The sequence below is a fragment of the Pezoporus occidentalis genome, unplaced genomic scaffold (assembly GCF_034315485.1).
Source record: "Pezoporus occidentalis ecotype Australia unplaced genomic scaffold, CSIRO_AGI_Poc_V1 ctg31, whole genome shotgun sequence".
NCBI lineage: Eukaryota > Metazoa > Chordata > Aves > Psittaciformes > Psittacidae > Pezoporus > Pezoporus occidentalis.
The window spans coordinates 4,743,333-5,031,690 of NW_026915052.1; the positions used below are offsets into that span (position 1 = coordinate 4,743,333).

The following is a 288,358-nucleotide window of genomic DNA, read 5'->3' on the forward strand; positions in this document are numbered from 1 at the left end:
GCTGAGAAAGTTGAGGCTGTTCAGCCTGGAGAAGAAAAGGCTGCGTGGAGACCTCATAGCAGCCTTCCAGTATCTGAAGGGGGGCTATAGGGATGCTGGGGATGGACCATTCATTAGGGACTGTAGTGACAGGACAAGGGGTAACGGGTTCAAACTTAAACAGGGGAAGTTTAGGTTGGATATAAGGAGGAAATTCTTTCCTGTTAGGGTGGTGAGGCACTGGAATGGGTTGCCCAGGGAGGTTGTGAATTCTCCATCCTCGTGGTGTTCAAGGCCAAGTTGGACAGAGCCTTGTGTGACATGGTCTAGTGTGAGGTGTCCCTGCCCATGGCAGGGAGGTTGGAACTAGGTGATCTTTAGGTCTTTTCCAACCCTAACTGTTCTATGATTCTATAAATAACATCTTACCATTTTGTCTTCGTAGGTACTAAGGACTCAAGGAACTGCTGGTATTGTAAGACCAGAAGACATCACTGTTTTCCACAGGCATATGAATTCCAGCATTACTCCATCTATTTTGATAACACTGACAATTCTACTACAGTATTATCACCCCCCGGGCTATGGGCAATAATACTGGTGCTGTCTCTCATGGAGCACTGAAATGAGGTAGATGTGTTCGCATTGTCACTGTTTCCTAAACCTGTTTATGTTCTTCTCTGCATCACCCGTGACTCTGAAGCATCCCTACTGCATGGAAAAGTCCACTTAAGGATCATGGTATTCAGGTCTTACTGATAACCACCTTTTTGCAGATACAGCTAATGACAGAAGTGCTTATCATCAGGATAAAACACACAGCATGGTAAGCAGCAGTCACTTCAGAGGCCAGATGAGCAGAGGAAGCTCCTGCCTTCTTCCCCAAAAGCTTTCTGGAAAACAGACGGGACGACTCCGGTCTTCCCTCCGGGGCTGACCCCGAACTCTGTCTACCCCCTCTCCTCCCCGGGCCCTAAACGCGCCGCTGCTCCCCGCTCTCCTCCAAGCGTGAAGAACCTTCCCCTTTCCCCGGAGCCGCGGTCGCTGCGGAGCAAAGTCCAAGGGGAGGTGCGGCACGCTGGCGGCGGGGCCAGGCACCCCCGTCCCGTCCCCTCCCGCCCCGCCCCGCCCGCTGCCGCCACCGCCTCCCCGCGGTTAGCTCCGCAGGGCGGGAATGGCGCCTGTCCCCGCCCCTGAGGCAGCGCCGTGACCCGGGCAGGCCCCACCCCGCTGCCCGCCGGCAGGGCGGGAAGGGGCGGTGCCGCAGCCGCGCTATAACCCTCAGCTCGGCGGGCGGGAGGTAGCGGTTCTTCGGGAGCGGGATGGAGGCGGGAGCGGCGGCACGGCACCCGGTGGGTGCGCGTTCGCTGAGCAGAGCCCTGGCCGCCCCCCGCCCTCAGGAGCGCCCCGGGTGCCCCCCGGCCCCCGGCGGCGGTTCGAAGGCCGAGGCGCGGGTGCTGGTCATCAACACGGGGGGCACCATCGGCATGGTGCAGGACGACAAGGGTGAGGGGGCTTCGGGGGGAGCGGGACCGCGGTGGGGTCCCCAGCGGGGTGCGCTGGAAGCCGGCCCTTGCGTGGGGTGCTGGCGGGCGCAGCGCCGGGGGATGCGCCGCTTGTCTGAGGCCGAGACTGCCGCTTCTTTAACTGCGAAGCCCTGCTTTGTGGCCGCTCTCCCTGGCGCGGTTTGTGGTTTAGCATCCTCGGGTTTCTCGTAACTGATACGAGCAACGCCAGAAGGGTGTGTGCGAATTTCTAATCCTCTGCTCCTACCAGCTGGTTATTTCGGTGGCTTAGCTGATAGGCATCCTTCTGACAAGTGAGCCTCACAGCTAGTTAGAGCTGGTTGCGGTGTAAGACAACGTGTTTCCTGAAGCATGAGTTCTCCCCTCCACACGCTGAAAATGAAACCGGCTTAATCGTACCGGTGATGCGGGCTTTTTTTAGCCCTAAAAGATCATGTGCCTCGCATTCCCACTGGGAAGAGCGTGTGCTGTTGGAGGTGGTGGCCGTGTCAAGGATTTTCAAGTAGTGACCTGACGGAGCTGATGCAAGAGAGGCAGCATACGTAGGTGCTGCCAAGTGTCCTAGCGAGTGAGATCAGATGCTCACCTGCCTCTGGGCAGGCTGCTGCTGCTTTCCAACCAGCTCTTGACGTTCTTCAAGAGATCATTGAGCAGTTCTGCTTTACTTTACTAAGCGAGGGCAAGACTTAACATTGATGAAAAGGCTGGACATGTCAAACCTCCTCCCACCAGCTGAAAAACGTTTAAGTTTCAGTATGCTGTTGGCATTTTACACAGAAGTTTCTTGGGTATACTTACAGGTATATGCTGTGTTTTCAGGTGCCCCTAAAACTAAATGTCAGCAGGTAGGTGCCTAGACTCACCTGACACCTCCTCAGGTCCCCAGTCCAGAAGCTAGTTGGAGTGGCACCTGGGCACCACAAGGCCATTACTCAGTAGGCGCACATCCAAGGGATGCCAGAAGCATCAGCTAGCTAACGTATCTGGGGAAAGGAATGGGTTTTGGCCAGCTCTGACTTGCTGCAGGGCTATGCATTTGCCAGCGTTGGTATAAAGGGAAAAGGGGGGAGGGAAGCTGTCCAATTTTGATGAAAATCTATTCAATTTTCTTCTTCCTTCACTTGAAAGGCAGTGGAGCATCCCAGGCCTTCAAGAGCCTGTCTTGTTTAGGTTTAGAAGCACAAGTACTTGTGTTCCCTGCTACAGAATTTCAAGCCCCTGCCTGAAATACACAAGGGGCTTTGCCTCAGAGCTTCCTAGGCTGGTTTGTTGGGTATTTTTTCTAATACATACCCTTCTCTCTCAGAAGACAGTGTCTAGTTGATCCTTATTATTGTAGGGAAGATGCTCTACGGGGTTGTTCTGCTTTAGTTTTTATGGCTGTCATCTTTGTGTTTATCAGAGTTGTAAAAAAAAAAAAGTCTGTGTTTCATGTGACGTGTTGACTTTCCTCTCTCTGAATTGTTTATACTGAAATAATTTGCTACTTCTACTGACTCAGCTTCCTAAACACCTTTTTAAAGCAAATAAATTGAAATGACATCTCATTCTTTTATAAATTAACTCTTTTTATTTTCTTTTGCCTAACAAGAGTCAATCATTAAATCATGTGCAAACAATCTTGTAGTTATGATCCAATGATGCTGACTTGCTACATCCTAGTAAGTTTCAGCCTGCTTTTCATGCACAGACCTAGCAGCAGAGCAGCCAGGGTACTTCCTTTACAACATTTGGCAGTCTTTAGTGTTCAGGTAGAAGCTGGTGGAAAGAAAGGCAGCATGCTTCAAAGGAAAGAACAACAGATCCTCATTTCTTTTATTAATTGATAGAAAATGCCTGTTTACAACCATACTTAGAATTACAAGTGTTTTATTTCAAGCAAAGTGGAAAGTAAGTAGCTTTTTTGAGCTGAATGAAACCAGCATCTAATAGCAGCAACTGCTCAAAGTGAAGGGATCAAGCTAGGTTTCTACCTAACTAATTTCTGTCTAGGCTTACAAGCTTTTTTATGGCCTTTCCAGTTGCTGGGAGAAGATGGTTTCATTCTTAAAATCTAACAATTTTGAGAGGCCTAATGTGTTCTGCAAGGAGTATGTTCCTGTGCAGAACTGCCCCCATATGCAAGACTGATACAATCACATTCCCGGGTCTCACTGTGTATGTATGGAGTGATTATTTATCACCATGATACCTGGTTGTAAACCTCTTCACAGAGGTTCGGCAGTTGACCTATGCACATGTGGCCTCTCTGGCGTGTCTTGGACCTATTGGACTTTCTGCACACCTACAGGTTACTGTGCAGGAGTAATATTCAGAGGATGGATAGTCTGCTTCTGTTTGTGTGAGTTGAGCAACAACCAGGCTCAGTTGCAGACACTCTCACTATTTGTGTTTTTGCTGCCAAATAATGCATTTCAATGCATGTTTTAAATTTATTCCTTCTGCTTCCTACGACTTATTTTCTCCCAAAACAGCCCCTTTTGACTTATTGGTAGCTCATTTCAGAAAGACAGTCTTACTGCACTCATTAGTGAGGTTGCTGCGATACTAATCTTTGCATCAAGTTTGTGCTCACATTCTCCTGGCTGGTACCTTCAGGAAGATTTAACCTGAAATATTGAGAGAAAGAACACCCAACAAATACAAGTATAACTAAGCTAAATGCCATAGGAAGATTACTTGTTTTGGATAGTCTGCCTGGGTAACTTAATTATGTGTGTTTTCTAGACATACTAGACTCCCAAAGGACTGACTGCTGTAGTCCAAATCTTTTTCTGTTTGAAACCTATCCACATTTCTGAAATCTCCAACTACTGCAACTGCAGAAATCAGTATTTTGGAGAACACTTTCTGCTGCTTTGCCTTTGCAAAATATAGTTGTTACCTTTGGGATCTGGCACTATAGATGTATGTGCCACATGTATTGATAATCCTATAGGTAAAAACTGGTTTAGTGAAGTTCTTCGTATTCTTTAGCATGGAGAGTTTTTTTAGGATTCAGGATGATGACTTCAGCGTGCATTATGCTCTTTCTCCCCAGTGCCAGAGGTTTCTCAGGTGCAGAGCCCCCACTGACACAGCTGCATCAGACTTAATTCAGCTCCCTCTTCTCTGCTGCAGCACAGGTTATAGGATTTCTCCATTGGCAAGTAACTGTAACAGTTACCTACGGGAGCAGGGTAAAAAGCAGTCTCCTTGACTGGAGATAAGACAGAACCATCCTTGTTCTCCTCAGCCACAGTTGCTTGTTTGCTCTTCTGCCTTTGTCAATCTGCTTTGTGATGCTGGGGTTGGCCAACTAAAGAAGGAGAGGACAGAAGCTGATGGGAGCTGTTTGGACAAATTGCACAGCCTGCCTCTTCTCTGCAGGGGTGAAGTTGCTTCAAATACTTGGTTAACAAGCTTGGCTCACAAAAAATGTTTTCCATTTATAATAAAGTAGAAGTATTCTTAAAACAGTTGCACTTGAATTGCCCCATTTTTGCTTCTTGAAGCTGTAAAGCAGAAACACATGGATGCGATTAGGGGACTGCATAGGTTGCAAGTGGGCAACATTCTGCAGAATGTCTTAACAAAAAGGTTTAAGTTCAGTGGAAGCAGTTACAGAAAAGTCCTGACAGATTTGTGATTAAGAGATGAGGAACTGCTGTTTATGGAGGAGGGATTTAAGAATATTAACATACATCAGCTCTCTGGTTCCTGGAGCAAATACAAAAAGTAAACAATCTAAGCCGTTGTCAATATTCAGAGCAAGATGAGCATTGGCTAAACAAGAATAATCAGAAAATACTCAGAAAATGCTTGAAACTGGACTGAACTTCAGAGCCAAAATGTCTCTGTGCCCAAGAACAGCAGAAGTGGCCTTTTATGACTAAGCTAGGAACACCCTTAGTAGGAAAAAGCAGGGATTATAGCTGAATGAACGAAACAACCAAAGCTTGAAAGCATGTTAAGTGTATTTTGTAAAACAAAGTATTCCGGCAGGAGTCCAAGCAAATCCACTCAAATGCTGTTGCCATCCTGTGAGAAAGTTGGCTATGAAGAGGTTTGCTACTTCATTTAAGGCAAGCCAGGAGGGAGATTAGGGAGTTCTTAAGGATTTTTCTGTCATTTTGGAAAGTAAATGGGTAAATGGAAAAAGGCAGCAATACTACTGAAAATACTCTGTGGTTTGGAGTATTTTCTGTTTGAAGGTGAAGCAAAAAAAAAAAGGAAGATGCTAACTTGGATGAGAATCATGTTCAAAACAGAAGAGCTAGGAAGTAGGGCAGGATTACTTGGCTTCAAATTAGGAACAACTAGAACTAGCAGAAGTAGGATAATGTGGTTTGAGAGTTTGCCATCTGAACAGGTGGTATAAAACACATTCACTGCAATTAAACTGAACTGGACAGTAACGCCAGTAGAATCTTGAAGTCAAGAAGGAATTACCTCTGATGGAAGTTCCTTGAATGAAAACATCCCAAAAAATCAGATTTAAGAAAACCAGGGTGGCTTCTGACCGTGGATGCCAGGACTGTCACTGTCATTCTGGAAACAGGGTATTGGGAGATGGGATGCAAGTTAGATCCACAAGTGCAGTCACTTCTACGAAGCTGAGGATTGTAACATCAAAAATGAAGGTGCCTTTCTGGCTAAGAGAGAACGGCACGCGGATTCCTTTTGAAATACCTGGTTGTAACCAGGACACTTGCAGATCCAGCAAACACTAAATGTCCTTAGGCTAGTTAAAGGTGCAGAAGACTTATAAAATTAGGGCTCCTACCACAGAGAAAGACACCATCATGACCAGGGAAAGGGTGAACAGACCTTAAAGACGCATCCACGTATTTCACTTTTTCTATTCAGCAGCTTATGCACATTCTCAATTTCTTGTCAACCGAGATGTTCAGTCATAAACCCTCAAGAGAGACTGATTAGATCACTTAAGACTCTGGGAAGCTGATGTTTATCTCTACATACAGATAGAGAATCTGCATCAATGCTCAATACCTACTGTGGGGGTTGATTTAGCTTTTTCTTTTATTTATTTTTTTTTCTCTCTGGAGATGCTATTGCCATTGATAGACATAACATACAGCCTTCCAATATAGTCATACTACTGCTTTGCTGTTTGTGCCGATACTACTGTAGGCTAAGAAGTTTTAAGTATCACAACTTGATAGTACAAAGTAATGCTCAGTGTTTTGTAAGTCTTCTACCTCTTTTTCTGCCACAGGTAGAGAATAGCTGTGGCAAATGTAAAAGAAAGTGGTAGCTTTTTGCTACAGTTGCAAAAATTGGCTTCCTGCCCTTACCGATGATTGGCATTTGCACACAAACAATTAAGACCAGGTAGAACATAAGTATTTTAAATGGAGGAGAATTGTAACATTATTTCTCTTAAATAAAATACAGATTTATTCAAGTCAAGAAAAGATAACTACAGAGATTTATTGGTTAGATCTGATTTTCATGTTCTGAAACTGGCAATAGGCTATTTAAATTTCATTTGGAAGGATGGGCAAAAGCTGTGTAACTTGACTTCTTCCCTCCTTACTGTGCCACTTGTTTCCTTCCATCCGTGTGCCATTATTTACTTCCTTTATTCTTTATTTTCAAGGGCTTGCTCCCGAGGCAAATAAATTAGTAAGCAGTTTGAAAACAATGCCAATGCTGCATGATGAGGCATATGCCCAGGAAACAAAACTGAACAGCTTCCATGAATTTCCAGAAAACACACTGGTGCTCCCGTAAGTATGTTTTCCTGGGGCAGTGGAAGGGTTAGGAAGTATCTTGTTAATCTTCAGGTAATTACATCACCAAACTTTAAATGTAAGGAATCCATTATGAGATTAGCAAAAATGCTTATATTGACTTAAAAGGAAAAAGCCTATTGTGCCTGTTTTGGTATATTTGAAATGAAGTGTCTTACAACTGTTTGAGAACTTCTAAATTAGGCAACAAGTAACCATTTTGGTAGCTTAGTCCTGCATTTTTTTTCTTGTATTGGATATTAATTTGCTACTGTGCAAACATACAAACATTCTGTAGAAACTAAGAAAGCGGTGTATACAGCTCTGTGTAAATTACCTTCAGCATATGACTGAAAAAGTAGCATCTAGTTAATGCGTCTGTGAATAGGCCTCATGCTTTAATTCTGCAGGCCTTCTGGTTTTTAAAAAAATCTAAAACCTGATTGTCTTTCACAAAATTATGCAACATTATGGTAATAAGTGATGGGCTTACGATTAATCTGCATCGCTTCTTAACTGTTGGACAATGATTAATAAGCTTGTAAGTTTTCTTTAGAGGGCAGTATGCTAATTTGAGATATTCCTCGGCTGTGCTGAATGACTGTACCCCTGTAAACATGTTAACTTTGCACAAAGGATGATTTTACACAGTCATTCAAAAAGTAATGGATCTATAGCTGTTTTGCTATAAAAGTAAACATGGATATTCTTTCATCTTTAAGGAGAAAATCAGGACACACAAAGAAATCCTAAGGTTTATTAATTTCTTTCTATTTTGTATTGAGGTCTCTGTGTAAAGCTTTTAAAAGTAGCCACTTAAAAGGCAGATGGCAAGAAAAAGGATAAAGGGAAAAGAAATTAACTGCTTGCTGGTGGAGTAGTATTGACATGAACGTGCAGTTTGTGTTAAATATGATGATAAATCTAAGAAAAATGGATCTCTTACAATACTGTGTTTGTAACTGAATAACTTTCAAATACTTTAAGAGATTTGAAATATAACAAAACTACAGTAATATACCTATTTGAATCCTAAATACAGTTGTCCTGAAACTTCTTTTCCATAAAGGGCAAAAAAGCTTAAAACAATCATTTCCATCAAAACCTGAGGTTTAAAACCCAATCTTGTCTTGTTTTTTTGGCACTGCTGAGTGCTGTTTCTGGAGGTTGGTCATGGCAATATGCCATTTTCTCTTTTGTGCTAGCCCAATGATATTTTAACTAGGAGACTGAGAAATATTGTGAGTTTCTGAGGGAAGAAAATAGGAGTATTTTGTGATCTTTGTATATTTGTGCGATGACCTCAATCTAAGAGGAACAGTATGATGTCTTTTTAGACAGTCGTAGACTGCGTTGGTCTGTGGTGTCAGTATCTTGTGTTTTATTTAAACATCACATCCTCAGGGGAGCTTTCTTTTCACAGATTTTCAACTGACTTCCAAAGTTACTCTTAGCATGTGTGAATATGATGTCCAGCAAGGCAATTTTTCATATGAAGTCTAACTTCTTAGGTACAGTATGTCAGCTGGTATGAAAAAAACCCTACACATTGTTTAAATGCTCTCTATGCTGTACACAACCCTCTTGCAGGCCTCATAAATGGAGTGGGTCTGCAGATTTTATTAGCTGATGAACTGATAATTGACTCTTGGTTTTGCATATTTTATGTAGCTATAAATATATACATAATCACAAGTGGGGACAAAACACTATTGAGAATGCCTAGGGAAGGTAATCAACTTTTCTGTGCGCTAATCACCTGATTTCTTTTACACATCCATGCAATTTTCTGATCTTTTCTGAAGCCTTTGACTGTCTTCCAATATAAATGTTGAAGTATCTATCACAGTTACAGCTGGCAGGGAACTTTCCATCATTCAGGCAGTGGAAAAGCATTAAGAATGCTGTGAAGGTGATCCTGTTAACCATGCTCCCGATGGCTCTGCCTGGGAGAGTGAGTAGGAGGGACAGAGCTGGCCTGCTAGCAGTTCTTTGTTAGCTGTTCATTGGCCACTGCATTGCTAGTTAAGAACACATTCCAAGTAATGTAAGAATGGGTGAAAATGGTTGATATTTTATCCAAGTTTCAGAAAGGTAGCAGAAAATAGTAGGGTTTTTTTATTATGCCAAATCTTAACTGCCAAGTTGACTTCTATGTAGTTGACTTTATTCTGAGAGGTTATAAAGTAAATGTGGAGAATTGAACATGTTCTGTGGGGTATAAAACACATGCTTTGTATGCAGTCCATTTGGCTGGCAAATCAAAGGTCTTTGAAGAGTAAGATTTCTTGTGATAGCCAGGTGGAGAAAGGGAGACCCATGGTCCCTGGGAGCAGGAAGAGCAGACAGTTTGCTTAAACCTGTGACAATCCCACTGTGATTCCATAGCCATCATCACCTTTGATATGTCTCCTCCAAGGGGGATCATGTACTTTTAAAGTTGGGTGTCTAGACACTCTTAATCTTTGGTCTCCACCTGCTGGGCAACACACTGCATGAGGTTTGAAAGTGTTACATTCCTCAGCCCCACAGGTACTTTATCCTGTTGCTTGACTATTTGTTTTTGTTTTGTTTTCTTTTGTTTTTGTTTTGTTTTGTTTTCCCTTGTTTTCCCTTGCATAGTTCCTTTGTCTTGTTTTTATTCTACTTAGAGCAGTATTTTCCCAGCTGTCAAGGTTGCACTTGTGGCCAATAATTGGTAGCCAGTGAGTTGTTTATATTCCCGAGGCTTTTGTTTTACACCTATGCCAGTATTTTAATACCTTTGCTGTTATCACATGCTTAAACTCCTCCTCATAACAAGAGATAGATAGTACCATATAGCAAACTTTAATACCACGGTGACAACAGGCCTAATAGGCTGGGACTGGGGTTTTACAGAGTTAGCCTATTACTAGCCAAGGCAACAGTCTACTTGAAGATCTTAACTAGCCAAGAGAACTTTTTCTGAAATCTGAGGCCAAAGAAACTGACGAGTGGATCTTCTAAAGGCCACAATAATGAATTCCAGTCATAACACTCTTAAGAGAAGATACCCTTTGTGTCATGGAAGGTTACCTATTTATATTTATCAAAGGATCAGAAAGTTGTTGCAACTCTCCTGTTGACCCCCTATAAACCTTGGGAGCTTTATAAATTCCTCTCAGTAGCTTATGAAGCATTTTTAAACCTTAGGCCTTTGTATCAGCTTTTGTTAGAAATCAGTTCCGAGCTTAAAACAAGTAAGTCTGGGTTCTTCTTTTCTGTTTTTAGTTTTGCCAGCCCCTCTCCACCTCTGAGATTATATTTATTATTAAATTAAATGTAAGGTTTTGTGCTTTAAACCACATCAAGTTATGAATTTATAAGTTTGGAACTTAATGTTCCAAATTTAAGACCATTTTTTTGCCATAGACTTGGGGGATGGAGAAGAAAAGAGTCAAAACTACCGATTCAAAAAAAAAAAAGAGAAGCAATGAACTGATATTAGCTCTAATAATTACTTTCTTTTTTTGTCTAATTCTCTTCCTTTGTAGTGTCTCTAAGCAAAACAAAAGGATTTTTTACACAATCCTGGAGCTCTCACCGCTGCTTGATTCTTCCAACATGACTCCAGAGGACTGGGCCAAAATTGCAAGGAAACTTGAGGTACTGTGGTGAGGGATAATAATTCATTTATTGCTTAAACAGAACCATCAGTTTATCAAGTACACTTAGCAAGATAAAACAACTCACTAGTGCTATACATATGATATATATTTGTTTATTTAAAATGCAAATGTTACGTGCCTTGCTTAGTTACTTGCAAAATAACAAGTACTGTGCTTACAAGGCCTTCCAAATTTTCTTCTTCTGAAAATGTGGCAAAGTCACTAAAGTTACATAGTTCATGAATACAGTTATATAGTACAGAATTATGGCACAATAAGCCAGGCCATAGTTCTGTACAAGAAAATAGGAAAATTGCAGCTATGATTGAATGAGATATGTAGTATGTAGGTTGATACATTCTAAAAAGTTGACTTAAATTCACTTTCCAAAAACATTGAAAAAATCTTTAGCTACAGGTGAGTTAACTGAAGGTGGTTTAGTTACTCATCATTTCAGTATTCCAATAGCTTACTAGTTGGCTATTGATGTAGGAAATAATTTCATGTCTTTATGCCTTTCTTATACTGGACACAGATGGACTTGACTAGCTTTGGCTTTGCAGCCAGTAGGAAAAATGCTATCGTGGTTAGGTTTCCCACACTGGGAAATGTTTAAAGCCCTAGATATTTCTGCATGTATAGATAAATTCAGTACATGCTTCTCGAGCATCAAAACCACAGCATTTCTGTCCCTGTGTCTGAATTTAGCTATGTGCTTTTAAAAAAGTAGAAATGTGAAACATTTAAAATACTTCACACCAGGAATTCATGTGTAGCTGTTAGAAATAAATAACCATGGGCCTAAGATACTGCTCTTCCATTCCTTCTCACTCTGTGATAGTGGGCTTTTTAGTGTAAATTTCCGTCTTTAACCAAGCCATAGCAATGCATGCAAACAGTGTAATAACACAGGGAATGATGCTGAAGATGCAGGAAAGAGTCCTTCACCCTTAGGTCCTCTAGTCCTGGAACCACCACACTAGGGATGATGCTCCTATTGAATTCATCTTGCCAGGCCAGGAAGAGACAGAGCTGGCGTACAGATGGAAAGCCTCTAGGATAGAGCAGGGGTGCAGCTAGGAAAAGCTCAGGGCCAAGAGTAGGAGGTGTCAATCCCATGCTGAACAGGAGAAAATTTACCTTTATTCCTTAATGACATATTAGTTTTATTACGGAAAAAGTGTTCCTTTCTTGTACATGGAATGCAGCTTCTCTGTATATAGCGATTACCCAGTTTGCGTCATCCAAGTGAAACGTGCTGAGAAAAGAAAAAAAACCCCAAACTTCTTCAACTGTCCACCTTATATAGACACTTCTACTTCATGCTCATCTTAGACACATACCTAGCAAAGCCTTGTGCTTTTCACTGTGTGACTGACATTCTGAGGTGTTTCTATAGTATATCTCCTTAATAGCCAGCCTAATCTTTTATATTATGAAGCTTAAACCAGGCTATGTTCTTTCACGTCTAATAAGGTTCATAAGGCTGAAAATATTTGTGAGCATACTGGTTGAGTTAAAGAGGACAAGTTGCTATTTCTGTGATCTTAGGCCTTGTTGAAACTTACCTTGTTACTGCGTTGTCGAATAACTATAGCATGCTTTTGCATCATTCTGTAGTTTGCACTACGGAAAGATCTTGCAACATTGGCTGTTGTTCAGCTGGCTAACTTGTTAGAGATAAGCAGAAATCCCCTGAAAATTCCAGTAGGTAACAACATGTGGGCATGAGTAATAGTGAAGAAATAGCAAAAGGATGAGTAGAAATCTGCAGGTGAGTTTGGAGATGACCTTATTATCAGGAGATGCCTGAGATTCAGGAGATGCCTGTGTGCCTACTATAGCATAAGAAGTGTAATTAAAAAGAAATCATGTTTAATTCTGTGTCACACCCATTTTTGCCTCACACTGGCATTTCATAGATCTGCTTAAACTTCTGTGTAATCCTTTCCATGTTACCAAATTACATCAGAGACATCAGTGTCTCTCACTACAGTGTTTACCACGTGCATCACTCGTGGTAAACATCAGCTCGAAATTGAGAAACCAATTCCTTTTTCCTCCAAAAGCCAGCAGATGACTTTATTCTAACAGGATGAGCTGTGTGATTTGTCTTAGCATTAAAAAAAAAACCTCCTATGTGCAACTGTATGTAGATTAAAGTTGTTAGAAAATTACTTTGTGCATCTGTACATGCCTGATAGTCTAAGGTTTCTCAAAAACCAGCAAGTGTATGTACATTAACAAACAAGAAGAAGACCCTTTATCTCTTTTTGCTGAAGTCATACGCTGCTGCAGAAAGGATGACTTCTTAACAGAAGAGGGCACTGTTACACTGGCTATTTGCCTGTGCCATCCGGATTAAATGGATTTTTTTCTATATGCTGTGATAGCCGTGGTTTGCCTAATCTGTTCCTGTGAATGGTGTAATCTCTAAAGTAAAATCGGCAACAAAGAATCAGACTATATGACTAATTTGCATATGTTAACATTCCTGTTTAAAGCCATTGCTAAGCTTTTCTTAATTAGCAATCTTCTGGTTTTAAAATGCTGCATTAATATGTATACATAGAAGAACCCCTTTGACTGTTCCATAATTAGAATTGCTGGCTGTAGTGCTTAGTGTCCTATTAACCCTTAATTGCATTTAAACTGGAAACAGGATAACTTTAGGAGGAATTATGTGTGTAGCACCCTTTAAAGTATTATGCTGTTGCTTGTATCAGTGGAAGTAATGCAGTATGTACTTCACGTGCTGATGCCAGAGCATTGCTCTAACCATGTGAAAACTTCTCAATCTCCAGGAGCACTACGAAAAGTATGATGGTTTTGTGATCCTTCACGGCACTGATACCATGGCCTATACAGCTTCAGCCTTATCCTTCATGTGTGAGAATCTGGGTAAAACTGTTGTTCTGACAGGATCTCAGGTAATGGGCTTCATTTGAAGGTGAAGTCAGAAGCCTCATTTTTGGTTTTTGTATGCAAAACTAGGCAGTATCCTGACTGTCACTGTACAGTTTAGTAGTGCAGGGCAGGCCTCTGGCCACGGTGAATGGTCGCAGTGCTGATAGAAATTAGTGAGAATTGACAGGCTCACCAGCTGAGGATCTACCCCATAATTTTATCATTAATGACTTTACAACTCTGTACCAAATCAGACCAGTAGTTCATTATGTGTGGGGCCAGATGCTTCAGAGAAAGATATAAGAGGCTGTCATTGGCCATTGTGTATTAATCGGTTTATATGAGAAGCATTTTTCCAGCCTCAGGTGGCTGCTGGTTGTTAGCTGTCTTTTTTTCTTTTAAAACCCTGAGGTTTATTACTTCTTACTTCATCAGTTGTTATCTTGTTGCATTCTTTATGATTTTCTTAATAATCCCTAACCATTAGATGCATTTTTGATCATTTCTGTTCCATCGAACATGGTCTGTTTCCTTTCCTCTAAAGACCGTATTTATTAATTTTCATTCTCTTAGCTGGAGATCAGCTCTTTGCATATTGTCTGAGGGGGAGGGGTTGACTTACTAGTATAGCTTGCTTGAGTGTAAAATACAGCTCTAATCACAAAGGAGAGATGAAACATCGCACTGTAAAATTCCCCTCCCCATCTCATAACTTCCCTTTCATATGTGGTCTATTTGAAGTCAAAATACAAAAGTCTGGGAAGGAGTAGGCTCCCACTTACTGTATTGAGATGGGACAGTCTAGTTGTGTTACATCATATTCAAGGTTTTACTTTCTTTTTGGCTTTATTGTTTGGAGATCTGCCTGACATGATCTAGCAATGGAACATGTGATTTTTTTCATTGCTGAAAGGAGCTCTGACTCTCTGTTAATAAAGAGACAATCTGAAAAGACGTGGAAGTCGCCACTCATCGGACCCAATTTCTGGTTTTAATCTTGTCCTTTTCTGTCAGTAATAACCTGCTGGCTCAGTTTTTCAATACTCTGTGGAAAGATGGTGCAAAAGAGCTGTTGTGGAGCCTGTAGTGGCAGTTCTGTATGATCCGGCGCTGTTGCTTTTTCTCGGTACAATCATTTCTCCCATACTCAGTCACCTTAACTATGCCTGCTTTCTATTTTTTATATATTCCCTGAATCAGTCTTTTAATCTGCTTAATCGCACTAGAATCATGTCTATATTAGCTTTCAAGCACTTAAATTATAAAAGTCTGTTAAGCACAGAGGGAAATCCTACCATCTGCTGCAGTCTAAAATAGTTTGGATTAAGAAGGAAACTTTGTCATAAATCATTGTTACATAAATTATTCATGTATTTATATTGCATAAGTTGGACTCTTTTTTCTGCTGTGTAGGCTTTACATAAGGGACAGGGTGTAATTTCTGTCTCTGCTCCTCAGGTGCCCATATACGAGCTGCAGAATGACGGCCGAGCCAACCTTCTGGGCGCACTGCTGTTCGCTGGGCAGTTTGTGATTCCTGAGGTCTGTTTGCCTGTGACGACAGTCTCAGAAGCTGCTTTTCTTCCTCTAGCCAAGACACATACTTACATACTCAAAATATCCGGTAGACAGTAAGGAATTGCAGTTAAACAGAAAGATAAATGGATTCTTCTGAGGTTACAGGCATTTCCATGGCAAAGCACATGCTGTTTTCTCAAAAGTTATATCCCATTTTGCCCATATGCAGTCTATGAAGACTGTCAGGTCTGAAATGTAGCTTGCAGCAGACTTGAAATCAGGGGTTCCCTTTCAAATATGTGGGATCTGAAGCACTTGTCAGTTTTTAAACTGAAAGTTATTTTGAAGTTCTAAAGTTGCCCTAGAACTGATAGAAGTGTCTTTTAGTTCTAGTTCCTGAAGTGTAGAGGACCATATATCTACTGTATGTGGAAGTACCTTCATGGTCTCAGCACCCTGGCTTTAAAGAGGTTGGTGCTGCACAGTCCAAAATCAGACAGAAAACTAGTCAGGTTATACCTCATTTCATTTTTGCCATGCTCTCAAAGCCAGTTCTTATAAGGCAATAGCAATAGCTGGTTGGCCAAGATCTTCATTACTAATAACTTTGAAGCATCTCTTTTCCTTCAAATTTCAATTGACAGACATTAAGGATCTTGAGAAGGAATCTGTTTATGTGTAGTAACTCTCTTGAAAGTTATCCTCATTTTCACCAGGCCTTTGTTAAGGTTTTGCACTCTGAATTTAGATATAACTGATTAACTTATTGAAAAGTCCACACTGTTTCTTTCTTCTGTCTCTGAAGTGGACTCAGGCACACTTGCTGTCTCCTAGACTATGCCTCATGAGAGGATTACGAAACTAGTTAGCTCTTAACTTGTTTTGTTCTTAAATTCTTAAACCAATGTGTGACAGATGTGCCAACTCTTTTTGAAAGGGTAAAAGTTGTAAACATCTACTAGCCTCTGAGTTACTTTAAAGATTTAGAAAACACTTTATAAAGGACGAGCTACAGTATTTATCTACAGAATCTTTTAATTACTGGCTTATTCATAGACCTGTTTCTTTACTTGTCTTGCAGGTGTGCCTGTATTTTTATAATAAACTGTACAGGGGAAATAGGGTGACTAAGGTGGATGCTGCGAGTTTCAATGCCTTTTCCTCACCTAACCTGCCTCCACTTGCAAATGCTGAGGTTGATATTACAAGTAAGCAACATCTTAAGTCTTGTAATGTACGCCACATGCAACAGAACTCTAGCTGAGAAGAATGTGTCTATGTAGCTGAAATACTATTTTAAACTCAAAATCTTTGAAAGCCTTGTAGCTTTACCTGTTCTGAAACTGTTTAAATATTAGTAAGACACAATTTATGACTCAACGGCATTTATCTATTGAATGTAGATGTGAGCTAGCCAGACTGAGTTTCACTAAAGATCCAGACTAACCAGAGGGAGTGTTGCCCCTGTGTCATGAAAATGCTTGCTCTGAAGATAAAAATGAAGGAGTGAGGACTGAAAGAACAAAGAATTTAATCTTGTTAATGACCATGCTGGGCTTGAAAATCAGTCAAACGATTGCAGAGTACATGCAGCTTTGTTTGATTCATGTCACTGTGTAAGATGTTTTACTGGATATGTAGGAACTGTCTAAACTGCAAGCGCACTGAAAACACCAGACCCGGAATATGCACTGGGTGAAGGTTTTCTTCCCCCAAAGTTACTCAGGCTCCCTATAATTCCTATGTTTCTGTTTTTTTAGGAGGGGAAAAACTGCATGAAGATTTCAATATCCATTTGCAAAGTCATTATCACACTTGGTGTCTGTTCTTGAATAAATTACACCCTTTATATGAAGAGAGGAGAGACACATTTGGAATCTAGCCAAATGAGGAGTTGCCAGAAAGCGTACTAAAGGACAATTTTAAATCCATTACGTTTTGCAAGCTGGTTTTGGGTAGGGTAGGTATATTAAAAAGGAGTAGCACTTGGTGACAGTCTCCATTATCACAAAAAATAGGAATACAAGGGGGTTCCCAAATTCTTTTGCTGGGTGCTATTAGTGGCAGTAGGAGATGTAGCCCTCTGCCATGCAGCATTCCATTCTGAATGGTTTCTACTACTAAAGAGAGACATTCTGCAATTTGGAAAAATAAGCTTATCCCTTCCACCTAATGAGTGGGAGTTATTTAAAGTTTCAGGACCCAAGTGCTGTGTTTGTAGCAGCCAGATACAAACTGAGGAAGCCTGTGAAATACTGTAGTGGTCCATAAGACATCTCTCAGAGAGTCTGCCACTGTTGTATTACTGTGCTGTGTCCAATTTGATGTATTTGAAATCAAGAGGAATACTTTCAGTTGACTGCTGCAGTAAACTGGGGAGAATCTTATTTCTTGGGTTTTTATGAACTGCATCAAATAAGGTATAAATAAATTCCATTTACTGACTGATCAGTAATGAAATCAAGCTGTAAATTGTATGCTATTTCTGTCTTGGATTTAAATGAACTGTTCTGTGATTCCTTGCTTATATTAGAAAAACGAGAAAGTTATTAAGTACTTCCCTTGGCCTGTATTGGGTCCCATTATATTTTCAGCAGAATGCCTCATTGAGATCAGTGGGGATTTCTGATTTTAAAACTGCTGGTGTGATAGGCTCTATTTTTACTTGTTTCAGTTGATTACCCAGTTAGAGTAGCATCATTTATCCAAGATGATGGTGTCAGTATTGAAGGATTGTTTCATTTTGAAAAAAACACAATTTATAGTACGGGCTAACTACTAGTGCTGCTTTATTTTGTCCAGAGTAATTGTTTGAAACATAGCTGTCTCCCTTGAGTTTGCTTGTTCAGTCCTCATATGAGGCTTTCACAGAGACAAGGAACCACTTGGGCTTTTCAAAACAAACCAAACAGATCTAGTATCTTTTAACCTTTTTTTGTTCTTTTTTTCCCAAATGGCTTTGAATAATATGCCTTAATCCTTCTGTAGACAGGGCTGACTCTTGCTGCTTCAGCATTGTGGAAAGCAGCCTGAGGATGCCAGGAGGAGTAGCCCATGTGCAGAAACTCTTCCTCAGGCTTCCTGGTTCTAACAAAGCTGGGAATGAAAATTACAGAGAAGCAGAGGGGGAGAGGTGACAGGATGGAATGTAATGGGATCATGGTTTGGTATACAGGAATAAGGAGAAGACATGCTCTTTGAGGCTAGGCATACTGTATAAAAGCAATGATCTACTTCAGTGCCAAAGAGGAGAGGGAGAAGCTTAGTTCCTTTTTCTACTCTAGCTGCTGCTCTTTTTTCATTTTTGGTTTCCATACTTCACTCTGTTACCTCCCAGTAGATTTTTGATCCTATCAATCAGCTGTGTTCTCGGCCAGATCCTAAGACACCTAAGAGTCCCATTATCCAGTTTTAGATGAGCAAGTGTGTCAGCTTCTTTAAGACTTTCAATTTAGCACAAGAAAAGCCTGGAAGAAATGAAAAATTCTAGCTCACTCCTGAGATGAATAAGAAACCTAATGCCGATGGGAAATACTTTTGCAGGAGAATCAACAATCTTTGTATGAAATTGATAATATAGGAATAACAATAAATGTTTCAAAAATCTTAAACTGAAGAGACCTTGCCTTATTTCTCCCATATTGTGAAAATAGGAGAAACAAGGAGGACTACTTGAATTGAAATGTGCAAAGATTCTCATTATATTTCATAACTGGTTACTCTTCTCTATTCTTGATTGTCCTAATGAAGCATATATGAAACTTGCTTTCTTCATCACACATTCATGTAACTTCTGGGAGTGGTGCACATGTACAGGACTGTGTGATGAGAAACATAGCTTGTGCAGGGGATGAGCAGAGCCTATATGACTGTGCATGTAAATGTGGTACAGCATCAGCAGAAGGTTAGAAGGCCCTTTTGGGCTTGTCTACCCACCAGTCCCATTAGAAAGAAGCTACTCGTCACTGGCCAAGTCTGTGTCCTGTTTGGCAGTTTTAGTTATTTATAGTAAGAAGCCCAGGTCATTTATATATTAAGGCAAGTGCCAGCTCTCTTCAGTGAAGTGCTTTTGGTCCCCCCTCTCCCTTGCAAGTAGGCATGTTGATTCTTGCAACACTGCCATTCAATTTCAGTATTAATTTCAGAAGATGTGTGTCGATTGTTTTACAACAAACTGCCAAAAAAGGGGGTCTGTGTTATTTTGCCTCCTTCAGGAATTTGCACTCATAGGTTGGCCTGCGCTCCCCACCCCTTGGCTGTTGCCATGAATCATAATGAGCGCCAGGGCAGCTTATATAATGGTAGGGCTCACCCGTAGCCCTGCAGAGAAGGATGAGAAGAAAGCGTTGCTGTTTGTCTGGAACTCTGCAATCACAAAAAGCTGTATTTCTTGTTTGATTTCATAACTTGGAGTTCAGTCACCACTCCTAAGGGAGGTGTCGCTCTTAGTTGCTGCTCTCCCATTATAAGTTGAAATCTGCGTTGTGGCATAGGTGCTGTTTAACAGCGGGGGTGGTGGGAGGTGGTGTGTGTTGCTGCTTTCTAGACTGTATAGAGCTGCTTTTCTCTTTTATTTTTAAGTCAGGTTGATGTTTTTTTCTTCACTAACTGTATCACCGTAGTGGTGGGGGTGTGTGCGCGTGTGCGTGTGTGTGTGAAAGAGAGAGAATAAAGCTGAAGAAGATAAGGATGTAGCTTTTTGAGCTGTAATTTTAAAAGCTGTAGTGTTTGGTACAGAAGGGGAGATTGGAAACAGTGGAGTATTGTTTATGTGATGGTTTTGTTTGGAAGAAAAAACAAAAAAGCCTTAATATCTTGAATGCAGTCTCCTTGAATAATGAAATCTTTTCTATCACAAGCCATTTTGGATACAGTACATAAATAGCCATTACCTCTTTATATATGTACATTGCGTTATAAACTTCTTTTCTGCTGTGCGACACTAGTAGCTAGCTTACGTTTCTTCAGGTTTGTATCCATATTTACATAATGCTGTACACTATATCAGTTAAACTCTTTACAAGCACAGACCATCGAAGTCACGACAGGTTACTGTTTTCTGTGTTGTGCCAAAACTAAATAGCCCTAATTATTCTCTTATCCATAGGATAAAAAGCTGTTATGAACACCAATACATATGTTTTTTTGCACTTCACCTGCTTGTATCTGAGTTTCTTATTTAAGATCTGTTAGTGATTTCTAAGATTTTTTCTTTTTCCTTTTTTTTTTTTTAATTTATTTAACAAAAGAAGATTGCTGTGGACTATAGGCTGCAAGATAGCTGGTTTATTCAGTACAATAGAGATACTTGAACTTTGCTATGCGACATAAATATTCTTTCTTTTTATGGATGTAGTCTTTGTGATGGAGGTTGCAGAGTGTGGTCTGAATTTTTTTTCCCTGCATGGTGCTCTGTTTCACAACAGTTCTGAATAAATATGAGATGAAGTTGGGCTTTTATGTATATTTGTTTGTCTTTGACTTTTGCATTGTACTTGCCTTTTGTTCTGCCTTTTAGCCTCATTTGTCTAATGGAAAGCTGACATTTGTGGAGTCTGCAATACCAAGCATGTTACATAGGCTGATGGGGTTCATGACCAAGAGAATGTTAACTTCGGGGCAATCTTTAGTGTGTTTTTTTAATATAACTTGGAATTACATCACTGTACTATGTCTGCATGCATTACATTTATCTTAAAGAAGATAAGGGTTTTGGTAGAGCGTACTTCAAGAGTACAGGTATAGGCCTGGTATAGGTCTGTCTTCTGAACCTATCCTCTGATCTCCCTCCTTGGTGTTCTACTTCTGGCAGTATCTTAGTGATCCATGCCAAGGCAGGTTCCCTCAGTTCATTCTTCAAGTTCGTTACAGGCATTAGGGATGCTAATAGTTGCCAAACTTAGTAGTATGCTATTGTGAAGTTTTGGCAGGGACTCCTAGCTCATGGAGGATAAAGGACAGAAACCTCTAATACAATTTTATTGCCATACCTTCTTATAGAGGAGCCTGCTTTTAAAGAATTAATCTGACTGTTAGAAGGTTGAAAGGATTGGATTTATTGCTAAACACTGCTACTCTTAAAGCACAGTGCTCATGAACCAGTGTGGTTAGCCAGGCCTATGAACCTCAAGCAGAACAAATGCACAGCTTTCTGCACTAACCCATGTACATCCTGCATGCCTCTAACTCACTCTGGAAAGCTCATGGAGACCTCTGAGAGCTCCTTGGCTAGCTACTAAATCCAGCCAGGTGGTTTCAGAACAGTGGTAGCCAGCTTAGCACAAAGAAGGAAACTAGAAATTGTCTATAGTTCTGTTCTCCCATTCTCAGGGCATTAGAAATCCATGTGCTGAAGTGTGGCTTGCTTGTAGGACAAACATGTTGCCATGCCAACTGCTTATGACCTGTTTAATGATGTATGGTATCTTTAGAAAGAACATACAGTGGCTCTAGTCTTATAAGTGATTGATATATTTCTGTCCTGACTTAATGGAATGTGTAGTTTTTAGTATCTTTAGTAACGGGGCAATAGAGCAGGCTTCAATGGAGACTTTTACTCTGATTTTTTTTGCAAGTGGCTGTCTGCTGATTGCAAGAGATTGAAACAGTAATTGGTGTGAGTAACTCTCCACATGGCTGAGAGCAAGTCAGTATTACGCATGCAGATCTTTTATCTGTCTTGCTGCTTGGAAGTTTCTCCAAAATTTAAACAGCTTAAATCATGAAACAGGTAGCTTTATGCTATGGTTTACTTTCATTGAAGCATGGCGCTCTGAGCTATCTGTTGGCCGCTGTTTGTTAAACCTCTTCCACTGCCTTGTAGGAGCTGTCAGCCCAACGATTGCTATGTTCCTCCACTGAAGTAGTAAAATTTTGAAATCAATAATGCATGACTTGGTTTCTAATAATGCAACACAAACAGACTATTAGTTAAACAGCTGGCTCCTGGCTCTAAATGTATAATCTGAGTTAATTGAATCCTTGCTATTTTATTTAATCGTTAGTAACTACCTAATAAACTCTGGAGGTGATTAACGGCAACAGTAACTGAATTTGTCATCTCTTATGTCTGGGAAGATGAAGGTCTGTTTTCTAAACATGAATCCAGGTTGGTATCATGCCAACTACATAACAAAGAAGTTCAGGTCAGTGTGTGACAAGTAAGTATCTCACCTGTGCTAGATCTGCACAGCGCTCTCTTGGTTGTGGCTTTCTCACTCAAAACTGGGAGAGCTGGCACTGACAGGACATGTTCAACATCATGGTCCCATCAGGTCTAAGACTCTGATCCTTTTCACAGCTATCAGACTTCTCTTTTGAAGAGGTTGTAGTAGAGCTATGCAGCTTTGTGTCTGATAAATAGTCCGTTTCACTAATAATCACTGAACTAAACTATTCATTTTGGAAGCCTTTGATAAAATGCTATTAAATTGAAGTAGCATGTATGTTAAATATCTCCTTGAAGGGCAACGACTAAGAAATGTTTATAAGTAATACTGATTTACTTCAGAATCTAGACTATTTTGGAATTAAAGCTAAAATTTAACACAGTTGAGCCTGCCCTGGGAGTGCCCTTGAAGACATTTTGTGGCACCTAATAAATAAGGTGTGTTAGATCAGCTGCTATGGCTGCTGGCTTAAATGAGTCTTCATTTCTTCTTTTCAAAAATACATTGCCTTCCATGAATCCCCTACATAAGAAACAGTTTTAAAGACAATGTTGTAAGTATGAAGTGCTACAAGTGTACTTAATGTTGTGTCTTAAATTTAAAAGGCTATTTCTCTTAACAGTAAATTGGGAAACAGTGTGGAGAGCCAATACCAAAAAGAAATTTCGAGTTCACACCAATATGAACAGGAATGTTGGGCTTCTGCGAATCTTCCCAGGAATCACTGCTGCTGTTGTAAGTGTCACCACTTCATTTTGGAAGCAGGTGAAGGGATGCTCAATACTTGATTTGTTAGCTGAAGTAGGGAAGCTGGATTGTTTATAGCAGTGGTTGGGGTTTTGGAGGGAAAGGAAAGGATCTGTCTTCTTCTGATAAACATTGTTTTGAACATCAGAGAATTTAAAGACTATTTTCATATGCCATAAGCTATTGATAAAAGCTTCATTGTTTTTTGTGACCATGTGAAATGCTCTACTGCTGCATATTGAGGCGTATTAGTAGATAGCTTGTCAAAGAATACACAAAATGGTGGGTGGAAGAGAGTAATTATTTCTACAATTCATGCTTGGTTTTTAAGGTTCATTTTGTTTCACACTGATGGTTAACATGACCCTCAGCATTCCTATAGAGCTGAAAATGAGAAATGGGATTTTGCTGCTGAAAATGAGAGGTAGGACTTTTTTTGCCTTTAGAAATTATTTTGCAGAACTGTAGGTTTAGGTAGATTTGTCTTTAAATTTTTGTCTAATACTATCTCTGTTAAATTGACAGGTCTTTTGTGGCTGTTGCCATCTTAAATTGAATCCAGTAGTTTAAGCAGCACTCCTCAATTATATTGCCTTCATTTTTAGGTCAATATGAACAGATGGAAAGGCAGAGGAATGGTATATTTGCAATAAAACTCCAACTGCATAGTTAGCCTCATAGGGGCTTACAGTGTATTGCATTTAGCATATGTGATCAGCAAGGAAACATTTAGGTTGTTTAAAATATGTCTTTCTGGGAAGAAGACTTTGCTAGGCACTCTCTTACAGTTAGGCACAACAGCTACCTGAGTAACAACTGACCCAGAGTGTATTAGAGCCTCTTTATTTTTTAATCTACCTTGAATTAAAACAATTAGGTTTTGAGTTAAAAAACTCCAGGCTTCATTAGAACATTCTTTCCTGAAAGGTGAGACACTCTCTCTCTTAGGCGGACATTTGTTAACAAAACTCTTTGCTGAAGTAACAAATCTGTGCAGGGTTAGGGGTTCTAATCTCAATTAATAATTCTACATTTATTTTCTAAGGGTAAATCTTTTGCTCCACCATGGTGCAACAGTATAGCCTGCTAAAGGCACTTGAACAGTAGCATCCTTTTTCACACCAAGGTCATGACTGCAGAAAATAGTTGATTTTAAAATATATACCTCTAGGAATTTTAAAGGATGCTATAGAGTGAAATTCACATTTTTTTAAAGCTTATTCTGCAGTCCCAGTTACTGCAAATGGGGAGCACAGAAAGGCATGAGAAGACTGTAATGCATGAGAGCCTGTAAGAGTATAATAGGAATAGACCATTTTTAAAAATGCTATTGCCATACATGAAAATCTTAATGTGACTTAAACACACCTTTTGTCTCTCTTCCCTGTTTTATTTTTAAACAGGTAAAAGCGTTTCTTCAGCCTCCAATTGAGGGAATTGTACTTGAAGCTTATGGTAGTGGCAATGCCCCAAACAATAGAGAAGACTTGCTGGAAGAACTGAAGAAAGCCGCTGAACGGAAAGTAGTGATTCTAAACTGTACCCAGTGCTTACGAGGGTCTGTCAAAACAGTCTATGCAACAGGGCAGGTAAGGATTGTGCAATAATTTCAGACTCTATTGCTGCGTAAAAGAACCATCCCACTGGTACGACTTGATTATATACTTCTGATAGTTCCAGTATATAAAACCAAATTCATTACCTGTAGAGATATTGCTCATAAAATAACTATATCTCAAAAATTTTAAAGTTGAAGTGTTTAAATACGTATCTGCAAACAAGATCCTGTTGTTCCTGACCCCAATGGTCAAAACGGTCAGCTCAAATCCCAAATTAGTGATTGCTTGCGCTTGTTGCATGCAGCACTCCAGGATACCTTGCATTAGATAGGTAGTGTCTACCCCAGAGGGATTCCACTGAGCTAGAAGCTAGCTTAGGGGTCAGATGATCAAATAAATATTTGGTAGGCTCGCAGTTACTTAGCTACAATGTAGGATCATCAAGAAAGTCTGCAAATACAAGCAATATTCCAAATTTTTTATTAGACTGAAGTACAACTGAATCCAGTGACAGAATGGAGAGCAGTATGTAAGGAAGTTTCTGTCTTGCAGAATGGAAATCAGCTGTGTTTAGCCAATGCAGGCTAGCCTAAAGCAGGCTTTGTGCAGATACTGTTAATATCCAGGGTATTTTGTAGTGAGTTTCTCAGTTGTGTATTAAGATGTGACATCACTGGCACTAATAAGAGCTCAAAGCCATGTAAGAGTATGTGTTGCATGTGGTAGTGTGGAGGAAGCTGGTTTAACTGGCCTTTATAAAAAAAACTAGCCATTAAATAGCCAAGAAGCACTGCCGGGGGGTGACTCATCCCCCTAGACACCTGGTTTTGTTGGGAGCAACCATGCCTCTGCTAGAGCCAGCCTCTTCATTGACTGTAAGGCAAACCTAGATACTCTAGTCTGGTGCTGAAACCTTCCTCTTTTAACATTGGTTTTGATACAGCTTTAGGTTATATTTGCTTCAAGAACACATAGTCTGTTTTGAGGAGAAAGAAAAGGAGACTGTAAGAGTTTCTTTCGACCTCTTCAGTATCCAAGCTCAGTATTTTCTGATATGGGCAGTTATTTGGGTGTTGGTAAAACTTTTGCATAACTTAATGGAGGAGTTTTGAGAAGTTAACTTTTGCAAAGATGCCATGCTCTGTAGCAAATAGGATAGGAATACATGGATTATATAGAACACCACAGGGAAAGAATAAAGCAGTTAGGTCAATAAGAGACACCAAACTTATATTTGAAAAAGCAACATGAGAATGAAGCCTAGCTTTTATGTGATCTTCTGCTTGAAATGAACTTCTAAAATGTATGGAAGGGAGAGAAAAACCTTTTCTATGCTTTGGTTAAAAGATTCTTCAACTGGACGCCTCTAAAATGGCTTTTTGCACTCTGGTCCAGACTGTTAGGCTGAATTGAAGGATTCTGCTCAGGTCTTACTGAACTACTTCAAGGCTATGTGGAAATGGGTTTACTTCTGGCTTCTTCTTTTTGTATGAAGCATGTTTTATGTTGCTTCAGTATCCATTGGTGGAGGCTGCCCTGTTTTCTTGGCATCTTTTGAGTAGAACACTGACAATCCCAAGTCCTATGAAATTACTTCACACTTGTTCTTTCATTGCTTTCTCCTTTTCATAAGGAACTGCTCAGTGGAGGAAGTACCATGGATCAGTGCTGGGAAGTTGTTGTAACGTTCAGTTTACTCTGATTTTTCTTTAAATAAAATCTTTCACAGGTCTTTGCATGTGGCTAAGCTATTTTTTACTCATTCAAGCTAGCCATGTGGGTCAGCTGAGTCCCTGGTTTCCCTTGAAGTGTTTGTTTTAATTAACTGAATATCTGGCCTCTGATCCATCTGCACAGTAGACACTTATAATTGAGGGGAATTTAGGTATAGGAAGGAAGCTGGGAAATCCCTTCCTCCTCCTCTTTCTCAAACTGAAAAAGCCCTAACAGTCTTTGGCTAGGTCTGCAGTACAGAAAGTATTTCTCAACTTCCTTTTATGTGTTTTCCCATGAGGAAACATATATGGGCCTTGCTGACCATGGCAAAGATCCTTCTGCTTTTTTGCTTTGTTTTAAATATGTTTGGGGTTTTTACTACCAGGAAGATAAGTTAAAAGGGACATCTTTTTCAGTTGTTCTTGTAAAAAGTGTGTAAACTATGTATTTTAATTGTATGTTTTAAATCGTACACTGCTAGTGCGGCCTGAAAGGATCTGAAAAATTCCTGCTGGGAGCATGCTGTAGTGCTGGAGTTAATCCAAAGCAATGCCCCATAAAAGAACGGTAAATATGTCTGTGTGAGAACAGCCTACTTGACAATGTTCAAAATGCCACTGGGTTAAAACAGAGTAACTGCAGCTTTTCAATAAAGGGAATCTGACAACTCTGCAGATAGCTGATACAGATCTGTAAGCTTTCCCTTTTAGCATAGTAAGTGACCATGGCAAGCGTTTAGTTGAATTCTTATGTGTTATTGCATGAAAAGGAATTTAAACCCATTTTTATTCATCTGTTTTTAGTATTTGCTCAGTATTTGATAACTAAAATTACAGTGGCAGTAAGAGGAGCAAGAGAGTGGAAGCACAGCTGCATATTGTGTTCTGTGTAGCTACTCATCATTCATATAAATTTTCTGTACATGCAGGTATTCCTGAATGTTATGCTAATTGGAATCATTATTCCTTTTTATCCAGACTCTCGCTGATGTTGGCGTAATTCCTGGAGGTGATATGACGCCAGAGGCAGCCCTAACTAAACTGTCATACACGCTCAGCAAGAGTAAGCTTAGCTGGGAGGAGAAGAGGCAGGTAAATATTTCAGTGTAACCTCGAAAGGCTTTAACTTTCCCATCTACTGTGCTGACTTCAGCTTAGCTGAATGCCTTGAGCTTCTGTCTTGCATTTAAAAGCAAATGGTTCTAGAGCGATAATGTGAACAGGGCATGTTTTTATCCTAAAGGAAAATACTGATAAGCAAATGAATGTATGTAGATTGGAGAGAAAAGAATTCTCTGTATAAGTCAGGTAAAAACCATCACCGAACCATAAAAGTGCGTCTTGAAATGGTGGTAGGCTACCTTGGACATTTCTGTACTAAAAACCCATATGTAGAAATTTACATGGAAGACAGAATCCTAACCCTACTGACGTCAACAAAGATCTTGCCATTGATCTTAGTGTGGTAAAAGATTTCATCCAAGACTCATTTACACAAAGCTAATTCTGAAAATAAATATTGCCTACAGCCTCTTCCTTTACAGCATTACTCATGACAGGGTTAGGGTTTGTTTCTCTAAGAGGATATACACTTTATAAATCCATAAAAAATAGAGGATTATTCTAAGGACCAACTGTAACTGTTTTTAAAATCACAACCCCTTTAACAGTGTTCTTACTGTTCATTGTGCTTAATCAAGACTTTTTTTCTCAAATTCTATAGTTATATATCATGTTCCTTTTATACAAGGATCATATAGTTCTGAATTGGATAAGGGAGCAGCAGTCTGCAGGAATGCATGTCTTTCTGTGCTCACATGCAGTGAAATCATAATCCTGACACTGTCAGAGATGACATCATGATGAGTCACTCTCTAGACTTAAGCACTGCATGCACATGTGTATCTTAGGATGTTCTGTTTTTATTAAAACTGAAACAAATTTGATCATTATTTCATGTTCAACATCTTCCAACCAGTAGCAGCTGTTCAAACAAACATATTTGGATACCTAGGATGATAAGTAGGGTGGCTGGAAGTACCACTTGGCATGCTTAGAAACAGTTTCAGACTCTGAGCTTTTGGTTGTTTGCCAAAGCCCTGGCTATGAAAAATGAGAGGAGGAGCTATGTGGTTTTTTTGGTGAGGATGGCAAGAATGTACTGTGTGCAAGAATATGCTTGACAGGAGACAAAATGCTGTGTGAAGAGTAATGGTATTGCATGTGTTTGTGTACATACACTTTAGAAACCCAGGCTTTTCACTGATGTCCCTCTGGTACACTCGCTGACCCTGGAACAAACTGGCCTGTTTTTTTTTAATGCAGACTTTAATTTTCTTGCACAGAGAATTATTTGACCTGGGACAGGAGTGACTTTCCCAGCTGGCTTCCTGCCTAGGTGTGTGAGTTAAAACTTAATTTGAGATCCACTTTGCTGAGGTGAGATAGCTGCCTTACTCAGGTGAGGACTTGGAGATAGGATGTTTAAGGTACCACTGGCATATGGTACTCCTGCATCTTCATGTGCTGCCCTTTGGAATGTGTTAGGCAGTTTTTCTGTGGTGGTACTGGAACCTCCTTTGTATGGTTTGAAAAACAAAATAACTTTTGCAATTTCTTTGAATTAAGCAGGATCAGTTTCCTCATTTGACTCATTGTACATACCCACAAACAATTGTGTTGGCACAAGTAAGGAAGCAGCATGCTGCACTGCCTGGGCAGGAATGAGTGGTAGAGACCATGAGAAGAAGAAAGCCTGGAAATATGTTGTCTGTGGCAATATCTTCAGCTAAACATATCACCAAACAATAGTCTCCCAAGAGACGGAAGCTCTCCTGAAGCTGATGTGGTTATTTTAGGATTCTCTTTCAACATGAAGAAGCAAGGAATGTGCCCCCAGACACATGCAAATGGCTGCAGAGCTGGTAGGACTAAGGCACACAGGGCTTTCCATTGGGTGCATTTAGCACAGGTGCCAATTGCTAAGGTTACCTGCGCAAAGCAATGATCTCAACCTGTCAGACTCTAAAAGTGCGCCAAAGCAGTTGGTATCCTCTGAGTTACATGCATATGGGACTCTTCCAGCAGACAACTACAGTGTTGTCAGCTCTTGGAGGTTTTTTAATAAAGGGCATGCCTAGACATAAGTAAACCTGGGGCATTCCTCCTTCCAACATCCCATCTGGTTTTTGCAAACTTTCACAATCCTGCTTTTTAAAATTCTAATTGAAATAACTACGTCCTCCTTTATAGCTACATCAGCAGCCTTTTGTGAAACAGTGCCAATATGTAAAATTGTCAGAACTGAGGAATCTAGTTGCTTTTTCTTAATGGCTAGCTTCACACTCTGTTCTCCAGGTTTCCCAGAACCTGTTTTGGAGTACTTTCATTTCTTTATTGCCATATTCAAGCACTTGCTATACATGAATTGGCAGACTTTTTGTTGGTTTGGTTGTAGGTTGGTTTTTTTCTTCCTGGTTATATTATTGCATGCACCCATCCTGCAAACTGTTACACGCCTGGTTTAATACAGAATTACTAGAACTACTGTAGACTCTCTGCATTCAAAGCTGGCTCTGTGGCCAAATTTTAACAAAATCTGGGCTAATTAAGCCATTTGAAAACCCACTGAAATACATGACTATTCACAGGCAGCACTTGGCTTTGTTTTGAGGCCTACATACAGAGTCCGTGTAGGAGTATTGAGGTTTGAGATTGCTGGCAAAAGGCAGCATTTCAGAATATTCTGGTCTTCAGCCTTACTCTGCTAATTACTTACTATCTTTGTGTTTTTAAGTAGGCTGCAGCTTACCCCACTAGGAAACTTTTGTCTACATACACTGAAAAATGGGGTGTTTTGTTATATGCTTATTTTTGTTTCTTTGCTTTGGAAGAAAGTTTTATTTGCCTTTTGCCCCTCCCCCTTTTTAAACTTGCAGTCTTCATGGAACAGTAACTATTTCTTTAATCTTTTGTCTGCATTCAGTTAGTTTCCATAATTTCTCCAAACAATTTTCTAACTTGACCTAAGGTTTTTTTTATTAGGCTGCTACCATATTTTTCCTCTGCTAACAAAGGATTTGATTGCTTGCTTTTCAGATGCTGAGTGAGAATCTAAGAGGAGAAATGACTGTTGTACCCACAGGAGCCAAGATCTCTCTGAGAGATAGCAAGTTTATTCAAGTGATTGCCAAATCTCTGAGTATCAGCAGCAAGGAGGTACAGACTTAAATATTTAAAATTGAACTCATGTAAAGCTGTAAACTCAGTTAAATGAGACTAGCTTAAAGATGAACTGCAAAGCTGAAAGAAAATGGAACATTGGAGCTTTTATGTTATTTTTCAGTACTGAGTGTCCCAGCTAACCAGTTGGGTTAGGGAGAAAGGACACAATGACAAGCATAACATTAAAATGTTTTTAATTAAAAACATATTAACTTTTTTTTTTTTTTTCCCTCTTTGTAGCCCCATCTTGAGTTTATTTTTTTGGCTGCCTAGTTGCAGTAACAAGCTTCAGACAATTGCTGTAATTCAAGCTGTCAATGATATCAAGAAGTGCTTAGTATTTCTGTGGTCCAATGTATTGACAGTTTGGAGGAATCCAAATAATAATGGGGAAACCAGCTTAATTTTACATGCAGTCATAGAAGGCTGCTACTAGGGAAGCACTATACAAGTGTAACTTGTGGTGTTTAGTATTAGTCCCTCACAACTGGCAAATCAGAAAATACAGTATTGATTGTAAGATATAAGTATTTGCTTTTCTCTTGGCTTGGTTTCAGGGAAGATGGAGTTTTTAGTAGCTAATGAATGCTGAATGTATGGTTCTTCTTTAGTAAGTCTGAGAAATGGGAGGATATTTAGGGGGCCTGTGGGGCTTGTCAGTGGAAGTTTGGAGGTACAGGTTACACAAATGTCTGAGGAATCACATTAAGACAGTTGAACCAGTCTTGAGGTGGCTAGACTATATGGTCTTTCCCAACTTCTACCAGTGCTGTTTCTCTTACTGTACTGATGTGAAACTGTGGCAGTACTGAGATGTTAATAAGTACATAGTTTAAATGGCATAAGTATATATACGTATCAGGTTATTGTAGTTTTGCCAGGGAGGAATATAAATTTTATGATGTGAGACCGACAAAATGTAAAATAAACATAAGACTTCTTTCCTTCCAAGAACTAAATGCTACCATTTTTAAATATCCAAATGACTAATTTGGAAACTTTACATGAAAGCGAGGGTAGTATTTTTATGACTTAGACATCAATCACATTAGAGGCGAGGCTGATATTTAATGTTTAATTTAATTTGTTTCTCAGGAGTTAGAAGCCATAAGAGATGCATTAATTCCACCTTTGGCTTGTGCTGCAGCTAAACTGGGTGACATTGATGCACTAAGAGCCATAGCAGAAATGGTAATGTAAAATTAACAGTTGTACAAAACATTAATTTTTAAATAGAGTTGTAAATGACAGGAGGAAGCTATAATTACTGGTAAGCAACTACCTAAGTCTTAGAATCAGACATTTCACTGTATTATCTTCTACACCTCTTTTCTTTTTTTCTCTCTTTGCTTTGGTCCTGAGACTTCAATAATTGGGCTCGAGTAAGGATAAATATATCTTGAAAATAACAATAAACTAAGACAAGTAAAATTAGCAGACTGTAGGCACAAAGCTGCTGTGTGGTCTACTGCAATAAAGAGCATATCTGAAGGGGCTGTAATGAGAATACGTGGAGGGGGGAACATGGAGAAGGTGGAATGAATAATGCAAATATGTGGAGGGGAGAACATGCAGAAGGTGGAATAAGTGTCTTTATTGGTGCTAAAACAATGCCACAAGGTAAATTTTAAGTAAATTTGACAAGCTTACCATTTTGGTGGCAGAATGTAAATGTGTTGTATGCATCGACTGTTGTACCAACAACTTCATGTGTGGCCATTATCTTTGTGGTATGCAAAGTATCTGTCTTTTTGTAGGGTGGAAACCTGAGCTGTGGAGACTATGATGGCCGAACTCCACTTCATATTGCAGCCTCTGAAGGGCATTTACCATTAGTTGAGTATTTGTTGACATCTGGTGCAACTGTTTATGCTAGAGACAGATACGGATCTACCCCGCTGATGAATGCGATCAAGTTCAGGTAACAAAATAATTTATACACTTCTCTATGTAATGTTTATGAGCCTTCTGTCATTCTGGATTTAAAGTCCATACTTGCGTTTGGTCTTGTTTTGTCTCAGCAAACAAGTAAATGACATCAGATAAAGTAACAGAAACCAGCTTCATTTCAAAGAATGTGACTAGTCTAAATTAAGATTGTTTCAAAATAATATGACATGAAAGCCCATGGCAGGGGGGTTGGAACTAGATGATCTTTAAGGTCCCTTCCAACCCAAACCATTCTGTGACACTGTGAAAGCAGACAACTTGGTATGCATGCAGAATTTTAGCATAAGGTAACTTATTGCTACCTTCATGCCAAGACTTTGTCTGTAATTTCAGGGCTCCGCTCTTTGTTATGAAGCTTCCTCATAAAGCAGAGCCAAACTGATCACTCCTTTTGACTGTCAGAAGTGAGCTAGCAGGACCAAGGGCTGTTTTCTTTCTGCCCTCTCCTTTCTCATCAAACGCAGACTGTTTCAATTGGCACAAAATATACTGGTAGGTTGGTACGTTTAATCTTTCCCTTCTACCAGTGCTTTCCCGAGTCTCTTGCTCGGTGACTGGTTTTTTGATTTTTCTTTTCCGCCCACTCCTAATTATATGGGATGGCTGCATGGCTCAGCCTGCTCTGTGGATTTCCTCTTCCTGTTCTTCTGGATCTCAGCAGATCTTGAATAGTAGTCATGGGCATGCAATTTACTAGTTTCTTCCATGTTGTATAGTCCTAAGGAATGGCCATAGCACAGACTATAAACGCTATCAGTTATCAAAATTCAATTTTAAAACAATTTATATAGCCTGGGGATTCATAGAGCCATTGGTCTTCTAACATGTTAGAAACTGCATGCTCTAATCTCCTGTTTCTTTGATCCACTTTCAGTTCCTTATCTCATATTCAGTCTGTATGATGGCAGGAGAGAAGGTTTTTTTTGTAAAGGAGCTTGGAGTGATAGGATTTTCATGGTCTTCATGGATGTCTCTCCCCAGATACTCCTACAGCTTTCTAACGCTGACAAGTTTACCTGGTCTGTCAGGCTGGAGTTACCTGCGTGGGAGGTCTGACAGTCCTGGTATTGCATTGGCTGCAGGAATAACTTGAAGGCTTTTTCTGTCTCAAAGACCAGATGTGGAAAACTCAACATGCTTTCTTAACTTGAGGCTTGAAATCCTGTGTGGCCACACTGTGCTATTGCCATACCTAATGTATGGTCCCCTATGGCTTTGTAGTTGTTGCTTTATCTCATGAATATGTAAGTCCTTCAGTGGCAAACCCTTAAACTCAAAGCAAAAACAAGCCCAACAGCAAATCAAACAAATAACCTTGCAGTTGAATAGAGGTGGCTCTGGTCCAATGTGAGAAAATGCTAAAGTATTAGATACCATTAGAAGTTCCTGCAAATCAGGCACCTACTTTTTTTACCGCACCCATCTACTGCCTGAGGAATTTCACATGAGCTTGTTGTTTGGATTCCTTTGCATTGCCACTCCTGTATCAGACTCTTACGATGACTCTTAAACACTTTAAAACTGCACACCCATTTTGATATAGGGAATTGTAAAAGGAAACTGCACCATAACCATTTTCAGTTTCTCTTTTTGTTTTTACTGTTGGAGTAAGAGGAAGAGTAGACTTAAAACTAATCTTATAAATGTGTTTTTATGATCTGCTGTGTGCTCACACTGCATTTCACACTGATAAGCATATAAAGGAGAATGGTAAAGAGCAGACAGCTGTATATGTGCATAATTAGATACCCACTAAAAATATTTCTGCTATAGAAATATTTAAATTCTATTTATTAAATAGTTGCATGCAGAAAGCAAAAAGGTTGTCCTGATGCAGTGTACAAAGAGGCAGAGAAGGAAGAGGGAAAACTGATCTTTCTGAGCAGTCAATGTTTTTAAACTGTTTAATATTGTAACTTTCTCAATTTTACTGAATGTTGCATCAGCTTAATCGTGTTTTGTGAGAATTAATATTTGTTTAATTGGCATTTAACTGCAGTAGAGTATCCACTCATCTTAAAAATAGCTTTCTTCCAGTTTTTTGTGTCACATTTGTCAGTAGCTTGCCTTTTACCTAAGCGTGCAAGCTTATATAATGGTGACTGATGTCTCTTTTCCATCTTATAATTTGTGAGGATGATCAGGAGTTACGTCTCTTCTTAAAAGCTTCTTAACGTAGCAGCCAGCAGACTGGCTACTTGAGCTATACCAATGATAATCTCTTAATTTTTGTTAATTTAAGGGACTCTTTCTTTGTTTCTTTAGATGATAGAATGTGGAGTCCACTTCTAAATAAGAAATAAACTACTGCATTTCTGCTTTTTCATTTGTAACTGCTATTTGTGTGTAGTCTCATGCACTCTACGCATGAAGCTAAAACAGACCACTGTTAATATAGGCCAGGTGCTTGACATATCAAAATTAGTAGCATTCCTTTAATTTCTTACAGTACCCTGAAGGGATAATTCATTTTCAAAACAATAGAATAATATTCTTTTAATAATAGAAACTCTCTAAGCAGGAAGATGTCTTTAAAAAAAACTGTGTATATTTAATGTAGTAACAGTACTTCCACTTACTTGTAGAGCAGTGGTAGAAGGTTGAAAATGGGGAGTTGCTCATACAGTGCTGTGAGAACATCAGATTAGAAGCAGTAAAATTACCTCCCACGTAAATATGAATTTAAATACTTGATATTTTGCAAGGTTACATTTACATTACTTCAGGAAATCTAAGGCAGAGTGAAAATCTAACCACCACTGACTCCAGAAATGCTCTGAAGCCTGTGCTTGCAGTATTTGAGCATAAAATTCCCACTGATATGATGGAGAAAACCAAACAAGTAAAACTAAGCTGCCATAACCATTCCAGTTGCTAGGGGAGCAAGCATGAAAAAGAATGAAGCCAGTCAAGTTTGGATATACATGACACCTGTGTTTCTTTAAAGAGACTTGGTGGAAGGTGTGCACCCTAAGGCCCCAATCCTGCGAACTCTTACATGTGTATTAATTTCACATGTGTGATTCATCCCTTTTTAAGTTGATTCACTTCTAATAAGTATCTGCCAAATGAGGGCCTAAGATGATATGTACTGTACTGCACCTTGACTACTGTAGAATCCAGAACCCTCATGAACCATAAGAGTTCATATGCTTTTAAGTGGAACTCAGACTTCACTCATAGCAGTGAATGCTGAAGACCACACTGAATCATTTATTTTGCTATTAATCCATTAAAATATTTGTATATGCTGGGGATTTTATCTCCAGTGTTATCAGTAATGGAATCTAGCAGGGAGGAGACACTAGAAACCCTTTTTGTCTGTGTTTTCCTTCAGAGAGCAGATTAATGACAGTGAAAAGGCTAACTTAAATAACATATGCAAAATAGCATTTCTTCTACAGCAGTGTCTGAACAAGAGGCACATTTTGGTAAGAACAGGGAGAGTCAGGAACAGTCCGCAGGTGACAACAGCTCCTTATGGTTTTGCTTATCAGATGGGGCTAGACTAGACAAGCGGCTGTGCACTCCGGGTTAACATGATGGTGTTGGCCTTCCTTCTGCACCTTGGACTTTCATTGTCCAGCAGTTGCTCTGCTTTTGGTTTTATGCTGTCACCTTAAAATGGGATTTGCATTTGAACTGTTCCCAAGAAGTTCATGGTTCATGACATCAGCTGAACTTCAGGTCAGCTAAACTGTGACCCTTGTGAGGCTTTTGTAAAGCCACAGGAGAGCAGTACTTAAACAACTTCTAAAGACAAATACCTCTTATGTGCCTAAGACATAACAGTATCAGAAAATTCACAGCCAGCCTCTTGAAATAGTAATAATGCTCTTATGGTAGGTACAAGACAGGAGAAGTAGTACTCTGGATAGGGCTTAAGTTTCTGCAGAATGTAAATACTGTTTGAGTGCAAGTAGGAACAAGCTGTAGTGTGACTTACCTCCCGCATAGTTTTCATGTTGAGTGATGGGAATGTGTGAGGTGGTCCATTTGCTTTCTTGGATGGATCTGTTGCTTCATAGTCACAGTATGTTGTATATAGGACTATGTTCTTCATAGTCACAGCGCTAAATTTAACACTTTTAAGATGTCCAATACTATTTGTCCTTATTCTTCCCCTCTCTTACCCTTCCGTTAGCAAGCAGTGTGGTATATACCACTTCCTCTTCTTCATACCAAGAAGCATGATTTTGAATGATTCCCAGTCATCAGGACGTTGTACTTCTATTTAGAAATGTTTTATTGTAAGCATTTATTGTAAACATTCGTAGGTTCAATGCTTAAATATTTATCTTATTTCAAACCACTATTTTTCCTCACTTAAATTTGTGTATTAAATGTGGGGTGAATGCTCCCAGATCTGTCTGTATCAAATTATAGAGTCCCACTCAGAGTTGTAATGTCTATGTGGTGTAGGTGGGGCATGAAATGCTTTCTGGAGGGAATCTCACTACCAGTGAGTAGTAATTAGTTACAACAGAGGGGAAAAAAACCCAGCTCTGTCTCTTCATTAGAATTCAAGGATACGGACTTCATAGGGGAAACACACTGAGGCAAGATAACACACAGCATTGCATGCTTTGCTGCCTTTTATCTTTTCATGCTTTTATCTTTTCATAGCTTTTATTTTAAAAAGCATTAGTTTCATGCTGTGATTTCAAATACAAGGTAGGAAACAAGGAATGGTATAGGGCAGTCATTGGAGAGTAAGCAGACACTTCCCATTTTCAGTTCTGTATCCAGTGTGAGCTTGAGTGAACAGACATATTCTACTTTAATCTATTTTATGTCAAATTTCTCTTCAGCTGACTACTGTTCTGCTTCAGTCTGAACTAAAAATGTCATATATGTAGAATTCATTCTTCATCACAGACTGAAATAGGAAGCTGTGCCATTATTTGCTGGCTCAAGGAGATTCTTGTGGATGACTAGCCATGTCGTAAGGGACCCACCTGAAAAAATATTTCAGATAGCTCAACTAACCTGCAGCATGTGCTGTTCCAGCAACACTTTGCCATGAAATGAAGAAAGATTATTTATTTTTTATGCACATGAAACAAAGTACAATTTAAAATAATCTGTCTGGTAGGTTAAGTAACCTGTGTTTGGAAAAGCAAAATGATTCCTACAGCCTTTGTACAGTTCTTTGCTTAGTTTATAAATTAAGTTCATACATGAAATGTGTAAGTTTACAGAGGATTAATACAGCCCTGTAAGGTAAATTCTCATTCTAGATGGAGTTTCCTAAAAAGAGGTACAGGGATGAGATAAGTGGTTTAGCCAAGTTCTAAAATGGAAAGGTCCATGGCTACCTCCAAAGAAAATGCAAGTGATTTAGCAGAAAGTATGTGTAAGCTTACTTTTGTTTTTAATTACTACAGATGAGGCTTTAGGTAATGGGTTGGAAAAACCCACATATTTCATATTACAATGATCATAGAATCATAGAAGGGTTTGGGTTGGAAGGGAGCTTCAAAATCATCTAGTTCCAACCCCCTGCCATGGCCAAGGACATCTACTAGACCAGGTTACTAAAAGCCCTATCCAACCTGGCCTTGGACACTGCCAGGGATGGGGCATCCACAGCTTCTCTGGGTAACCTGTTCCAGTGCCTCAACACCCTATGACATGCCCAACTCTTTGTTTTAAAGTGTTATGGTGTAGTGACTTACTTATAAGAGGAACTGTGAAACTATTCCTGATATACTGGTGTCATCATAGTTTTTTTGGAGGCGAAAAAAAGTGTTTGGATTTGTAAAGTAGATCATTTGTTGAGCAGAGAAGCAGGCTGTCACCTCCTTTTCAAACCTAGTTCTGAACCTTTCACTAGGTCAGTTGTGAAAAACGTGTGTTGTACATTTGTCATCTGTCATGGTATTTCCTATCCACAGTAGTACCTTTAGAGACTGACTTTTTCTGTAGATTTTCTCAATTATCTGACTAAGATACAGGAATTGGCTGGTAGTGCTTAAATATCCATTTGTCCCTTTATCTCAAAGGAAAGGACAAGGAATACTTCCTAAAAAAAAACAAAACAACACCTGATTAGCAACTGTGTTGATGTAAAGATTCATTGCTTAACTGAAACAAATAAATTTTATTCAGAACTGATAAATATGTGCATTGTATTCTGTAAAGTACAGGAATGATGCTATGTAATAAATGTCCTCACTGTTTGCATGTATTTCAATTACTAATATTTCAAGTGTTAAATTAAGCTAGCACTAAGGTAGAGAAAATAAAAATCCTCTGAAGAGGATGCATCCCTTTCATTTTCAGAGCTGAGCTTAGCACTCCATGAGTTTAGTATGTGAATGATTTTTTGACTGGGAGGGCAGCTCTGTTTGCTGCATTTACCTTGGAGAAGATTCATGGGTTCTCTGATAGTGGCAAATATCGTATAAGAAATTTCACTGTTTGTGTATTTGGGTAATGTTGGATTTAGGGGGAAAAAGCTTACTGGTCAAGACACTTTCTCTGTTTATTCCTTTCATAAAGGCACATACAAGTGATTAATTTGTTAAGAGAAACGGGAGCGCACCTTTCAAGCCAGGACTTGGAGAACATTGGAACAATACTCTGCAGGTAAATGTTATATAAGGTGAGGTGGCCCTAAAACTGGGATGTGATAGAATGGGATAATTTTTCTGAAGAGGCTCTCAGAATGGAGAACAGTATGTAGACATCTTCCAAGAACAAGTTGGGTCCCTGGCACGTGATGTGGCTGTTTCTGTGCTAGACTAATAATAAGGAAACAAGTAAAATGATGAAATTAAGAATCAGCTCTGTGTTGGAGCACCAGTAACTCAAGAGGGCTCCAAAGTAGGAGGTATTGTGGGGCTACATGAACTTGGAAGCAAATACGCCCAGTTGTTTTCCAAGCACTTTCACTGAGGAAGTGTAAAGAGGAAGCTGTGCAAGGTGTGATTTAATAGCATCCCAAATGGAGAATAATGCTGCACATAGTGCATCATTTTTATTTTCTTAAAATCCACTTTTCAGTTATGTGGGAATGGCTTCTACTCTATCATACAACATTATTCTTAAAAATAACTAAATAACAGAGACAAATATGTTTAATCCCAAAACTTCCCAACAACCTCTCACTGGCTATATATTTAATTTAAAAAGGTATAATGCCCTGTTAAAGCTGGTTTTCCATACAGTTGCTTTTACTATATAAGATAATTTAATGATAGGAATATATATTATGAAAAGAAATAGATACTTGATTTTATTTTTTCCGGTACTGGTCCTGAATTACAAATTACTCTGAAAATAGTGTGAAGGTTTCATGTATTTCCTAAAATTACTTACACTTTTTAATTCATTTCTTCTTTTCTTCTTAAAAACAAACAAAAAACCCCCAACCCTGAGTACCAGCATTCATATCAGGACTTGGCATGAAGTTAAAATCTGCATTTCTCAGGGCACTGCAAATGATTGATAGAACAGAACTAAACTCTTGGTTTGTGTAGCTTCCATCTGCCAAGGTAGCAAGAGGAGTGGCTTAGGGAATGACATTCTTCTGCAAATAAACTGGCCCCTTTACTTAGCCGTGGTGCCACATGCACAACCAGTTTAGCTAGCTGACCTGGTAGTAATGTGTCCATAGAAGTCCTTTAAACAAAATGTGGTTCTAATGCAGTTTGCTACAGCATTGTAGGGAATATCATGCACCCTGCATCTGTATTGTGTGGTAGCCTGTAGTTCAAAGTTTCTAAACAGAAGGCAGGAATGCACGTGTACAGAGGCTGAACAAGGACTGTACTCAGGGTGAGAGGGCTCACCTTGGCATGGGTCAGGAGCCAGTGTCTTGGCTCTCTCCTGGCTGGCAGCTGAAGTAGTGGCTGTGGCCAGAGGCATGCCCACTGACAGATGTCACTGCTTGGCCTACACCAGGAGCACAGCCAGCCTGAGTCAGTGGTCAGGCTTTGAGATGGCACTGAAGTGTCTGTGGATAGCGGCTGCTCCTACAGTTAAAGGGCTTTCCTTCCTCTTCGTGTTTTTGAAGGCCTGGTAATATTTTGCACCAAAGTGGACTTTTTCCACAGAGCATTATCCAGATGCTTAGAAGTTACTAAATCTGATGTACTGGTGTTTGTCCTCCTGACAAAATGTCTCAGATGCGTCTTCTGGATTATCCTCAGATGACCTTACTGATACACTCATTTTCCATGCTTATGCACACTTCTCTGTCATACCTCTTACCTCCTCGTTTTAAGCCTTCTCCTTGCAGGCACTTGCACCTTCATGGCAGTCAACATGGTTAAGCTGCTCACAGAACAAGTCCTTTAAGACATCTTCCCTCTGTTGCTACTTACCTATTCTGAAACAAACTGGTTTTCATAAAAGACCATAACCAGTAATTTGTGTGTTCTAATACTGTCTCCTTGGCTTCCTTCTGTTTAGACTTATAGTTTTAGAATAGAATAGTTCAGTTGGAAGATTTTGAAGATTAAATAAATGAGAGGGAAGGGAGTAACAACCAGAATTGAGAGTTGGCCAGTATTAGTGGGAACTCTTGTGTAGGAAATGGAGATGCACACAGGTGCAGCCAGGATGATCTACTTATTAAATCTTTCATGGTTTCATTTGCCAGTTTCTTTTTTTAAGGAGAGATACTAGTTTGATTTTTAGAGTCACTTTGTTGGTGTTTGGTATCTGATTCATGACTTTGTTTTGAAATAAAAAAAGAGATCTCAGTGATAGTAATCTGTTAAAAATGTCAGAATCTCTTCTCATATTGCAGTATTATTGTCATCTGTCTGCAAAACCAAACCATGATGAGATAAATTGGGACACTCAGACTTACTCTGAAAGCTTATTGAGTTCTGGAGTTGGTAAACAGTTGCTTTGTGTTTGTTTTTAAAGAAAAAAAGGCTTGTATAGAATTGAAATACTCTGTTCAAGTCTGTACTTCACAAAATTAAGTAGGGCATAAAGCCAAACCAGGTTTCTCTTTGATATTCTTAGATTTCATAAAGTGATATACAAGGTTGCAGCCTTTCAAAATCAGCAACTTCTGAGAGGAACAGAGGGCCCGATACGCAGAGTTGACCCTCATCATAGGGAAGTGTGTAGTCTGCCTGGAGCCCGGATCAGGGATATCACTAGGGCGCTCCCCAGCCTGGTGCACCCGACAGACTACTACCCGCTGCTGGTCTTCCAGACAGGTGAGGGGGAAGCTGCTTCCCGCAGTCTGAGGGGGATGAAGAAAGACTACAGGGCCTTGGGGCGAATGGTGAAAGAGTCTGGGGCTCAAGTGATCTTCTCCTCACTCCTTCCATCTTCCACTGATGATGTGGGAAGGAATGGGAAGATTCAGTTCATAAACAATTGGCTTCGAGACTGGTGCTGCAGGCAGGGCTTTGGATTCTTTGGTAACAGCTGGTTTTATAGGGCACCAGTCTGGACAATGACAAATGGGAAAGGTTTATTTCACAGAGGCAAAAGGATGCTGGGGCACGAATTAGCAGGGCTCATTTGGAGAGCTTTAAACTAGATTCGAAGGGGGATGGGGTTGTAGCTGGGCTTGCCCCAGTGGGGTAGCACTCCAGAATTGATGAAGACTGGGAGGCCTCCTATAATCCTAGGGTGAAATCGGTGTGCTCAGCTCGCTCCCTGGAATGTCTGTACACCAATGTGCGCAGCATGGGAAATAAACAGGAGGAGTTGGAAACCTGTGTTAAGTCAGGAGACTATGATCTGGTGGCAATTACAGAGACGTGGTGGGACAGCTCACATGACTGGAATATAGTCATGGAGGGCTATGTCCTTTTCAGGAAAGACAGGCCAGCCAGGCGGGGTGGTGGGGTTGCTCTTTATGTGCGGGAGGAACTACAATGCACCGAGTTCTGTCCAGGGACAGATGACGAGCGAGTTGAGAGTCTGTGGGTGAGAATTAAGGGGCAGGCTGGCAGGGGCGATACTGTTGTGGGTGTCTGTTACAGGCCAGCAGATCAGGGTGAGGAAGTTGACGAGGCCTTCTACAGGCAGCTGAGAGCGGCCTCACAGTCACAGGCCGTGGTCGTCGTGGGGGATTTTAACTTCCCTGATGTTTGCTGGAAGGACCACTCGGCAACCCAGCCGCAGTCCAGGAGGTTCCTCCAGTGTATGGATGATAACTTCCTCCTGCAAATGGTGGATGAGCCGACCAGGAGAGGAGCGCTGCTGGATCTCATTCTCACTAACAAGGAGGGTCTGGTCGAAGCAGTAAGGGTAGAGGGCTGCCTTGGTTGCAGCGACCACGAGATGGTGGAATTCAGGATCTTGTGTGGTAGGACTAGTAGAATAGCAAGTAGAATTGCAACCCTGGACTTTAGCAGGGCAAACTTTGGCCTTTTCAAGCAATTGCTAGGGGAAATCCCATGGGCAAGGCTGTTTGAAGGTAAAGGGGCCCACGATAGTTGGTTGGCATTCAAGGATTGCTTTTTCCGAGCTCAAGATCGGAGCATCCCGACACGTAGGAAGTCAAGGAAGAGGGCCAGGAGACCTGTGTGGCTAAACAGGGAATTGTTGGGTATGCTCAAGTGGAAGAGGAGAGTTTACAGGTCATGGAAGGAGGGGCTGGCCACTTGGGAGGAACATAAGGCTGCTGCTAGAGGATGTAGGAAGGCAGCTAGGATGACTAAGGCCTCCTTAGAATTAAACCTGGTGAGAAGGGTCAAGGACAGCAAAAAGAGCTTTTTCATATACATGGCAGATAAAACTAACACCAGAGGCAATGCAGGCCCACTGATGAACGGGATGGGTGCCCTGGTGACAGAAGATGCAGAGATGGCAGAGTTACTGAATGCCTTCTTTGTCTCTGTCTACTCTGCTGCAGGCAGTCCTGAAGAGCCCTGTACCCCTGAGACTTAGATGAAGTCAGGTCAACGGAGCGGTTTGCCTTAGTCTATGAGGAATGGGTTAGAGACCAGTTGAGCAATCTGGACATCCATAAATCCATGGGTCCAGATGGGATGCACCCGCGGGTGCTGAGGGAACTGGCGGAAGTCATTGCTAGACCGCTCTCCATCATCTTTGCCAAGTCTTGGGAAACGGGAGAGGTGCCTGAGGACTGGAGGAAGGCGAATGTCACTCCAGTCTTCAAAAAGGGCAAGAAGGAGGACCCGGGTAACTATAGACCCGTCAGCCTCACCTCCATCCCTGGGAAAGTGATGGAACACCTTATCCTTGGTGCCATCTTAAGGCATATCAAGGATAAGAGGGTTATGAGGGGCAGTCAACATGGCTTCACCAAGGGGAAATCATGCTTGACCAATCTCTTAGCCTTTTATGAGGAAATAACACGGTGGATGGATGATGGCAGAGCGGTGGATGTGGTCTACCTTGACTTCAGCAAAGCATTTGACACAGTCTCCCACAGCATCCTCACGGCTAAATTGAGGAAGTGTGGTCTGGATGATCAGGTAGTGAGGTGGACTGTGAACTGGCTGAAGGAGAGAAGCCAGAGAGTTGTAGTCTATGGGGCAGAGTCTAGTTGGAGGCCTGTAACTAGTGGAGTGCCTCAAGGGTCAGTACTGGGGCTGGTATTATTTAATATATTCATCAATGATTTAGATGAGGGAATTGAGTGTACTATCAGCAAGTTTGCTGATGACACTAAGCTGGGAGGAGTGGCTGACACACCAGAAGGCTGTGCTGCCATCCAGCGAGACCTGGACAGGCTGGAGAGTTGGGCAGGGAATAACTTGATGAAATATAACAAGGGAAAGTGTAGAGTCCTGCATCTGGGCAGGAACAACCCCAGGTTCCAGTATAGGTTGGGAAACGACCTGTTAGAGAGCAGTGTAGGGGAGAGGGACCTGGGGGTCCTAGTGGATGACAGGATGACCATGAGCCAACACTGTGCCCTTGTGGCTAAGAAGGCCAATGGCATCCTGGGGTGTATTAGAAGGGGGGTGGTTAGTAGGTCAAGAGAGGTCCTCCTTCCCCTCTACTCTGCCCTGGTGAGACCCCATCTGGAATATTGTGTCCAGTTCTGGGCCCCTCAGTTCAAGAAGGACAGGGAGCTGCTGGAGAGAGTCCAGCGCAGGGCAACTAAGATGATTAAGGGAGTGGAGCATCTCCCTTATGAGGAAAGACTGAGGGAGCTGGGTCTCTATAGTTTGGAGAAGAGGAGACTGAGGGGTGACCTTATTAGTGTATATAAATATATAAAGGGGGAGTGTCACGAGGATGGAGCCAGGCTCTACTCAGTGGCAAACAATGATAGGACAAGGGGTAATGGGTACAAACTGGAACACAAGAGGTTCCACTTAAACTTGAGAAGAAACTTCTTCTCAGTGAGGGTGACGGAACACTGGAACAGGCTGCCCAGGGAGGTTGTGGAGTCTCCTTCCCTGGAGACATTCAAAACCCGCCTGGACACATTCCTGTGTAACATTATCTAGGTGTTCCTGCTCCGGCAGGGGGATTGGACTAGATGATCTTTTGAGGTCCCTTCCAATCTCTAGCATACTGTGATACTGTGATACTGTAACTTTCAGAATAAGATGCTTCTTCAATTTAACATAAACTTGGGCAGTTAGGCTGGAGGAGGAAGGATAAATAAGCCTCTGGAGGAATTAGGACCAAGTTCTAATGCCTGCTATCTTTCAAAAAAGTCTGTTTTTCTTAACTGAGACATGGAGATACTAGCTAAGAGCAACAAGCTCAAGTGTGTTCAGGATGGAACAAACCATGCCTTGTGGTGGACTTTTAACTTGCCTTTTTAGGATTTTTATTATAAAAAGGGGGAGGGGATTATTTTCTCTTCTGTCACCGTGATGATACACCCCTCCCCTCCCCAAAGAAAGTATTTCCTAATTGCTGTATATAGACACTGAAAAAGGAGAATCGCTGAAAAATCAGAGCTCTGTGTCCTTGGGAAAGATGAAATCCTAGTACCTGAGGAGGCAGGAGGGGAACCCCAAGGTGTCATTTCACTGTACTCAGTACTGTGCTGAAACTGTGAAGTGGGAACATAATAATTTTTCCTAAATGCAAGAGTATTGATAGGCAGCATCCCTGCTAATTATCTGCTGTAAAAGCGATCAGAGTTCAGTAAAATGTGAGAGGTAGTTCTTTGTCAACAAAGCAGGTTTTAAACATCCTGATAAGTGAATATTGAAGTTATTTTTATTCCATTTCATGATATAAAAATGATGGACTTGCTGCTTAGAGGATGCACTTGTAGTTGGAATTGCTGGCATAAATATCTGGAAAAAATACATATAGCATATGTTGAGAAGTCCTGTGTATATAGTTGATGATATGAAGCACACTTACAATGTGTAAAGGAAATACAGATGTGTATGGCTTGACTACGGAGATCTGAAATTGGAGAAAATCTTCTGTGGTGTTCTTGATTATAATCAATTTAGTGAATGGTAGGAATCTTTTCTTCAGAGTGCTGTCTGAATTTTGTAGCAAGCTACATCGCTTTTTTGTTCTCTGGGTCACAGTCCCCATAGAATACATTTCTCACTTGATCACTAAATGACTGCTGCAAAATTGAAGATAGTTCTGTGTATCTGGATTGCTCTAATGTCACAGGAGAACACTTCACAGTTTTGACCCCTGGCAATGTGGGTTAAATTGCCTTTTGTGAGCGGGAGCTATTAGGCAGTTAATTTTCAGTAAGTGCAGTAGTTGTTTTGTTGCTTACAGTGATCCTGGCTGAACTGTCCGGCTGTGTAGGTTGGTAGTATTTCTAAATGTGCTGGTCTTCGCCCAGTGGTTTCTGCTTTGACCTGGCTAAACAATGAGTTTCTCTTTGGCACACAGTGCTTTCCTGTCCAGTGCTGGAGATGGTTGTAATTGTCATGTGGTAGGTAGGCTTTTTGTTTGTTTTTACCTTAATTCTGGGACCTTCCAGTGTTAACATCAAGAGACTCATCATTATATTTAAAGATAATTCTTGTGCTCCAGAAGTGGCTGCTAAGCAATTTCTTTGCTTTACTAATGCTTGCACTTTTTAGTAATGGTTATTTTTTCCTGCAGCTTCCTTAAGGACTTCCCACTGAGCTTTCTGTTAGACTTCCTTTGCCTGCTTCTGTTTCCTTATTCTTTATAGGGGCCTTTTTTTGTGATGGCAATTTTCATTAAGGATTTATTGATCCTTTTCTTCATGATGTCAGACTGAAGCACTGTTAAATCTTCTAGCACCCCACTGCCACTTCCCTGTTCCCCAGAGACCCCCAGCTGTAGGTCTGCCCTTCCTCAGGGTTGGGGGGGATTGCATGGAGGAACACAGAGAGAGACTGTTTGCTTTCCCCTTCCATGCCCAGCCTCTGGGACTGCTGCAAAGAAAAGCTTCTGACTTCCTCTTCAGACTGCTGCAATTAGAGGCTTCCACTCACCTGAAAACATTTTTTCAGGTACTTAAGAGATTTAATCAACAACAGAAGTGATTTCAGCCTAGCAGAGAAGTGAATGTTGCAGCCCTGCTTTCACGGTTTCCTTCAAAAGCTTATCTGACTGTCTGCCCCTTGCAGCTTCCAGTCTTCTCCACTCTCTACCAGGTCTGCCTGGCTTGGTTGTCATACCCAGGAGTTTGTCACCATCTTCCATCCCTTCTGCCAGCAGTATGCCTTCCCCCCAGAGTGAGCACTGTTTAAGGCAGCAAACTCTGAACTTTGTAAGGTTTGGGGAGTGATCCCCCTTTCTTAATGAGATTCAACCTCACTTGATTATGGTTCTGCTGACACAATCTGCAAGCGTAAAGCAAGCTCAGGTCTGCAGCCTGACAGATGTTGGTGTCTTGAGAAAACTGAATGTACTCCTCCCAGTCTTGCTGTCAGTTCAGCCTGTCTACAGGCTTGGTACAGACCATCATGCCTTTGCATATGCACAGGCTGTTAGCCATTCTTTTACCAAATAAAAGTTCAAAATGAACCTTAAATATTATGGATGAGACTACCAGATGTGTGAAGAAACAATCTGGTGTACATTATGTGATTAATTTTGATCTTTTACATTACTTGTTACACATGGCAGATAGAGGTCATCTTTAAAAAGCTATTTTTTTTGCTTGCTGCTCATTTAAATGTTACAAATTATCCTGTAAATCTCAAAAAATGTTACTGTGTTACTGTCCGAATGAGATCACATAAATGTGCTGTCCTAACTTCTTATAGCAAACATAATTAGGCAAGCTTGTGAAGGGGGTTTCTGGTGGTTTTATATAAGGCATGCTAATTGCTAGCACATCTGCTTGTGCTCTCACTTAGCTGCATCTTGATTTACCCACTGCCCTCCCCCCAACTCATTTCATGAGATAAATATTGTGTTGTGAAATATGAAACTACATGACTTTTTTTTCCCCTTTGGTCATAGTCACACCCACTATGTGAAACCAGCCTGTTGTAAGTACTTATAGCACAGCCCTATTAATTTAAGGAACTGATTCATCATGCTGTGTTGCTTGCTCAGCTATTCAAAGCTGTTGTAATAGTGTTCCTTTGCTTACCTCTCTACCTTGGCAGCCATGTTGAGCCTGTTCTGGGTCATCTTTTGCCCGCTGAGCTAAGTGACAGGATGCAGGAGCACTTCGAAATACTTAGAACCGGTATTAATTATTCTTTTTCCAGCCTTACAGCTAAAGGCGATGTGGATGGGCTGTATGCCTGGTACCTAGCTGGTGCAGACCTGAAGCAAACTGGTTATGATGGCAGGAATCCCCTACAAGTAGTAAGTGTGCATACGTCTGTACCTCTGTATGGTGTGCTAGCTATGTGAGTAATAATGCACTCTGTCGGGTAATAGTAGCTTGGGAAAAGTAAATACTGCTTTGTGGAGTATAGAGCAGATTAGAGTTTGTTACAAACTCAAATCTGATGCTGTTCTGAAGTAATAAATTGTTGGAGCCATAATTTTCTCATCTATGTCAGAGGAATTAAAATTTAAATTTTATTTTAATTATTTTGTGGTAACATATTCTTACTTCCCACAGGTAAGTATTTGCATGTCCTGGTGCACAGGATGGCAGGATTTATTCGTGTTTCTACTTACAGGCAGAGTCTACAGGACATAAGGAGGTTCTTGACTTCTTAAGACAAAAACAGTAAAGAAGGTAAGATCTTGTTTTCAAATGCACAGATCAGCATATACATGTATGAAGTGGGATTTTGTATTTAAGCCCTAGTTCACCCTGGGGCATCTGGTTCAGCTGCTGTTCCTGCCTTAGTTTCTGATACATCTCTGATTACTTTAATCCTTCTTTGTAGAGTTGGGCTAATGTTTATTCTTTTTTCTGCCTAAGCCTGGAAGTGCTCTTTTGTGGTGCATTCCACAAAACTTGGTTCGGAATGTAAAAGCTACCAAAATAAAACTACTAAGGGCAACAGTCTTGTTCCACTGGCCTGTTGACTTGCCTGCATTAGAGAGGAAATGCCTTTTACTGGACAGTTTGCCACGCCTGGTTTTCAGGGTGCTGTGCCCCCAGCACAGGAGCAGCCCCTTCTCCGGTAGACCTGCAAGGTGATCATGGCCATTTGGCTGCACAGCTTCCCGCTCAGGAATTGCGACTCTGGTATCTACAGCATTTCCACTAGTGCTCTCCTTCTAGCTTCTAATTTAGTGCCATACACCAGCCCATCTTCTAGCTTGATGTCACAGAATCATAGAATCGTTAGGGTTGGAAAGGACCTTAAGATCATCTAGTTCCAACCCCCCTGCCCTGGGCAGGGACACCTCACACTAAACCATATCACCCAAGGCCTCGTCCAACCTGGTCTTGAACACTGCCAGGGATGGAGCATTCACAACCTCCCTGGGCAACCCATTCCAGTGCCTCACCACCCTAACAGGAAAGAACATCTTCCTTATATTCAATCTAAACTTCCCCTGTTTTAAGTTTGAACCCGTTACCCCTTGTCCTATCACTACAGTCCCTAATGAAGAGTCCCTCCCCAGCATCCCTATATATCATGTCGTCAACCATCATGAGAAATGGGGGGCAGATTCTTAACAGACAGAAGGTAGTTGTGCTACATGCATAGACTGCTGAAGTCTCTCTTTCAGTGGAGAGCTCTGCCGCCTCCTCCACTCCTGGCACAGAACAGGGCAGTGCTATGCCCTCTCTCTTACCCAGACCCTAGGTGTAGCTGCCTGGTTGTCTCTGACACAGACTTGCAGCATGACTCTTTTGTGCAGCTAACGTACAAGGTGTGCTTCCCTAGCTGTGTGCATGGGAGGTGGGTGTGAGCCTCGTGTTCAAAGCATCAGAGCTGACAAGTCTCTCTATAGGAAACTTGTCCGGGCATTTGACCTTCTCCAGTGCTGTGCTGTGCTGTTCTGTTACCGGAGACATGTAAAACACTTGCCTTTCGTTTCTCAGAACTCCTTTCTGATGCAATGCATTGTTGATTTAGGTATTTTTCCCCAAATATTGGCAAGTCTAATCCCAATTTAAATACTGGGAGGAGATGATCTCATTAATAAAACTAACATTAAAATTAGTTAAAGTTTTTGCTGCATTCATATCTACCTTGCCACATGTCAAATGTGAATGTTAAACCCTCGAGTTCTTCATGGATCACCTTTTAATTCTTGTGGACTGAGCCACCAGTAGTTTAGGGAGTCTGAAGGAAGTCTTCAGTACTGTGTGAGAACTTGCTTGGCAAGCTACATGGTAATCTCTTCTTGGGAAGGTTTTGGATACTGCCTAGTTCTAAACATCCATTTTCTCTTTCTCCAGAGGCTTTAGAAGATGGTCACCCTCTTCAGAAATACCAGCTTTGGACATTAATGCTGTTAAATGGTTATGGGAGGAAAACAGGAAAGGAACAGTGGAAGCTGTGCTTCAAGCACACAGGAAAACTATAGAGCTTAGAAATAGCCTTTATTTAGGGTCACATTAAGTTCTTACTGATTTTCTAAAAATTATTTGCTGCTTTATCTTTTAATCACTTTTCCTGAAAAGAAATGTTTTTAAAACAAGTGAGCCTGGGTATTGCATTTATGTACAAGTTCTGGTTTTAAAGAGGCCTTTTGAATCTTCTTATGTTAAATCAGTGAGGACAGTATTGCATGCTCAGCAAACAGAAATGCTGTGGTAAACACATACAAATTAAAAACAGTGGATCGTGCATTTCTGGATTTCAGCTAATAAAATCTCTGAGGAACAATGTTGGTTTCACTTTGTTTTTTGCAATGGCTTGTATCACTTCAGTTGCAATTACAGCAATTGTGAGTGTCAGTGCAAACAATTGAATCAGTCATGGGCATCTGCCTGCAGTTGTGTACTAATCTTCACCAATGTGTCACTATAAAACCTCACTTAAAATGAGTAGGAGGCAGATGCCATAAAGCATGTTTGTGGGACCATCTAAGTGAATTGATTGTTTTGTTTCTAATAGCATCTTTCCCACATCCTGACTGGAATATAATCAAGATTGCTACATGCTGGACACGTAATTCTTTGGACTGTAAATGTGATCTCAGTATTAACAGACCCCAGATTTAAAGTCCTAACACTTTCAGACCAAAGGAAAAAAACAATACATGTCTTTACAGCTGAGTCCACCCTACAATATGTAAACATAGAGAATACTTCAGGCAAATGCATATATTGGAGATGGCAACTTCTTAATTTCACATACAGCTGCTACAGTAATCTATGTGGATTTTCTATCTGCTTCATCTGAAGGGAATCTTTGAAGTGCAGATAGTTTTTTTCTTTTTCCTCTTTATACTCTTCAAGCTTCCCACAGCTATTCTTGTCATGGAGAAAAGCTGCATGGAGTACTTGCTGAACCTGCCAGTATTAAAAGATTGCCAGGGTATGTTGCATTTTAGATCCCCAAAAAACAAGGTACTATGCTTGTAGTCTGAGGAGACACTGTATATGCTCCATTTAAACACAAAACAATACTATAAAACTGCCTGATATTTTTTGATGTGAAGAGTAGTGTAACTCTTCACTACGGGCACAAAAATTACTATACTGTCTCATTAAATAATTGATGTTACGTAGCAATAAACATGCTTTAGATTGAATAAAATGAATACGGTATTAAGTAAATGAGATCTAACATCAAAAATCAGGCTTCAAATTCTCCACCTTTTTTGTGTCTTGCCTATAAATACATAAAGGTGATGTAGGTAACAAAGTAGTGTTTGTGAAAACTTCGATGATCAGAAAAAACAGGCCCAGACTCTTCTTCATATGGAATTTAGATATACTGTCTTAACTCTTCCCTAGTCAGTAGTATAAAAGTTGATACACTGAACTAATAAATCCCTTAATAAACTTCTCTGCAAGTGACTTTCTTGGGATTGCAATATTTTCTTCTTTTTTAATGATTCTCAAATGCAATCACTTGTCCATTCTTTATTTCTGTACCAGAATGACTGACTGCAACATATGCAGAAGCATCAATATTTTCCTTATACTTTTCAATAAAGGCTCATCTGATCTACAGAAAATTTTCTAACAATAACGTTCTTACGTTTCTAAGATATGACATCTGTCTAAAGTACAAAACATACTTCCTTTTTGTTTTGACCAGAGAATGATATTCTAGTGTGAATTACTGAAATATAGGTCTCAACAGTAAAACTGAAGGAGAAAGAAGAAAACAGGCAACCATTTTCTTCCTGCATATGAGCCAGGTAAAGACAGGAAGGATAACATTTAGAAACGTGATCCATAAAAGCCAACTTCTAGCTAGAAGCTCATAAAGCTAAAATGAACTGGTGTGGGTCATGTTTAAAGTGAGACTAAAGCAATATTAGCTTCTTTCTGACAAACCGTTGCAGAAATGTATATCTTTTTCATATGTTACCTTGCATAAGTTAGTGTTCCTGCAACTTTCTAGAAAATTTGCAATTTGCTTATAAATAGACCAGTATCAAACAAATGTTTTTAATAGAAAATGCATGAATGCAAATTCAACATTTATCTGAGAAGGAACTGGACTTCTTTTATAAATATCAAAATTCCATTCAAGAACTGTTAGCAGTCTCCAAGTGTTAAGAGAAATTGTGTATAGGGTGCTGTGATTTAAAAAGTGATAAGAATCACCCAGTTGAGGCCAGAAACTTCAGCTCTTGATTCAGTGCTGGGGACAAATGTCAATAATGTTTTTGAGATCTTCTGTTTGTCTTGTTTGTCCATTACACCCTTTGCTCCATGCAGTGGAATTAATAATCATAATTATACTGTTGATGATAACTTCCAGTCTTATGATGAATCTATTTGTGTGTAGTAATCCTTAATCTTTACATAGTTATTGGTCAAAACAAAATATTAGTAAGGAATTAAAATTGTACCTGTGTTTTTCTACCTATTTGTTTTGGTTACTGTAGGCAGCTGAGTGTCTTTCATTAAAGTATGCTAGATATTCTAGGGGTATCTTAATTTTTTTCAAACATTCTGATTTTTCTCCTTCAGATTATTCCTGAAAAGATGAAATACACTCTTCTTTTTATCCAGCAATCTTCTGCTCAGTAAAGGCTTGCAGGTTAAGGAGCCATACAGAGACATTACTGTTGCTGGGACTAGCTGTGGGTGCATTTCGTAACTTCTGTAACAGCTTTAACTCCAATCACCCATAATGTCCATGTACCCTTTCATAGCTAGATCCAATTATAGTTTGTTACGTCTAGCACACACTTGCAAGGATCATCTGCAGCTCTGTGCTTGGTATTTTATATGCAGTACACACTGGTATAGCATGGTAAAAGCTGGATAAAGTGAGTTTTGTATTTTTTTGGTGCAGAAAGGTTTGTGATATTTTTTAGTATCAGTTTTATTAGAACATAAAGATGACATTTCAGTTTCTGTTAGGGAACAATAGAAGCTCCATTTTTTTTCCAGCCTCAGTCTAGTAATGCAAATGTTCCGGCTGTAGCCTTCCTTGTCCTGCAAAATCCCCATCATGTGAAATGCCATGCCAGGAGAGTGCACAAGCTCCTGAGAGCCTGCTTAGTGTGTCAGTGTCAGAGAGGCTGCTGCAGATCCGTGACCATCCTGTTCCATGCAATTTCAGCAGTGACTACAGAACAGCGTAAAGGCAAAATCAGTAATATGAGATTCATAGCTGCTGTGCAAATATTGGATTTGTTTCCAGTGTTGAATCTTTAAAGTTGCAGTGATGTTCTGGGAATAAATGCTGGTTCTGGAGCCTCTGCTGCCTCTCCATGGAGGAGATGCTATGAATGCCTACTGTGAAAATCAAACATTACATCAGTTCTACAGCTTTCTTCACTGGAAAGACAACACCCAGCTTCCACTTTGTTTCTTTTTCCTAATGATCCAGCTAATACTGCCAAGGGATAGGGACTTGGCCTATGTCAGCACTTCTCCAACACTGCAGAAAGCAGAGATTTCCCCAATTAAACGTGTCCAAGTTCCTGTCTGATTTGAGTTACAGCTTTTCTTTCCTGAATGCACTCACTTTCTTTTTTACTGATGTCTGAAAACATTTAAGTTTCTATTCAGAGATTCTCTTACAAAACTTTTGTGATGGAAGGGCACTCTTTATTATTTGAAAAATCAGCATGTGCTTGCTTCCTTACTGTATGCCATCTTAGTAGACTGTTAACATCTGTCAGGGCTGGCTGACCCACTGATATATTGACTGTGTATGATCAGTACTTGCTGAATTAAATCAGTTGTTCAGCAAGGTTTCAGTATCTGCTCATCTTTCTTAAATTGCTAATAACTTCAGTTCTGCTAGATCTTAACTCAGAATTACTATATTACAGTATATATTAGTTGTCTCATGCAAAGATTCTGGTGTTCAGTAATGAGTGATAATGTAATCTCTCATTTGGAACTAAACCCCTCCTTGAATCAAAAGTTTCTTTCTTTGCAGTCTTCTGAATGGTGTGATATACTGGGCTTCTTCCAAAAAAGATTGTGATCTAGTTGGAAGATTCCTCCATTTTTAAGATGGGTTCAAGTAATGAAATGACTAAGGAGGGAAGTGTATCCCTTGTATGTAGAAGACAAAGCACACCCATATTTCACTTATACACAATATATAATGGACCATTAACATGATCGAATTCAACCATAGGTGTAATCCCCCTCTCCAGGTGCCTGTGCTGATCGCTGCACAAGACCACCCACAGCACTGCAGGAAATAAAATGCTTTTAGTTTCCAGCATCACAATTTGTTAGATCACCAAGGGAAACCTGAAGTAATTGTATGATGGGTGAAAACAGGAAATTCTAAAAAACGGATCAAATGTGCTCAGGATATGTCTTCACAAGTATTGCTGATACATTTGTGTTTCCCAAGTGGACCTTATCAGCAGTATAATCATCTTCTAGACTTGTAAGACTAGTCTTTCCATGATTCATAGAGTCATAGAATAGTTAGGGTTGGAAAGGACCTTAAGATCATCTAGTTCCCACCCCCCTGCCATGGGCAGGGACTCCTCCCACTAAACCATGTCACCCAAGGCTCTGTCCAACCTGGCCTTGAACACCACGAGGGATGGAGCATTCACAACTTCCCTGGGCAAGCCATTCCAGTGCTTCGACACCCTTACAGTAAAGAACTTCTTCCTTATATCCAATCTAAACTTCCCCTGTTTAACAGTGCTTTATGACACTGTGGTACTTGACTGCATGGTTATAAAAATACTTTAATTTTAGTGACTCTTAGAAAAGCTACTAATATAGAAAGCTTGTAATATATGTAAGATACTTCACTAAACCGTATAAATGAATCTGTGGGACTCAAATATTGCCATCTTAGATAGTTCATGAGTCAGAATAAAATCTGGTACCACCAGATTTATTATTTGTGCAAAGTGTCTACCTGAAAATTACTTTAGAAACTTCATTATACATACATACATTTGTTTACCTGTGATCAGCTGAATGGGAAGAGGCAGGAGCCTGCATCTCAGAAGTGTAGCTGAGACAAGTATCATGAATCATAGCATCAAAATATGTCAAGCCTAAACCACACAAAATAGTACTACTTAATGTAGCTCCATTTGGAAGAGTTGATACAAATCTCATGGTCAAAGGATTTGGGCCTTGATGTCTAAATCTATGTTGACGTTTGACCAAAATTGCTACTGACAGGAGCCAATAAGGATACGAGTAACAGGAGGATATAACATATGGGGACCATGACTCCCTGACGACTGCATTGGCAGGGAAGAGGCAGCACCCCTTTCCCCCTCACCAGCCCTGCTGAGGCATGCATGTTTGGGCATGCTTAGCTGGTGCATATCTTGTGCACTCCCACCAGAGTTTTGAGCTCCACACTGGTACCCCCCTCCTGTTCCAGGATGCTGCACACCTTGAGGGAGACATCAGCCAAATCCATGGGAAGGTGCCAACCAACATCCTGGAGCTTCGCTCTGCAGGCACAGGCAGTCCATGCACAGGCACTGCCAGGCTTCGGCAGCATGCGACCTGATGTGTGGCTTGTTGCACAACAAGCCAGGAAGAGGCTGAGATCATTCTCTGTCTTGCAGTTGCAATAAATATCACAGAAGTAAATAATCACTCTCTCAAGTCAAAATGTTCCTTCACATGTTCTCAGCTTCAAAATGCGACCAGAAGAACAGTGGCCAGGGGAGATGTCACCTGGCCAGAACTGCCTGTTAAGTAGTGTGTGCAGCATTTCCAAGTACAGCTAAGCTCCATTAATTACATGTTTATGTGCACAATAAATGTGTTTCTTCTCTAGTGCCACTGTCATAGATCCTATTAGGCTCTTGTGCTTGGTGTTGAACAGTCACAGACCTTGGTTTTAAGAGCTTACAAATGAAATTAGATGAGACTCCACACAGTGAAAGGTGGTAAGAAAGGGACAAAAGAACAACAATAATGGGTTTTTTTTACATCAGGTAGTTATTTCTACACCTTGATTTCCAATTGTTTGACATAAATGATTATTTACTAGCATAGAAAGGTAACGACAATCCTGGCAATTCAGTAGCAGTAGTCACATATAGCAAAGAAAAGAATTTCAGGGTAAAGAAAAAGGAATCTTAATGGCAATCTTCTGCTGAGAGATAAGGAGTTATCACAATTAGAACAGAGAGTTGTAAATTAATCGTGTCATATGCAGGAAGCTGCTGTGCTGGGGAGATTCTGTGATGTTGATGCCTGTGCATGAATAACTACATTTGCATCTTTCAGGGTGTGTGGCTTCCTTCCTAGGTATGTTTTGCCGTGGATCTTTGTGACCAAGGCTCAGTAAAAGTGGGATTTCAATGCATCAAATTATTTCTGTAGCACCTCTGAATTTCTGATTTCCACTTAAGGGTCATTTTTAGGTGACATGATTCCTAGCACCCTTGAGGCAAGACATCCACATCCAGCAGAGATCTCTGCTGAATCCCGTACAGCTCCGGAGCTGCAAGACAAATACGAGTACCTGTTATCTCTGCTGACTCACAAGACTGTGATGTGAAATAAGTCAGTTTAATTTACTTGGACCACTTTGACCAAGCTCTCTGCCCACAGCTATGTCACCATTCACCACTAATAGAGTAGAATCATAGAATAGTTAGGGTTGAAAAGGACCTTAAGATCATCTAGTTCCAACCCCCCTGCTATGAGCAGGGACACCTCACACTAAACCATATCACCCAAGGCTCTGTCCAACCTGGCCTTGAACACCACCAAGAATGGAGCATTCACAGCTTCCTTGGGCAAGCCATTCCAGTGCCTCGCCACCCTCACAGTAAAGAACTTCTTCCTTATATCCAGTCTAAACTTCCCCTGTTTTTTTAACCCATTACCCCTTGTTTGGAAAGTTCTACATTCAAGGACATAAAACCAGAAATACGAGATGTTGCTAAAAATTACCATGTTACTTCAGTAGAAATTCACACTTTGTATCTTCAGTGCCTTGAACCAGCAAATACCTACGAAATCTCAAAAGATGGTCAAATCAAAGTAACTACTTCCTCTCTGATGGCTTTATGGGACGGGACACGTAATCCTGCTGACTCTGAAAAAACAGCTGGTTGGTGAATGTACAAAATAAAGTCGGTACAAGTTTTTTGATGGCTATCGCAATTAAGCATTGCAATTACAAAGATATTAAAGCACACTTAGTGTACAGCAGCTAACCTTACATATGAATTGGTTGGCAAATGTTCAGAAAAAAATACTGATTTCAAGTGTCAGCTTCCAGGGTATAACCTGAAACGTAATGGTAGAATAAACGGTGGCAGGCATTTTGTGAGAGTCAAATCTCTTACAGAGTCCGGCACCTGGGAAGTGAGGCATTCAAAATCACTGGTAATGTCAAAATTGTGTTCGCTAGCTATTTAATTCGTATTTTTATGAAGAAAGAAAAAAAAAAAGAAAAGAGGAGAAAGGAGAATTGGTTGTGATGAGATAAAAAGCAAGTAACCATGAGACCAAACTTCCCTGAAATTTGGTAAAAATGATACAGAGATTGTTTATCCAGAGTTGATTGCAAGACAGGACTCAGTGGATTCCATTTCTCACACATACATCTCCAACTGTCATCTCAATGGCACTGTCGTGGCTTCTAAGCTTCCAGTGGGGTGTCATGACAAAGTATAATCTACACTGGGACTGCAGAAGTACCTCCTCATTGTTTTGCAGTATGCTTCTCCTACGGTTTTTTAGGGCTCCGATGGCCAGAGTTAAAGCTTCTCCTTAATACCTAGCTCTTCATTCAGAGTCTCACAGATCTCCCAGGACAATCTGCTTGACAGCTCATGTGCCATCTCTGCAACACAAGGATTGTTTTTCATACCTTTATTTTAAAAACTACTGATGCACAGGTAATTGTACCCACTGATCCAGCCTGCAAAGCCCTGTGGTCCCCTTATTCTAGACTTGTAATTAAAAGATTTAACAATTAAATAAAAAATCTGAAGTAGAATTTGTACTATTTACTGCTCGCTGTATACAGACAAAGCTTTGCTTGAAAAATTCTCCCAAAAGGGAAGAATGTACATTAATTTGTATGATGTAATTTACACAGTTAACTTCTGGAGTGAACAAGATGTTAAATCAGAACAAGGAAAATGGCAAAGAGCAGTATTACACACTATATTGGTAGGTAACCTCTGTAGTGCTCAGGGACAACGAACTGTCTGTTTAGATAAAGCACATGAGATACAAACTCCTCTCCTGCTAAACTGGTAATTTTGAATTTAATCAAAATTTTGTGCATACATTGGGGCATTTTCCAATAAAATGTGAATTCATAGCTTCACCTGAAGCTGTTATCCCCTCTTTTAATTTGTAGCATGTCTATATTAATTTAACTACTGGATGGCAAACCCCCAATCCTTCTAAAATTCTTAATTGGAAAAACATCCTACCCATCTAATTCCTCTATAAATCCTTGACGTTATTTAGGCAGTAATCATTATTTATGAGGAAGCATTAGGCCATCTCTCAAGGTGTTTAGTACTGCAAAACAAGTCACTATCAAGTTGTTATTATGCTCACATGTGACATGTAGTGGGCTGCTCTATTGACAAATGAGTTTGAACCAACTAAAGTAAACAAGAAGTTGCCCCATCAGTGTTTGCTATGAACATATGGAATGCTGATTTTCCTGAGTGGGAGAAAATCCACTTGCACAGAGTTTTTTAAGTTTACCAGGTCCAATAATATGACAAGTACTTTACAGAATATGTCAGACCCCGGCTCTTTGCTTGAGAAATTTCCAACTGAATTTTAGGTGAGCAAGAATACCAGATTGGTAGGGAAATGGTGAGGAAGATAAAAACCACAGGCTGAGAAATAGTAAACTCCGTATCCAGGCTTTGTGTGCTGGATTTAAGCTTGGAAATGTACTCTAAAAGATGTTGTAGTGCAAGGAACAGTATTTTGGGTTGTCCTATGCCCTTCCATGACATTACCTGTGGAATAAAGTACTGGCATGAAGGTACTGGGACTTTTTCCCCCAAAATGTCAGGATATTGATAGAGATAATAATGATGGCACCTCCCAGTAATTTTTCACCAACATTTTTTCAAAACAGAACCTCCTTAAAATATTGACTTCCTGTCATTGCCAGAATGTTCATGATCTTCCATGTTCTGCCATGCAAACATCACACCCTTTTATGTCCTCCCACAAGCTTACCCTTCATCTTTGTTTCCTCCCAGGCCAGCTCTCTGTCTCTTACAGTCGCCCTTGGCTTTATGTCTCCTTTTGTGTTGCCCTCTGACATTATCAGCTGATTAGTATTTGCTTCCCCTTCCAAGAAAACTCTGCCTGCTGTACAAGGCGCTCAAGCCACCATGTTCCATGTTACAGTGTGCTGCTCCTCCAGGTTTCAGGAGTGTCAGTGCAGTCAGAGAGAGCTCTCAGTATCCAATGTGATGAGTCCACACCCATGGGTAGCGTAGTCCTTTTCTCTGTGTTTGTGCCCCTGGACTGCAAATGCATGGGAGATACACCTGCTGCTTGCCTAACAGGACCATTTATTGCACCATGACCCCTTAAAAGCCAAGCATGGAACTACTGCAGTCACATACGTGCAGCTGAAAAGAGTACAATATAAGCAATACTACTTTAACCATTAATAGAAATTAAGGACTAATTACTATTCCTTCTGATACAACTAAATTTTCCCCTCTCTACAGTTCAGAACCAATTCTATTTTAACGCTTCAATCACCTTTTGTACTTTCACAGAAGAAATACAATTAATACATGGCTTATCCCTTGCATAGTGCTATACGTCCACTTCTGCCTTTCAAGGCCTTCAGCGTCCTCTCTGAGACTCTACATAGCTAAGGGAGGTAGCAGGATGTTAACTTTCTTACTTTTATAACTGGGAGTATATGAGTACATTTTCACACTGCTCTCTGCTCTCTAACATGTGAGTTACTAAAAAAAAAACAAACCATTTTTCATGCTAATGAAATTCTAAGGGAATTATTTATACATTGACTAGGTGGATCCCGTTAAGCCAGTAAAGTTCAGTCCCGCCACCCCTTACATACCCCTTACAAAGAAACACAACAGACTTGTATTCTATATTATTATAGTCTGTATTATTATGTTCTTCCCTGGAAAGAAAAAAAAAAACAGACAAAAAATTTAATCCCTTAAATATTCAATCAGTAAACCCACCAACACCTATTAAAAAAAAAATAAATATCCAAACCAGATGATGTTTCATCCTGCCTAAACCTCATACAGGTTTTTGCACCACAGTTCCCCTTGGCTGCCCCAGGCAGTTCCCCACTTAGGGCTCAAAGTCCCTCTTGGGGGCCATCAGCCATGTATGTCTGAACCTGGATGGGAACAGCGATGGGATGCTGGGGGATTATATATCTCACCAGTGCAGTAGTAGGTTCTGACTGGTTTAGCTAGAAAGAGCTTTTGCACCCAGTCAGTATGGACAGTCAGGTTATTATTAAGCTGAGTGGTATTGTGGAGCCATGGGTGTGGGTTTGTGTTTGTCAGGGGCAGGTGTGAGTTGGCAGTATATAAAACATAGCTTATGCGACCATGCACAGCCTGTTGTGTACACCGCTGGCAGGAGTAGGAGACCTAGGACACTGTGTCATAAACCAAATGACTCTTCTTACAGGGAGTAAAGAGCAGCCTTGCTTCCACCGATTTCCACTGATGCCAATGACAGAGGTCCCCTTTGAATTAACGAACAGTGAACCCTCCTCTACCCAAGGCAAGCAAACATCCTTTCAAAAGAATGAGAAGGTTCAGAAAATCCCTACAGATTGGACTACATGGAAGAAGGCACAAAATTAACTTCTGGATTTGAGTCTGACAGGGCAGAGCAGAAGAACCATAGCTGGTTTTACCAAAAGGCTAAAATGCCTCCAGCCTGTATCCAGGGAGCTTCCTCAGCATGGGGTTTGCATAGGCTCCTAGAGCAACCTGTCTGCTCCTGCTTCTGGTGCTAACACCACATTCACATGAGCCATGCTGGATCAGCTGCTGCACAGCCACAAGGGCTTCTCCCTCCTGCTCCTCTGTGATGCCTGAGCATTTCCTCCAGGATCAGCTTGAGTCTCATATATATTTTTAAAGAGCCAAAGATCATAGGATCTGCAGCACCAAAATTCATACACAGCACTTAGCTCTTCAAACGTTCAAAGCACTATATAAACATTAGTGAAGCCTCATAAGATGAGGTAGGTAAGCATTATCTCCCTCTCAAGGTGTGGTGAAGTGACTTGGCCAAGGCCGTAAGCTGAGTCACTGGCAGAGCAGCGTTTACCATCCACAACTTTTTGAATGGTGTCTGCTGGGCTGGCTGGCAAAAGCAGCATGTGGTCAGGCAACACAGGCAGCTAAGCACCACCACCGACCAGCATCCCTGCTGCCACCACGGGAAAGCCTGCTGTTGGGTTACTATAAACCCCATCCTGAGGTGGCAGGGCGTGAAGGCCACCTAGCTCACCCAACAACACAGCTTGGAAACCTAGGTGAATTAGGTTTCATTCGATTAAGAGAGTAAAATTGAGAGTAAAACTGAAGAAATTCAAACTCAGAAATGGCTGCACCCTGAATCACAGCTAAGGGTGTGACAACGAGCAAGTGGCCCGATTTTTGGGAGTTCAGGACGTCCTCCCTGTAGGCTGCCCACCACCTCTGAAAATCAGGCCCTTTTTCACATTTCACAGTACTGGTTTCTTAGTTCTGCTTTTCTGAAACCGAGTAGCATGATCTTCTCAAGGTCAGGAACGTTTGGCAGCAGAAGGCGAGGCTGAAAAGGCATGGTGCTTCCCAAAGCAGGGCTGTGGGGAGAGTGGGGGAAGACGGTGCAAACGCAGCCCCCCTGCATACTGTGGGTCACCCCAAAGCACACTCAGAGGAGCACAGCTGCAGTGAATGCCTCCGGGGCTGAAGCAGGGTATGCTGTGTTAACTTCTGGAGGGCAGGGCAGCCCGCACCAACGGCGCCTGCCCATGCAGGGATGTTCAAGGGGCTTTCGCACTTCGCCTTCTGCAGGCAGCCCCCTGCCCCTCTGTGAATACTGCCCGGTGGGGAAGGAGGAAAGCCGCGGCTCGGAGCACCGCGGTGGGAGGCGCGAGACCGGGCCTCTTCGCCTCAGGCCTGCCCCGCGGCAGGCAAGGGGGGAGGCGGTCTCCCTCGCCAGGCGCGACACCATAACAAGCGCGGAGCCCGGGCCAAGGCAGGCGCTCACGCTGCGGCGACGAAATCCCCGGGAGAACGTGACGGTTTAGGCCCTTTTTTGTGTTGTTTTGTTGTTTTGGTTTTTTTTTACGGCTGGCAGCCAGGCGAGGGGAGCCGGGAGAGTGCCGAGAGCAGGCTGCTCCTGTCAGGAGGGCGCAGGGTGGAGTCTCTTACTCACCTCCCGGAGCCACCTCCAGCTTCGGCGAAACCTGTCGAGCGGTTTCCCCCCGGTGACAGGGCGGAGGGCAGAAGGGCGGGCGGGAGGAAACGCGCCGCCTTGGAACAGGTTTGTCCTTTTCTACCTGCTGACGTTTGGCCGTCCCAAATGATGGCTGGAAACAAAACCGCCCCGTCAGTGCGAAGGCAGCCCGGAAAAACTGGTCGTGTCAGGGGCGAGGGCTGCATTCCTGGCTGCCGCGGCAGGGGACGGCTCATCCACCGCGAGGTACCCGCGCGAATATAAAAGGGCCCCGCACGGCGAGCCGCGGCAGAGGGGTGGCCGTGGTTGGCCGCCGAGTTCAGTATGCCCCGAGCTGGGTCCCGGAGGAGCGTGGCTGGGGATTTTCTTCTTCCCCCCCCCCCCCCTTTTTTTTTTTTAAATCTTTTTAGACTTTTTTCTTTCATTGTTTATATTTTTCCTTTTAAAGAAAGCTTGTTGCCTTCAAGCTTTCAAAACCCCAGTGCAAGGCCAGGGGGATGTTCGCGGGACGGTGGCCATGAGTAAGTGGCGGCGCTGAGAGAGGAGTATGCCGAGGGCGGCTGGGCTGGCGGGGAGGGAAGGGCGCTCTCCCCGCGGCGCTGAGGTCGCCAGCCCGCCCGCCAGCCCCGCGTGTTTTGTCTCGTCCCCAGGTCAGCCGTGGCGAAAGGAAGAGGCAAGCTCGGGCCAGAAGCGAGTGGGAAGCGCGTCCCCCGCCCCGCTCCCCCACGGACCGCGGCTCCTCAGCCTCCTTGGTGCAGTGGTTCTTAACAGTTCAACAGTTCTCTATCATAATTGTGAAATGTTTAGGACCACTTGACCAGGGAGGCCCCGGCATCGGGCCGGCAGCGACGGACGAGCGAGCCCTCTGGCGCCGCCGGAGACCAGAAGCACCGGCGGCAGAGACGGGCCCGGGTCCCGGCCACAGCGGGGGACTCGCCGGGCCGGACGCAGGGAGGGGTGCGGCCCCGGGGCCGGCGGGAGCTGCCAGGGCCGGGAGGCGAGGACAAGGGGGCGGTGGCCGGGCCGGACTGACGGACCCGCCGCTTGCCGTAGTACCCGCTCACGGGGCGGCATAGGAGTAATGTCGGTGCAAGCGCTTAAAGTTGCTTCATGTACTGTGGGAACTGAGGAGTTAAGTATCTGAAAAGGAACAGGTAGGATAACTTCTGCTGCCCGTGTTTGTGGGAAGCTGCAACGCTTAGTACGTAACCCATTTATTCTCGCCTTTATTTCCCCCCATATATGCATATGCACAGGTTAAAAAAAGAAAAAACAATGAGACTGCCTTTGACTCTCTAGGCTGCATTCTTAAGAGGCTTCCCACCTCTCTGGTCATATATGCAATATACTCAGTAACAGCATGGGGTTTTTTGAGTGCCCTTTTATTTAGGACAGTGTAGCCTTTATGCTGTGCTGTTTTATAGTGTATTTTCCATGTATATGCCTATTGCAGGCAGTTAGAGGATTATCCGGACTTTTCTGTCCTGTCTTCATCAGAAGCACATCAGTGGGTGTCTGGTTTTAAGACTGTTGCATTGATGGCCTGGTTTGCTGGCCCGTGGACTTAATCAAGTTGGATCGACCTTATCCAAAATGCTGTATTTTTTCAGAATACAGCTGAAGAATTTGGGGTCTTTAAAAAGAGGAGGAAAAAAATAATCTGGAAATGGCAATACTTCAAAAAAATTATTTTTCTTGTAGAAGTGTAGCTTTGTAAATGAGAAGGTCTTCCTACTTCGTGCTCATTCTTCTTATCCCAGCTATCGAATGGAACTGGAAAAGTGGTGGTTTTAGCAAACAAGCAAAAAACCAAACTTGCATAGAACAGGCAACAGACTAATTCATAAAATGGAATTCTACTGCTTTAAATTTGACCAGGGAAACTTAGTGAACCTGCATGTGTATATGTTTTAAACTTTAAAAACCAACAAGGTGTATATATGTTTTCTTACCATCACTTCTGTGGTATTGTTTTTGTCAAAAATACACCATCTGGCATGAACACGTGGTGCATGAGTATATTTGCAGGTAATTCTAGCCTCACTAAGTCAAGAAGAGTTCTGATGTTGCTTGCAATCGAGCTGTGATCAGAAGAAGAGCTTCCAGGAGAAATAATTGAAGACTAGGCAAGCCTGATATGTAAAAACGATTCTTGGAGACAGCCTAGGAAAAGCATGCTTTTTACCTACTGTTGTAACTCAGAACAAGTTAGGCAAGGTTAATTACAGCATAATAGGGTTTAATTTAGCTGGGAATGAGGGTATGATGGCTGCTAGCAGTGTTTCTCAAACTGCAAGGCTGGCCTCCTTAGGCAAGCTTATACAAGCCCAAGGCAAATGGAAAAACACACTTTGTCTGGGACTTGGCAAAGGTAGATCCCCAACATCTATTAATGATGATTCGTCATTTGCCAAGGCAAAAATTGAAATACTCTCCCAAGGAAAAGATTAACAACCTGTCCCACTTAAGGGTCTGATGATTCAATACCATTCTGTCTGGGTTCTAATATATGACACTCATTATCACAGTCTGAGCACCTCCCAAATATTTAAAAAGAAATAACAATAGCGTTCTGCACACAGAGTTCTCATTAATTTTGGTGGGTGTTGTGAATGTTTAAACAGAGCAGAGCCCTGAAGAGTTGAAAAACTTGCAGAGCACACTGTGAGTTAGATCTGCAGCTGGCTTGAATTGGCACAACCCTGCTGACTTGTGTGGAGTTACAGTGATTTACACCAGCTGGGATTTGACCCAGTGTTCTTCTCTCTTGCCCCATCTCCAGTTGATGAGCCTGATCCTTTCTGGCTGCATCCAAGCCATCCATGGGCATCACTGGGAACATTAACTGTATGAAGTAGGGTTTACTATTTCCAGGGAATCCTTTTTGCTCATCTTAGTACAGCTCAAGATGATGCGGTTTTTTTTGTTTGGTTGGTTTTTTTTGTTGTTGTTTTCCCTATGTTTGAGTGCAGTATACCCTGAAAAAGTTTGAAAAAACCTGTCTGATAGGGGTCAGAAAGGAGTTCTGTTTGAGGAATAGTGTCAGTCATTCTGGAAGAGCAAACCTGCAGGGGAGTTCCGCTTACGCAAATACAAGACCTTGATGTTTCTGTACTGGGTTGTCCATGTCAAGACAAACCTCTACCAATTACTTGTAGAAACTGATGCTTCATTATAATCCATGGCTGAAACTGGGGAGCGTCACAATGTTACTGGAAGGACTCTTTTATGTGTGTTCTATTCTGTGACATTTTAAAGGTATGGAATCGGGTCGACTTCTAACTGTTGTTTTTCCTCTCTCAGACAGGGTGAACTCCTGATGATAGGCTTGTAGTTTTCATAAGCTGGCAGTAAGCCATGTGGATGAACAAACAAACAAACAAAAGTCCCCAACAAATACACAGTGAAAACCTCTGGGCAAACAGCCCTTCCTTGTGATAGTGTCTAAATTAAGCAAAAGCCTGAGGGAAAGAAGGGAGGAGGCTCTACTGCCAAACTTGGTAAAACGTTGCCCCGCTGTCGCAGAGCATGTCTTTAGCTCTTAACATCTCAGATAATATTTCAGTTTCCTATCCCTGGAATCTTGGCCTTTGAGTAATAACATTTAATTTATCTTTTTAACTCCCTTTTAAAATAAATAACAAAGTTGTTACGGCCAGAGTGGAAGCACAGGTAGATTAAACCTTCTGGTTCTGGACTAACCCCTGGACTATGAACATGTTTCTCAGTCTCCTCTGCCCAAGAACAGGAAGTAGAAGCACATTCCTCCCTCCCCGCCCTTCTCTGTAGGCTGCTTAACGCTTTGGCAGCATCTCCTAGTTTCAGTATGCACATGAGTATGTTGTATGGGATGCTTGATTGGTCAAAGATTTGGGTGGCAACAGCTAGTAAAGTACGCATTCAAATCAAGTCTGTGTTTGAATTAAGAAAGATGTGGTTTGGGTTGCTCTTCATCATCTACTGAATAATGCCCCTCTGCATAAGAGCAATGGTGCTTCTCAGCTATTGAGTAATGCTGACATCATACTTAGGTTCTTGAACAAAAGGTAGCTGCATCTCTAGAAGCCCTTAAAAATATCAGTTAAAAGCTGTTTTATGAAAAGTTAAGAAAAATGTATTTCTAGACATCAGTAGTCACCATTCACAGAAGGTTTATGCTTAGCTTCTGGCTGGTACTTGCAGTGTTGTTCACACAATAACTTGCCTGCCAAGAGACCAGGCATCCACCACTTCAAAGCATCAGAAATTCTTAGACCTGATCTGAGCATTTGCTTTATTGACCTAGGGAGAAGAGGCTCACCTACTGCTGGCAGCTTCCAATCCTATAGACATGAATTAATGGCCATACTTTCAGCCCATGTAAATTAGCATATGGCCTTCCATTTCTGTGTAGCTATACCAGTTTATCCCAACTCAGGTGCAGGTCTTGAAAGGATTTCTTCCTCAAAGTGAGTTTGTGCTCAAAACTGATGATGGAGAATGCAGGTAATTTTTTAAAAATATATTTTCCAAATACAGTTATTTGTATAGTATTGACAGTAGCGGCATCCCCATCCAAATACAGTTATTTGTATAGTATTGACAGTAGCGGCATCCCCATCCAAATACAGTTATTTGTATAGTATTGACAGTAGCGGCATCCCCATAAGATAAATGGGGTGACAAAGTCCATGCTTGATAACACTAAAGACATGACTTTTTTGCTAGCTTGTTTCTGTTTATTTGACAAAAATGTATCTGACAACCTGTGACTTTAGAATTTGTGTAACTTTCAAGTTGTTCATAGTAACCAGCAAATTATACTGGTAGCCGATGAGTGCTGGTGATCATCTCATTAATGAGTTTTTGTTCTATCTGTCTCATACAGAGATCAGTGGTTTACATCTTGTTTCACTTTACATGGCTTCATGTCATGTTCTTGATACTCTCAGACAGACGCATCTCTTAGATAATGTTTTTTACTGGTATACCCAGATAAAAGTAGTGCCTTTTGAAAACACCAATTTCTACAAGCATGTCTAGGAAATTAGTAGTATCTACTGTTTGAGATTGTTTGTTTCTCTTTTTCGTGACAAATTTGGATCCCAGGCGTTGGGGGATGTAGTAGTATTTGAAGTTGGAGTAGTGTTCTGCCAATTTACCTTTTATTGGACACCTGGATATAATTCACTTGAAAAAAATGTAACAACAAAATACAGTTTCCTGAACTAACTATAGTTAGTGCAGACAAATGGCCATTCTCCAGTGTGATTCATCTCATCATCTTAAACTGGATGGCTGGAATAAGTGAGACTCATTCTATTCTAAAAGTACCTGTTTCTCTTAGTTTGCTAGAAAGTGGGGCAGCATCACTAAATCAGCCACAAGACTTACACGTTGTGGACTATGGTTTCTTAAGTCCCCTTGTGAGTCCCTGCAGTTTCAGACAATACAATCCCTCTAGTTGTACATCGCTGCTCTGCTCCATTGGTTATATCCATGTTGTTCCTCAGCTGCTAAGTTTATGTGAATCACCTTTTTTCTTGCTTCCTGGAGTGCAGCGGGAAGCAATTTTTAGAATAATGGGCACTAAAATTAGAAATAATTCAGTGACACTTTTATAGTAGCTGCACGCAGGAGTACTTGTTCTGTAGTAGTTTAACCTTCATAGTATCATAAAACAGCTGTAGAGCTGTTTCTGGTGTCAAGATGAAATAAATTTATAATAATGTTTAGTTACCACATTTCATGAGTCTTACAGAGAGCTATTTTTTGCCAGTAGCTTTTTTCGTGACTCCATAAGAAATCAGGACTGGGAGAACTGGCTTCAAACCAAAAGCCCCAGCTGATTTTTTTTGGGTATGGGGCTTTGTTTGGTTATTTTTTCACAGGAACATCGTGCATAGTTGATCTGGATTAATACCCAAAGTGCAGTATATTGACCCTTTTTTTCAATGTAGGCAGTTTTAATCTGTTCTAGCAAATGGGGGAGGAGAGGCGCTCTGGGTCTTGCATCATAGCCAACCTTATGAACCTGCTTGGTGTTGACGGTTCATTAATTGCTCTGGTATTTTAATTCCAAGTACCTTGTTAGCTGGTTTTGTGCCTTGATAGCTTGTTTTGTTAGATGCTTTTTGCCCCGAAAGGCTCCAGCTTCAGGATTCGTGTGATTTAAAGCTAGCTGAGAATCCTTATTTAAGACAGTTCCTAGCTCTCATTGTGGAAGAGGGGTTTGAAATAGTAATCTGATGACACAGAAATGCTCAGAAACTGGTAAACAAATGGAATCAAAGCCATTTTTACTCTCGTGATTTTTGTTGCAGGGTGGGGATTCATTATGTCCTCTTTTTTTTTTTTTTTATTTTCTTGGTGCTTGGAATTGTCGATATTGCATTGTAATAAGCCTCTAAAGATGTTCTCTATTAATAGTATGACATCCAAATGGAAAGCTAAATATTTTCTCTTTCACACGGGCTTAAACCCAGGAAAACACCAGTTATTTGTGTACACTGATGGAACGGAATAAACAATCAGAAGATACTAAAACTGCTACAATGATCTGTGCATTTGTCATTTCAGGTAAAACCAGTGATTCCTAATCCCAAATGCTGTCTGGCCCAACCTGTGTTTTGCTGATCTTATTACCAGGTCAGAAGGTTTATGAAGCTCAACTGGTGCATAGAAAAATTACTTTTGGTGGGCTATTGAGAAGGGCAGTTTAAATTCTTGGCAGCAAGAGATCTGGAAAGAGCTTCCCTTGATGCCTTTATTGCCTGGGGGACAGAATTCATAAGCACCTAGCTCCAGCCAATGAGGATCTGGAGAATGAAGAGGCTCTTTGCATCATAGCCTTTCTCTTTGCAGTGTCTTGAGCTTCCTCCTGAATCTTTCCTCTCAGAATAAGCAGCTTCCTGTGGTGTATGCTGGCATTTGTGGATCATGTTCCTGGGCACCTTAATCTCTCCCATGGATAGATGTGATCTAAAAGTTGATTAAGAATTAGGAGGAGAAAGTCTGACAGAATTTTTATTCTGACTTGATCCTTCCACTCTCACTGCAGCCTGTATGTAAACGTGCCTCATCAGGCCATGCTTGCCCTTCTACATTCACACAGCTTGATGTGGACTCAGCTGAGCTGTGCAGGTTTCTTTGGGAAGCACTGCTGGCTTCATACCTCAGCAGCACATTGTCAAATACTCAAGACCAAAGTGGTGGCATCCCAGGCTCCCTCTAACCAGATTCAGATGTAAAATTGTAAAAGGCAGTTGTGATCATGTCAAATTAAAGAACAGTGTTTTATTGTTTTCACAGACCCAGAGTTTGTAAGGCCAGAAGAGGGTGTTCACATGACACTAATTTTAGATGGCGTGTGTGAGAGGCTTGTCTTCCCAGATATCTCCAAAGGGGAGGACAGGATTATAGTGAGGCTCCTGTACAGAATCCCCTTTGCTATAGAGGGAGTGTGGAAGACAGGCTTAAATCAAATTTGCGTCAGGAGGCAGTGTGAATGCCTTCCATTCGGATAAGCTAGTTCACTCTCTTGCGTAACAGTACTAGTAGGATGTCCCTGGAATATTTATGGTTTGGAGTGGAGCACATCTTTTACAAAGACATGTGGTCCAATCGAAAAAAAAATAAGGCAATTTCCAGACTCTCTAAAATAAACAGGAGATTCATCACATATAATAATGTTGTTCATGTCTTCCCTCCCTGTTTTTCTTTCCCTAGTAAATACAAACATATTTTTCCTGGCTCTTCTTATGCATTCCATTTTGTAATAAGGGTTTAAAGAAAAAAACAGAGTGACCACACTACTTCAAAAACAAGCACTGGATTTTTATGATTGTGCAGACTGTGTATTAAACATTTAATATCCTAGAAGAGGCCAGCATCTTGCAAATAAATGCCTTTCCAGCCCCCAAAACCTAAACTTAGTTCCAAAATCCATATTTAGACTTAACTGTAAGCAGTCTAGATACTGTATCTGCAGTGGTGTAAGATAGTGCATCTTTCAGCCTGTTGGCATTCAGGAGCATGGGCATTGCCAGTATTCACTTGCCGCCCAATACTTATCTGGGCTGGTGTCAGTCTGAACCCATACAGCCATGACTTCAGATGCTATTTAGTATTACTGTAGTAATCATGGAACAGTGTTTCTATCACAGAAGTTTCAGCCTATGGGTATGGCTCCATGAAGCTATGAATACTTGTTATGTATTCATCATTAAAAACAAATACAGAATGTGTTTTCATAGATCTGTAAAGAAAGATCTCAGAATGTGTTTGCATAGATCTCATAGAGAAAGAACTAACCTGGCTTCTGGTGGCTTCCTACTGAGAGCAAGTATCAATAGTCTTCCATGTACCATGAATTCCAGAATAGATGAAGTTCTAGTTCACTTTTTATATAATGTCTCTTCAGAAAATTTCTGATTGTAATAGAAATAATAAACAGGTTGTTACCCATCTTCCTTTAAAAGATGAGCTTTCTGCAGGGCTAAGTACTAGCCCAAGAGACATCCTTTACTGCTGGTAGCAACTGCACTGTCCTGGGACAGAAGATCATTCAGAGTCATGAGAAACGATCTGTGGGACCTGCGTACCTGTAACGGTTTTGCCACATTTAGCTATACCAGCATTAATGTAACTAAGGCATTTAAGAAAAAGAAAATACTATAAGCTGGCATAATTGTAATGGCGAACCATCCACTCCTGTGCTGCTCCTCCTTCTGTGGGAGTGGTTAGTTTAAAAAAACATAAAAAAGGCAATCGGCCATTTGTTTGCTGGCAGTATGTCCTAGGTCACCCTATGTGTCTAAGCTGTAGAGGACTGCTGGCATCCTGGTGGTGTAGGCTCTAAGCCTGGTGGCTTAGCTCTTTGATTTGGGTGCTTTTAGTCAGAGAATCATAGAATCATAGAATCATTAGGGTTGGAAAGGACCTTAAGATGGTCTAGTTCCAACCCCCCTGCCATGGGCAGGGACACCTTACGCTAAATCATATCACCCAAGGCCTCGTCCAGCCTGGTCTTGAACACTGCCAGGGATGGAGCATTCACAACCTCCCTGGGCAACCCATTCCAGTGCCTCATCACCCTAACAGGAAAGAATTTCCTTCTTTATATCCAATCTAAACTTCCCCTGTTTCAGTTTTAACCCGTTACCCCCTGTCCTATCACTACAGTCCCTAATGAAGAGTCCCTCTCCAGCATCCCTATAGGCCCCCTTCAGATACTGGAAGGCTGCTATGAGGTCTCCACGCAGCCTTCTCCTCTCCAGGCTGAACAGCCCCAACTTCCTCAGCCTGTCTTCATATGGGAGGTGCTCCAGTCCCCTGATCATCCTCGTGGCCCTCCTCTGGACTTGTTCCAACAGTTCCATGTCCTTTTTATGTTGAGGACACCAGAACTGCACACAATACTCCAGGTGAGGTCTCACAAGAGCAGAGTAGAGGGGCAGGATCACCTCCTTCCACCTGCTGGTCACGCTCCTTTTGATGCAGCCCAGGATACGGTTGGCTTTCTGGGCTGCAAGCGCACACTGCCGGCCCATGTTCATTTTCTCATCAACCAATACCCCCAAGTCCTTCTCCACAGGGACAGGGCTGCTCTGAATCTCTTCTCTGCCCAACCTGTAGCTGTGCCTGGGATTGCTCCGACCCAGGTGTAGGACCTTGCACTTGGCATGGTTAAACTTCATGGGGTTGGCATCAGGCCACCTCACAAGCATGTCGAGGTCCATCTGGATGGCATTCCTTCCCTCCAGCGTATCAACCAAACCACACAACTTGGTGTCATTGGCAGACTTGCTGTGGGCGCACTCAATCCCACTGTCCATGTCAGTGACAAAGATGTTGAACAAGACCGGTCCCAACACCGATCCCTGAGGGACACCACTCGTTACTGGTCCCCAGCCGGACGGACATTGAGCCATTGACCACAACTCTTTGCGTGCGGCCATCCAGCCAGTTCTTTATCCACCGAGTGGTCCATCCATCACATTGATGTCTCCCCAATTTAGAGACAAGGATGTCGTGTGGGACAGTGTCAAATGCTTTGCACAAGTCCAGGTAGATGACATCAACTGCTCTACCCCTGTCCATCAGTTCTGTAGCCCCATCATAGAAGGCCACCAAATTGGTCAGGCAGGATTTCCCTTAGTGAAGCCATGCTGGCTGTCACCAAGCACCTTGTTGTTTTTCATGTGCCTTAGCATGCCTTCCAGGAGAATGTGCTCCAAGATTTTGCCAGGCACAGAGGTGAGACTGACTGCTCTGTAATTCCCCGGGTCATCCATTTTCCCCTTCTTGAAAATGGGGGTTATATTTCCCTTTTTCCAGTCATCAGAAACTTCACCTGACTGCCATGATTTCTCAAATATGATGGCCAGCGGCTTCGCAACTTCATTCACCAGCTCCTTCAGGACCCGCGGATGGATCTCATCAGGACCCATGGACTTGTGCATGTTCATATTTTTAAGATGGTCTCAAACCAGTTCCTCTCCTACAGTGGGCGCAAGGTCTTCATTCTCACAGTCCCTGCATCTGCCTTCCAAGACTTGGGTGGTTTGGTCAGAGCCTTTGCCAGTGAAGACCGAGGCAAAGAAGTCATTCAGAACCTCAGCCTTCTCCAAATCCTGTGTAGCCAGTTCTCCTGAGAGCTTCCTGAGGGGACCTTCATTCTCCCTACTCTGTTTTTTATTTGCTATGTACCTGTAGAATCCCTTCCTGTTATCTTTAATACCTCTAGCTAAGTTTAATTCTAACTGGGCCTTAGCTTTCCTAACCTGGTCCCTAGCTTCCTGAGCAACATCCCTATATTCTTCCCAGGCCGCCTGTCCTTGCTTCTACTTATTATAAGCCTCTTTTTTCCTTTGAATTTTCCTCAGCAGCTCCTTATCCATCCAAGGAGGTCTCCTGGCCCTCCTGCTGCACTTCCTTCTGGTTGGGATGCAACACTCCTGAGCTTGCAGCAGGCGATCCTTGAATATCAACCAACAGTCTTGGGCCCCTCTGCCCTCTAGGGCTGTATCCCATGGAACCTTACTAAGCAGGTTCCTGAGTTTTGGGTCACTGGTGCTGACAAAATGGAAACTATCATCTTTGCAAAAATAAGTTCAAACAGTATAGCTGAAGACTTTGCTGCTGCTGTCACCCTTCCTATAGCTGTGGGTTTAACTTCAGAGTGGTTGGGAGTTGGCACTGAGTACGTGCAGCCTTGTATAAACTGGGGTTATTCCTGACTGTGTACTGGAAACTTAGCAAGATCTATTAGGAGCTGAAAATAATAGGCTATGATAAGGCCAGAAGAGCTGTCATGTCGCCAGAGGAGCTGGGACCTCTTGCTATTCATGCATAGGTGGTGGATCAGCAGTGGGTGGATGGATGGATGGATGGATGGATGGATGGATGGATGGATGGGTGGGTGGATGGATGGTATATCTTGCTGAAGGTCAGCATGGTGAGGCAGTGGCCTAGGAAAGCAACCCACCAATGTGTTCACTGTGCTGTACTAAGGTCACGTTTCTGTATGGGTTTGATAAAAGAGGTGAGTTGAAGGCAAGAAGGAGATGAGTGCCTTGGTGGGGGAAGGAGAAGGATTAGGATGAATGTGTTAGGAAAAGGGTAGAAAGAAGTGTGTCTTAGGTATTTATTTACTTTGGGGTCTTTTTCAATGAAGTTTTAACTTCTCATCTGTCAGTGGGGTGTCTGCCTCTGCGGGGGATTGCTACTTTTTCTGGCCTTTTCTTAGCCTTTTGCCATCTATGTTTCCTTTTCTTTTCCCTCCTGTTTCTTTTCATCTTCATCATCATCTTCCTGACTGCATTTCCAAAATCCTGATTTGTTCTGACCTCTTCCTCCAGTACCACTTGCCAGAAGGATAATCAGAGGAGAAAGTAACCTTTGTTGCTCAAAGTTGTTGCTAGGTTTTTTAGGTAAGTCCCTGTTAAGGTTTAGATAGCAGAATCAGTAACCCAGGGAGCTGCCTCTCCCAGTTATTGTTTTAGTCTCCTGAAGATGTTTCTGAATTCTTTCCTCCCCCACTGGAAACAAACTTTTCCTTTGTTTGAATGATCAATTTGCATCTGGTGTGTGATGGAATGTTTTGGCTTGATGTGTTCAGCAGAGCTGGGTGAAGGCTTCTCAGCCGTGTAGGCAAAGCAGCTCTATAAATACATTGATAACATTGCTCTATAAATAAGGACATACGTGAGATGTCTTCTGCAATTAGGAGGAAAAATACAGGGGGAGAGATTTTGGCTTGGTGTCCCTACTGTTGTGGGGAAGATGTGCCTTTATGAAAGCACCAGAGCTTCCCTTTTTCCACATCAGGGTCCATAGCTTCCAGCCTGGCTTTCTAGAGCTCTGGAAAAGGGAATAGGGGCATTGGAGTTTATGGTCATTCTGCCATGTCTGGTTATGGGTGCTCTAGACAGCTGCTTACTTTGCCAGTAGCTGGATCTGCTCTTGCTCTTCATTTCCTTCATGATGTTGAACAATGCTGGTTCAGGATGGCCCAGGAATACAAATGCAAGAGCACTGGTAAGCCCATAGGAGCTTCATGTATAAGTGAAGTGTTTGTATCCTGAGAATGTCTGTGTCTGAGTGGGTACAGAGGGAGTGATTTTCCAGTTTCGTTAAGCATTTGTATTTTTAAGTGTCATATTATGCAAGAACCTGTCATCACTCTTTGTGTCATAGGCTCTCCAGAAATGTTTTCCATGTGCCAGATTGATGCTCTCACACCCCCTTTCTTCCTTGTTTCACAAAAAAATGTATTAATTCTCCTTTGCCTTCTCAGGCTGTCAGCACCCTGACACTGGTTCAGGTCTTCTTCCTTCTTTCCTAGGACTGAAAATAAACAATATACAGCCAAACTTTTGCATAAAGTCAAATAACTCGAAAAATACAGTTTTCTGAAGAAGTCCAACAGATTAATAGGTTGGTCTAGCAACCTGATTTTAAAACTGTGTTTATAAAGCACCCTTATGCAGGATGGAGAGGAAGAAAAAGGATAGAACCATTGATGGTTCGCTGATCCATTTATGTGTTGTGGTACGTGGTTTATTGAGACTTTTTCTGATTTGCAGAGGGCATGGCTGAATTCCAGCCGTTGCCATGCAGGTGTTTGCTGGCCCATTCGACTTCGTTCCTTCTATGTCAGCTCTCTTGCCGTCGGCGCGCCTCCCCACACACCGCCCGGTCCTGGCGCCGCCGGGGAAGGGGCGGGGCAGGGCGGGCGCCCGGCTCCCGGGCGGTTACTGGCGGAGCAGTGCCATCTGCCGAGAGAGAGAAGCACAGACCGGGGACGACTGCGCTCCGCGGGCGCCCCTGCTCTAAGACTGGTACATGTTCCTTGTGCTGTGTGTACCTGAGGTTTGGTGCTCCAGCTCAGTTTTCACGATTACCACTATTTTTAAATCAAAAAGTTCCTGCCTGGTACTGTGATTCAGATCTGCTACGAGGAGCCACTCAGCTGATGACAAATAATCATCTGCTCTGTTCTTTGTCTCTTACTGACAAAGCAGCCGCATGTTAGTTGAGAGACACTTTTCTCTTTGCAATCAAATATATATTTTAAATTGAATTTAGAGAATGGAATCTTTCTGCTTGGTTAAAGGATAAATAAGGTGCTCAGTGGTGGCTAGGGCAGTAAGAAAAATGCAATCAGGATCCAATGTGGTGAAGGAAATAAGGCAGCAACTTCTCCAGTAAGGCAGGTGTTTCATGAGCTGAGAGGGGATACAAGAAAAGGCCCCACTGAGATCTCAGTGATATGTTTTCTGACTTTGTTCCTTACAGTGTAATCTTCACTCTGTAGTGGGGGCTGAGAAGAAGAGGCTATATTTCCAGGGCCATGCTTGATAATGTGTTCAAGTCGCAAAAGCTGTAAATCATAGATTCACAGAATAGTTTGCATTGGAAGGGATCTTAAAGATAATCCAGTTCCACACCCCCTGCCATGGGCAGGGACACCTTCCAGTAGACCAGGTTGCTCAAAGCCCCATCCAACCTGGCCTTGAACATTTTCAGGGATGGGGCATCCACAGTGCTTCTGTTGTGTGGCCAGCAAAGTTGATTCTTTCTGCTGCAGCTTCCTGGGTATTTCCATTTTGTTTTAATGCTGTTTTCACTTTGATGAAAATATTGCTATTTATCTGCTATGTAGAACGTGACGTTTATTTTTTAAACTACCTGTTTGTCACAAGGCAGAGTGTCCCCGGGCTCAACTTCATGTGTTCCATACTGGGGAGACAGGGGGGTACCTGATGAGGGCTGGAAGACAGGGCTGGTGCTCCCTCTCTCCTTGCCCTCCGCCTCGCACAAAGCCTCCCCTGTCCCTTTTGCTGTGCAGGGCACTCACAGCCCCACCAGGGAGGAGAAGGATACCCGGTTGATCCTGGTTTGCGCCCCACAGCGGAGTGAGGATCTGCCCGCGGGCAGCGGTGGGCATCGAGGGGCTGCTACCTCGTTTAAGGCGCGAGTGACTTTAATCGTTTCTCACTCTGTGTGGGCTTGGTAACGCAAACCTGTCACGGGAGAGAGCAGAGCACTTGCTACTGTGGCACCGTCTGTCACCACCTATCCCTTGCAGACTCTGGCATCCCTCTGCCATAAATACAGCCCCAGCTGATGCCGCAAGCTCTTTTGAACATCACACACACACGCTGAGGCAGAGCGGTCCGGGCCGTCTTTCTCCTGGGTTCTTCTACTCCTCAGGAGGAGCGGGAGGGGCAGCGGGGACCGGGCTGGAGCGGCGCCGCTGTCCGTGGTCCTGAACAGCCGTTCCCGTCGCCCAGTGAGGCCCGCTCCGGCCCATGGACGCGCTGCGGGGTCCCTGATCCCAGCAGCACGGGAAGGGGACCGGGCTTTGCGCTTCCCCCCACCCCTGCGCAACCTTGCGAGGGACTCTCCGGATGCGTGTCCTCGCACCGAGGGAAAAGGTGGTTCTAGACAGGCGGACAAGGTAATCCTCACTCCCACTACTTCCTGAAAAAACACCCAACCAAACGTTAACAAGAGGCAGGGTTTGCAGTTTGTGTTTTCCACTCTTCCTGCAGGCTACTGCTACATCTGGGTAGAGGTCACTGAAATGCTCTCAGAACCACAGATCTATACTGCAAGCAGGACACGAATGTGTCCGGGTAGCCTGTTTCACAGAGGAGATGTAGCTAGAGCTGAGCATAAGAAGCACCTAGGGAAGTGAGTGAGGGTTAAACTGGCATGATTAGGGTGACACAAAATTAAATGGGAGCCCATGGACTGCATACTGTCTTTCTTTATGATTTGCAAATTAGAATGGAAATTAAAAAGCTTGAACACAGGGCTCCCCACGCCTCCCAGACACGCACAACTGAGCAAAAGATTGTCTACAACTGTCTTTCATTAAGTGGTGTCAGGCTTTCCTTCCCCTGACCTTCACCAGTTGTTTATAGGAGGGCTTTCGATCTCCCTTGGAGAGCAGGGTCACGGAGATGCAGGGGACCAAGCCAGAACAGGCCCGAGATCAGCTCTAGGCTGCCAAGGCCAGGCAGTAACAGGAGAGTCCTTGCATCCAGCCCTCCCCTACAAGGCAGGTCATGACCTGGGGAGTGCTTAAGCCCCTGCTTTGCTCCAGACTGAGAGCCACCTCAGTTGCCCCAAGCACAGGTGGGACATGGTCTTTGTATTACAGGTAGTGCTGTTACTGTGATGGGAACTGAAAAGGAGTCCTGCAGGCTGGGCTGGAACCCCCAGGACCACAGGGGTGGCAAGGAAGCACCAGTAATGTGAGAGCCCCAGTGTTGTGGGAAGGAGGCATCCGGGCACAGAGCTGGAAGGAGAGCTGCCTGGAGGCAGGACTGGGTTGGCCAGCCTAGCTCACCTCGGGGACAGAGAGAAAATCTTCCTTTAGGGGGTGAGGTGTGTGGGTGTGAATTTGGCCACTCTTTTCTATGTGTCCTTCCCCCTCAGCCGTTCTGGTGCAGGTGCATCCCGCCAGCTTCTTCCCCCTTGCAGCCCTTAGGCTGCAGTGGGCAACTGGGTGAGGGTGGGGGGCTCCTCTGGGGCCCCTCCGGGTCCCGACTGTGTCCCAGGCAGCCGGCCCGGCCCTGCAGCTTCACCTGGGCACCCCCGGATCTCTGGGGTGGCCCCATCCCCATCCGCCTGTGAACATGCACGGGGGGAGAGGCAGTGTTTGCTCTTCGCACTGGTTTCACCGATACGATCGTTATTTTCTGCACCGTCTGGAAGGGCTGAAGTTTCCCTTGATGGTCTCAACTGCCCGCCCCGCAAATCAATTAAACCCAGTGCCGGCAACCACCCCCGATCAAGATAAAGGAGAGGCCACATGGCAAACAGACAAACAACCCAACCCCAAACAAACAGGCGCCCCCGCCACTCCCAGTCCCCCTCCGCGCCGTCCCTCCCCCTCGCCTCGGTGAGGAGCACCCGGGAACGCCCCGAAACCTGCAGCGCCCCGCGGGAAAACCGGCTTCTCTTCACTCCCCCGGGGGGCGGCTCCGGACACCCCAGGACTCCCCCCGCCTGCTCCCCACAGCCGCTGCCCCGCATCCCCCGGGGCTCCCTGAGCGGAATGAGGCCGGCGGGAGCCGCCTCCCGGACGGCGGGGTAGGGGGGCTCCGCGGGGTCGGCCCCAGGGCTTTCCCGTCCCCCCTCCGAGGTTCGGGCTCTGCTTGGGTTGTCCTCGGGGCTGGCTTCGAAACGGGACGTGCCCGCCAGCCCTGGCCGCGCTCCCAGCCCACTCCACCATCTAGCTCTTTAAAGAACCACTAATTTATGGTGTTTTCCTAATTACGTTTTATTTAGCAGTTCATGAGCGATTCGGTGTTCCAGTGACTAGGGCTACTCCTGCTCTGCTTTCCTTTCTCTCCCTCCCCCTCTTCCCTCGCTTTGATGTCCTTTTTCATATTATACAAACAAGATCAAAAGCTGCTTTTACCACCTCCGCCCACCTCATACAATATTTGTTAGGGGAGAAAGTGTGCTTCGGGTCAAACCACTGCCTGTTAAAGAGAGAGCTGCTACCCAGTTGAAACTGGGGGGGGGGGGCACGATAGCAAGTACACGAACTTTAAAGTGAGCCCTATTACCACGTTAAAGGTCTGATCGTGTCAGGTATAATACCGAAGGAAAATGTTATGTCGGACAAAATGCTTATATTTCCCTGCAGTATTAATGAGAAGCTTGCCCCGGGCTATTTCCCCATCTCAGAGGGCAGCAGATGCAGGAAGTCCTTGGGGAGCAGATCTTTGAAATTTCATCAGCATTCATGGGTGACCTAGCCTTTTCAAGCACAATGATAGACATGATAAATCATCTTTACAACGAATTCTAATTATCCTTTATGTGTCTGAGTTGCCTCTTGAAAAGCAAAAATCTAAGAGTTTTCCATATTGCTTCCAGATTTCTGCAAGGGTGTCAAAAGTCTTGTGGCATCCTCCTTCCCCCATGTGGAGCGCATTGCGTGACATTAGCCCTAAACCTGTGAGTGTGCAGGATTCAAACTATTAAGTTATACGCTTGCCTGTATTGAACTAAATTTAATTCTTTTCCTCTCTTACCCAATGAAATTATGTGGTGGAGTGTAAGATAGGATTAGAAGTGTATCATTATAGCAATTAATACTATAATGCCTCCATGATTAGTGTGCTACATTGAATTTCATGGATTTTTGCTCACTGTTGCCTAGATTTCCCTTGGGTCCTCTAGCCCAAACCATTGTATTCTTAGTAAATTAAATGTGAAATCACAGCAATATATCTAATAAATCCACTATCACCTGTATAGTGCATTAATAAAGGAGTCCACTGCAACCTGTATGACATCACCTTGCAGCCTGGGAGGCACACACTGAAAGGCCTTTTCCTCCAAGGAAATGGAAGCTGCCTGCTGTGTCACTGCTTTCTTGCTCAACTTTCTCTCTGCTTTGCAGAGCAGGCCCAGGGAAGCAGAACTGTGAGAGCCCAGCACCGTTCACTCCAATGCAGAGCATGGTGGGGATGGATGTAGGCTTTGGCTCACAGCAAGAATGTCTTGCTCTGTGGTTACAGAGTGCATTGCACAGACTGCATTTGTGGAACAGAATGCATTGCAATGCAGCAACCCTCCTCCCCTGCTTGGGGACTTGGATTAAATCCCCTGTCCCTTGCTCGCTCCCCCACCCAGGGAGGTTCAAGCCTTCCCCAGCTCCTCTCGGCGAGTAGCAGGGCGTCTTTAAAGAGGAGCCTGTTTGAAGTGGCCCTGATGGAAATGGGGTTATTTCAGAGGTATAGTAATGGCTGTCTGGTTATCTGCAGCCAGGGCTCTGTGGCGGGGAGATAAGATATTTATTAAGACACCCGTTTTAATGCTTGGGGATCAGTTTCTGAGGGCCCAAGAAAAATGGACTTTATCTAGTCCATGATTATGTACAGTCCCTCTGTTGATGTCTTACTTTAGTTTAGACACCATGATACAAGGTAATAACTTTCCCTTCAGCTCGTTTATCGGCAAGACACCTGAGAGCAGTGGGGTAGGGAGATATTTGCTTTAATTGGGTGACTGAAGAGAGACTCTACAGGATTATTGGTGAGGTTGGGGTTGCACAGGGACCTTTTGCTCTGTGCCTGACATTCAGGGATATTTTAGACCCAGACCTTCCCAAGGTCTTTGCCAAGAGCCAGGGAAGGGGCAAACTGTGGTGGGGAAGGGAGATGTGGTAGCCTAGAGGTGGCCTGGGGGGCTGGGATGAGCCAGGCTCTCCTTGGGGCCAGACCAGCGTGGTGTGAGTGCTTAAACGTGGTTTGGGCTGAAGATATGGGAGATGGGGCAGAGTCCTCCGGCCTCCTCCAAACTGGGAAACAAGCTTCCCTGGCCTGTCCATGTTTGTCTCTGCCCTTGGATGTTTCCAAGCCTCTTTGCCCAGTGCATGGGAAATGACATTTCATGCTTTGGGTTCTGGTGACGGGCACTGTTCTACCTCATGCTAAGCATGTGGGCTGAGAGCCTGTGTGGGACACTTTACCTGGACAGCTGAAGTCCACACCACCATTTTGCTTGAATTGCTTTTCCTTCTGCCCTCCACCCTCTTCTTCCCACTCTCTTAGTAAAGTGGCACCTTCCAAGCACAGGGATCTTCTGGAAAAGGGCAATGTCCTACTTGTGCAGGGGAGGGTGCTGGAAGACTTTGTATGCATAGTGGTGCACAGCGAGACAGGATGCTGGGATGGGCCTTGGATGAGTGACAGGATAAGTCTGGGACAGGATGAGTCTGTGCAAGGTGGCACAGGGGCTGGGTCCTTGCATCCTCCACTCCCAGGTAGGTTCAGGAACCAGCTCACATATTGGTACATCTCTGGACTGAGATGCCTACATCAGTAAGGGATGCAGTAAGGAGTCAAACAAATCCTTACACCTTTGGTGTATCTCACCATTCCCATCCTTCTTTCCTCCCTCCAGCAACCCTCCTGTGCCCTGCCTGTGACACCTGTATTCCACCACCATCATACAGAGCCACTTCTTAATGCACCTCTGTCCTCTAACACATAGGCTCATCATTAGCTGGAAGCCCAGGTGACCTGGTAAATTCAGAATAAAGTTATGGTGGCCTTTTGTGGGCACAGAGACTTAAGACCTCCCCTTCCTCTTCCTTTTCCCCTTCCCCCTTCTCTTCCCTTTTCTATTCCTCTTCCCCTACCCCTTCCCCCTCACTCCCTCCCTCCCTCCCCCGCCCCTCAGCTTCACCCGACGTGCCGGTCGCGGCCGGCCAGCGGGGCAGGACCTCGGCCCAGCCCGGGGCGCGGTTGCAGAGGGAAGAGCGGGACCGCCGGCGGCGTCGCTCTCCGTATCCACCCCGCCACAGCAGCTCCCGGTGCTGGCCGGGGCGACGGGTGCAGAGCCCGCGGGCGGTCGCTCTGCCCCGTGGAGCCCAGCTAAACCTATTGTTCAACACCCTTCCACGGCGGGCGTTGCCAAGCGAGACAACGCTTTTGTCCGGGGGTGCGAAGTATTTGTTCAGTGGGAAAGTGCCCGGGAGGGGGTTAGCTCTCTGCCCAGAGTCCCCGGGGAGCCCGATTCATGCCGCCCGCCCCTACGGGACGGGCCGCGCCTCGACGGACGGCCCAGAGCCGAGGCTGGGACACGCGTGAGGACACGCAGCGCGGGGGGGGGGGGGGGCTGCCTCTCCCTGAGGCCCTCGTCGGAGAGGAAGAACTCGCTCCTTCCCCGCAGCCCTCACCCACCGCAAATAAAATCAAGCAGAGGGGAAAAAGAGGGGGAAGATTTTCAGTGGAGTGAAAGGCCGGATCCCTTCCGGAAAGTGCTTCACTTCTGCTCCGTCAAGCTTTGTGGTTTTTGGTTTTTTCCTTTTTCTCTTGTTTCTTTCCTATCTTTTTGTTTCCTTCCCCCCTCCACCCTTATTCTCCTTGTGCGTGTCTTTTTACCCCCTTAAACTGACTTCACTGGCAGCTTTTCCCTCCTTGTGCTCACCCCGGAGGAGGAGGAGGAGGAGAAGGAGGAGGGAAAAAAAACAACCCACCAACCCAGCCACTAAACCCACCCAGCAGTGGATGAGGGGAGGCAGGAGGCTCGCAGGGCGGGCTCCTGGCCAGCGGGTGGTGGGAGCCCCCTCGCTTGGCGAGCTGATGGCCGGCGGCGGGGGAGTAGGGCGCTGCCGGCCCCGCTCACTCAGCGCACCGGCGGCCCCGGCCTCGGCGCCGGGTGGGCGCTGAGCGGGGCCCGCACCGCGCCCGCTCGTCAGGCAAGGTGCGCTAGAGGGGGGGTAAAACGGGAGGGATAGCAGCGGGGAGAGGCGGAGAAAGGCGGGAGGCTGGTGGGTCTGCCCGGCTGCTGGCTACCTCACCCCGCAGCGCGCATCCCGGCGGGTGACGGAGTAAGTCACCCGCGTCTGGCTTCTTTTCTTGTTTTTCCTTCTTCTTTTTTTAAGAGGTGGGAGGTGTTTGCTATTTTATTCTTTTTTTTTCTTTTCTTTTTTTTTCCCTTTTTTCTTCTCCCCCCTCCCCCCCGCTTGTTTATACAAATACATCGCCTCCGCTCAGGGAGCCGGATATTTCTAACCCCAAACTATGGCTTTTCAAAAATCGCCCGATGCCTCCAACGCCACGAGGAAAAACCCCAGCCTCCTGGAGATAGGAGCCTTATGCTTGGACTCGGAGATCATCTTCGGCTTCACCAGCCACCTCCTGCGGCGGAAAGCCAAGGTAACGGGACCTTGCCCAGCCCCGGGGGACTGGGAATCAGGAGGGGGCTGGGGATCGGGAGGGCGCCGGGGGGCCCCGCTGCCTGCCCTGCCCCGAGCCGGTTCACGGGAAGGGGGTGGCCAACTTGGCGGTGCGAAGTTGACGGCGGCAGTGCCGGGGCGGGTTTCAGCACCACGAACAGTCCTGGCGGCTCCCCCGAGAGGGCGGCGCGGGGGGACCGCGCTGCAGGCCCGCTCCTGGGGCTCCTCCGCGCACGGCGGCGGCCTGCGTGTCTCTGGCCTCGAGCGGGGCGTGGGAGCACCGTGTCTCGCTGTTTCCAAGAGGGAAAACGAGGAGGTTCAGGCGCACAGCGCTGCTTAGCCCCAGTGCTGGCTGAAGAGCACAGCCCCTTGCCCCCCGCCCCATCCAGCCTGACCAGGGGACGCTGGAGCGTTGTGCTGCTGTTATTCGGACACATGAAGAGTCCCAAGCGGGAGGGAGAAGGGAGCCGTCCGCGACGTCCGCTGCCGGTGTCTGTGCCAGTCCCAGTCCCCGCTGGTCCCGGAGAGGGGCACGGGGCAGCCTCCGGCTGACAGCCTGCTCTCCCCCGTCCGTCCTCTTCACCTCCCAGCCAAAACTTTTGTCGGTCTCTGTGCGGGAAGCCCGGGCGGGCGGGGCAGCTGCCACAGCGTCTGGGGTTCTGCCGCCGGTGCGAGCCCCCTCAGGCCAGTGCCGGGGAGCGCATGGCTCCGGCTCTCCTTGGGGCATCCACCCATTCTGGGGTAAGGGGGCGCCTTGGACACGTTCTCGGGAGAGCCAGGGGAGCTGGAGCTGCTGGGGAAGGTGCCTCTTGGAGGAGGGGGGAATTTATTCCCCTCCACATGTTTTCCCCACTCTTTGTGCTCGGCGCTTCTCACATCCTCGCAGACCCCACCCCGTGTTCGAGAGCCACCAGCACCTACCCTCGCGGTGGCGGGCAAGGAGACCAGGAGCCGTGACTGGCATCGCTGGGGGAAGCCCCCGCCGCAGCCATCTCCCGCCGCGGCTCCCACGCGAGGTGCCGGGTCCGGCTCCGGGTCCGTCCTGGGTGGGACAGGGAGCTCCCGTGTGCAGCCGCACGGCGGCGCCGGCAGGTGGTGCTCTGGTCACAGGCACGGGGCGGTGGTACCGGCCTGCGGTGCCCGGGCAAGTCTCGGCTCGGCCCCTGCCCACAGCCACCAGGCAGAGGCAGCGGGACAGGGCAGTGAGGGGGCACTGGGACACAGTGGCTCATGTTCCTCTCTCTGGTGACACAACCAGGAAAAAGAAGTGCTAAATGTAAGAGCCGCAGCGGCAGCCAAGTAGACAATTAGCTGCGAGCGTTAATTTTCATCTGTCAGGTCAATTTTCGCATGTAGGAACATCCCATCACGCCCACCGAGCGGCTGGGGAGTCGGCCGGCCCCCGGGGTGGCTGAGCCCCGAGGCACCGCGCATCTGCCCGCGAAGGGGCGTACGGTGCCCCCAGCTCTACGCCGGAGAGCGTCGGCCGCGGGAGCGGACCCCGCCCGTCCTCTGGACCCCATTTGCAACCGCTCTACGCCCACCGGGCCCGCGCAAAGGGCCGATGCTTGCGCGGCTTTTCCGCCCCGCAACGCTCCGCAGTGGGACCGGTACCCGCAGCTCGGCCCTTTTATTCCTCACTCTCCGGGAACTTGGGTGCTGGAGCTTGAAGGAGAAACTGCAGTAGTGTCCGCGCTTTAGTCACACCGGCTTGGGACTGTCAGGGTCACTATGAAACGGCACTTCCCCGCCCCGCAACCCCAAACCTAAGCCCCAGCCTGTCTTTGCCGAGCCCCCCACCCCCGCTCACCCCACCCCACCCCGCCGCCCCCGCCCAGCCCCTCCTCCCTGCCCTACACTTTTCCAGCTTTTTTTGCCGACGTGCTCCGCGTCCTTCCCCGTGCCGCCGTGGGGAGCTCACTCCGCCTCCCTCTGCCAACCCAAACTTCTCTCCCTCCTCAACATGGGAGGCAACATCACCTAGAGCCGCAGTCTGGACTGCGGGGAACCAGCGAACTCACTGTTGGCACCTCCGCCCGCCGTCCGACCATGGGTGCTGCGGGCCGCTCGCTCCTCTGGGCACTCCACCGCCCGCTCTAGCGGAGCGGGGCAGGGGCGCATCCCCCGCTACCATGATCACGGCTGCTGGCAGGAAGGGTCTGGGCCCTGAGCCCCGGGCGCCGGGGGTAAGTTGTTACAGCACTCCCCTTCCCTACTTTAGGCCTCCTTTTTTTTTCCTTTCCTTTTTCATTCCCCCCCCCCCCCCCCCCCTTCTTTTCCCCCGCGAGGAGATTGGGAGCCGCGTTGCCTCCGCGATCCGCGGCGCTGAGCTCTGTTCTCTCCGCAGGTAGCGGAGGGGAGCACAGTCCGAGAGCTTTCCCCGCGGAAGAGGCCGCCGGCCGCCGCCGAGGAGGAGCGCTGCGCCAGCCGCCCGGCGCCCGAGGGAGCTGGGGCCGCCGCGGGGGTAGAGCCGCGGCCGCTGGAGCGAGCGGCGGCCGGGATCTGGTGCCGGAGCTGCCAGGCCCAGCTAGCCGAGCTGAGGAGGCAGGCGGCGCGGTTGGCCGCCGGCGGCTGCCCGCCCAACGCCCCACCGGTAAGTGCGCCTGGGCCGTCCGAGCACCGCTGGACGCTCGCGGGAGGTGGTGATGGGGGACACGGGGGCCTGGTCCCCAGCCCCGGTGGGATCAGGTGTGTACCCCCGCGGGTCTGGGAGGACAGCGTGATGGCAAAGCCGGTGATTTCCAACCCATGAGGGTTCTTCAAAAGTTCAAAGATTTCTGGTAAAGTGAACCCGTGCGGCTGAGCGCTCGCTGTCTGCTACAGCCAGAAACAGTTAAAAGCCCAAGAATAGTAGCGACTTGGGCGAAGGGAACGGGGCGCAGGCGAGTGCCGTGAGGGTGCCCAGAGCCGCCCCGGGGGAACCGTCTCTGCCTCCCAGCCGTGGTAACACGCTTTCGGGGATGCCAGCTCGGTGTTGCGGCTGGGCTTTGGTTTCATCCTTCCTAAGAGAAGCTGCTGTTCGGAGCAATTCTGCTCCTCCTTCTGAGGAGCTCACAAAATGAAGCTGAAAGTTTCCCACTGGTCTTTGTGGCACTGGAGGAAACTTTGAGTGGTATGGTTTTGCTGCTCTTACGCAGCCTGGGTGTTTGAATGTACCTCTCTGGCTGGTGGGCTCATTCTTGCCTTTAGTGTTACTCGCGCAAGCCGGAGCTGTGTCATTTTTCTTCCAGTTTGTGCTTCACGATGGCCGTTCGTGTCTGGTGATGAATGGAGAAAGTGCTAGAGGTTTGGGGATGCTAGAGGTTTTCTTTAACATGTGTGCAGCTTTATTTGTGTGTGTTCTAGGCTGCTCAGTTCTTCCTTTCCTTGTTTGTTTTCTGTGTATCAGAGGACTCTGTTATTCTTGCCCCTTTTCCTTTAGTCAGGGCACATGAAACAAAACTTCAAAGCTGGTACAAGTGAAAAAAGTCTTGATACGGAGTCATGCCTAGACACCTGAGGAGACAAGATTAGCTGACAGGGCAAAATGCAGCGAGGACTCAGATTCTGTTTCAGGGCACACAAAACGTGTGTTAGGGTTTTGATAACACTTGGAAGTAAGGTATTGTTTTCTAAACAATGCTTATCTGGATGTTTGCAACAATGGGGGGGGGGGGGGTAGGGTCTGTAGAGGAAGCCAAACCCTACTGACCTTCATTTTCATTCAAAGAGTTCCTGTATGATCTACAGAATTCCCATTGAATCTAAATATAGTTTTGTTTGGAAGTGCATTGTGGAGCAGTGTCTGAATGCATAGTGAGGTTTGCATTTTCAGGCTGGATCCAAAGCCCTTTGAACAAATCAACAGGAGTCTCTGTTGACTTGCTGGTTTTGGAGTAGGTTCTTACTTATTTCTGTGGTGCAGAAGGTCCCGTATCTTATTTTATTGAATTCAGGACTGTTGGACCTTTTGTTTTCTGGATTGCTGTTGAGTGGTGAGAAGTTTAATTTCCTCTTGTAAAGTGCTTGTGATAGGCTGTTGCAGTGAGGAGCACAAGAATCCCTGTTGCTGATGTTGGGGTGGGCCTCTGCTGTAAAGAACAGTGTCCTATTTGGGAGTGAATCTCTGTCATGGGAAAAAAAAAAGCTGCCAGGGCAGGAGAGTCAGGGGGCCTTGGCCAGGTGTTCAGGTAAGGAGACCTGTGAGCAAAGGCCTGTTTGTGTGGTCTCCTTCCTGCAAATCTCGAGGGACTTCCTTGATAAATACTTGATGATGGGTAAATTAATCCCCTTTTCTGCGGGGTTTCAAAGTATGACTAGGAACGTAATAGAATATTAGTCATCACAGTGCTCGAACCTCGACAGACCTGATTGCAGAGTAACAGATACCTGGAGCTTACTTGCTGAGTAGCATACAGTAGTGTTAGATGTTTCAAATTTGTTTAAAAATACAGTTTCTAAAGCTTGTAAGACCTCAAGCCTAATTGCAAGCTCAAACCCCCACTAATCCTGGTGTAGTGAGCAGCTCCTCAGGAAGGAAGATGCAATAAACAGTTCTACTTACTGCCTTCTGAGTGTGAAGTAGGTTAGCTGGAGATAACAGTCAGGGGTTCGGCTACTCAGCTGCTGTGAATTGGCCTTGCAGTGGGAATCTGATGCAATATGCTGGCAGGTTGAGTGCTGTGTAAGGTTTGTGCCAGAAAGGCAGCTTGCTGCTGCTGCTTTTTATCACCCCCCCCCCCCCCCTTGTTTAATTATATAACAAGACATCTGAAAAAGCAGCTTCTCTTGTAAGAGTTTCATGCCCATACAATAGATTCTAAAGGATTTCTTACAAGCTCTTCTAACTCACTGTCAAACTAAGCAACTACTGGATGAGTAAACACCAGAAGGCTGCTGCTTGGAGCATGCTGCTCTCAAAGGATTTACCTCCTTTGCCATAATAATTAAAGGATCTTTCAGCACAGATTCAGAAAGATTTCCACACCTGGTTGAAAACCCTTTGGAAAGGTGGGTGGGTGCCTCAGAGATGAAAGAAGGGCTAGTTTCCTGCTGTTGATATCTTTCCTGATGAAAGAGAGGAGGTGTATTCTCATGCGTGGGGCAGCTGACAAGGGATTGAATTCGCATTAGAATAAAAAGCCAATGTACTGTTTGCAGTCTGAAGGGATAACAAATCTAATTGCTTGAGAGAGCTATGATTCATACAGTTTATGTGGTGATGTCCTTTCAATTAGATGTATTAAAATATATATAAATAATTGAAAGTTTCGGTGCTAAGATGATGTGCTTTGATTACAGAATACTGTTAGTTGTTTACGTCTCTTTAAAGTCCTCCAAATCTCTGTGGCAAATGATAACGAGATACACCTCTGTGCTTATATTAAAACTCTTTTAACAGTTCTCCCAAGTACAAGATTTACTGCACCCTATTCTGTCAGTTCCCTTAGTTTTAGTGCTGCTGCCTTTACAGTTTGCCACCACAGTGAGGCCTGTGTATGAATCAGAATGTGATTTCCATCAAGCATGGATGGAAACAAGTAAAGTTTAAACTGAAATTATGACAGATTAGCATTTTGGCATTGCAGTATTGGCATCGGTTGTTGGGTCATGTACTGAACTAATGTAGGAGGAAAAAAAACCAAAACCAAACCTAAACCGAAAAGGTGCCTTGGTTTATCCCTAATTAAAAGTTCTGTATGTGCTTTTCAGGCTGTGTCCCTAGGGAGCTGTAATGGGACAGCTGTGATGGGATACAAGATCTCCTGCTGCCAGGGTTCTGCCTGGATTGGTGAGCAGGTTGTTGTGCCTGGAAGTTTTTGCTGTTGATACCTGTGGGACAGTCTACGGGAAATGAGTTGGTGGTCTGTGTCTCACTCCCCGTTGGCAAATAGCCTTGTCAGGAAACCACCACCACAATTACTGCTAATTGGCATCACTGCTGGCAGTTTCACAGGAGAGGCTGAGGACTGAATGGGGATGTAGATTGAATTAGTAATAATAATACTTAGCACCTAAAATCTTCACAGTGCTGCACAAATGCTCATTAATTAATTTGTGTGATGCCCCTATTTGATGAACCCGAATGTGCTGTAATTTCTAAAGAGGTGTATGTCAGAGTGAGTTTTGTGTCTCTGAAAGGAACGGGACAGGCAGGGACTTCCAACATGAGACATGTGCTCCTGCAGCTGGAAGTAAACTGTGCTCCCTTCTACTGCAGGCAATAGTCTTAAGGATATACAGCCACTGTAAGATGGTTTTAGGTAATCCATTATGAGCAGAGGAAGAAAGCTGTCTTGCTATGAGGAATGCACACGCTGATACAGCTACATCCACAGAAGTGTTTTATACCGGTATAAATATTTTAGTTATAGAAGAGTAATAACTGTACCCAGTTATACTGGAATAAAGTATTTTTTTGGAACCTTGTACTGAAAGGAGATCAAGTCCAGAGGAAATTCACTTTGGAAGTGATTAGCTTTGAGGACTATGTTTCTCCCAGCCCAGGGATTCAGATACCCCATTTCACCTGTCCCCTGATCCTCCCAGTCTGAGCAGTTTATATTTTTCCTACTGCCAGCACAGGTGGATGTCAGAAGCAGCATTAAGGGGGGGCAGAAATGTGCATGTTGTAGCTTGAGTTCAGCCAAGTTCTTTCTGTCCTAGTTTTTAAGAGCTTCTTTTCTTCCCTGTTGTTCCCTCTTCCCACCCTTGCATTATCTGCACTGCATGTCACAAGAGGCACACCATTGAACAGCATCCAGGGATTCTGAAGGACAAAGGAGTGACTGTGGGCTCTTCATTGCTGGTAGGGTGGACAATGTTTTTTCTCTGATGCCTTCAAGAACTTTATTCCTAGTTGATTGGGGAAGCTGTGGCTGGGTGCAAAGAGGCACATTGCCAGCCCTGGTCTGCAGAGAGCCTTGGTGACCAGGACAGGTCATGCCTTTGCCTTTGGTTGCTAATGAACCATGAGTCACTGGAGGGAGCTACGTAAATCCTAACCTGCCATGTCCATGGCTGGGCTCTTGAGTTACACCAGCTAGAGCTAGAGAAAGCCTGGCTTCTCTGGAAAAAAGTGGAGGACAGCAGTGGCTTTAGACTGCACTGAGGAGTCTCAGCTGTGCAGATGCTGAGAGGTGCTGCTGGATTGCACTCCCATCACACCAGCTTCTGATCAAAGCAGTGGTCTCTTGCTACACCTGTGTGTGTTCCTGATTTCATCATCTGAAGGTGAGATGAAGAACAAAGCTCTGGGAAGGGTATGCTCTTTCCTGTGGGTTTCTCCTGTATGCTAAATAACCCCCACGTGTTTTCACGAGCAGAACAACTAAGGAAGGGTGGTTTGGTAGGATGGATGCTTTGCTCACCTCCTTTGCTTGCTCCATCTCTGTGTGTTAATCCCAGCTGTTCCCTCCTTGTCTGTGATGACTCAATAAGAAGCAGCACAGTCTCTCTGCATCTGCAGCTGCACACGTACTGTTTGGTTGACAGCACGCTAATACTTGGGCATCTGGCTTCTGCCAGACAATTAATAACAGGTGGGTCCTGCACAGCTTCCCTTGTGGACAGTTTGTGGAAGCTGTAGGAGCTTGTAGTGGGCCTTCTACCTTGATTTCAGGTGATCTGACAGGTTCAAATGCTTTAAGGAGGGCTGGCAGTGAGGAGGATGGAAAGAAGGGCACTGCAGCAGTTTTCATTGCTTTGGAAAACCAGGCCAAGATGACAGGCATGGAATGGAGGATTGTGGTCTTGATGTGTGAGTCCGGTACACTTTGTTATTCCCACCTTGGCCACTCTGGCATGGTATCAGCAGGACTAGTAGCAAGGAGAGCTTGTGTGATCTCTGGCTTCCAGCACCTGTCTCCTCACTGCGTGTGCACTGTTGGGTGCTTCAGGAGCCTGTGCTGCACAGGGAGGAGCTGGGGAGAAAGTATTAGCATTTGTCTGCAGTCTCATGCTTCCTTGACAGAGCAGGGGTTCAAAGCACCTGGAGACTTCTCACAACATTTGAGGTGGATGTGGAATAGATCTAAGCTTTTAGAAGCAACCCCTCTCTTTTTGTGGAGTTTTTCTTCCTATGCCTATTTTTTTTTTCCATTAATGCATCAGCTTTCTACTAAGTGGCATGGTTACCTGGAATTTGAGAGTCCTGGTAATGAGGCTGCTGAGTCTTGGATAAGTTTGGGGTCCTCTGTTACTGAGTGCTGTATTTCTTTTCATAGAAGGCCTTTCTGCAGCTGTGTTGACATGGTTAAGGGGAATGGAATGAGAGAACTTTGTCTTTTACAGAGTGCTCTCTAGAGGAATACAGTATTCAGGGCTCTTTGCAAGCACTAAATGCACCTTAAAATGTTCTATATTTAACATTTCAAAAATGCATAAGTGGAAAAGTAATGTCTTCATAAATATGAAACTGGGCCATTTTTTGAGGTGCACATGTAACATTTAACTTTGTGAGAGAGACTCTTGCAGAGACTTGGCTGTGGAGTGCTTCAGGCTATGAGCTCAGGTGCGGATTTCAGGTATGTGTGCAGTCTAATAACAGGGTTAGTGACAACACCATGTCAAACCTGTTGACATGAGCAGTTCCCTTGTTTCAGTCAGTGCAGTAGTCCCCATGCTATATGATAGGCCACAGAAACAAATTGTAATGAGTTTGCTTTAAACATTTAGGATTTTCAAGGGTGCCCTTTTAAAATACAGGTGAGTGGGATTATCTTGCAGTTCAGATGCCGGGGGCAAGAGGCCTTCTCACTGGGGGATCTGAAGTGGGGGTGAAGTGATTGTGCAATTAGCTGAAGGTACTGTGGTCTCCTGGGTAGCTGAGGGTAATTAGTATGTGTTGGCTCTTTCTCTAGCTAATTCCTTTAGCACCCTGCCCTCTTAGGGAAAAGGGAGGAAACGCATAAACCATTTCAAAATCCCAGGGGGTGAAAAAGAGCATCTGCTCCTAACATCTGAGGTTACTTTGAACCTGTTGAAATATGTAGTAGCTGCTTTATTGTTTTTGCCAAGAGTTTCCACCTACAGTGATCCCACTCTGACTTGTTAATAGTGAGGTTGTAGGAGGCAGTAGTCATCTTCCTCTTCCCTGGCCCACAGCAGCTGATAGTGGCTGCAGCTCTGGACCTGGCACTGCAGTGTACTGGAGTGGGGATGGCTGAAACCACCAAGAGCTTTTCCTTTCCCAGGACTGGGATTACACACCGTGTACACACTTGCTGCATGGGTTTCCTGCTGCTTGGTTGCCCAACCATAACTGCACTGTGTGGGTCTGAGTCTTTGTTCCCACAGTGAAGCTTCACCATGGCGCTAGGTGAATCTAGCTGGAAATGTGTGTGTGTCTTTGAGAAGATTTTTCCATGATGACGCTCTTGCCTTTTTCAAAATTGGATTACCTTCAGGAACTAGATCTATTTGGATATTGCTCACACTGAGTATGGCAGACAGCCATTATGTCCTTTGGGAGTATTGCATCCTCTTTCTCTTTTTTTCTTTTTAAATTTACTGGACATCAACAGAATTTAATTTGTTTGGATTTATCTCCCTGTCCTCTGACTTCAGACCTGAAGTACTGGAATAACCATGTTATACTTACATGTCCAGCATACCCCCAGATGGAAGGCTTCTTTAGGAAGGTGGAAGTTTTGTCTGTTGCTGGGGGTTCTCATGATTGGTAGCAGGCTGACTTCTTTTGCAAGTGTCTACTAACTTTGTGTAGTCTTTCAGATGAGTGGCTTATGGGAGGAAACTTGGGCCTTACTTTCAGGAGAATCAAGCCTCCTCCTGGTTTTGTTAACAGGAAGAATTGTGTCCCCCTGGAGGGTGCAAGACTGGAATTAAATCCCTAGATTTGCCACTGACTTTGTGGATGTGGCAGGCTGCTTGGTATCCATGTGCTTAATTTCTCCTTTGCCCAGCAGAGAGAAAATGCTTCCATCCTTTGTCCATTTTGAGTAAGACCTTTTTTTCTCTGGTAGGGACTCTCTTGCTTGTGTGGCATTAAGTATCATTGATTGCTGTTCCCAGTAGAGCTGACCGCTCCTGTAGTATGTGTAATAAGGAAAAACATATAATAATAGGGACACAGAAAAAACAGCGGACTCTGTGAGTTGAAACTGAACTTTCAGGTCAGGTATTGGAGAGGAGGTTCTGGAGCTGGGGTTTCTGCAACAGCAGAAACAGCAAACAAAGCCAGGGACTTAGATAAACTGTGAAGATAGCAACCGGTAGTCCTGAAAATCTGCCGGTTCACCAGGAGGGGAGGGTTGAGGCCGTGGAAGGGGACTGAAGGGGCTGTGGCATATGTCCAGGTGAAGTGGAGCTTGATTAAGTAGCAGGTATTAGGTCAGTGCAGAGAGCAGAGATCAGAGCTGTGCTGATGCTATCAGAAAGGTTTATCTGCATGCTGCGCTGTGCCTTCCTATGATGAAACTGGAAAGCTGCCTTGTGGAAAGGTGGTGTGGCCTTGTAAATCGGGAACTCTTCAGTGGCTTCAGTCCCTCATACTGCTGTTGAAATTTATGCCGAGGTGTGTTACTTATTAGTTTTCCCTTAAAAGTATTTAATTTTTAAATGGAAAAAAGGAAAACTTAGCAGAGGAACCTAAGAGCAAAGCTTCAAATTATTATTCCAAGCAAGGGTGGTGGTGGCTATATGTACATATATGTATGTATGTATTCTTCTCTAGGTTAAGTTAAAGTGAATATAAACTTTTGGTGTCTAGCTCTTTGGACTGACTGCTTTGAAGCTGCACGAGCTTTTAAGGTGAAGCTAAAGATGTTCATTTTCATGTTGGGGAAAGAATGTTTAACTGGATAAAAAATATCCACCTATTTTAGGCAGCATAATGCAATTGTTGCATGTTTATCACCAAGATTCTGACTGTTGTATATGTCACCCTAATGTACCATGAATCAGCAAAATCTCAGCACTTGCTCACAAAAAAAAGGCTTAGGTGTGCACAATTATCCTTCTTTCTGAGTCAAGTCTTAAAATCAGTCTTTGATCAGCATTCTTGGAGTTTGGCAGGCTGCTCCAAGTTTTGGCTGGGGCTGGGCCAACATTACCATATGTCAATACCTGTGCAGAATTGAATGGAATGCTGGATGGCTGTGGGAAAATGATCAATTTTCATTTACCTTTTAGCAAATCTTTCCCTAATGTTGCTGAGGGATTTTACACAACTTGGTGAATGGGATGAGAAGTCTTCTGTACAAAACTGAAACCTGATACTTCTGCCTGGGCTGGGCATTGACTGGCTTTCAGCATTAACTGTGAAAGCAAAGCATTAGTCCTAGTTCTCACAACACTCAAAATATTATGTTTAAATGTGCTTCCTGTTTTACCACAACATACAGTTTGTTACAGCATGGTTTATGTCGCAGTCTGTGTGTATGTATTGGTCAGTGATGACTGTACTGTGAATGGGCAGTGTTTGGCTTTGTGTTTTAAGCCATACTCAGTTTGTGTTGTACTCTTTTTTTTTTTTTTTATTATTGCCTTGTGTTATTCTTGCTGTATTGTATGTTGTAGCATTTATTTACTGCTTTTGGCATTGTTGCTGTTCTCCTGGATCTTGGAGGACCGCAGTTTCCTACAGCCTACATGTAGCTTTTTCAAGTAAATTGTTTTTTTCTTATTTTGCACGGGTCTCTGCTGCTTTTGCAACTTAAGCACCAGAGTAGCTCAGGGTACATCATGCAGTCCTCAGCAGAACAGTCTGGCTGAGTGTTTTGGAGGAGGTGGGTCTGCTGAGGTGATTCAGATCAGTGGCACAATGCTGGACCGGTGGCACACGTCCAATTCCCATCCCAAAACAGGGTAGTGGGAGCTGTTGCCAGGGATTCTCTGGGATGTAGCAGTCTTAACAGCTGTCAGAAATAGGAAGACCAGCAAATGGCTTGTCCAGTCAGGAAATCTTGCTATCCTTATTCCAATTGCTTTACTACTTTTAGGTCATCTGTAGAGGCTTTCTGAACTTGCTTGGTGTCGAGTGGTGAAGGCATTCAGCATTTTCCTTGGTAGTTGTTGAGTCCTCTTTTGAGCTCCTCTGGATAAAACATGCCAGTGTTGTGACAGACCCTCTCTTTAACACCAAATTGTCTAGTGCAGAACGTAAAAACACCTGCTTTTATCTACTGCCCAACTGCAGCTAGGCTGTAGTGACCAATGGCACAGTTCTCAGGAGGGTTAAGTGGCCCAGAGTCAAACCTTCCAGATGTGCTCGGTAGACATTGTTGTGGAAGTGGCTCCAGAAGCCAAGACCACTGGGTGACCAGTCACCAGCTCAGACTGGGAGCACCCCCCATTGCTTCGTGCAAGTAAGTGATTTTTTCAATTGCAGTATATATCAAAAGTGGGACAGATCTGACCTCTGCTTAGCAGGTGAAGCTTGACTAATGGTGCCAGAGCACCTGACATCCAAATGATCGAAGGAGGGAGAGGGAGATAGTTGAGTGAGCTAATTCCTGGCAGCCAGGGCAAGGGTGATTTTGATTCCCATGTAGCTGGTTTGCTTAGGACAAGTGTGAAGAGCATGCCAACCTCTGGTAGTGTTGGACTGGGTGTTGTATTAACAGAGCAGCAGAGTTCTGTTAGAGTTTAGTAAAAGTGATCAGTGCATTAGGAAAAGTGATGTTTGGCTGACTTGGCCAACACTTCTCAAATACCCATGTTATGATAACGCATTGGTTTTGTGTTGAGCGCACGTATGTGTTTTTGTATAGAGACCTGCTTGCTCCACTTGTGAGAATGAGTTTTCCAGCCACAGAGAGGAAACTGAGTTGAATCTCTGATGTGAATGTCACATAATCTCTGTGTGTGCACCTTAATGCTGGTGTGTCATTAGGAAGAGAGGTGATCCTGTACTGCTGTTTGGCCCTGTAACATATGGTCCCAAGGAAACTATCATTAGTGATGAGAATTAAAATTAATTTGCTCTATGAAATTTGGCCCTTGAAGGATGGAGATGAGGCACAAGTGTCTTTGCCACTGTAATTTCTGGGCAGTGCTGGTGCTACCTTCCTGGTCGGTAAGCAGAAGATGGAAGGGCTGTTTTATCCAAAATGCCCTTTTTAGAAGTGCCTTAGCCTTAATATGAACTATAGGTGCTGCAGAGCTTTTGTAAGCTATCTTGAAAACTATGCTGTGGGTGAAACATGGGCCAGCATTTGGCCTGTAACTATTTTGCCTGTAGTTTATAATTAAATACAGAGTTAAACTCAGCATCTCCAGTTAAAATGTTCAGGTGTTAGAGCAGCTTGTTTTAACTGTGAATGAAGAAGCGAGCTATTTTGCTGTCTTTCTCTGAATATTTTTTAGGAAAGAGAGGCAAATGCATTTGACATTTCTCCAACAAGCTCTCACAAGGGTAATTTTGTGTGGATGATTGAGCGGCATGGAAACACTGTAAGATACTGGCTTTTTGTGGGTTTTGTAAAGAGGAGATATAGTTGAAGTAATTTATAATATGCAGATTCTCTGCTTAGAGAGCTTCTTTCAGCAATTACCTGTAAGAATAAAGTAAAAAGCATTTATTATTAATATTCACATTCCATATATTAAGAAATATTTCTTCTGCTATTGTTAATTTTTTCTTTGTGTGCTCCAAAGGAGTGTAGAGTAAGAAAAATGTATGAGTTAATGTATTAAGTTTACATATTTTTCATTTGATGGATTTATGGTTTTTAATTACACCTTCATGTCTTGCATTGGGATCCCTGGAGGCCCTTTCTGAATTTCATACTTACTCTTATATAACCCGCCACCTTGTGCAGTCTTGGTGCTGCTTGACTGACCTCTGGTGAAGTTATTTTTTTTTTTTATTCAAGTTTAAAATCTGCAACCTCCACAAAGAGCTAAATTATTAGAAAATACTTATGTGATTGAGAGAGTTTCTCAACCTGCCATGTTGTAGCTGTGAAACACAGGGGTTCCTCTGATGTTTGCATGGAAGGGTGGACTTTGTGCTCAGGATTTGCCAGTTGATCATGAGCAGCAACATCCCGGCCTCAACTCATGGCCTTACTGGCTCCCCATGGGCAGTTTGGCATTGGAAAGTAGCTGTGTCTTTGGTAACAACCCTTTGGGGAGCACTGACTGGTTTCAGGGAAGAGTATTTTCAGCAATGTGTTGTAATAAATCTTGCTGTACATCTCTACTTCTGTCTTCAGTTATATATGGCACTGGATTTTCATTTCATCGGTCTGCACTGTGTTTTTTTTATCAACAGTGGAATTGAAAACCTGTGTTAACAGGTGGAAAATGAAGCCTGTTGGAGCTGTGTAGTTACAGTTGATACACTCTGCTGAAATGAAGAGGAAACTAGACTGCAGAACTAGGTCAATAGTTGTATTCCAAATCTGTCTCTCTGTAGGTATCATTACTTCAGAGTAAAGAGTTTGCTTTTTTCCAGCACATCCAATTCATTTTTCTGCTCAGTGGGAACATAGTTACCTCTGTGTGTGTGTGTGTGTGTGTGTGTGTGTGTGTAAATAATGCCAGGATCTGCTTGGTATAACTAAGACATAGCTTATCCACAAGGCAAACAGCCCAGGCTGATAATAGTCAGACCTTCTGAAAGAAAATTTGCCATACAGTGAGTGTGCATGTTCAGCCACAACTAGAGCCCCTTTCTCAGATTTGTGCTGTATATCCTTTTATTATTATGGTCATGGCAGCTCCTAAGCACATGCAGTTCAAGAGCAAAACAGCTCTGATCTGTGCTCTAAGAATTTACTTGGGTTTTAGCTGCTTATTGCCAAGTCTTTTGATGACATGAAAGATTCCTTATACACAGGGCTGGCTTTTCTGACCCACCCTGAGTTCTTCACTGAGCTTTTTATGGCTTTTGGGAGGGCTTGACTCTTGTAGGATTTGGTGCAATGAAAAGTGTGGAGTAGATAGTTAAAGAACTGCAATGCAAAAAAAACCACTTGACCCTGGGAAGTGAATACAAGTGAGAACACAAAGGCATTGTTCTCGGAGGTGAAGCACTGAAGGATCTCTACTTTTGTTTTCTTTTTGTAGTTTCCATTTTAATTCTTCTTGCTAGTCCAGGTTCAATCTTATTTTTTGTTCTTCTTGCCACTGGAGCAACAGCCCCGTTTGCCGATGTTAGAAATTAGTCCAGGGCATCCCCACCTTTCTAAATGCTGTACTACTTTCTTTGGAAGCGATGAAAAATCTGGTACAGAAGGTCATCTCACTAAGCATAATGTTATAGAAGTGGCTCACCTGTATCTGAAGGAGTGAGCTGGAAAATGTCTGTAGTGGTTCAACAAGGAAAAAAAATGTAGATCCACTGTGTGAAAAATCTGGTTCTTTCTGTACCTCGACAGGATTCCTTAAACCTGTGCAAGAGCAAAGAGTTAAGGTAATCCTGATTTTATAGAGGCGTTACTTAACCCAGGAGTCTCAGTTGAGTACAATACAGGAGTGACATCAGTGAGAGATTAGAATAAGCTTCCTTATCTTCAAAGACTGTTTACTTAATGGCTGGGGAATCGCTGTGTTTGTAGGTAGAGGCAGGAAATGTCCTCAGGCAGGCAGGAGTTGATAGCTTTAAACAGAGCAGTGGTGTTTCTCCTCAAGCCTACTTACATCGCTTGTCTGCTTCTCCCAGCCTGCTGACTGCTCTGCTTTTTCGTACACCAGTATGGAGGTCTTTAAGAAATTGCCAAGGTAATTTTGAATGCTAAGCTCTGAACCCAAGCAGTATCCTTGTAGCTTTTGAGTTGTTTCTTCCAAGTCCTACTGACTTTGGTCTTATATAGGGTAATTATATGGACAGTCTGTAGCCTCTGACTTGTATCTTCATTGTTTACCTATATTCTCTTTCCAAATTATTTTTCACGGAGGTGTGATTATAGGGCATCTTCTGAAAGCATATCCTGAGTTAGCATGTCTGTCTGTGGAATGATGGGGAGGGAAAGGAGAAGGGAGCAGGGTATGCTCCTTTTCAGTGCTGGGCTATCAGTCCTGTGGTGTGATGCGATGGGTATAGGGCATATGTCACTGTCCAGCGCTGGCTCTGCTGGGAAGCACGTTCAGTCAGGGGAATGACTCCTTCTGATAAATGTCCTCAACTGACGCTCAAGTGGTGTAACAGCCTGGAGGAATCAACTTCTGTGAATCCTTGGGCAAGCTCGTAATTTTCATACACATATATATACATACATATATGAAATATATATACACACATTGTAAGTTTTCTTTAAAATGCTGTTTAGAGGCATTTTAAAAATCTCAGAGTTGAAGAGTGTTAGCTGCCCTCGTATGTCAGCTGCTGCTTGTAGTCACGTGGAAGAGAGTATGTAGTTGCTTTGGGTTTTTGAAGACTTCTTGTGCAGGTCTTGAATCTTTTCTGCAGAGTTCCTTTTGACACCAGTGAAGTTACTTCTCATATCCAATAAAAATAACAATTAGATTTGCAGATTGTTGTGTAAAAGCTGCTCTAAACTTACTTAGAAGCTCACTGGGTTACATATCCCGCCTGCAAGTGTCTTCCAATTCTCTCATGAAAACATTCCTGTAAGAGTTGCCTTTAAGGCAAATTTGTGCCTCATTGGCATTTTTTAAAAGACAAAGCAGAGATGCAGTGTTCAGGCAGATATGTTTTTGTTCCCACCTCATTTGATATTAAGTCTTTGTTCAATCCAGTCCTATGTCAGTAATGACTCTGGAGTAAGTAGGTATGCAGAGCTGGAGGAAATCCTGTTTTATGCATTCCTATTCTAGGAGAGCCTCAGAAAGCCTAACAATAATCCCACTTGGTGAGGTAATGGGTAAGCACAGTAAGAAATCAAAACGTGCTTACTCCTTACTGAAGCAGAAAAATGGCTTAAACAGCATAACGTGGTCTTTGGTAAATGCAGATAATCTGACCTGCTTCACTCTATGGATTAAGGCATTAACTGAGGCAGCTGAAACAGCTACTCAAAGAGAACCTGTCCCTCTAGTTGTAAAGGAGCTGTTGGCAAATGCTAATGAGAATGAAAATAAAAGTAGGAGCCCAGTTGTAACCCAGCAAAGTCACCAGAAAGGCTTGCCTTGACTTCAGTGGTTATTTAATTCCCACCTGAGGTGAAGGGTTGAGTTGCACAGTTTAAAGATACCATGAGTCTGATGTGGGTGCTGGTTCCAGTTGAGGGAAGGGAAGAGAGGTAGGTGGTGCACAGCAAAACTTTGGTGAAGCCTTGGGTTTTTGCTTGTCCTCTTCATGGTCCTTTCAAGATGCTGTGGGAAAGAGAAAATGAGGGTATCCCCCAGCTCTTCCTTCACTTTGCTGAGTAATTTTAATAGAAATATTTGTTTTCAAGAAGAACCACTGTTCTTTTGGGTGGTCATATTTCTTCAGCAAGTTCTTGAGGAAGTCAAGGTGAGATTTAAAGTTTTTGATCTTGGTCAGTAGATGGACAGCAGGTAGAAAAACAGGATGAAATTTTGGTAGCAGATTTGGGAAACTGTTAACTTTTTTGAGAAGAAAATATGAAATTGTGCAATTTTTTCCATCAGCCAGCTTCCATAGCAGCATGTGTGAATGCAGTGAAACAGCTCAGTTTATTCGCACTGTCTGTGCTACAGGTTTCCCTGGGGACCTAGGGCAAGTCAGCTGGCATTTCATTTTTAGATATACTTACCCCATTTAGCATATGAATTTTGCTCAGCATGCAATTGCAGACTAGTGAGTCTCATGCTTATACGCCAGAGCCATCCCGCTGGTTTTCTTCATATATGCACAGTTTTAATGTGCATTATTCTGGTGCATATGCTTCAGATGTATTTCTCATCTCACTCTACCTTTATGCTTTTGACTGTGAAAAAGCAGTGATCCCTTTTCTTTAAGTAGACAGTCATACTTGTGACATATTTTAAGACTGCTTAGAATACATAAACTTACTTAAATGCTTGTGATTTATCTTGTTTATCTTTATTCGATTCCTTAAATGTCAGCTATGCTGAACAGTTCCTAGGATTATCCTGTTTGATTTGGGAAGTGTCAGCTGACAAGAAGGCAGCTGGTGTGCTGAAAGCATCATTCCCTTAAGAATTTGGTGAGTGGTGTGTTTAGCTGGGAAGAAAGCCCAGTGATGGTTATCCTTTTGGGTTTGTTGTTTGTTTTTTTTTGGGGGGGGGGGGGAATGTGTGTGTCTATTTTTTGGTTTTGTTTGTTTTTCCCTTTTCCCCCTACTTTTTTCTGTCTTGCCCTGATGGTTTAATGGTGAAAGAACGTTGCAGCATGTTTAGCTGTGCAATACCTTTCAGGTCATGAGAGAGACGCATGAGGAATGAGAGAGATCCTGTGTGCGTAGCTGGCTGGCACTTAGTTGACCTGAGCTGACGGGTCTATACATAGTCCCTGTTCCTGCCTGCCAGAGGCGCGTCTGATGCAGACAGCTGCTGGGTGTGTGACCCCTTTTAGTACGTGGGGCTTGCGTGGGCATGTGCCTTCCTACCTGTCTGGTGGGTGCGGCAACCTTTCTGCTGCTCCTTCTGTGCTTTCGGAGAGGGCAGCCCCACCAGGAGACCTTGTCCTCAGTGGAGGGAGCTGTTGGACCCCTGATGGCGGAGGAAACTGGGATACCTGTGCTTATCTTTTGTAAAGGAGCACATGATCATGGCTCCCTTATTCAAACAGTGCTTCTCAGTGGAGTATTTAGGGTAAGTGACTGAAGGGTTGAATATGCATTGGGCATCACAAGCTTGTAACTGAATGGTGGAAAGTGCAAAGGGGAGGTTGCTTAAAGCATGTCTCTCTCCTAGATCCCAGTAAATGTGTTACTGACTCTAAGATGCAGGAGGGAGGGAAGTTATCCATTAACATCTGCTTTCCAGAAACACTTGAGATCAGAGTCTAATAAGTACGTATCACCTCTAGTGTACCTTGCTTGTTTCAGGTTATGTTGTGATGGCAGACCTGATCATTATCTCAGATTAATTTTCTAGAGCATGATGTATGTGGATACACCTACTGCACTCAGAGATTGCACTGCCAGATTAGAGATGTTTAGGAAATTAGTAATGAGAGAAAAACACATAATTAAAAATGATATCAGTTTGGAAGCTCATCCATCTTCAGCCAGCTTGCTGGAAGAGAAAGAAGTCTTACACAATGCTTAGTGATGGGAAAACACATTTGGCTTTCTACATTTTAAACAGGAAGGAACTATTTAAATGACAGACTTACAATAGTAATAAGGGCATTGACTTGGGAATGCTGGATCACATATCGTAGCTGAATAATGATGCAGTAACACTGTATAAAGTTAAGGCAAATCTCATGTTTGTTTTCTTTTAATGATGCCTTCAGATTTAATTTTTTAAACTTATTTGGACAATTCATAAAGAAATTAAGCCCTTGTACTGAAAAGAACTTTTGTATTTCGAGGTGGTCTGATGACATATACTGAATATTGGCTGTAATGTTACAAGGTTGCACGCTTAATTTTTTTCCCTGAGATATGCGATTTTATGTTAAATGTCTTAAATTCAGAATCTGCAACAGAATTTTGGCTCTTCATCCCCAATGACCATTATAAAATTGCCATATGCCTAGAAATGTGCTCAGCATAAACTGCTATTGCTCAGACTGTGAATTTCCTCTCATTTTATGATGACATCCTTAGATCAGGATAAAATTAATCTTTAGCAGTGTGAGAAACACCATTTGGTTGTATATGGTTCATTATAAAATGTGGTAACTTTTAAGCATTTCAAACGCTACACATGCTTTATTTGATGGTTTTTATGCCATCTTTCATGAACAGTTAAGAGTACCTTGTTGTCTTTTTTGTTGTGATATGTCCATTAACTCAATTATTTTTCCCTTTGGTCCCACTTATAAACACGTAGAAAACGTAAGCAGATGTCAGAGAAATAACCAGGTGTACATTGTAGTACTTAGCAAAGTTTTAATTGCTGCAGGGATATTTCCTAGTTAATGGATCTGTTTATTAAGTGCTTCTATCTGTTGTCTTGTTCAGGAGAGTACCTTACGTATGGTATTTTCAGGCTGAGTCTGTCTTTTTTATCTAGTGACAGCCTTGGAGTAACCTTGCAGAAGGATGTACTTTTTAAGTTTTGATGCCCATAGCATATTTAGCAAAACTGTTAAATTGCTTGTTGTGTAGGGTACCATGTAATTTGTGATTTTTGGTAAAATCATTAAATACATTAGAGTTGAGTTTGGCCTAGAGCCAGCTGGGCCTATGGATATGACCAGTGTGTAAATATTTACCCTTACTGCTTCTGTAAGACACTGGGGTAAGGTGGACCATGGGCCATGAGAAATGGTAGAGGGCTGGAGCACCTCTCCAGTGAAGAAAGGCTGAGAGAGTTGGGGTTATTTAGCCTTACTTAAAGGGCTTATAAGAAAGACAGAGAGACTTTGTAATAGGGCCTAGAGCAATAGGACAATGGTTAATGGTTTTAAACTAGAAGAAGGTAGATTTAGATTGGATATAAGGAAGAAATTATTTATGACGAAGGTGGTGAGACACTGAAACAGACTGCCCAGAGAAGCTGTGGCTGTCCCATCCCTGGCAGGGTTCAAGGCCAGGCTGGATGGGGCTTTTAGCAGCCTGGTCTAGTGGGAGGTGTCCCTGGCCATGGTAGGGTGCTTGGAACTAGATGGTCTTTGAAGGTCCTTTCCAACCCAAACTATTGTGTTCTTTGCGTGGCTGCTGATGGCGGCTGTTGGGTGTCTACCTATTGAGAGATGGTGGCTGTTTTTATTTTGGAGGAGACAGAGTGGGTTAGGAGGGTATGGCCCAAATGACTTAGTAGAGACCAGCAGTTCTTAACAGTTCTTGGAGCATGGAGCTGCTAGGTTGGTGGCCAAGGGACCCTTTGTGTCTGGAAGATGGAGGTCAGCAGCTGTGATAGACAGTGTGGGCAGAACCCTGGCATTCCCTTTTATGCTTATTCAAGGAGAACCAGCCTTCCTGGAAAAGTGCGAAAGGAAGCATAGTCCTTTGGCAGCCACTTTGGGGTCTGTGCTGTTGTGTGTGAATGGGGAGGGGTGGATGTGGTCTGAGGATGTCTCCACATGCCACATGCTCGCTGTCCAGAAGCAACTGCACAGCAGGAAAAGGAGACCCCTGGTTCATGCCCCTGTGCAATATTGTAGATTTATACCCAGACCAGGCCACAGAGCCAGGACTGGGTCTTTTATGAGTGATATTATGTATTGATGAAATAATGAGAGAAAAAAAATCTTTTCCCAGGAACTGAATAATTGCTTCCTTGATGAAAGGACTGAACATCTGTCTCTTGTGTTTCACTTTTTTTTTTTTTTGTGTAGATGTACCTGTTTTCTTTGTTCCTGGCAGTAAAGTTAACTTATTAATGTATGAAGCTGTTTCCAGGTCAGTGGAAAATGGCATGTAAATCTTTATTACATGTACTTGATTGTCTTTAACTCTTTATAAGATATAATTAACGTTCAATAATCATATTGTGGTGCTCTTCCTGTGATTATGCTGGTAGTTAGTGTGCAGTGCAATTCTGGTTTTATAGACTGGAGATAATGTTAGCTTGATTAAAATAAAGCATAAACATTGGCCTGTGGTTTTGGCCAGTTAATTTTTTCACCTTTCTGCTGCCCAGTTTAATTGCCTCCTACAGTTCCAAGATGTGACTGCCTGCCACTGAGTATCTTCTGATTTAAAAAGCTCTGTTTTTTAATATGCGATGCTTCAGGTTGAAGTGAAGGCACTTTCAGTGTGGTGTTTGCAATGGGAGGGCCTTCAAGGACAGTGACTTGGCGAAGCACTAGTGCCTAGAAATGTTTTGATCCTATTGCAATGAGTAACTGCTAGTTCCTGTTGTTGTTTCTGTTTCGATTGAGTGCCCAGCTGGTGTATGGTGAAGATACGATGTTGAGGCAGTGAAAGGAAGTAACTGTCAAAAGTGCATCTCCCTTAGGAAAGCAAGAATGTGGAGGCACAGTAGAATTGGGGTTTAAATAGCACTTATTTTTCCTTGGTTTACATAGTGCATTGAGCGTGTGCAATTTTCCACATGCTGGGTAATGGAAAGTTGGCCCCAGAGGAAGTAATTTTGTAAGTCAAGTTTGGGATTACAAAATCAATCACTGTTGGGTCACTAATTGGTGTGCAAGATAGGAATTTCCTATACAGTATGATAAGTTCATTGGTTTTCTGGCAGTGTGCGCAGAGTGAGCTGTTTAGCCAACGATATTCTTTCCTGGTTCTGTTGTTAACTCAGGAAAAGCATCAGGTCATTTATAGCTACACCCAAACTGCTAATCTGTTTCTGAGTATTAATGGGAGGGTGGGGGAGTTCGATGTCGTGTAGAATCTACATGTGTTTTATGAACTTTGTTTTCATCTCTTTGTGGTATAATAGTGAAGCTTGGCAGCCACATGGGAATAGTGAAGATTGTTCTTGGTGTTAAACATTTTGCATTTCTGAGTTTATATCAACATAAACCTTCTTCCAGCAGCAGCATCTGGTTCATTGGCAAGATCTGCAGTCATTTGTTCCGACTGCTCTGGAGATGGCCTCTGGCTGTCATGTGGCTGCTGCCTTGGCTCTGCTGCTTTGTTATTCTAGCTGGGCCCACTTTCATTTGTTTCTATTTTGGCTTACCTTTGATTCTGATGAATTGCTCCTGAGATTGTGGTCTTGAATAAATCTTGCCTAACTTCCTCATGCAGGGACCTCCGTGAGATGCTGATGTTAATTTATTTCAGTGATTATTTGCTGATTGGATTTGTAGCAGTAACTTCCCAGTCTGTGCTTTCTGTGCAGGTTTTCACTGTGAAATCACATCAGTCTTGTGAAGTAAAACACACTTCTCTGAGCATATCCTTCGTAATGGGTTTCTCTGAGACTAGAGCTGCAAGCATAAATCAAGTACAGTCTGTGCAGGATGGTGCTGACAGTCCTGGAATCAGCCACTTGGATTTCTCAAGCTGACTGTTGGGAATGGAGTTTCTGGTTCAACTGACACAGGAGCAAGGAATAGTGTGTGTCAGTTCTGAATTTACATCATCTCAATGCTGTCCCTGTCTGTTTGATTGTATGGTTTTTATTCATACATTTTTTACTTTAAAACCATGATTCTCTCAGAAATACTAGGCTCAAATGAAAGTGAGTATTTATTTTCATTAAATAAGCCTATTGGGGTCACTACTTCTTCTGGCTGAAATTAGCAGAGCTGTGATGTGCAGGAGGCCAGACAAGATGGTAATCTTCACTGGCCTTTAATGATCTGTTGAACTGCTTCAGCACTGTCCACAATGGGAGCTGTTTGTTGATCTGTCAGATTTCATAAGATTGTTAGCAAGGCAAGATTACACACAGTTTACTGGTTTTAAAGGTATATTTACATCTGTAATAGCAATAATAATAATAAGGCAACTTGGGTGGCACGTATATTTTGTTAGTGTTTTATTGCAAATTTTATACATTATCTACTGCCACAAAACCCCCTTTTAAAATGAAGGGGGAAATTTGCATAGTAAGATACTTAACTCATCACCCAACAACTATAAATACGCATTTCATGGGCATTTTATGAAATGGAGAGGCAGGCTGGTGAGAGAGTTAATTGTTCGTTTGAAGTTACAAATGGGGATGTTTCAATTTAGAGGGGGACATACAGACTTTGCATTCATTATGACTGTTGCCATGGATTTCTTTAGGGCCCAAGTCTCACTCTGGGGCTGTAATTTCTCTTCGTAAAGAACCCTTCCTCCTCTGTACTTGGCCTTTTCCAGCAGGTGATGAGGCAGTTTCTTTCCCAAGGTCACGAAATAAAAACATCCTTTTATCTAGTACTGTCAACTGAACAGAAACATAAATGTATCTTATAATGTTAGGCATTGTCTACATTTATGGAATTTCTTTAGAAGTAATGTTAGATACTCTAGAAGTTTGAGCACTGCAAGTGTGACTGGTAGTACCAGCTAGAGCCTTTCATCTCTTAGTTGGTTTGAACAGGATCTGGCTTGAAGGGTTTTGAAAGTTGTTGTCAGTTATTGGATCTCTTCTGTGTCTCAGGAGATAAGGCTTTTTTTGTGTGTGTGAGGAGCCTGGAAGTGTTTATAAAGGTGTTTTTGCCAGCCATTTGTGTGCGTGTCTGCATGTATATGTGTTATAGGCAGATACTGGGTCACTTTGACCATGTGTTCAATATGTTTATATCATGTGTAGCAGAGTTTATAAACACTATTAATGTGGCTTTCAAGATGCTCTGAGGTTGGGTGAGGTGAGGTTTCTTCTGTATGTGGGCATGGCTGCATTGATTTATGTTTGTAGAAGAGAGACCATAGGCAAAGGGTGTTGCTCCTCTTTGACTACACCAGCCCTTTGGATGGGGAGAGGTTGCACAGTTTGCAGGTTTTGCAGGGCACTTCTCACCACAATGATTACAGGTGGTTATTAATCACAGGACTGTTGTCCTGCTCAGGAGTGTGATTTTGCTGGTCTGACAAAGGCAATTCTTACTTGTTATTTAGGTTGCATAGAAAATGTACAATGCCTTTTGATGCCCACTCAGGTATTTTAAGGGTTCAAGGCTGGATATGTGCCTTATTGCTCACAATGCAGTTTAGCAATTGAAAGTCTTATTACAAGACTGTATGATGAAAGGATAGTAGCTAACTTGCAGAAATTAGTATCTTATGGGAAGCCAAAGCACTCTCCTGCAAAATGACTGATCTGACATAGGACCATTAGAAATAAGTTGATTTGTAGCTAAGGATTATCTAATACCGTTCAGATAATGGCTGTTAGAGACCCACAGGATCAACAAAATTGGCAACAAGACTACCTGACTGCTACTAATCTTGTTCTTGCTATGTTTCTACGTAGTGTATTATTATGGCACTACTCCTAGTTCGTGGTCTGTGATACTGTGATGTGAGGTGCTGAACGTCTCATTTAGAGAAACTGTTGAAATAGGAGAAGTCTTTAAATTATAGCCCTAGAACACGCTGCGCTATTTTAAAGTTTCAGGAGCTCTTTGAGTAACTAGTCCTTATTGTTCTTTGTTTAGTATATTTAGGTTTTTGGTATCTCTGTCCGTCTGTCATTTGTGTGGGGATTTGGGGGAAATCATATTTTTATTTTTTTTTATTATTATATGTTACTCGTGAAAACCTGATAGAAATGTCTTGGGATCAGGGGAGTGAGAAGTTCACTGAGAAGAATTTTTGTTTTTGAAGATGCTGTGAAATGTGTTGATGGCAGAGCCTCTAGAAAAATCTGCACAGATAGCCTGCAGGTAATCTGTGGATGCATCTTTCTCATGCCATCCTGTTACAAACGTTTCTGGTGTACCATCAGCAGCTCTGAGATGTCTTCTATCTGTAATCTGTAACGGCATTTTCACAGCTCCCTTTAGTAGGCTTTGCAGTGAGGTTTTTTTTTTTGGAACCTTTGCAAGGAGGTAGTCTGGTTACTGCAAGCAACCAGTACTCTTTGGATTTTTTTTTTTTTTTTTTTTAGTTTTTTAGATTTATTCACTTCCCTCCCCTTCCCCTCAGTTCTCATATCTGAGGTTTTACTCAATTATTATGTTTATTTTCAGAGTGTTATAGGCAAATAGGAGTGTCTTACACCATCTAATTTAGGCATTTCATTTGGACTCCTAAAACTGTCCCCTGAACATTTAGGAAATGAAATGTAACAATTCTGTATTTTTATCTGTAAGGGTTGATTGAAAGTGAAATATGTATGTAGTACAGTATAGTTAACAATAAGGAATGTTTTGGGTATCATGGTGATGGGCTGTGAGTACTTGGCAAGAGAATTATTCAAAGTGAAACGGGATCAGAACTATAACAAAAGACATGGAATTAATACAGGAATAATGCAAGTTGGAAAACCTTCTGTGAGCACAATAGCACAGGTTACTGAAGAGTCATCTAAGGAGAATAGTATTTTGAAGTCTGTATTCCTTGTCTGTCTATAGCACTTGAATCCAAGCACCAAGTCTTTCTAGAGATGCGTCACTCATCTTTCCAAAGCTAGGATCATAAGAACGTAGGGTTGGAAAATGATCTTAAGGTCTTTAAGGAGTAGTCCAGCTTCCTCCACTTGAAATGGGATCACCTATCTCTTGATCACCTCACATGGATGTTTCTCACCTGCTCTTCAGAAGCTGCCATGAACCAAGATTTCTCAACATCAATGTGTATCGCTTGCCAGTAATCACTCACCTTTGACTGTTTTCTTTAAGGTGTGTTTGTTGAAAAGCAGTATTATTTCTTATTTTCCTTTTCCAGGTGGATATGGAAAGTAATTGGTCACCAGTCTCTTTGTATCTACTATTTGTGTACTGGGGGACCCTGCTTAGTTTTCCCTCTTCTAAGTTAAATAAGCCACACTCCTTAGAACTTCCCACAACAGTCCTGTTTTCTAAAGCACTTTTTGTCCTATGGATGCTCCTCAAATGGTCTGTCTTCATCTGCTGTTTCTGTGGCTGAGCTCATACTTCACCTGTGATTCTGTAGGAGGATCATTTGATTCTTTGGGCAGCGTCCCCCTCCTGCAGATGTCCCTTAGGATCTGCATATTTATCTTTTCTTTATAATGCAAGATAGGGCCAGCAGGAGGGGGTCAATTTTTTCTATGCACCAATATCATAACTGAAATAAAGGGACAGCCATGGACTTCTATCCAAGTCCAGAGATACTGGAGGCATGAGGACTCCACTTTCCAACAGGTAGTTGGCAGCCAATTTGTGAATTTACTTGCAGAAGTTCCTCTGATGGAGAGTGGTATTAAAAAAGGCCACCCAAGAATCCATTTTAAATCTGTTCATCCCACAACAGCTCTTTGAGACGGAGGCAGAATCTCACACATGTACCACCTAGTAAGCAAAGGAACTGCAGCAGACTTTTAAGGCAGTGTGTGGCCTGCTTGTGGTTGAGAAGTTAGAAAAACACTTCGTACTTTGTTTTCTATTCATACCTACTTAGAGGTGTGTGGTTTGTTGCTTTGTTTTTCCTTTTTTTTTCTTAAATCCAAGCAAGGAGAGAAAAAGGAGAACTCCAACCTACTAGAGTACTGCTTAAATTCAGATGTAATCCACAAATTTTTCAGCCCACAAGTCAGGTTTTGGTGAAGCAGTTAAACTGAGGCAGTGACACTTAACTGAGACGAAGAATAAGCATAATACACTTTGGTCTTGGAGACAGCCTGCCTGGTGTGCTAATTGTCTGCTATATGCAGCAATTTGTAGCTTGCTAGAGGAGCACATAATGGGCAGTCCTTTGGTTGTGAAAGCTAAATCGTTTCTATACATTCCTCAAATACTCATTTACCAAACAAATAATTGATAGAATGAGCAAGTGAAAGACGTACTAAGAGGGTGTGATCCAATGCCAAGCACTGGTTTTCACAGCTGATTTTAAATCTACATTATGCTAATGATGTTCATTTAGAAAAAGTGTCCACTCCCTAACTTCTGCCACTGAGAGTTCTTTTAATTGGATTCAGATGGTTGGACTGAAACAGTTGTAGGGTTTCTATACAGATGTCCTCCGTGCTCCAAGGACTATTTTTTTTTTTCTATCCATTTTTTTTCTAAGCCAGAGTTGCTTTCAGTATGGCTGGTGTTCAGACGTTCTTGAACTCCCTCATTAAATGGGCATGGTTCTACTGGAACATATACAGTTACGATCACTTGAACATGCTGAAGATCTCTCCTACTCCACTGGGCTGTCTGTGCTGGGTTTCTGGTCTCTGGCCAGAGTTCATCAGTGAAGAAGTCCATCTCGGGGATTACCATAGCAATTTGTCATGCTGAGAACACTAAGTAACTGTATTAGTGGAAACAGTCTTTTGTTTCTGTTGATGTTCTGAGGCATTTTGACAAGGCAGTGTGTTTTCTCTCTAGTGGTGCTGGGCTCTGATTTTCATCCCCATGCTGGAATTCAGAGCTACCTCATTATCTGAGCAGCCTGATTGAATTCAGATGGTATGTGGAGTGGGTAGCATTCAATATGATGAAGGCATGAGTTTCCCGAGTAATTTTCTAACGCTTTTCATAAGCGCTTAGTTTGCTTTTAAGATGAAAAAGTTGTTGTGACTTTTTATGCAGCCTAATAGGCAAAGTGCTCATAGGCTAATGAAGATTTACTGCTTGGTTTCAAGGAAGGAATAATTAAGGATGGAAGGCTACTTATATTTTAAGTAAACGTCTGATTTCTCAAAGGTTTTTGTCTGAATTTCTGAAACTTTGCCTTTCTGAAAAATGGCCATTTCTGAAAGGAATAGTCAAACAAAGGCTTTTCAGACACCGAAGTATTGTGTGTTGATGCATATGCTATTTCCCTAAACACTTACTGTTCAAAATGATAATACTTTGATGAAGGTTTTTTTTTAAAAAAAAAGGAAAAAAAGAGACACAGTAGGTGTTGGAAGACAAAGTTTTCATATGACCAAAATCAGTACTGAATTTGCATTGTGAAATTACAGTAAACCACAGGCCCAAGAGGGAAAATTAAAGGATTACTTAAAACCAACAATAAACATGCAAATTAAAAGTAATCATTTTTAAATGAAGTCATACACTATTAAAAATAAGCACAAAATTACATACTGGTTTGGATGTGTAGCTTATAGAAAACACCAAATGTTAAAATTGAATGAAATTAAGAAAAACATTTTCCAAAGGCATGTAAAATATCTGTTTAATTAGATCGTAAAGAAAAGAGATTAAAAGTAATATTTTGTGATACAGTAATTACTGCTTTTCAGAAGTAGTCAGGTTCCTGTGTGTTGATCTAAATTTAACTGTGATAGGAGATCTCTTTGGGGTCTTTCATTTTGTTTGTGTTTTTAATTATTTTAAACAGCAACCACTACCTTTGTTTTCTTTGCACTGAACACACTGCATGGCTGTTTGCTCCAATACTCTGCCACCTCATGAACGCAAATGTGGGAGATCTGATCATACCCTCTGCTTCTGTGAGGTTAAAAGCTAAATCATTGCAGGGGGCTATACAGCAAGATAACAGAAAGGCGGCTGAAACCACTGGGAGGTGGGTTGAGGTGCTGATGGGAGCCTGAGATGCAAATAAACCAGATTGCTCTCATTTCCTCTTTCCACTGTATTATGCATTCCAATAGCACTGTTCATCTTTATGACAGACATCTATTGCTTTAACTTTACTGCGGGCCACTGAAGTACATTAAAGTGGGCAGGAAATGGAAATAGAGTTCAGTGGAAGCTTCAGAATAACTAAACACACTGTAGTCATTTTTAGTGTGGGGTCATGCGTTTTTTACCAGATTTAGAATATTGCTTCACTTTTGTTAGGAAGACAGGCTCTGTTTAAAAGAGGTGCAGTATACTTACAAAATAAGAAAGAAAACGCGCTAGAGTAATTTTTTTTTTTTTTCCTCCAAACTCTTTGGGATGCCAATGGTGAAAAAATGTGGTTGAGTCTCAGCTGGGCAGAGTCAGTGGGATATCTCTATGTGCACAGCTCAGGTTGTGGTTAGAAACAGAATAATGGGATTGGAGATTTGAAGAAATCTGCTAGCAGACTGCGTGGGAGGAGGACCACAGTCCACTGGCTTAAATTAACCTTCTGCCTAAGGTAGTGAGACATTCAGGTAGAGAGGCTCGATGGAATTTGGCCTTAAAAAAATACGTTTGTTTCCTAATGCACGCACATTTTGCTCACTTTGGAAGTTTGGATTGCTGTCCTGCTTATTCAGAGGGCTGTTTTCAAGTTAAGTTACACTTTCGAGTGAAGTTATACTGCGCTTTCAAGATATGCTTAACCCTCAGGAGATGGGACTCCTGAGGAATTCCGTTTCGTGGTGTTTCCCTACTGCCCCCCAACCTTTGTGTGTTTGTTTTAACTTGATTGTTTATATTCTGATGAGTCAGTAACTGAATGAATTCACAACATGGGTTACTCGAAGACTCGGCTCGTATTTTCTCTCCCTTGAGACAGTCAGCTACTTGGAAACTTTTCTTTAAAAAAAAAAAGGCAAAATTAAGCATTAGAGCTTTTTCCCCCCCCTTGATTACATTGAGCAATCTCTGGTTTGCTGTGTGTAGTGTTCTTTTTCTTTATACAGCAGTCCTTGTCAGCAATAATTGAAAGGAAGCGTCAGCTTTCAAAGTATTTGTCAATATAAAAGGTATTAGTGGATATTTCACTATGTCATGTAAGATAACTAATCTGTAAACAGCATGGCAGAAATCTGGAAAGACAATCAGGATGAAAAATCATTAATATCAATTCTTTTGCACTGGAAAAGTACATTCCTTTCTCCCAAAGCATCCTTTAAAAATGTTGTTTACCTAGGTTTGTATTTAAGTTTATATTTCAATGTGACAGTTATTAGGTGTTTCTTTTTAATTATCTTTATATCAAAAATTTAGTTCATTTATTCAAATACAGCTCCAGATAGACTCACATGGCAGAAAATAGTGCCAGACAGAGTTGCAAGTAATTACTGAGGACAGTTGTTGGCAGTTCAACTTTTCATCATTTGTTCATCACTGTTTGTTTGTTCTCTGTGGATAGTTCCTTGTTGAAAGGATTAGGTTACAGATGGGTGGGTATTACTTCAGGGACTTCTTAAGTGATAATCCAGATGCTTTTCTGTGTCCTCTCCTCTTAGTTTGGGAGTTAGAAGGCAGTAGCTGCAGGTAAGATTTAAAGCTTGTAACTTTGTTTTTCTTGTGCAATGGAAAAAAAAATCTTACTCCTTGTTAATTAAATGAAAGATTTAACTGCAAACTTTAAATACTTAGGAAGTTACAGATTGAGCTAAAATTTCAAAAGAATCTAATTTTAAATTCAGTATCACTGACAGACTGCTTCACAATTTCAAAAGTGTTCATTTGGTGTTGCATGCTTTGCAAATCTGGCTATGACTTTGGTGCCTAAGCGGTAGTGGGACTTTTCAGAGATACTAGCCTTTGGCCACGTCCCAGTTGCTTTGAGTCTGTCCGTAGTTTCAAGGGAAGTGGTCTCAGGATATAGTATTTTACAGTTGAGATGTGGGTTTTGTTTGTGTGCCCCACATGCAGCAGTGTATCAGTTTTACCTGAATTGTTGAAACCCTTGTTGGTCCTCACTTGATTTCAGGGTGAGGCAGCAGAATTGGAGGTATCTATGTATACATCAACGAGAGAAACAGGAATTAAACGACTTGTGTTGTAGGTTTTTGTTATTTTTTTCCCCTATCCTTTATTCCCCCCCCCCCCCCCAAGGCAATCTCCAGGCTAAATGCAGCTGGTGTTAAACTGAATGGGTGTTCTGCTGTTTGTTCTAGAGGTAGCACAGTTCTCGTTTTCCAAATTCACCATCCTGTCGGGTTGAGCTCGGAAAGAAAGGCAGGCCATGTCTGTGTGCCTTTCCAGTGTGGGCAGTTTGCACATGTGTGTTTACTCTCCCAGCAGCAGTTTGCAAACTTGCTTGTGTTTGTAAGAAGTACTTGCTGAAAAACAGTAATAAACTTAGGTGTTCCAGAAAATTCTTCCTCATATTAGTGCATGTAATTATTTTGCGCCTTAACCTCTCTGGGAGCTGCTGGGCTCCTCAGTGCAGTTGTCCCTAGCGGGACCATTTATTTTGCCCTTCTAACAGTCTGTGGTTTGAATATTTAAAATTTGTATGTAAAAGTTTAATGAGCTGAGACTGAAATGAGGGTTTTGGTTTCTGGAGTGGGGAGGGAAGCTGTGAATGTTACATCACAGTATTCTGCTTATCCTGCTTGTTCAGAAGCAAGAACAGTATTTGGAAAGTAGGTGTGACAAAACCAGCATAGTTTGTTTATGCTCTGGAGGAATAAAGGAGTCATCATCTTTGTAGCACAGTAGACTAACCTGGTTTTGGCATAGAGGCTTGAATGTTGTATATTTATTTTTTTGTGCCAGTTCCCCCAGCAACTTGTGCAGCCCTTTGTCTAGCTTCCTCTCTGCCAGTGGAGCTGTAACAAGGATGGTTTTAGCTGCTTCCCCTTCCCTTGTGTGCTTCTAATACATTTGGTCACTCAAGTTTTATTTCTTCCCTCTGTAAAACATGAGAGTGTAACTTCCACCTTAACCTTGTTAGGGCTTGAGCCGCTGAAGTGGGGCCTCCCTGGGACCAGGCATTGTCACCGGGTAGTAAAACCTCTTTAATGGGGCTGGCTTAACTTTTAAGTCATGGTTAATGTTTTTAACAGTCACTTGTGTTTCCTCTGCCTTTCACGCCCAACCCTTAGCCAGGTGTTTTTGTCACACAGAGTGGAAAAATAAAAGTAATCTAACCATACAGCTGGGCCTGGGGTGAGGGGATGGAGGAGGATGACCATAGACTCAAACTGGGGATCATAGAGGTTGGATGAGTAGGTTGAAAGATTCCTTACAAATGCTTGGCAAAATATGAGCATTGGAAATAAGATGCCTTTTTTCTTTTTTCTTTTTTTTTTTTTTAATAAAACCCCCAAAAACCAAAACCCAAAGACAAACCAAAACTATAAATAAGAAGGTTTAAATCTGTGATACTACATGCTTATATGGTTAGCTCTGTGTAATTTTCTAAATACTTTATTTGTTCCTCCGTTTAATATGGCATCCACTCAATTTCCTCTTAACTGCAAAACGGGCCTGACTCTGATCTGCCTTACACTGTAAACTGTGTTTATGGAGCTAGAATTGGGGTCATTAATTTTCCCTACATCAAAAGAAGTTGTTTCTTTTAAATGAGAAGCCTGTTTCACCTAGTAATTCGCTTTAATTGCTTATTTGAAACTTTTGACATTTGATAGCAATTTAAACATTGCCAGATGAGGCTCATGCAGTTGGGACCTGCAGGTGCTTCCTCCAGTGCCCAGCTTGAATCAAAGGAGCCCAGGGATGTGCCTGGCTGTGGATGGGGCACCCGGTGCTGGAAGATGCTGTTTTCTGGGTCTGTTTGAATAGATGCTGTGTGTCAGCCTTGGCAAGAATTTGCTTGGGGGGGCTCTCCTTTGGGAAGGTTTCTGCAGAGCATGGTGCTGTTTGTTTTTCTTGGGGATAGACTGCACGGCCTTTGGTTTGCCGGAGGCTTAATAGTGCATGCAGCGCTAAGTCTTTCTGTATTTTAAGTCTAACAAGTAGCAATTTCTGCTGAAAGGTTAGAAAAACATTTCTAAAATATTAATTACTTTTTTTCCTGACTAATATCTGTTAATTTAGTTACCTTCTGGGAGGTTTGGAGGGAAAGAATTTTCTTGCTTATGAGGGTAAGCAAATGGTGTAACTTCAAAGGATCTAAGCCTCAATAAAAGAGATAAAAATGAACCAATGTCTTTCCCTTGATTTTGTAAACTGGTCCACTAATGTGAATATACTTTGTTGTTCAGTCAGCAGCAGGAGTAGCTTTCCTTCGCCTGAAAAGTATTTTCTTTTTCTAAGTCAATAAATAACCAATAATTTAGATTGTTGCAGGAAGAGCAACTTTGTTAATGGCTTTTGGCTGCAAAATGATGTGATACTGGGTATAGTCTGAATGGTTTCTATCAACACTGTATAGTGTCTTGTGAGTTAGAGTACAAACTATTGCAGGAGTAGTCCAGCAGCTGAAAATGAGAAATTTGCTTGTGCTGCTGCTGCAGAAGTTACACTGTGTATTAGCACTTTCTGAGTTCACAGCAAAGGGAAATAGTGCAGTTGAAAAAGAATGAGCAAAGCCAAAGTACTAGTGCCAAGACTTCTTAAAAGAGTTTTATTGATGTGTGTTGTAATTAAAACCAGAATTAGGTAGTTTTCTTAATAGGACATTAATTTCCTAGAGAGCAGTTGCAGCTTGGCATAAAGTAATACATTTTTTAAAAATGAGTACTGATCTGGGGATACCCCCAGCATATGTTGGATAGCTGCATTACTAGCTTTGTGTGCTATCATTATTAACCAGCAAATTAAATATTTTAATTTAAAATAATTATACAAATAAACCTTTGGCTGTGCTGTGATTTCATTAAAACCTTAATTGTTTAGAGGACTCAATGAGAGTGTGTGAAGTTGGGTCAGTTTTACTGCACAGCATTACTCAATAGATTTACAACAGGGCTGGATTTAATCTCTCGACTAATCTTTGCAGTAGCAGGCTTGGGATGGGAAGGCATTTGTGCGTTTCAGGAGGTAGAAATACCTATCTCTGAACTGGAAACACAGAGCTGAGTTTTAAAATGTCTGGACAGCCTTAAAATGAGCTTGTGGCGGGGAGAGGGGGGAATTACTCTGTGGAAACAAAATAGGTGTTAGCTTTTAAATCAGCTTCTCAGTGTGCACATTGTCACACCTTCATACATGGCTGTAGGCTCAAATCTATTTCTCATCAAAGCAACTGTAGCGTAAGGGAATACTGCAACCATCTGGGTTGCAAAGATCAGAAATAACAGTCCTTGCTAGCAGAGGAGCCAGCTGCGGGCAGCCCCGTGTAAACTGTTTTTTATGCCGCTTGATTAATAATTTCTGAGGGTGAGGACAACAAAATGTTTACCAGGTCACACACTATTTTTTTTTAAAATGCTTTCAAGTCAAATTTTCCTGGGTTTAAGGTGGTGGTATGCCTTTGAAACTCATTATGATATTGGTAGGTACAGCATCTCAACCAACATTGTTCCTGAGCATGGGAAACACAGGCACATTAGATGTCTCCAAAGGAGAGTTAATTAGAAGAATGAATTGTTATCAAGCACACCACAGCTGCACTGTTTAATTCTGATTATAATTTTCATGCTGGGTCTAATACAAATGAATTCACTTATGGTTTATTAATCCACTGTAACCTGCAAGTCTTTTAGGGTATTCAGGGGGTGGGAAGGCTGAGAACTACCAGAATACATGTTAAGTACTTCCATGGGTGGAGAGCAGACCACAGAGAACTTTTGCCTTTTTCTTTCTTCTTACTTTTCTGTGTTGTTCTAACTCCGTATGTTTTTTTGCCTTTCCTCACTTCTTTAGGACCCGCAATTATCAGCTTTAATTTTTGACAAGCTTCAAGTGCCTGACTATTTACAGAAAAACAGGAATGAAGGAGAGAGCAGATGCGAAACTTGTGCCACCCACTTGAATCAGTTGAAGCAGGAAGCCATTCAGATGATGCAAACCCTCAATCAAACCAGCTACCCAGAAATGCCCGACATCCCGCCTGGCACCGGGGCAATGACCAGCATGGTACCCAGGATGGTCACACTCTCATCCCAGAGAGACCTGCCGCTCATTGCTGGGCAGGTGGGCAGGCAGCCTGGAAAGTCGATGAATCTCTTCTCTGGGGCAGAGAGGAAGAAGGGACTTGGATGGTCTCAAGGCACGGGCAGTTTTCCCAACTCCAGTGTTCAAGTCACAGTGGCCCCTAGCGGTCTCAGTGGCGCTCTGAGTTCCGTCACCATCCAAGCTCAGCAGTACCTTGAAGGCATGTGGAGTATCTCTAGGGTGAACAGCTTCCTGCCTCAGGCTTGTCTAGTAAGTAGCGATAATTCAGATGTTTGAGTTTTATTTACGTGTGTGTGGATATACAGAGATAAAGATAAAATTTGATATATATACCTATTTATCTTATAGGGGATCAGCTAATGGTATTCTAAACTGTGCTTCAAGGGCTAAAGAGCTGAAAAAGAGCTTTGAACAATGTTCTGTCAGGTGTCACAAGGAATTTGCTTGCTTACCTCAGATGGTGATATCCTTTCTTCAGATGTTTTCGCACCTGTTTTAGCTTCATGTATATGGATGATATTATTAGACTGTCACATACCTGGTGACTTTTAGGAAAACCTAAAAGGCTGAGATTGTCACACATGAAACTCTGGGAACTTCATGGGGTTATATCAAAGATGAATTTGTCCCCTCAAGTTTAGCCCTGAACTTTGAAGGCTCTGTTCATTTCAACAGATGCTATTGGTAGTCTGTGGTGGAAGGCATTAATCTTCAGGTTAGATGTGCTGCAAAACAGTTTGCTGTAAGGGAGGGTGTTCAGAAGGTTTCTTCCGAGCCAAAGGCTTGTGAATATACACTGCTTGTGGATTTTAAGCATTGATGTTGATTTCCTGTATTCTGTGTATATGTTAAGAACTTTCACGGGAAATGAAAAAGCTTTATAGAGATGTGTGTTACCTTTAAAAGCAAGTTCATTACAGATTTTTGACTATCTATGGAACCATGCTAAGAGGAAGGATATAGTGATGGGTTTTGACTAAGACTTATTCCTAAATGGAATTCAGGAATTTCTAAAAGGGAACAGGGTAGTGTGAGTAATGATGAAATGTGAACAAATAGAAGTAATGGTTTTAATTTAAAGATGTTCTAGCAGATCTTGCAAGACCAGATATGTTGATGCTAGATAGCTTTAAATTTAACATAATGCCTTATGTGCTGTTATACATAAACACTGCCTAATATTGCTTGGTAGCTTCAGCTGGTTGAGCTCCCAGATTGTCAGAGATAAATATTTAAGAATGCTGCTGTGTAATGTTACTTTTATACGGTGACTGTTTCCTTCCAGAAAAAGCCTGGAGACATAATACCTTCCGACCATAATTCTTTCTTAAATGGAAATTTGTAAGTGCGCATATATCCCACCTTTGAGAGATTCCCATTTAAATCCAGAGAATCTCCATTAATATCAGCTCTTTCCCTGATAAAAGGGAAAAGGGAAAAAAATGGCCCATTAAGCTCTTCATAGTTTATAAGAACTGCTGCTATTAGTGCTTTTCTCTAAAATGCTGCTCCATGCATTAGGGATTGATTTGGGTGATGTAAGGCATTCGATACTATCTTTTAATTATTTTTTAAAATTCTGTGTATATTGCAGAAATGTAGAAAAAATGTGGGAAAGCTCCTGGATTAAGAAGCCTGTACTATCTGAAAGCAAAAGTATTTTCATTTCTCTGCTCATTCCTTGTCTGCCCTCATTCTTGTCTTGAATAATTCACTAACAGCTAGCTCCAGATTTCTTCCTCCTTAATGATGCTGACTGATAGATGTGGTTTTCCCTAACCACTGTATTATTCTAAGATAGAACTGAGTTGCCTTATTTAACCCCTGTGAAGGAAAAATACGTATAATGCAACAGAGCTTAAGTGTGATGTAGAAATGTGCAAAGAAACTCAGTTGCCTGGAAAACAGTGACCTTTAATGAAAGGACAAACACAGTTAGACTGTGAGTGTTGGAGGCTGCTTGGATGTGATCCAGGCATCTACAAGGACAGTTCAGATTTAGAAGCAGTTTTTGGAGAGAAGCTAGGCTTCCGCTGTTTTCTTTTTTCTTTTCCTTTTCCTTTTTATTTCATTCATTTAAGCCCAAATGTAGTTAGTGAATACTGTGTTATGCATCTCTTCCTAGACTGTGCTTTCTGTGCCTCTCTGAATTCTACTGTCTCTTGTATTATTAAAAGCCTTGCTTCTGATCAAGCTATTTGGGTGCGTGAGGCAGAAAGTGCTTCCCTGTGGTTTTTCCCTTGAGGAATCACAGGTGTGAAGGAAATAGGATTGGAGGAATTTCAGGAATCAGCTAGTATAGTCCTTGCCTAGGACTGCATCCACTGCAGGGCATCCTTGTCCAATGCTCATCTCGCCTCGTCTTACAATTTTGCAGACTGGGGTTCCCTGACTTCTGCTGGTAACTGAACTTCCTTTCCTGTTAGAAAACTTTACTTTTTTTTTTTTTAACCTAGGTAAGATAGATGATTTGGGCTGTTCTTTTCTGAAGCTGTGTGGCTCAATAGATACTCTAGAGGGAAGGGATACCATCCAGAGACAACACTTGAGACATGGGCCACTGCCAGCCTCATAAAGTTCAGCCAAGGCAAGTGCAAGGTCCTGCACCTGGGTTGGGGCAGTCCCAGGCACAGCTACAGGTTGGGCAGAGAAGAGATTCAGGTCAGCCCTATGGAAAAGGACTTGGGGGCGTTGGTCGATGAGAAACTGAACATGAGCTGGCAGTGTGCGCTCGCAGCCCAGAAAGCCAACTGTATCCTGGGCTGCATTAAAAGGAGCATGACCAGCAGGTCGAAGGAGGTGATCCTGCCCCTCTACTCGGCTCTTGTGAGACCTCACCTGGAGTATTGTGTGCAGTTCTGGTGTCCTCAACATAAAAAGGGCATGGAACTGTTGGAGCAAGTGCAGAAGAGGGCCATGGTGTTGATCAGGGGACTGGAGCACCTCCCGTATGAAGATAGGCTGAGAAAGTTGGGGCTGTTCAGTCTGGAAAAGAGAAGGCTGCGTGGAGACCTCATAGCAGCTTTCCAGTGTCTGAAGGGGGCCTATAGGGATGCTGGGGAAGGACTCATTAGGGATTGTAGCGGTAGGACAAGGGATAATGGGTTAAAACTTGAACAGGGTAATGTCAGGTTGGATATAAGGAAGAAGTTCTTCACTGTGAGAGTGGTGAGGCACTGGAATGGGTTGCCCAAAGAAGTGGTAATTGCTCCATCCCTGGCAGTGTTCAAGGCCAGGTTGGTCAGAACATTGGGTGACATAGTCTAGGTTGAGGTGTCCCTGCCCATGGCAGGGGGGTTGGAACTAGATGATCTTGAGGTCTTTTCCACCCCTAACCATTCTGTCATTCTGTGATTCTAAGAAGTTGGAGGCAGGGATTAGGTTTAAGATTAAGCCAGGAGAGAGCTGTGGATATACATAATTTCAGAGCTTTTGTCTTTAACATATCCTATCTTCTTACGGGGCAAAGCTGATCTGGTTAGAGGAATTCTGGAGCAAGAAGAAGAATTGCAGTAGAAAGGACAGCACGGAATGTCCTATTTATTGTGTGTAATATGACTGCATCTTGGAGTCTCTGGCCCCCATTTATGCAAGGTGCTGTACAAATGCAGAAGAAAAAGGTGGCCTTTTTCTTGGGGAGTTTACAGGTTCAGTTGTTATACAAGTTATTTTTGCCATCCTGTGAATACCTGTTTCACTGGGAATCTGTACTTTTGCTTTGTTTCCTTACCAAAGGAAAGACTCCCAGTGGGGGTCTTGAAACAAGTGTCAAACTCCCTGGTAGGAAGCAGTTAACCAAACGCCTTACCTCTCAGTGATTTAATTCAGTGCTGCATACAGAGTTTGAACATGATTAGTTTCCTAAAGATGGGAAGATGGACACAGGTAAAGTCTGGGCTTCATCTCAACTATTTTCAGCTGCCAGACTAATTACTGAGTCTTCCTTTGTAGTTGTGGGAAAGCAATAGGCACCTTCAGGGGTGCTTTGTCCTCATTTTGGATGGCCATCTTGACTTGCCTTGTCTGATGAGGGTGCCTGTGACTTTCTGCTGGTGCTGGCAGAGCCCAGGTGGGTGAACGTGGAGCAAACCTTTGCCTGGGTAGCTGACACAGGATGCTATGTGCTCAGCGTTTTGTAGACATGAAAATACACCCCCAGCATATGGCTGTCAAACCTCAGAGACCTCATACCTACAAATATTTCTCCAGGATTCATGTTTCTTTTATTTATGATTAGTTTTAATAGTGGCGGTAGTGGAATTCGCTGCAGAGATTAAAAAAATGACATGATTTCTACTTTTCTCATTTTCCTTCCCAGTCTTGCATGTATTACCTCCTAATGTCACTTATGGTTGCGAAAACACTTCTGGGCTGAATGCTGGGGGTCAGAAGTGCAGGACATCGTAAATTTTTAATATGCGTTTGGAGTTCAAGTGTGAAATCCATTATATAGACTGTAAATTTTTTGAACTGGGATATGTCTTTAAAGCATAGTGTGGGTGCTGCTCAAACCAAAATAATAACTATGGACTTCGGGAGCTGTAAAGAGGAACAGTAATTAAGGAGGAAGATCCAGGGAGGGGAAGACTAGGATTGCAGTGAAGGTGCAAAAGGTGAAGATGTAATCAGCTGCTTTACCCAAGTGGCCTGTTGTGAAAAATTACAAAAAATAATCCCCAGTAGCAGTGATGACCAGATGGTCAGCAGTCTGACCAGACAGCAAGCTCTGTAGAGGGGGGAGCTGGTGTAACTCTGGGTAAGACAGCTGATTTGTTGTGGCCAATTTTAGTAAATAGTCTTATATTGATGTTTTTAATTCTAGACCTGACAAATTAATGTAAGATTACTACTCAAATCAAGAAACATGTTAGCAGTGCTCAGCATTGCCACTTAGTCTAACACAGAAGCAGAGGAGTGAGGAGAGTTCAGGCTTCCTAGATGTGTTGGAATCTGGCTGAGAGGCAGAATGTTAAAACCACTGAAAATACCTTGTACACCTTTTAGAATTATCTGTGTGTATTATGGAAAAAAGAGGTCTTACTGTATGCCTTGACTGTTATTAGCATGCACTATTATGTACTGGATAAAGGTGGTAAAGTTGCCCTGCCATGTGCTGTAAAAGTATCACAGTGAAATTGAGCTTGTTTAGTAAATTGCTTTTTCTTTCATCTTATGCAAAACTAAATCCTTGACACGCTGTGTTTCTAATTTGAATATAAGGCAGAATATTTTGGCTCTGTGAACCTTCATGAGTTTCTGAGTTGTTTTAGAAATATATTTAAAAATGCACCATTAGGAAACTGGAAAAGTTGGGCACTGGAAAACAAAGTGACTCAAGTGAAACTTTTAAAGCATATTTATTTAAAATTGTAAATTTACCCGAAGACCAATGTATGTCCCAGAAAATTTTGATACATTTAAAGTTAGGTATAAGTTTATGGCCTGGTTCAGAGAGGGAGGGTTCACCTGCAGCATGTGCAAATGGGTGCATGTACTTCAAAATTAAAGGAGTTGTGTTTGTTTTTATGTGAGAAATCTCTAGTTCCTAGGAATGCCTTCTGCTTGCACTAATCTAAACCAGATGGATTTATCTGAGGGTAGTTCAGCCTCTGTTTACTTTCATTAAATTCTCTGTGTTTATAGCAAGGATGACTTACATTTTGCTTAAAAGATGCAATAAAAAGCTGACTATGGAAATCAAAAGAATGACAAGATTTATTTTTCAGCATTTTTTATTTTGATAAATGTCATTCCAAATGGATCTTAAAATTAATTTTTAAAATCCTCTTGATAGCTTTCTCAGTGACCTTTTATTAATACAGTGCCTGAAATATAGTTTGTAATGAAACAATTAAAATATAGTGCTTTGACCATAAATCATGTCTGAGACATCTGAATGACTGTGAGCTTTGGGACATTTCTCAGACTCCATAAATAACATCTTGATTCTGCAGAAGTTAGTAGCCAACCTCAGGCAGGTGGCAGGGCCAGGGCTGCCTAGAGGTTGTTCTGTTTTCAGCTTTAGTGGTTTTGGTGTTACTGCTCTTGTAGAGGAAGTACATAAAGGAAAGGGGGTGGCAAAAAACCCCAAACATCTCCAATGTCACCCTCCATAACAAGTCTCAATGGTGGAAGGAACCTTTTTGATCCAAGTTACTAAATGCTTTCTCATACCAGCCTAATTTATAGTCCCCATGGAAAAGACCTTTTCTTGAGACTTTAGCATCTCAGCTGGGCAGTAATACCTTGCATTGCATTTTTCTACCTTAGCAAATGCAGAGGGAGGGGTGTGATGTGGGAGGATGATGCTGTGTGCATACTGGTGCCATGCATTTGAAGTCAGCAAGAGACCTGCTTCAGCAGCCAGGTAGCAGGCTGGGTTTGAAATTCAGCCTTAGACACATATAAAACAGAGGGCTGAATTTTTATCTGTAGCTGCTAAGGTCTTCATGCTCTGTTTGCTAGATTTCCGCCAGTGTAGGATGCTCAAGTTGAAAATGAGCTTGCTTTTTAATGTATTCCCAGATATCAGAGTGATTTAGGGAAAAATGTGAAGACTTGACAGAAAGGGTATTGTCTACAAGGTGGAGATGAACATTTTCTTAGGTGAGAGTGAGGATTGCATGTCTTTATTTGACACTTCAGCCGTAGTATTGGTTTTATGGTTGTGGGACAGGGTAACTATAAGCAGGACTCAGACCCTCTTGTGGCTCAGATTACCACCTGAAAGCAGTTCTTTTGATCCTTCACCCCTCTAGGCTAAGCAGTTGTTATTACAGCTCTCACAGGGAAACAAGTCCATACTCACCTTTGTTGAGAACTGAAGTCAATAGTCAGTAATAATGTTGGCCCAGACTTCACCTGTACTCATCAGAGGTAGATTTAAAACAAGCAGACTTCAGAGATTATGTGAAAATGATAATCCACACCAGATTTACCTTTGAACCACAGGTCATTCTGTCATCCAGCAAGTGTATCCTAAGCTACACTAGGATGAAAAATGCCCTCCTTTTTTATCCAGAATAGTTACATTTTCTACTCTTGCCTTCAAACTGTTTTTTAAGGGATGGCCTTTTCTGTTCAGTTAGTTCCCTTCAGCTCTTTTGCTTCTTGCTGGTCCAGTTATACTGCATGTGTGCTCCACTTTGAATTCTTCAGTGAACTGACTTAATCAACGCATCCCACACCCCCCAGTATTAGAAGTCACCTTACAAGGAGGCTGATACTTTTTGGTTGGAGACATCCAAGCTGCAGCTGAATAATGCCCTTTGGTTTCAGAGGTTAATGCATCAGGGAAACCAGATAAATTCAGGCTGACCTGAGACCTTAGCTGTCTGCAAGCTGGTGAAGAGAAAGTCTTTTGCAGTGGTCTCTATACCAGATGGAAGGAACAGATTTGCACAGCTGGATGCAGATGTGTATTGCTCAGTTGTCCTGTTTGTGTGAAATAAGATTGAACATTGTATGTCTTTTGGGAAAAGTGTTTTGGATTTAACATTTGCACCATAGGCTAGGTACTGGAATGATGGCATGCTGTGGTCATGGGCCTGCAGGTAGCCAAGCTGTGTGCACAGTGTGAGCATTGACAAAAGCATTTCCTGTTCTTTCGTGGCATGAGTGGCTGAGCATGGGGCACATATTGATGCTCTTTGTTACTTGCAACTAGAATCACTGAAATGCCTTGGGTGGTAGTTTCTGAAAGGAGCCTTAAAAAGCATCAATAGAAAATGGATCTACTTTTCAGTTTCATCACTTGGGAGAGAATTTATGATGTGCAGATAGAGTTCATAGATGTTTCAAGTGTTTCATATGTGTGTGTTTAATAGAATGGATTGCCATTTTACTGAACATAGTGTCAAATCAGCTCTGTTAATTGAAAAAGATTTTTCACATTATTGCTAATGATGTGACACAGTTTTGTTAGAGATGGTGTATAAAATAGCACTACTTGAAATGACATTAATGTAATTGTCATTTGAAATTATTTTTTCTCCATTTACATGCATTATTGATTTTTATTTCATTGTTGGGGAGCTAATGGATTTATAATTAGAATACAGTCACTGTAATCAATAATGAGATTTAGACTTATAAATAGAACTTTAAAACTATGATGAGGTAATGTCCCAGTGTAACAAAGGATCAATAATTGGAGGTTTACTTTGAATGTGAAAGTAGAACTTGAGATTCAAGTGTGAAACACTTCTAAGGAAGTGAATCTGTGTAAATTTGTATACAAACTGATGTAGTTAGACATTTTCTGAAGCTGCCTATTATTATTACTACTTTTGTTTGGTGCCCAAACACTTCCGAGCTAATTCTTCTGGATTTGCAGAGCTGCCACTATCTCAAAACTGGATGAGTTTGGTCTTTTCCAATACCTTATTTGATAGAAGTGTTTGAAAGGTGCTGTAGACAGGAATCCATTGCTGTGGTTTTGCTGTTGTTGGGCAAAGGTAATGAATTTGCTGTTCAGAACTGCCCCCTCCCGCTTCTCTAAAGTGATGGTGGTAAAGCTGGGCAGGGCAGTTGGCTGTTGTATGGGAGGAGATGGAAGTAAAAGACTGAAGAAAGGAAGAGTGGCCCTTGTGATGCTGGACATGAGAAGTATCTGCGTTTAGCTGGCTCATTCAGAGTAGCTGTGTAGACATCCCCGAGTATCCCCATCCTCTCCTGATGACTCTGAAGTACTCATGGGGGCCTATGGGAATAGCACAACTTCCTGTTATTGGTTAAGCTAAGGAAGCCTCTACTGAAAAGACTGTATGGGAATAGTAAAACCAGTAGACGTATCCTAGTGGGTCTCAGCCAGCCTGTCTAGCCCAGGGCTGTCTCCAACAGTGGAGCTGGAAATGGTGTTTAGGGAGATCTGTGGAACTTGGCTGTTTAGTGCAGTCTGCTCATACTCCCCAGCGTGCACAGTTGGGAAAGTCTCAGGGACACATCCCTGTCTGTTCCTTTTAGTATCTGTCTATGGACCTTCTGTCCAGGATGTTAATCTAATCCCTCTCTGACTCTGCTGATGCTCTCTCTCTTCACAGCCTCGTATGTCAGCAGGTTTCACAAGTTCATTATTCCAGTGCAAAGAAGTACTTACTTTCAGCTTACCCACCACCTCCATGACTTTGTAAACCTCGGTTAGGCCCCCCTTATCTTTCCCTTCTCCATCATCTCTCTTCCTGATGCAGCTGCTCCATCTTCTTGATCGTTTACTTGCTTGTCTCTGTCATTTCTCTTACTCCACTAGCCCTTTCTTGAGATGCACCTGGTAGTCAGTATGTGGATGCGCTCCTTGTTCTTCATGCCCTGCCTTTTTGTTTGGCTGCTTCATTTCTTGATAGATTTCTTCATTGCTTGATTTCAAGGGGGCTGTCGACAACCCATAGGTCTTCTAAGTTGTAACTGCAAGTTCCGAGTTCAGCACTGTTTAGGATTCATTTAGGTTATTTCCCCCTAAATACACTGTCTTATCGATGTTAAATCTCACCTGATGCTTCTTTTCCTACTCACATTTGGGAAGTTCTTCTGGAGTTCCTCATTACTGCCATGGCATTTGGCTACTTGAAAATGCTTTGGGACATCTACAGGCTTGCAGATTAAACTCTGGTCTTGGTGAATCATGACTGTTTGTGTCTGGGTTATATGGTTCTCACATGGGGAGTAAGCAGCAGGTCAGCAGGGAGCAGTCACAAGAAAAAGAGCAGCATCTGCACAGCTCTGTCCCTGATTTGGGACCTCAGTGTCCTTCAACAGTGATCACATATAGTCGAGAGTTGTCCCTGTGTCTTCAAACTTAATGCTGCTTCATGAGCTTTCCTGTAACTGAATCTTGTTCTCTAGATTTAGGTGTACTGACTGAAGACCCAGTTTTCCCTTCAGATAACAATGGCTTGTACCTCTTCAAGTGAGGTACTAGTCAATGGGTGTCTTGCATGTGGTAGCTGTCAGGCAAATTGATCCCAAGGGATGTAGTCTTTAATGTAGTTAGATCAACTATATAAGCAGTTCAAGCATAATTGCAATAGAAATTAGCTGTGACAGTCTCCATCCACCTTTGCCTTTATTTAATGAAATTGTATGTCAATCACTGTAATGATGTAATGATGATAATAAAATATAATTCTGGGGAACATGATTATTCCATTTTGCTGAATATAGAGTAATCAAGGTGCAGTGAGATTTTGGTTGAGGTGCCTACAGTTGGTGAGAAATTTTATTGTGGAGTCAGGAAGGTGACACTAGTTCCCCTAATTCAAAGGTCTTGTGTGTGTCTTGTGTTTTGCTGCTGTTAGATGCATCTGGCCTGTGGAAGTCAGTCCTAGTGAAAAACATTTGTCTTGTAGGAAACCCAATCCAAAGCTGACAGAAATTTGCATTATTATGAGGTTGTTAATGAATTCTTTTGCTTGCTTATATCAGTCTCTGACAAAAAGCAGGGATTCAGCTGTATGTTTGTCCACTTGAATAAACACCCTGAGCAGTACACAACTATATTTTTTTGGTTTTGGCGGCTGTAACTATTGTAATACATGTCACCAGGGAGGGATCTGGGCAACACTTTCTGATGCTTGCCTGGAGGCATTAGAAGAAACAGGTTCTCTATAGCCTGGTGGTTTGTTGTTTTTTTTTTTTTTTTTTTAATCTGCTGCGTGTGAAAAGTCCCCATTTGAGAGTGTGTGCAACAGTTTCTGTGTCCTTCTTGATAGCCCTTTTCATATCCTTCTGACTTTCCATGTGGTGGGTTTACATGTGCAGATTGTGTGACTGGTGATCAAATAGCTGTGAAGAAGGAAAAAAAGGTATTACTTGCTACCTCTCTTGGCACTGGTGTCCCAAGTGGCTGAAGTGTAAAGTAGTAGGTCCATTGTTACCTGGTGGCACGTTTACACTACCAGACCTCTGGTTGCAGAGACCTCTTAGCCTGAGAGCACGAGCAGGCTGAAGAAAGCAATAGGTGTGTTGTAGATAAAAGAGGCCTGCCCAAAACCTTAATAAATTACTCAGGGGCCAAGGAATAAGGTTCAGGAGAGATCTGGGTCAGACTGAAATCAAGACCCTGTCAGAGAGGAGCAAGCTGCCACTGCTTCATTGTTGTACTGCCAAGGACATAAGCACTGGATGCAATTGGGTGCATTTGCCCTGCAGTTAAAGGAGGAGCTCCTTCCTGTGTATGAAGCACAGACTGCCAGTGATTTTTGGTAGTGAAGGTCCAAACCTGTTCTGGTAATTCAGATATTAATCCAAAAAGCAAGGGCCCCAAGGTTGTCTTTGGATCTCCTATATATTACTTTCCAGTCTGTGACAGCAGACAAACCCTCCTATATCTATTTAATTCTACTTCTCTGATATTTTTTCCTTCTGCCTCATCTTCAGAGATCAATGAATTAAAGCCAGACATTAGCAACTCTTGTAGCTGAAAACATATTTTGGGGGAAGGGATATTATGCTCTGCCTTTGATTTGCATCAAATAGGAGATGCACATAAAGTCTGAAATGACAGGTTTAGGCATACTTGTTACCACATCGCAGCTGCAGGTTATAAAATGACTACAGTAGTCTATTGTAGTTACAAAATGACCTAGTTATTTTATAATGAGTCCTGGCAGAAGCATTGTCTAATTGCAGTAAAAAGTTTACCCAGAACACATTTAACTTCAACCTGATACATGTGGCATTGTTAACTTTATGTAATGCTAGTCAATCGGGAGGATATGTTTTGCACAGAAGAGGTGTGCAGGACTTACCATGCTTATGGGAATGTAGTATGAGCATTATCCACATAGAGATTTATGTTGCATTTGTTCCAGTCAGTAACAGTAGGTTGTAAGACTCTTAGCATGAATCATTTAGGGGGAAAATTATTGTTTTATCGTATGCAGACAGTGGATTTAATATATTGTAAAATCTTTAGAAGCAGCACTTTTTCCAGTTTAATTGGCTGTGTCATTCTTGTCTGAAAGGGGAAAATAGTGATTTAAAGTACATACTCAAAATTCTGTATGCCTGGCTGCTAGTCAGAAAGGGGGAAAAAACAACTTAAGAAAGGTAAAAAAAAAAAAGGCATCCCAGTATAAACACAGGTTTAATCTTGCCTGAGCTTCACCTGCAGTTCACTGTTGAAACCCTGTTGAATGCACTCATTATAGGACCAATATTTTGAAATTAAGGAAATAGTATTGAAGTTCTGACTCCGATTACACAGATGTGTTGTCAGACTCATTGACACTTTTGTAATTTTCTCCATTCCCTGCACTGTGAATCTGTTCTTGATACTTATATTTAGACATCAGATCTTATTACTTTCTTTTGCAGCTCTATCCAACCTTCTGGTTTTCTTCTGCCATCACAGCACTACCCAAGGATTAATCTATTTTTTTCTCTGGAGTTTTATATTCCCATGTTTTTCTTGCCTGTTGCCAGACACATATTCTTCATGTGTTACAAAGTGGCAGCAGCTAGCTTGGCTCTTTTGAATCCCTGGACAAAGGTCAATGTCCAGAGAATGGAAATACTCAGGAGCTGGAAACATTATGGCTTTACACTTCAAACTTGTAAAGAGCTTGTTAGGGTTGTAATTGTCCTTCAGATGGTAATAGTCTGGCAGTCTACTGTGTACCTGGGAAATTAATCTATGGCGAACTTCTCTACAATGTAATTTTTTACTAGTCTGACTTGTTTAAACCTGGGCAGATGTTTCCTGCCATTTGGTCACAGCAGGGAACCTGTGTGCTGGGAATCGGGATGGGGCAGGGGATGCCCCTGCTCTGCCCAGCACCCCTCTGTAGCTGGAGGATGTCCGGTTGTCTCCATCTCTTCCTGCCTTCTCCCCCAGCCTTTGGCCATTTTAATTGGGAACAGCTCATGCTGTTACTGGTTATTGTGGCTCTGCCAACCTTGGCTCTGTGTGTGCATGCTGCTGGCCAAAACACAGCATGTCCTCTCATGTCACTGCTCTCATGTCCTCAGGACTGGTTCTGGGACCCAGTACTGAAACCCTTCTGTCCATGATGCAGGCATTGGTATGAAGTGCCAAGACATTGGGCATTCCTGCATGTGCAAAATGCCTCGTGTGACGTTTTCAGGTGTTGTCCTTGCTGTGCTCTTACTGGTACCAGTTTTCATGTGACTTCAGAGAGAGTAGAGGATTAGCTGGTTTCCAGAGGGTTAATGGCTTTTGTCTGGCAAACCTTTGCTTAGAAAATTAATGGACATTAATCTCAGGTCACGGGGGCCTATGACACTTCAAATATTCAGTGCAGTCAGTAACACTTTATAGTGATAAGGCTGTGATTTCTGCATTTGATCATGAGTGATTTATGAAAATTTAGTAAATGGTGAAGCACCAGTTCCCTCTCAGCTGCAGACTGGAGTCCTCTCTGTGCAGAATTGCATGACTTAAAATCATGCAGAGTTGCTCCCATTCCTCTAGAAAATTTTATTTTTCACACACAATCCCCACAGGAGCATGGCTTGAGATGAGGGAGGTACATGAAGTAATTCCTATATTTAGTTTAAAAAACAAAGCCCCTTTATCTTATTCATACCTTTTCAGCAGCTGTAAGCAATGCAAACCAAAACCAAGGTGTGACAGACCAGCGTGCCCATGAGAGTCCCATTAGTTGTCTTTGGCTTTCCTGCCTAAGGGAAAACTGACTTGGAACGCACAAAATTTCATCATACCTGAGCCCCCCCATATCAGCTGAGAGACACAGCTGTCTCAGGGATTGCTGAACGTGGTTGTGCTAGAAAACCCTGTTACTTTGGGTGGTGTAAGCAGTCCTTGAAATGAATCCTAAACTTGGAATAACTTGTTTTGGGCTTTTTCAGCTTCTCACCATGTAGAAAAGCTGATGTTACCTCTGTGCCAACTGGGTAATTGAAAACTTAATTAAAAAGATACAGATTGTTTCTGCAGTAGTCTTCTGATGATTTAATCTTGCACATGCTCACTTTTTTCCCCCTTTACAAGAATCAGTGCCTTCTCCTTGTCTTCCCCTCATCCTCCTTTCATACACCTACAGAATTGAGAATAAAACCTCCAAATCTACTGAGAAATTACAGTTTGAGTTCTCAAAAGCATCTAGTGTGGAAATGGCAATTTACAGGCAACCAACTTAGATATGTTGGTTTGAAAAGTGCATTAACTATCTGGTATCTGAATATCAGGTTTGATTTGGATATTTCAAGTTAGATGCCAAATACTTCCACAGTTATTTGTCTCTTAAAACTGTAGGCTTCTAATTTCTCACAGAAACAAAAAAGTAGTGGGAAAGGAATGTATGTTAGACAATGCTGAAATTGCAAATGTGAATAGCTTGTACAGGAATTGAGCTGTTAACGGATTCCAGTCAGTTCTTACAAATCTGCTACATTTTACTTTAAATTCACCCAAGTATCATGCTAACTACAGATTTCATATTTAGCTTTAGATTATGCCATTGTTTAGATTATGCTTTAGTTAAAGCACAACTAGTTAGAAAGACATTGCTGCTTCTGCCTTCCTTTTTCAAAATTTTGCTTAAACATGATTTTCTTTGTTTCAAAGTCCTGTTGTCTGTCATAGCACCCATTGAAAGTGAATGGAAAAATGTCATGACAATTCATCTTAAGCCTATAATTTTTAATCTGAGACAGCAGCTCACATGAGAGGGTTGTGATTGTCTTTGTGGCAGAATATAGGGGAGTATTCAGACACTCATGTTAGCCTGGCAGATTAGATTGCTGGGTGGGTTTCCTTTTCTTGCTGGTCATCATGCCACTGGCCACTCTGTATGGCATCCCTATGATGTACCAGTTTGTGAACCCCACACATTGCCTTCAAAGGGTCTGATGTAGATTTCTTATTCTTTAAATTGCTTAGTTCATAGTAAGCTCTATTTATTATTAACACTTTGTGTCAGTTTGTGTAACTCAGAAGTTCAGCCGTCACATGGAATTTCCCTCCGTGTACATGTTTTCTGCCATGCCATATACTTTCTGTGACTGGTATAGGTCAAGACCACACATTTGTTGCTTCAGTTCATTAATGATCAAGTATCTGCCTTATTGACTGCCTCAAGGTCCTCATTCCTCTGTCACTTAGTTTTAAGCAGTTAACCACATGAGCAGATCTGATCCTTGTCTAAACATCTCTGTTCCTGGCTGTCATTGCCAGTAAATTGTGGATGGGACAGACAAACCAGCCTTTTTTAAGCATCTCTTCATGCCATACCATTTCTTTGTCCCAGTCTTGATCTCTAGCAGTGCTTGGTTTCTGCCCTTCTCTCTGTATCACTAAGAAATCTGATCTCATGAGACATCTGTATTACAAAGTGAAGGGTTTTGCAGAGGGTTATTTTAAGTTTCCAGTTAGGCTTCTAGCATGGGTAGTTTTGCTAGGATTAAGTTAATCTGTGTGAATATTCTTCTGTCTCTCAGCCTCAGATCTCTTAGGTCAGCTCTATAAAAGTACTTTTTTGTGTAGTAGTCTATGGTAGAGCATGTCAGCCAGTCCATAGTACTGATAATACTATTAACCTTTAAAGAGCAGACCTCCAAAAGAGCTGGGAGCACTTTTTTCTTGTTGACTTTGCTGGGAACTGGGAATTCAGCACTCAACCTATGGCAATGAGTCCGCATGAAACTCCAGACAGCTTTTCATGCACCAGTTGAGCAGTACTTGGTTGGCAGAGTTAAATTTTACTTGGTACCTAATAGCTGGGTTGTCTCAGTTCTCATGAGAAAAACTCAGGGTTGTCAGTGTATGAGAAAATTGAGGGTGTGTATGTAACTGGGAAGGCCCTATTACCATGTCTGTGTATCTGCAGTTGTAAAACATGATCTACGGCAGCACAAACTTTAAAATTTGGTGGCATCCCAGGAAGTACTTAATTGTGTTTGTGCTTCACTACAAGGCTGTCTCCTTTTCTGGAATTTATTTTAGCTAATTAGTTGGAAATGTCAAAGTAGTATTTCAGATGACAGAAACATCATATATTATCATACATAAAGCAAAGCAATCAACTCTTTTGACAAATATTTATTGTGGTGTTGCCTTTAATTAAATCTTCAGAACTCCTAGACATAGAGCAGGTTCTTCCAAAAAGGAGGCCTTCCCAGCACTGTCAATGAGCATGTGACTGATGGGGCTTAATTGAACCTAGTGCTTGAAGAGTTGGTGACCTAAACATGAAGATACCAACATGACACAATTTCATAATATAGGTGTCTGATATTTTGGCAAAATCCCAAAACAATTGCCCTTTGCTCTCCCCTACCCTCCCACAACTTTGCCATAGATACCACAAATGCATTATGCTGGAGAAGATGCTTCTCCAGTCACTCCTATTCTTCCACTGGAACAATTTACAGGAGAAAAAATTTCTGTGCACTTGTGCTGCTGAGATAAATAATACTGAGAAGTAGGGCTGTATATTTAAAAAAAAAATTAAATAATTTTTTTTTTTTTAGTTCTTCGGGTTACTCGTGGAAACATGTTACAAATGTGACTGGTTAGTTTCCCTTAAACAGGTAGATATTGTAGATAATGTGTCACTGAAAAATAATTCCTGACAGATAAACAGTTCTGCCAGCCATCAAATAATACTGTAAAACAAAACGGTTCTGCTTATCATTTTCCATTTCTTCATGCCTGTCAAACTGTTTATTTGTGCATTATCCATCACAAATGGTCTGTGTGTTTTCCTGCTCATCTGCTGTGGTCATGGTTTTTACCTTCTCTGTAGGAGGACCTGTGCACACTTGTCCAAATGCAATACTCCTCAGCTGCCACTAATCTTTGCCTTCATCTTTGCAAAGATGCCCTTTGGAAGTGCTGCATGAGGTTTCTCTCTCTCATGGCCATTTAGAAAGTGTATTAACCTCTATGTATGTTTTCATTCTTTTTTTTTTTTTTTTCCAGGCAGAAACAGCACCAGAAAGTGGCCAAGATGGTCCCAATGTTCAGATCAGCTCAGGGCAGCACAACTCTGATGCCGCAGGAGCAGGTGGCTCAGCAGCCTCACAGAGCATGGTTGCTCCAGCTGGGGTCTCAGCAGGTACTTCAGCTGCAGCATCGTTTTTCATAAGGTAGTTTTTCACCTTCCTACTTTCTGTAACTGCTCACAGGTCTTTAAATGTTTGTGAAATGATGTTGAATCTTTGCCATGGGTAGAAAGTGCACGTGGTGCTGGTTGTTGAGAGGTGGAGTTTGTCACCTAGTTCTAACTGTGGCTTTCCACTGCCCCTGGGGAGCAGAGATGTGATGGTGACACCCCATTTCTGTCTGGACACCTGAGCAGGAACCTCTGTTGACCAAAACTCAAGAAAACATGCGTTGGTCTTTGTCTAGTCCTTAATAGATATTTCCACTGTAGCAAGTCTGTTATTCTGTAGGTCTCCTCAGAGCAGAAGCTGAAATAACGAGTTTTTTTCACTCATATCTAACTAAAAAAGTTAGTCTTATTCAGTAGCATGGCCTATGTTGTGCAAATAATTTTTTTCCGTAGTTGGTAGCAGGTTAAGACATACTTTTTAGCAGTAGCCCAGAACAAATTCTTTTTATTTTCCATTCCAGGGTCTTATAACATAAATGATGTTAGTTTTGTTTGTGAAATGTTTGTTGTAATTAGCAATGTTGATTAAATGCAATAAGCTGTCAAGCAGATGGTATTTAAAACAACAAAAATCAGGGCTTTGTACTTTCATTCCAAACTCCTTTTTTTAATTCAGAACTGAATATGTTTTGAGATGATATTGAAAAACTTACATCTATGAATGGAATTAAAGTCAAATTTGTGCACAGAGTGCTTACACAATGGTAATTGTATTGTTTCCTTTATCTTTAATATACTTTGCATGATTAAATAAAGTTACAAGCTGACCTCAGAAGGAGCTTAATTTCTCAAGTTCTGTTTTTTAGAAGAACATTGTACAATGAGTCTTAAGCATTATATGCCTACATACCACAGTCTGTCTGTATGCAGGAGGTTGGGAAATGACTGCCCCAGGACTGGTGTGTCTAAGTTAGTGTTTTGTGTCTCTGCTAAGTGCTGCAGGTTTAAAGATAGCACAGAGAAATGGTTGCCTTCAGAGAGTGATTTGTTTCATTTTAAGATAGGTATCTGAAATCAGTGGGAGCAGAAGAGGAAAGTTTAAGGGGAAAAGCTCAGGCATCTCTCTTATTTAGTTACCTAAATAAGGACAGATTAATCCTCTCTAAAGTATCTAGATTGAACAGAATTGCAGCTTTCATTACAGTATTTCATACTGTGGGTATGAACAGTGTGATTTAGCTTAATCTAAATCTTGGATTTATTTTAGTGTGAATCTGTATTTCATAAAGACTGACTTTCACTGGGGAATCCAGAAAATAAAATGCTGTCTTCGGAAGAGAGAGAAAGAAATCAGTGCCAAATAATCATAGAATCATAGAACAGAATCATAGAATAATTAGGGTTGGAAAGGACCTTAAGATCATCAAGTTCCAACCCCCCTGCCATGGGAAGGGACACCTCCCACTAAACCATCTCACCCAAGGCCTCGTCCAGCCTGGTCTTGAGCACTGCCAGGGATGGAGCATTCACAACCTCCCTGGGCAACCCATTCCAGTGCCTCACCACCCTAACAGGAAAGAATTTCCTTCTTATATCCAACCTAAACTTCCCTTGTTTAAGTTTTAACCCGTTACCCCTTGTCCTATCACTACGATGCCTAATGAAGAGTCCCTCTCCAGCATCCCTATAGGCCCCCTTCAGATACTGGAAGGCTGCTATGAGGTCTCCACGCAGCCTTCTCTTCTCCAGGCTGAACAGCCCCAACTTTCTCAGCCTGTCTTCATATGGGAGGTGCTCCAGTCCCCTGATCATCCTCGTGGCCCTCCTCTGGACTTGTTCCAACAGTTCTATGTCCTTTTTATGTTGAGGACACCAGAACTGCACACAGTACTCCAGGTGAGGTCTCATGACAGCAGAGTAGAGGGGCAGAATCACTTCCTTCAACCTGCTGGTCATGCTCCTTTTGATGCAGCCCAGGATACGGTTGGCTTTCTGGGCTGCAAGCGCACACTGCCGGCCCGTGTTCATTTTCTCATCGACCAACACCCCCAAGTCCTTCTCCACAGGGCTGCTCTGAATCTCTTCTCTGCCCAACCTGTAGCTGTGCCTGGGATTGCTCTGACCCAGGTGTAGGACCTTGCACTTAGCATGGTTAAACCTCATGAGGTTGGCATCAGCCCACCTCACAAGCGTGTTGAGGTCCCTCTGGATGGCATTCCTTCCCTCCAGCGTATCAACCGAACCACACAGCTTGGAGTCATCGGCAAACTTGCTGAGGGCGCACTCAATCCCACTGTCCATGTCAGCGACAAAGATGTTGAACAAGACCAGTCCCAACACCGATCCCTGAGGGACACCACTTGTTACTGGTCTCCAGCTGGACATTGAGCCATTGACCACAACTCTTTGTGTGCGGCCATCCAGCCAGTTCTTTATCCACCGAGTGGTCCATCCGTCAAACTGATGTCTCTCCAATATAGAGACAAGGATTTCATGTGGGACAGTGTTGAACTCTTTGCACAAGTCCAGGTAGATGACATCAACTGCTCTACCCCTGTCCATTAGCTCTGTAGCCCCATCATAGAAGGCCACCAAATTGGTCAGGCAGGATTTGCCCTTAGTGAAGCCATGCTGGCTGTCACCAAGCACCTTGTTGATTTTCATGTGCCTTAGCATGCCTTCCAGGAGAATGTGCTCCAAGATTTTGCCAGGCACAGAGGTGAGACTGACTGCTCTGTAATTCCCCGGGTCATCCATTTTCCCCTTCTTGAAAATGGGGGTTATATTTCCCTTTTTCCAGTCATCGGGAACTTCACCTGACTGCCATGATTTCTCAAATATGATGGCCAGCGGCTTCGCAACTTCATTCACCAGCTCCTTCAGGACCTGAGGATGGATTTCATCAGGTCCCATGGACTTGTGCATGTTCAGATTTTTAAGATGGTCTCGAACCAGATCCTCTCCTACAGTAGGCCTAGGGTCTTCATTCTCACAGTCCCTGAATCTGCCTTTCAAGACTTGGGTGGTGCAGTCAGAGGCTTTGCCAGTGAAGACCAAAGCAAAGAATTCATTCAGAACCTCAGCCTTCTCCAAATCCTGTGTAGCCAGTTCTTCTGAGAGCTTCCTGAGGGGCCTACATTCTCCCTACTCTGTTTTTTATTTGCTACATACCTATAGAATCCCTTCCTGTTATCTTTAATACCTCTAGCTAAGTTTAATTCTAACTGGGCCTTAGCTTTCCTAACCTGGTCCCTAGCTTCCTGAGCAACATCCCTATATTCTTCCCATGCCACCTGTCCTTGCTTCCACTTTTTGTAAGCCTCTTTTTTCAACTGAATTTTCCTCAGCAGCTCCTTATCCATCCAAGGAGGTCTCCTGGCCCTCCTGCTGCACTTCCTTCTAGCTGGGATGCAACACTCCTGAGCTTGTAGCAGGTGATCCTTGAATATCAACCAACAGTCTTGGGCATCTCTGCCCTCTAGGGCTGTATCCCATGGAACCTTACTAAGCAGGTTCCTAAAGAGGCCAAAGTCTGCTCTCTTGAAGTCCAGGGCAGTGAGCTTGCTGCACGCTCCTCTCACTGTCCTGAGGAACTCAAATTCAACCATCTCATGATCGCTGCATCCAAGGCTGCCCTGGAGCGTCACATTTCCAATGAGCCCTTCCCTGTTGGTGAGCACGAGGTCAAGCATGGCACCTCTCCTTGTCGGCTCCTCTATTACTTGCAGAAGGAAGTTGTCTTCCACACAATCGAGGAACCTCCTGGATTGTTTGTGCCGGGCCGTCCCATCCCTCCAACAGATGTCAGAGTGATTGAAGTCCCCCATGAGAACAAGGGCCTGTGAGCGTGAGGCTTTTCCTATCTGTCTATGGAGTGCTTCATCCGCAGGTTCTCCTTGACCAGTCGGTCTGTAACAGATCCCCACAGTAATGTCTCCCATCGCTGTTCTCCCTTTAACCCTGACCCACAAACTCTCTGTTAACTGCTCACCTGTCCCCAGACAGAGTTCCATACTCTCCAGCCTATCCCTAACATAAAGGGCAACTCCCCATCCCTGTGGGCCAGGCCTGTCTTTTCTAAAGAGCCTGTAACCTTCCATTCCAACACTCCAGTCATAGGAGCCATCCCACCATGTTTCTGTGATGCCTATTATATCATACCCCTGTCGACATGCACACATCTCTAATTCCTCTTGTTTGTTCCCCATACTATGGGCGTTTGTATGGAGGCATCTGAGCTGAGCTCCAAATGAAGCCGGCTCATTGGCTGGAGCAGCTGGGATATCTCTACATTGCTCCAAGCATTTATTATAGGTTCTGGCAACTGACTGGGTGTGTTGGGATGGAATGATGCCCCCCTCCCCCAACACATCTGGTTTAAAGCCTCCTTGACCAGTCTGGCAAGCCTCCTACCAAAACTGCTCTTTCTCTTCTTTATCATCAGACCAGCTCCACCAGCCCCCACTAGACCTGGCCTACAAACTTGGGTCCCATGTTCAAGACACCCAAACCCCTGACTATGACACCACCCTTTTAACCATTTATTGACCTGGCTGATCATCCTAGCTTTTTTTAGGTCCTTCCCTGTATCCTGGACAATTGACGAAAAGGCTATCTGAGCTCCAGAGCCCCTAACCACCTCCCCCAGGGCTCTGTAGTCCTTATGTTTCCCAGGGTACTACTATCTATATCCCTAGCGCCCATATGTATCACCAATAATAATCTGAAATAACCCCCAAAATCTTCTCTCCCAGTGATGCTTCTGTCTCACTGATCAGCAAAACTCAGTTTTTGCTTTGTTGTAATGTAATTGTTGCTGGCTTGATTCAAAGATTCTTGCAGTCAGCAGCAAGACCATGAATGACATCATTGTGCATTGGATCAGGCCCTTATCATGAATCTGTCTTTGCCTTGAGTGAATCAAAGTTTTATAGCTTTAGAAGCTATGTGCTATCTAAAAACATTTTAAAACCCATTAGTACATTGCTTATTCCGTATCCATATTTCCTTTGTGCAAAATCGATTCTCCTCAGTTTTTCAACCAAAGAACAGGGTTGGTTAGTTTTTTTTTTTTTTTTTGTGGTTGTTGTCACAGAGACTTAAGTGAGAAATAAAGTCTTCCTTTAACAGTTATTGGTTACCTAAATTAGCTGTGTAGCATTTTCGGGATCTTTCATCACACTGCTGATTAATGTATTTCAGCATTAATTTCTCAGTATTCCAGAGCCCAGCTAAGAATTTTAAAATTTAAAAGCAAGCATTCAAGAAACAAGTTGAGTTACAACTGTGATTAAAAACACAAGCTGAAATGCAGAAAATCTCAGTCTTGGGTAAGGTAGATCCATTATTGATCCCTGTCAGTTATAAGTATGTTGAGCCTCAGGCGGGTACTATTGCATAGTCCTGTCCAGGCTGCTATACCACCATTTGGCATTTTTACCTCAGGAGAGGCTACGTCTCCCACTGCTCCTCTTTCTGTTCTTACTCCCCATGCTGTTGAGGCCTTACGAATCCAAGTTTCCATGCTCTCTCCTGCCCGTAAACCATGCAGTCCTCAGTGGGAGGGAAGGGGGGAAATCTTCAAGGATGAATTAGAGACAGATGCTGGCAGAAATGAAGGTGAAAGTGACTTCTCCAAGGGCCACAAGTATTGGTATATCAACAGTTTGTTCAGTACTATGAGATATCACGCTTCTTTGCTTCAGCCTTTCCAGCCCCATCTCTTCTTTTTCTCTTTGCATCATCCATCCTCAAGCATGTTGAGGAAGAAGGTCATCCCTGCTTGAATCCTTTGGCGAAGCATCCAGTTCTGTCCTTCATCTGTCCGTTCAGTTAACCCTCTCTCAGCACCTAGAGATAAGAGAGGAGACGTGGCACTGCTGTTATGTCTTGTCCCTATTCATTGTATTTGCTGATTCATTCCTTACTGTGTTTCTCTCCTCAGCCCCTTAAATACTGAATTTCATAGTAGGGCCAGTGTGTTACTGTTAAAGCACAGAGCCTGGTGCATTTTCTTCCTTGTTCTCTACTGGAATAAACACAATTAATACCTTGATAATGACACACACATTTATTTATTTATTTATTCTCCAAATCATCACCCTCTTTTTTGACCAAATCTCCTGAGTACCTCCGTCTTTTTACAAGAGCTCTTTTGTAAAATGGATTGTGGTTGTTAACTTCAGCTTGGGAAAAGTGCTGTTTTGTCATAGAAATAATATGTTAAGATTCATTGTCTTGGAGTGCAGGGTTAGTTACTAAAGCCTTCATAGGGTGCTTGTGGAAACTGTGTCTGTTATTTCCTTAGCAGCAACAGCACTAGGTACGGATTTTTGTCATATGAGTAAAGGATTCCAGTCTTGTTCTTCATGAAACGGCGTTAACTGTTTGTACAGGTCCTAGCGCAGTTAGCTTTTGGACTGTGGCATGGTTTCCTGGCATCAAATAAATGTCTTTTCACATTAAAACTAGTCTCTCTTCAGTGAAATAACATCCTTTGACTCTTGCTTGTGGGCTGTCTTGTGTCTGGGAAGGGAGGAGATCTGTGCAGGTTTTTTTGGTTGGTTGATTTGTTTTTCACTCTAGTGTGTTCCTCAGTGGGAGTCATAGCTTTGTGTTTGTAAGGTCACAAATTCAAAAGACCAGGCAAAGAGTTCATGTCTTCATCTGGAAAGTAATAACTAAGAGCTGCAGCAAAATGTTTACCTGGTGATAAGAGGTACCCATGCTGAAAAATGAGTATCTTTAAGCTAGTCTTTGCAGTGAATATGTTGATTTTGTTAAGCATATGTGCAGCCCAAATCTACATATTCATCCAAAGCTTTTTCTCATTTGAATGTCATATTTAATTTCTGCAACCCTAATTATATTCTGCTTTAAAAAAAAAGTATTTTATTCATTACCTAGAAATGCAGAGTGTCTAGCATGGAAGTGCTAAGTATTCAAAATCAAAGCTGAGTATTCGAGCCAGCATACAGAAGCATATTAAGAAATTAAATCAGTTTTAAGCTTTTTTCCTTACTCTGATCTGTCATAGAAGGAAGAAAAGCATTGATTAACATCTGACTGCATTACACAAGCCAATTGCCAGGCATTTCTTCATGTTACTGAAGGACCAGAGTGTTTAGCAGAAAATGCAGCATCTCTGTAGGTCACTGACAGAATAAGAAAGCCGGAGCATAAAGCACAGCTCTTGGGCATGGTTGGCTGTGAATAGGCTTCCAGTTGACCCTTATGCTGCAGAAGTTTGATCTTGCATTCTTCAGATTTAAGAAGAATGCAGCTAGGCTTTTTCCCTGAACAAACTTTATATTACTAAGTGAAAATATGTGAGAGAGGTGTAGGACCCTTTTGTGGGCTATGCTTGCAACTGAGTATATTATTGGCATATTGTGATATAAAGCTGCAATAAACTATTGGGTTTTTTGTCACCTGGACACGTGGGGAAGGGAGGAAATTTCCAAGAATAGGCAGAAGGGCAGCAAGGAGGAGCAGAATAGGCATACACTCAAAAAGATGTTAATGGGCTAACTGCCAAAAGAGACGATTACTACTCCCCTGGGAGGAGAATCAAGGCACCTGAGAAATCAAGCCATCACCATTAACATGCCATTTCCACCTGTTGGTGGCTGTTGACAGTGGTGGCAATGCTGCTTGTGCTGCTGGGTTGGGGGTACAGTGCTCTGGTGAGTGTGTAGGTGTCTTGTCTATCTGCACAAAGGGCAATCTGGAAGGAAGTGTTCAAGGCCAGGTTGGACAGGGCTTTGAGCAACCTGGTCTAGTGGAAGTTGTCACTGCCCATGGCAGAGGGGTTGGAACTAGATGATCTTTAAAGGCCCCTTCCAACATAAACCATTCTATGAAGGTTTGAGTGGTGACAGGACAGCTGGAAAGAATCAAAGCTGTTTAGAAGAAAATATAATAAAAATACATATAAAAGCAAGCAACCCTGAACAATGTTGAGCAGATGACAAAATGTATTATGTAACCCTTCTTAAATTTTAATCTTGTTTGATGTTAGATTGTCTTCACATCTTTTCAAACTGGTTTGCTCAGAGGGTTGCTCTTGGGACTGCTGCCTTTGAAGCAGGGGAATAGCTGTATAGTTGCATCTACTTTTCCTTCCATTTACCTGCTTTTGTTAAATGAATTTGTCTTCCAAATATAGCACTCACTATGCACTCAGTAGTTTTTTTTTTAGGGTTCTAAATTATTTGCAATGTTGCTGGTCTTTTCTTGGTTAAAACCATTTAAGTTTTATAACTTAATCACACCCATTATCTTTCCACTCTTGTTATATTCCTGCATGTTTGATAAAGCTTTGTCAATATAGACATGATATAAAACATTACCCATGACACGCTTTTTACAAGCAGCTTTTCTTAGCGAGACATAACATACAGTCTCTGAGTAACATAATTGAACATCTTAGGAGTTAAAATAAGCATAGTTGTCTTTTTCTAGATTCAGTATGTCATGATATTTTAATGTCTGTGAGTTGTGGATTAAAGAATCTAATTATTCACTAATGAGTAGTAATGGTACATATAAACTAAGGGTCACTAGCCTATTACAGGCACCTGATGGTTCACTGATAAGCATTCGGTCATTAGATTGACCATAAAATATAGTCAATAATTGAGGTTACTCATAGTGCAGACACCTTATCAGCTTTAGGCATGGTGGGACAGCTTGTCAGTACTCTGTACTGATTGTGCTGTGACTGAGCATATGATTAGGGTATTGAAGCAGTCTGTATCTAATGAAACTGCAGGAAAGGCATAGCAATATTAGCACAACCACTAAATGACTAATGTGTTTTTGTTCCAAGCCTCACACACTTCAATTAGTTCCAATAAACTCTGATCTAGTGTAATGGTAGGCAGAGAATTCAGATATTTTGTGTACAAGCTTTCATTAGTCAAAATTTGTAATGTTTCGGGGACAGATGAAATCTGTGTGGCTTTGAATGAAAAATGATGAAAATAGTTAAGACTGTCACTGCCATTTGTACTTTTTTTTTTTTAAGTTTTATTCTTGCATTTTTTAGATTTAGAATACTTTCTGAGACAACGCCTAGTGCCTGATTTAAAAGATGAAGCTGACAGCAGCAAATTAGATGTGTACATATTCTGCTTTAAGGTCCATTCATGCAGTTCATGTATGCTTACACATATACATCTAAACTTAGAATGTTTTCCATAGCATTTTGTAACTTATGGAACATTAGTCAAATAGTCTAGTTCTTGAAGGCTTTTGTAGAGGTATTGATTTTACTGTGCTTCAAACTGTTGCTGAGAAAATAACTTCAGAACCTATTCTTTCATGATTTTTTTTTTCCTTGAGGATGCCTTAACTTTCATAAATTATTTAATATGGTGAAGGATGCAAACTGCCTTTTGTCTTTCTGAACTGCTGTTCAGGCTTCTGTGATGCGACCTTGGAAAGTAACCATAGAAACATGTTAAAGGCATCAACGGAAAATCAGTAGTTTGGTTTGACAGTGATGCAAATTCTGTGAAAGAAGATTATGATGTATTAGCAACACTTGAGGCATATATTACTGCTAACCTGTTAAACCTGATTATTCCATGACTATCAGTACTTTCAGAATTTAATGCAGGGGAAAAAAGCACAAAAAAAACTTTTTTTTTTCCCAAGTTGCCATGTTTAAGATGTTTCTGGCTAAATCACTTCAGCCTGCCATTCTCTGTCCTGTTAAAAAACAAGAATTATATTTCTGCTAAGCTTATAATGTAATTCACCAGTTCTCTGTATTTGATAGCTGTAAACTTTTACCCTGTACCCTGCTGAGATGCACTGGTATCCTGGCTTTGTGCAGAACTGGCACAATTTAAATCGCTTTGACAGATAAAGTGGATAACTGGGTTGTGGATAAGTAGTAGTTCACCAAGAGGTGAAGAAAATGCATGACTCACTGGATCCTGAGTTAGACCTTTTTATGCTGACCTGTGGTAGTTAAGCTAGTCTGTGAGGATGAAACAGAAGTGCTAGCTATAGTTACAAGTCATCGTAGTAAATTCTTGGTGGATGATAGGTCAAGGGAAGAAGAATCGCTTATTAAAACTTCCTTGTTATGCATAACCCACTCCCAAGAAATCCTGTATTAAGGTGATGTGGGAAAATTAAATTTTAATTAGTTACCTAGGATAGTGAGGTATCAGCACTTCCCAATTAAGACTGCCTCACTGGCAGATATATCCAAAACCCCATGCATGGTTGTCCCTGCTGCACAGTGCTGTAGCAGTATTATAGGATATGTGGGGCTCTTCAGGAAAGTGTTGGCTTTCTGGCATTAATGCAGCTCGACAGTGTCTGGTGCATCAACCCTTCTTCGTTAAATGTCCCACTTCCTGTTGCTGCCACTTTGCTGCTGTTAGGAAGGTGGCAGAGCAATCTGCAGCTTGGGGGCAAGCTACAGATGTGCAGATGAGGTGGAGCATCCAACTGTTTTAGGGAGAGTCAGGTATATAATTAGTCTTTTCCCCTTTATGAATCCATCCTCTGCTAGAGCAGTCTGGTCCCTGCAGAGTCCTCCCCAGTGCACGGTGCTGGAAAGGGGGATGCCTTCGCAGTTGCCTTTTCCTCTCTGCATGGAGCTGGAGAGAGCAAGAAAGCCCTCATGCAGATGTGTAAATGGAGATGAAGTGGGTGCCACTGAAGGGCTTGCCTCGCCTTGCTGGTGCCATGCCATGGCTGCTGGAATGTGGTTGCTGTCTGGCCCTGGAGAGTAAACATGTAGCACAGCACTATGTGGAGACAGGAGACGGGGCAGGGTATGCAGCATTGTGCAGTATCTTGTATCATCGGGGCAGCTTAAGCGTTCCTAGTTGCTGTGGCAGCATAATACTGCCTGTAATTAAGGACAAACAAAACTGTATGCTTTAGGTATATCCTGTTTCATGTTAGCCTGTAAGGAGGTTAAATTAGAAGGTAAGCCTTTATTTAGTAGGCTTTGTTCTTGGAAACAGAAGTGACTCAGGACAGCATGTTTAAGAGCAGGACATCATTACTGATATCATGGCTAATGCTACATCATACATTTACTCAGAGCTTTATCAGCATAGGTCAGCCAGACTCTCTGCTATGAAGAGCTCATCTGTGATGACTGTGAGACTGATGGGGCAAACAGAGATGAGACACAAAGTTGTAGTTCAGCAAAGGGAGGAAGTAAGGAAATTGGAGTAGATGAGAAGAGAAGCCAGGTAGAATTTTGGACATTGCATTGCTGAATTGGAACATGCTGAAAGCATGAAAAATGTTCCAAAGACAAACACTGTGATCAAGGATGGGGCTATTTAATTAGAGGTGGGAGGCACTGAATGATCAACCAAGGTGAAGAGGATTTGAGAGTGTCAAAGGAAACTGGTTGAGAAAGAGGTGACCAGATGGAGCAGCATTTGACATCTAGGAGTCATTGCCTTAGAAGACAAAGCTCCCATGTATAGAGCGTTAGGAATCATGTGTGAACCAAAGAGAGATTGTGTGAGGCATCAGTGTCAGGGAAGTGTCAGACAGAGAAGCCTCACTTGGATAATGCAGGCCATGGGTTGTGTTTGGAGTAGGTTTGGCTATGCTGGGGGTGGCAAAATGAAGAAAGGAGGGAGCCTGGTGCCAGTCAGTTTGGCAGGAAATACGAGGAGGAGACAGTGAAAGAGGGGCCAAAAAATGGATCTGGTGATGTTGGGACCCTGTGGTGAGGTGGGGATTTCAGAGAAGGTGTTCTAGGTTTTTACTCCAGGTTCATAGCAAAAGCAGAATTTGGGCATAACAAAACACTTGCAGTGTTTGCTGCTGACCACATGCCTTAAAGATCTTTATCATGTGAAGCCACCCCTGGGGAGCGCTGATTTTTGTCAGCCCTGAGTTCCTTGATGGATTATAATGCTGGAGGTCCTGGAGCACCAGAGGCAGTCCCCCCCAAGAGATGCAGCAACTCTTTGAGCTGCTGTGGGTGGTTGGATGCAGACTGCTGCTGAAGCAATTGGGTCTTAGATGAGCTCTATATTCTGGGGCATTGATGATGCCCTGGAGAGAGAGCAAACCAGAATAAATTAAAACAGGTGTGCTCACAGATACGTCAGAAGGGAGAATTTGTGCCTTCAGAGACACCCAGGTTTGTATAAATTTGTGGGGGTAAATGGTGGTCAGTAGAAAGGATTTTCAGACTAGGGAAAAGCCTGAAATATTTATGGATAATCTTGACTGGAGTCGTGCAGATATTTCTTTGTCCTCTCTTTTATTTTCTGCTTTCCTGAACTTTAAATTTTCTCCCTTTATTTAAGGATTTTTCATATGATAAATTTATATTTTCTCATTCATCCATAGTTGAATGCACTTGATTATTCTGTTTTCTTGAATATATGAAATCTTGCTGTTGTCTAGCTACCAGTCTCTTTTTCCCTTTGGTTTCTTCCCTTCTTTCTGCCCTTCCTAGCTTGACAAGAGGACCACTTCTGCCTCCCTCCCAGTCTGCCTGGTTTTTTGGTTCCTGAACACCAGTGCTTGCTCTGACTCCGTTATTTGGGGCTCCTCAGCTGTTTGCTGCAGTGGGAATGGAGCATTCCATAGGTAAAATGATAACGGTGGCTTTCCTGTGGGGATGTAATTTGACAGTTTGCACCTGTTTGCAACTTTATTAGTGACTTTCAGACTCTTCGAATAACATACTTGACTATTTTAGTACTTTGTTAAGACAGGCAGACTGAAGTGAAATAGTTAAATCAGAGTGATAGTCAATTGGATATTTAGTTTTCATGGCTGACTTGCAGTCATGCAAGTCATACATGTTAGACTTGCAATCTAACGCTCAGCTCCTGGTGTGTAGGATGTGGTTTGCAGGGCAGATGGACTTTAAAGTGACACTGTCTCTATTTTGAGCTAGACTGCTTTGCTTGCTTGTGCTTGTGGCAAAGTAAGACATCCCACTTTATCATTTATAACAAAAATGAAATGTAAAGCCAAAATAATGCACCAGCAATATAGTTGCAGTGTTTGATCAACTGCAGGATTATTCTGAAGGTACTTTAAATTCTCTGTGAAATAGCAGTGAATTTTGGCTTTCTATAACTTCCCTCATCCTTCCTGCTGATGATGGAAGATATTTCTTTTGGCAGGACATTTCAAAGAGCTTAGCCAGTTCCTCATTCGGTATCAGTGCTGCTCTTGGGGTTGCTTTCTGCTTTGCTGGGCTTTTCATGTCCTCAGTGATGGAGCTCACTTATTAAGAAGCACTGCTCTATGGAGTTTTTACTGCAAGGAAATGATTTAGTGTAAGTTAATCAGCATAAAATGAATCTAAAAGTTATTAGTGAAGCCTGTTGGAGTCGAGGGCAAGCTTCAGAATATTCTTTGATTATGTGTCATGAGCAGGTCTTCAGGGGTTGCTTATTTCTGCTGAAATTTGAAGTTACTATCTTTGGGTCAGAAGTAGTCATATCTCTGCAGTGATGGAAGGACATGGACCTGACATTTTCCTGCTAAGTGCTGTTTTAAATGGTGCTGCAATTTCAGCCTATTATATCTCTGAGTGGTATTGTTTCAGAACTGATGTCAGTTAAATCACAGGGATGCTGGGCTTTAAGAAGACCATGTATGTTCCTCCTCTGTTTAAAAATACTCATTGTGTGGGCATATCAATTCTGTACTTGGGTGACTTCCACTGCATCATTTACTGCTGTCAGTGACCATTTAACTCGCTAACAGTAGGAATAAGTAAATGCCCCCCTGAGAAGTTATTTTTTTGGCAGTATAGGTGCCAAGCCTTTGACAAAGCATCTGAAATAAAACCTGGCTGAAGTGGGAATAAATTCTCTGTGGATTTTCTAGATATACACTAACGTGGAACTGAGGGAACTGGAGGTGATGAGAAAGGTATGTTTGTGGGGGTGGTGTGTTGGGGCAAAGGAAGGTAACCTGAAAACTGGAGCTTTTATGGTAAAGGAGACTTTATAGTCAAAGATGCTAACTTATATTCAGACTGTTGTATGTGATCAGAAATGTGAAAATACTGAATTGTCCCCCTTTTCAGTCCTTTTCTTTCCTGTCTGGTGTTTGCCTTAATCTAGTGCTTCAGATGAAACCTTGTTAGCCATGTCCTGTATTTTATCTCTCATCCATTCCACTTGCAGACATGCCTGTTTCTTCCCTGGAGCAGCCTGGATGAGCAGAATGCTTTTGCTTTTCATACCAGGTTGTTTTTGATGAATAGCATGGAGTGTAATATCTTTTGCAACAAAAATTATTTATTGCCTAGTAAGTCTTTTTGATATTGGCTTCTTTCTGTATATCAGGAGCTGATATTACAGGGCAAATTTTTATATGATTTATCTAAGTAATTACTGTAATAATGAAGGGCTAGTTAGCACCATTGTTTATGTTTCATTATTGTAGTTTTAAAAATGTCTTTATTGCTTTTTCTTGATAGAATACAAATGAAACTAGAATTTTATTTTGCCAAGCTTTACTCACGACTCTGGCTTGCTGGCAAATAAGTCCCATTTTTTTTTTGCCTAAGTGTGCTTAGATTGATGTGGTTCAGCCTGCTTTAGCTCAGTTAGTTCATGAAACAGAGTGGTGAAATATTGCTGGCATTCAGGTAGCTATATTTTTAATTCATAGCTAGCTATGCAGTTTGCAGACTGGGAACTGACATATTTCTACATTAGGTGCTGACAATCTTGCTTACATAAAGATTAACCTACACAGGTTTTCAGCAGTTTGTCATATGGTACAACTGTAAACAGCAAGTATGGAAGCACAGCAATATGTTCATCTGCTCTTGCTTTGTTTAACATCATTAGTGAACAGAACTGGAAATGGTATGTGGCAGGCTGCGGTGACTAGCTGTTATTCTGATGTGTATATTAAAAAGTCAGTTCCAGAACCCTGGTCCTGGCTGCTGAAGCAGTGTTCTTCGGCCAGAAGTGTCTCTTGAATCTGTAAATTAAAGCAAATATAGAGCTGACATCACTCATGACAATTTTGTAGCAGCAGCCTCAGAAACTGCAGGTTTGGGAGAGCAGAAAAAATGGTTGGAGCGTTAGTCAGCACTCGTGAAGAGCTGGCCTTTAGCATATCTTAAACCTGGGGAAAAATTATGGAGAAGAGCTGTGAAAATTCTTTCTTGTATTCCTGTATGCGAATCACTTGAATGCTTGAAGATGGGCTTGGTTGTTTTCGTCTGTTTAAATAATAATGTGTAGCTGAGCTCTTGGGTCTGTACAGCATGAGGAAGCTCTTCTGATGTCGGGGGTACCCTGTGGGTTTGTTTTAACTTGTCATCTTCCAGAGGTCTTTTTGATCTTATCCCAAAGTGGCTTTCCCTGGTCTTTCTATACAGTGCCTGAATTCAGGTGAGTCTCAATTATTGCTCACTGATGCACAAAGCCTTGATTCCATACTTTAGAAGTAGAGTAGGGGGAGAGCAACAAGGATGGTCAGGAATCAAGGAAACTTGACCTGTAGGGAAAGATTGAAAGGACTGTGACTTTTTAATTTGTAAAAGAGAAGATTGGGGTGTGGTAGTGGTCTTCATAGAGGTAAGAGCTGCTGCAAGAGAAGGAAATAAGCTCCTCTGCATGTCTGCTGGGGTGGTGATGGTAAAATAAGGAACATGAATTCTAGCAAATCAGATTTATAGATTTTTTTTTTTTTTTTTTAGAGACATGAGGTGTGAATTTTCTAACGGTAAGACAAATTACACTGGAATTGATTGCCTCAGGAGGCTGTGGACTGTTTTCACTGGAGGTTTCTAAGAACAAGTTGGAGAAATTATATATTGAAATGTATTAGGTGAGGTTCATCCTGCCAGGGAGTGTTGGGAAAGTTATGGTAACCTGTTAAAATCCCTCTGGACCTGTCTTCTCTGATCAGCTGTGAGCAGATGATGTTCCTAACATGTCAGTATAGCTGATTTTTGTTTCTCCCATGCTGTTTTTAATAAGGGATAGTAAGAGAAAATTAAGAGATCACTCAAAGAGGCTGAAATTCAACACTGAATTGTAGGATTATGATATATGCAAGAGGTAAGGCATAAACTTAATCTAATATTGGGGGTACTTTCTTTCATAATGTTGGCTTGGTAATATCCACACAATATTAGTTGTGCTTTGACATTTTGGAATGTTTCAGAATAATGGTTTTCTATTGAGTCTTTATTACCGTCATCCATTATAAAAATGCCATTGTTTGAGGCTGTGCATTGTGATCCAGATGAGCTAGTTATTTATTGAGGAAGTTGAACCACTCAAATAAGGAACATTAATTGTTTGTTCTTTCTGGTAGTGCTTCTTAACAGCATTGCTGGGACAGCTAAGCAAATAAAGGTTTGGTACTATGCTTGTGTAATGGTGCTATATGTGAAGAAGTCTTTTTATCCTCGTGGATACATGTACACATCACAAGAACCTAGTAAGCTGGTTCTAGGGGTAAGAACCTCAAAATTTAACATACACTTTGTGACTCCTTGGATGAAATTTACTGTAGAAATACAGATGGTGCCAGTCCTTTCCAAACCTTCATGACAGGTATAGACATTGCCAATTTTCTCTTTAAAAATGTCTCTTTCTGAACCAGATTTTATTTTCCAGATAGAATACTAGCTAGTGGGAACGGATACCTTGTTTATTTTTAAGTTTGCTTGGGGTTTTGGGTAGCAACTGCACTGTTTCATTTGTACTATCCTTCTAATTTTAGAACTACAAATCAAACAGTAGTAGCGGTAATTAAAGTAATAATGTCAGCCAGGTTTATTCCGTGAGTTGCAGAAGGTTTGGGACAGAGTGCTTGAGGGTGTATTGTAGGACATCCGTCTATTTCTTGTTTGTATTGACGAGTAATTAAGAAACAATAACTGGAACTGCAGATACAATGACAGACTGTGACTTTCCCACTACTTCCTTTGGAGCTGGTTTGCAGTGGGAAAGTCTTGGGCTATTGGTTATGTGGCAGAGGAATGCTGCCTTGTTAGGCTGGGAACTGGGAAAGTTTGAACAGGTCTTACTTTAGAGTAAACCGATTCCCAGCATAAACTTGTTGTCCAGAATTTTTCAAGCTTTGCAGAGGGTTCAGAATCAGGATAAAAATTGCTCCAGTGAATCCTGTCAAGGTCAAAATGGAACTCTTGAGTAACTGTACCCTTGAGTAAACTCCGAAGTTCAGAATATTTAAGGCTTGGGCTGTACACTTCTTGACCCTTTCAGTGAAGACCTTAATCAGTCTCACAGTATGAATGATAACAGTGATGTTGGAAAGGAAAGGCTGGCTAATAGCACTAAAACTGTAAATATGTAATGAGTCATGCTGAAATGAATGTGCAGAAGTTTTATTATTTTTGCCAGTGAAGCCTAATAATGGGGAGTAGAACTCCCAGTTTCTACTTCCAACTTGTGGTGGTTTGTCCATAAACCCGCCATGTCAATGAAATCCTCTAGCTATTGCAGTTTGACCCATCTGTAGTATGTATCCCAGAGTATATTTTATATTACTCTTCCTTCCAAAGCTTAATAAATTCCACAAAGTGTTAAGCAATTTTTTTTTTATTTTGCATAACTATAAAAGTTTCAAATTCAGTTCTTTTTTTGTGGAGAAATTATGCCCACAAGGAACACTGTTCTTTAGGGATTTAAATTGTGCTGTTTACTCTCACAGCTATAATGTGTAGAATGTCTGCAGTGAGCCTAAGCTAGAAGTAGCTTCCTGTACATCAGAATATCTGAAATATTGTGTTAACTATATAGGCAGAATTTCACATTAAAAATTGTGTGGTTAATGGGCAGGCTTTGTAGCTACTGTTGCACGGTCTTATTCCCTAGATGCTGAGCATTATGTAATTGATCAGGCCATGATTTTTCTCACTGGTCTCATCCATGCATGGCAGAAAACCTAGTAATCTGTAAATTGTGTGGGGGAAAGAACGGGTTAGAGACTGTCCTTTGTCATTTGATATTTAAGTGCCTCTGCATGTGCCATTTATTAGTTTTAGTTTCCACTGTGACACCTAGCTATGAGAAAAGAACTCTCCAGAGCATCTTAAAAGACATATTCTATTAACGATGGAAAGAGTTAGGCAAAATGCAGACAGTACATATCACAGCCGGAGGTAAAAATAATATACATCAGTGTGTCTTATGCTTTAATGGGAAGTGAGGCATAAGTGTGTGTTGCTTATTTTCCCTTGCAAGAACGTATTGTGGAAAAGTGCTGTGGAAAATTGCTCTAGAAAAGTGGTGGAGGTTGAATGGGGAAAACAAAGGCAGGTGGAAAGCGTACATCTGTGTCAAAGCTATGACAAAATGCTTGGAAAATGCCCAGAAAAACAAATGACCGTAACACTTAAGTTTGCACAGTATTCTCTGCAGGTCATAGTTTTTTCCCTGTGAGGAAACAGAAGTTGATATTGGAGAGGGTCAGACAGCATACTGTGGTGCTGAAGGTGGATGTGAAGGCTTCCTGTGCAAGATTAAATTTGAGAAAAAGAAGCAAATCAGGAAATAGTCATGGCACCCAGTTAGGCTCCTACAGAAAGTGATATGGTGGAAGCCTGACTTTTGTCTTTCTGATGCTAGGCAAAAAGGGCCCAGTTTATAACAGCTCTGCCTTCTGTCTTCGTGGCACAAATTCCCCCTGATTATGCTCAGGTATGCTGAAGAAAAAAAAGAGAACTAGAAACTTAGCTGTAAATTCAGTAATGGGTTGATGGATAAGGACTGTAGAAAATTCAGCTCTCTGGAGTGTCTCAGAAATGGCTTCCTTTAAGGACATGAATTTTACTCTGAAGTAAGGAGTTCAGTGAAGTTGGATTTTGTTTAATTTAATTGGGCCCCTGTCCAAAACAGCTTGGCCTGTGTTTTGGCCTGATGAATACTTGGCTGGGATGCCTCCAAAATATACTGTTGGTGCTGCAAGAAGTGCATAAGGATTGAGGAGCCCAAGCAAAATGTATGAAGGCTTCTGCTCAGCTGGATTTTATAATAAAGAACTGACTGTGCTTTTTATAGGGGTTGAGGATGACAATTACTTGAATTCATATTTAGAGACAACAGTTCAACAGTGATGTTTTGGTTTGCCTAAATTGTCCTGTTCTTTCCATTAAGTTCATTAAATTTTCCCTTTTAGGAAAAAAAAAAATCAAACCAACAAACAAATCCAAACCCAATAAGCTGTTTGATACTGCTGTACAAGATGTCTATGATGTTCCAACTCTAGAAACAACCTCGTTTTAATGTTGGGCAAAGTAATTCTTGCATTCAAACACAGAGAGACTGTAATTAAGCTTTGTGTACTGCTACCTGAGAAGGGATGCTTTTTAAATGTGAACCACACACATCATTATTAGTGCGGTTGGCCTGTTGCCCACCAAAGCACTGATTATTTTCTACAACAGCTACTCCAGTTCCTCTCTTTTCAGTTTCTTGTTATCTTGTATGGACATCAGTAATTCCTTGCCAAATTTCTTAGTAAAATCGTGGTACTCCAGACTCATAGGAAGAGGATTTATCAGCACTGTAGTCTTAATTGCTTTAGTTAGCATATGGCACTGTCCTTCGAACAGTGGAGATGCAGAAAGTGCGTGAGTATTGTTGGAAGTGAGTCATATTGAAAGTTGTTCTGTCTTGGTGAGGAAGTTGAGAGAACTAGTAATGGATTTGGTATCTTAGGTCTGCTTTTTAAAATGGTCCAAAACTGTGTTACTGAGCTATTTTGAGGGATACTTTATAATGGCTGAATTTTCTGTTTATTTGTTTATATGCTTTGCTTAGCTTGGCCTTTTTGGGTGCATGTACTCACTGAGTGTTAGTGCTTAGTTTGGTGCTTGGATACACAATTCCTGAATAAATAGTCCTCTGTATTTCATTCTTTTCTACATGTTTCCCAGAGGATCTCCTTCAGCCAGATCTGTTGAAGAAATAATTATTTCCTCAGGATTTAATGTATATCTTGATTGCACTTTAAAGACATTCTCTTGAGGAGTTTTTGTTTTTATCATTTCAACAGGGTATCATAACATGTAAACAAAAGTAAACATTATCTTTCATATTAATTAACAAGATGATTAAATAATAGCCACAATTGTTAATTGGTGCTTGGAGATAGAGGGTAATGACTGTCTTGAGTTCCACAATGAGAGCAGCAACAGGTACATACTCTTTTCTGCATAATAAAGCTGCATGTAATTTAGAAGGCATTAGGGTTTTAATGTGCAGCTGCAACCATAGAGAAGTTGTGTAACTGTTTGTCTGGTGTCCTATTTCAGGCATATGTTTTCATACTGAATGAGGTATTAGCAATGGGATTTGAGATTTAGGCAATTAAATCGGTTCTCACTGCCACCAAAATCGCGAGGTTCTTTATGAAGCCATGCTTGCAATGTTTTGCTTCACTGTGGAGCACATTTCCTTCTGGTTTCAGGATGCAGTAGGAGTCAAAAGTTGCTTCTTTCCTCAGAGGCAAAAGTCCAACTTGTCCCTCACAAGGCAGTGGTTTCTGTCTCCCTCTGAGTTTGGAACTAGAGCCTCATTTTTTTTTTTAATCACGAGCTTGCCTTTTTCTAAATGCTGCAGAGTTTATAGAGGGAGAAGGAAGCATGTAGGGGGTCTGCCTCTCTAGAAGTTGAAAAAGTAAAAATGTCCAGGAATTTAACACACAAGTTTGGGAATATAAAGCATAGGACTGGGAATTCTGGAGATCTGTATTGAGGGTGCTGCTCCCTGTTCTGGATGTCTAATCTTGACCCAAATGAGTAGTTTTGCTTCTCAAACACAACCAGTTTATTGTACTGTAACTCATTTGAATTCAGTAGTGCTGCTGGCAGAAACTGTACAGCTCTCCAACTCTCAGTATTCATTTTTGTTTCTAACCTATTGCAAATATACGTAAAAGAATTGTCTTCTCTGATCAGCTTTCTAAGCTGACTCAGCCTGAGGCAAGATCAGGTTTACCCTGAATTAGGTATGACAGCAAAGCACTGCCTTAGTTTCTCCATATGTCTGTTGCTAGTGCCAGTTTGATCTTACTGAAAAGTCCTTGGAGGTCCTGGGCTAAAAGGCCTCATGAAAATATAAAGTAGCCATTGTATAAAGAGACTTTTTGTTATCATGTATTTATAAATTTGTCCAAAAGGGCAAGCCTATATATTGCAAGCATGGAGCAGAATAGTGATTTGTCCCCAGAAGACCTGTTGGTATCAGTAGCATGGTCTCAAGTTGCCCAAAGATGCTGGCAGTGTAACACTACATTTTGCTGATTTAACAGTCATTCAAAGTAATGTTAAAAAATAGCATGTAAGTAGATGCTTCTACGCTATATATCTGAGGGTAAGCTACCTGTGGATAGGATCAGGATCAGGTCACACCAAACTTATTCATGTGGCAAAGATCTTCTTGGATTTGACAAAGCTGAGATTTCACCCTTGCTACCACCCTCAGCTGCCCATTATGTGCTCATTAACACATATATTTGTTCTACGTAACTCTGCAGGGTGATTTATTGTTTTTTTTTCCTATGTGGGTTATGATACAGAGTCAAGTTTCTTTTTGTTTCTTGCTATACTGTTTGGTGTTGCTGATGGGGAATAGCAGAAAACCTGGTTACATTCCTGTTCTTACTAACAAGGAAGAATGTTGCAATTTTAATTTTGTGTTTTTAATTTTTCCTCCTTCATCTTTTATGTTTTGAAATTGTGCATTTCAAAAGCAGGATCATTATCATTCAGAGCATTAAAGCATGTATTTTTAATAGCTTTCGCTTTTAATGTGAAAGAATGGAATTGAGGAGGAAAAACCAATCTGTCTTGAAGGAAATTCTCTGTTATCTAACGATTTTCAGTGCGGCCAACAATAAAGGATCTTCAGCTCAGCTACTTGGAGTGTTATCCTCTGCCTTGAGTAACTTGTAGAGTACAAAGAACCACTTTCATAATGTTATCGCCAGCAAAGTCCATCTGGTCCTGCCAGTGGCAAGGGGATTATTTCAGCTTTTTATTATGTCAGTGAGATTTAGCATTTTAGGATTCAGCTGCCAAGCTGTTGGGGAAAGAGGAGAGAGTTAGATTATAATTGAGACTCTGCTGGGGGAAAAATTAACTGACTATTTTGCCAGTAATTTTTCTACCCATATTTTCTTCTATTAGTCCCCTGATGGTTTGTCCTTATGAAATCAGATGGGAACGCAGTGACTTGGTTTGTTAAGCAGGTAGTGATGACAATGAGCATCTGTTTTTCTGGTCCAGATTCCCGTTAACACCTAGTAACATTGTCCTTTCTTGCTATTACTTTTATACAGAGCAGCACAGAAGCTTAACCTGTCTTCGAAGAGAAAGAAATACCATCCGCCCCTGCCACACACACATGGCTTCTCTATTTATGCTACTAACTTTAGTGGCATCCTGCAGCTCTGTCCTCCCCCAGCACCACCATGCCTTCTGAGAGCTGTGTCCAAAATCAAGGACAACCCTGGCATTGGAAAGGTAACTTTGGATTTCAATTTTTAAAAATAGCTTTATAGCTGAATTTTAACAGGGCTGGAAGCTTTCAGCCTAGAACAGGGTCGGATAGGCTTGAGGGAAGGAAAGGACCTTGGGATAGAGAGATAGCTACATCCATTTGATTGTGCTTGAGAGCTGTTATCTCTTTTTGACTTTGGAAAGAGTTGGCAGGCTGAGAGCAGATTCAGTGCTAGAGTGTTGGCTTCCTTAAAGCTGGTTAACATCACTGACAACATTGGCAAAGGTTGTTTTGTCCTTCCCTCTGTTAAAGTCGGAGACAAATTTTCCTTTGAAATCACTGGTTCAGAACCAATGCACGTACAGACATTACCTTTGTCAGAAATACTCTCTGCATTGCCAGCAAAGCTCAGCCACTAGTGCTGTCTGTCTGCTGAGGTTAAGGAGATATGCTGAGGACCCTTTGCTTCCCTTTGCTTCACATGTTATTGTAAATCAGGAGTATGGAAATTAAGTAGCAGGATAGAAATAGATGTCTCTCCAACTTAGGAAATACAGCAGCTTTCAAATTGTAAAATTTGTGCTAATTTTACTTAAAATTAATTAAAATACAACCTGTTTAGAGCTTTATTCATGCTTCTGTTTAATCACTTGCCTAGCTGAGCCTGAATACTTATTTACATAGGTTACAAGAGATTAGTATTTGAAGATAGAATCAAAGTATGTAATGTGCACAGGAGACCTAAAACATGCACACTGAGTAACCATAAAAATTGGCATTAATGTAAAGAGATTGTCAGCCTAAATACCTATAGCTGACACTGTTGCTTAAAGAGAATATTCTATATTTCTTAAGTCAGGCAGCTTGTGCTAAATGGAAAGCAAAGGAGTAACTTTAAGCAGATGAAAGCTTGCAGATGAAAGCTCACAGATGAAAATGTGGTTTCTTCTGGATTTGCAGCATGTTAGAAAAGAGGATGTAGTATTAAATGGTGGAATAAAGCAAACCTGGCACAGTAATTTAGAGATTCCCAGGTGAAGGAAGACTTGCTATAAGATTCCTGGGTGGAAGAATCTTTCTATGTGTGTGTTTCAAAGAGTCCATTTGTGCCTCCTCTTCTCTATGGGGATTAGCATTTGGCCGTGACACCAGGAATAATAGGGAGCATGACATTTCTAAGTCTGTTTGCCTTAGGAAAACCTTTAAAGCATGCTTGTATCTCCTTGTGCCTGCAGCTCAATAGGGCTGTCTTTGCACCTCATTGCACTGTGTGCCTGCAGCTATCTGTAGCCAAAAGACTTCAGCCTTTTTCCTACACTTTAAGGGTTGTTGGTGGAGCTTATCAGCATGACTTGTGCCTCATGGAAAGGTCTGGTTTATCTTTTGTTTTCAAACAGATCAACATCTAATAAAGATAAAACTGCATGATCCTAGGTGGCAGGAGATTATATGTCTGGGGCCATGTGGTCTACCTACTTTCTTCATTAGCACAGCAAAGGTCTTTCAAAGGAAGCTCTAGCCAGAATTGCAAGGGGCATGGCAAGACCTTGAGTAGCTACGCTGCTCAGCCGTGTAAGCTTCTCCTCCAACATGGGATATATATGTAGCATGCTGGCGATGTGGTGTTTCTCTCCTGCCTTGCATACTACTCCAAGAATTTCCAGACTTTTTCAGTCAACAGGTTGTTGTTGACCGTTAAATGTCGCTGTTATTTAGCTCTCAACTGAAAACATTACTGCAGATACTGTTTCTTTGGGCCCAGAATCCCAGCTGGGTCCTCACCCTGTACTTGTTGACCACAACTTGGAAGACTCCTGTGCTGTTCTGGAGAGGTTAAGAGCTTTCTGTGAATTGTATCATCCCTCTAGTTCTTGAATTAAGATCTAGAACCATCCAAATGGCAATGGTGTGTGCTAGTTACTAGTTTTGATGCTCCTCAAAAAATAAAAGTAACAGGGCATCTTCACTGACCCACAGTTTAAAATGTGATCGTTATTAAATGTCTGTCTTACCCCATTCCTCTTTTGCAACCTCCAGCAATTTTAGCTTTTTGTAAAAATTGTAAGTCAGCCGAAAGAAATCTTATGTATTTTTATTCTTAGAATTTGTGGTCAAATAAAAAAATGTCAGTACTATATAGGTGTTCTTTTGGTACTAAACGCTCACAGTTTCACTTATCTGAGCAATGCCAAGTAGCTTCTGGTAGCATTTAGCCCACTGTGCAGTAACATTCTCCATTATAATTTCTTCACCAGCTTCTGCTGATCAAGATTTAGGAAGCTATTATCTCATTATGAGGATGTTAGGAATAAAGTAATTACCTTTCTTCCTCACAGCTTTAAGTACTGTAGCAATTGAAAGAATGATCAGCAAACACTGGCAGATGTGCTGAAGTCCTCTGCTAACTTCAGTCCCTCCTCTTCTAACAGCTATTTACCTTACATTCCTTCTGGTTATCTTTTCCTCTGATTTTTCTTGCAGCCTGTCCAATAATGAGGTACACATAGAGGACAGAATTAGTGATGGACTCTGGAGTCACTTTTTCTTACTGCATCTGTGGCTGGTGCTGTCATTGGTTTGTGTGATCATTCCTGGGCAGTGGAATTTCTTGCCCTGTTATTACTGTGTGGTTACAGTGGGTTAAGCAGCTGGTGGGGCAGCTTTCTCTTCCCTCACCTCCTGGCTTGCTGCTGTCTTTCATGGTTAGTTATGATGTGGAGGACTTGTTCTTTTCTGGTTTCTGCTGTACATGTAAGAATTTAACAGTGCTTAATTCCCACCTAACCACTTTACTAAGCTGAGAATGACCCATTGAGGACCAGCCCGTATTCTCAGCAGAGGTTGATAGTTTAGAAAGTTTTAAATCATTTGAAAATCTGCTGAAAGCTTGAAACAATGTACATGTTGAAACATTCCAATATGACTGGCTTTCTGTATTTCCCCTGCAATGATAATTCTTAATATCCCCCTCCCCCCCCCGATGCTTAAGGTTGTCTTTTAATTGGTATTCAATACATTGAAAGATTTCAGAGGGAATCTGGAATTACAGTGTCTTAAGACTGACTTTCAGACCAGACAACAAGCCAAAGCGGTTGAAACAATAATAAAGATAGAAATTAACAGGCAGGGATTAATGTGATATAGTAAAGATCAGTTGATGAAGCTTTTACAGGTGGAACACGAAGGTTAGCATTCTGTGAAGGAGTCAGCAGGCATTTTACTAGGGTCGGTCTGGTTGATAGAATGTATTTGGATTTTGAAAAATCTTTTGACAAGTGCCCTGACCTAGGTTTCTCAAAAATCCCTAAAATGTCATGTATTCTCTAATGGTTTAATAACTGGTAGGAAACATGAGGGCAGATTTCATACTAGAGCAAAGTTACCAGTGGTGTCATATGGAGGTCCATGCCATTCCATGTCTTCCTAAATGGTTTGGAGGAGGTGAAGCTGCATATTCAAAGCAGCCAAAGCTAAAACTGACTATGAATACTTAGAAAAAGATGTCATGGCACTGAAATTATTGATTGAATAAAGAGGCCAATGAACTTTCATATTGATTAACACAAGGTAATGTACATAAGAAAAAGAGCTCTAACTATGCATGCAGGAAAGATAAGCTGTAAGGAAATCAGGCATGACCGTAACCCATTTTACCAGTCACTGTGGAAGCTACAGCATTAGGTTTGTTATCATGAGTCTGAGTTTCTAAAGAAATGCTTTATTGACATTTCAGGAAGCAAGAAGATTAAACATCTTTAGTTTTAGGGAGTCTCTGACAGTATGTGGTATAAATACATGTTTCTTATCAGGCTCATAATGCTTACATAACAGTCACTGATGTTTTTTTTGTTTACTGGCCTTCTTCCTTGAGGTAATACATTTAATAGAGGCTGGTAACAACCAGAGAAATGTAAAAATTTTCTCTCTTCCCCCATGTATTTATCTCTAAATTCCCTTGTCAGAGGGGAGCTATTGCTCTGACTCAGCGAGGGGAGGGCTGCATCCCAAGACCTCAGCATGCCGAAGCAGCAGCAGTGTGTGTTTTGCTACTGGTACAGACCTGGACCCCAGTAAACCTAAACCTTTAGAAAAAAGACTTCATCAAACAATTTAACATCTGTGTATGAACTTTTGCCTTCCTTATTTGAAATGCACTTTAAGAGTTGCTTTCCCATGACTGTTGGTTTATCCCATCAGAAAAACTCGCTTTGGCCAAAGCAGCAGTTCAGTGGAGAGCTTCTCCATGCATTAAGTCCTTTTCATTGGTTTCTATGTTAAACACATGAATAAGAGTTATTCTGAGTTCGGTGAAGGGACAGTTGAATCTGAGGAACTGATTGAATTGAGCATAGGCAACATCAGGACTATGTGGGGTGTTTCTGTGGTGCTTAGAATTGTACAGGTCCCATCACTGGCTGCGGGATATTTTCTTGAACTTAGGAGCTTTTGGGACATTTGGGGAAGGGAAGGGAATTAAATTCTTGCTTTTTGTAAGCTGTGTAGCTGTAGCAAAGCTAGTAAGTATGCATTGTGAGAACTGCTGGAGGAGACAGGAATGTGAAAAGGTTGTGATGGTGAGTTCTTGCACTTGAACTCAGTTATTGATTCTTTGAGCTCAAGATCTAAAATTGTTCTTTATCTCACATCATCATCTCCATGTATATCGTACAGTTCTGCTGTGGTGAATTTGCTATATAACTTTATGGTTGAATACATTGTTGTTAGAGACTTACTAAAGCAGATAGCCTGTATATATCTTTTGCAGTTTCTATGTATAGTATCTCATTGTTTCAAGTACTTTCTTGGAAGGTGGGAAATAAATGCCTTACTAATTTCTTTCACATTTCACAAATACTAATGTCACCTTACAATGGTTTCAGCAGGAGTGTGTGGACTTGTCCTATGATACAATTATTTAATTAAACCTTTTACCTAATTTTCTTTACTAAGAGTGCAAAATGTTACACATTTTCACAGCTGCTTACAGGGTTTGTCAATACTCAGGAATATGAAGAAGGTGTGTTTTGGGTTGGGCTTTTTTGCGTGTTTTTTTTTTTTCTAATAATGATTTAAAACTGTAGGTCTGTCTGGGACTGGTGTTTCATATAATCAGCAATAATCAAACTCCCATACAAAGGAAAATCCCACTACCAATGCAAACTGGATACCAAAAGGAGTTTTGCTCACTACTGGTAAATGTTACGTAGCAAATTTCATACCTTTGTCTTGGATGTGTCAAAACCATCAGAGTCCAAATCATTTAGTTGAATCCCACTTAAAAGGCAATGATCCAGTACAGTATGATTCTTGTAACCGAATAATTTTTGTGGTCTCTCTGGGTGTTATTAAATTTAATGTCAGAATAGTAGGAAAGATGTCTGAAAGCCATTTAATACTGTCACTGTTAAGAAGTTAGATTATGCTCGATTTCTGACATTAATGTGCTACTTAAGGTAATTTATCATATCGTGGTATTAAAAAAGACATCCTTTTTACAGTGGCTGCTGTGTAGCATTCTAATTTGCTATTTTTCTTTAGCATGGTAGGAAGCCTTTTTCATGCAAAATGTTTTTTTTTTTTTTTTTTTTCTGGGGTTCTATTGAGCTCATTCTTTATAACACTGCATCACTTACAGCAGCGACTTTAAGTGCTTGTCTCTTCCAAGGATCCTGTCAATTTTTTATGTTAGAATGACAGCACCCTCCTATGTGAGTCAATTGATGTGAAGCATTTAAAAAGAACCTGAATTGTCAGACATGTTTCTTGGACAGGTATATGTATAGTGGTCTCCATTTATGTATTTTAGACATTTACTTTCATTTATGCTTTACCATGCCATAGCTAAGGTACTGCTAATATGATTTACTGATTATGCAGGGTTTCCTGAAGTCTGCTGTGTGTTCCATTCACTATTTCTTATGATGGTTTGATGATGGATAACAAATAGGTACTTAATTTTGTCATCTTTATTGCTGCTTGTTTCCTAATGACTAGAGTGTTATTTCTGGTGTATATCATGTATCATACATACTAAGTACTCTTCTATCGATATATGTAGTCCTGTATCATCCAAGGTATATACATCCCTGCCAAAATGCCTTGAATCACTTCCACAGAAATGTGGGAAAATTAGATAAAAATATATAAATTCTTCTACTTTGTTTTCACATTGAAAAATAAAGTAGTTTTCTTCATGTCTCTTGGGAGCAGAGATCAATTCTTCTATAATAGAGTACACTACATAAGTGGTTGTTTTTTTTTTTTTGTTTTGTTTTTCTTTTCCTTAGGTTCTCCCAGGGGAGCTAGATGGTCTATGCTAGCATGGCAATTTTGCATGTAAATTTGCCAGCCATTGGTAGTGGCAGTATATGAAAGGCTTCTAAGAACTACCCACAATAAACAAATTTAGCAAGGGTTATATATCTGTCAGTTACAATTAAATCCATGAAAAATATTGGCTCTGAACTAGGACTTTCGTAATTTGATTTACACTGTAGTTGAAAAATAAGTGATTTCATTGGAAAATGATCTTTATTCAAGTGAATGTGAATTTGTTATAATTTCTTGCTGAGAACTCGTAATTCAGAATGGTGGGTGTGTAAACATAGTTATTTAATTAACCTGCTGTTATACGCCATTTTGTGAACATTGGACAAAATTAACTTCCTGGCTGCATGATGCCTGTCAAAGATGTGAGTTTCCAGGGAATATTTAGTGCCTGTTCAAATTTGGTATAATGACATTTATTGCTAAAGACCAAATTGCTTGTTCATTTAGGGATTATGATACTTCAGTAACATAGAATATGAGCAGCGTTTTTAAAATGGATTCCAGTGTAGTCCCAGCACTTTGCCAAAGCCAAAGTCAGAGTTTATTTTGGTAAAAAAGGCTTGAGCACATTTTAAAAATTTTACAAGCATTTTAATTCATTTCTTCTATTTTTTCCTTCTCATTCTAATTTGAAACTTGACAACTATATAAGCATCACATGCTAACAAAGCATCACTGTAAACACATGAACACTGCACTTCCATTGATTTCAAAGGAGGTACCATATGTTACAGTTATGCCTGTGCTAGCATACGTGGCTGGGTCAGGGTCTTAATTTCCTCAGCATTCAAAATGCTGTGGAGTCTAGTCATTACTTAATGAATTAGTGGAGCCTTCTCTGTCTACATGTCTGCCCCAAATTGAACTGCATAGTATTTGGCACCCTTCACTCTACTGCGAGATAAATTACCAGCTTTCTGAGATATATAGTATTTTTTGAATTTGTTGTCTAAAACATGTCATAGAGGTCTGTGATAATCTTGGGAACAGAATTCAAATCATCTGGTTGTTTAAGCATGAGACAGTCCTTCCTCTTTCTCTGATCTTAGAATTGATAGCCCTTCTGTCTCTTTTGATTATGGGGTAGTAATCAATGTGAACCTGTCTCAGTCTCCCAGCTGTTTCTGTCTAAAAATGTGTAGGATTGTGTCATTCTCTCTGTTATCACTTGCTCTTTTCTCTACAAACTCAGCCTTAGACATGATTTCTTCTGGGATGATGCATACCTCCCTGGTCTTAGAGGAGTTTTGTGTTCACTGACACATGGCTTTGCCAAAGCTTCATTCAATTCAGCATATCCAAAATATATGGGCTGTATTAGACAAAACTGCTAGCATGTCCCTGGCCATCAGTCTCACATTCATGTCTTGCTGTCAGAAAGTTGCTTTGAAATTTGGGTTTCACAGTTTTTGGTCTGCCTCTTACTATTTCCTGCTTTCTGGCACTTACGTATACTTGATGTTCTGCACTGTTTTGGCCAGTCTTGAAGCTAAGTCAGCTATTTTGGCTGCTGTGACTCCCCTGTCATGTTCTTCTGAGCTCCAGCTGGTTCAGTATGCAAGTTGTGTGTGTTTGGAAATCATGATTCCCCATGAAGGGGGCATGTGGGGCTGGCGCTACTGGATATGGTCACAGCATGGGAACAGTGACTGCCATGTGGCAACTGGGTGAAGGTCTCTCCTTGTGACGCGTAGGTGTGGAATGGGGTAGACAGTAGCAGTGGAAGAGAAGGGCTGCAAGAGGAGGACGGGCTGTTACCAGGCAGGATGGACATCACTCAGGTTCTGATATATTTCAGTGTTTAAGTCAGATTTGTTAAATATGCATCTAGATTTGGCTTTCATAAAGGTGAAAGATGTCAGGGGTTGGAGTTTTGGTTCAGGGCTCAATGAAATTACTGATATTTCATTGTACTATATGGATCTGTGATGTGTGATTCTATAATGATCTCATCAGATGCTTTTAAAACTATGGGGTTTAGCCCCAGAGTCATCCACATAGCCATTGTCCTCCTCACAGGGCTCACAGGGCAGTTGTTTGGGTATTTATTTTTTTTTTTAACCTTCTTATGTTTTTCAGAAGTCTGCCCTTTTTCTCGCTTTGTGTGCATAGAACTGTGGTATGATTTTTGCTTTTATGCTTCAGCTTCTGTCCACTGGCTTTGCCATTACACAGCTGGAGCAAATGAATTCTAACTTGCAGATATATTACTTGATTACTATGAAGTCCTTCTCCAAGTCTTACCAGTGAAAATTAAAATTACGCTCATTGTAGTGCTGGGTGCATGGGCCTCTAACCTTCTGCCACCCATTTCTAGGACTCTTCCAAATTATGTACTTTTTTGTTTATTTAAATTCTTTACCTTTTTAATGGCATATTAAGGATGTCTTTTCCCGAACGTTTTTGATTTTAATCAGGTTTCCTTCAGCAATTCTGATGACCTCCTGGTTCCTCTAGAAACATGAATTTGGAAAGTTCAGCAGTAGTGTGTTAACCTCTGGTGTACAAAACCCACCAGATTAGAGTTAGTTAATTAATGAGGTACTTCAGAGTTCTGCATGATTTAGGCTGTCTACAGGCACTGAGAAAAATGTTAAAGATGTGAAAGTATTGTGATGTTTGTGTTTCTTTTATTTTTATTTGCAGAAATTGAACTCAAATGCAAATCTGTCCTCTTTTTCTATCAACATCCTAATTGAAATGGAGCCTTTATGCAATATTCAATGTCTGTATGAGAGTCTATGTACAAATCCTTGTATTCTTGATAACGATAAACTTCCACTTGTAATTCTTTTTCTTACTCTGCGTCTTTCTGTGACATTAAACAAGAAATATACAAAGGGGGTAGGGGGGGAAGAATTTACTAAAAATTCCCCAGTTCTAACAGGAAGGGTCACCCCGTCACAGGATGGATGTGCCACTTTAGCTGTCCTTAAGGAGTCTAAAAGTGGTCACGACGGAGATTCCCTGAGCCCGAGATGAGTTTTCTGGAATCACCAAATACGTATTGCCTTCATTTTTTTGTGCCCCTTCTTCCTAGTGCACTTTCAGCTCTCTTCTCCCCTCCCCCCAGTCTGTTCTTAGTCTTTCAGACCTCTCTTATTCTTCCATTTCTTTATTCATTCTCCTCTGAATTCCTTCTCTTTGTTTTGTACAAGTGCCACTAGTAGCTGGTACCACTGCAGTGGGAACTAACTACCAGAAGCCTGGCCATATTGTTGAAGTGCCCACAGAGGGTGTGATGCCGGGTGGCTCTGAAATTAATGTTATTGCACTTAGTTCTAGTAATTCATTTCCATGAGCAACTAGAAGCTTTAGAGTGCAGTGTAGGTATTGCTGTGTTGCTCCCTAGTTACAGGCCAAAGTTACTTTTAAGGTTTACAGGTTCTCAATTTTCTTGAATCCCCCCCTTTCTGCAGGCCCTTGTGTCTGGATGATTTCCTGCACTGCATCTTGCAGTCTCTATAGGTGAGTATGCCTTTTGTATGAGAACTAGATAAAGAGACTCAGAAGATGAGGTAAATTGATCCTTAAGGCAGGAACCATGCTGGCTCTATAGTATACTGCTTTTTCTGCAGTACTCATCCCAGAATAATACTGGGATCAGCTTCAGAGCTGAGAATATAAACCTGTCACTTAAGACTGGTCCTGAAACACTGGAGGTAAAGAAGTGTTAGAAGAATAAACAGTATAATACCGAACCTTTCTTTATATACTTAGAACCATGAGCATGCACCCAAGATCTGTCTGCACTTAGATTTTGCTCTTGTGAAGGGATATGTTTAGGTAATCTTTGTGCTTTGTGGTACTTTCATGAGATTTTCTGCTTCATTTCCAGTGAAGTCAGAGAGTATGGCCCAGCACTATGAATGAGTGCGACACATTATAACACTACGATTTCTGGTAGGCATCACTTACAGATATATTTAGTGGGCACAGAAACTAAATTTCAAATCAGTGGTTTTCTACTTTGCAAATCAGCTTTTATATAGAAAACACAAAAAGAGGAACTCCCTTAAGCTGCTTTTCTCTTCTCCCTCCTATTTGTCTTGAAAACTGACTTCCACTGTAAAAATGAAGGTGACCCTTGAAGCCTGTTAAGTCTGGGATCTGATCCGTTAGGGGAAGCTATTTTACGATCTTTCTGCTTCAGAGAGGTGGTCTCAAAAAGCTCATTTGGCACACAAGGTTTTTCTGGGGGCAAAGCCATCTTTGTGTAGCGGGAGCAACGCTCTGATGGAGGTAACTTGCAGTTCAGGTCAGGAGCAAACCAATTTTCCTCTTATCGAAGTGCTGGCTGCTCTAATCTAATAATAGGTGGAAGAGAGAACAGCCAGGCCTGTTTAGAGAAGTGCCTTGAAAACAGCATGTATTTTAAAATTCATTTTAATCAAGTGACCCTGAAGTGGGTATTTGTACTTGTATATTTAGGTTTTGGTTTTTTTTTTCCTCAAGGGAGGTTATTTTTTCTGAGCACCTTGGTAGCATGTCAAGGTTGAGCTAGCAGGCTAATACACAAAGCTGTCTTCATGGAGCTTTTGTGGAGAAACAGCCTTGAGTGTGTCACCTCTGATGCGCTTTGCTTTTGAAGCAGCTGTTTCTTTTGAAGCAGCTGTTTCATTTAAAGCAGCTGTTTCATTTATTCTAAGGTTTGCTTATTTTCTGGGACTGTATTTTCATATTCGTATCACTATAAAAGGGGGAAGAAAAAGTGGTGAAATCGGAGGACTGCTTGAGTCAAAAGGTGTAAGAATTTGCTGCTACGTTTGATGAAGCCTCCTGTAGTATATACTGGAAGGACCGGTTGTTTTTTAACCTCTTTGTTTGGAAAAAAAATGTTGGGGAAAAGCTTTCATAGCCACTCTGTGGAAAATATTTTCTGTGAAGATGCTAGAATAATTGCTCAGGGATGTTTGTGTGCTGCTTAGCCCCTCTTGAAAGAAGGAGCTGAAAAAAATGAAACAGTTGAGGAGCTGAACAAAATCTTCAAATTACCCACCCTTCCTAGCTGATAAAGGGACAGTTCAGCCTGATGCTTACTGCTGTACCCACCCATTTGCTGTGGATCATTCTGGCTTGGGCACTGTGTTTCACTGTTCCACTGGGTGCTGGTGTGTATGCCATCACCTTTTCTTCTTGTCTGGTGTGAAGGGCAGGGTGGCTCAGCCTGCTCTGCTCTTTGTGCCTGCAGTTTCCCATGTTGTGCTTCGCTAAAGTAGTTTTGCAGCTTTAGTTCTTCCTTTGCCATTATTTCTCTGGATACAGGAGTGATGGGGAAGTGCTGACTGCAAAGTGCTTTTTTTTTTAATGATACAAAGAATGTGTCAGTGTAATAAATGCACACCATTTTAATGACATAATGTTCGTGGAACATATTAAGTAGAAGTCAAGAGTTCTGGCAGATTACAAAAGATTGCTGAATGGGGAGGACCATTCTTTATCAGAGATGCATATTTTCCAGCCCGGAATATAACCCGGGTTATATCCAGCTCAGGGCTAGAGAAAGCCCTGACTCATAGAATCATAGAATAGATTAGGTCAGAAATGACCTTTAAGATGAGACCAGCCGTTAACCCAGCACTGCCACATTCACCACTAAACCATGTCCCTAAGCACGACATTTACACATCCTTTTAATACCTCCAGGGCTTCCCTGGGCAGCCTGTTCCAATGCTTGACAAACCTTGCGGTGAAGAAATATTTCCTAATATCCAATCCAAACCTCCCCCGGCAGAAAGGACTATAGAATCATAGAATGGTTAGGGTTGGAAAGGACCTTAAAATCATTTAGTTCCAACCCCCATGCCATGAGCAAGGACACCTCAACCTAGACCAAAGCTCTGTCCAACCTAGCCTTGGACACTGCCAGGGATGGAGCATTTGCCACTTCTTTGGGCAAACTGTTTCAGTGCCACGTCACCCTCACAGTAAAGAACTTCTTCCTTATATCTAACCTGAGGTTCCCCTGTTTAAGTTTCAAACCATTACCTCTTGTCCTATCACTACAGTCCCTGATGAAGAGTCCTACTACAGTATCCTTGTAGTCACCTTCAGATATTGGATGGCTGCTATGAGGTCATCATGCAGCTTCTGTTCTCCAGGCTGAACAGCCCCAACTTTTTCAGGCTGTCTTCATACGGGAGTTTCTTCAGCCCCCAATCATCCTCGTGGCCCTCCTCTGGACTTGCTCCAACAGCTCCATGTCGTTCTTATGTTGAGGACACCAGAACTGCACACAATACTCCAAATGGGGTTTCATGAGAGTAAAGGGGCAGAGTCACCTCCTTTGGTCTGCTGGTCACGCTCCTTTTAATGCAGCCCAGGATACGGTTGGCTTTCTGGGCTGTGAGCGCACACTGCCGGCTCATGTTCAGTTTCTCATCGACCAACACCCCCAAGTCCTTCTCCACAGGGCTGCTCTGGATCGCTTATTTGTGCAACCTGTAGCTGTGCCTGTGACTGCCCTGACCCAGGTGTAGGACCTTGCACTTGGCTTTCTTGAACTTCTTGTGGTTGGCATTAGCCCACCTCTCAAGTCTGTCAAGGTTCCTCTAGATGGCATCTCTTCCCTCCAGTATGTCAACCTAACCACATAATTTAGTGTCGCCAGCAAACTTGCTGAGAGTGTACGCCATCCCACTGTCCATGTCACTGACAAATATACTGACTGGGATCGGACCCAATACCCACCCCTGATGAACATCACTCATTACCTGTCTCCAGCTGGACACTGAGCAGTTAACCGCAGCTATATGCAGGTGGCCATCCAGCCAATTCTGTATCCACCAGGTGGTCCATCCATCAAATTTATGTTCCTCCAGTTTAGAGACAAGAATGTTGTGTGGGACAGTGTCGAATGCTTTGCACAAGTCTGGGTAGGTGATGTCAGCTGCCCCTATCCATCGGTCTACTATTATTGCTTGTTGCTTGGGAGAAGAAACTCGCTACAACCTCCTTTCAGGTAGGTGTAGAGAGTGATAAGGTCCCCCCTGAGCCTCCTTTTCTTCAGGATAAAGAACTCCACGCTCCTCAGCTGCTCCTCCCAAAACTTGTGCTCCAGACGCTTCAGTAGCTTTGTTGCCCTTCTTTGGACATGCTTCAGCAGCTCAATGTCTTCCTTGTATTGAGAAGCCCAAAACTGAACACAGTATTTGAGGTACAGCATCACCAGTGCTGAGTTCTGACTCATCAGCTAGTGACTGTTCTCTGTGTTTGGAGAATTCACCTGCTAGATTTGCAGCAGAGGGGTTGCTATCTGTCACTCCTAAATCAGGTCCAAGTGCTGTAAAAGGAGTGTTTGTTGGTCAGTAGTAGCACTGTAGAAGATGAAGCTTCTTGATGGGTGCTATGGAGAGTACCAGTGAAAATTGCTCCAGCTGAGCTGGCTGTAGTGTATTACAGCTGTGCAGGTTCTTCACCTAGTGAAACTAGATGGTTAACACGGTGCTGTGAAAGTAGTTGGACAAGGAGATAATATTGTTGCTCAGCTTATTACTGAAACATTTAGATGGACCATGGAAAGTCACTCTGTCTGAAGATTTTTCTTATATTTGATCTGCTGGGCAGTGCAGAGTTAAAGTTGCACCTGTAATAGTCATTTATTCAGTCCAAGGTGTATAAAACATGCTGGTTCTGGCCTGGAAACATTTCATAAGGATAAAGGGTTGTAAGTGGGTGTGAGGCAGTATTTCACAGTTTGTCAGAGTAAGAGTTGATTTCCAGGAAGCTTAAAAGAAGCGGGTGTGCAGCCTTTACTGAAGCTTCATGAGATACAGTCACTTGGTTCCCATAAACTGCTTTGGAAAGCACAGCTAACATGTCTGACCTCTCTAAAAAGGCTGTCTTAAAATGCCATGTGTGGGAAATAGCATTTACAGTCTTGCAATAGAAACGTACTGTATGATTTGTTTCTTTTCAAGCTTTTTGACTTTTGTTTGTTTTTTATTTCTTCCCATCTTTCTCATTAAATCTACAACTAACAACCCAAGAGCCTATAGCATAAAGTCTACTGAGAAAGTTATAAGAAAAGTATCTTTTATTAGAAGAATGTGAACAAGTAATTGAAAGTTTCTAGATTTAGTTCATTTTGAATGCACTAGCTGTCTGAGCCTTGTGTAATTCAGACTGATTTTCAGAGTGGATCAGTTTGTGCTTTCAGTCACACAGTACTTGAAAGGTAGAAGGTTAGAGTTCTCTTTTCTTTAGGCATGGTATTACACCTACAGTGGATTGTACCCACTGCAGACCTGCAGACCAGACATTTGCAAATTGCAATCATAAAACTGAAATGAAGTCAATTGAAGGGACAAAGTGCACCTTTTAAAAGCTAGTTCAGTGATGACCCCAGGGTGGAAACCAGGCTGGAAAATCTGGCTCTGGTTTTATCCCACGGTTATGCTGACACACCTAAATATTACAAATGAACGTGTCACGGGAAGGGGAGTGGGCTTGTGAGGAATGCTTTGCATTCATTTATCTGTAGCTGGGAACTCAAGTTGTTTTTTTCCGAATTCTTGCAGGTGAAAGTGATGGTAAGGATTTGTCCCTCTCAAGGAGCACATGAAACATCTGAATCCATGTCCTTTCTAAAGGTAGACCCACGAAAAAAGCAAATCACATTTTATGATCCATCAGCGAGTGGGCCTTCCAATGCAGGTCATAGAAGAGGCGTTGTTGCTGTCCCAAAGATGTTTGCCTTTGATGCGGTTTTCCCCCAGGATGCTTCGCAGGTACTGGAGTCACTTGCATGAACCTCCAATCTTCTCATGGCTACTGCATTTGGCTGCTGGAAGAGTTCTTTCTGTTTCTGGGGAATTTTATTTAAATGAGTTGCCTTAATGCCTGGAAAAAAAACATGGTAATTAACAGACATGTGGGTAAATTCTAACATTTTTAGTTTAGTAGAGATGTAAAATTAAGGAATAATAGCTGGGGAGATGGATTTGCTGGCTAAGTTATCTTCTGCATTCCTCTTGTTAGAGAGAGACATACAGCCAATTTGAAGCTCAGTTTTCCATCCGGTTAGGTTTTAACACATTTGGTGTCACTGAAATAGTCCTTTCCCGCTGCTTTCAATGGCAAATGAACATGTGCTTAACATTAAACTAAATGCTGCTGTTAGGAGAAGAGATTGAACTAACCCTGTGGGATTGCTATAACTGAAACAGCTAGGGAGCTTTTATATTTTCTTTGCCAGTACAGTTTGTACTGTTTGACTGATTATTTTATCTTGATGGTTATGCTGCTGATGGTGTATGCCTTTCTTTGGCCTGCAAAATGGTGTATTTGTACAGTAATAGCCCCAGACATAGAATCTGATACACAGATGGGATGGCTGGTACTTGAGAGGATTGTGGGCTGCACTATATTCAGTGAAATTGTACTCATGGACACCTGAAATTTCCTCCTGGGAAAAATCTTCAGTTCAGAAGAAAAATCCCAGAACAGCTTTAGAAAGAACAAGAAATTCAGGAGTGTATGGGGAACTACTCCAAGTTTGAACTGCTGGGAAAAAAAATAGGGTGAAGAATACACCACAAAAATCCAAAATGAAAATGGTATGTTAATGTCAAGAAAACATGATAAGACCTAGTTCTGAATCCCACTCTCAGATCTTTTCCTAGGATTCTGTTTTAGGTTTTAGGTCCCAAACTAGGGATACGAAAATATCTATTAGATCCAAGTTTTAGCCAAGCACTAAAGATAGAGGATAACCTCCCACGTACATCAGTGACTAAAGCAATGGTAGCCACATCAGGAAGCTGTTTTTAATATCTTGCATAAGCTCAAATGGTGTCTTTGTGCAGAAATATGCAACAGTTATCTCAACGTTAGTCCAGAACTGAAGTGGCTTTCTATTACTTATGTTGCCAGCGCTGCTACAAAGTGGCTGCACAGCCTGCTTCTTTGCTGGTTTTGGCACCAGTCCTTAACATTGTTGACCCCTGGCTTGAGCTAGGCTCTTCCAGGTCTTTATGGTTGGCCTGTTGGGTGGCCTGTTTGTGGTGTTTCTGGGTGACATGGGCCAGTGCAGCCACTTTAGTGCAGGTATCATTACTTGAAGCAAGCTTATTGCCATGTACCTGTAAACACAGCCCTATAATTTCACTGTAGTTATATATTTACACCAACCATCTCCTCTTCCCCAGTTGTACTTAATAGATCATCTTATTGTACATGTGAAACCTTCCTTGATGTGGATAAACTGGTTTTAGTACACTCAAATATTTTAGCAAGTTCTCTTTTTGATGATGATATTTCCACTGGAAGAGGAAAATGTGGTGCTATGAAATCTTATTCAGGGATATTAATGCATTTTCTCCAGTATGTATGTCTTTTTAATTCCTGTGAGCACTCTTGAGTAGCTTAATTTCAGTGGAGTTGCTACCGTTGCAGAATAGCCTTGGCTGAGCTATTATATCAGCAGGAAGCCGGGCTGGATAGCATTCAGTTTGCTACATTAGTCATGGAATCAGTATTGCAAGAGAATTGGTTTACTAAAATTGAAAACTGTTTTAGGCTGTGGTAGCGTATTTTATTATTTTTTAAGATAGCATAGTTACTAAAATAATAGGATTGATGCTATTAAAATGGGAAGAATATTGAGCCTCAAAAATATTGAGTCATTCATTTCATTACAGAAGAATAGTAAAAACCATAGCAGTATATGCTCATTTACTTATTCGTCTCAAATCTTTCTTCCAGGCTGAGGTATGCTCTGGAACAGTAGCAGAAGTAATCCAGTCTGTTGTGAATGGTGCAGATGGTTGCATATTTTGCTTTGGTCATGTCAAGCTTGGTGAGCTCCCAAATTCGTTACAGTTAATTACTATGTCAGTTTGGTAATTACATGCTGTCAGCTCCTGGAACAATAAACCTGGAGTATATGAATAGATTAGAATTTCTTTTTAATTAGTTTTGCAAACTTATCATGGTTTATTTCGATACTGTGATTGTAAATTTTAATTTGAAAAGGTAAAATGTAACATCAGATTAGCTTAATCAAGAGCAAGTTACATAGGTGCATTGTGATGAAACTCAAAACATCAGAAACGTTTTTACCATTAATTTGTTGTTGGTCTGAGTTACAAAAATTGCAAAACTAATCGAATAAATAGCAATGGATTAATAATTAAATATTTTGCATTTTTGCATCTGTTCTTTCCCATTATCTGTGCAACACATGGCATTGCATGTAGTGTACAGTGGTGATATGAAGAGATACTGTCTTGTAGAAGAAAGGTGAATTAAGTTTATGTTTGTCTTTTAATTCTAGGAAAATCTTTTACCATGATTGGGAAAGATAACTCCACTCAAAGCCTTGGTATCATCCCCTGTGCAATTTCTTGGCTCTTCAAATTAATCAATGAACGTAAAGAAAAAACTGGGACTCGGTTCTCTATTAGAGTATCTGCTGTGGAGATCAGTGGCAAAGATGAAAACCTGAAGGATTTGTTAGCTGAAGTAGCCACTGGCAGCCTTCAGGATGGCCAGTCTCCTGGGGTTTATCTGAGAGAAGATCCAATATGTGGAACTCAGGTATAATGAATATCACAACATAGATTTTTCTGAGGCAGGCTTTCTTCTGCTTTCTATTTCCCTTTATCTGACAACAATTATGACAACTTTAAGACAGTAAAAAAATACTATTGGTTTTAATTTATAAGCCCTTCTCCCATGGTGTACATATTTGTTTCCTTTAGTGCCCTAGAGATTTAGCCAATTCAGCAAAAAATAATAAAAAAAGATGCCTCTATGCTAATTAATTATTTTCTTGTTTGTATTCAAGCTTCAAAACCAAAGTGAGCTAAGGGCCCCAACAGCAGAGAAAGCTGCCTTTTTCCTTGATGCTGCAATTGCTGCTAGAAGTACCAGCAAACCTGAATGTGAAGAAGAAGAGAGAAGGAATTCACATATGCTCTTTACTCTTCACATATACCAGTATCGCATGGAGAAGAGTGGCAAAGGAGGAAGTATGAATCTTACTACCATATTGTTTGTTTTCAAATGGGTTAGTTTAAACAATAATTTGCAATAAACTTAAAAAGAAAAAATGAAGTGAATCCTTAAGCCAGACAAGTCACCTTTAACTTTGGTAGCTGTGGCTAAAATATGGTTTCCTTTCTATTAATATTTAATTTGGTCATTATCCCATGCTGTATTCATTATTTTCCTCATTTGAATACATTTTGAATACCAAGTTTGGATTGAGTCCATGCAGGGAACGTGATTTACAACTGTTTTTCTACCCTTTTTTTTTTTTTAAGTGTCTGGAGGACGCAGCCGTTTGCATCTCATTGATTTAGGGAGCTGTGAAAAAGTGCTGAGCAAGAGCCGAGATGGAGGAGGCTCTCTGTGTCTGTCTCTCTCTGCCCTGGGCAATGTAATTTTGGCCTTAATTAATGGTGCTAAGCATGTGCCATATAAGTAAGTGAATTATTGTCTGAATTATCTTAAATTTGTGGCTGGTGTTACCTTAGCAATGAACTGCATCAACAATTTACTCTTTACCTAAGATGAAGTTAAAGCAAGTTCTGTTGGAGAGGAGTCTGTTGTCTTTTAAGGTCATAGAATCATAGAATGGTTTTGGTTGGAAGGGACCTTAAAGATCATTTAGTTCCAGTGCCCCTGCTGTGGGCAGCTACACCTTCCGCTAGATGGGCAGCTACAGTTTTCGCTAGACCTGCTTTCCCTAAGCCCCATCCAACCTGGTTTGAACACTTCCAGGGATGGGGCAGCAAGGGCTTCTTTGGGCAACCTGTGCCAATGTCTCGCCACTCTCATAGTGAAGGATTTTTTACTAATACCTAATCTAAATCTCCCCTCTGTTAGCTTAAAGACATTCCCTCTTGTACTATCCCTACATACCCTTGTAAAAAGTCCCTCTCCAGCTTTCTTGTAGGCTCCCTTTACTTGACCAGAAAGCTGCTAGAAGGTCAATTCTATATTATAGATACATGTTTCTATTCATCTACCTGCATATAAGTGTATATATATATATATATATATATACACACACAAAATATTTTAAATGTCACATAACAATGTGAAATTCTGAATTACATGGCCAAAAATTATATGTATGTTGGTATAGGCTTACATTTGCTCAAATATCAGGGAGGGTTTGATTGTTGAAAAACATGGGGGAGGATGGCCAAAATGTTTTGTTTCTTCTACCTCCTGTTTGTTCCCCGGTTTTGGAATTTAGACTGATCTCGGCCAGCTGGACATTAGTGAACAATTTAATCAGAATTTAATAGGATCTTCTCTCCTTTTTCCAAATTTAAAAATTGTATTGAAATTTCAGAAAATACTAGAGAGTTTATCAACTGTTGTCATCAAAGGTTATTATTTCTGCATGCCTTTTTGAATATATCTTTTCAGTTAAAAAAAAGACCACTATGTTGCACATTTGTTTATCAGAAGCAAACACTTAGTTGTGTTCCTTTGTGGAGTGTACTTAACAATAATATTGTGTCAAACACACCTGTGGGGACCCCAGCTCAAAAACACCACCACATTGTAAAAACCTTACCAACACATTGTAAAAACCTTACCAGAACTTGGCCTTCAGTTCTTAAATTTAATTGCTGCTTGCAATTAATCTTCATGCATTATACCTTTGTGCTGATGTTACTAAACATGTCATTTCACAGATATATGTAGTGTTGCATCTCAAGCAGGTGTTTCTTCTTTCTGTGTTTGGAGGAAAAGTACTTTCCTCAGGCTAGTTCCAATTTTTTGGGTAGAGGATGGATGGGTTAAAATAGGGAAGGGCAGATGCTCAACTGTCACCTACCATGCTTTAGTGAGTAGACATGATGGTAGTTCCCATGTGTTGGGCCAGCTCAGGGGGGCGATAGGAAGCAGCCTCCTGAGAGGACTGGGGAGAGATGTCTTGGAGCCCAGTGGAAGACAAAATGTCACCTATCTTGCCAGCTTTGCTGTCCATAGTGGAGGACTTTCATCACCAGGAAAGCCTTCAGAGAGAAGTTCTGCTTCCCATTTGCTATGTCAGAGCAGACAGCCACAGGCAGAATGGAAACTAGATGGGTGTCGCTAATAATGTATTTCTGATATCTAACATTGTTATATTTGTTTAGCAATTTCTTACCATTTCTGCTGACTTATTTTTTAGTTCTTATCAAAACTGTTTGCAGGGAGCTCATGACCTTAGCTATCCAGGCGTTAAGTCTGCTCAGCTAAAAAGCTCATGAGCTTTTTAGGTAATATGAGCTAAACTTGAGATAACTAAACTAGTTATCAATCATTTGTTTTACAGTTGTCCAAGTAAAGAGTAAAATAATTTGTTATACTGCAAATACATAGGCAGATAAGTAATTAAAATATTGGTATCTTTTGTACATTTTAAGTGTGGTCAAATAATAGGAGCGTATTTCTTATCTGCACGTACCACACATGCATATATCCTATGAAAGTGAAAGCACAGCTTGTGGTGTAAAAATCTGAAAAAAAAAGAGTTATTTCTTTAAGCCATCCTGGTGTTCTAATTTGTTACACAGGGACAACAAGTTGACAATGTTGCTGAGGGAATCACTTGGGAACATCAACTGCAGAACTACTATGATTGCGCATATTTCTGACTCCCCAGTCAATTATGCAGAAACTCTCACCACCATTCAACTTGCATCACGGATCCACCGAATGAGAAAGAAGAAGTCTAAGGTTGGTTCACAAACATGCAGAAATTAATTCATTTGAAAATGAGTTTTCCTAACCTCTTGGTGGGAGAACATGGGATTTCTCAGCGGTAAGAAATAGTACAAAATGCATAAAAGCTCAGGAGATGAACTGACAAATGACTTGGCACTGGGCCATCATCCCACCTCCAGTCCTTAATCCTGAAATTACCTTCTTTTTGTTCCAAATACGTATTTTTTCTTTGCTTATATGTGGAACTATCTCAAAAGCTCCTATTTGTATTAATTAAAGAATAATAAAGAAGGAATAGAAAACTCTTGCGGAGAAAGAAAATGCATAATATTTAATGGAAATTATCTAAAAAGGTGTGATGATTGTATTGCTCCTGATGTAGTAAAATCTATGCAGCATGACCTTGTTATTTTAATTCACACTCAACATTTTCCACTAGATGTAGTTGTGATAGTATAAAAAAAGCACAGATTATATAGCAAACCTGGCTTTTGAATCAATTACATGTACATATTTATATACCTATATATCAGTATTAGTAAAATCTCCCTTATTGATCATGTACAGTATGCATCCAGCTCATCTGGAGGAGAGAGTTCATGTGAAGAAGGACATGTCCGCAGACCACCCCATTTGCGACCCTTCCACCCACGAACTGTTGCTCTTGACCCCGATTTTCCTGTCCTGAGTATATCTAGTGATCCAGATTATTCCTCCAGCAGTGAACAGTCTTGTGATACTGTCATCTATGTTGGTCCCAATGGTGCAGCTTTGTCTGACAGGGAATTGACAGATAATGAAGGTCCTCCAGAGTTTGTTCCCATAATCCCATCCCTAAACAAGAAGAGAAGTAAAGACAATTCTGCTATTGGTAGGAGTTCTGATAAGGACCATTTTAAATGCAACACTTTTGCTGAACTGCAAGAAAGGTTAGAGTGCATTGATGGAAGTGAGGAACCCATCAAATTTGCTTGTGGAGAAATCTCTCTTGTATCCAATTGCAGTCCAGTCCCTGGAGGTACAGAAAATACACAGTCTAAGCTGATAAAGGAGAAAATATTTTCTCCTTCTGGAGGATGTAAGAAACCAATTGCACAAGAAACCGCATCTCCCCAAATAGGACATAACCTTCCTTACCAGGCTGTTGCACCAAGGGGTGGCAATGGCAATTGTCATGAAAAGAGCACACCTCACTTGAAAATGGAGCTTTCCAAGCCACAGAGCAGAGCTGACCACACAATAATAGACTCAGTACTGGAGGGGGAGAGAGAGACAATCACCGATTCCCTCCAGTCCTCAAGGTGTAGCCCTTCAAGGAATACAGAACATAATAAAGCCACAGCTGAATGTGTAATTAAGGAAAAGTCCTTGTACATGAAGAGACCCTTGCCAAGCCCAGCACCTCCACCTCCACAGCAGAAAGAGGACATAGTGAGCTCCAAAGCTGAGAATTTGGAGCTGGACAATAGCAATGCAGTTCGGACTCCTCCTGTGGGCATGAGCAAGCAGATGGGAAACAAACCTGAGCAAAACCCTGTAGGAAGCACCTTCTTAGTTGGTAGCAATGCCCAGAATCAGTCAGGTGCGATAGAGGTACACAGCTTCAGGTCAGCATTCAGAGGGAAGTGTTTTGACCGGGATATACTAACCACCACAGTGACTTTGCAGCAGCCTGTTGAGCTAAATGGAGAGGATGAGCTTGTTTTCACCGTGGTGGAAGAACTGTCCATTAGTGGGATTATGGATAATGGAAGACCATCCAGTATCATTAGCTTCAATAGCGACTGCTCCCTTCAGGCCCTTGCATCAGGTTCGAGGCCAGTCAGTATTATCAGCAGCATAAATGATGAGTTTGATGCTTATACCTCACAGGAGACTTCAACTGGTGTAAATATTGATATTGTTGTGCCCTTTGCTAAGGATCCTTTTACCAGCAGTAGACGTTCCTCCATCAGTTCATGGCTTAGTGAAGTCAGCATCTGTACGATTGAAAGTGATGGAGCCCAGTCTAGTGACAGTTTTGTCGCACAGTCATCTTACAGCTATAATCAGTCCGAGGAGCCCTTTAACTTGGATTCATCCCATTTATCTGTCCCCCTGAAAAGCGCTCTGAATGATAGTGGATTTTGCTTCTCTGAAGTGGACAGTGAGAGCTTGAGTTCCAGCAAGCTGTCCTCAGGCATTATCAAAAGCCCTCAAACCTCTGAAACTACCAAAGCATCTGCGATAAAAAGTGCTTTTTGTGTCGCTGATCAGCCCATAAAAATAAAATTTTGTAATTCTCGTGATATGCCTGTGTTAGAAACCATACATTCTAGTCTTCCTAGGAAAACAAAAACTACCTCGTCTGCAATCCACAATAATACTGTCCTCAGCTATAAAGAGCTGCAGAATCCTCATGGTGTATTTGAAGATCCCTGGCTGTTGCGCACTGATTATCAGTTGGAAGCAAAACCTGCAGACTCACTGGTGTCTCCAGAATCTTATGCATTTGGTACTGAGAAGCAGCCAGGAAAAGCTTCCCAGTATTTTGATGCAGCATCCAGGCCAACAAAGTCGCAGACTATGCTTGCCTGTTCACAGAGGGTTGTGGATGGTTGTGAAATGGCCTGCAAATCCTCCAGCGGAGCTGCAAAGAAGTCAGAAGTTGTGATGAAGATACCACAGCTGAAAAGAGGAGCCACCACGCTGGGAGTGATGCCAGTGTCGCACGCTAACAGTGCTTTGTTGGAGGCTGTGACCCGAGGGAATTCAGATGTTCCCTTGACTACTGGCAGCTTGAAATCATCACTGGAAAAGAAGAGTGCACCACAGAAGTCAACCATGCTGGCCAGGCTGGGTGGGCCAACACCTCCAACGCCTCCTGTACGTAAATCAAGCCTGGAACAGAAACCTGTTGGTCTGGGTAATGGTGGGGGAAAAGCCTCCAGCCTCGACTTTGCCAGAGCTGCCATGTTGAAAGCTGAAGATGAAGCAGATTTACGGTTGAAAGCTGGGTCTTACTTCAGCGAAAGTGCCAGCAGCAAAATGAGCCTGAGAGGCGACCACTCTTTGCCCAAGATGACATCCAGTTTGAAGGCAAAGGGATCAAAGAGTGAAGCTGTGCACCGTTATGGGAGCCACATGTCCCTGGAGAGATGCGACAGCCTGACATCAGTTGGATCCAAAGCAAGTGTGGTGAGGGATAATGGGAGCACCAGCAACAGCCGGGCAGGGCGCTCTGTCCCCAGACTGGGTGTCCCCCCTGTTACCTCTGGTGTGGGTTTATCACCACCCTTCACTGCCCCTGTGCCTGGGAAAAACAGCCAGGGAAAACCCACAGCTAACCAGAAGGTACAAGTGAATGGAAATAAAAACCGAGGCCTTACCACCAGCGGGTCAAAGTCTCTCAGTTCCTCTGTGAAGTCCCTGACACAGCCTGCAGGGAAGGGCTCTGGCATGGCCCCCAGCGGGAAGGCAGCCCCCCGTTCCGTGCAGCCCGTCAGCGGCAAACCTGGCCGAGGGACGATCATGGGGACCAAGCAGGCTATGAGAGCAGCCAACAGCCGCGTGAACGAGCTGGTGTCAGGCAGCTCTGCCAAGGTGGGCCACTTCCGAGGCTCCACCGACTCTGACAGTGGCAATGACAGTGGCATTAACCTCAGTGATGAGAAGTCACAAATCCCAGTGCTGCCATCTCCATACAGCAAGATAACAGCACCCCGGCGGCCTCAGCGGTACAGCAGTGGGCACGGCAGTGACAACAGCAGCGTCCTAAGTGGGGAGCTGCCGCCAGCCATGGGGCGGACAGCTCTGTTTTACCACAGCGGAGGCAGCAGTGGCTACGAGAGCATGATTCGGGACAGCGAGGCTACTGGCAGTGCCTCCTCAGCGCATGACTCCATGAGTGAAAGCGGAATGTCATCACCAGGCCGGATGAGGAGCCTCAAGTCCCCCAAGAAACGATCGACAGGTAAGAAACAAAGGAGAAAGTGGCCAGGTGTCCACTTGTGCTCCACGAGTGGGTTTTCATGGTGTCTCTGACAGAGGAGGAGAAGGTTTGGGGGAAGCTCAAAGTGGGGAGGTGGACTGAATGCATTCACTTGCATGTGCACATTTATCACTGAGACAGCAGCTACTTGTCATTTATTTCACTTCAAAGGTGCAGGTGTGACACAGAAGCTATAGTGGAGGGGGCAGGAAAGGTGCCAGGTGCCCTGGGGTGCCAGCCACCTCCCTCGGAGGGAGGAGGGAGCAGATATCCGCGGGCAGATGGGATGTTCGTTCTTCCCTCAGCAGGGTCAGCAGTGAGCACTGCACCAGGGTGGCCCAAAATAGGAGGGTGTAATGAGTGGGTTGGGAAGAGTGAAGGTGCTGGGTGGGTGCTGATGAGTTTCTGTGAGGATCAAGTGAGTGTTGGAAAAGATCACTGAGAGAAGGGCAGTGAGAAGAGGATCTCTGCTGCCAGGTGTCTGTGAGGAAATTTCAGTGAGAGGGGCTGGGACTGTAGTTTAGAAACACATGAATAGGTCTGGAGGAGAGGAGAGCGTGAAATAATGAGGATTGCTGAATGCATATTAGGTTACCCAAAGGTAAGGCTCAGGGGCAGAGCAGTAGGGTGTGTATGTAAGGTGTAGCAACTCTTATAGTAATATTACCAGCTGATTGCAAAATTATGTATTGCACTGTAATAGCTCTTTTATAAAGAAATTTTAGTGTACCTGTAGATACTATAAGCAATAGGAAAATGACTGGGGGAGGTGCTCAGAGAAGGTGGCTCTAGCTCGCGTACTGTGCCAAGTCTGGCATGTCTGACCACACCAGGCAAAGGTGGACATACAAGAGCCAGGTCATTCTGGTTCTCTGGGGTGTTTCCTTATTGCTTTTGCATGTGGTGCTCATGCAAGTGCCACTGGTTGTAGCCAGCTTCAAAATCAGGTTCACATGACTGCTGTTGCAGTCTTCGTTTTTATTGATTTAGGTTAAAGTCCTGTAGTATTTTAAAGAATCAGTGGCAATTGGTGCCATGTAGCTAATGAGCACAGCTACATTCAGCAATCTAAGCATATTGAATGTTGGAAATACAGTAGGAACTAATATCAGCAATGTGCTGAATCTGAGCTTTTGATTGGAAAGCGATAATTCTTACAATCCCTAGAGACATCCATGATGCTCAGTTCTGACAGAAAAAGAAACGAGTGAAGATGACGTAGACCTTATGGTGCTTTCTGGTCAAAGCAACTGAGTGGCTTCAGCAGGTGATAAATCATTTTGGAAACTTAGTGCAACGTTCACTGCAGTTCTCTTTCCATGGCATATCAACCTCTTAAACCTTTCTTACAAATCAGTATTAACAGCTGTGTAAGTGGCACGCATATTGAGAAGGTATTACCCACTGATGGATTTGTATTTGGTTTTGCCCCAGGAAATGCTTATAAGGTCTGTAAAATGACAAAGTATTTCTTTTTCCATTTGAAATGTCTCTGTATCAATAAATTATGTATTACTTTTTTGGAGTGCTGTAGACTTTGAGACAATAACGTGCTTTGTATGTGAAATGAGGTTTCCTAGGAAGTTCCTTAAATACTTCTTACAAGAATTGTTTGGTGCAGAACCATTATTAATCTACAGTATATTAGAATTTTTGAAAAGTGTTAAAGATGATTGGAGTAGCTTATGTTACTCCAGACTGCATTGAAATCGTGCAGTTTCTGGATTTAAGAACAGATCCTACTTCTGTATATGTCACTGGAAACCTTGTCCCTTATCCTTCAACTAATCTTTGGAGAAAGGATGTTTACCCTGGCTGGTACAGTGGATATGAAGTTTGCATCTCTTCAGTGTCCTTTTCAGAAGGATCCAGCTGTCACTAAAGTGGTTACAACATCGGAGTTACAGCAGGTGGTTTCAGCAGGCAGGTGATAGTGGTGATTCAGGTTAAATCTATTAGGGTTGTGAGAAATATGAACAGGTGTTGCAGAAGTAGAAGCAAGCCTTCCAAAACATTCTCATTGTGATTGTTCTTGTGTCGTGGTTTAAACCCAGTCAGGCAACTTGTTCACTCGCTCCCCCCCCTTCTTTACCTCCCCCTACTCCCGGAGGGACAGAGAGGAGAATCAAAAAGAATGCAACTCCCACAGGTTGAGATAAGAACAGTTTAGTAACTAAGGTATAACACAAATCACTACTGCTACCACCAATAATAACAATGATAAAGGAAATAACAAGGGAAGAGAATACATCATCTCACCACCAGCCGACCGATAACTCGGCCCCCCAGCCCGACCAAGCTCTGCCCAATACCTCCTCCAACCCTGCAGTCCCAACCCTTCCGGCTAACTCCCAGTTACCTCCTGGGCATGACATGCTGTGGTATGGAATACCTCTTTGGTCAGTTTGGGTCAGGTGTCCTGTCTCTGCTTCCCCCCAGCTTCCCCTCCTCCCTGGCAGAGCATGAGGCTCACAAAGTCCTTGGACAAACCAAAACATTATTGTTATCAGCTCTGTTCCCAAGCTGAATGCCAAAACACTGCACTGCACCAGCTACCAAGAAGGAGAAAAATGACTGCTCCTGCTGAACCCAGGACATCTTGTTACTTAGAAATTAGCAAGGGTGCAAATAAGAACTAGGAATGTTTTTCTTAAGAATAGGTAACGTGCAGTAACCATGCTGGTGTCTATGTCAGTGTCTTGCTTTGGGGTTACCTGCTGGGATTTTGTCTCCATTTCATGTTTATGTTTGTGACAGAGCTTACCTGAAGCCTTAACTTGCACTTAACTCTCCTGTAGAGGTCTCAGCCCAGAAGTTGTTCTGGCATCACTGTCCTCTGAGCAGCACAGTCTGTTTGATGTGGTCACTTCTGTAAGAAGACCAGAAGGTAGATGTCTTACATCTGAGTTGGCTTTCAGTAAGACGAGGAAATTAGGCGCTAAATTTATTGTCACAAGTCACCCAAAAGCTCCTTATACTTACTGCTACCATATGACATTTCCGCTTGCTTCTGGTGGTCTTCAGCCCTCCTATCTATCTAGAGATTGGACTGCAGCCTTATTAACATTGCCTGACCAGCTCTATGCATGTACTCATTCTTGACACATGTAGTGTATAGGTCAGCCTTTTAGAGAGTTAAGAGAGACTTAGAATTGTAAAAAGTGCTGGACACCAAAGTGCCAATTCTTGTATACGAAGGTATCAGCACTTTTGAAGGACATAACTCATGAAACTTGAGCCCTAGCAGGTGCATCAAGGAGGCAGTTTGTTGTTTGTAAGTCTGGGAGCACTCCTGTTGATGAATTGGTGAGTTTCGTCATCTTCTGAGCTTCTGAGTGCTGGTATGAATTGATGGTGATATGCCCTGACATTAGAGGTGGCTCAAGTTGCAGCTTAGTTTGTTGCTGCTTTCTGAATGCCTCCCAGCCCCACAAAGTTCACTGAAAACTGCTGGTATTTAGCACTGTCCTGGGTTCAGCAGTAGCAGTCATTTTTTCTCCTTCTTTGTAACTGGTGCAGTGCTGTGGTTTTGACTTTCAGCCTGGGAACAGCGCTAATAACACTGGTGTTTTTAGTTGCTGCTTAGCAATGTTTAGTCTAACCAAGGATGCTCTGCCAGGGAGGAGGGGAAGCCAGGAGGAAGCAGAGGCAGGACACCTGACCCAAACTAACCAAAGAGGTATTCCATACCACAGCACATCATGCCCAGTATATAAACTGGGGACAGTTACCTGGGAGGCCTAGATCATTGCTCGGGTCAGGCTGAATATTGGTCGACGGGTGGTGAGCGGTTGTATTCTCTTCCCTTGTTATTTCCCTTATCATTATTGTTATTGGTGGTAGCAGTAGTGATTTGTGTTATACCTTAGTTACTGGACTGTTCTTATCTCAACCTGTGTGAGTTATGTTCTTTCAATTCTCCCCATCCCTCCAGGAGCAGTGGGGAGGAAGGGGAGCACTGAGAGAGCAACTACGTGGTTCTGAGTTACTGACTGGACTTAAACGACGACAAACACCTTAACGCATTGGTAGTAGTTCTGGAGGGACTTGCTTGCTCTTTGCAACAAGATAATAAAATGAGAAGGATCTTGGAAAATCTTGCTTGACTTCATCTGGAGGAGCAGGAGATTTCCAGATTCATCTGTCGTTATCAGTATTGGGTTGAAATAACTGTCTCATTGCCATTATAAGGTAATGAATGCCCTTGTAGCCCACCAGCTTATTTTGCAAGAAAAGATTAAAGAACTGAGACTCAGACATCTGCTTTGGGAGGGAAACTGCTGTTATTCCCATCCATGAACTAAGAGAAACATACTTTGTTACGGTAATAACTTGATTAGCAGCCTAAGGGTATTTTACTAAAAGAAAAGATCAAGAAAAGCATTTCTTCTTAAATATCCTGAGAACCTAGATCTTTCTTGAATTCACTACAGTACATTCTGCAGTCTGTTAATCTCTTAGGAGTCTGAGGCATCTTTATCTTATGTATTTTAGGTCTCCAGCGTCGTAGACTGATTCCTGCTCCGTTGCCAGATGCTGCCTCCCTAGGAAGAAAACCCAGTGTCACTGGCCAATGGGTTGATCTACCACCTTTGCCAGGCACTCTAAAAGAGCCATTTGAAATTAAAGTTTATGAGATTGATGATGTGGAACGATTACATCGACACAGACAAGAGGAAACTGAGGTCAGCACATATTTTACGACAACTGTAGACAACTTAAATTACAGTATACAGGCAGAGTTCTTGCTTGAATGCCGGAATGGTATTGAGGAAATTGATTGCAATTAAATCACTATAATTGTTAATTTTACAATTTGTATGTTGGGGTACTCTTAACACAGAAAATGAAATGATTACTCTCTGAAATTAATTGTGGCTAATGTGACTGATGGTGTAAATGTAAGTTACCAAGAAATACATTATGAGAAGATTTTATGATCTTAGCCTGGCTGATGAAACCTTACAGGGTCCTTCAGCGGCAGGGTCATTAACTCTTTACGTAAATGACAGAATTCTATTAAATCAGGGATACACTGAGTTTAATTTACTAGTAATTGGAAAACACTTCGACTCATTCTATTTTGGAGACTAGAATTCTATATTCTTCTGATGCCTTTTTTCCATTTCTTTTATAATAGCCTTTCCAGGATGTTGAGAAGGTAGGAATGCTTTTAAAAAAATAAGAATTTGTGTGTTTGAGGATTATATATACCTCTAACATTATTATTAGGCTGTGTTTATAATTTATATTGCTGAAAAAAAAATCCTCTACAAGCAGTAGTAATTTCAGAATGTATTGAGAAGTTTGCTAATTCAGAGAAGTGCAATGAATGCTTAAGTGATGTAGCATGCTCTTCCTTTAGATTAGAATCTATTAATGTAAAGTTCAAGTAAGAAAATCACCCAAAACCTGACAGAGCCACCAACCCCACAACAAAACAAAACAATCTACCTGCTAAGTCTTACAAACAAGGAGGTGGGAGCATTCTGTGTCAAACTGTTGGAGGTCAGCTCATAACAGGCAAATTAATGAAATGGTCTTTCTGTGTCTTAAAAGGGTCTGATGTATTTCCATACCAAGCTGAAGATACTAGAAAGGCGCCAGCAGCGAATCAGAGAAGTAAAGGCAAAGCATGAATTTTTGAAGGAAGAGTTGGAAGAGACCAAGTGCAGGTTGATGATGGATCCAAATAAATGGAAAGATGACTGTGAGTATTTTTCAAAACCAGCAATAATGTAACATCATGTAACAAATATTCAGCATATGAGAAGTCCCAATGAAAAAGTTAAGCACTTGCAAAGATAGTTTGCTGAATTGAGCCCTAAAATACTCTGACTCCATTCATATTTCTGTGATGCGGGATTTGTTCAGTGCTGAGTAGGACTAAAAATGAGCGCCCCTCTCACCCCCCAAACCAATTAGAAGAAAATGTCAAAACAATGTAGAGACTCACTGTGATGCTTGTTAATATTAAATATTTACATAACCTTTTATTATCCTTCCTTCCAAAGAAGGAATAAAATGTTACCATATCCGTGTTACAGCTTGGAAACTGAGGCATGAGATTTGTTTACAGTCAGAGTGCTGTGCTTAACTAGAGCCTCAAGGTAGAGTTTTGAATCTGCTGAACTAATTGAAAAAAATTTCTAGTTCTAGAGAAATAAAATTGTACTCTACACAGGACCCAAGTTTGTAGGCCAGGTCTAGTGGGGGCTGGTGGAGCTGATCTGATAAAGGAGGGAAAGAGCAGTTTTGGTAGGAGGCTTGCCAGACTGGTCAAGGAGGCTTTAAACCAGATGTGTTGGGGGAGGGGGGCATCATTCCATCCCAACACACCCAGTCAGTTGCCAGAACCTATAATAAATGATCGGAGCAATGTAGAGATATTCCAGCCGCTCCAGCCAGTGAGCCGGCTTCATTTGGAGCTCGGCTTGGAAGCCTCTGTACAAACTCCCATAGCATGGGGAACAAACAAGAGGAATTAGAGATGTGTGCACGTCTACGGGGGTATGATATAATAGGCATCACAGAAACATGGTGGGATGGCTCCTATGACTGGAGTGTTGGAATGGAAGGTTACAGGCTCTTTAGAAAAGACAGGCCTGGCAGGTGGGGAGGGGGAATTGCCCTTTATGTGAGGGATAGGCTGGAGAGTATGGAACTCAGTCTGGGGACAGGTGAGCAGTTAACAGAGAGTTTGTGGGTCAGGGTTAAAGGGAATACAGCTATGGGAGACATTACTGTGGGGATCTGTTACAGACCGCCTGGTCAAGAAGAACATATGGATGAAGCACTCCATAGACAGATAGGAAAAGCCTCACGCTCACAGGCCCTTGTTCTCATGGGGGACTTCAACCACCCTGATATCTGTTGGAAGGACGGTATGGCCCGGCACAAGCAATCCAGGAGGTTCCTCAATTGTGTAGAAGACAATTTCCTTCTGCAAGTAATAGAGGAGTCGACAAGGAGAGGTGCCATGCTTGACCTCGTGCTCACCAACAGGGAAGGGCTGGTTGGAAATGTGACTCTCCAGGGTAGCCTTGGATGCAGCGATCATGAGATGGTTGAATTCGAGATCCTCAGGACAGTGAGAGGAGCGTGCAGCAAGCTCACTGCCCTGGACTTCAAGAGAGCAGACTTTGGCCTCTTAAGGAACCTGCCTAGTAAGGTTCCATGGGATGCAGCCCTAGAGGGCAGAGATGCCCAGGACTGTTGGTTGATATTCAAGGATCACCTGCTGCAAGCTCAGGAGTGTTGCATCCCAGCTAGAAGGAAGTGCAGCAGGAGGGCCAGGAGACCTCCTTGGATGGATAAGGAGCTGCTGAGGAAAATTCAGTTGAAAAAAGAGGCTTATAATAAGCAGAAGCAAGGACAGGTGGCATGGGAAGAGTACAGGGATGTTGTCCGGGAAGCTAGGGACCAGGTTAGGAAAGCTAAGGCCCAGTTAGAATTAAACTTAGCTAGAGGTATTAAAGATAACAGGAAGGGATTCTACAGGTATGTAGCAAATAAAAAACAGAGTAAGGAGAACGTAGGCCCCCTCAGGAAGCTCTCAGGAGAACTGGCTACACAAGATTTGGAGAAGGCTGAGGTTCTGAATGACTTCTTTGCCTCGGTCTTCACTGGCAAAGGCTCTGACCAAACCACCCAAGTCTTGGAAGGCAGATGCAGGGACTGTGAGAATGAAGACCTGAACGTGCACAAGTCCGTGGGTCCTGATGAAATCCATCCACAGGTCCTGAAGGAGCTGGCAAATGAAGTTGCGAAGCCGCTGGCCATCATATTTGAGAAATCATGGCAGTCAGGTGAAGTTCCCGATGACTGGAAAAAGGGAAATATAACCCCCATTTTCAAGAAGGGGAAAATGGATGACCCGGGGAATTACAGAGCAGTCAGCCTCACCTCCGTGCCTGACAAAATCTTGGAGCACATTCTCCTGGAAGGCATGCTAAGGCACATGAAAATCAACAATGTGCTTGGTGACAGCCAGCATGGCTTCACTGAGGGGAAATCCTGCCTGACCAACTTGGTGGCCTTCTATGATGGGGCTACAGAACTGATGGACAGGGGTAGAGCAGTTGATGTCATCTACCTGGACTTGTGCAAAGCGTTCGACACTGTCCCACACGACATCCTTGTCTCTGAATTGGAGAGACATCAATTTGATGGATGGACCACGCGGTGGATAAAGAACTGGCTGGATGGCTGCACACAAAGAGTTGTGGTCAATGGCTCAATGTCCGGCTGGAGACCAGTAACGAGTGGTGTCCCTCAGGGATCGGTGTTGGGACTGGTCTTGTTCAACATCTTTGTCACCGACATGGACAGTGGGATTGAGTGCGCCCTCAGCAAGTTTGCCGATGACACCAAGCTGTGTGTTACGGTTTATACACTGGAGGGAAGGAATGCCATCCAGAGGGACCTCAACACACTTGTGAGATGCACTGATGCCAGCCTCATGAAGGTTAACCGTGCCAAGTGCAAGGTCCTACACCTGGGTCGGAGCAATCCCAGGCACAGCTACAGGTTGGGCAGAGAAGAGATTCAGAGCAGCCCTGTGGAGAAGGACTTGGAGGTGTTGGTCGATGAGAAAATGAACATGAGCCGGCAGCATGTGCTTGCAGCCCAGAAAGCCAACTGTATCCTGGGCTGCATCAAAAGGAGCGTGAGCAGCAGGTCGAAGGAGGTGATCCTGCCCCTCTACTCTGCTCTTGTGAGACCTCACCTGGAGCATTGTGTGCAGTTCTGGTGTCCTCAACATAAAAAGGACATGGAACTGTTGGAACAAGTCCAGAGAAGGGCCACGACGATGATCAGGGGACTGGAGCACCTCCCGTATGAGGACAGGCTGAGGAAGTTGGGGCTGGAGAAGAGAAGGCTGCGTGGAGACCTCATAGCAGCCTTCCAGTATCTGAAGGGGGCCTCTAGGGATGCTGGGGAGGGACTCTTCATTAGAGACTGTAGTGATAGGACAAGGGGTAACGGATTAAAACTTAAGCAGGGGAAGTGTAGATTGGATATAAGAAGGAAATTCTTTCCTGTTAGGGTGGTGAGGCACTGGAATGGGTTGCCCAGGGAGCTTGTGAATGCTCCATCCGTGGCAGTGTTCAAGGCCAGGTTGGACGAGGCCTTGGGTGCTATGATTTAGCGTAAGGTGTCCCTTCCCATGGCAGGGGGGGTTGGAACTAGATGATCTTAAGGTCCTTTGCAACCCTAACGATTCTATGATTCTATGATTCTTTTGCCTCACTTGTGATAAAATAATGTTTTGCAATGACCTTTTTCTCTCACTGATTTTTTTTTTTTTTTTTTTTTTTCTGACAGTTGAAGTGGATCCTGATCTCGATAAAGAGTCACAGGAGTATCTGGAGGCACTGGAACAAGTGACAGAGGAACTGGAACAGTGTGTTAATCTGTGCAAGTCACATATCATGATAGTGACGTGTTTTGATATTGGAGTAACAGATGCACAAGATGGAGTAAGGGAAGTGGAGGTTTGAAGGGAGGCTTTGCAAGGGACTGAAGGAAGTGAAGCTGAATTGTCTGACACGAAGAAGAGAGAAAGTAGTTGGGAAGTGAAGGAGGAAAGGTGAAGACTTAAAAGCAACAATGAATGTTTTAAGAGAAAGAAACAGCTGTGGGGTAGGAATGTTCATAAATCATTTGGTGCCTCAATGTGACCTGAACTCTACAAAGATAAAAGTAGGAACAAGTATTGCTTCTACCAGAGGGGAGCGAAGAAATGTAGTACAAAACAAGATCTGTGATTCTGTGTTAACAAACAAACAAACATACAATGGAAGTGCCTTTAAAGTTAATTTGATTTTCATTTTTGTATTTGGTGCTAGAATTAAAGCCAGCAAACCTAAGCAGACCACAAAACGTATTCCTACAAAATATTTTATACTGTATAGTGTATTTATGACTATATGTAAAAAACAAACAACATTGTAGCAAAAGCAATAAGTAAATTATGTTTTCATACCTGAACTTGCCTTCTTGTTTCATAGAAAAGCTGTTTTATGTAGCAGAATTAAAACTGTATTATAATTGTTTTCTTGGTTAGGGTTCAAGATATTTTTATGAACATTTATCTATTGAAAAGGAGTATTATGGCATTTGGAGATGATTGTTTTACCTTCAGGTTTTGTATTATTACTTTTTCAGATCAAAGTAAATGTTCGTTTTCCATTTTATATATACATATAGAGATATATATTAACTGCTTACCTACTTTGGTTAGTAACCTCACTTCTTACAGACCTGGTCTTTTTGGAGTGTAAACTTAATGTGAGGAAGTCTACAAAGGGCACTGTGGTTTGTTTTGGTTTTCTTATTTCCTCTCTGACTGCAGGAATTGAGAATTCTCTTTATTACCAAAACCATAAAACAAAAAAAGGAACAAAACGTTTTTGTAAATGTTACGTTAGGTCCATATTTTTATATAGTTTTGACTATAAATATAGCATTTGCATTTTGAACTTTTAAGACAAATAGTATATCTTTTTACAGTTTTTCTAAGGAAGGCAAACCCTCAGGATCAAGTTTATACATGCTGCATGAGATTTGTGCTTTTTTGAAGGAGGCCACTTAAGTGTGGGAACTATTGAAAAACTGTTGCCAAACAAATACTTTTGAAAAGGTTTAATAGTGTATGTAATACCACATTTCATAATGAATCATATTTTCTAATCATCTTCCTTTTTATGGTTTTTTCAAATCCTGTGTACAAATATGTATTATAACAGCTTGCTTCAGTTTTTATCTGTGAATAAAAGATACATCTATTGTTATGATTGCTTCTTGCTGTGTATGTGATTTTAATGTTTGGAGGAGATAGAATGGCCTGTGGTATACTGTATTAAATGTCATCTCTTTGCCCAAGGGATATAACTGGGAATGGAGTTTTGACATTAGTCATCATAAACCAATTGGGAAAGAGACAAAACACCAAAGGGTAAAATAAATAGCAATGTTAATACTGAAGTTCTCTTAGCACTTCATAGTTCACAGAACAAAGATCTGTGGCTCACATACTTGTTTTCCCTGATGAGACAAAGAAATTAAAAAGAAAACTTTAGGAACTAAGATCAAGCCCTGGGCCCCATAGGTCTGTCAGGAAAAACGACTGTATTCTTTTCTGTCTGACACTGCTGCATTTGCTCTCTGGTTAGACAGTAGCTGTGCCTGGTCCTCATCTCCCAGTGATGAGCTGACTGGAGTAACTCCAGGAAGATTTAATAATGCAAAGCTGGTGCTTCTAATGACACCATCTAGAGTATTTTACAGCTATTTGGCCAAATGGCCTGTAATGTGTGAATATTTTCCCTCCCTCTTTCTCTCCTTATGTCACACTAAGTTCTTTAACCCCCATAAGAGGCCTGTGAGAGGGGGGCAAAATGCCTTCCTCCTCATTCTGCAGCTGGAGAAGTGGGAGAATGAGACTAAGGGTTCGATGTTCAAGTATCTTTGTGACTTCACATAGGTTACCTCTCTGTGCTTATCCCTGGAAAAGTGTGCACCATGTTTACTTACTGACATTTGCACTGCATTGGGTTCTCTGTGGGGCAATGTGGCCTCTAGAATTTCTAGAGGATCCCCTTGCTGATATCCCTGAATACCAGTAATATTTACTAAGTTGTAAATTCCTGCTATATTTACTTTCTGTATGTGTGCATAAAGTCACAGTTCTAAAGGTGGAATCAAAGCCATATAGTGATTCAATACATTGTGTTTTTTTTTCAGAGCTAGGATCAGATAAATAAGTACAGTCAAAATAAAAATGGCAACAGCATACTGAGGGAAAACCTCCTAGCAAGAGGGCCAAAGGAGAACACAGTCAGGGGGAGCTCTGTGCTGTGGTGTTAGGTTTTGCACTGGTGCCATTACACTGTCCTCTGGAGATGCACATCTTCACGGTGCTACTGCAAGGTGAGTTGACCTGTGGTGGGCTTTGAGCCCTTGTCGCAGCAGGGCTGGGCTCACAGTCTTTTCAAGGTGGTCTGTAGCCCTCTCTTGCATGTACACAGGAGTTTTTGTTTATTTGCCAGCCACTTCATCTTCTCCTCAAAGGTCTTTATTGCTTCTCCCTACTCTGGCAATATCATAATCTTCTGAAATAAAAATCAAGCTACTAATCATCCATCTCAATTTTTATAAACCTGACAATTTATTTAAATATCCTGCTATGCAATATTTGCTGATTAGGCCTGCATCCTTTGATACTTTCTCTGTAATTTGCAACTATGGTTATGTTTGCCACAAAATAGCAAAAAAAACATTTCAGGGCTGCTTAGTTCCATGTCAACATGGCAATAGCATGCATATTAAATGCATTTAGCCTCTGGCTTGGTGACACAAAACAACCCGGAGATGCAAAATAAGGTGAGGCACTGATGGATGAAATAACAAAGTTCCCTATGCAAATTCTGTTCCTTATTGGCAGTTGTGAATAGTAAATTAACTTTCAGATCTCAAGACCTCAGAGCCTTTAAAATTCCTTTATTTTTTTATAACTTTCACAGTTCCATCTGGTTAAAATTTATACAAATATATGCTTAGTTTATGATTCAGGCTTATTTTGCAAGAGGCCTAATTATAGAAGGTTACAAACGATAATTGAAAAATTAGGCTGGATACTTTATTTCATTAATTTTGTCTTGATATTTAACAATTTAAAATAGCTATTAAATTGCATACTTAAAGATATGATCTTATTGAGTTTGTTACAGTATCAAATAAAACCCTAGAAACCCACTGGTGTTGAACTGCCCCAGTTTCTTTTGGCAGGGTTAATTCACACTAGAATTTTTAACCCCTTCATTGAAGATCTTCCCATGAAATCTCTCACCTCTTCCTTGCTGGGGCAAACCCCTTCTAGGTCCCTTGATGGGCCACTTTACCAAGCCTAAAATAATATTTATTTCCCAACAACAGGAAAACATGTATTGACAGCTGCTTATTTTTTAAACGAATGCAACGGCAAATATATGTGGGACAGAAAGTCCATTTTCCTCAAACCCCACCTCTCACCAGGTTTCACTAACCAGGACACCAGATTGCATGTGATGGTCAGGGAGAGGAGAGGTCCCCACTGCCTCAATCACATGGTCAGGCATCTTTCCAGAAGAGATGAGGTAAGGACTGGAACAGAAATTGAGTGGGAAAGCAGAACTCTTATCTGGAGACCAGGGACTTGTGAATCAAAGAGAACCTTGTATTCTGGACATGGCCTCCAAGCTTACTTTTGCATTTTCCCATCCAATGGTCATGGTACAATATATAAAACTACTCCTGGGAGACAGGATTTCAATGCACTTGTCAGAATTTGCAAATTGAGTGGACAAGCTGGAAGAGTCAGTAGCCACTCCCATAACCTGTGCTGTGGCTAACCATGTACTGAACAGTGTACATCTATGTGGACATTGAACCTTGTTAGAAGTGTGTGGAAATGCAGTTATTACAAATATAGATTCCCTATGAAGAAATCAGGTGGTGCAGGCAGCAAGTCATTTAATGTATGTGTAAAACCTTTTTCCTTATAGTGCTTCTGGTCTAACTGGTTCCAGCTAAGGTATTTCTAGGACACAAACCACAATATCGAAATATCAGCACTAACAGAGACTGCAATAGAAATATGAGATTATTTGTTCTTTTCTCAGTATACAGAAAGTGTTTCATTTGTTTCTATTTCAAGGTACCTACGTATTCCGTTTCCAGTTATAAATCCACCTTTTCCAGTAACTTGCATTTTATTTTTAAAGTTATGTGTGGAACATAACTCCTCAGGCAGCTGTTGTATAGTGTGGCTATAAGCAGGGTTTTAGGCAAAAATGTTAGCTGTAAGACGACTTCTGTATCATATGTCCAAGCTGGTAGAAGTGGACACAAATAAAAATGGCGCAGTATTTGGGTGCTAATTTACTAGAGCACTTAGGCACCTGTTTAAGCAAGCAAGTAAATCTGTTTTGTATCCAGCAAAATACTTGAATTTTAGCTTATATCTCACTGACTTGGCTTTTTTTGCTTCAGGGTTTTTGATGGTGTAAATTGCCTCAGCAGTGGTTCACAGGAGCTATGCTTTCACCAAGTAAAGATCCTGCTGAAAATATTTTACTTATCAGTGGTATTTGGGAGAACGGAAATAATAGTTCTGTCAATGTTCAATGATACCACAAGTGCAAATTAGCAGAAACTGCCTCCTAGGCTGCTCCTGTATGTAGCATCTCATGGCTTCATGCAGAATTTGGCTTGCAGAAATCTGTGGAATACATAGAATAAGACTTAACTCTTGGCAATGCAGATTTTCAGAGAGATTTACTATCAGACTTGCAGGTAAACTGCCTGATATTGGGTGTGTTTGGCATGACAGAAGCCTTACAACAGCTTACATAGGACACCACTTCATTCATTATTTCCCTTCCCACGATTCTCCCTATAGGCCAGAGGGGGCAGCAGGACCATGGTGGCAAAAGGAAGGGAATCTTTCAGAGCAGCGCACACAGGGACTCCAGGTGATGCACACTTGCCTAGTAGTCTGGTTTTACCTTTTTTATGTGTCTTTTGCCTCTGTCTGTTGCATTCAGCTTATGACAGGTCATTCCTGGATATATTCCTGTGGCTCCTGGATGAGAGGGAATAGCAGCTGTCACTTGGCTACATCTCACTGGGGGATGGAGAGTAAAGAGATACTCTTACACCAGATACAAATAACATTTCTGCCTTCTCCCCACTGCACAAGCACTTATTCAGTAGCATAATTAACTTGCTTTATTTTTATATTAATATATTCTACAGAGATTAGGACCTTATTCGTACCTTGGTGGTAAGGAGGTTTCACTGAGACAGCTGCTGTTTGGTTGTCTCCCAAGCGAACAGCCCAAGTCCTGGCTTGAGACAGTGCAGCTCCATTCTGCAAAGGTTTTGGTTCATTGGTTCATGCCTCGCTCCTGGAAGTGTTCAAGAACAGGTTGGACAGGGCTTTGAGCAACCTGGTCTAGTGGAAGGTGTCCCTGCCCATGGCAGGGGGGTTGGAACTGGATTATCTGTAAGGTCCCTTCCAATCCCAACCATGCCATCATTCATTTATTTATTTAATGTAAACATTTCTGTAGGAGATTCTCATCAGCCTGGCAAAGGAAGGCAGCAGTGCATACTGCTTCCTGGTCTCCCTGGGGTGTCTGAAAGAGCTTGTCCTAGCTTTTGAAAGACTTGGTTTTGGCACTTTGCTATTGACTTCAGTAGGAGAACAGGGTTATTAGTTAAACTCTTGGCATCGCTGGTATTACAGCAGTATTATGTGGCCAGGAAGAGCAAAGCCTTCAGTTCCCTGGGTAGTGAAAAAGCTGGGTGAACCTGCTTTTTGCCTCCTTGTTATCTGGCTCTCCTGCCTGAGGTCGGTGGATTGCCTTAGATTCTGTCCTTCAGAGGGTCAGGGACCTAATCAGGGCTGTGACACAGCTCACGTGACTATCTAAAGGATATTTTAATTGATCTGACCTTGTATGGGAAATACCTTTGGCGCTCTAATGCGCTGCTCTCTGGGAGGCAGGCACAGTGCTCCAGGGCACAGGCAGTCGAAAAACAAGCAGACGTTTTAGAATTTGGCCTTTGACTGGAAAAACTGACTTTTAAATATTGGCTCACTGAGACCTTTCCCTGCATCTGTAAAAATGACCCTCCATTTGTTAGCACCTGGCACAGATACACTTACAAATACTGCTTGTTTTGAAGGGTGCCACTCAGTTTGTTGTACATTACCATTTAAATGACTTACATTTGTACCTAAAGGCTTCAGTCTCATGGGGCTAAGTGCTGTACAAACACAGTTTTTTAGTCTAAACAGGGTATGAGGGGGAAGGACAGTGGTCTACTGTGTTTCCCTCCAAACTGAGCATGTAACAGTTCTTAAAAATATGTCTCTCACAATGTTCTTTGTTGAGTATGGAGCAAAACCTTCAGCCATGGCAGCTGAAACACTGTAGGCAGGCTCGGATCGGATGAGATGCCGTTTTCAAACTGCTCAGTTTTCAAGGTGAAGACATGTTATTTGCTTGTGTGACAGGAAACGAGGGAAAGCAACGCTTTCCCGTCAGCTTTTGGGGAGAGAAACAGGAGGAAAGTATAATAGTGTATACAAATACACACATAATGGAAGAAAATACCAGTGCCCAGACTATGCATTTCTTTGCAAAAGCTGTGTGTTCTGAGCAGGAGCAAAGTGGTGAAGACTGAGGGCAGCCATGTGCTGTTTTGCTGTTTTCTCCTTCTCCCAGTGCTCAGTGTTCTGTAGGGCATCGTATATTCTTCTTGCTGTTGCCTCTTTGGATGCTTCACTTGATCTCTGATTTGCTCTTTGATATCTAAAGTATCTCCACCTTTTCTTCCAGCCCTTCTTTACTAATATTCCAGTCATAAATGCCGTTTGCCATTAGGTATTTTGCAATGGGATCTGGCCTCTGTCAGGAGAGGATACAGCATAAGAAGAGAAGGGTTGGTAAAGGAAAGTTGCCTGGTATTAAAACTGGGAATGGAGTTTATGTCTAGGGCTCAAACACTCAGCTGTGTTCAGGCCACTGAATTTATGTTTAGAATTGGACCAGCAGTATCAATATGCTCATAAGAGACATTTATTAGTCATCTTCACATATACTAGATCAGAATTTCTTCTGCTTGAAGTTCACTGAGCTATGCCTGTATTTGAAATGCATTTAACTGGTCAGTTTTGTGTCAAACTTCCACTACGCTGTTGGGTGTAGACATTAAGCTACCATAATTACTAAATCCAAGTTCAAAAGTGGAACTTCAAACTGCTAGGATTTTTTAAGATTTTCTTTTTAGGCAACAACTGAAATGATGTACATGAGCCACATATCCATACTCTGAAGAGCTCCAGCAAGATAGCTACCATTTGAATGGGATTTCTTTATAAAATATCCAGAACGCTGCTGTGAAAAGTACTGAATGTGTAAACCATCTGTTTCCCTTGGTTTACATGTTCAGATGTTGCCTTATTAATCTACTGTTTATGTTGCCTTATTAACTTACTGTTTGGAAAAAAAACAAAGTGGATCAGCAAGCTGAAGTCTGGGATATTCTTGGGGTACCTTAGAACTCCTTTCAGAAATCCAGTGACTTTGGAAAAGTTCTCCAGTCTGGAAGAGAACTTACTAGATGTGGTTGTCCCTGATAGACAGCTGACCCAACACAAATGAAGCTCTGAAATAGCATCAAAGCATTAAACTTCAACACATCTCACTTACTTTTTCTTTAAAATCAGAAACAAGGAAAACTATTCTGATTAACTCAGGAAGAATTTCTAGATGTACTGAAAACAAACTGACTGGCTTGTCATAGGAACTAAATACCTCTTTTCAGGTATGTAAATCCTAAGTGCAGGTTTGAAAGCTTCATAAAATTTACCTCTCTGTGGTGCTCATAGTATGGATGCAATATTTGAGTCATTGATGCTAGAAGATCAGTTAATATAATACATAGGTCTGTACACGTTGGGAGTACATCCAGGAATTGCAGCTCTGTATGCATCAGGCATGCAGTTGTGCAGTCCTTGCTCTCCAAGGCCTTTCCCCATTAGTAGTGTTAATAATCAGGCTGGAAACGAGCACAGCAGTCTGACAGCACCAGATGCAAACTAACTGGGAACCTTTGGAAATGCTAGTGCCCTCCCTTCCCTTCTCTGCCACTTGCATGTACACAGCTAGTTAATAATCTTTCAGCTCATGGTAAGTGGGAAGATGTAGGGCTGCTCCCTGCACCTTAGGACCCATGCGAGTTGTTGCATGCATTTCAAGTGGCTTCCACTGTGCTGCTATTTACACAGAGCTCCAGATACTTTGCAAGGGGTGATTTAACTGTAATCTCCCACAGCAAGAAACTGCACAGGCAGTAGTTCTGCTATTTGTATATAAGTTTAAAATGTGGCAGTACTTCAACAAAGCCAGCTTGGCTTTGTGTTTACAAATGTGTTGCATCAGCCTTGCCTTTGTTGTGCTATCATCTTATTAGAGTGAATGACTGATGTGTTTTGCCAGCCTGCAGTGCATTGGCACGTACTCTTCTAGGGGACCTGTTGCTGCTTTTCATTTCTGGAGTGCCCATGTGTAGGCTGGGGAGAGAGCCAGTGCATGACTGAGCAGCTCCACTGGTTGAGGGAAGTATGTGGGGCAACCAGACTATAATTCAAGTTCTCTTGCTAGTTCCCAGTCTTTGAAAAGTCCCAGGTCTAGTTTTAGCAATGTCATAGATGTCAGTGCCAGTGGGGCAGGGCCCTGTGGACTACCAGGAAATTTTAGTCCTTATTGCACCTACATAATATCAAGGTGGGAGTTTGTTAGCATTTGCATGCATCAGATGATTATCACTCCCATTGCCCAGAGGGATGTGAGAATGATGAAGAGATAACAAATTCCACTGTGTGTTTGGAACAAGGAGTGGAAAAGCTGCAGTCTTTTTTTTTCAGCTCTTCTGCATATAGATAAAGGAGCAGTAACCATGTGGAAGTACTCAGCTTTGTACTGTAGCCAGCTTCAGTGACGATTTGACAGTCCTGGCAGCGTGATGGTGACTCACCACACCTAATAATCCAACAAGAGCTGGAGACTTGCTCTGTGTAAAGTTGAATTGCTCTTTTAATTTGCTTTATGTTGACTTTTGTCTTTTCTAAGATGTGTGATGAACCAAGGACAATGGTAAGATGTTTTGTACCTTAGCAAACTTTTTTTTTCTCCTGATTTTGTCCAAACTTGAACTTGTCCAGAGGCCTTTGAAGACAAACACAGTGTGCTTTTTATATTGGGCGTTTCAGACATGTTCTGACTGCATCATAAAATGGCAATAGGAAAACTGCAGAACAACTACAGCAGAAGATAAGCTGTGGCTATTAGTAACTATCTCTGAGTTTATTGCTCTCCCTTAGACTGGTACCATTTCCTCCCCCCCCCCCGTACTAGACTATATTAATGTAAGAGAGCTTTGCTCCATGGCTTGCATTTCAGGCTGTGCATGATATCTGACAGGAGAGGCAGAGAAGTGCAGTTTCTTACAGACCTTTGAACGCTTCCTCTCCATCCCCTCCCGCTGAAGTTGAACTCCTGACACGTTCCCAGTGACGATTACTGCAGACAAAAGGCAGCATATGATGCAGCTTGTGCAGATCAATTTGCATGCCGGCTGTCTGGCCAGTTGCTGCCTGACTTTGTGTCCACTCTTCCCTCAGTGGAGGAGTTAATTTCCTCCTCTATCTCACTGCCAGTTTTCATGAAACCCTGTGGGAATTTGATTATCACTGAGATTTCCTCCCTTGGTCAGATTTGTTTGATGTTGGCTAATCCTTCTCCCAGTTACTGGGGAAAAGGGGTAGAGTGGTGAGATGTACAGTGCTATTGAGTAAAAATGGCTCAGCATAGATAGAGTCCCTATCTACAGTATGAATCGAAATAACTTGCTTTCAAAGCTGGGCGTGGTATTAAACCAAAAAAATACACAATGAAGCACCACACTCCTGAATGATTCAGTGACTTCCAGTTCTAAACCTGAGGTCATCTCCTGTAATGAGATACATCTGAAATAAGGTTTTGCTTCTCTCAGTAAATAACTTCCCCTGCTTCCAGGAATAAGTAGTTGAGAAGGGAGGATTTAGGTTCAGCTGGTCGATCTGTGAAGCTGAAAATAACTCTATCCTGGAATTTGCTTACAAGGATTTCTTACAGCTCCAGGTTCTCCTTACATATTACATCACTGCAGCTTTACCTGGGAGTACGCTCAGGTGAATTTAGTTTGTTTGAACTTACATCAGTATTGATGAAAAGAGGATTTAGTCCTTAGGCCTTCATTCAGGAAAACACCTGCGTTTACAGAGGATGCTTGCACACTGGCTTAGCTCACTGCCAGGCTTCAGAAAGCACTTTTCTAATTTACAGGCTTCATGTGTATTATTGAATGGTAACGAATTAACTGGAGGTGAAAACAATTCTAGTACATTTCTTCAGCTGCTGGCAATACATGTAACTCCATTGTCTTTAATAATGAGTGCTAATTTTATACCTGTTAAGGACTTGATAAAGAGCAGTGTTGGCAGCGCTGTGCCTTCTGGGGTAGATAATGAGCCATTTTGTATCTCTGAGTCTTGGCTTTCTCACTTGCTTGTGTTGGCTGGAGTATTATAAGGGCAAGATGTTGATTTTATTTGCTGCTGAGCCTTCTATATTACTACTCTGCCTCTCCAATGCTTCTAATAGCCATGCGAGTGACTCTTTTTAGAACATGCAAGCACTGAATTTTGACTTGCACCCCTGTGTAAATAGTTTGAATGACTTTCTTGGCCAGTGTTATTAAACCTAATATGAAGAGAACATTTGAAATAGTCTTGGCTTCTGCATACCTTTATCTCTAGAAGTAAGGGCAGTCATGCCGTAGCTTTTGAGTTCTACAGAGAACTGAAATCACTAATGGTATGGGCCATCTGCTGTGGGGGGAGGACTAAAAAATGGCAGGTATTGTCTTAAGTGTGTGTAATCTAATTTTTTTTTTTGTGAATACAGCCTTTACTCACCAGTCTTGCAAAGTGAGGCATCTGTTTCTGAATTTAAGAAGCTGAGACTAATCAGACTAATTCAAGTCTTTCTGCAATGTGCCTAATCGATCAACCTAATATCTTTGCAAAAAAAAAAATGTTCATGTTACTCTTTATACTCTTTACATTAAGAAGGTGATGAGTCTTTAAATCATTTTACATGGTAAGCTTGCAAGTTGATGTAGAAATTTGTTTACAAAACACACCTGTTCTCATTTGTTGTGACTTCAAAGACTGTGCTGTGCTTAAAGGGAGAAGAAAGTGCTGATGTGTGTATTGCCTAACAGAGTTCTCTTTACTGTAATAGTAGTGCAAAAAGTTGTTAACTTTGATATACAACTTAGCCTGAAGCCTGAAATACAACATAGCCTAAAGCCAAAGTAAATTGTCAGTCTGAAATGAAGCATTTCATCTGAGAAGAGGTTTTCAGTTAAGCCTTTTCTCATGTCCTTACGGCATGCCAAAATACTTTTGTGTTCAGTGCTGAGCACCCTGCCGTGAACAGAAATCATTAGTACTCAGTATATTTTGCAAATATTAAAGCAAGCTATTAATAGAAGAGTGATATTGAGGGTAAACTGGGGAAGAGCAAAGGCTCAATGAGGCTAGTAGGTAGTAGACTTGCTCCTTTTTCATCACTCTGGCTGTTGGAAAACATCCTTGACCTACTGGTGTAATACTGCTTGGACCTGCCCAAACACCTTAAAATGTTATTTGCAGGACAATAATGTGCTTCTGAGAAAAGGATACTCATCAATGTAAAACTAGCAAATCTGAATTCTGATAAACTTGCCTCAGGTAGGAATTCACTGATATTTTAACAATTGGATATAGTCACATTCCTGGGGAAAGCTGATATGGACTAAATGATCATTTCATTATACACACAGGCACACATTCAGGCAGAAGACTGTAGCAGCAACAAAATTGCATTGCTTTGCTTTGCAGACTTGTTAAAATAAGGTGTTTTATTTGCTGGTGTTGAGTTAGAACAAGCCTTCCTCATGGCTTTAGATAAACCCTGACATTTCACATAGGCTTCAAACCTGGGCAGATAATTAACCTTTGCGTGAAGTTACCCTTGACTTCAGTCTAGCATGTAGCAAAAGTTATTTGTATACCTAGGTCTTTATCTTAATTATCTTTTGCCTCTTACATTTGGGAACAGTATAACGTGCCAAGGGCAAAACCCCCTCTGTATTTCTATTCAGCAAGTGCCTATGGGGCCAAACCTTTTTGTTAAAAGGTATAGAGAATAGCCCTTCTTCTACTGTTCCTGTGGTGATAACCTAAGAAGAGAGGAAACTATAGCACTGAATGTAGTAATGGAATAATGCCTATTGGATATTTTCCACTACAGTTGTATGAAACAAGGGAATTGGCAAGAGTAAGCCAGTGAGAGTTAACTTAGAAGAATCTGGTATTACACAAAGCCAAGAACACATGGTAACTTCCAACTCACTTTATTTCAGTTAGTTAATAGTTTGCAGAGTGTTTGTGTGTGTAGTGCTGATCAGTACTTAGATGTCATTTTCCTAAACCTTTTACCATGTCAATAAACCAACATCCACCAAATAACATTTAAGCACAAATAATCATTGTGACTTAATCTGTCACAAACATTTGTTACAAATGTCCTCATCTTTTTCCCTCTTATCTTCTACAAAGACAGTGCTGTAAGGATTATAGGGCATTTTTGGGACGTTTCTCAACTCCCAGAAGACATTGTACCATAAATAATTTTGCTAAATGGTGTTACCTGAATGCTTCTTTTGTACATTTTTTCCTCTGTTTTATGTAACCGGGATAGCACTTTGTTATCATCACTGTAGTGGGTGGAATGAGATATTTTGGTATTGCAGATGTTGCCACAGTGTGACATTAATTTAATCACTTAAAAAGATTTAACACTGGGACAGTCTGGGACATAGCCACGGTGTTTTCATATGGTTTGCTGCTGTTCTGCTATTGATGATGTTGCAAGTGTATTGTAATGTAATCATGGGGGAAATCGTTACTGTCATATATCTGCTCTATCAGCAAGTAGTGATCCAGTTCAGTTTAATACCTGTATTGATGATCTGGATGATGGAATCAAGTGCACCCTCAGAAAGTTTGCAGATGACACCAATTTGGGTGGAAGTGTTGATGTGCTGTTGGAAGGCTCTACAGAGAGAACTGGACGGGCTGCATAGATGGGCTGTGGCCAGTTGTATGTGGCTCAACAAGGCAACGTGCCGGGTCCTGCGTATAGGTCTCAACAAGCCCGTGCAACACTACTGGTTTGGGGATGAGTGGCTGGAAAACTGATTGGTGGAAGAGGACCTGACTTATATAAGAAATAATGTGGACAGCAAGAACAGGGAAGTGACTGTTCTGCTGTACCTGGCACTTGTGAGGCTGCATCTCAAATCCTGTGTAAAGTTCCTGGCCCCTCACAACAAGAGAGACATTGATGTGCGAGAGTGAGTCCAGAAAAGGGCAATGAAGCTGGTGAAGGGTCTGGAGAATAAGTCTTATAAGAAATGGCTAAGGAAACTGAAGTTGTTTAGCCTGGAGAAAAGGAGGCTCAGGGGGTGCTTATTACTCTCTACACTTACCTGAAAGAGGGGTGTTGTGGGGTTGATGTCGGTCTCTTTTCCCAAGTAACAAGCAATAGAACAAGACAAAATGGCCTCAAGTTTTGCCAGGAAAGGTTTAGGTTGGATTTTCGGAAAAATTTCTTTACCAAAATGGCTGTCAAGCATTGGAACAGGCTGCCCAGGGAAGTGGTAGAGTCACCATCCCTGGAGATATTTAAAGGACATGTAGATGTGGTACTTAGGGACATGGTTTAGTGGTAGACTTGACAGTATTAGGTTAATGGTTGGACTTGATGATCTTAAAGGTCCTTTCTAACCTACAGTATTTTATCATCTACTGGAATTTGTTAAATGTTTGTAGTTTTCTGTTATCAGAGCTAAAACAGTAGAAAGATGCTTGGGCTATATGTGTGGGGCTATTTGGTGAATTTAAGCAGGGGGCTAATTATGTGCTGAGAGGCTCAGAAGGGCTTTTATGAAAAACACAGGGCCTCGCACCTGGTTACTTGTTGGCTTTCTTTTGCATATGCAGTCGCAGAAAGGTAAGTAAGCTATTGTTAAGATGAAGGAAAGAGAAGGAGCATTTGGGGGGACAAAGTGAGAAAGACAGACTTGTATTTTGTAGTAAAGTAATTGCTACTGTTTATTCCTCTGGTGCTTTGGTGGCAGAACTTGGTGTATGCCTTCTGTAACTGGGCAGGACTATATCAGAGATATTCCTGACAAGTAGTGGGCTTGCACTGATAGCAACTAATGAGAGCACTATCTGTCTTGTTATTGGTTGCAGCCTCTACCATGATCAATTTTTTACTGGAGTGTGGGTTTGAACAGGAATTTTAAATATGTAGGAAGACCCTTTTCACCCTCGAGCAGTCTGATACTGCCATCCTTCCTGCGGAGGCAAAATCATTGTATCCTCATCAGCTCCACAGTCTGCAAGAGGTAAGAAGCTTTTTTCACTCTGAATAAACTGATGTGTGTTTTCAAAGTCATCTCTAACTAAATTTGCCATTTCCTATATCTGTCTTCTGGTGTGCAGCCACTTGCTGCAAAGTAACAGCTTTTGTGACACGGGGAGTATGAGACATGTCTAGTAACAGCGTGTTATATAGTCCTTATCCTACTTGAATACTTATTTAATAACCTCTCAAGGTCCAGGTGTGACCTCTGACCCAGAGCTGCCAAGGCTGGAATAATCTTGGTGTTTGAAAATAGAAGCAGCTTCATACTTTCTTGCCCTGTTGGAATTTTTGCAGTCTCCCTTAAAGTGATTTAAGGTTGCTACATGTGTCTAGAAGAGGTGAGCTTAAAATTTAAAGTAAAACTAAGCTTTTATTTTGGTAAAACATAAAGCCTTTAGTAAAAAACTGGGCTTGCATGGTTGATTCAGCCTTTTTCATCTGCAAACACCTGAAACAATCTAAGTTAACAAAAATATTGTGTTTACTCTGTATCCTCTATTGTGGGGGGATGTGGTCTACTTAAGGGTTTTTCTTTCTCTGCTCCATACTCTAAGTTCAGGTCTTCTAACCAAATCAGGCATAGCATATTTGAAAGTAGCATTTCAAACCCTGATCTACTAAATTCCTTTTTGAGGAAGCCCTAATCTGGGTATTGCTTCTAAATCTAGTACTCTCTGTAAGACCTAAGGTTCATGAGGTTTTTCTTGTATATACTTTTGCTCACATGTTATAAATTTAAATCCTGGCATTTAGTTAGGGTGCTGCAAAACCTGAATGATTGTTTAAAACACACTGTGTAACGCATGCATTTTTGCCCATTCATAACTATTTCTCTTTCTGGTTAAAGCTGTCCTCTGTGCTACAAGTTCAAGTCTATGAACGTTAGAGTAGTGCATGTGTGCTTAAAGCCAAGATTCTTCCTTTCCTTTCTATCCAGATTAATCCATTTCAGCCAAGTTTGTTTGCCCAGGCACTTGGGATCTTTCCCATATACAGCCTCACTTGATCCTGCAAATATCTTTTTGTAGGGATACTGACAGATGAGTGTATGGTTAAGGGCTAAATAGAAATGAAGATGTCCTTAAGACAGTTTCAGGCACTCCTTATGTTGGAATAGTTCTGGTGCTGAAAAGCTTTGAGAGCAGTTAGACCAACTGGGGAAGAACTGCAATCTGGGGACACTCAATTATGTCTTTTTTTTGAACACAGACACTACTTCAGACTTCCCTTTAAGGGAAAATGTAGATTCTTAAGCTGTATCCTTAGTGGAAGTAAAGGAGCATGACTTTACTGAAGTCAGACTGACACTGTCTCTACAGGAGATCTGTCTTTAAGCTTTAAGTCTTTTTCATTACTTTACAGAGCAAAACAGGTGTGCTTTCCTGTAAAAGACATTGTGCTCTCTGTGGAGCTTCAGTGATGAGCAAAGAAAAATCCTTCCATTTAAATAACTATAATTTATATTGATGATAATATGCTGAATTCTATAACCACTTCCATCTCTCAGAAGGATCTTAATACATCCTGGAGTTTTGGGACACTGTTTCATCTGGAGGTAGTAGATGGATGTAGATGTCATGGGGTCTTTAATTTTCACTCCCTAGATTCATTCCCCTTCTTTCTGATTAATTTCTCTATGGGGTGTCTGCCTTTTACATCATGGCAAATGGAGTGCTGGGGGGAGGGAGATGTAATGTTTTATTAGCAGCCTCTGTTTAATGTAACTGTGCTAGTCCTGTGAACTAAATATGCTATCAAATGTAATTCCCCTGAGATCAATGTACTTACTGATACTGGGTGAACTGCAGAAGAAAATATACAGGCTATAGAGGAAAGCTTGAAAAGCCAGATCTTTTCTGCACTTTTTTAAAGCCTGACCCAGGAGTCTTTTCTGTTAATCTTAATTTTTTTTTTTTTTCTTTTTGTAGAGAAGGAAAGCTATTTCAACGTATAGCATGTATTTGACAGATGACTGAATGAAAAGGTTGAAGGTAATGTGTGATATGAATCGTACTGCAGTGGCCCTGAGAACATACCAAAGAAAGGCTGAAACCAACATACTATATTAGGAGCCTGCGCAAGGTGTTTTCTCTTATTAATCAGGCTTTTTAATAAGTCTATTGAAGCAGAGAACTGAAGGAATTATGAAGTCAAAGCCAGCATCACTCCACTATGTGTCTGCTTTCACAACTTCAATTCCACAGTACTGAGATTTGTATTGCTGCTTCCGTAAATTGCAGGTCATCCCTCTAGCTAGTGTGAGATGGGGTGGTGGTGCTGGTGTTGAAGCACACAGGAATGAATACAGAATGCCATAGACTATGGAAGGGATTGGAGGGCATGTCAGCATCTCAGCCTGTGTTTACTTCTGCAATGTACGGTACACTAAATGCATTTAACTGGAATATTATGAAGCTTATGGTGATTAGTAAGCCTCCTTGAGAAACCTGGATGCAATACATCATAGAATGATGTAACAATGACATCTTTACTGATTAAAAAAGTGATTACTTTTACAGGAGTTTAATTGTACATGAAAATCTTATAGCCAGTGCCAGCAGAGCTCATTGCCCAGAGATCTTGCTGCTTTATAAACCAACAATTCAAATGCTGTATTGAGAAGTCAAATTTATATTAATCAGATGCGTAGTCAAGGACTTAGAATATCCTTAGTCATGTGTAAATGAATGCTTTTAAAAGAAAGGTCATGTTCTAAGAACTATTGATCTTTTTAGTATCTTTTTTTCTAGTTGGAAAGGGAAAGGTAATGCATACAACTGCAACTTCCAACTGAAATTTGGAAATTGAGGCTCTGCATGTGATATTGGACCTGAACCAGCCATCTCTCCATGCACACCTACTAGACATGTCAAAAACCCCACAACAAAACAACAACAACAACAAAAAAATCCACCCTCCCAAAACATCTCAAACCAACCAAGCAAAAAACCAAACACAACCAAAAAATAACCCAGACTGCTTTGCCCGTCAATTTCCTTAACACCATGGCTTCCACTGAACTGCCTGCTGTGGTGGGATTGTGGCCTTTTGGGGAGCATATCACTGATTGGTACAATTTTATTACAAATACACATGCTTCTTGAATGGCATTTGTTGGAAGTGTTCCAGGCACTTTATAGAGCTACAGCCATGCAGAAGTAGACGCTTCTGTCGTCACTGACACTTTCATTACTTGCTTTTTGCCATGTATCTGGTTTTCATCCTTGCAATTTTTGTCTGCATTCAGTGTGTCATCCTTAAAGCAAAAAGCCTGGAAAAACTTATCAGGAAGAGCTGTTCTTGCTCCTCACATGTTGAGATTTTGTTTTTCAATGGATACTAGTGCTTCTTAGCCCCTTGTATATTTATCCAAGTCTTCACAGAACTCACTTCTGATTTATTGCTCTTCCTGGAAAGACAGAGGGATTTTCTGTTCTCTTGATGCTTGACTTCTAGTACCTTTAGAGTTGAGGTTAAGAAAAAAGTGTACCTTCTCCTGCAGTCAAAATGCTATACCGTTGCCTTGGGGGAATAATTAGTTGATATTCTTCAATACCTTTGCCTGCAAGGATGTATGTGGAGGGAATACATGTGTCTGATGATCTGGTTGTTGAGGTTGAGGTACAGCCACTCCTGCAGCACGTTTGGGAGTGATACAGAGGTCTCCCCTCCAGCCAACCCGGAATCATAGTCCAAGTGACTGGATCCTGTTTACAGTGCCATGGACTGGGACAACCTTTGGCACAAGTTTGGACAGAATTCTGGAGTCATGCTTTTTAACTATGTGTTTTGCAATCCCACCACCTGACATCCTGGTCCTGGAGTGCTCGTTGCTTGTTGTCTATGCGGTTTGGGGTAATTTGACTCTTATTTCTTCCACAGCAATTCTCGAAGCCACAAGTTTGTGGGCTACTTTATTTCCCTGTTGTGACAGTGTTAGGCACATAGGTTTAAGTAGTGGGGGCTTCCAGTGGTGACCTGTTTGAGTAGGCCTTGAACTGCTCCATGCTGGTCACCACTGCTGCCAGCCAGCTCTGAGGCAGCTGGAATGAACAGTGGCAACCCATCATGGATCACAACCTCAGCCGGCTATAGTGCATGGTATCCCTGCTTAAATATAGAATCATAGAATCGTTAGGGTTGGAAAGGACGTCTCTGCCGTGGGCAGGAACACCTTATGCTAAATCATATCACCCAAGGCCTCGTCCAACCTGGCCTTGAACACTGCCACGGATGGAGCATTCACAAGCTCCCTGGGCAACCTATTCCAGTGCCTCACCACCCTAACAGGAAAGAATTTCCTTCTTATATGCAACCTAAACTTCCCTTGTTTAAGTTTTAACCCATTACCTCTTGTCCTGTCACTACAGTCTCTAATGAAGAGTCCCTCCCCAGCATCCCTAGAGGCCCCCTTCAGATACTGGAAGGCTGCTATGAGGTCTCCACGCAGCCTTTTCTTCTCCAGGCTGAACAGCTCCAACTTCCTCAGCCTGTCTTCATACAGGAAGTGCTCCAGTCCCCTGATCATCGTCGTGGCCCTCCTCTGGACTTGTTCCAACAGTTCCATGTCCTTTTTATGTTGAGGACACCAGAACTGCACACAATACTCCAAGTGAGGTCTCACAAGAGCAGAGTAGAAGGGCAGGATCGCCTCCTTCGACCTGCTGGTCACGCTCCTTTTGATGCAGCTCAGGATACGGTTGGCTTTCTGGGCTGCAAGTGCACACTGAAGCCGGCTCATGTTCATTTTCTCATCAACCAACACCTCCAAGTCCTTCTCCACAGGGCTGCTCTGAATCTCTTCTCTGCCCAACCTGTAGCTGTGCCTGGGATTGCTCTGACCCAGGTGTAGGACCTTGCACTTGGCATGGTTAAACCTCATGAAGTTGGCATCAGCCCACCTCACAAGTGTGTCAAGGTCCCTCTGGATGGCATTCCTTCCCTCCAGCGTATCAACCAAACCACACAGCTTGGTGTCCCCGGCAAACTTGCTGAGGGTGCACTCAATCCCACTGCCCATGTCATCAACAAAGATGTTGAACAAGACCGGTCCCAACACCGATCCCTGAGGGACACCACTCATTACTGGTCTCCAGCCGGACATGGAGCCATTGACCACAACTCTTTGTGTGCGGCCATCCAGCCAGTTCTTTATCCACCGCGTGGTCCATCCATCAAATTGATGTCTCTCCAACTTAGACACAAGGATGTCGTGTGGGACAGTGTTGAATGCTTTGCACAAGTCCAGGTAGATGACATCAACTGCTCTACCCCTGGCCATCAGTTCCGTAGCCCCATTAGAGAAGGCCACCAAGTTGGTCAGGCAGGATTTCCCCTGTTGCCAGGCACAGAGGTGAGACTGACTGGTCTGTAATTCCCTGGGTCATCCATTTTCCCCTTCTTGAAAATGGGGGTTATATTTCCCTTTTTCCAGTCATCAGAAACTTCACCTGACTGCCATGATTTCTCAAATATGATGGCCAGCGGCTTAGCAACTTCATTTGCCAGCTCCTTCAGGACCCATGGATGGATCTCATCAGGACCCATGGACTTGTGCATGTTCAGATTTTTAAGATGGTCTCGAACCAGTTCCTCTCCTATAGTGGGCGCAAGGTCTTCATTCTCACAGTCCCTGCATCTGCCTTCCAAGACTTGGGTGGTTTATTCAAAGCCTTTGCCAATGAAAACCGAGGCAAAGAAGTCATTCAGAACCTCAGCCTTCTCCAAATCCTGTGTAGCCAGTTCTCCTGAGAGCTTCCTGAGGGGGCCTACATTCTCCCTACTCTGTTTTTTATTTGCTATGTACTTGCAGAACCCCTTCCTGTTATCTTTAATACCTCTAGCTAAGTTTAATTCTAACTGGGCCTTAGCTTTCCTAACCTGGTCCCTAGCTTCCCGGACAACATCCCCGTACTCTTCCCATGCCACCTGTCCTTGCTTCCACTTATTATAAGCCTCTTTTTTCAACTGAATTTTCCTCAGCAGCTCCTTATCCATCCAAGGAGGTCTCCTGGCCCTCCTGCTGCACTTCCTTCTAGCTGGGATGCAACACTCCTGAGCTTGCAGCAGGTGATCCTTGAATATCAACCAACAGTCTTGGGCATCTCTGCCCTCTAGGGCTGTATCCCATGGAACCTTACTAGAGCAGGTTCCTAAAGAGGCCAAAGTCTGCTCTCTTGAAGTCGAGGGCAGTGAGCTTGCTGCACGCTCTTCTCACTGTCCTGAGGATCTCGAATTCAACCATCTCATGATCGCTGCATCCAAGGCTGCCCTGGAGAGTCACATTTCCAACCAGCCCTTCCCTGTTGGTGAGCACGAGGTCAAGCATGGCACCTCTCCTTGTCGGCTCCTCTATTACTTGCAGAAGGAAGTTGTCTTCCACACTATCGAGGAACCTCCTGGATTGCTTGTGCCAGGCCGTACCGTCCTTCCAATAGATGTCAGGGTGGTTGAAGTCCCTCATGAGAACAAGGGCCTGTGAGCGTGAGGCTTTTCCTATCTGTCTATGGAGTGCTTCATCCGCAGGTTCTCCTTGACCAGTCGGTCTGTAACAGATCCCCACAGTAATGTCTCCCGTCGCTGTTCTCCCTTTAACCCTAACCCACAAACTCTCTGTTAACTGCTCACCTGTCCCCAGACAGAGTTCCATACTCTCCAGCCTATCCCTAACATAAAGGGCAACTCCCCATCCCTGCGGGCCAGGCCTGTCCTTTCTAAAGAGCCTGTAACCTTCCATTCCAACACTCCAGTCATAGGAGCCATCCCACCATGTTTCTGTGATGCCTATTATATCATACCCCTGTCGACATGCACACATCTCTAATTCCTCTTGTTTGTTCCCCATGCTATGGGCATTTGTATAGAGGCATCTGAGCCGAGCTCCAACTGAAGCCGGCTCATTGGCTGGAGCAGCTGGGGTATCTCTACATTGCTCCAATATTTAAACAAGAAATATTTCTTAATGAAGAAACTGCTTGTGCCACCTTGACCTCCTCTGCTGCCCATCACCTCATGGAGGTAATTTTGACTGACTGTAACTCACTGAAAATAAGGCAAGCTGAGACTAGGGAATGGACAGAAAAATGTTTTATGTAAAGAAAAGAATAAACCACCCCACCATCACATTATGATTGTGTATCTGTGTGCTTTTTCTCAATGCACAAATTAGTGTTCACAAATGTCTGTTATTTAGTAACAAGCAAAATAAATTCCTTGACTTGAAAATGTTTTTTTTTCTGATAATAGGCAGAAAGGTTAAAGCTGGTAAACTTGTTTAAAAAGCATGCTCCCAGATCACAAACCTCTGAAAATGAGTGTTGGGTGCTTAGAAGAGCTTTATGAGCATGCTTTTATTAAATAGCTGCTCTGATCTTGCTTATTCGGTCTTTAAATTAATGTGTAAAAGATGCCCATAAGCAACCAGCAGCTGAATTGACTGTGATTAGATGGATTATTACTATTACTCAGCCCAACAAGTTGGTATGTTTTGTGTACTCAAGCAAATTTTGCTGTGCAGGCAAGTGGAATGATACACACATGGGCTAACATAAAATCCCTCAAAATATCCCAGGATTAGACAAACAGACTTATGGTGTTGAAATAAAAATGAATTGTCAGTGTTTCTAAATTAGAGGGTTTCTAATATTTACATATACAAATAGCTTCTATCTCAAAATACTACATTTCAAACAAGCATAGATTCAGTTGCTCTTTTTCTCCTCGTGGTAGTAAATAGGAATCTATTTATCAAAGCATCAAACTGATTAGAAGAGAATATCTGCTGTAGGGACTTATTTAAAGAGGTCTGAGGATTCCACTGGCCTGCTGTGTTCAACTGAGTACACTTCACAGTGAAAATTCAATCTCTTGGCTTTCAAATTCTTTAACTCTTTCTCTTGGGGTGAAATAACTAGGAAGTTCTTAAAGTTTGGAAGACATGAAAGTTGCAGAAGGTTGTAAGGATCCCTGGTGATAAAGTAACCCTGAAGGGTCTGCATCAAGTGACAAAGAAAAGGCTTTGTAATGTGGACCGTAAGCCAGGTCCTGTAACCCAATGCTCCTTCCTGTGGTTGATGGATCTGGGATCTGAGCTCATGCTCTCCTTAGGAAGGATTAAGTGCTGTTGCTGATGGATTGGGCTGAATCATGCTCAGCCCTGCTGCCTGCATTAAAGAGTTACCCAAGAGGTGGCAGTTGGGTTAAAATAACAAGCCTTTCTTCTGAAATTTCTGGAGACCTCTGGAGTTCAAGTTGATGTAGGAGCTGAACACTGAGGATTGCAGGTAAACCTGGCTTTGAAAATAGGTCTAGACCTCTGGATTTGTCAGCTGGGATTCCGTAACTGTATTTACCACCAGGGAGTCAGAAGAGTAAGACTGGGAATATGCTCAGAATGAGAGGGGAACTAGGAGGCCTTGTGGTTTTCTCTGCTCCCTCAGAGCCCCTTATGACTTCATGTCCAGTTCCTTTCCAAATCTGGCATTAGTATGACAGCTCCAGATTTTATTCTGATCTACAGAATGTATTTTAATATCTGAATTAATTTTATGGACAACAATTTATCATTCATTGTCTAGGAGGAAGCAAACAATTGATGCTCTTAATGCAAGACTGGAAATGACCATAAAGACGAATCTTTATTCCACAATTTCCAGGTTTTCTTTAGGAAAACTCTATATATCAGGTATTCAAGCCATGAGTCAAATAGTTACAACACAAACAGTATTATTTCAATCAAGGGGCCGCCTTCTGAAATAAACTATAAAGACACAGGAGAATATTTTCTGTTTAAGCTGTTGTTCAGGAAAGCACTTAAATCATTTTAAGGCTCACTGCTTGCAATGTGACTTACACACATGTTTAAGTGTTGTATTGACTAAAAGTATATTCTCAGTGAGAGGCAAGTACTCATTGATTATGTGCCTTGCTCCACAGTCTCCTATTGGTGTTGTTTCGGAGCCTAGTATGTTGCTGCTCTGACTGCTGAGTTGGTAAAGAGAAGAAAACTATTGTAACCAGTACAGCAGCACTTTCCCCTATCTCCGTGGATCTGGAAGAATGTATTTGCTGATGGCAATTCCTTGGAGAGGTGATACCTGGGGATTAAGAAGGCATAAATTACATGAAAACATGGTAGCAATACATTGAAATCCTGTGGTATTTTTTCTTTGTACAACTTTATAGTGAGACTGGATCACATTGATATTGAAATAACATATTGAATAGGTAGGGGAGGGCACTACTGTAATGGTGATTTTGTCTTTTTGCAGTGATTACTGAGCTTACAGAGGAAAATAAGGATTCTCCTGTATTTTATAGTCCTGTAAATCTCCCCCAGAGTTCCAGTTACTTATTTTCACTTGTGGCTGTGGCCTCCTTGAGCTATTGTGAGCAGCTCCAGGAGGCAGAGAAATGGTAGGAGATGAAAGACATATGGGATGATGCATCCAGGATGACAGGTCATCTCTACCTCTTCATCCAGCTGTGGGCTCAGGCTTCCCTGCACACACTTAACGTGCCTCCTGCACAAGTTTTCCCGCATACTTCAAATATACATGCTTCATGCTGCATAAATGTGAAACCGATGTCTAAGTACAAGCTTCAGACTTGCTGACCCTGAGTACAGTGTGGCATATTAAAAGCGGAACTTTCCTGCTTGAGTTTTTGTCCTTTAACACCCTATTGTAGTTTGCTATTTTGATAAAGATACTGAGCCAAGATGAAGACAACAAATTGCACTTAAGCAACTTGAAGAATATCCACTCAGTGAGTAAAACCTAGCTAAGTGGGTATAATGTCTAAATTAATCCTCAGTCATCCGTTTAAAGCTTGCAGATCAACGTATTTTAATCACATTGCATGCTATCAGTCAAATGTAAAAACAAACTTCCTTTTTAAAAGATTCGTTTACTTCATTTGCAAAAACCATACACTTAAGGTTCAGGAATTTTGATTTTTTTTTTCTAAGAGCTCTTTGAATGTTCATTGAAGTAAGATTTCCATTTATATTATATTAGAATGGAAAAATGAATAGCCACCTACTAATCAGTTTATTTCTCATAATGAAAACAAATCTGCAATTTCCCTAATCTGAAGGCCATAGAGCAGTAACTTTGCAGAGAGCCAGTTACTTGCTGTCCAGGGAGTCTGCTTTCATCTTGCAGAAAATAACTGTGAAAGACCTTCATTGTGAAATGCTGCTGCTAAACTCACCATAACTCTGCTCTGCCTGAAATCAAAAGTAGCCCTTGGTAGACCCTGCAATGTGCAAGGCCTATAAAACCAGATACCAATTAATATGGTCAGATGCATAAGGCTTTGTGCCCATGTCCCAAGCCTGCTCCTGTTTAAAGGCCATGTGGTCGTTAATGTACTTAATCCAATAAACCTTGCTGAGAAGTAGTGTGCAGCACATTTGAGGGGTGTGGTGATGTGAATGTGGAGTATCTTGAGCTGTGGTCAGGCTCCAAAAGTCTCAGTTTCTGGGCCTAAGTTGAGAGAAATTATAGACCAGTTTCCTTTTCCACTGCAAGTCGTCTAATGCTGCAGAAAGCATGTGCTGTAAACTAGAAGCTGTGCCTGTTGTGCCAGGCAATGTTTGAGGAGTGTAAGAATAAACTCTTGCAAATTCTCCTTTATTTAGATCAATGTGAGGTGGAGGCTGTTTTTCACTGGACCTTGTGGCTTGTAGCATGTTGGTCTCAAAACTGAGACAGTTCTTGCTTCAAAATTAAGGTTGTGATATGGGTTGGAGAAGAAAGTTGATCTGAACAGCCAGCATGTATCAGTGACAGATCCTGCACAATTAATCTCTGCACTGGCACAAAACAAAACCTCTGTTATTTTAGCTATCTCTTTAACCTCACGGTGGAATAGTTAATAAACAGAAAAACTGTGTGAAGGTGCTAGTGAGGGAGATGAAAATATATGTATCAAAAGTAATTCTTACTGATGTCTAACTCAGTTAATGAAGCTGGTGTTGAAAGATTTCAGTGTTACTATAAAGCAGATTTTAAAAAGTCAGCTTGAAGATGCCTGGGGGCTGTGTTAGATTGGCCAGCTTCCTGATGCAAGGGAAATTTGCAATCTGAAAGCGCTAGTGTGGTAATGGTGGGGTGGCAATTTTCCTTGCTAACATACTGGTAGAGTGAAAATTTTTCCCTGCCAGCATCCTGGAGCAAGGAAGTTTTTTTCTACTTGTGCTAACTCATGCAAAAACTATTTCAGCATGTAAAATGTGCATGCTGAACAGTGACAGTCATGACCTTTTTTTGTTGTTGCTGTTCTCCTCTGGCAGAATCAAGTGCAGTAGCTGGCAAGGTATTCTCAGATGAATCTGTGGCTTAGATCCTGAAGAACATCTGTAAAACTTAGTCTACATGGAACTGGTGCTGGTGAGATCTGGTTGATCCAGGGCTGGCTTTCAAGCTTCACTCAGGCTCAAGCAGATAGAAGGGAGTGGGGGCACGGGAGCCCACAGAGAGCTTGAAGAGGGCAGGACTGTGGCAGCTGGGAGGGAGGTAAGATGAGACAACTCTATAAAGCTTTAGGTGCAGAAGTTATGTGCTGCTTTTGAACTGTATGTTGTGCTGCTTGCTGCTTTTGAATCTTTCTGCTGTGGCTATAAATCAGCAATTCCAGTTTTCTATCAGTTTAGCATGATGACAGTGATTGTCCCAACAAATAAATGCCTAGGTGATGAATACAGAGGAGTGAAAAATAAAACCCTTACAAGCAGACTGGTGCCCTGCTTGTACTTTTTTCCCTGCTGCTCTGTTAGAAAGCAGTTCTGTGGATCATGGACAGTAACTTATGTCACATAGTTGGTAGCTGAGTGCATCAAGCCTGCGTGAGCTTAGCAGTGCCCGCTGGAATAGATCTACTATGAGACTGTGGATGAGACTTGTCTTTTGACAGAAATGGAGAAATTAACTGGCAAATTGGAATAGAAATACGAAAGCTCGTTTCTGTGTTGAAAGCTTTTGGAGAGCTGCAGCTTTGTGACATGCCTCCTTCCATTTTCCCCAGGTTTTGGGCTGTTGTGATGTTTCCTACATGAGAATCTGCAGCGAGGAAGCAAGGAAATGCATTTCTCACTATGAGCACAGAAATGCTTGCAGGTACTTGTTAAGGAGAATTTGCAGTTAAGTGGAAATTTGTGGGCTTGGGAGAATAATTTTACAAGATATGGGTTGAGTATTGAGCACCAAAGAAAGTGCTGAATCCATAGCAGTATATGGGATTTGTCATAGACCTTGTTAGAGAGATGGTAGCATATTTTCAAATGCATCTTCTCCATGTTGACATGGAGTTTACATGGCCTGACCAACAATATGACATGACCTTAAAATCACAGAGCGTTGGTATGTACATGTGGCTTTTCAGATGTTTGTCTCCTTTTCTCAGATTTTTCAGCACCTTTGGGGTTGGTGAGAAGGAACCCCAACCAACACACCCTCTCCCCTCCAAAGAAAAGGAAAAAACCCAGACACACCCAGAATTCTTTATTCGTGGTAAATATTAGCTACTTTACTTTTGAAGGGTGTTGGAAAGTTAATGTAGATCATCCTCTCAAACATGCCAGGGTTTGTTCAGTCTCAGCACCCGTGTATTTCTATATGTACCCTCTATTTTAAGTACTATATAAGGAGAAAAATGAGCTTTATGTCAGTTTATACAGGAACAAAATTTGGCTAGGATGTCCTGAATGAAAATAATGTGACGTACCATGCTTCGTGCTTTGGCCTGTCTGGACTGCTTTCCATTCTTTCTTCTTTGATACCTAATTTTAAGACTTCTTTCATTGCTGCCCTTGATGTAAAATGAATGCAGTCATTCTCATGATCCCTGTCAACTCCTCAGGGGTTTCTTTCCCTTTTCTGTATTTTAGGAAGAAGCTGATGAAAGAACTATCATAGAAAAGAGATTTACTCTTAAGTATTGGTTTGGAGTAAAGCTAAATCAGATTTTCTCCAAATAGCTCTGAATTTTAGAGAAATCTTTTAAAGAACCTGAAATGCATGACTTTGCTCTCTTCCTCTCAGTGAAAGAATTCTGTGTAGTCTGAGTTTCCCTGTAGATCTTGGTTTAAACTGCTCAGCTGGTACCTATTGATGATACTGTGTTTTCCTATAGTGTATAACAGATTTTGTAAACTGCAAGTATCTATCCTGTATTTCACCATGAACCTCAAGGGTGAGGACACACAAGATGCAGTAAAACTTTCCATAGAGGAACAGGCCGGAAATTACTGTTGGAGAAGATACGCATATAGACTATATGCATAGACATGAATTCAAAGTTCTGTATGCAATTTTGGCTCTAACATATACTCTGTGTACACGTGCTTAATGATTTTTTTTTTTAAAGGTTTATTTTGGACTAGTTTTTATCAACATTGTTTAGAATAAACAGGTAGGTGAAGTTTGGAGGTCTTTAAATTGCAGCTCCAATGCTCCAACAGATTTCATTTCCACACCAATTAAGATCTGGTAATATCTTCAGCTAGTAAAAAGGAACCTCGTAAGGAGAGGAGTGCATCAGTTTAATGTTCATACGGTAATTACCTATTTTGGGGTGACATTTAATAGACTGAAGTTCACTGCTCATCATTTTATCCTTTCGTGTGGGGATTTCTGGAAAAGAACATGTACTTAACATTTGGGGATGTGACAAAGGAGAAGAAAATTATACACCTTGGCTATGTTTTTAGATCTTGGATTTTTATCAAGGTGAAAATGTAGTATGTCAGATGCTAGGTACAATGTACATCTAGACTATTTTTGTTTTGGACTTGCAAACAAATACATCATTCAGTTAGCAGAAGAATTTCTTTCATGGAGATTTGGTTTTTGGCATTTATCTGTCCTTTTCTGAACATTTGTTAAACTATGCAGTTACTTTGCAGCAGCCAGTATTTGGTGATCTTGGAAGTAGCACAGAAATATTAGATCTGTCTGTGAAATACATTACACCTGGATTTCAACTTAATCTGTAGACAAATTAAAGGATTTGTGACTTGTTTTACTTTACTGTTTTATATGAAGGCAATATCAACAAATCTGTGATTTTTAAATGGCAATAAGTAAGATGCGTCTAAAGAATTGTAATGGGGGTCAAGCCTCAGTTTTAAACAGTGAAAACTAAGACCAGGGTTTACCTGAATTTTTATGCCTCTTCATTTTAGCATTTGAGAGTGGAGAGGGACTGGGTGTTAATAACAACAAAACCTAAGGTTTCTGGCACCTGGGGAGGATATAGTGTGTATGAGATGCAGATTAAATGTATCTCAAGGCTTCATGATGTTCTAGTGTATGGAATATCCCTTGGCTAATTTGGGTCAGCTGTCCTGGCTGCACCACCTCCCAGCTCCTTGTGCCTCTCCTTGCTGGCAGAGCATGAGAGACTGAAAAGTCCATGATTAGGGTAAGTGCTAAGTAGCAACAACTAAAACACTGGTGTGTTATCAGCATTATTTGCATACTAAATCCAAAACACAGCATTGCAACAGCTACTAGGAAGACAATTAATTCTATCCCAGCCAAAGCCAGGATACATTTTCAAGAAGCAAGATATGTCTCAGGAAAGATATATAGTGAAAGCGGAGGGGAAAATGGGTAAAGAAAGAACTTGAATGCTAATAACGATGGAGCCTGAGAGGTGTGGTTAACAGCAATTCCCCTTCTCAGACACCCTGCTGAATAGCAAGAAGCTCTTCAGGTTGCTGAGAGGAATGAAGGACTGTTTCCTTTGAACAAAGGCTTTTCTTTCATGGCCTTGTTAGAAGTGAAGCTTTACTGTTATTCCTCCAGTATATTGCCAATAAAGATGTCCAAATAATTTTGAAAAAGTCTTTTAAAAATTACTCTTAAAATGCATGATAAGTCAGGATTTGCATGGTGGAAAAGAGGGAAGATAAGATTACAGGACCAAATTATTATCTGATCTAAATTGATGGGGGGAAAGTCCTCCTGAAATCACTGTTTCTAATGCTAGTTATGGGTCTGGCCCATTTGTCACTGCTTATGCTTGAATGTCTAGTACATAACAAGGCCCATGCACTTGATGATGAAAATGAATTGGATTAGTACACTTGGAAGAACTACACTTGACATTTATAGCTGTATTTTTTTAAGCCAGTGTTGTATACTCTTCTACAGAATGTATTTTCTGAACTATTCATAACAGCAATGCCTGCTGCTGAAATGAAGCACCAGAATCAGTCTAGCATGAATCTGCCAGCCAGAGAAATTCCTTTTATTTGTACCAGCTTGAGGATCTGTCTCAGTTTTCATTGTTCTGATAGATAGATTGTATGTGAAAAGGTGGCCCATAGAAGTGGATGCAGGTTGAAGCCAACTCTGCAAACAAGTCTTTGTGAAGAGTTGTATTAACTGGACTGATTTACTTTTGAAAACCATCAGATCTATCAAAAATCCAACCAAATTAACTAAAACTCACAAATTTGGGTCATATTCAGTGATTTCATCTAGCTGAGAATTTTTTAAAGATTCTCCTATTTGTCTAAAACTGGACTTTTCAGTTTAAAAATTAAAAGAAAAACCCCCAAACTCAAACCATCTCAAAACCGAAATCAAAGCTTTACAGGGTTATGTTCAAATTGGAAGAGTTTGATTTGAAATTGAACTATAAGTAATTTTTTAACTTGTTTTTCCTCTAATAGTTTGTTTTGTGTAAATTTTAAGTAAATTTAAAATTTAAAAATATATTGGAGGAGTATAAACTCAGCAGGTGTTTAAGTCAGGGAGTGTAACTGCAACTGCCCTGTGGGCTCTGCAGGGAAACGGTTGAATCTCAGGAGCCTCATAGAGTGTTTATGGACAAGAAGGTGGTATGTGCTTTGTACCAATGCATCCTGCCTAGGATGTCATAGTCTTAGGTTGTCATTACAGCGCTGTTCTAATGTGCTATGGCATCATGCCTACCCTCCTTTAGTTGCACTGAGTTCTCAGTAATTTGTGGTTTTTGACGGAGGCTGTGCCAATGTCTTTCGGTATATATATGCACATAAGTATGTACACATAAGCAAAACTAACTGTATGTGGTAGGTAATTGATTTACCTCACTCTTGCTGTTAATTTGCAGAACTCATTGCCATAAGCACTGAGGCTAAGGACTTAGAGATTTCTGAAACAATTATACTGTCATGGTTAAATCTCAATTGTGTATGAGTTGAGGTTAGGGAATAAGCAAAACTTTTTTACTTGGTTAATAGTGATGATCTACTCACTGGCTGCTAGATTTGAGTATTTTGTTAACCTGTTTTGTAGTTGATGTATGCACCTGGGTGAATTGCCTGAAATGAAGGGTAGAGTGGGAGTTAATATTTGAATATTTCCCTCCTAATTGCATCTTCAGAGCATCAAGTGAAAGCATATTATTTGTTGACTGCAGAAATTGTAACATGGGCTATGTTTTCAGTGGAGTCAGCTCTCTTTCTCTTGCAAGGAACACTGGTGTTTCCAGCTTTTCAGCTTTCATCTTGAATCTTAATATTTGATATTAATCTTAAAAACCTGTCATCTTATTTCAGGATAGTACTGGGATTCTTGGTTTAGTTTTTTGGTAGGAAGTTTGAAGTAGTGATTCAACCACTCAGAAAAACATCTACAGACACATGTGAACAGTGATGGCATTTCTCATTGCTTCCTGACGGTTGGAAACATGACTCATAGGGTCTGTTTGAAGGTAGATGACACTATCCTTCCTGTACCAGCTTCAGAAGATATGGCTTGAAGCCTTTGGTTAATTTGTGAAGATTGTCTTGTTTTGACTTTAAAAACGATTTGAAGTAATTAGCTTATTTTGTGTTGTCTGTCTGCCTCTATTATTTATCAAAGTTGCTTTTGAATGGTGTGAGCATAAAAATATACCTTAAAATTAAGCTCTTTACATTTATTACCACTGTCAAGCCTCCAAAACCATTGGGGGGGGGGGGGGAAGAAAAAGTAAAAAGGAAAATGTGTATCAAATCTGAGCTAAAGGAAAACTTAAATGGTGGGCAGAAGGTCTGAAAACAGGCTCATATAGTGAAGAATGTTTTAGTAGGAAATGATGATAGATGAGATTATATAATGCACAATAAATATTTACAACCAGGCTGGTGGCGAGCAACACCTCCTTAAGAGTTTTTTTCTTTTGTCCTCCTCTAGAGGAGCCATTTTAGTCAAAACTGCTCAGAGGCAGTGACTACGGCCCCATGGAAGCAAACGAAATGCAATTAGTCCATGGCTAGGACACTGAGGTAAGCATTGTATCACCTCACCCATTATTTTAATTCGTGTAGAACTTATAAAATATGCTGGGAGCCCCAAATAGCAGTGCTGGCAAACATGAGCTTCACATTTGGTATGGGGGAATGTATGTTGTTATAAGTGACATATTACAGAAGGGTAGATGGAAGGCCTCTCATAAGCAGTTTTTCTAAACCTTGTTAAATGCTGATGTTCCATCTTTCTAATTAAAAATGTTGGCATTTATGGCTGTGCATAATAAAGAAATGGATGTTTTTTAAACACCTTTTAAATCCCCTGACAGGTGGTGAGGGAAAATATCAGCCTGTCTTTAGACATGTGCATCATCCATCAGAGGGCAAAGTTTGTCCAGTTTTACCAGGCATGTAGCTTTTCATTGCTTGTGGAAATCCACATTGCCCATCTGTATCTGCTTCTGAAGTGAACCTAATCATATGTTGTTATGTGATGAATACTAACCCTGTGGCATGTGTATAATAAAACAACTGTGCATGCATTGTAATGGCATATTTAGCTGAGTGGTCTTGTTTGTTTTGTTGTGCTTCTGCTGTCGCCAATACTTTCAGGATGCTATTACAATATACATTAGTCAGTAGATGAATCATACCTGTTCCAAGTCCCCATCTCTACTACTAGCTTTTCTGTTGGGTTGGGATGACAAGTTGTGGTACTTTATGCATGATTACTTACTGTAAATATTTCTCATTTCTGTTTTCCTTCTATTCTAAAATTGCTTTTCCTCAATTTGTTGTTGCACCTTAGCTGTACACCTCAATCCCCACCTCTTCTCCCCTGCTATATTTAATGTGCACAGTTATTTGCAGATTGTCAACTACAGCTTCTCTAAAATTCTAGAGACTCAGTGCTATTTGTACTCAAGGATTTGCAAGTTGAAAAATGGAATTGTGCTTCTTGATATTTGGGCCAGTACAGGTTTTAACTGTCAGAGGTAGCATGTTCAGTCTCCAGGGATAAAGTTGGCTTGTGCGTAACAAGTGATGGCTATGAATGGACTGTTAACAGGTCTGTTTTTTACTAAAACAAGAATGAAATGTAAATGGGAGTGAAAAGGAGACTAGCTAAAAGCATAACAGGTAAAATGTGATCTTAGTAACTTGTAGGGTGATTTTTAACCTACAGTTTTAGCTGTGCAATCCAGGTGACTTGTATTCCTTATGGGTTAAAGATAAAGCTGATGATACAGGGATTCAAAGCAGAAGGTTTAATTTTAATTTAGCAGAATTTCATGCTGATGCATTAGTAAAAGTGCATTGCCACTTGCTTTTCACATGAGTGAAAAAATGTCTGTGAATCTTTATTTGACTCTAAACTCAGGTTTTATTTTAATCACTTTCAGGAATATGTCAAAAGGTTAATATCTAGACCTCCAGTATCATTCCATTTTCATCTTTACCAGATTGACTTAAGAGTTATTTGATTTCCTTTTTGGGCTGAGACTGGCAAATGCAGGCTGCTTGCAGAGGTATCAGCTGAATCTGAGCTGACTGCTGTTTACACAGGGTTGTAAATTAATACACCTTGTGAATGTTTTGGATATAAGCAACAATTCTTGCTAGGTCTTGAATGCCTGTTACTGAGATCTGTAGACTCCCACACTGGGAAAATAATTTCTGTTTTCTCAAGACTTTTTAAATTATAGGTTTCTGATTTCATCTTACATGTTTCTATTTGGCCTTGAAATTATACAATGGTATTGTCCTTTCTTTGGGCTTGAATTCTTGCCTGTTTATGCTTACACAAAACCAAGAGAATATAGTATTAAAATACAGTCAGTTCCTCAGCTGGCATAAATTAGTTTAGTTCCACTGGCTGCCCTAATTTAAGTCCAAATTTGATCAAATAATTTCAAATTGGGTTGCAGAATGAATAAAGTCTATATATTAAAAAAATCCTTAGGTGCCTAAAACCCAAGTCTAATTTTTCAGCAGAAGGGCATCAGCTGCTACCTTGTGCATTCACTACTTCATATTGGCTCCTTATGGCTCTGTAACTGATACTGGCTGTGAAGCAGTCACTTGGCTGCTTCTTTGGCCAGCAGAGAAGAAATCTTGGCTGCTGGCTCTCTTGAAAGAGCAGAGCTATAAAATGAGGAAACAATAAACCACGATGATTAGGTTAAAGTCACAAAATATTGTAAATAGTAGCATATTAGTCTTTCTGCTGTTTTTAAAGCCCTTTATATGTTGTCTAGCCAGCTTCCTGGATGTCTGTGTTGTCCTTACTGTTTCACCGTCTATAGGTGATATAAAAAGGGGGAAAAATAAACTGTTGGTGACCTTTTCTGTACACTAAGGCCTGAAACAACCGTTTCCTTGAAAATTTTCTCTTTCAGAACTTTATCTTAGCAATGAAGTTTCCTCTGTTCAGCTCTTACCTCACAAAGGCTTGGCAGCCTATAGGATAGTACAGGCGAATTGTAGTGACCAATACTTGTATTAACATGCTTAGACTGGGATTTTTAACCCATCTATTCTTGTACAGCTTCTGGTTCATCTGAGAAGTATGGGTGCCTGAGAAAAGCATACATCAGTTAAAATGTACCTTGTTAGAAGCTGCCATGCAAGGCCATGTAAGCAATCGTCAGGAATGATTCACAGCCACGACTTGGTGTTTACATGTAAGCTTTTACCTTCTCTAGGGCTAAGCTGGCTTGGCTTGTTTAAAGCCCTAAGAGTTGGAAGATACAGTCTTCAGCAGGAGTTCTGTTATGAATGACTTTGAATATGAAATCACGTGTAAGCACTGAGGGGTGCTGAGTGTACTGGCTGAGGGTGAGGGGCAGGTAAGAACTAATGTAAAATTGCAAGTCTGGCCCATTGCACTGTCGTCACGTGTATGTGGATTTCAAAAGAAGGTTGAATCAGAGTGTGTAGGGCTTTAGTGCTGAGTCTTACATAAATCACCTTGTGCTTTGTGAAGGATTTGATTTCAAGCAAAAGCTTGGAAGTGTTTTGTACTACTGTCCTCTCTGCCCCAAAGCTCATTGTCATGGATTTCACATTCATTTTTGTAGACTTTTCCTGAGCTTTTACAGGCTCAGTAATTTTTGTATGTTTTTTAGGGACAAGGAGGGAAATAAGTAATTTTTGTTTCTTTCCCTTTTGCTGCTGGATGCAAGCACCAGGATAACTATGTGAGGGTACAGGCTTGTGACAATCCATAAGTATTTGGTCATTTGGCCAGGAAGACTAAGCTGCTTTTGAGACTGGTGCTCAACAATGGACACTATCTATCAAGGTGAGGGGGTGAGAGGGGTAAAAATCTTTCTGTGAACAGAGACTGAAGGAACATGCTGTGTGAAGCCTCATTAGTCTGTTACTGGGGCACAATAGCGTTACAAGCCATGAGACACTCTTTTTGCTGATTCCAGCCTAGGAATGTCCACCTGTATGCAATTCCACCAGGTCTGTGGCCGAACAGATGGTCCTAACTAATGAAAAGAGTCCTTTTAATTAGTCTATCTAAAGACATTTATTCACACTGGTGGGCACTCCCAATAAAGTTTCAGTGACTAGGATCTGTGTTACTGGCTTCCAGCAGTCACCATCTGTTTGGTGGCAAAAACTGGCTGTGGTATTGCTGCATGTATTTCCCACTCCAGTGGGCTGGAAACAGGTTTAAAGCATGGGGAAGGAGGGGGGAAAGGTCTCCTGGTTACTGCCTACAGCAGTTTGAAAGATCTAGTATCCCTGCTTCCAGACCTAGGATTACAACAGCTTATCCTGCTATCTCTAGCAGCAGTTACGGAAAGCAGCTTTAGAAATCATGCTGATTTCCTCTGCCAGCAGTTTTTTAATATTTGAGAATACCGTCAGTGTATTTGCTAAGGTTCTTTCTTAGGCTATTCCCCTATTTCTTAATTGAATATTGAAAATCCTTCTATTTTTAATGACTGTTAAAAAGAATTAAAATAGTTAGAATTAGAAATGTCATGTCAGTAATGCTTATTCTGGGAGTACAGGAGTTTGCATGCTAAAGAAGCCTCACTGACTGCGTATTAAAGGGAACCACTTAATGGCAATATTCAATTAAAAATTAGGAGGGATGATAGGGAGTTGAAGCAGTACAATAGAAGATTTGCAAGGCTTTATTGCCCATGACTAGTTTTATTTGTCCTTTGCATACTGACAAACTGGTTCAGTTAAGGGGATAATTAAACCAGGGGGAAATTACAAAATTTTCTGGAGAAGAAACACAGGCTAGTGATGAGACAGGAACTGTGGGAATTCAGCATCCTTTAGGATAATTCTGTTTGTAAGTGTTGTTTATATATTCAACGCACTTACAGCTCTTCCCTGGAATCTTCCCAGATCCTCTTCACTATCACACCCAACCCAAAATCAAACTTTATTTTCCTTCAAGTTTTAATTTTCTGGGCTGTTTTTGATTGAAGCTTTTTGAAGGAAAAGGACAGTGAAACTATTAGATCTTGGAGATTTTAGTAAAGACTTTCTGATAAATTTTGACCTGACGCAGTCAGAACTGTTGAGAGATCATAGAATCATAGAATAGTTAGGGTTGGAAAGGACCTTAAGATCATCTAGTTCCAAAGCCCCTGCCACGGTCAGGGTCAAAAAATCTTCCAAATCATTGTGCCTCTTACCTTTCTCCTCCTCCTCCAAGTAAATAAATGTTATATACCATTTATTTTCTGCCTTCTGTTTTCATTTTCATGTCCTTAAGCTTTTTCAGTAATTCTTTTTTTTTATGTAAAAACTCAGGCACTGATGGCAATAACACACAGCAGGAATTACTTAAAAGATAATCCCCCAAATCATGAAACATACTAAAACCAACATAATTTGGCAATGTCATAATAATCAAAGGTCTGCTAGAAGCAGTGGTGCTCATTTTGGATTAGTAGTTATTCTGATATCTCTCCCCTTGTTAATGTGATCAGAGTTTCATTACCTGCCTCTGAAGAGCAGGCTTGAGGTTGTATTCATCCACCTGTCAATATTACCGTGGTACTCCTTCATACTACATTTACTTGTTGTTATGTGGGTATTTGACGTTTTGTTGACACTGGGAGACTGACTTTTGGCAAATAAATATGCCTGTCCTTTTCTTGGAAGAACAGTTTCCTTCCCCTTCCCCTTTCCTTTTGCCCAATGGCAAGTTGGTTTAAGAGACAGCCTCCTGTCAGGATGTGTGCAACCGCTTTAGAAATGATGGCTCCCATTACCAAAGTCCTACAGCTTGGCTAACCATGAAGATGATGATTGTGCTGAAACCCTTATTGAAACCGTGCCTGAGTTGTAGTTTTTTGTTTCCGTACTGCCTAGTCATGGGCCAGAATCCTGCTGTTTTAGATGTTATACAAACACAGAACAGGGTGTCCTTGCTGTAATGAGTCTGTGTTAAGTACAAAATGGCAACAAACAGGGGCAAACAAAACAATGATGCAGCTCTAGGCAGACGCGGCTGCAGGCTGTTGTCACGCACCACACACTGGCATGGTCACAAAAATTACAGGAAATGCATGTCAGCCATGAGAGGATTCATAAGGGAAAATAAAGATGTGTATTTGAGAGCTTAATAATGAGTATTAGATTGGCTCATGAGCTGATTGCACAGCACAGTTAATGCTTTGGGTTGTTTTTTTTTTTCTAAAATAGATATTAACTGGTAGTTGAGATGAAAGATTTTGTAAAGAACAAGAGCTTGAAATACTTGTAAATTATGGGAAAGAAACTCATGGGAGACATTCACAGGAAGACGAAAATGAGGTGAAAATGGGGTAAGGGGAGATGGGAGTTTTACTGTGGAAGTGAAGGGCTGAAAATTGAGAAGCTGAGAAAGATGTGTGCTGAGGAGGACTGGAAAGTGAATTACAGGTGAGGACTGATTTCAACAAGATCCGATGAGAAGTGAAGTGCGATGGCAGGAGGAGAGGTGCTTGTTCTAGTTTCTAAAGACATACAACAGATGGCGATAATTCTAGTTTGAAGACCTGGTAGTCCAAAGGTCATGGTAGTGGGAATTTTCTGGTAGGCTTTGTCTCGAGCCTTTAAGCATCTGGGTTTTCATTTAAAATATATATTTTTTTTTTTTTTTGTGAAAGATGATGTAGTTAGAAGACCTGCCATCAGTAACTTTTCATGCTATTGGTGTGGTTAATATTCTTGGTGTTGCTGCTACACTGTTGCATTTATTGCGCCATATGTCCTCTTGGGGCATCTACTTTATCTGAGCATACTTGGCTTTTCTAAATAACCCGTGAGGCCTTGGCTTGGGCTGGTTTCTTAGCCTTGAAGCTCCCTTTGGAAAACTCCCTGCTGAAAAAAGAGCTTGTTTCTAAGCCACTTAAAAGGCAAATCTCTTGTTGTTACAGCAGAGTATCATTTTAATGCTGATAGCAGCTGATAAGAGGATTGTTTACCCAAAGGACAGGTGTAGAAACAGCCTTGGGCTTCACTCATGCTCCCTCTGATATGTTGGAATAAGTTTGTAAGCTTTTCTCCTAGAGTAAATTGTTTTCATTACTTCTGGCCATGGAGACAGTTTCTACACAAAATATACCTGGAAAACCTTAATGAGTTAATGCTCCTGTTGTAAGGGCTCAGGTTTTCTCTGTTGCTATCACTAGTTGAGCTCTGAAGATTATAGTGTCTTGGGGAGTTTTTAGTTGAAAAAGCCTGCAGTTGAGGAAGATCTGAAGAGGAACATGCTTTCTTAACAGATCCTTAGGAGAGGTGCAGCAGTACGTATTTGTTCAAGTTCATGGAACATCAGGCAAAGATTCAACTCTGCTCATTTAACTGCTTCATATAGTGGGTGATACAAAGCTCTGGTGCTGTTCTCATAAACATAAAAGCCTACAAATTGAGCATCTATCTAAGCAATTACTTTTAGTAATGAAGATTCCTGGATTTTCTTCTGGGATTCATGGAAGTCCTGTCATGCTCAAGTACCCAAGTCTGTGCTTTTCAGAAAGCTGATTGTGGGTCAGATAATAGAAACACATCTTAGAGAACAAATTCTAATGTTTGAAAGCGTATTTAGCTTTACAGCAGAACAAAATGGATCTTTCTGTGTGTGTGAACTGAAGCTGTACTGAAGCTGCAGTTTCCAGGAAAATACCTGTTTCACTCTGAAACTCTGAAAATGAGTGAAAATTTCATCATTGGTCTCGCCAAATCTGCCATCAAAAATGTCATTAAAATGAGCAAGTTTCCTTGGAATGTCTTTTGACAGAAATTGCATGATCAGAACTTCTTTGAGCAGAGCCATTCATTCCTATTCCAGCCTGTGCATTTCATTTTTTAGAGTTTTTGTGGTTTGAAGTTTTCCAACTGATTAAGTTCCTCTGTGAAGGAGCATAAATCAGGAATCTACAGAACAAAAAGAGGAGCGGAGAGAATGTGAAAATGGGTTTCTGAGAACAACAAGAGAAAAAATTAATTGTAATTACAATCCAAACTGAAAACAAATGCAAGGATAGATTTTCCTCTTTCTTTAGCTGTATTCATCTGGGTTACCTTTCCCTTTTCTTTCATGCATGTTGTCTGAGTTTTAGTTATAAAGCATGCACAAGAGAAGTTAATTTTAGCTCTTGTGAGTTATGCTTGTGCTTTTCATTTTCTTGCAGATGTTCTGCACAGCAAGACAGGCATGTTGGGTCTGTTGCATTCTGCCCACAGAACATTACTAACATGCAGATGTGCAGAAACATCTGGATAGCTTGGCTTGAAAGAATTTTGAATATGTGCATGTGAATTTCTTTCTCTAGCTTTGTGGCCAGTGTGTTTCATGGGCCACTGTTTCTCTGATGTGAGCAGTGGAGGACTTTATCTTTTTTCTGTCTTCCCCCCAGCCCCCTGCTGCATATTTTTTTAATACTCTTCCAGTAAGGCTAGAGCACACATGAGCTTATTTCTGGGGTGGAGGAGTAGGAGGAGAAATGGAAAGCTGCTTGTTTTCAGCTTAAAAGCCTTAAGTGCCTGCTGACCATCATGTATAGGCTCATAGAATTGACAGTGTGCAGAAATAATGAACTTGAAGTTAAACACATTCAGCTTATTAGAGAAACGTCATGCATCTTCCTTCCTTTTTACACTGCCACCTTCTTTAGATACCCCCTCCTATTCCACAGGCCTTCCCCAGCTTCCCCCATCTCATAATTTCTTGTTCATTATTCCAGACTTTCTAGGCTTTTGAAGCTTCTAGGTTTTTTGCCATTCCAATCAGCTCAGTATTGTGGCTCTTATGGTACCTTTGGTAGAAACTGCAGTAGGTTTGTGTGCTTTAACTCTGCTACGTGGAGCTGATTTGCATGTTGCATCCAGAATTCTGGGGGCCAATATACCATTTTTGTCTGGTTGCTTAGAGTGCCTAGTGGACACTATCTTTTGTGAGTTTTTCTACATTGATCATCTACTTTACTTAGCTTATATTAGACACAGCTATGTTTCTTCAGGATCTGACAGAAGATATGCAAGCTCCACTGACTATTACCCACTTCTAGCACCCATGTGGGTGCTAGTGATATAGATAGCAGTAGCCTGGAGAACATAAAGAAGGACTACAGAGCCCTGGGAGAGGTGGTTAGGGGCTCTGGAGCTCAGATTGTCTTTTCGTCAATTCTCCAGGATACAGGGGAGGACCCCAAAAAAGCTGGGAGGATCAGCCAGGTTAATAAATGTTTAGAAGCGTGGTGCCATAGTCAGGGGTTTGGTTGTCTTGAACACGGGACTTAAGTTAGTACTCCGGGTCTACTGGGGGCTGGTGGAGCTGGTCTGACGAAGGGAAGAGCGGTTTTGGTAGGAGGCTTGCCAGACTGGTCAAGGATGCTTTAAACTAGATGTGTTGGGGGAGGGGGGCATCATTCCATCCCAGCACTCCTAGTCAGTTGCCAGCTCCTATAATAAATGCTCAGGAGTGTTGCATCCCAACCAGAAGGAAGTGCAGCAGGAGGGCCAGGAGACCTCCTTGGATGGATAAGGAGCTGCTGAGGAAAATTCAAAGGAAAAAAGAGTCTTATAAAAGGTGGAAGCAAGGACAGGCGGCCTGGGAAGAGTAGAGGGATGCTGTCCGGGAAGCTAGGGACCAAGTTAGGAAATCTAAGGCCCAGTTAGAATTAAACTTGTCTAGGGATGTGAAAGATAACAGGAAGGGATTCGATAGTTGCATTGCAAATAAAAGACAGACTAGGGAGAACATAGGCTCCCTCAGGAAGCTCTTGGGAGAACTGGCTACCCTGGATTCAGAGAAGGCTGAGGTTCTTAATGACATCTTTGCTTAGGTCTTCACTGGCAAAGGCTCTGACCAAACCACCCAAGTCTTGGAAGGCAGACACAAGGACTGTGAGAATGAAACCTTGCAACCACTGTAGGAGAGGATCTGGCTCAAGACCATCTTAAGAACCTGAACGTGCACAAGTCCATGAGACCTGATGAAATCCATCCGCAGGTCCTGAAGGAGCTGGTGAATGAAGTTGCTAAGCCACTCTCCATCGTATTTGAAAAATCATGGCAGTCAGGTGAAGTTCCCGATGACTGGAAAAAGGGAAATATAACCCCCATTTTCAAGAAGGGGAAAATGGATGACCCGGGGAATTACAGAGCAGTCAGTCTCACCTCTGTGCCTGGCAAAATCTTGGAGCACATTCTCCTGGAAGGCATGCTAAGGCACATGAAAATCAACAAGGTGCTTGGTGACAGCCAGCATGGCTTCACTAAGGGCAAATCCTGCCTGACCAATCTGGTGGCCTTCTCTGATGGGGCTACGGAACTGATGGCCAGGGGTAGAGCAGTTGATGTCATCTACCTGGACATCTACTCTGGTGAAAAGCAGTTTGATTTTTTTCTGATAAACTAGACTGGACATCAGAACAGATTAAGAATATTATCTTTTTTTCTGATCAGATTTGATCCAGCTGCTGTTGAGCTTGAATGAAGTTTTCCTGTTGATGAGGGAGAACTTTGCCTTTTGTGCTGGAGTGGGCTTTTGGTGTGTATGGTTTTTTTTGGTTGTGCTTTCCACTGAATTCAAGTTCAATGCCATACTATTGTATAACTACTCATTTGAGGGGTTTTTTGAGGTGGTCACAGGTAATGGGAATCTTGAGGTTAGATTTCTGATCATATTTCAATGTGGTATAGCATCTTCTGCTTTTTTCGTTGTCTTTTTTCTCATCTGTTTCCAGGTCTTTAATATCTCCTAATTATACAGCTTAAAGTTGTGCTGGCTTGTGTGCTGGTAGGGAAATCTGGTGACTGAAAATTGAAACTTTTAAAGGTTTCCAATTTAAGCACCTTTGAAAGTTTTTGGTTTTAATTTTTGTTGTATGGGTGCAAAATCAGAAGTGACTAAAGCCACTGGCTTCCTATTTAATTGCATCCTGAGCCCTACAATGGCTAATAACCTAATTAGGTAGGCAGAAAAGAAGCTTTCTTTAGCAACGTTTACTGGTACACCTATGTAGCAGAGCAGATGACAATATGCTTACGCTGCTTGTGGTTTTACTTGGCCAGATGTGAGCCAGATGTGAACAAGTATAGTTGTCTTAGTAATGTTATACTAGTAAGCTTTTTCTCTCAACTAATGTCAGTTTTTGTCTAGACAGAGACTGGACATTAAGGGAGCAGAGTTTGTGCAGACTTACCTAGCTGCACTCAATGGCAGAAGCTTCCCTACTGATAGAGAGACCAAGTTAGCTTTGTCAAGGTGGGGAAGGCTGTGTATGAAAGGTCATCTTGGGCTTCTCCATGGCTTTGCCTATTAACCATGAGTTTCCCCTCTTTTCTATCCATACATGTGTTTTTAGCAGTAATTGCTCTTTCCTCTGGGTTTCCAGATTTGGGGACCATACCAAGGGCTGTAAGGGAGCTTTATTATTTGTATTACTCCCCTCTGAGGATATATTCTCTGGTTCCATCTACTTCATGAGTTACCAGCCATTGCTATCCACTGCACAAGAGCACTGAAGAAGTTACGTGAATGGGACAACTTCCTACTTTGTTCTTCCTGTTGCTTCTTCTCTTTTTTTTTGGCGTGCACTGAACACAAAGGATTTACAGTTAATGTCATCCTTGCAATGCATAGGAAGATACTATTGTTCAATAACTTTGAATAGTTCAAATGTGAAAAATGCACCCTCAAAAGCCAGTTTTGTCTTACCTTTAATGATCAGCAGAAGTAATCGGAAAGAAAATATTTAATTCCTAAAATTCAGACCTGTCCTTGACAGTTTGATGTTTGCTTCTCACTAATTCCACCATTAATTTACCATGTTGGTACTCAGAGTTGCACTCATGAAGTGATTGTTCTAGTGAGCTAGATGCACCACAGAACAGAAAAACCTTGGTCATTTCCTTATGATTTGCAGCTTAGTTTCGTCTAAAAGAGTTGTACTGAATTGGTGGCTACTTAGAGTCTTCTAATGAGGGAAAGCATAGGCAAGATAGACACTTGTTTACTTCAAGGACCAGAAAATTTAAGAAAGCTGAGTGGGATGCTATTTCTGTCAAGAAAATACTTCTCTTGCAAATATAATAAATTTTTCCATACTAGCAAAGTAAAGTGCTGTCAGTTTGATATTTAAGAAATACATTCTAAACTGTAGGAGAAATCTTAGAATAAGTAAGCTGTTGCTGACCTTGTTTTCTTGAAGGTGAGGCTGATGCTCCATCACTATCTTGGCTGACTCACAAAATGGTGGCAACCACATTTGTTGTGGAATCTAATTTTATCACTTTGTCTTATGTGTTCATTTTGAATACTTGTGTCTTAGTTTCCAACCTATTTAATTTTTTTGTAGGCAGCCTGCTGAATATTAAGTTACAAAAGCAAGTATTGGGGTAGGTGCCTTTCTTCATTGTTTGCAACGCAGCTGGGAAGGATGGTCTTTAGGCTAAGGTCTTAACCAGTCTCTGGGTAAGATCCTGAACTGGATTCTGGCTGTTGGGTTTGGGTTAAACCCGGTCTTTTGTAAGTGTTCTTGACTGCAGAACGAGTGTTTTGTAAGCTCTTCTTGTGACAGCTCTAACTAGAAAAAAACTGAGAATTCAATAGTTCCTGAAGCTGCACTAGGTAATATCAAAACTGAAAGTATGTGGTTTTTTTTTCTGTTTGTTTGTTTGGTTGGTTTTGTTTTTTTTGTTTTTTTTTTTTCCTTGGGTTTAGCTTGGGTTTTTTTTGCTCCTTGGGTTTCAAGAACTACAACCAAACCCAAAAGTCTGTGTTGTGGATCCAGAGATCTGAATCAACACTCAGACCTCTTGAACTGGAAGGTTGATCTTAGTGCAAAATTATGGTTCATGACTACTGTGATGATATTGCTCTTTGACAGTTAGTTATCAGTTACAGTGAAAGTTTATGTACATGGACAGGCCCTGGCGAGTTCTATGTTAGCAAGGTTATTGTTTCACAAATATTTAGAATGAGTTTTATCTGCTTAAAGCAATTTATTGTTGGCAGTCAATCTATGTAAATTATTTCCTTGAGCTCCCCTTGTAGGATGAAACAGTTACCCACTCTGAAGTCATGTGCCTTTTTGGGCAAAGACACTTCTAAAAGTCCAAGAATACTGTCTTTCTGTTTTACTAATAGAGGAGGGTTTAAATCCTGCTTGACCTGTGAAAATCTGAAGACAGCCTTACTTCTGTTAGGAACATCCAGATTGGATTAGTGTAATTCTTTCTTTGTAGTTCTGCCAGCGTCATCATTCAGAAATTACTGCTTCAAAACACAGTAACAAAAATGATCTCTGGTGCTGCAGAAATAAGCAAGCTAAACAATCCAGATGTCTCTCTTCAGAGGCTCCCAGCTCTAACAAAATTGGCTGGGACGTCTGTTTTCTGCCTTAAACTCTTTAATGATTAGTTTCCTAATTGTTTGACTAGGTGTCTGTATAAGCGGAGACCCAGGCATTTTTGACGTAATGCTGGACTTCTGGCACTAAAAAACAATACTGAATAGATAAAATACAATCAATTTATATGAAGCTCTTTTTAAATAATGTCCTCTTTGCAGCAAATTTTCTATGAGGATTTTTGTTAAATTTGTTTCTTGATGGTTGCAACTAGTATAGCTCCTCAGCTGACGGTATGTTGGAGATTTTCGGATTACTATTTTAAAGAGTTGCAGTCCTACTTTGGGATACCTCCTTAGAGGTATTTGATGAACAGACTCAATAGTCATAGAGGGCATGGCTTGGTGTTCATTATTAGGACACATGTGAAGTCTAAAAAGGGAATCTATTTCTAGTCTGTTCATTGCTTTGTAGTTTGGGAAAGAACAAAAGCAAATGCTTAACTTTAACCATATGCTTTGCTAGAACATAAGAAAATGTTCAAATGTTTCCCTGTGTACTTTGTGGAATTAAGTTGCATTGAAGCTTTTATGCTGTTCCAAGCTAAATGGGTTTTCTGCATATTGTTTTGTGCAGCCGCCTCCTAATAGGAACTTGGTCCTGAGGAATGTTTTCTGGACTTTCTCACAGCCATTGTATCTTTGCAGGTGAAGACTGAGTCTAGAAAGTTCCTTTTCAGTATGCAGAATGTGGAAATGTCACCCACCAAAGAGAATAGAATAGCATGTGTTTCTGTTTTCTGTGTCATTTCCACCTGCACAAATTGACTTTCTCTCTGTGACTGTTTTTTTTAAACAACTGATGTCAGTGGGTAGGTCAAGAATGAGCTTATGGAAAACCTGATTTAGTTTCAATAGCATTCTCTATGGTTTTGTTATCAGTATAATTCTGCACCTGTGTCATACAATAAAATGGGTCAGTAAAAATTTTTAACATTCCCAGATTTAAAGTAATGAGTGTTTGTTGTGATAATGATAATCAAGAATGATAACATGCCCTGTTTCCTTTTAGTCAAGAGGCAGCAGAGGTGTGTGACATGGGGAGTTTCCAACAGGTTACTTATTACTTCTCATTCGGGGTTTATCAGGCCACCTCTATGGTGGCAGTTACTAATGTAAGTAGACTCTTACTTTTTTATTTCTGAATCATTATCACGGCAATGAAACTGGAGGAGTGTAAGGCTGCCTGTGTGCTGCTACTTTTAATGTTGCTTCTGTAAGATTCATTTTTTGAAGATACAGCTACCAAATACTCCTTCTTTGTACATCAATCTTCTACTCTACCACTTAATCCATGCATAGATTAGTATTTAAGTCTTCTCTGTAACTTTTCTGTGTGGGTCATGTAGGCATTTTTTGCCAATGTATTTTTAAAAATAATTCTGATTGTTCTAATAACGTGTAAATGGTTTGCACAGAAAGAAAAGAAATAGATTGGAAATTTGAGTAGAGAAGACAAAAGGACATTTCATCAATAAGGTATACTTTACCAATGCCATTCTTTCAGTATCACCATGCTTTTAATTCAAAATGCTAGATTGTTAGAATGAAAAAGCTAAGGATGTCTGTAAGGTGTTTATCCTTAATTTGTACTTACAGAAGAAACTTTTTAAACTGCTTGAAGTGTTTTGCCTTCAGGTGTGTTTAGAAATTTTAAATGAAGTATTCTATGATTGAAAGTGTGAATTCATCAAAATATAGACTAGCTTCATCAAAATTTCCTTAGTTTAGCTTTTGTGAGAACTGGAGAGAGTGTGAGCCATCCCAAAGTGTCTTGGCATCTGAGAGAATCAAGTTTAGGAATACAGTAATTTCAGGGAAAGGACTAAACCCCTATCAGCTCCTCAGTAGCTGAAATGGAGTAACAAGTACCTCTCCTAAGTTACAGTAGTCCCTACGTATATATTTGTTGTGTACAGCAGATCTGAGATAATGTGAATTTGCTTAACCCTAAGGTTGAAACTGTAGATATTTCTAGTAAGCTAATAGTTTGCTGTTTATGTGGTTTGGGGAAGATGGAGGGCATAGTCACAAGCAGGTTACAGAGCATACACCAGCCGCATTAACTAATTGTAGTTAATCAGGACTGAGGTAAGCATGAACAAATCTAATTTATGCAAATGCTACAAATTCTGCTTTCCAGAAAAGCTTCCTCCGAAGCAGTATTTCCAGAAGGAAACTCTGCACTTGACATCTGGTATTGTACCCAGTGCAGATGCCTGTGTTGCATGTTGCTGATGTTCACACAACAGTGAAAAGTGCAATATGTGTCTCTGTTGCCAGTGTGGGACACACTAAGTGGATGAGATGTAAGAAAGCAAGACTTGAGGCAGTCTTACAAGATCTCCTCTTACATGGGAACTTGCTGAAGCACAAAATTGAGATAAATTTCCCATGGTGGTACAACATTGTTCTGTTTCCCAGCACAGTGAAGTATTGTGAATAAGCTACCATAAAGGGTAGGAAAGAGTTCAGAAAAAAACCTGAGCGGCTGTGTATGGATGCAGTTTCCTTGCACATTTTAAGCTCCTTATTTTGTGGCTGATTTTCTTTAAACATGTGACACACGTTGCCAGCCTATACTTAAAACTCTATTCCCCCAAATGATGTTAAAATGTTGCAATAATTCCGCTGGGAAATGTAGAATACAATTTCTTTCGTTTTAAGGGTTGAGAGGTCCTTATCTAATGTTTCTAACAGTTCATCTGTTAGGTTCTTGCTACCTCAGACTGTGCCTTTTATTTCAAGTGAAATTGCAGCAGATTTAATGAAGGGAACATTTTGAAACCAATTTTCTGTCTTCTTTTCCTAAAGGGATTAAACTGTTAATGTAAATGTTCACAATAAAGCAATGCTCACACATATGATGAAATTTGAGATCCAATCATTCTCTGACATTCACACACTTGGAAAGAGTTGATTAAAATTAGTGCACCATTCATGTGCCTCTGCCTTTTCCCTCAATTTGTCACACCATCAAGAGAATCAAATAGAAATTCCATTGGATTTTAACTGACTTAACCCCTGCAGTAGACAGGTTATAATGAACCTTAATTTGCGGGTTGTGGTGGGTGTCATACTGTAGACCTGCATCAAGGTACAGATTTGAATGACAGTATGTATTTTCATGGCGTGTTCTAGAAACATGTTAAAGGAAGCATTTCTGCAAGAAAAGGAGGAAAAGGGATGAGAATTTTTGCTTTGATTATGTGCTATAGAGACTATAGATTTTCTTTCAATTGGAATTCTGAATTTATCAATGTAAAGAAAAAAAAAGCCATACTCCTGACTAGAGTCAGACTGCACATCTTTCTGGCAAGGAAAAAACATTTTATTTTCAGAATTAAAATATTCTGACTTAAATATTTAATAAAGCACTGGATTTTGTTTTTCTGCTCCATCCCTGACAGTGTTCAAGGTGAGGTTGGACAGGGCCTTGAGCAAGCTGGTCTAGTGGGAGGTGTCCCTGCCCATGGAAGGGGGGCTGGAGCTAGACAATCTTAAGGTACTTTCCAACCCTAACCATTCTGTGTTTCTATGTTTAAAAGGGAGTTCTCTCCCATACAAACCACATGGGTGTCTGACTGGTAAGACAGGCTGGTAAGGAGGCTTGTTAGTCTTCAGTAGCCTATCATGTTTTTTGAATTATTAAACATTTTAAGGAGTGTGATATCTAGGCAACTAACCAGGAAAGGTCTAGGGGTTTGAGATTTAAAACACAAAACTGACTCTGTCAAGCATTAATATTGACAAAAAATTTCACAAGATAAACCAGAGATAATATGGAAAGAAACTGATGATGAGTAGGTTGGTGGTTGCTACAGACCCTGAAGGCTGTTCACAAAAAGTATTTGTGAAATGTTTGTAGTGATAAGAAAAGCACCTAAAAGAAACCTTGGAGACTGATCATGAGGGATTTGCATCACTCCAATACTGATTAGAATAATAACCGTGCAAAACCCAAGGAAGGCGGGCTTTTAGAGCTACTCTAGTGTAGTGCTACTTTCATAATGCAATTTGTTGAATGGTCAATATAGCCAGAGGATGTTTTGGACCTAATCCTTGGAAATGAATCAAGTGCTTTATGATTTAATAAGGCTTGAAAATGGGTACTGCTTGTATGTGAGTAAAACCTTCTAGTGCTATCATCCAATTTGAAATTCTTGTTAAGAGAGAGCACTAGATGAAGTAACACAAAAGTGACTTTGAGAGACTGTAAAATGCCCCAAGGTATTTTGATTAGAATTCATCAGTTTACAGCACAAGAGTGGGACAGCAGTTAGAAGAATTGCAGCTGACGTCCACCCCAATTGTGCTAAGCGTGTGGGCAAAAGAACAGCAGACACCATTGTGGGGAAAAAGGCTCAAGGCAGGATGTAAGCAACAAGTATGCAGCTTTCAACATACAGCTGACTGTATAAACAAATCTGTTTTAAAGATAATTGAGAGTAAATATGAATACTGAACATGGAGAGCCATGTGGTACATTCCAACCTGAGGTCAAGGGTTTTAAAAATATACTGACAGTGGTGTGTAGGTATGTGGGAAATTGGTTCCCTGGGGAGCCTGGAACAGAGTTGAGAATGGAGAATGAAAAAAAACAGCTGACACTTGTTTTATTTGAAAACAACAATAAAAAACTCAGCAAAACCCCCCCACCCACAAAATAAAACTTGCTTATTTACTGGGGGGGGGTGGTGGTGGTGGTGTTGTTTTTAGAGAGAAAGAAGAGAAGAAATGTGGCTTTGTCAAGGAGATGGGTGAATTATCTAAAATTAGGAGCAAGCTAAAAAGTAAATAGACCAAGTAGCAGGTGACATGTTAGATTATATTCAGAGCTGGGTTGGGGAGAGAAGAAACCTTGCAGTATTAAAGGAAGAAAAGGCAACAGATGAAGCCTTTATCTGAGTCAGTTTAGGAAACTTGTTTTCTAAAATCAGAGAAGCGACAAGAACCACAGAATTTAAATATCACACGGAAACAGATTTTCGTCCCAAATGAGGGGCAGGGGGTATTACAGCACTTTTTTTAGGAAAGAATTAGATAATTTCTCTTGGGAAGTTCCTGAACCTTTGTCCATATTGGCTAAAGAGTCTGTGTTCCTCTGTGTTTGTAGGAATAAAACTTTGTCCAGTCTTTCTGCTTTTCTCTTATATGATTGAAGAAAGACTACAGTGTGTGAAGCTGCTTATTCTTATATGTGCAGGCCCATGGCCAAGCAGCCTGATCCTTGTCTGAGAGTTATTTATAATCATAGAATTATGTGACCACCAGAAATCACCTTGTTTACCATATGCTATGTAATAAATGAAAGAAATACCATGCTCTGCAGTGAGAAGAATGAAGGACCACCCTGTAATGCAGTGTCATGGTGTCCTGGATTCAGCAGTAGCAGTCATTTTTCTCTTTCTTAGTAGCTGGTGCAGTGCTGTGTTTTGCCTTTCAGCCTGGGAACAGCGCTGATAACACCGATGTTTTTAGTTGTTGTTAAGTAATGTTTAGTCTGACCAAGGACTTTGTGAGTCTCATTCTCTGCCAGGGAGGAGGGGAAGCCAGGAGGAAGCAGGGACAGGACACCTGACCCAAAGTAACCAAAGAGGTATTCCATACCACAGCACATCATGCCCAGGATGTAGAACTGGGGGCAGTTGCCCGGAGGCGCTAGATCACTGCCAGAGTCAGGCTGGGTATCGGTTGGCGGGTGGTGAGCGGTTGTGTTATTTCCCTAATCATTATTATTACTATTGGTGGTAGCAGCAGTGATTTGTGTTATACCTTAGTTACTGGACTGTTCTTAACCTGTGGGAGTTACATTCTTTCGATTCTCCTCCCCATCCCTCCGGGAGCAGGGGGGGAGGAAGAGGGGGGAGTGAGAGAGCGACTACGTGGTTCTGAGTTACTGACTGGACTTAAACAAGGACACATGGGTAGTCTGAAATAGAGTTTAGGTGTACCTGTCTTGTGTTTAGACTTCAATAAACCAGAAGTTTCATGGATGTTATGGCTTTGTCTAAGAAAATTAGTCTGATTGTAGTGCCTTTGAAGAAGTGATATTTTCTTTCTAATGCCTGTCAAGCTTGCCTGACTCTTCTAGCATTACATGGGCAGGATTTCTAGTCAGATGAAATCCTGCTTAAGTTAGCTGTCAATAGAGTAAAGGAACCGAGAGCAGTTGTTTGATATGCTCAGTACCAAACTGTGTTTCGGTAGCAATGGAAGAAAACTGATTGGTTACACAAATAATAGTCTCCCTAATGGCCCCCGTTATGTACACACACTTCTATACTCAGCAGACATTGGTACAGAGGGGAAAAAGAACCCCAGCAACCCACTTGGAAATTTCAAACTTAAAATGCTTTTGTTTCAGTGGGAAGATAATGTTCCCAGAACTCACCCTGCAGCTTCTGAAAGTCTTAAAAGTTTTTCCATTTCAGTGTCCTTTGGAAACTCTTTAATTTGTTTGCACTAACCCTTTACATTTTGTATACACATCAGAGAAGCAGTATCTTTTATTTCTTGAACATAAAATTCTAGTTACATAAAGTGTATTTTCCCATCAGATCTCATGACCACTACCTGATTTTTATCTCAGGCTAGTGGAAAAATGTGGTTTTTTGGGTAACGGAGCAAACAAGGGAGTATGTACTGTAGAGCGCAGTCATACTTTAGTGCCCAGGAATAATACTTGGTGGGCCAGCTATAGAAATCTCCCTGAGGACATCAGCCTAGTTTATTACTGTAGTTAAAAGTAAAATAAAAGGCAAACTGGATACATCAATTTTTGGAAGCCCAGAATATGGCTAAAATGTGATCACTTCTGTACCAAGTATAATTTCTCTACCTTCTCATGTCTTCAGATTAGGTCATGTTTTGCTGTGGAAAGATGCAATGCTTTTTAAGAGAGGATGACAAAGTAGTAATCAGCATGATAACTGCTCTTGACTGTCTTTTGAAGGTGGATTACACTACATATGGTTGGTTGTTTTTGTTTATTTGTTTGGCGTTTCTGTTGTTTGGGGTTTTTACTTGTTTTAATAAGATAACCACCATTTTTTTAAGCACCATTTCCTATGCAGCTGTGTTCACTGGAAATGGAAGCTGTGTTTGATATTACTCAGGAAGGTCTTTATTTACAGTTGCAAAAGAACCAAGCAGTACTGAGCAGTTAATCAAAAAGATGCTGCAATGACCTCAGGAAGCTGAAGAGTGTCAAGACCTTGTGTATGTCTTAATAATGGAATGTTAAAGAAAAGCTCTGGTCCTGCAAGCAGTAGTATTTTGACAGCATCCTATACTTATGCCAAGCCCTGTCAGTTTCAACTGTGTGAGTGCAACAGTCCAGCAATGTGCTTATAGAGCCAGGGTGCATATAAGCAGAGAATAATAGATATGTCAGGCTGGAAAGGATTTTGAGAAGTACCTGAGTCCTGTGCTCTGCAATGACACAGTATGGATCTCCTCTGCAGTTGTTAGAAAACTTCAGGCACATGCAGAGACAGTATAGGAGAATATGTGACCTCTCTTGGCAGCCTTACCCTAAAGTGTCACCAGCTTTAGTGACAGAAAGTTCTTCCTGTACCTCAGACTAAATCTTTTAGATGCAATTAATCTGTTTTCTTTTTTTTTTTTCTTTTTTACCCTAGGAAGCACATGAAGATAATTGAATAACTGACCCTCATTTAATCTTGATGTACTTTATTTATTTTTTTATTTATTTGTTCCTGGAAGGCTTGGAAAAAAGTTTGAGTTTGCTTAAAGGGCCCAGATGAAATATGTCAAAGAAAGGCAGTGAAAGTAACTTAGAGACTGGAATTATTTTTCATTCCATAGTTGAAAATAAATGTTTTGTCATGGTATTTTTAATACTAGCAGTCCATTTCCTTAATGGACCAGAGTAATGGTCAGCTTGCACACAATTTTGTAGTTATATATGGGAATATTATATTGACAAACAAGAACATACTGCTCCACCAGCATTTTTAAATACCATCTATTCTTAACAATGAAACATTTATAAAACAGACCGTATTTCAAGAGCATTTAATATTTGCATGACTAATTGCATGTTATAAGTAACAATGGCAATTTGTTTCTCTTGGAAGATGCTGCCTACATCTCTCATTCCATATATTGATTTATCTGCAGGCAGTTAAGGAAAGGAGACCACTTGAGACACAATTTTTATTCCAAAGATCATCTGTGGTATGGTGATAAGAATGTAAGTAATTGCAAGACAGTTAAAAAAAAAAGGGGGCGTGGGGGCAAACAAACCCTGTTTTGTCAAAAGACGATCTGATAAACATTTCCAACTCTGGCTTCTGCCAGGGCAGCTCTTTACAGACAAACATGTTTGCCAATAAAACCACTTGATTCTTTTGGTGTATCAGTAGTAGTTTCTAAAACACTGTTTCCCAGCACCTGGGGAACAGCATTCTATGAGAAAGACCATCTGTAGCTGCCTTATTCATATACTATCCCCCCACATACCTGCCAGGGAGACAATACATACATTCAGTTTTAGCTTGTCCCAGCTTTTCCTCTGTAAGCTATCTTGGTCTTCATAGCATAAACTAATTATGCCCAAACTTCCCTAACTGCCAGTTATTCCCTTAAATGAGATTCATGGGTATCAAGAGCCACATAATTTTCTTACCACTGAATGTCTGGAAAACATTAAAACTGAACTCATGATGAATAGTATATAATAAAAAATGTATTTCTGGAGTTTTTTGGGAAAGAATCTAGCCTACAAAAGTTAATCAGCTCCTCAGAATTTCAAGACTGTTTTTCTTAATAGTAATTGACTGCTTGAACCCTCACAAGTATCTTGGTGATACAGTCTTACAGAAGGGTAGCAGCTGTTTAATAACTGCACACATTCCTTTCTAAATGATTCCTCTATTTCTTCTCAGTTTTTGTCCTCTTTTGTTAGGTTCTGACTTTTGCATTTGGTGTATTTTTTTAATTTACAGCAGTAATGTGTGATTGACTGCATGTCCTACTTTGTTATCCCAGGCATCACTAATGCACTCGCAAACATATATGAGAATATAGAAGCCAAGAAGTAAGATTTTTATGCAAATAAAGGGAACCTAAAAATCTGACTAGAAGTTTCATTCCTGTAACAATGTTCTATAGGTTAGTGTCAGTTTTATTGTCTGTTTTACCACAATTGGAACAGGATTTGCACATCTAATTTCTCAAAGACTCCAGCTGACAAATCCAAGTCTGGTATATTTTTCTTGGTTGCGCACAGCAGGGATAGTTTCTAAGTGATCTACTAAAGTAGCACAAACTGTGTCAAGATTCTCATGTAGCAGAAAGTGTGGAATATCCCGTTTGAGACTGTGTTTTAAAAAGAGGTGTTAAAACATGATATGAAAAGAGCTCATGGGAATCAACACAAAGGGTAAGAAAACATGGCTGATGAAGGAAGGCTGAATAATTTTCTTTCATTTCTCTAAGTGTGAAACTGAGATGAACTTTAACATAGAATCATATAATGGTTTGTGTTGGAAAGGACCTTAAGATCATCTAGTTCCAACCCCCCTGCCATGGGCAGGGACACCTCACTCTAAACCATGTCACCCAAGGATTTGTCTAACCTGGCCTTGAACACTGCCAGGTAGGGAGCACTTACCACTTCTTTGGGCAACCTGTTCCAGTGCCTCATCACCTTCACAGTAAAGAACTTCTTCCTTATATCTAACCCAAACTTCCCCTGTTTAAGTTTAAACCTGTTACCCCTTGTCCTATCGCTGCAGTCCCTGATGAAGAGTCTCTGTCCAGTTTCTGAGTTTTGGCTGAAAAATGTCCTTTAGCTCTTCAGTATTTTGTTCTGAAATTTCATTTTGAACTCCTAGTCACAGCTGGGATAAAGCCACCGTGCTGGTCATTGTATCTGTATAGCAAAACACATGTCCTAGAGGTGATCCCAAAGACCTAAGTAAGAAATTGAGGGTAGACAGGAAAACTATGAGTGATATATCAAGTCAATGAGAGAAGGAAACTAAATTTGAGTTTCCTCATTTTGGTCTTTTGGAGATCACAGCAATTTTCAAACCAAAGGTTACTATGGCACACAAATGTGTGTCCTGCGTGTTGGGGGGATTGAGAATGCTGCCATCTTGGGTGTGCGTTCAGTGTAAAGAGAACACCACAGGACAGACAGCCTGCTCTTCGTAGCACTGGTGTAGGTTTCACTGGTGTGGGTAGCACTGGTTTAAGTGATAAGTGAGCTTAATTCATTTTGAGAACAGGCTGTAAATAATTTCCTTTCTGACTTTACCTTGACAGTGTGCAGTGTTGATTTATTTTTTCAGCTTGCAGTTTAGTTTTTATAAACTATAAACCAATGTGAAAATCACAAGCTGCCTGTTGATTGTGTTAATGCACCAAGATGTGAGCTCTTGATCTTAGTCACTGGTGGAAATGTTAAATGTGAAAGAGAAATGAGGTGATGCTTTAAAAATGAGTGTGTTGGAAGAGACTGAATAAAGCAGCCATTTAAAGAGCTTTCCCTGAGCATTATGGAGTATGGTGATTCTCCTATGAACCAATAGTAAGAAAGAACCAAAGATATGCCTGGAGCCATATTATGGTTATACAGCCTTGTGAGGATTTGCATTTATTTTGTGAGCAGATGATGGGTCTTTTCTATTGAGTTCTAACAGAAATCTCTGAAGAGATTCACTATTAAATATTTTAGCATGATCGTCAGAATTTAGAGCTTTGTTTGCAGAGCTACTATGTGCTGTTCTGTTGAAAACGGATCGCTTTACTACTTGAACTCTGAGTTATATGTCTTACTCTTGAAATCAGGACTTTTTACCATGTTGGCTTTTAACTGTTGAAAAGACCAATCTAAACCTCACAGGCTTGATTTTTTGATTCTTTTCCGAGTAACAAGTTATGTAAAAGCTCAGTTTCTTATGAAATAGAGTTTAATTCTGGGAAAACAAAGTGCACTGTGTTTTGTGGAATGGGGAGGGAGGATGGAAAAATTGTGTGCTCTCCAATGACCTCCAGTACATCAAATTCAAATGTTTCCAACACTGTTTATAATTCTATATTGGCACATGTTTAGAGAGAAGGAAGCATATAGGAATTGCTGTACTGGATTAGATTAATTGCCCATTTAGTCCAATATCCTGTTTTCAGTATTGGACAGTACCAGATGTATTGAAAATACATGAGAAATCTCCCAGTGCAATGTGCCTAACTTCTGTCAGTTACTAGGTTAAGCCTTGGAACACGAAGCTTTGTATATATTATCAGTCTTAAAAAAAAGAATAAAAATCATGCTTAACGTGAATGTTTTCTCCAGACTCTTGTCTCAAAGAGGGAAGCAGACTGCAGTAATAGATATATTCCCTTCAGACCAGGAGGCTGTTATTTTTCTGAGACAGACTGGCTCCCAGCTACCCTGTGGGAAGGCAGACCTCTCCCCCACTCTCAGTGGACCATCACAGCAATGTGAAGAGCTGCTGCTGATTGTCTCAGTTCTATAGTTGGTATTTAGATGAAGTCCCATAATGGATGACACATAAAAATCCAAGGCGGATAGACAGGGTACGTTGTTTTGTTGTTTGTATATCTGTGCATTGTCTGAAACTTGGAATTTTGAGTAACTTATTTGATGAATAACAATTCTGGAGTTTATGAGAAAAAGCACTACAAAACTCCTAAAATGTGTAGGTGTCATATTTAGTTGTCTGTTGAACAGAGGAAGACAGCTAAGTCTCCACCTGCATGGTGTTGAGAAAATCATTACGCATATTGAGGGCTGAAGAACCTTGAATAGGCGGCCTGAGAGGTTTTTTGGTACATCTACATAGGAAAAATGCTAAGCCTTGCTTCTCACCTTCTCCAGATAAACTGGATATATTAGCTACATATCATGCCCACCCTTTGTGGGCAAAGTTCACTTCCATACTTGCTTTGTAGCAGATTTGACACACTGACTGTACTGTGATATTTTCAAGGCCAGTATAACTACAGTGAGCTTTTAAAAGACACTTGAGAATTGTTCAGTTGAGGCAAAATGCAAACTGAAAGTCCTATAGAAAAAGATTTTCTTATTATTCAGAAGCTGTGGGAAGAAAAGGAGCTTTAATTTACCTTTTGTTTTTTCAAGGTCTCCTACAGCTTCATTTAAATTTACATATAATACCTGGATTTTTATGGCAATAATATTTATAGTTCAAATCATTAACATTCTTAGAGCAGGCAGAGTACCTAATTAAGGCTGAGCAGTGTTGTCTTTGGGGCCAAACTGACCAGAAATTCCATCAGGGCACAGTAGCACCCCGGCGGGAGCAAAAGGACAGGACTTCACTGCTCCTGTAGTTTAAAGGGCAATTCCCTGCTATGTCCTTAGACAATTTTTTTAGTCCATTCTTGGTCGGCACTAAGGCCAATTCAGATGTGAGCTGCAGGAAGAACTTCTTCACTCTTCATGGGTACTCCTGAAATGAACACCCCATTTTTCATGCCTTCTGCTTTACTTCTAGTTATAGGGATGCTGGGGAGGGACTCTTCATTAGGGACTGTAGTGATAGGACAAGGGGTAACGGGTTAAAACTTAAACAGGGGAAGTTTAGATTGGATATAAGGAGGAAATTCTTTCCTGTTAGGGTGATGGGACGCTGGAATAGGTTGCCCAGGGGAGGTTGTGAATGCTCCATCCCTGGCAGTGTTCAGGACCGGATTCTGTGATTCTATGATTCTATCATCTTTACCATGCTGCAGAAAGAAGCCCTGAGTGCTACTTTCAGTAGGATTAGATATGTAAAACTTTGTATGAGAAGACATGGGAAGAGCTGTTTCATACTGCCCTGTGTTCAGGAGTAGCAGTCATTTTTCTCCTTCTCAGTAGCTGGTACAGTTCTGTGTTTTTGACTTTCAGACTGGAAACAGTGCTGATAACACCAATGTTTTTATCATAGAATCATAGAATAGTTAGGGTTGGAAAGGACCTTAAGATCATCTAGTTCCAACCTCCCTGCCATGGGCAGGGACACCTCACTCTAAACCATGTCACCCAAGGCTCTGTCCAACATGGCCTTGAACACTGCCAGGCATGGAACATTCAAAATTTCTTGGGCAGCCCATTCCAGTGCCTCACCACCCTTACATTAAAGAACTTCCTCCTTATATCTAATCTAAACTTCCCCTGTTAAAGTTTGAACCCATTACCCCTTGTCCTTTCACTACAGTCTCTAATGAAGAGTCCCTCCCCAGCATTCTTGTAGGCCCCTTTCAGATATTGGAAGGCTGCTATGAGGTCTCCACGCAGCCTTCTCCTCTCCAGGCTGAACAGCCCCAACTTCCTCAGCCTGTCTTCATACGGGATGTGCTCCCGTCCCCTGATCATCGTCGTGGCCCTTCTCTAGACTTGTTCCAACAGTTTCATGTCCTTTTTATGTTAAGGACACCAGAACTGCACACAATACTCCAGGTGAGGTCTCACAAGAGCAGAGTAGAGAGGGGCAGGATCACCTCCTTCGACCTGCTGGTCACGCTCCTTTTGATGCAGCCCAGGGTATGGTTGGCTTTCTGGGCTGCAAGCGCACACTGCAGGCTCATGTTAAGTTTCTCATTGACCAATACCTCCAACTCTTTCTCCACAGGGCTGCTCTGAATCTCTTCTCTGCCCAACCTGTAGCTGTGCGTGGGATTGCTCTGACCCAGGTGTAGGACCTGGGTCTTGGCATGGTTAAACTTCATAAGGATGGCATCAGCCCATCTCACAAGCGTGTTGAGGTCCCTCTGGATGGCATTCCTTCCCTCCAGTGTACCAACCAAACCACACAACTTGGTGTCATTGGCAAACTTGCTGAGGGTGCACTCAATCCCACTGTCCATGTCATCAACAAAGATGTTGAACAAGACTGGTCCCAACACTGATCCCTGAGGGACAGCACTCATTACTGGCCTCCAGCTGGAAAACATTGAGCCATTGACCACAACTCTTTGTGTGCGGCCATCCAGCCACTTCTTTATCCACTCAGTGGTCCACCTATCAAATTGATGTCTCTCCAATTTAGAGACAAGGATGTCATGTGGGACAAACGCTTTACACAAGTCCAGGTAGATGACATCACCTGCTATACTCCTGTCCATCAGTTCCGTAGCCCCATCATAGAAGGCCACCAAATTGGTCAGGCAGGATTTGCCCTTAGTGAAGCCATGCTGGCTGTCACCAACCACCTTGTTGTTTTTCATGTGCCTTAGCATGCCTTCCAGGAGAATCTGCTCCAAGATTTTGCCAGGCACGGAGGTGAGACTGACTGGTCTGTAATTCCCCACGTCATCCATTTTCCCCTTCTTGAAAATGGGGGTTATATTTCCCTTTTTCCATTCATTGGGAGCTTCACCTGGCTGCCATGTTTTTTTTTAAATATGATGGACAGTGGCTTAGCAACTTCATTCACCAGCTCCTTCAGGACCTGTGAATAGATTTCATCAGGTCCCAAGGACTTGTGCATGTTCAGGTTCTTAAGATGGTCTCAAACCAGATCCTCTCCTACAGTGGTCCCAAGGTCTTCGTTCTCACAGTCCCTGTGTCTGCCTTCCAAGACCTGGGTGCTGTGGTCACAGCATTTTACTTGTTGCTCAGGAATGTTTACTCTGACCAAGGACTTTATGAGTCTCACGCTCTGCCATGCCAGGAAGCAGAGACAGGACACCTTACCCAAACTAACCAAAAAGGTATTCCATAGCACAGCACGTCATGCCCAGTATATAAACTGGGGGCAGTTTACCCAGAAGGGCTAGATCATTCCCAGGGTCAGGCTGGGTATCGGTTTGTGGGTGGTGAGTGGCTATATTCTCTTCCCTTGTTATTTCCCTTATCATTTTTATTATTGGTGGTAGCAGTAGTGGCCAACCCATGGGAGTTACATTCTTTTGATTCTCCTGCCCATCCCTATGGGAGCAGGGGGAGGAAGAGGGGGGAGTGAGCGAGTGGCTTCGTGCCTGAGTTGGTGGCTGGGCTTAAACTATGACAGTTCTTTTTTGTGCCCAACGTGGGGCACAAAGGGTTGAGATAATGACAGATCTGACCAGAGTGTGTCTAATCATACACACGGCATGACACAAACAGAGATGCTAAATAAGTGGCAGTAGCTCAAAAATGTAAGAGTATATATCATCCAAATGAACAACAGTAGCTACAAGCTAGTTATAAAAGAGAAATAATCAGTGTGTTAAATTTATGTTAATCTGCTATTGTAATACTAACAAAGGCAACACAGAAGCACAAAGGATTTGAAAAATGAAAAAAAAAGGCAGATGAGTTAGGGTTCAAACAGATTAAAAGAATAAAATTGCTCCATGGAATTAACTATATGTGGTCCAGAATGCATATGTCTTAGAGTGAGATTCAATTGAATAACAAGCATTTATTTATTTCATAGACCATCCAGAACATGCTTACAGCGTGGTGCTAGAAAGCTCTTTTGGATGGACCCAGACTACATGTAACTGCAAATTAATCCTAAAAAATTGGAGGATTCATACTACAGAGTCAAAGATAGTGATCCCCATATTCAAGCTCAACACACCATCAGGAAAGACTTCTCCTTTTTTCTTTTTGGCAAGTGTTAACAACTTTGAAATGCAGCAGAGAAAAAGCCTTTTAGCTGTAGAAGTCACTTGCCCTTGTTGCAGGAACTGTTGCTTAAAAATTGTTGTGTATAATACACAAGTGCTGTGTCTCCCCTGTGTAGTCAGGAGAATAATAGTGACATCACAAAATGTCCCACAGAGTATGTTTTGCCCTTCACAGTGTGTCAGAACAGCAGTGTGCCTACAGGCAGACCACTGGATAACTGTAGCAGAAACTGTATGTGCCAAAGTGGTTGTATTACAGGAGGCTGTTGAGACAGGTAAACTGAGCTGGCCTGTCTACCCTGTCTTTTTTCATCAGAGCCTGGCATCAAATCTCTGTTGTTCAGCCTTCTTGAGATCACATCTTATCTGAAGAGAAAAAAATCACCCGACCTTTTAAATCTTGCTTTGTGATAAAACTCAGTCTAAAAGGGAGTGTTCTTGTGGCTTTGCTTAATAAAGTTTGTGAGACGATATTTTTCTGTCTGGTCATGTAATACATACTATACTCTTTGGAAGATCTGCCAAGAAAGACTTATGGTAATATATTGATGGCATGGTACGCGCATATGGAGCAATACCTCTGAAGCATCATCCAGAATGATAGGCTGTTTCTCAGGTGTTAGCTGAGCAGTTTTAATAGTTGCTTTCATATGTTGTTATTCTGAAACCAAATATAGGCTCAGTTATTAATTGTAGTATTCCCCAGTTGCTGATTTGGCTTCTCTGCAGCATCACTCATTGCTAATGGAACCTACTTTGTACTGGGATAACCAAGTCATGACAAAGAAATATGTACAAGTGTCACAAGCCTTGAATTAAACCTAATCTTGCAGAACACTCAAGACTATTTCAAATGTCATCTTGAAATACATGAGCTGGAGAGCAGAGACATTAAACAGATTAGATAGTGATGTCCAGATAAATGTAAGTGATCTGTAGTAGTTAAGAATGAAATGTACTCCCTGAAACTTCTGAAAAGGTATTCCTGTGTTCTCACATTCTGTAACCATAGACTGAAAAATGAATCCACCAAAATTATTAAATTTGAGGGTTGGCAAGGCTTTTTTCTTTTTTTCCCTGTCTGTAAGGAATTACATGTTAACTGATTGAACTCCTCTTTTCTGCTCATGAACAAGTGCCACAGCAGCCATAATTATTCAAGTATGATTAGACAGTAAGTTTGTGTAAAACTGTTGCATCTTTTTTTTTCTGGAGTGTACTGCATTATTCCTTCTTTGAGTAGCAAAAAATGGATTCTTTTGATTAGGCAGATCAAATGTCTGCTGAGACCATATGAACATAATGCTGACTGCAGGCAGGATTTACCTTGGGAGCTAAAATGATGAAACGCCCCTACTACTACTAATTGGCATAGTCTACTCTCTCTGGACTACACAGAATGATATTCACCACATGGCTCTGTAGTCCTTGCCCTTCAGACTGGGGCTGTTCTCAGCCTTGTGTACAACAGGCTCTTGAGGCAAATGTGTGCGTTTATAATTCTCATTCTATGACTCTGTAATAACCTGTGCTTCGGAGAATAGTCTTGCCAGTGAAGATTGTAGAGGCAGAACAATTTAAGAAAGTAGAGAAAGAATGGTTCTGAGAATGTTCAAAGCAAAATCAACTGACCCATCTCCCCCTTATAAATCTCATCAGGAATGATTGGAGTTTGAAAGGCAGTGTGGAATATACATAGCAAAAACATCTCCAGTACTGGGGTTTTTTGTATCATCAGTCTGCTGCTTGAGCATCAGGATATCTAGTGGCGGGAGTTGCCTTCTTATCAATCACCACAGCTTTCTTGCAGTGGGGATAGTATGTGTCACTGTAGCTATAAAAAATTATTTCTACCAGAACAAAAATAATGGTTTACAGTACATCAACTTGGTTTCAGGATCACACAATTTACATGAGTTTTCATGACAAGTACAAAATGAACCACAAGTGCTGCTGTACTGATGGAAGCTGAGACCAGACTGGACTATTTTTAGTGTGAAAAGATTCTGTTAAAGTGTTTCCATGATTTCTATAGTTTCTTTTCAGCTTAAAGCTGGCATTATTTACATGCACTTTTATAAGTGGCTCATTTGGTTAACAAAAAAAGTGTCTCAGATCCTTCTGTAAAGATTTAATCTTTGGCTAACTGCAAGAGCAATTAGAGCACATAGTAAGTTAGGTCCCTGGCTGCCCCAGCACCCCTTTTACCATGCAATGGAATTAGATGCATATACGACTGTGAATTGACGTTTTATTTCTGTCTGTTTCAGGAAAAGCTATGTATCTGATTGAGAAATTTCCAGCGAGACTCTGTAACAAGCTAATGCTTGTTTCTGACTGAAAGTTATAACATATTAATCTAGCCATAAAAGGAGATGGCAGTGAACGACAATGTTGTTTTATGAAAATCTCTTCAAAATTTTCAATATATTCCAGGGTTACATATGTTCAAAAGCACAGGATCATAAAGACAGAATTGGTAGTTGAACACCACAGGCTTTAAAATTCAGCTAGTTTTGGGCAGGGATCTAAAGTCACAGGAAACTGCACTTCTGGTGCTTCTTTCTGAAAATGGTGTAGAGAAAATGAGCTCAAATAGTGCACAAGCAAAGATTCTGCAGTAGTTGCTTTCGGAGAGCAGGTTTAAAAACCCAGTATATTTATGTCTGATTGAGGGTTTGTTAAAAGGTGAAGCATAAGCCTGTGTATGGAGACTTGAGTGTTATCAGAAGGAAAACAAACCCTTCATGGCAGCACAGCAAAGTTTCCTGTAACTTGGAGTAGTGGAAAAGAAAGGAAAACTGGAGCAACTAGCAAGTAAGAGGCTTCATAGTGAGAGAGATCAGAAACTGTCCCACAGAGTTTCAGGAGAAACACCAGTATCCTCATCCTCGGAGATATTTAAGCCCCAGAAGCTGTTGGAATCCACAGTGGAGAAGGTTGTTGCTCTGACACAGAGTAAAGAGCTGAATAAATCTCTTTCATTTATCCTGCTTGGAAAAAAAGCTGGATTTCTGCATCCCAAGCTGATGGCACAAAGCCGGGAGACTTAAGAAAACAGTCAATGAATAAGTTTGATTGGCACTTTTGTGAAATTTGCTCAGCATGAAAACTAATGATATCACATTTTAGAGTTGTTTTAGAAAGGAACTGTTCCTATAGAAAAGCTTTTTAGATAAATATACGGATCTGTTATTTTTTCAGAATGTTTCCAGGATTGACAACTTGAACATGTGTTGTGGTTCTGACTGCTGGAAATTTTATCTATTGTGGGAATACCACAGTGCTGGACATAAGGCCACAGCAAAATCAGTCTCAGTCTTAGCACTGTCACTTATTATAAACCTCAGCAACAGATGAGATTCAAATGTGATGTCAGTGAACCTGGAGTTATGATTTCCAATAAAATTATTTGAAGGCTATTAGCAGTTCACTGAGAGTCGAACTGGAGCACAAAATGTGATATTTGAAAACCTTATTAGAGAACCAGTTTTGTAATTCATGGTGAGAAATGCATTTGTTCGAAAAGCGAGGAACTATTTTTAGCACCTGCACAAAATTCAAAAGGAAAAGAGATTGATACAGCATGTGCAATTAAACAATCAAATCTAGTGCTTAATTAAATTGTTCAGTTATAACATGCCACGCTTCCTAAAATCTCAGAAATAATTATTGATCATCAAATACTCTGCCACTTCTAGGTTTGTCATCAGATGAGGCTGGTGAATTATTCATGGATTTCAATTTAATACAGTAAAGGCTCTTTCTGATGATCATCATCTATGTCAAATGTCTAAATGTAAGTTGCTTTATTTCTTGTTGTCTCAGTACAAGCCCTGGCTTGCTCACACTGCATGCTTGTCTCTCCAGAGTAGGACAAGTCCTGCAGTCTTTTCCCAAACAAAATTGACAATAGCTTCTCTGGAAGGTTGTGAGTGAGAAAAGATGGTTTAGGGTGTAAAAATTGTGGGATAAGGTGTTTTTTACTTTAATAAGCTAAATGGGAGGAAGGGAAAATCCAGCACAATCAAGTTTCCTTGGAAGAAAAAAGACAACCACAACTGCTTTAATTTACCACAGTGTTTGCATATTTTGCATTATAGTTGTGCAAATGGGAGAGATTTAATCCTGCCTGTAAGCATATCTTCATAAATGCATTATAAAAGCCTTCCAGAAAGAATAAAATCAGATGAAAATATACAGCCCTTGGTAGGCATACCAAATTCATTACTTCTACTCCATTCAGTAAATATTTATAATCAGCACATATGTGCATTTCTTGGTAAAAGCATTTTAGCAAACTTTACATTTAAAGAGACCTTTTTTCTTCCTTGTGTCAATTGAAACTTTCATGTCTAAGCCAGTACACGTGGGTGTGTTTGTGTCTCTGTATGCGTGAAGAATGAACCACCAGTCACAGCAAAGAGCAGGTTATTGGGTCAAAACCTAACTTTGTCAACTATTTTCAAATTTACTTGGACGAGTTTTCTCTCGATGCTTGGAATCAGTATCAAAGTGGGACCTGGTTGCATGCAATGAAAACAATGATTTCTGTGGTGATGTAATGCACAGTTTATTTTAGCTCTGTGATATTAGTCCTTGTGTTAAAAGTGACAAAACAACCAGGCAGAAACAGAGAAAAGGGCCTTTTTTAATTTTCTTTTTATTTTCTTTATTTCTTTCTTTTTCTTTTTTTTTTTTTTACCTTTCATTGTTTTCTCTATTGCTGTGTAACTCCTATAAAACTAAACTTCAGGGATAATATTCTTGTTAAGCAAACCCTTTGATTTCTGGAAAGACAGATGAGGGTTTTGGTACATTCATTCAGCCTGCAGATGCATGGATGTTGAATTTGTGAAATTCCATCCACCTAGGGGCTGTAATTATCTCTTCATTAAAATCTCTCTCTTCTTCCTGTGAGGTTTGAATGGGTTCAGACATAGGTGAGATACATGAAACATTCTAAAACTGAAGCGAGAGAGGGCTGTCAAGAAAACATGAAAGATGTTGTTCTGACTCTTCTGGGTCCGTACGGGCTATTACAGAACTGAACTAAGAAGATGAAATGTAGGCATGAGGCATACATCTAGGGCTCCAAACCAAAGAATTAAGTTCTGGGTTGAGTGACAGGTTATTGCTTTATTTCTGTCAGGAAGATTTACGAGTATGTATCTTTTTCCTTCAGTTTTATAGTCAGTTTTCATAATTGCTCCCCACTGGCTTCTCCAGCTAGTTGCCTGTCTATTGTGTACCCAGCTGATGTACCTGTTGTCAGTGAAAAGGTAGAAGAGATCTGTGAGGGATCAGGTCAGAAACTCCACTACTGTGAATGACAATATTGACCTTTGCACAAAGGAGCTGATACCCTGATACTGCTGTCACAGACCTCCTGCAGCTGCTAGGATGGAGTACAGATGGCTTTCTTCACTGTAATCTCAGCAGAAATTTCACTTGTTTTGTCTACTACACACACACTTTACAGATATACCACATTTACTAGGTCTGAGGGGATGGGAAGCTCACAACATTGTTGCGTGACGAAGCCAGAGTAGAAGGTAACAAAGCCGACACTTCCTGCTACACCGTTTATGTGGAACGTAAAATATAGTTTTGGGAGATCATGTGCCTGTCATTATATCCTGGCATTTCTGCAATACACTGACAAAGCAAGGTTTCTACGGATTTATCCTTCCTACTATTCTAACCCTCAAATGCTACCAAGTTGTTGTGCAATTTTGCATTTGGAATAGTGTGTGATAGAGCTTAACTATTCTCAAAATATAAAAAATGTATTTTAATTTAATTTTATTTTTTTTAAAAGCACATCCAGATGCTTTTTGCTTTGGTTGAAAACCCTTGTTTTCTTTCTACAAATGGGATGTGTGTTCATCATGAGAGATTGTGTCTAGGCCAAGTTACAGCATTTGACTTTGGAGTATCATTCCAAAACAGACAGCCACTTACATGTCTCCCTATAAACAAGTAGGCACAAAAGCAAGATTTTTCTAAGAAGAATATCATCACAAAGGAGAAATGGCTTAGACATTGCAGTAATCCAGGGTGGTTTGTCTGCTCTTCCTGTGGAGAACTTTATAGCTTGTTTACTATGCTGAAATCTGTCTCTCACTTTACCAACTGCTTCCCAAGATGTTGACTTTGTCTAACCATCTACCCTTCATTCTTCACTGTTTTATTTCTTTTCCTGCCAGGATTCCACAGTTGTTTTCATGTTTGCAGTATGCCTCCTTTGTAATTTCTTTTTCAGCAGTTTTCTATTTCTATCTTCTAGGCTAAGTGGCCATTGCCAAAGACAAGGCCAAATTTTGCCTCTCCTGCATAAACGCTGAGACACTACTTACACACAGATAGATATTGGTTCATTGGAGAGTGATGGTGCAGATATTCAAGTGGCCTCTTTGTTGTCGTTTTCAAAATATTTGAGGCCCAATAGTTGACAGAGCGGTGGGTACCGTGACTAGTGGAGTCATTAGATAGACATGTAAATATATTGTATATAAACACAAAATAACATCTGTTAGGGTTATAGGCTGGCAACAAACCTCTGGCAAGATCAGCAATGGCTTTTGCTGTCTCTCTGTAATTGTCTAGGAATTGTTTGTGGTGAGGTTGGCCTGGGTGTTCTAGAGAAAGAGGGCTATTCTTATCTTAAATGTATGTCTAGTGAATGCATCCATGTGAAAACAGACTTTGAACAGATCTGTGATGTTTCTAAACCCATCTGTCCTGAGTTTGTTAAAACTGTAGAGAGAAAGAAGCTGTGAAAGGGACCCCAGATTATTTTATGAACTGCAGTCTTATGTTCACTATGATACTCGGGAAAACTAACAACCCACTCTTAAATTCAGTCTTTTATGCCAAGGTGAATTTTAAGTTCTTGTGAATACTAAACACTAAATTGAATTAATTTTATAAATTATTGTTTGCACAATGATTGTAGTGAATTTCACTGATCTATTTAAGACTGTATTCAGACTGATGTCTCAATGTTGTTGGCTCATCTTTACCTCCAAACCTGATGTGGAGCAGTGACTGATGTACTAGTTGGTGCTTTCTGGAAATGCAGGCATGCTTCAGTGTGGTAAGTGTTGTACACTTTATTAAGGAATGAAGACTGGCTGATGACTGCAGAAAATATAGATAACACACTTTAAAGGTACAAAATTGTTATGGATGAATGTGAAAAATATATATCCTGTCTCTTGTGAATATAATCAGGAAAGCCTTATTTCAGGGGATCAAGATTTGAAAAGTGTGTGACCTTACTGCTAACAGCAGAACAAATCAGAGTTCAAGGGAGCATTTGAAACAAAATGTATACAGCTGTAAATTGCAAACCTGTGAGCTCAAATAGGTGAAGAGTCTGTTTTTCAGAGCAAATGTCATGTATAAAATAAAATATGGGCTTTTTCCTACAGGACATTCATATTCCCTAGTGCTTTCTCATACACCCCCCCCCCCCCCCCCCCCCCCGATATTCCAGTAAATTTGCTAACATGACAAAATAGTTGAGGGTTATGGAATTATCCAAATCAAAATGAGGTAAAGACCTCTGAATTCAATTACAGACAATCACAGTCCGATGCCTGTCCCATTGAGGTTGCATGGCCAAGCCTTGTGGCAGCTGCTGCCCCACATCTTACTTCTGTTCTCTGGCCTGACAATGCAGGTTATCCTTTACAGCTGCTTCCATGAGAGCTTTCTTCTGGCATGAATCAAGAATGAAGTGCAAATATACACCTTCGGCTTTTTGGTGAGATGCTTCAAATCTTCCAGCCCTGGAATACAAAAGGTGCTATTATGACTATCCCAATGATGGCTTCAGTGTTCTGTCATTTTCTCTTTGTCTGGGATTGGGAGTCAACTGCTGTTGTTTCCTCTCCACACCTCAGCCTCCTTAACTACCCAGGGATGAGTGTTACGAGTATGGGAATAATGAAGTTATATTTGTTGTACTCTTTCCCAACAATAGTATGTGAGGGAATGGTGGGAGGCAAACTGCCCATTACCTGACCCTGTGCATGGGAGCAGAGCTGACTGAACCCTCCAGCTGTCCATGATATTTTGTTAACAACAATCTACTTCCTTTCCTGGGAAAGTGAAGGTCCAGAGTTACTGCGTACAGACCCTGTTTTCTCAGCTCACATCCTAGCATGGCATAAGTGAGTGCTGAGGCAGGGATGAAAGCTGTGTTCGGTGCTTAGCAAAAGCCTTAAAAATCAGTGGTGCCAGCCCTAACTCTTTTGCATTCTTTCTTCTTCTGAATTGCTTTACTGATTTAGTGATATTTATTGATACATTGAATACTGAATTGCTAAGGTGAGCAGCTCGAGAGCGGACGCCTTCAACACCGGAGCGGGGGAAGCTCAGCGTCCAGGAGCCTCAGCTCAGAGCGGCAACAGGCACCGAGGGAGCCTCGAGTCCTCGACAGGACCTGCCCGGGAGCCGGCAGCTCAGCTGACGTGAGCGAGCAGCTGACTCACAGGGGGCGGAGCCAGGAGCGGCGGCACCAGCCCTGATTGGTTAAAAACCTGCCCAGGGGGCGCGGCGAGCAGGGCGGGTCGAGGCAGCTCGGGCGGGCAGGGGAGCGGGATGGAGAGCGCTCAACTTGTGAGCAGCGCCCGGTGCGGGAGCTCTGCCCTGGCTGCCCCGGCGGTGGCAGCGTAGGCACCCAGAGAGAGGAGATGAGAGGGGAGGGGAGGCTGCAGCGCAGAGCTCGGGGTGTCGAGAGTGCCTGCACTGGTCTGGTGAGGGGAGGGTGCACAATGGGCAGGGCTGCGCTCGGTGCTCCCTGGTGGAGGTCCTGCAGCAGGGGCTGAGCTGCGGGATGCTGTCAGTAGGCTGCAAGATGTCAGGGAAGCTGAGAGGAAGCAGGAATGCTTGCGCCAGGCCCAAACTGTGCAGGGGCCTCGAGCGTCCATTGTAGCTCATGGAGGAAAGAAGGAGGCCGTTAACCCAGGAAGCTGGGAAACAGTAACAAAAAAAAAAACCCTACAAAAAAAGGTGGAAGAGGACAATTAAGAGCATGTGGCTTTCTCCTAAATCTGTTGTCCCCACCCAGAACAGCTTTGCAGTTCTGCAAGGGGCTTACGAGGAAACACATTCACAACATGATGCACCAACATGATGCTGATGATGCAACATTGGCTGATACACTGATAAAGAAGATCACTACTGGTGCTGCCAGGAAAAAGTGGCAGGTCATAGTGGTAGGGGACTCTACTTTGAAACACACAGAAATACCCATCTGTTGGCCTGACCCAGTCTCAAGGGAGATGTGTTGCCTGCCAAGGGCTTGGATCAGGGGTGTTGCAGACAGGCTACCTGGTCTAGTGAGTCCCACAGACTATTACCCATTCTAGTCGTCCATGTAGGTGCTAGTGATATTGACAGCAGGAGCCCAGAGAACATTAAGAAGGACTACAGAGCCTAGGAGAGGTGGTTAGCGGCTCTGGAGCTCAGATAGTCTTTTCATCAATTATCCAGGATACAGGGGAGGACCTTAAAAAGGGTAAGAGGATTGGCCAGGTTAATAAATGGTTAGAACAGTGGTGCCAGAATCAGGGGTTTGGGCATTTAGAACATGGGACTCAGTTTGGAAGGACAGGTCTATTGGAGGCTGGTGAAGGTGGTCTGACAACAAAGGGGAAGAGTGGTTTTGGTAGGAGGCTTGCCAGGCTAGTCAAGAAAGCTTTAAATTATATGTGTTGGGGGAGAGGGGCATCGTTCAATCCCAGCACTCCCACTCAGTTGCCAGCACCTATAATAAATACTTGAAGCAATGTAGAGATATTCCAGCTGCTCCAGTCAATGAGCCGGCTTCATTTGGAGCTCAGCTCAGATGCCTCTGTACAAACGCCCGTAGTATGGGGAACAAACAAGAGGAATTAGAGATGCGTGCATGTGTGCAGGGGTATGATATAATAGGCATCACAGAAACATGGTGGAACGGCTGCTATGACTGGAATGTTGGAATGGAAGGTTACAGGCTCTTTAGAAAAGACAGGCCCGGCAGGCAGGGAGGGGGAGTTGCCCTTTATGTTAGGGATAGGCTGGAGAGTATGATACTCTGTCTGGGGACAGGTGAGCAGTTAACAGAGTTTGAGGGTCAGGGTTAAAGGGAGAACAGCGACGGGAGACATTACTGTGGGGATCTGTTACAGTCTGCCTGATCAAGAGGAATCTGTGGATGAAGTGCTCTATAGACAAGTAGGAGCAGCCTCACGCTTGCAGGCCCTTGTTCTCATGGGGGACTTCAACCACCCTGATATCTGTTGGAGGGACAGTATGGCCTGGCACAAACAATCCAGGAAATTCCTTGATTGTGTGGAAGACAACTTCCTTCTGGAAGTAATAGAGGAGCCGACAAGGAGAGGTGCCATGCTTGACCTTGTGCTCACCAACAGGGAAGGGCTCGTTGGAAATGTGATACTCCAGGGCAGCCTTGGATGCAGCGATCATGAGACGCTCGAATTTGAGATCCTCAGGCCAGTGAGAAGAGCGTGCAGCAAGCTCACTGCCCTGGACTTCAAGAGAGCAGACTTTGGCCTCTTCAGGAACCTGCTTAGTAAGAGTTTACAGGTCATGGAAGGAGGGGCTGGCCACTTGGGAGGAATATAAGGCTGCTGCTAGAGGATGTAGGAAGGCAGCTAGGAGGACTAAGGCATCCTTAGAATTAAACCTGGCAAGAAGGGTCAAGGACAGCAAAAAGAGCTTTTTCAAATATATGGCAGACAAAACTAACACCAGAGGCAATGCAGGCCCACTGATGAACGGGATGGGTGCCCTGGTGACAGATGATGCAGAGATGGCAGAGTTACTGAATGCCTTCTTTGTCTCTGTCTACTCTGCTGCAGGCAGTCCTGAAGAGCTCTGTACCCCTGAGACCTTAGATGAAGTCAGGTCGACGGAGCGATTTGCCTTAGTTGATGAGGAATGGGTTGGAGACCAGTTGAGCAATCTGGACATCCATAAATCCATGGGTCCAGATGGGATGCACCCGCGGGTGCTGAGGGAACTGGCGGAAGTCATTGCTAGACCCCTCTCCATCATCTTTGCCAAGTCTTGGGAAACGGGAGAGGTGCCTGAGGACTGGAGGAAGGCGAATGTCACTCCAGTCTTCAAAAAGGGCAAGAAGGAGGACCCGGGTAACTATAGACCGGCCAGCCTCACCTCCATCCCTGGGAAAGTGATGGAACACCTTGTCCTTGGTGCCATCTTAAGGCATATCAAGGATAAGAGGGTTATGAGGGGCAGTCAACATGGCTTCACCAGGGGGAAATCATGTTTGACCAATCTCTTAGCCTTTTATGAGGAAATAACGCGGTGGATGGATGATGGCAGAGTGGTGGATGTGGTCTACCTTGACTTCAGCAAAGCATTTGACACAGTCTCCCACAGCATCCTCACGGCTAAATTGAGGAAGTGTGGACTGGATGATCAGGTAGTGAGGTGGACTGCGAACTGGCTGAAGGAGAGAAGCCAGAGAGTTGTAGTCTATGGGGCTGAGTCTAGTTGGAGGCCTGTAACTAGTGGAGTGCCTCAAGGGTCAGTACTGGGACCGGTATTATTTAATATATTCATCAATGATTTAGATGAGGGAATTGAGTGTACTATCAGCAAGTTTGCTGATGACACTAAGCTGGGAGGAGTGGCTGACACGCCAGAAGGCTGTGCTGCCATCCAGCGAGACCTGGACAGGCTGGAGAGTTGGGCAGGGAATAACTTGATGAAATATAACAAGGGAAAGTGTAGAGTCCTGCATCTGGGCAGGAACAACCCCAGGTTCCAGTATAGGTTGGGAAACGACCTGTTAGAGAGCAGTGTAGGGGAGAGGGACCTGGGGGTCCTAGTGGATGACAGGATGACCATGAGCCAACACTGTGCCCTTGTGGCTAAGAAGGCCAATGGCATCCTGGGGTGTATTAGAAGGGGGGTGGTTAGTAGGTCGAGAGAGGTCCTCCTTCCCCTCTACTCTGCCCTGGTGAGACCCCATCTGGAATATTGTGTCCAGTTCTGGGCCCCTCAGTTCAAGAAGGACAGGGAGCTGCTGGAGAGAGTCCAGCGCAGGGCAACTAAGATGATTAAGGGAGTGGAGCATCTCCCTTATGAGGAAAGACTGAGGGAGCTGGGTCTCTATAGTTTGGAGAAGAGGAGACTGAGGGGTGACCTTATTAGTGTCTATAAATATATAAAGGGGGAGTGTCACGAGGATGGAGCCAGGCTCTACTCAGTGGCAAACAATGATAGGACAAGGGGTAATGGGTCCAAACTGGAACACAAGAGGTTCCACTTAAACTTGAGAAGGAACTTCTTCTCAGTGAGAGTGACGGAGCACTGGAACAGGCTGCCCAGGGAGGTTGTGGAGTCTCCTTCCCTGGAGACATTCAAAACCCGCCTGGACACATTCCTGTGTAACATTATCTAGGTGTTCCTGCTCCGGCAGGGGGATTGGACTAGATGATCTTTTGAGGTCCCTTCCAATCTCTAGCATACTGTGATACTGTTCCATGGAATACAGCCCTAGAGGGCAGGGGGGGCCTAAGATTCTTGGTTGATATTCAAGGATCACCTGCTACAAGCTCAGGAGTGTTGCATCCCAGCTAGAAGGAAGTGCAGCAGGAGGGCCAGGAGCCCTCCTTGGATGGATAAGGAGCTGGTGAGGAAAATTCAAAGGAAAAAAGAGTCTTATAAAAGGTGGAAGCAAGGACAGGCAGCCTGGGAAGAATACAGGGGTGTTGTCAGGGAAGCTAGGGACCAGGTTAGGAAAGCTAAGGCCAGTTAGAATTAAACTTGGCTGGGGATGTAAAAGATAACAGGAAGGGATTCTGTAGGTACGCTGCAAAGAAAAGACAGACTAGAGACAACGTAGGCCCCCTCCGGAAGCTCACGGGAGAACTGGCTACCCTGGATTTGGGGAAGGATGAGGTTCTGAATGACTTCTTTGCCTCAGTCTTCACTGGCAAAGGCTCTGACCAAACCACCCAAGTCTTGGAAGGCAGACACAGGGACTGTGAGAATGAAGACCTTGGGCCCACTGTAGGAGAGGATCTGGTTCGAGACCATCTTAAGAACCTGAACATGCACAAGTCCATGGGACCTGATGAAATCCATCTGCGGATCCTGAAGGAGCTGGTGAATGAAGTTGCTAAGCCACTGTCCATCATATTTAAAAAAACATGGCAGCCAGGTGAAGTTCCCAATGAATGGAAAAAGGGAAATATACCCCCCATTTTCAAGAAGGGGAAAATGGACGACCCGGGGAACTACAGAGCAGTCAGTCTCACCTCTGTGCCTGGCAAAATCTTGGAGCAGATTCTCCTGGAAGGCATGCTAAGGCACATGAAAAACAACAAGGTGGTTGGTGACAGCCAGCATGGCTTCACTAAGGGCAAATCCTGCCTGAGCAATTTGGTGGCCATCTCTGATGGGGCTATGGAACTAATGGCCAGGGGTAGAGCAGGTGATGTCATCTACCTGGACTTGTGCAAAGCATTTGACACTGTCCCACATGACATCCTTGTCTCTAAATTGGAGAGATCAATTTGATAGGTGGACCACTCGAAGGATAAAGAACTGGCTGGATGGCTGCAGGCAAAGAGTTGTGGTCTATGGCTCAATGTTTTCCAGCTGGAGGCCAGTAACAAGTGCTGTCCCTCAGGGATCAGTGTTGTGTCCGGTCTTGTTCAACATCTTTGTCACTGACATGGACAGTGGGATTGAGTGCGCCCTCAGCAAGTTTGCCGATGACACCAAGCTGTGTGGTACGGTTGATACACTGGAGGGAAGGAATGCCATCTAGAGGGACCTTGACATGCTTGTGAGATGGGCTGATGCCATCCTTATGAAGTTTAATCATGCCAAGACCCAGGTCCTACACCTGGGTCAGAGCAATCCCACGCACAGCTGCAGGTTGGGCAGAGAAATGATTCAGAGCAGCCCTGTGGAGAAAGACTTGGGGGTGTTGGTTGATGAGAAACTTAACATGACCCAGCAGTGTGCGCTCACATCCCAGAAAGCCAACCATACCCTGGGCTGCATCAAAAGGAGTGTGACCAGCAGGTTGAAGGAGGTGATCCTGCCCCTCTACTCTGCTCTTGTGAGACCTCACCTGGAGTATTGTGTGCAGTTCTGGTGTCCTCAACGTAAAAAGGACATGGAACTGTTGGAACAGGTCCGGAGGAGGGCCACGAGGATGATCAGGGGGCTGGAGCACCTCCCATATGAAGACAGGCTGAGAAAGTTGAGGCTGTTCAACCTGGAGAAGAGAAGGCTGCGTAGAGACTTCGTAGCAGCCTTCCAATATCTGAAGGGGGGCTATAAGGATGCTGGGGATGTACTCTTCATTAGAGACTGTAGTGATAGGACAAGGTGTAATGGGTTAAAACTTTAACAGGGGAAGTGTAGATTGGATATAAGGAAGAAATTCTTTACTGTGAGGGTGGAGGCACTGGAATGGGTTGCCCAAGAGGTTGTGAATGTTCCATGCCTGGCAGTGTTCAAGGCCAGGTTGGATAGAGCCTTGGGTGAGATGCTTTTTTTGTGAGGTGTCCCTGCCCATGGCAGGGGGGTTGGAACTAGATGATCTTAAGGTCCTTTCCAACCCTAACTATTCTATGATTCTATTTAAACATTCCTAGGTCTAAGTGGTACTTATTTTTCTTTTTCTTTTCCTCCTAAAATAACAAATCAAAGCAAACCCAAAACCCTTCAGCTGAAATGCTGTAAAATTGAAGGCAGAAAGCTTTTGAATTTTCCCAGGTAAAACTGCAAAAAAAAAAGTCTGATTCATGTTGGGTTTAACAGAAATAAGATTTTTTCTGTGATTGGTCCCATTTGAATGTATCATGTCAGTTCATTGTGTGTTTGCATCTGCTCAGCTTCTGTGGTCCCATGTAGGAGTCTGTTTTTTTTTTCTATCTCATTTTGCTGTTCTTTCCATATTTGGGTTATATCTCCTTTGATGTAGCATGACAAACTTCAGTCAACTGCATCTTTGTAGTAACTCTATGATTGCTGTACAAGGTTGGAGGTGGAGATGGGCTGAGGGCTGTCTTGTCAGGAGGCTTAAAGGCTGAGGCTCTTGACACTGAAATTCCTGGAGGCACTTAGGTGGGTATATCTCAAATTTGAGAGAGTCTTCCAAAAAATAAATATATAGACATATTTATTTTGGGAGTGGAGGGAGTGTGCTATTTTCATTCTGTAAACAGTTTTATTTTGGGGCTTTTTTGTCCCATTTTTGGGAGTCCACACAAAAAATTTAACTGGCTACCTACTAGTAATCCTAGTTAGCATGTACAAAATCTGAGATGACTGCTTTGGGTCACAAGCTTCATTTTAATCAGAATTCCATTTATTAAAATGTTTTTCCTAACGTGTATCTTTCTTTTTAGAGAAATTACAAGGAACAATGGAGGGAATTCTCAAAGCACTGATTAGCAGGTAATGTCAAATCATAATTCTGGCACAATTTACTGAAGCTTTAGTCAGGGTTTATTTGGATTTTCCCTACACATTTTTTCCATTTATTTCCTGGTAGTAGAACATGGCATGTATATTTGCAGCTTGGGAGCAATGATGTACCAAATATTGTTCAGGTTTTTTTTGCGATACTTTACAGTTACATGACTAAACACCATGACTACTGCTGCCTTTGTGCTTTTATAAACTTTATGTCAGTTCTATGGCAAAACATTTGTGGGTAGTATATTTATTTATGTTTTTTAATTAGAGTATAGGATAGTGGTGTTACAACCTTGGTAAAGCCCATGCTGCTGGGTCCAGACCACATTGCTGAATGTGGGCTCTACATATTCACCTCTCCCAGGCTTCCTGAGATGAAGCAGGCTCCAGACAGCTGCATCTCGCCTTTGTGGTTGCCATGTGGAGGTTCAGGTCTTCTGTTTAGGACTTTCTCTTGTGAGACGAGTGAGACAATGTCATCTCAGTTGTAGTTCCACAGTTTTGGTTACTCTGACTTTCTCTAGACTCCCCAGTAGAATAAGCATGTTTTCCAGAGGACTATTTGGGAGCTAGGACCCTAGATCCCACAGGTCATCTACAAGCTTTACAAAGGTTTTGATACTAGTCCTGTACAGTGTAAGAAATAGCCTGTCTGTATTTTGAATACAGTCTCTTGCTGTATTTAGTCCCAGAAACATGTGAGCAATATGCTGGTCATATTTAAGCTGGCTGCTCTGCAGAGCTAGACTACTCTGAGATGGCAAATCTACCACTCTAGTGTGCTGGTGTGTGAGGACTTCAGGTTGGTTACTGTCTTTCAGAGGTTTTTATTCATTATGCAGTATAGATATACTTGCAGAGATCAGAGAAACGAGCTGAGTACATTTTCCTGCATCAGCTTTCTTCTGTTACTCTTCAGTGTTTTGGGGTTTATGTCAGAGTCTCTGGAACAGTCTGGTTTTGACAAGGTTTCTTCAAGTTTTGGAGTCTGTCCCTGAACTGTAAATTGAAAACTACTAGCAAGCTTCCCTGTAATACATTCCTTTTCCCTTTCTCAGCTTATATGTTGAGGCTGATAAGCCACTGAAGTCTTCCAGCAGATTTGTGTGGTCGCCTCTCTGTAGAGTGCAACCTGACAACCTGGTTTGCGCTGGATGGCAACTGCCTTTTTCCCTATAAGCTTTCCAACTCTGCTCACCATCATCAACAGCTAACATATCTCCTTTGTTAGCCTTGCCTCAGATGCAAGGGTCTTGCTAGTCATCTCCTGGGGTTTTTATCTCACTATGGAAGCAAAAAATGCATTTGAAATGGAAAAAGACGTTTCCAAAGCGGTTGGTAGTCTAATACAAGGCAGGGAGAGAGAGAGAGAAAGAGACAATCCCTGTGAACAGCCATAAGGCTTAGACATACAGACAGACATAGACAGATTTACCACATTGGCACTAATACTTTCAATCTTTTTACAAAAAGATAATATTGCCAATATGCTAATGTACACACATGGTAGCAATATGTTCATGAGGAAGTGTAGTTAATTACTGGAGCTGGGCTGTATGGACTGTGTGTTACACAGATGGACTGTATGATACGCAAGCACTTTTTAACTATGCAGATTCCTACTGAAGTGGCACAGCTTAATGACTCACTTGGATTAAAGCTGCTACAACCTATTGTCCCAATAATCCAGGCTTTAAGCATGCAGTAATTGTGTGTATCACGCATGAAAGAGCAATTTGTAACTGTGGAAAGTTTAACACTGCTTCTAACTACTTGGCTTTCTGTTTTCTTTATGCCCAAGAGCCAAAGTTTGAGTCTCAGCTGTGTTTGTCACACACAAAGGGTGATTTCTTTCCTTACTCTTACTATTTCAAACTAGAAGTAACTCTGCTGAAGTACATGAAAGGGGAGCCAGCTTGAGCCTCTTCAGCAATAAGATATTGCTTGTCAGCGGGGTCTGCTTAGTGTCTTGCACTGCAGGTTGCCACACATGAGCCTTGCTTGTTTTTATTCTGTCATAGAATGATTTGGGATAATAGGCAGACTCCATCTGTTCCCATTTTAGGACAATTTGCTTTCTTTTTCAAAATCTGCCCATAAATAAACACAGAGAGAAAAATACTGGGGTGTGAAGCACACACCATGGGGTTAGCGCAGAAGGTCCTCCTTCATATCTACAAGCACTTTCACTCAGGTATTGCAGCATATATCATACCTGACATCCAACATCACCTATGCAACCCCTTCAGGCCTAAATTGGAGAGTTACTGGAAAGGGTTGGGTGGATGGAAAATTAACCTTCTCCAGGAACTGCTTCCTTCCTCTCAGGTTAAATCAGGGCATCTCCATAGCTGCACTATTTTACCGTGCCAGGTTCATACTGAGAATCTGTGTGGATTGAACACAGATTATGGATGTGATGTGTGGGGTGAGAGGGTGTGTTATGAGTCACAACTTGGGAAGACAAATTTGAAGCTGCCTGCATGCCTGTAGCATGAACTTTACTCCACTGAATTCTGCTCTTGGCATTTTAAGGTTTTCCTTATCCTGAGGTGCAGCTGATTATTACAAAGAAGCTGCTCGACACCATTTCTGTTGCAGACAGACTTCTTGAGACAGATTAGCATTCCCTGTAAGCACCGTGGAATGGGAGGCTGTGGACCCAGGCTGCTGTGAGTGATTGTACACTGGTATTAGCTAATTCGTAGAGTATTATGGTAATTAGGAAACATGAGACTTCACAAAAATAGACAGCTTGTAGTACTGAGAATATCACAAGCGTTTCTTCTCCCATGTCAATTTGAACATTGCTCTTGGCTACAACATTACAGTAATCAGCTTAGCTAAATTTGTTTTGCATGTCTGATGGTAATGAATGACTGGTTGTTATTCTTTTAGGTTGAAATCCATTCCCTCTGTATAAAACAGGGAAGTTAGCAGTCAGGCTTTAGAAGATGCAAGGCAGAGGTGAGGCAGGAGTCCAAATCCACACTCCCAAGAAGCGTGGGGTTGCAGGAGAGCACCCTAGCACATGTCACTTTGGGCTTGTGCAGCAAGCCACATGTCTCACATTCAGGCATGAAGAGCTTTGGGATCTGCACAAACATGGATTATGTCCCTGTTAAACCTTTGAAATGGTTTCTTTCTGGTTACAGCAAATGTTGGAGATGTAATAGTTGTATATTATGGTGTCTGCCTGAGTGTGCCATTTGTTCCTCTCCCCATTCCCTCTGCTTCAGAGTGTATTTTACATATGTGGGGCTTCTACTGTTATCACTTATGGGCATTTTCCGAATGTGGTAAAACGAAGAAATGATGGAAAAGTGAAGTCTCTGGTTAGAAGCACACTTCAGCTGGATTGAGACAGTTCACACAAGATGGAATTGTAGGCAGGCTTTTTTAAAATGCTTTTTTAGTTGATCCAATTTATAATCTGTCCCTGCAAACATGCCATTTCTAATGGGTTCCATATGCCTCTAAGCCTTCCTGTTATTTCCTACTTCAAGGATTGCTCTGTTCAGCAAGAAGTCTACCACTCTGCAGCTTGTCTCAGGGTTTGTTATTTTTAAAATCCCAAACAAAAACTGGAAGAGGGCCTGGGATTGGATGCCACTTTTACAGTCATTCTTCACAGCTAACCTCGACCTCCATTCTGATGCCACTGATGGCAACACAGAGTCTGTTTAAAACACATATGCTAATGTAAACAAGGGAGGTTGAGGTGTTTTGGCAGCCAGAAATGGCCACAGTAGTAGAGACTGTATAGGGGGCTCAAGATGTCCACTTGCTGGTGCTACTATAGAGCTTATTGTTTTCCTCATTCTTTTATTTATTTTTTTTCTCCCTAAGTCTCTAAACTGCCTTTATGCTGAATTATTTCATCTTGGTTCCAGAGAATGGTTCTGTAAATACTCCTCTCAGCCATATTTTATGGTCTGTGAGTATGGAGGAGTTTTGAAAGCTCATTGCTACTTTACTGCCCACACATTTCCCCATCTATTCCCTATTTTGCTGCTGTCTCTTCCATCCTACATTAATCCTCCATTAACATTGTAAGACACTGATGAAGAATGCCAAGGTCACTCCTGTGCCAGCAAGCTTTTGCAGCTATGGACAGTCATGTCTTATTGCTGAGTATGCCAGTTTTAGTTTTTCTCAAGAGGAGATTATCAGGAAAATTATCGCTGCCAGCTGAGCTCCTGAATCCCTATTATTTTCCTACTGAAACAAGGGCATTTTGCAAATCCAAATACCTTGGCCAAGACTGAAGGCCTCTCCTTTCTGTGCCATTTGCAGTGTGTATCCAAAAAAGGTTCCCTAGTTAATAATCTTCTAAATTCCAAATTAATGCAATTACTGTTTGAGGTAGCTTGATAAGATAGGAGAAGCAGGGAGCTGAACTGCCTCTGGCAATGTCTTCCTAGCACATGTGACCTCACTTCTTCAGTTCTCTCATCAGATTCCGTTTAAAAGAAACACCTCTACTTAAGGCACCTATGGCTTATGATGGGAAAAAATCAGTAGTATGTTGACATATGAATTACTATTTTTAATTTGTATTAGACTAGCTTCTACAGCTTGTAAAGTGCCACACTAGGCATTTTACAAACAAATTGTGAGAGGGAGTCCCTGCCAACACAGAGTTTATGATCCAGACAGACAAGATAGACCAAACGCAAGAAAAGGCAAATGTCACCTTTATTTTGTGTCTACGTAAACTGAAGCCTTGAGAGAGAGTTTCTTCAAGGTCATAGGCAGCCTCAGTGAAAGATACATGGATTCAATCCTCATCTCCCAAGTCCTGGAACAATACACAATACATTAGGCAAGCATTTCTCCTAAAATACTCTGAACATTCCTCAAAAAGTGCCCACAGAAAGCAGAAGTTTGAATAGGCGTTGACTTTAAGTGACTTGCAAACTCAGAGCAAAACACCTGTAAAGAAGCAATGAAAAAATTCAGGTTAATCTCCTGAGGAGGATAGTAATTAATTAATGTAGAGCAATCTTGGTTTGATTTAGTGGGCCCAATTTTTTACTAGTTTTGCAGTTAGAATATGCTGAAATAATCAAGTTGTACAAGCTTATCACTGTCTAGAGCTGGGTAGGCTTGCTTTCTCAAAATTCAGTGTCTAACAGCTGTGACATTAATGAGAAATGGAAGAAATACAATTTTGCCCTTTTAAAGAAAGAATCTTCTCTTCTGCAAACCCAAGAATATTATTTGGTCTGGCTGAAACATGATAAAGGGGAATGTAAGCTTCCATGAACTACATATGAAAGTACTCATCCCCAGACATGTAGAATACAAGCCTGTCACTTTTCTTTGAATTACTTGTATTCAGAGGGGACAGTAAAGCAACTTAATTGTCTATTTTGCCACATTAACAGCAGTTATCTTGTCCAGACCACAGAACTCTCCAACTGTTGTAAATTAGATGGGAGGGGAACAATTCTTGTAAAAGGTCTCCAGAGATTCATATTTATAAATTCCATCTAATAGCTACTTGGTATCAACAAGAATATGTCGGTATAAACACATGAAAAATTAGTACTGGAATATAACGTGTTAAATCTTGAATTGCTATTGCTGACTAATGAGGACTGACCTTTGCAGCAATATATACAGTCAGTTTATTAAAGCAGGGACAGAGCAATCTCGAAGCCTTTGGTCAATCTAGGTTGCTTGGGGCTGAGGAATTTCCATTTAAAATATCTCTTCAGGTGATAAAGACTGATTCAATAGAGATCAGCTAATAAAGAAAGTGCTGGAAGCTACTATTAAATTCTAGCTTCTGTCAGCTTAACAGCAAAAACTTTTAATGAGGAAACCATAAAAGTTGACCTAATGAATCAGAAATGCTTTTTCTTGCTGGCTAATTATAGAGTGCCTAGAATATCTTTTGACATATGTAATTTAGAAAATAGGGATCTATTGAGCACCCCTGCTCTTGAAGGAAACCTGTTGCGTAGCAGAAAACTGGAAAATGCTCTCCTGGGAGGATGTAGGATTCGACTTGGTTTCACTGAGGAATCTCTCTGTCAGGTGGGCTGGGTGTAGAGGACATACAAACGAATTAAATTAGTGGTTGATATGTATAAATATTGTTTTGTGTAAAGTGCTATGGTTGTAGAAGATACATGATGGATAAGAATGATTGCTGCATGCATCTGGTCTGGGAAAGAGCATTATGATAATGTCCTAGTCAGTAAAGTAGAAAATATATGAAGATACCCTCTTTACAATTACAGTGTGAGGTGAAATGTCTAAGGATGCCACTGAAGATGATGTCTGCTGTTTGCTTAAAGTTTTTCTTCTATTAGCAATACATTCTGACATCAACAGTTTCTTTTTTTGTGATTTAGGGAAAGTTCATAAATATTGCAGTAAAATCTAAAAGTCCAAGCCTTGATCAGATTGGGTACTTAGAAACACAGTTAAGAAATAGTTTCCACTAGTGTCACTTCTCAGTTTCTTTTCCACAAAATCTCAATTTCTAAATAGTCAGGATAGATAAAAGAAGGATGTAGTCTTATTTGGCAGACATGAAGCACAGAGAAATAAAATAATTTATAAAAAGTTGCAATGGAAATTTGCATTAGAGCTAGGAACAGAACTCAGATTTTAGAAGTCTTAATTTGGAAACTGAACTGCAGCCTTAGTCAGCATGTAAGGGTGTAATTTATGATTATTGTAGTCTATTTCCATTTTCGTATGAAACTTCCTGCATTACTAGGTCCAGTCTGGGTTTTTCTCTTCAATTCCTACTCTACAGAGCTCTGAAATATATAAAACATATTTCCAGGATATCCAAGAATCCTGATAGACAAATGTAAGGTGTTTAGGTTTTTTATGTGTTGGGTCAAAATGTGGTTCATAGTAAAAATTACAACCCAGTTTACAGAACTTGATTGTTTAAGAGAAAACCCAGATGCGCAACATACCATAAATAAACAACTCCTTCCCTCTGTGATTCAGAAACAAAATCTTAAGTTAAAAGTGAAAGGTGTACAAGTTGTGGGTACAATCCAATTTAGGTGAGGTGGAAAGGGCTCTGCAGTTTTAAACTGTAGCAAAATACAGGCAACTGTTTTGAACAAAAGCCTCCTGTTTTCAATGTGGTGCTCTACTCAGATTCGAAGATCATCTAGTCCCAAGTGCCCTGCCAAAGGCAGGACATATTCTACCAGACCAGGCTGCTGAAAGTTCTGTCCAGCCTGGCCTTGAATACTTCCAGGAAAGGGGCAGCCACAACTTTTCTGGGCAGCCTGTTCTAGGGCCTCACCATTTTAAAAGCTTAACAGGGACTCCTAGGGGGTAGGAATTATTTTCTGTTAAAGTAAGAGGTTTACTCTGGTTTCTTGTAGAATAAAAGAGACATTTGTGAAGATTTCCTTTCAAACTCCCTCAAAGTTAGTAGCAAGCCAACTAAACTGAGTAATGTTGCTGCATGTTCCAATAAGCTCCTGAGGGGGGGTTGGTTTTGGGCCTAAGGCTTAGGATGGGTGAGTTCTTTGCAGCAACCACATCTTCTGTAGGAGTGAGTGGTATTACACCACATACTGGTTGCAGTACTGTTGGTGCTGGCGTTGCCATAGGAATGGAAGGTTATGTGGCATGTCCCCCACAGGGGTTGCACAGGTCTTCCAAGGAAGTCTTCTTGCAGAGAAAGTGATAGCTGGAGGTGGAGAGCTGAGAACCAGGTTCACTGCAGAGCTCTGTGGTTTGAGAGGCTGTGTTTTGAGAGGCTGCTGCTATGGTCAGAACTGTAAGTGGAAGCAGCTTTAGTGTAGGTCTAAAGTCAAGTCACCTGTAGGCTGGTTTGGTTATACCATACTAACTATATTTATATTAGCTGTTAATGTCTAATGCTGGCTGTAACACAACTGATCTTGCAGCCTTATTGATTTAGCCATAGGTAAAAGTGTTCAGTCCCTTGTCCCATCATGACACAGCTGTAGATATGCTAGATCCTCTGCACAGGAACCTAGGGGCCAGCCAGTTTCCAGGCAGTTAGTATTTGTCCATCTTTAGCCAGGTCTTGGTTTTCTTTGCAGGGCTTATTTGTAAACCAGATATTCTTTCATATGCCCAGCCCACAAATGCTTGGATTTGCTGCAGTTGATGCTAAACTGCAGCTGGGGAGCTTATGAGCCTCGTTAAGACCAGCCCTTTTTAAACAATATGCTTAATGCCTGTTGGACTGCAGTTTCTCTCGTGCTCCAACAGATGATTAGATCCTAGGATCTCCAGCTGATGTTATTTGTTGGTATCTGTGGCTATCAGACTAGGGGGACAGGCTGTTCTTCTCTGCTAGGCATGCATAAAATATGGCCCTAGTTGTGGAAGGGATGGGAAGCAGTGCTGACTGTGTCTGTCTTGTATCCTGTATGTGGGACTTGACAAGACAGGCTCTGTGCCAACCTTCCAGAGACCTCCTTGTCAAGTGCAGTCAAAGGGAGCCATCGCAGAGGGCGAAGAGACTCCATCTTCACATTAAGGCAGGAGCCAGTGCCTACCTTACTCAAGAGACTAGACATTACAGTGGTCCGAAGATCCAGCTGTACGTAATTTCTTACTACTTTCATCATGCTTGCAAATGCCACATATCCAATAGAAATAAATTTCCTTTATCCTTCTCTCTTATGAGGTTGAATGATTCACACTTGGGATGGTCCTTCTTTGTTCTCTGTGTTTTGAGACTTGAGAATTATGTGTGTCCTGATCTGCTTTGTTTGGAACTTTCTTTCCTAATTGTGTAATTCTCTATTATTAGCTTTAAATGTCACAAGGATTCACAATAGCATTCCAGATTTTTTTCATGTGGGGTTCAACTCTGTGGCAAATCTGCAGTGCACTATTTTAGAAGCAACTTCTGTCTTTTTGTGTATTATTTGAATTTCAAGTGAATACATAATTGCACATAGACCCATTAAGAAGATTTATGGTTCTCTATATTTCCTGTGTAACATCCCAGAATTTTTCACTGGGCCTTCTGGTAATGTTTATTTACTTAGGGTTGGTTTTAGGCTGTAGGCATTAATAATTTTATGACTGAGTGTTCCTAACAGATGGCTTTATGGGCTGTAGCAGCCACCAAAGAGCGGTGCCAGGGCACAAAATGAAACCATATATAATACAAACAGTTGTGTGCAGGCTTGCTGTAGGTCACAGAAATACCTCATTTATTGAATATTCTTCTGTAAAGGAAGGTTAGAAACAGCAGCTAAGAATGGAGCCAAAGGCACTCCCTCTGGATAATATTGTTATATTATTGTGCCTTGGACAAGTGTGTAATTGGTACCAGTCAAAGGCGCCCTCGTCCTTTCTTGAGTGTCTCATTAGAAAAGCCTATAGATTCATGGCTTGTTACAAGTTAGTGTGTGTTTGCAGACAGTACATGGTCTGTTACCCCTGAAAATAGAGTAGCTTATTGACTTTCAGGGGACTGTGCAAAAAGGAGTGGAGCATGTACGATATAGTGATCTGACCTATTTTTGTGGAATTCAGTGGGGACAGTGATACTAGTTTGTTCTGTGCCCTGTAAATCTGCAGGCCGTACATTGTGGTTCCATGTAGGTACTTTTTTCTTGTGTCTGTTCTGTGTTAATGTTCTATATCCAGGGAAAGAATCCAAGTCTATAGGCCAGTGAAAGCTGTATGAGACACAGGTTCATGAGCCTTTTTTGATAATTATTTTAACAGAAAGCTTATGCATATTGACATGAAAGAAGTTCATGTATATTGGCATAAAAGAAGCACATTATAGGCTTGATAATCTTGAAACCCTTTTGGGCTTATGCCTAACTTTTCTGGTAGAACTCAAAGCTCTTGTGACTCATTGGCAGCCTCTGATACTGCAAATCATTGATCCCACAGAAGTAGTGCCAAGGTTTACCTTATCTTGACACGACAAGATTGTATTCAGCTGCATCTCAATAACTTACAGAAGTTACAGATAGCTTCTGCATAAATGGAGGTGTAACAACTTGTAGCACAATTAGAGAATCTTAAGCTATTGCCCTCACTTTTAATGACTGTAGAGAAACCACAGGAGACAGGAAAAAAAGAAACCACTGCGTTTCCTAGATAACTTGACTGGTTTAGTAATCTTGGTAGGAAATTATTATCTGTTTGTGCTTTTCAAAATACCACAGCCAAAGAGAGAGGAAGAGAGAGAAAGATTGGTGCTATGTGATTTCTTGAGGTTTAACTTTGCTGAGCTGGTCTATAAGCCATGTGATGAGGATGATTTCTTGTAAAGATATTGTGCATCATTATTAGGGAAAAAAAAAAGCCTGTTATGCCAGTCATCTAGGAAAAAGGATTCTTGTATAAAACCTGGTGGTAATCTTTATGGCTTTCCAATTGTGCAGTCTGAAAAATTCATGGTTCTTGTCTAATAATTTGGGAAAACCTTGGGCCAAAGGAGCATCAATTCACTGAGTAGTTCTTACAGAGCAGAGCACCTATGTAAATTCAGTGTAAGGGAGCAGGACATTACCATCCTCTTCTTTTGTATATATGGCATGATGAAAGGGATAGAGAAGTCAGATGGTGTAGTTCAAAATGTTATGTATTTGAAATACTTGAGTTGTGCTCATGCTTTATGAAAAAAAATATTTGAAGAATAAAGTCAAAATGACTTTTTTTTCTTTTTAGTAGAGTGAAATAAATATAAGGACTGAGATTAAGCCTTAGCAGCTGATGTCAGTATGCATAGGAATGCACAAGTAAATGCTTAATAATTTGCTATCAACGCAGGAGCCAAATTAAGCTTTTCATAATTCACTGTAAGCCATACTGTCACCAGTATGGTAGTTCCTCCTTTATTTGATGTCTTGACCTTTTTTGAATCGTTACAAAAGATATATTTTCCCTGCAGAAGCCTGGTTTAAAGATGTCAGTCATTACGAATTAGGTTCAAAATAGATTCCTGGGTGATGGGATTTCAGTGCTGTCTCTGAAACTTTAAATGATGATCATGTCAGAACACTGGAAGCTGATTTCTATGCAGATATCAACAGAAGTCCTATCATAGCCTTATAGTACGAATTGAAAGGTTTTACGCTTTACATTGTAGGTTTTTGCTCTTGCTCAGGACCAGAAGAATTATTATCAGTTTTGTCTATAATGAATTCACACTGTGCCTAAATGTGCTTCCAGAGAAACAAATCCTCTAAATACTTATCTAGAGGTCATGAATGCAACAATTGTAAGGAGATCCTGGTCATGACAAATGGGTGCAAACTTATAACATGTAGAGTTGCTCTTTCATGATGAAGGCCTTCAGTTGATCTCTTAACTGGCAAGGGAAGCTGGTTATTGACGGTGCTATGGATCAGTTACTTCTAAAAACCATTCTCTGATTGTCCTGGTAAACATGGCATGATCTTTGCATGAAGAGGAGTACTGCATAATGTGCTACCAGATGATTTTCTGCATGAAATAGACAATCCTCTGTCCTTCCCTTAATGTCCAGTGAGCTAATGGGATGAGCAACAGACTCGGGTCTGTATTTTGCTGTTGTTGGTAGCACTTACTAAGTCTTTTTATCTGGTACCTCCCAATACTTTGGGGTTTCTTAAAGGTGGCCAGCTATCTCACATGAGGTTCCAGCTTGCCCTGAAATCAAGGCATGGAAGTTTTAAACTTTTATTTGCTTTCCTTGGAAGTGCTCAGTGCCCTTCATGAAAAACATCCAGCATATATAAATTACATACTTGCTGATTTATAGATGCTAATTTATAGTGGAATGATACTTGCTTTTGAATTCTCTGTTTTTTCTCTTGATAGCAAGTGATAAGAGAGTTGCCAAATAAAGAATATGTGCAATCCTGATGCATCAGCTCTTGTAGATGTTTTTTATCAAATCTATGATCATTAGGGATAAAGGCTAATAGGACTGCTTTCTCTGGGGGTCATTTCCACACTGCATATGAGTTTCTACAGATTCTAATGGACTCTTCTGAGGCATCTAGATATATATCATATTTAGCCTCATTCTTCTCCCATCTGTAATCTGCACCTAGCAAGGGTCTTTTCCAGCAGCTGTTAGTGGAAGGCAGCTTGCTGTGTGCTGTAGGTCTTGGATTTTAAGGTCCTGTTTGCATCTTCCCTAGGCTGGGAGTCCCAGAAGCCACTTTTATCTTTTTCAGTCGGCTGCTGTGTGGTCCTTTTGGATAACCTCATGGCAGAACTAAAAGGAGCAAGGGAAGGAGAGGTGGCACTTACAAGAAGTAAATGTTTTGCTGATGTTTGCAGGGTAACTGTAAACATGAATAGTTGTGCTGTGTGTACGCCTTTCTAGTACAAACAGCTCAACTAGCAGTATGACAGTTAGCATGAATATATAAAATATTCATACCTTGTTCAAGTATGCAATGACAAGATCAAAGAACATCACTCTTTCACAAGCTTGTCAGTTTATTATTCGTGCTCTGTACAGTTGGTATCTGTAGACAGTACTTTTAATGTGAACAATATATGCTAAGAAATATGTCTTATTTCACTTAATTTTTGGAAGGCTTGCATTAAAAATGGTGCTGATCCTCAACTTGTATGCTGGGCATGAGAATTAAAAAGTCCAGCCCTCTCTTTTGAGATACTTGTATCTTGATTTAGATTAAGCTTTTTTAAAGCTTTTCCCGCTAAGGTGTTCCTTAGTGAACAGTCAACTGTTAATGAAGTGGCAACACTGTGATGTTATGGGCATTATTAGTATTGTTTTATTGCTCTTGTTTCTGTTTTCACAAGATTACCTGAGATTTTTCCTGTGCAAAGCAGACATGAACCTGAGTTAGGGTAAGGCGCGGTTCCAGTGACTTGGTATTGCTCTAACAACTTCCATTTGGCTATGTGAAGAAAGTAAACCAACTTTTATCCAGTTTAAGTATGGACATAGGTTGTCTGAAATCACCCTGTGAATGTAAATGTGTATTCCCCAATTCTCCCTAAATGTTTGGAGTTGTATAATTTCAACAAAATATAACAGGATAATAAGAAGCTGCAAAATACTGAATTCTTAAGAGAATCAAGTAGAAATTTTAGCCTTCAAAATCATTAGTTCAGCCTGTCACCAACTCAGAGGTGACAAACCATTTGCTCTCTCCAGTCACTAACTGCTGGTGTCCAGCTGACCACTTGGGAGGCACCCAATGCTTAGACTCCTGGTGAAAAAGTGTGTGTGTAGTTTGGGACAGACTGCAGCTCAAACCATCTCTTGCCCAAGGGGGATATTAAATAAAAATAAGCCTCTGGTGGTAAAATGGAAGTGATGGGGACTTGGACTGTTACCTTATTTAAATCAATTACAAAAAAAAAAAATAAAACCAGTCAGCCATGAGGAACAAATGAATTGAAAATAAAGCATCATTCATGTCAGTGCTCATGGGACTGTTCTTGCCACCCTTTTTGCCTTTTCTACATGCTGGCTTTATCTTGCAATGACTTCTAACATTGTGGTCAGGAATGACTATAATCCTAAAAAGCATGATACAATTCAAATCAAATGCAGACCCCACATTGATTCCTAAAATGCCATGATTCCATCACTTGTCTTTCAGCAAGTTTACACAAGGCTTTACGCAATGGGGCTCTGATTCTTGACTCAGGCTTGTGCATACATGATTAATGAACGTTATTTTTCACTACTGTCATACAGAAAAGAATTTCAAAGAAAAGGATTTACAGTTAGTTACCTCTGTCTAAATAGACATAATTACAAAGAACAGCTTCACTTTCAGAGATCATCAGTACTCTCGTGTTCTAGTGGTATCAGAGCTATGAAAACCAAATAGGTCTTAAGGGCTGAAATATGGATTTTTTTACTAACCTGAGATTCCTTCAAGATGGGAATAAAATTTTATCCATGAGTTTTGCTCCAAATACTTACTATTTTCATGCCCAAGCTGAGTTTGCGTAATAACCAGACAGAAATCAATATCCAACTTTCACTGTTTTGCAAGATGGATTTTTTTATATGTATTCATTCTTCAGTAATCTTTATTCAATGTTAAATCCTCTTTGCAGTTTGGATCCAACAATAAGCAATATTTATTAATGATCTTTCACATATGAATTGGAATAAGATGTTACTGTGATAAAGAAATTCTAATGTGCAGCTGTGCAATTTAAACTACTCTCTTGCTGTACTGGAGATCAAGCTTCTGTGTACGGCAAGTTTATTTAAAAATAATAATTAGTACAAAAGACAAGTTGATAACTTTGTTTTGGCTGTTAGATGAAAACACTGAAAAATTGGATGCCAAAGCAACCTTATGCCCTCAAATAAACCCCAATGTATCAAATGGCTCTGAAAGTAGTTTAGTCACCCACTAGTGACACTTCACAACTTTATGCCTATATTGCTAAGCAAGACAGAAGCACAAGGTCTAGCTGTCAAGGCATCTGGGCAATGAAAAAGGAAGCTATCTACATTTATGGAACAAAAGCTTGTAACTTCTGACTCACAGAGGACATTAAGTGGAATTAGAGGATCATTCCATCAAAAGGGATCTGGGAGCCATCTAAACAAAAAAGAATAAGGCAGGAGGCATCTATGCAGTGAGAATGATAGAAAAGATTTAGAGATGGCCTGAATTAAGTGTGTCGTGGTTTAAACCCAGTCAGGTAACTCGTTCACTCACTTCCCCCCCTTTCTTGCCCTCCCCCTGCTCTCGGAGGGACGGAGAGGAGAATCGAAAAGAATGCAACTCCCACGGGTTGAGATAAGAACAGTTTAGTAACTAAGGTATAACACAAATCACTACTGCTACCACCAATGATAACGATGATAAAGGAAATAACAAGGGAAGAGAATACATCATCTCACCACCAGCCGACCGATAACTCGCCCCCCAAGCCCGACCAAGCTCTGACCGATACCTCCTCCAACCCTGCAGTCCCCCAGCCCTTCCGGCTAACTCCCAGTTACATCCTGGGCATGACGTGCTGTGGTATGGAATACCTCTTTGGTCAGTTTGGGTCAGGTGTCCTGTCTCTGCTTCCTCCCGGCTTCCCCTCCTCCCTGGCAGAGCATGAGGCTCACAAAGTCCTTGGCCAAACCAAAACATCGCTTGTTATCAGCTCTGTTCCCGAGCTGAAAGTCAAAACATTACACTGCACCAGCTACCAAGAAGGGGAAAAATGACTGCTACTGCTGAACCCAGGACAAAGTGTATACTTGGTATCGTTATTTCAGGAAGGATGACAGTATTGACCATGGATTCAAAGGCAAGTGATTAAGAAACTGGAAATGATACCTACATTGAAGGCAGGTATCATAGGGTTTAGTATGCTCAGGTCTAAGTACCTAGATAATCTCCAGCTCAGCCTTTGGGAGGGATTGCTTTATAAATTGGAAATTTTGGCAGCAAGGAGTGAGTACATAAATGCCTTACCTGATACATAAAGTGAAGAAATGGTAGCAGATTATACTATACTACAAGTTAAAGGCAAAAATACTTGAATACCTGAAGGTAAATAAGAAATGGCATAAAATGTATCATTGGTTTATCAAAGGTAGGTTTTTACCAGGCTAACATAATGGTGTTTCTTGGTTAAATAGATAATTTCTAGATAAAAAGTGCTCACTGTATCATTCAGTACAATGCCACATGGGGTCTACTAGTTAGACTGGAGAAGATGATACGAAAAAGAGAAACTAGTATCTAATATCTTGCTGCATTTCAAGAAATAATCCTGCACTAAAGCAAAGTTGAGGAGTTGGTGTGCAATGCAGGTCTTTGTCCAGGTCTTGTAGGATGTGACAGGTATGACTTATTCTGCCACTGAGCCTGTTTACTAATAATTAAAATACGGGAGTATACATGATATTCATGCTATACTTTATATGATTTACTCTGTATTTACTTAAAAAGCAGGAAATGTCATTTTTCCTCTTAGTCTGTGATATGTCTCTACAAATGAGATCCTTGACACATACTGAAATTCACAAATTCCCTCAATCAAATGGGAAAGTTAGAATTATAAAATTGTGAGGTGATATTATAATTTTGATTTCTGGTTTATGTTACCTGTGAAAGTGGGTAGCAGAACAGAAAACTTAAGATGCAATCTTAAATGAGATAAAAATCTGATTTCAAGTGATTTCCTTTCTTTTCTTTTTTCATATACTAATTTCCCCATTTCTTCCTATTCTTTTGTCCTTGTGTATCAGTGTGCTAGCACAGGTGTCCCTGCTGTACTTTTATTTCTGATTATTGCTCCCGTGTTGCACTGCTTCACCCACTGAAGGTCATTCCTACTTCCTTCACAAAGGGCTGAGTTAGGAGCAGGGAAAATGAGTTTTGTCATGTGCTGCTAGATTTGCTTTTATGGTTCCAAGTTTTCCTGCAGCAGGTTATTAACCACAAATGCCAGCTTTTTGAGAGTTCCTTGTAATCTGTATCACAGTGATTTTGTGCCTTGTGTCAAACCTACTTCCCTTTCCCCTTCCTTGAGAGTGTTTATTGCATTTCACTTTATTTCTGAGGCCTCAGAGAGTCACACAAGTGGTGTGCATACAGCGTAGACTTGCCAGCAATGTTTTGGTTGTGTGGGGCTGCTGATGGAGGGGTTGCCCCTCCTTGCTCTACAGCAGCAGTGCAGCCCTATCTCCATCTGGGATCATACATGCGATAGGAGGTCAACTCAGACTTCTCTCAGTAAATGCACACATGGGTGCTGTGCATCATCAGATCTCCTCACAACAGATTCAGCAGCAGAGCAGCTGAACGGGAGTAGCTTCAGGAGATAGCAGGCTCCACAGAGGCTCACTGGATGTATGGTTTATTTTATTTTGTTTTTCCTGGCTCTTACACACCTCCTTACTTCCTTTGTGTTCTGTCACTAAACTAAGCTCTGGGATCACAAGTTTTTGTCCAAAGTGATAAAATCATTAGAGCTAGGCTTGAAGAGAGAGTGACATAGAAAATAACAACCTCTTTTTTTCTTTCTGTTAGTGATAAGGATTAAAAATAAATAAAAATTCCTGTTTGTATCAGAAATACTGGTTCTGCCACTGCAAGCTAGTGAGAAGGTAAAATTCCAGGATTCAAGGAAGTGAATGCTGAATCCATGAAAGGGAATCCTGACTAAAATGTTGGGGCTTCATCATTAATATTAGAAGTGGGAAAACTAAAAAAGTTTAAAGTTGGGAGCTTTAAACTAGATTTGAAGGCAGAAGGAGATAATGCCAGGCTTGCTAACAATGAGCCATCGGGTAGCATGCCACCGTTGGAGTCCAGATCCACAGGGCAACTTAAATGACTTTATGCCAGTGCCTGCAGCACGGGCAACAAACAGGAGGACTTGCTTATGGCCTGGATAGGTGAATTTTTTGCTGGGTTGGAAACTGGAATTTACCACCAAAGAGTGGTAGTAAATGGTATCACATCTAGTTGGTGACCAGTCACTAGTGGTGTCCCTCAGAGCTTGGGGCTAGGGCCAGTGTTGTTTATCATCTTCATTCCTCGAATGCATGCTCAGTAAATATGCGGACAACACCAAGTTGGCTGGGATCTGCTGGAGGGTAGGAATGTTCTGCAGAGGGATCTGGACAGGCTGATTGATGGACTGTGGCCAATGGTATGAGGTTCAACAAGGCAAAGTGCTGAGTCCTGCATATGGATCACAACAGCCCCATATGATTCTACAGGCTTGGGGAAGAGTGGCCAGAAAGCTGCTTGGTGGAAAAGGACCTGGGGGTGCTGACTGATGGCCACTGAACATTGTGCCCAGGTGGCCAAGGCCAGCGGCGTCCTGGTATGTATAAGCAATAGTTGGGCCATCAGAGCCAGAGCAGTGATTATCCCCCTGGACTGGGCACTGGTGAGGCTGCACCTTGAATCCTGTGTTTAGTTCTGGGCCCCTCACTACAAGAGAGACGTTGAAGTGCTGGAGTGGGTACAGAAAAGTGCAGCAAAGCTGGTGAGGGGTCTGGAGAGTAAGTCTTATAAGGAACAGCTGAGGAAACTGGGGCTGTTTAGTCTGGAGAAGGCTCAGGGGGAACCTTATCACTCTCTACAACTACCTGAAAGGAGGTTGTAGTAAGGTGGGGGTCGGTCTCTTCTCCCAAGTTACAAGTGACAGAATAAGAGGTAACAGCCTGAAGCTGTGCCAGGGGAGGTTTAGATTGGATATTAGGAAAAATTTATTCACCAAAAGGGTGATCAGGTATTGGAACAGGCTGACCAGGGAAGTGATGGAATCACCATTCCTGGAAGTGTTCCAAAACCATGTAGATGAGGCCCTTAGTGACATGGTTTAGTGGTGGTCTTGGCAGTGCTGGGTAATGGTTGAACTTGATCTTAAAGGTCTTTTCTGACCTAGTTGATTCTATAAAAAGCAGGAATGCTTCCTTCTTTAGCTTGCTCTTTGCAAGACAAAGCAGCTTCTCAATGATCAGGTCAATGTCTTTGTGAGGTTACTTTTAACTGTGTGTTTACTGGCTTTTGTGGCACCCTGTGCATGATGCATGAGAATAGAGGGACTTCATTGCCTGATATAACCTAAAGATGGTATATTTCTTTACCAAATTAGAGGAGTGATGTCCTGATGTGACATGCCTCAATCTTGGCAAGATACAGCTCTCATTGCATATCCAGCAGGTCTTCTGGTGAACATCAAGCTTCATGTTTAGACAAAATCTGAGTATATTTTGAGTTTCTTTTTACTAGAAATCTTTAGCATGTTTTCTATCAGCCAAAAGGTGTACAACCAGAATTTATGTAGCCTCTTGATGTCATCTTTAGAAAGAATTTCTCCTCCACTAAATCTTCAGTGCTCAAAGCTAATTAAATTATTAAGTAACTTTAGTCGTCCTTGTAATATACTTTGGGTTTCAGGAATAAATTCACCTTTCTTTGGGGGAAGATTTGTGCATCAGAGGCATTGGAAGGAGTCCATGATTTGCACCTGATTGCTCTGAAATTACTTTCTTAATTGCAGATAACCTTCATGAAGGAGCTGTACCTTAACTCGGCACAAGAACAGAGTGAAGAAAAGGTGCAGGACTGCTTAATCTCCTGAGAGCCCTGTAGAGATGCTAGCTTGCATTGCATCCCCCATCTCACTGATGCACAGTAAAGTTGTCAAGCTGATGGAGGAAGTTTTCATGGGGCTGGGGTGAAGTCTGAGAAGCAGAGGCACAAGGTCCAGTTTTCTTAATTTCTTTGCTCTAAGACTGTTGCACAGTGAAATGCTCTGTATTCAGATATAAAGAGTACATTTCCTACTGCCA

General features: G+C 41.8%; 3 protein-coding genes and 1 long non-coding RNA gene across 6 annotated transcripts; all 4 read left to right on the forward strand.

Moving 5' to 3' along the window:
* Positions 1-1,272: 1,272 nt before the first annotated feature.
* On the forward strand, positions 1,273-50,780 carry ASPG (asparaginase). Of its 2 annotated transcripts, XM_062628076.1 has the most exons (16): positions 1,273-1,485; positions 7,108-7,237; positions 10,756-10,867; positions 13,674-13,799; positions 15,235-15,318; positions 16,376-16,502; positions 23,086-23,198; positions 24,614-24,799; positions 27,463-27,576; positions 30,583-30,702; positions 31,804-31,899; positions 32,466-32,629; positions 39,163-39,249; positions 48,243-48,342; positions 48,666-48,724; positions 50,351-50,780. In XM_062628076.1, exons 1-15 carry the CDS (start codon positions 1,302-1,304, stop codon positions 48,717-48,719), a joined length of 1,797 nt encoding a protein of 598 aa, XP_062484060.1. In that variant the 5' UTR covers positions 1,273-1,301; the 3' UTR covers positions 48,720-48,724; positions 50,351-50,780. The 2 variants fall into 2 exon arrangements, with proteins under 2 accessions (XP_062484060.1, XP_062484061.1); XM_062628077.1 differs by lacking the exon at positions 39,163-39,249.
* A 32,618-nt stretch (positions 50,781-83,398) lies between these two features.
* LOC134168330 (uncharacterized) lies at positions 83,399-85,835 on the forward strand. The gene is made up of 3 exons (XM_062627860.1): positions 83,399-84,114; positions 85,021-85,278; positions 85,491-85,835. Exons 1-3 carry the CDS (start codon positions 83,980-83,982, stop codon positions 85,833-85,835), a joined length of 738 nt encoding a protein of 245 aa, XP_062483844.1. The 5' UTR covers positions 83,399-83,979.
* Positions 85,836-86,020: 185 nt separating this feature from the next.
* Positions 86,021-194,569, forward strand: KIF26A (kinesin family member 26A). Of its 2 annotated transcripts, XM_062628078.1 has the most exons (16): positions 86,021-86,320; positions 86,482-86,727; positions 119,053-119,553; positions 136,205-136,371; positions 158,640-158,823; positions 173,650-173,859; positions 175,835-175,928; positions 176,406-176,668; positions 176,919-177,102; positions 177,397-177,556; positions 179,653-179,815; positions 180,371-183,755; positions 188,268-188,458; positions 188,914-188,934; positions 189,333-189,483; positions 193,101-194,569. In XM_062628078.1, the coding sequence occupies exons 1-16, from the start codon at positions 86,267-86,269 to the stop codon at positions 193,274-193,276; spliced, it is 6,150 nt and encodes a 2,049-aa protein (XP_062484062.1). In that variant the 5' UTR covers positions 86,021-86,266; the 3' UTR covers positions 193,277-194,569. The 2 variants fall into 2 exon arrangements, with proteins under 2 accessions (XP_062484062.1, XP_062484063.1); XM_062628079.1 differs by lacking the exon at positions 188,914-188,934.
* A 9,328-nt stretch (positions 194,570-203,897) lies between these two features.
* On the forward strand, positions 203,898-208,176 carry LOC134168412 (uncharacterized). The gene is made up of 3 exons (XR_009966536.1): positions 203,898-204,089; positions 207,736-207,890; positions 208,101-208,176. It is a non-coding gene; the product is annotated as an uncharacterized LOC134168412 (long non-coding RNA).
* Positions 208,177-288,358: the final 80,182 nt, after the last annotated feature.

Excerpts from the sequence above, each read along its gene's own strand:
- LOC134168330 (XM_062627860.1), top strand. The coding sequence starts at position 83,980 with ATGGCTTTTCAAAAATCGCCCGATGCCTCCAACGCCACGAGGAAAAAC. Across the intron at positions 84,115-85,020 it reads TCCTGCGGCGGAAAGCCAAG|ACCCCACCCCGTGTTCGAGA; the intron begins GTAACGGGACCT and ends ACATCCTCGCAG. Across the intron at positions 85,279-85,490 it reads TACCGGCCTGCGGTGCCCGG|GAACATCCCATCACGCCCAC; the intron begins GCAAGTCTCGGC and ends TTTCGCATGTAG.
- ASPG (XM_062628076.1), top strand. The coding sequence starts at position 1,302 with ATGGAGGCGGGAGCGGCGGCACGGCACCCGGTGGGTGCGCGTTCGCTG. Across the intron at positions 1,486-7,107 it reads CATGGTGCAGGACGACAAGG|GGCTTGCTCCCGAGGCAAAT; the intron begins GTGAGGGGGCTT and ends TTTATTTTCAAG. Across the intron at positions 10,868-13,673 it reads AAATTGCAAGGAAACTTGAG|GAGCACTACGAAAAGTATGA; the intron begins GTACTGTGGTGA and ends CTCAATCTCCAG.
- KIF26A (XM_062628078.1), top strand. The coding sequence starts at position 86,267 with ATGATCACGGCTGCTGGCAGGAAGGGTCTGGGCCCTGAGCCCCGGGCG. Across the intron at positions 188,459-188,913 it reads ACAGACAAGAGGAAACTGAG|CCTTTCCAGGATGTTGAGAA; the intron begins GTCAGCACATAT and ends CTTTTATAATAG. Across the intron at positions 188,935-189,332 it reads CTTTCCAGGATGTTGAGAAG|GGTCTGATGTATTTCCATAC; the intron begins GTAGGAATGCTT and ends GTGTCTTAAAAG.